General features: G+C 42.3%; 1 protein-coding gene across 1 annotated transcript; it reads left to right on the top strand.

Annotated features, from left to right (window-relative positions):
- Positions 1 to 78555: 78555 nt before the first annotated feature.
- Positions 78556 to 216273, top strand: LOC137341219 (heparan sulfate glucosamine 3-O-sulfotransferase 3A1-like). The gene is made up of 2 exons (XM_068004285.1): positions 78556 to 79398; positions 215193 to 216273. The coding sequence occupies exons 1-2, from the start codon at positions 78866 to 78868 to the stop codon at positions 215812 to 215814; spliced, it is 1155 nt and encodes a 384-aa protein (XP_067860386.1). The 5' UTR covers positions 78556 to 78865; the 3' UTR covers positions 215815 to 216273.
- Positions 216274 to 288358: the final 72085 nt, after the last annotated feature.

Here is a 288358-nt window from a genome sequence, read left to right on the forward strand (position 1 = left end):
TTGGGAACGAAACAGAATTTGGCATTGATAAAACTCTGCAAAACCCGGCAGTATTAAGATGCATCATTTTAATTGCAGTAAATAAGCCCTATTCACTTATTGTATGGTTCATTCCCGACAGCACAAAGCACCACAATCAGAGGAAATTAAAATGACTCCAATTAACCATGCAAATTCTACCATCACAAAATGAATTTCAAATTAGATTGCGGCAGCAAGTTGTCTAAATTCTGTATTTATGAAGACCTGGAAATAAATGGGAGCCATTAATAGTTGTCAGTGCAATATATTCCTTGTTAAACACTCATAACTCATGGGCTGCCCTTATCAGAAGAAGCTCCTTTGAAAATCATATGTCCTTGGAATTAAATCAAGTGTCATATCCTTCATTCTTCAAAGAACACTAATTCCAATCTCCTTATAGGCCTCATATGTATTTGGTTACATATTTGATGGCATTTAATTCCATTCTTTGAAGAAAGTAGCTTGCAGTTATTTTGAATAGAACATTAGAAGCCTGTGCCCACTCAAATTTTAATAAAACTGCACTGAATTTAATTTTGGCACTGCCAGGCAAATGGGGAGGCTTTGAAATCAAAGACAGTGATTGAACTTTTCAAGAAATGCTTCAAATAAAATGATATACTGTGCTTTATTCTAGTCAGTATCATCTTCCCTACAATTCCTCAACGTGTGGGTTACAGAATATGTTATTTCATTTAGTAAAAGAAAACAGGACATTTTTAGTTTAATTTCAACATTTGATAAAATTTGTAATTTTGCAATAACATGTTTACATTCTTAAAAATAAACCACTGCTGCTCTGAGCTCTTAATGTCCTTGAAATTGCTGTGCAGCCCGAAATTTTTCTTTGTCTCTGCCTCAATTTGAACCCAAACTTAATGAAAGAAAATATTTCTCGAATGCTCAAAAATCAACCCAAATAGTACCAGTTGAGTCACCAGGCACAACTGCAGGCCTGGCAGTGCGTGACTGAAATGAGATTTTACAGGGCAAGAGTGAGCCAGTCTGCATTGTGCCAGTCAAGAGCTCTTGTTCTTTCACTCCTGATGCCCTCACACCAGTTTGGCAGTGCGGGCTCTAATCTTTATGGAAAAAGGTACAATAACATTTTGCGACTGGGGAAATTCTACAGAAATGTTGCATCAAGTCTAGAAGTTGTACGAGAAGATATCCTGTGGACCGATGCACCTAAGGGAAGACTTACAGGTCATCAGCCAGAGATATTTCTGTGAAAATAACAACTTTCCCATCTGAGCTCTTTTGAAAGCACTGCACCAGATACTGTCTGCTCATTATTTGTGGACCAAACATAACTAAAACAATAACATTACATTGGTAACTAAGGTAAGAATCGTGATTTAATTCCATGGGGAATTATATTTCATGTTGCAGCATTATGTAAGGATGATAATATTTAGACTAGCTGTGTTAGTCAGTCACTTTTCCTGTTTTGATTAATCTCAGTTTCAGTTGCAAAGCCTGGCATTAGCTGTGGAGATGATCCTGTGAGTAGGAAATGATGAAGTAATATACATTTCCTGCCCCTGCCTCACCAAAGATCTCACCCTGATGACAGACAGCACTGTGGAAGTGATGTTCCTCGAGGACTGACATTCAGATTCAAAAACCAACAGCACATAATCTGTTAGCCAAAGTAATTTGGGGATTATGAAAATTAACTCAACTGATGCCAGATTTACCATGTAGGTATATCACACAGAAATGACTGCAGCAGGAAGATTCAACGCCCTGTGTGTGACCTCAAGCCACGAGTGTTCCCAGATGTCAATAATGGACACAATTCTGAAATAGAGATTCTTCCCCCCGCCCCCCCCACCCAATCCCTTTGCAACCTACTCTCAAGCCTCTATTTGTGCTGCCCTTAGGCGTGGCCTTGCGTGACAAATGTGCCTGAGTTAAACATTTCAAATTGCACCAATTGAGTTGATGAGCAAAGCCCATTTTATAACTCACACGCAGAAATGTAGGGGAGATGATAGTGAATAAAATGAAACAGAATACAGCATTGCATTTGGAGTATTTCTTGAAAAATTCAATTAAAGTTTTTAATATCAAAGCCAACTCCGAGTTTTTTTCCACACAGATGATTTTTCATTGGTTATATTTCATTACTGGTAAGTGAATGTTTAGAACAGTGGGCTCCTTCTGTCCAAATCTCAGCAAATACTAAATCACTCGGCCGTACGGATTACATATAGGCCGAGAAGATTCAGTAAGGCATGGGAAGAAATGGGCTTGGTACTGAAGATAGATTAGTATCTGCATGTGCAAGAAAAACATTATCTGTAATTTAGTTACATGGCTGGCACAGAACTATTCACTAGCTAGCCCCGGTAATACCTTGAAAAGCTTTCGCTTCATTAAAAGTGGTCAAGCACACTATGATCATCATCATGTATTAGGCAAAGGTTTTGTACCACATCCTGTTTTACTAGCTCTAATCAGGATGATCATTGGGAGGAGGAGGAGGAAAGAACTGTTGATTTATGAAGCAGGGCAGGAGGGTGAACATGTCAGACATTGCTAATATAAAACGAATGTCTGATGCTGAGACATGCGATTAATTTCAATGCTTCACTCAATGATTATCTTTAAGGCCCCAAACTGCATTTAATTAATTTGGTAGTATTTCCTTAATGTACTATGTGATCTTTAAATAAATGACCGAACTTAACAACATCCATATTACAGGAATTCCATTGATAATATTAGTCATTTCGACATTAAAGGAATGTAGCTGATGGCAAACACATGGTTCTTCTTCTGTTGGCTGCACTGTAAACATAAGTTGTTTGACTTTTGGGTTCTAACGGTTAGCATTTTTGCTTGTGTCTTGCCAGCTGCCATTGGGTTTCCATTTAAAAGTAAAAGCGTATTGCCAATTTTCCTTGTTTGCAGGAATGGAAGATCTTCTTTAGCAAGGGCGGTGCCAGGTAAAATAGAGAAGAATGGCACAGGGAGCTTGCAGTTCTCCATTTGCACTGAAATATTAATCTGCCTTTAGACATTGTTTAACACATAAGCTTGCTTCCATGAAAAATAAATGGAAGGACAGATAGTTGGGAGGGTGTTCCAAGACCGTATTCCAATTAGCAGGTTCAAATGATGTTGTTAAACACAACAGACACACACCAGAGGGTTATAAAGTGTGTTCTAAACTCCCAGATTGGATTATAGGCCTCAGTGTCCTGGTAGGTGTCTGTTTTAATGTATACAATCATTTATACAGTCCTGAAATAAGCTAATTCTTGGGTATGTGCTGATCTTATCCAAGGAAGTACATTGATAACCTACAGAGTATCAGTGAGATTGCATTTCGGGTATTGCATCCAGCTCAGGCTACTGTACATATGTATTTTAGATCTAGTATTGTGCAATGAGAAAGGGTTAATTAATAATCTTGTTGTAAAGGAGCCCTTAGGGAAGAGTTACCATAATATGATAGAATTCTTCATTAAGTTTGAAAGTGATGTAGTTCAATCCGAAACTCGGGTCTTAAATCTAAACAAAGGAAACTACGAAGGTATGAGGCGCAAGTTGGCTCTGGTTGATTGGGAAACAACATTAAAAGATATGACAGTAGACAGGCAACGGCTAGCATTTAAAGAATCAATACATAATTTGGAACAAATATATATTCCTTCAAGGCACAAAAACCCAACAGGAAAAGTGGTCCAACAAGAGAAATTAAAAATAGTATTAAAAACACATGGTTCTTCTTCTGTTGGCTGCACTGTAAACATAAATTGTTTGACTTTTGGGTTCTAACAGTAGCATTTTTGCTTATGTCTTGCTAGCTGCCATTGGGTTTCCATTTAAAAGTAAAAGCACATTGCCAAATATCCTTGTTTGCAGGAATGGAAGATCTTCTTTAGCAAGTGCGGTGCCAGGCAGTAAAGATAGTTTTAAATCATAGAAAGAGGCAAATAAAGTTGCCAGAAAAAAACAGTAAGCCTGAGGATTCAGCAAAGGAGGACCAAGAAATTGATAAAGTAAAGGAAAATAGAATATCAGAGTAAACTAGCAAGAAACATAACAACTGACTGTAAAAGCTTCTATGGGTATGTAAAAAGGAAAAGACTGGTGAAGGCAAATGTGGGTCCCTTATAGGCAGAGATGGGAGAATTTATAATGGGGAATAAGGAAATGAGAGTGAAATTAAACAAACACTGTGTGTCTGTCTTCGTGGAAGACGACACAAAAAACCTCCCTGAATACTAGAGAACAAAGGGTCTGGCGAGAATGAGGAACTGAAGGAAATTAGTATTACTAAAAAAATAGTATTAGAGAAATTAATGGGACTGAAAGTTGATAAACCCTAAAGGAGCTGATGATCTACATCCCAGGGTTCTGAAAGGGGTGGCTATAGAGATAGTGGATGCATTGGTTGTCATCTTCCAAAATTCTATAGATCCTGGAATGGTTCCTGCAGATTGGAGGGTAGCAAATGTAACCCCACTATTTAAGAAAGGAGGGAGAGAGAAAACAGGGAACTACAGACCTGTTAGCCTGACATCAGTAGTAAGGAAAATGCTAGAATCTATTATAAAGGATGTGATAACAGGACACTTAGAAAATAATAATAAGATTTGGCAGAGTTAACATGGATTTATGAAAGGGAAATCATGTTTGACAAACCTATTGGAGTTCTTTGAGAATGTAACTAGTAGAATAGGTAAGGGGGAACCAGTGGATGTGGTGTATTTGGATTTTCAGAAGGCTTTCAATAAGGTCCCACACAGGAGGTTGGTGAACAAAGTTGGAGCACATGGAATTGGGGGTAATATACTGGCATGGATTGAGAATTGGTTAACAGACAGAAAACAGAGAGTAGGAATAAATGGGTCTTTTTCAGGTTGGCAGACTGTGACTAGTGGGGTACCGCAGGGATCGGTACTTGGGCCCCAGCTATTCACAATCTATATCAATGATTTGGATGTGGGGACCAAATGTAATATTTCCAAGTATGCTGATGACACAAAACTGGGTGGGAATATGAGTTGTGAGAAGGATGCAAAGACGCTTCAAGGAGATATAGACAGGCTGAGTGAGTGGGCAAGAGCTTGGCAGATGGAATATCAGGTCGAAAAATGTGAAGTTATCCACTTTGGAAGGAAAAGCAGAAATGCAGAGTATTTTTTAAATGGTGAGAGATTGGGAAACATTGATGGTCAAAGGACCTGGGTGTCCTTGTACACGAGTTACTGAAAGCTAACATGCAGGTGCAGCAAGCAATTAGGAAGGCAAATGCTATGTTGGCCTTTATTACAAGAGGATTTGAGTACAGGAGTAAAGATGTCTTACTGCAATTATATAGGGCCTGTACCTGGAATATTGTGTACAATTTTGGTCTCCTACCTGAGAGAGGATATACTTGCCATAACGGGAGTGCAACGAAGGTTCACCAACTGATTCCTGGGATGGCGGGATTGTCATATGAGGAGAGATTGAGTAGACTAAGCCTGTATTCTCTAGGCTTAGAAGAATGAGAGATGATCTCATTGTAACATACAAAATTCTTACAGGGTTCGACAGGGTAGGTGCAAGAAGGATGTTTCCCCTGGCTGGGGAATCGAGAACCAGGGGTCACAGTCTCAGAATAAAGGGTAGGCCATTTAGGACTGAGATGAAGAGAAATTTCTTCACTCAGAGGGTGGTGAATCTTTGGAATTCTCTACCCCAGAGGGCTGTGGAAGCTCAGTCATCAAGTACATTTAAAGCAGAGGTCAATAGATTTCTAGATATAAAAGGCATCAAGGGATATGGGGATAGTGCAGGAAAATGGCGTTGAGGTAAAAGATTAGCCTTGATCTTGTTGATTGGCAAAGCAGGCTCGAGGGGCCAGATGGCCTACTCCTGCTCCTATTTCTTATGTTCTTATGTATGGGGTCACTGGAAAAGGTACAAAAGACAACTAGCATGGTTTCAGAGCTTAAATCATGGAGCTACGAAAAGCATCTCAGAGAATCAGAGAACTTATTTTGTTCTCATCACATAAAAGAAGCGTGAGGGCCTGATTCAACAGTTTAAAATTATGATGGGAATTAATAAGGTGGAAGCTGAAAAGTTCTTTGGGCAAAGCCAGGAGCAGAGAACCTGAGAATGTGATTATAAGATTATCAAATCACAAGTGCTACTTAAGGCTTAGCTTCTCAGTACAAATATATGGAATAAAATTCCAGAAAGTCTGCCGTGTGGAATACCTCAGGAATTGGATAAATTCCCATTGAGGTTGGGAAGATTCAACAAGGCATGGGAAGAAATATGCAAGAAGTAAAATATTCTTTATCAATAATTTAGTTACAAATAAGCACACTTAAAGGGATATACAATTTTGTGTGACAGTGCCCCCTGAAAAATCTAGTGCCCAGAATAAATTTAATTGGAAAGAAATACCAAGGCTGTCTATAGCTATAGAATAAAACAGGGAGGTTATGTAATCCCTCAAATGAATACAAAACCAGGATCAGACATTATGTCCACTGAAGGAAAGCCAGCATTTATTGCCCATCCCTATTTGCCCTGGAGAAGGTGGTGGTGAGCCACCTTCATGAACTGCTGCAGTCCATGTGGTGAAGGTTCTCTCACAATGCTGTTGGGTAGGAAGTTCCAGGATTTTGTTCCAGCGACGATGAAGGAATAATGATATATTTCCAAGTATGGATGGTGTGTGACTTGGAGGTGATGTTGTTCCCATGCGCCTGCTGCCCTTGTCCTTCTAGGTACATAAGAACATAAGAAATAGGAGCAGGAGTAGGCCAATCGGCCCCTCGAGCCTGCTCCGCCATTCAATAAGATCATGGCTGATCTGATCCTAACCTCAAATCTAAATTCATGTCCAATTTCCTGCCCGCTCCCCGTAACCCCTAATTCCCTTTACTTCTTGGAAACTGTCGATTTCTGTTTTAAATTTATTTAATGATGTAGCTTCCACAGCTTCCTGGGGCAGCAAATTCCACAGACCTCTGAGTGAAGAAGTTTCTCCTCATCTCAGTTTTGAAAGAGCAGCCCCTTATTCTAAGATTATGCCCTCTAGTTCTAGTTTCAGCCATCCTTGGGAACATCCTTACAGCATCCACCCGATCAAGCCCCTTCACAATTTTATATGTTTCAATAAGATCACCTCTCATAGTGGAGTTCGTGGGCTTGGGAAGTGCTGTAGATGAAGCCTTGGCTAGTTGCTGCAGTGCATCCTACAGGTATTACAAACAGCAGCTGTGGTACGCTGGTGGTGGAGGGAGCTGAGCAAATATAAAGGCTGGAGTTACACGGTAGCTGCCAGCCCCAGATCAGTGTCAGTGGAGTCTGATGTCAACAGAGTGCAATGTGCATTTGGCAAGCCAGAGTTTTATTGACCATTGCTTACGCTTCCAGGTTTCATTGAAGGTAGCAACAAAGCCTTGTGCCTTTGCCCTTTAACACAGTAGTCGGATTCTGAATCCTGGGCCATTCTGCAGCAAGATCGTCAATTTTCTTTAACATAAAATAATTCATACAAAGTTCAAAAAGCTTCCAAGCAATCCAATGAGCCAGTGGTGTATCTACCTTGCGAATATCTCCATACACAGTACTTTAAACACTTTAGCACTGAATCATTTACCTCACCCTTATGCCCTCAGTGACTTGAAAAAAAAAAATCATACATGAAATATATAGTGCAGGAAGAATAGGAAACTTGAGTTATTTTCTCATTTCATCCCCTTTTACAAATGTGTTTTGTGTCAGTGAAAGGAAACTGGTACATTCGCAGAAGCTGGAGGCCGACAGAACAAACATTATTTTGTACTGGAACAATCCATGCTGCTGCTTGGACCAATATTCTGACAACTGAATTGGATTTTAAAAAATTGTCTTACAAAAACTTTACAACTCAGGCCCAGAGAGTTTAATGCATAGTGTAACACCAGTGTATTTTTTTTTATTAAATCCTACATATATGATAAACACTTGGCTGAGTGACAGGTAAATATTCTCAGCACTCAGTGTGCAAGTAGCAATCCACTCTCCAAGCCTTTTGCTCAGCATTCCTATGTTTCAGCATCTAGATAGACATCACAAAGTTGTGGTCTTCATATTCACTAATTTATATAGTCCTATCTGCTGGTGACAGTGCAAAGTCAAGCCAAGTTAGGCAATTCTCGGTTATTAACTCACATCTTTATACTTCTTTTTTGTTACTAGTGACAAAGATGCTGTATCAAGTCAGGATTCATCACTGCCCTTCCCTGGACTCTTCACAAGATAGAAGTTCTTCAGAGGTCTCCACATATCAGTTATCACCAGATCAGTGACCTCATTTCCGATGGCTCAACCACTTGCTTTTCCATCTTGCTGTTCTAAACTCAACCAATATAGCATGAGTTATAAAATGCCTGCTCCAATCATGTAGAACAGAGGCATGGTGCTCAATTTTTAATATCTGTTGACGTATACATTAAGGAACGTCGGTCACCGATCAAATAAACATAACTAATTGTAAACACAATACAGCTAAGATCTTCATTTGCATTAACAGGTTAATGGATCCAATACAATTTCCAGGCTACAAAGGAGTACACAGATCCAGGTTACATTCATACATTTGCATAATCTGTTTTAATTTGCACTTATACATTGGAGCGTATTTTGGAAAATGTACTCATTGTGCCATTCTCCTGCTTTTATTTCAGGAGCAGGTCTCTGTAGTGCTGCTTGGCTCCTCCATTAAACAAAGGCCCAGACAGAAAATGTGAGAGATTAGCACCTGGCATTTACATGTCCCAATGGCAGAATTGTAGACCCACATTCTGTGGTCCTGTGATGCCACATGACAGGAACTTGGGGTTATATACACTGTACAGGGTGTAGCTGATAGATGGGGACCCAGGCTTCTGCAGTCAGCTGCACCCCTGTAGTGTAAAAATACATTTATGAAGTCCTCTTTCTGCCTTAAGTTTTCACACTGTCTCTCACACCCCCTTCCCCATCTATGCGACCTTCAACTTTAATTTGGATGAAAGCAAAATAATACCCTGCAAAAGTCCAGTAATACAACATTGTAAAAATTAGTTTTGACCATTTGAGATACAGGGCCCGATATTACCAGGGTGGCGGGTTCGTGGCGGGGGGGTGATTGGGCGCGTAGGCAACGCGCCCGGTGAAATCAGTCTGCTCCGCACGCAATTGCAGGCTGATGGGATCCACTTACCTGTGCTTCCGGGTTCCCCGCTGCTGAGCTGCGCGGCAGGTGGACTGCGCATGCGCAGTAAGGTCTGTCAGCTGGAGGAGCTCTATTTAAAGGGGCAGTCCTCCACTGACTGATGCTGCAACAAATAAGAAAAATTACAGCATGGAGCAGCCCGGGGGAAGGCTGCTCCCAGGTTAATGATGCCTCACTCCAGGTATCATTGGATGGGGTGAGGAGGAGTGGGAGGACAGAGATCTTCCCCCCGGCGGGCGGGAGGAAGCGGCCTGCCTCTGCCACCAAGAAGGCCTGGCTTAAGGTGGCAGGGGAGGTCACCTGCACCAGCAACATATCGCCCACCTGCATACAGTGCAGGAGGTGCTGCAATGACCTAAGTAGGTCAGCCAAAATGAGTACACTTACTCATTCCCCTACAGTCCGTCTGCCACATCACCGCCCCCACCCCACATCTCCTTCTGCACTGCCAACACTACTCTGTCACATCACCCCTCACACCCACTCAAACCTCATCCTCATCTTACCTGCACTTACTCACCTCGCCAGTACTCATCCCGCCACTACCACTCAACCCAATCCTCATACAATCTCATGGCTCGATCTCATATTCACCCTCTTATGCATCTCTTTCACAGTCAGCCTCACTCAACCTGCCAGTACCTGTGCTGCAGCCACAGGGCATGCATCACATATATGTGTCGTAGGAAGCGTAAGGCAAACGTGTTGTGAGCATGAAGGGGATGCACAAGGGTGTTTGAGGGTTTGTCATGGTTTTTACTTCTATTTAATTTCTGATCAACTCACATTACATATTATATTGGCACCACTTCTGCCACGTCTTTGCGAATCTTTTCTGGTTTGTGCAATAATGCCCTTTCCTGAGGATCACAATGAAGACCCACAACTGATGCCACCCATTGTGTCACTGCAGAGTGGATGTAGGTGTATTTGCAGGGCTTTTTTGTGCAGACGACTGAGAGACGTCGGCGATGTCCTCTGCAGAGGAGAAGTTGTTGAGGGCAGTGGTGACTTTGACAGCGACAGGTAAAAAGATGGTGCTCGGGCCAGCTGGGAGCTGCTCGGCATGAAGGAGGCTGCAGATATCCACGACTACATGTCGAGTGACTCTGAGCCTCCGTGAGCACTGCTGCTCAGAGAGGTCCAGGAAGCTGAGCCTCGGTCTGTAGACCCTGTGGCGAGGGTAGTGCCCTCTGCGACTCATCTCTCTCTGCAGTTGCCCTCCCTCCTGCTGTGCAGGTGGATGTGTCACAGCACTGTGTTGTGGAGCTCCACGTGTCAGAGGTGGACGGCGTGGCCGGCAAGGCTGGTGATGCTGTTCGCCCTCCGAGGAGGTCATGACTGCAGCTACGGCGGCCCCCATCCGGAAGATGTACATTTGAGGGGGTCCGCAAGGTAGGTAAATGTGTCTGGACACCGGGGTAAGTGTGCAAGTTGGTGAATTTTATTGTTTGGAGGAGGGTGGTGGAGGCCAAACTTTGTCCAAAGTGACAGAATGGCCTCCTGCAATGAGTCAAGCTGGTGGCTGCAACACGTCCATTTCAACTGTGAGTTCCAGTTGTTTGTAAAATCCCAACCCTCCGAAAATATCTTGTTAATCAGGTCTGTAAACGACCTGAAATACCAAGATAAATAGCTTAAGTGGCACCCCACCGGTTTTAATTGCTGGCGGGAGTCCCACATGCGGGGGCTGCGCGCGCATGTCAGCGCATCTGTGGGAAACCCGGAAGTGGGCGGGTTGGAGCTGGGCTCCCGACCCGCCCCGGGAATCCCCAATTTTCGGAGCGCCCCCGCCAGGAACGCACCCGATCGCGGGTGCTAAAATAAAGCCCACAGTATCTAATCAGGCCCGGGACCATTTTCATTGCGTGAAATGGTTTTGGACATACTGTAGGACTCAATTTCCACAATTTAAAGGAAAGAAAGAAAGACTTGGATTCATATAGTGCCTTTCATGACCTCAGGATGTCCCAAAGCACTTTAGAGTCAATTAAGTCCTTTTTGAAGTGTAGTCATCGTTTTAAATGTAGGAAACACAGCAGCCAATTTGCGCACAGCAAGCTCCCACAAACAACAATGTGATAATGACCACACAATCTGTTTTTGGGTATTTGTTGAGGGACAAACATTGTCCAGGGCACTGGTGAGATCTCCCCTGTTCTTCTTTGAAATAGTGCCACAGGATCACTTACATCCACCTGAGAGATTTAACGTCTCATCTGAAAGATGGCACCTCTAACAGTGCAGTGCTCCCTCAGTACTGCACTGGAGTGTCAGCCTAGATATTGTGCTCAAGTCTCTGGAGTGAGATTTGAACCCACAACCTTCTGATTCAGAGGCAAGAGTGCTGCCAACTGAGCTCTGTATCTGCTAAAAAAAAGTACAAAGTAACTGGAGCTAAATTTGAGATGCTGATCAGTGGTCATCAAACAAATGTCTCATTGACAGAGATTAAACAGAAATCCATCTGCATTTAAATTTGAATAAAGCAATTAACCCATACTTATTAGTGAATGTTTTGAAGTGCATGGGTTAATCAAAGATAGCCAAGGATTTGTTAAAGGCAAGGCATGCTTGACAAATTTAACAGGTTTTTTTGAAGATATAATCAAGTGGCTAGATAATGGAAATACAGTAGGTGTAATGTATATGGATTCTCAAAAGGCATTCAGTAAGGTGTCTCACAAGAGGCTCGTTAGAAATAGAGAAATTGTGGTTGCTTGGATAGAAAGTTGGTTGACAGATGGGAAATAAAAAAAAGATTTAGGATAAATGGGTAGTGTGTAGGGTGTTTTGGGGTTGTTCTCACCGTATTGATCGGTGCAGATATCTGGTCCCCGGTCTAGCCAAGGAACACTTATACCTCACGGATCGGGGGTTCAGGAAAACAGGACTTACGCTAACGCACCCGGTGATGGATCACGTAGCCGAATAGCACAGAGAACATACAAACTCGGTGTTTGAATTGAATTGGAATGTTGGTTTTATTATACAGTCAACACAAAGAAAATAACGATACAAACAGTCCTACAGAGTACATTGAGTTACACACACCCACTACTGTACTTTATCCCGCTGAACTAAGAGGTTGGTGGGGACCCTGGAGACACCTATCACACACACGCACACACACACGCACACGTATGGTCGAGGCTCACCAACCCTTTGCACTTGCAGGTCTGGCTGACCGGTTCTCTCACGTAGGGTTCATTGGTTTCACTGGAAGCTTCTCTCCTCCCTGGAGAGCTCGGGTGAAAAGAAAAAAAGAAAGAAGAGCAGAACAAGAGAGAGCAAAAGCAAGACTGCAAAACAAGAGAGAGGGGTTTTGAGCTTCCACTTATATACACCTCTTTTACAATGGTCTTCGTCACTTAAATGAGGCACTTCCATGCCTGTTTAAACAGTTCTTACAAAGTCCTTAAGAATCTTTTATGGCTTTGATGGTCTCTCATCATTTTGCAATTGCTTCTCTTGATGGCCCATTGTTCATTCCGATTTGTTGAGCACTTGCCACACAAAGCTTCCTTTTCATCCCACATCCTCGGTGTTGATCGGTTTTGCTTTAAAACAAAGACATGGCCCCACCACAGGAACAGGAATAGGCCATTCAGCCCCTCGTGCCTGCTCCGCCATTTGATAAGATCATGGCTGATCTGTGATCTAACTCCATATACCCGCCTTTGGCCCATATCCCTTAATAATACCTTTGGTTGCCAAAAAGCTATCTATCTCAGATTTAAATTTAGCAATTGAGCTAGTATCAATTGCCATTTGTGGAAGGAAGTTCCAAACTTCTACCACCCTTTGTGTGTAGAAATGTTTTCTAATCTCGCTCCTGAAAGATCTGGCTCTAATTTTTAGACAGTGCCTTCTACTCCTAGAATTCCCAACCAGCGGAAATAGTTTCTCTCTATCCACCCTATCCGTTCCCCTTAATATCTTATAAACTTTGATCAGATCACCCCTTAACCTTTGAAAATATATTGAATTCCATTTGCCACAGTTTTGCCCATTCATCTAATCTATCAATAGATTGTAATTTTATGTTTTCATCTATACTGCTTACAATGCCACCAATCTTTGTGCCATCGGCAAACTTAGATATGAGACTTTCTATGCCTTCATCTAAGTCGTTAATAAATATTGTGAATAATTGAGGCCCCAAGACAGATCCCTGCGGGACTCCACTAGTCACATCCTGCCAATGTGAGTATCTACCCATTATCCCCACTCTCTGTCGCCTTTCGCTCAGCCAACTTCCTAACCAAGTCCATACTTTTCCCTCGATTCCATGGGCTTCTATCTTAGCTAACAGTCTCTTATGTGGGACCTTATCAAATGCCTTCTGGAAGTCCATATAAATAGCATCCATTGACATTCCCCTATCCACTACTTTAGTCACCTCCTCAAAAGATTCAATCAGGTTTGTCAGGCACGCCCGACCTTTCACAAATCCATGCTGGCTCTTTCTGATGAACTGAAAATTCTCGAGGTGTTCAGTCACCCTATCCTTAATAATAGACTCCAGCGTTTTCCCCACAACAGATGTTCGGCTAACTGGTCTATAATTCCCTGGTTTCCCTCTCTCTCCTTTCTTAAAAAAGTGGAGTGACATGTGCAATTTTCCAATCTAGAGGGACAGTTCCTGAATCTAGAGAACTTTGAAAGATTATAGTTAGGGCATCTGCAATGTGCTCACCTACTTCCTTTAAAACCCTGGGATGGAAACCATCTGGTCCTGGGGATTTGTCACTCTTTAGTGCTATTATTTTCTTCATTACCGTTGCTTTACTTATGTTAATTTTATCGAGTCCCTGTCCCCGATTCAATATTAGTTTTCTTGGGATTTCCGGCATGCTATCCTCTTTTTCCACTGTCAATACTGACGCAAAGTAATTGTTCAACATGTCCGCCATTTCCCCATTGTCAATGACAATATCCCCACTTTCAGTTTTTAAGGGGCCAACACTGCTCCTGACCATCCTCTTTTTCCTAATGTAACTATAAAAGTTCTTCGTTTGGTTTTGATATCCCTTGCAAGTTTCTTTTCATACTCTCTTTTTGTAGCTCTTACGATCTGTTTTGTGACCCTTTGATGATCTATGTATCTTTCCCATTTGCCAGGATCTGTGCCATTTTTTGCCTTTTTATATGCCCTTTCCTTATGTCTTATACTGTCCCTTACCTCTCTAGTTGTCCAAGTCTGGAGCAGTTGCCTCTTTCAATGGCCTACTACCTCTCTGATCATTGATCACCTGCTGTTGGTTTTGCATTAAAACAGACACATGTCTGAAGAAGTAATTCTCCCACATTCCACTGTGAGTGTCATTGATTCGTCTGGTGACCTCTCACCTATCCTTCCATCTTAGGATTTTGGTCAATGGCCAAAGTTTTACATATTCAGGGAAAAGGTGGAATTCCCAGAATTCTTAGAAGTGTTCGGATTGGACGGATCGGGAAGTGGTGCACACCAGGGGTCCGTATTGGGTCCACTTATGTTCTTGGTGTTTTTAAATGATTTGGACTTGGTTATAGGGAACAGAGTTTTGAAAATAGGGGGTTTGAGAAACAGCGAGGCGGACTGTAAAAACGAACGGGAAGACATGGACGCCAGCAGAATGGGCAGACAGGTGGCAGATGCAATTTAATATGGACACTTTTGATGTAATACATTTTGGGAGGAGAAACAAGAAATGGGAGTATTAACTTAATGGAAAGATGCTGAAGGGTGTGGATGAACAAAGAAACCTAATGATTTAGGTACAAAATTCCCTGTCAGAGTGATTGCAGGTAGATAAAGCCAAAAGAATAGGACAACATTTTGGGTTTTGCACATATGGTACGAGAGTAAAGGGTAATGATGTATTTGTACAAAACTTAAGCCATACTTAGAGTACCAGGTACTGTTCTGGGCAGCCCATTATAGAAAGGGCATTAGAGCTGTGCAATGTGCACAGTGTAGATTCACCTGGATGATGTCAGGGATGCGAACCTACAGTTACGAGGAAAGACTTGAGATACTTGGACTACTTCCACTAGAGCAATGAAGGCCAAGAGGAGATTTAATAGAGGTTTTTAAAATCATGAAGCATTTTGATCGAGTAAAAATAAAGGGAAAGACTATTTCCTCTGGTTGGGGAGTCAGTGATGTGGAGTCATTGATTTAAAACTGCACTCGAAGAGTGAGGAGAGAGATTAGGAGAGATTTATTTCTGCAGAGGGTTGTTGGAGATTGGATTGCTTTGTCACAAGGAAAAGCTGAGGCAGATACTATTGCACCTTATAAGAGAAAATTGGATAAATATTTGAAGCAGTGGAAGATACAGGACTATGGGGAAGAGAGAGAGGCATTGGGATTAGTTTTGCATTGCTCTAGCAAAGAACCAGCACACACAGTGGCCTCCTTTTGTGTTGTAAACTTCTATGCCCATTTAAGAATGAAACACTAAATAAATTAGGTATGTTCATTACTGAATGATTCACAAGACTAACCCAGTACGACTTGCATTTCTATAGTGATGTCCATGTGCAGGAAGACGCCTCAAAGTGCTCAACATTAGAAGGGCAAGTGCTTAACATTAGTGGATGCTGAGCAAGAGCAGGAAAGGGGAAAATGTAGAAGGTTAGGATGGGCAGGGGGTGGAGAACCCAAGGCATGGTCAAAGAAGGGTAATTTTAGAAGGTGTTTAAAAGCAGAGAGAGAAGTGGCAAGAAGTACATTGGTCACTAATGGTAGAGTGGAGGGAGAAGGGGACTAAAGGAAGCCCAGTGTTCGAGGAGTGGAGGGTGTGTGCAGGGATGTTTATGGCAGACATCTCGTTTAGCCATTCATCACCAGATCTGGCTGGATCACATAAAGCACTATTGGGTCCTGCTCTCCTCTGCCAAAACTGTTCACTATTCCAGGATCAACCTGGAGTGCAAAGATAACCCCCAGCTTCTCTTTTCCACTACAAACCATCTTCTTAAACCCCTCTCCTCAGCCCCCTTCACCCTCACCTCCAATGAAAAGAGCTCATGGACTTCTTTGTCACTAAGATTGAGACCATCCTTTTAGTTACCTCTGCCATTTCCCTCTCTTCCCCTAGCCCACCAAGCCAAACCTCCCCTAAGGTCCCCCTTGCCCTAGCCATGAACTCGCATCTTTCTCTAATTTCTCCCATCATGCCCTCTCTGAGCTCACCTTGACCATGAGACCCACCTCCTGCTCCCTCAACCCTATTCCCACCAAACAGCTGACCACCCAACTTCCTATCCTGGCCCCCATGTTAGCTAATATTGTTAACGGTTCCCTCTCCTCAGGTGCTGAACCCCTCCCCTTCAAATCTGCCGTCATCACCCTCCTCCTCAAAAAACCCACCCTTGACCCTCTGTCCTTGCAAACTACTGCCCCATCTCCTACCTCCCTTTCCTCTCCAAAGTTCTTGAACATGTCCAAATCCGTGCCCATCTTTCCCATCAGCTTCCGACCACTTATCCGCTCCATCACTAGACTGCCTACTTCCACCTCCGTAACATCGCCGGCTCTGCCCCTGCCTCAGCTCATCTGCTGCTGAAACCCTCACCCATGCCTTTATTACCTCTAGACTCGATTATTCCAATGCTCTCCTGGCTGGCCTCCCATCTTCCACCCTCCATAAACTTGAGCTCATCCAAAACTCTGCTACCCATATCCTAACTTGCACCAAGTCCTGTTCTCCCACCACCCCTGTGCTTGCTGACCAACATTGGCTCCCAGTCCGGGGACGCCTCGATTTTAAATCAATGGCCGAACCATCTTCAGCTGCTTCATCAATGACCTTCCCTCCATCATAACATCACAAGTGGGGATGTTTGCTGATGATTGCACAGTGTACAGTTCTAGTCACAACCCCTCAGATAATGAAGCAATCCATGCCCACATGCAGCAAGACCTGGACAACATCCAGGCTTGGGCTGATAAGTAGCAAGTAACATTTGTGCCAGACAAGTGCCATGCAATGACCATCTCCAACAAGAGAGTCTAACCACTTCCCCTTGACATTCAACGGTATTACCATTGCTGAATCCCCCACCATCAACATCCTGGATGTTACCATTGACCAGAAACTTAACTGGACCAGCCACTTAGATAGTGTGGCTACAAGAGCAAGTCAGGGGCTGGGTATTCTGTGGCGAGTGACTCACCTCCTGACTCCCCAAATCCTTTCCACCATCTCCAAGGCACAAGTCAGGAGTGTGATGGAATACTCTCTACTTGCCTGGATGAGTGCAGCTCCAACACCACAAGAAGCTCCACACCATCCAGGACAAAGCAGCCCGCTTGATTGGCACCCCATCCACCACCCTAAATATTCACTCCATTCACCACCGGCGCACTGTGGCTGCAGTGTGTACCATCCGCAGGAAGCACTGCAGCAACTCGCCAAGGCTTCTTCGACAGCATCACTTAAACCTGCAACCTCTACCACCTAGAAGGACAAGGACAGCAGGCACATGGGAACACCACCACCTGCACGTTCTCCTCCAAGTCACACAGCATCCTGACTTGGAAATATATCACCGTTCCTTCATCGTCGCGGGGTCAAAATCCTGGAAGTCCCTTCCTAACAGCGCTGTGGGACAACCTTCACCACACAGACTGCAGCGGTTCAAGAAGGCGGTTCACTACCACCTTCTCAAGGGCAATTAGGGATGGGCAATAAATGCTGGCCTTGCCAGTGGCGTCCAAATTCCATGAATGAATTTTTAAAAATTCTCATCCTTGTTTTCAAATCCCTCCATGGTCTCGCCCCTCCCTATCCCTGTAACCCTCAGATCTCTGTTCCTCTAATTCTTGCCTCCTGCCCAATTTTAAATCGCTCCACCATTGGCGGCCGTGCCTTCAATTGCGTGGGCCCGAAGCTCTGGAATTCCCTCTCTAAACCTCTCTGCCTCTCTCTCCTCCTTTAAGATGCTCCTTAAAACCTACTTCTTTGACCAAGCTTTTTGTCACCAGTCTTAATACCTCCTTATGTGGCTTGGTTATCATATTTTGTTTAATAACGCTCCTGTGAAGCGCCTTGGGATGTTTTATTACATTAAAGGCGCAATATAAATGCAAGTTGTTGTTGTTCTTGTTGTAGTGGAGGACATCACTAAAGTAGGGTTTTGAAGTCAACTCACTGGGAGCCAAAGGATGAGGGTGATGGAAATTGAATTCAGAAAGAATTGTTTGCATACAGTAAACAATATAAATATAGCTCTCTCTGGTTTTGTGCAATGGATTCCGTTTAATAATTTACCTCATTCGTGAATATACTTTTGGACAGGACTTTGATAAAATGGAGGAGGCCTGATATAATCTGATGAATTTGAACAATGTTGAATCAGAACTGGGCAAGATTAATGGAACATTTTTTGTGATAATTACTCCCACTTCCTACTGTGTACAACAGATAACTATGAAAAAAGACCCCTGGACCACTGTCATATCATAATTTGCTTCTCAGGACTATTTATTTTTTGTTGGAGCTTTGGGACTTTTGCCCAGATTAAGTAATGTATCTAGTTTAATAACTAAATTACATGCGATATGCTTCGCATCCCAAATTAAGCCAAATTAAAATTAAGATAATATAAATAACCATCTGTTCTAATTTGTCAGTCCTGCTTTTCTGTTATTCCCCCTGCCATGCCTCATTTTCCAGCGGAGAGGATGGAAAGCTAACTTGTTCTTGAGTGTCCCTCATTGCCATTCTGTAACCGGATGTAGTGTGGTCAAGATGACTCTCAGGAAAACCAGCCTCTCTTCAACTCCTCCCCCATTGGTATGTCCAAGATGAGGAAATTAACATGTGGGGGCATTCCAAGATGAGGAAATTAACAAGTGGGGTAATTCAAGGCAGCAACCCACATCTCACCACGTGACAGTGCGTGGGTACACCTAAAAGACTAAATGCCAACCATATCTTATTTAAAATGGCTTTATCTGCATATGGAATGCAGCAAACTTTAGTATATCATTGGGTCTGTTTATTTTGCTTTCAATCAAGTCGGCCTGCAATTTTTTATTCAAGGTAATTTGTAAATACTGTGATAGAAAACAGGTCTGCTGTGATTATCAGGCTCCCTAATCATTCATCAATAAGTCAGTCCTAGATTTATCGAGCCACAGTATTGACATGTAAGCTCTGCTTGCTTTCTCTCTGATGGGAACTCATTCTTCGTGGCTTAGTGCTAATTATGTGCAGCACTTGCTATACATGTTACCACTGTGGACTCAGGCCAGTTTGCATAGTCTTTTCAAAAGGCTATTAATTGTACAGCTTTGTTTGGATTTCTCTTCCCTGGCCTAGTACACATGACAAAAAATGTGCCAGGTTAATCTGTAGTAATTCTGTAGAAATATCTTTTAATAAGTAAATGAATTTTATTTAATATAGATGAAAGAAATCAGTGTCTAGACTAAGAGCACAGTTATACTACAGGTACCAATTTGAGACTAATACCTGTTTAAAGCAACGAGAGTGCACCAAGAACTATACTGTTCGCTCCACATCAATCTCTGTCCGGGGAAAATGGAGCTCTGCAAATACATGCAAGCAGAGCTCTGCTCACCAGTGTCCAAATTTTGACGTTAACAAAGACCATTGAAAATGGTCCAACAGACCACTGGTGAACTTTTTAAACTTTGCTCTGCACAGGTTGCAGCTCCTTTGTCAGTGCAAAAGCTGATGTGGTCCTGCAGCACCTACTTCAATTTGATTCAGAGAACCACGCACCCAAATTACACCAGTTTGCATTGACATGAAGATGAAATCACACTGCATTTGATGCAATCTGAAAATATAATTGGCCACTAAACCTTCACTTGTTGACAGATACTTGTCATCTGAATCCACTTACTCCATACGTTATGTTTTTTTAAATTAAATTCTCAGCACCTTATCTAATTTAAGCGAAAGTATGAGACAAGAAAACCTGGGCTTTCCGAAGACAAATATGTTAAATTATGAATAAGCAATGCTTATGCTGCCTACTTACGTATTCTAAATCAAGCAACAAAATAACCCCTCTTGAACCAATTCCATGATTGGAGCAAAATCTCGTCCACATCCCTGCACTATTTGTGTGATGGCTTGACCCCACCGGATTCTGCTTGGTCAACAACTTGCATTTATATAGCACCTTTAACATGGTGAAATGTCCCAAGGGGCTAATTTATATAACTTGCCAACGCTGCTTGGGCATTTTTAACATGCGCAGGGATCTGAATCACTAATGGGGGATGGTGGGGGCAGGGGAATCCAAACGACATCAGCTGCTAAAGGGCTTGTGCATTTAAAGGGGTACTGCACGGTTTTGGCTGGAGGGTCACTGAGAACTGCCTCCTTCACTGAAGAGAACTTGGAGGTTATGATGGAACAAGTGTCAAAGAGGAAAGCGGCCATTTTTTGGGCACCAGGTATGGCAAGAGGTGTCGAACAGAATGAACGGAATCTCCCATGTCCATAGGTCATGGAGAAAATGCACAAAACATTCTCAGGACTGAGAAATAAAGAGTGCCATGGTAGGTTTCAATAAATACTGCCTACTGAAAAGAAAGGAATGTCAGCACAATGCATGTGCCAACCACTCAGATCACAGAATGCTGCCACATCAGCAATGCACTAGCCCCAACCCTCACATCTAACGCCCTTTCCCCACCATCTCAGTAATGCAGCTCCAACTTGGTGGAAGACAAAGGCCAGGGCTTGACTGTCACTCACTGAGCTGTCGGATGTTTGTTCACCAACTCTATTTGTATGTTCTCCTTTCACACCAAGTAGAATGTAGGCTGGACACCTCTGTTAAGAGCCTTCAGAATTTTTTTTTAACATTGAAGGCACTATATAAATACAAGTTGTTGTTCCACATCGTAATACTTCCATTACTGTACATCTGAATGCATCTGCTGCCTATCTGCTCATCCCGCTAGCTTATCTATGTCCTCCTGCAATCTTTCACAGTCCTCATCACAATTTGTCATACTCCCCAATTTGGTGTCATTTGCAAATTTTAATATTGTTCCCTCACTTCTAAGTCCAGATCATTGAGATGTATTGTAATTAACACCCATTCGAACCATCCCCATCCATATGGTCACATTCCCCTTAGTCCAATAGGACAGTATCTTTTCTCTAAGTCTCTTATGTGATACCTTTATCAATGCTTTTTGAAAATCGATATAAACCTTATCAATTGTATTTCCTTCATCTATCTTCTTCAAAAAAATTTTGTATAGTTGGTTAAACAGGATCTGCCCCATAGACATCCACAGTGATTAGACTTGATTAACTCATGTTTCTTTGTGTGCCCAGTAATTTCATCCCATATTATAGACATTGTTAATTTGCAAAGACTAAGGTGGCTGATCATTTCCTGGCTAAATCCATCTGCTTTTTTTTAAAGAGGGACTTGGGGGAGCCAAATCACACTTGCCAACCTCCAGTTCTCTGACAATTTTCTTTTCCACAGAACTTTGGAAAATTATAGTCAGTGCCTCCATTATTTCTTCCCTAGCTTCCCTCCGGATTCTCAGATGTAAACCATCAGATCCCTGTGATTTGTCTCATCAAGTCACCCAAGAGTCTATGGCTCAATAGTTGAAAGTCTAAGAAAATGGAAGGAAAACAAATGAGAGACTAAATTGGCAAGAAACAATTTTAAACAAATAGCATTTTTAATTAAATAATGTTTGAATGCTTCTAATAATAAAAGAAATGGGCTGAGGCTCAAATTATCTCTACATAAACAAATTCTGTTTGTTGTATGCTAGTATCAGCACATTAAGTAAGAGTGTAATGTGAGAAGGTAGAAAAAACAGATGAATCATCTATCAGCAAATCTAAGAAAATAAAAAGACAAGTTAATATAATTTTAAGATTAATAAACATTGCCTAAAAATTGCTGCAAGATGTCAAAATGGTCAAAGATGTATCAGGTTTAAATCCTAAGCAGGGCTTTCACAATTTGGTCCAATGTTTGTATTTTACTTGCACTGATTTCTTGTGTGCTAGTTCAAACAAGCAATCCAATCTATTCATACATTATTCATATTATTCTTAGATTTAAATGTGAATGCATTTAAATAGCATGTGCATAACTATTAATGCTGTACACAAAAAAAACAAAATACCAGTGAAAAAAAAATCAAACTATTTTTCAAATCAGTTATGCATCTAATCATACTGAATATGGTCATATCTGTGCCAATAAACAGAATGGTTTGATTCAAATTACTTTGTAAAGAAGTGATGTCCAGGTCTTAGAACATTAGACAATATTGAGGGAGAGCTTCTCGCTGAACTTGATTGAGCTTCATCTATTAACTGGATAATCGTCAGTTTTGAGCCCAAAATGATGAGTCAATCCATACTCAAGGACTGTGTGTTTAACTAAAGGAACAACTTAAAAACTGAAAACACTTCAGGTCATGAATATAACACACTGATGCAGACATTCAGTCCAATACTAATCGTGTACTGCCTATTGGGCCTGATTTTACCAGGGGTGCGGGTTGGCAGCGGGTGGTCAGTCGGGCTCGAGGAAAACGCGCCGTCCAAATTGAGTGCGTTGCGCGCGCGATCGCGGGATGATTGATGTAATTAGCTGGCAGTTACGGGTTCCGCGCTTCTCAGCTGCGTGCCGGCGGCCTGTGCATGCGCATTGACGTCTGAGCAATGGTGGCGCTCTATTTAAAGGGGCAGTCCACCAAAGCCCCTCCAGCCACAAACTATACTCCATGAAGGCTGCTCCCCGTTTCACGGACCACGCCCTCCAGGTGCTGCTGGACGGGGTCCGCATGAGGAGGGAGACGCTGTTCCCCACAGATGGAAGGAGGTGCCCTGCCAGCGCCACCAAGAGGGCATGGGAGGAGGTGGCCGCGGAGGTCACAAGCAGGGGCAACACCACCCGCACTTGGATTCAGTGCCGCAAGAGATTCAATGACCTCACCAGGTCCGGGAAAGTGAGTACACTAACGCACTCTGCGTCACTCCGTCTTCCACATCACCTCAAACACCTCACAACCCCATCTCCACTGACAGCACTGCGCTCCCGCACCAATCCTCACAGCCACCCAACTATCATTCTCACAGTGCCTGCACGTACCCCCTGTCCCTGTCCCCACTCGACCACTACCACACACCCCAATGCCCATACAATGGGATGGCCATGTGGCACATGCATCCTCCCATCCATCTGGCACACGCTCAACCCACTCACACCAATGCTTGAAGCGTCTCACATTGTAATCATCACTCAATAACGTTTTTGTGTTTTGCCCTCACAGGAGAAGAGGTGCAGGAACGCACGCGATAGGGCACGCACCGGAGGGGGCCCGCCACACGAGGTGGCCCTGACAGACGCCGAGGTCGAGGCACTGGAGATCAGCCGCACGCTGCATTGCCTGTCGGTGGTGGATGGCGAGGCTGGTTCTGGCGAAACGGCCGGTAAGGGAAAGCTGGCACTCATGACTCATGAGCGCGAATGATCTTAGCATCACATGGCATATGCCGCACCGCCACATTTGGTCATATGCCTGATATTGCCCTCTGTTCTCTTGCAGGACCGTCTGCGATCGACGTTTCGGTTGAGGGCGATTCCTCAGAGGACATGCCCGTCTCTGAGGGTGCATCGTCACACATGAGCCTTGCATCCACCAGCGCAGATACACACACCTCAGTGGGTCCCCCCCCTCAGTTAGTTGGGATTGCACATGGTGAGTCACCGCGCACACGTGAGCATGAGCAGACCCTGGTGGCAGGGTCAGCCGCGGAGGGTCCGCGTCGGTGGGAGCACTCTTCTCCAGGCTTTGCTCAGCCGGACCCAGATGCTGAACCCAGGGGGCCACCTGTCAAAGGGAGAGTCGTCGAGGGGCACCAGAACATTGCTGAGGTACTGGGAGAGGTGCCACGCGCACTCTCCACAATCGCACGGAGGATGGAGGAGTCCAACTCCTGCATGAGGGGAATGGTGGCACAGGTGCAGGAGGGTATCGCCGAGATAGTGTCGCAGGGACGTGAAGGCATCTCTGAGATAGTGTCATGGGTAGGTGTGGGAACGTCTGCGGTGGAGGACAGGCTAGCCTCCCTCGAGCGTCACGCACAGCTCACCAATGAGTCCATCCAGGCCCTCACAATGGCTGTTCGGATTCAGGGTGAGCAACATTCTGCCGCCATCAACAGGTTGACAGATACATTGGAGGTGGCCTTGCAAGGTCTCACCCACGTCATCCAAACTGCCGTCCAGCAGGGTGGAAGGGGTGATGTGGGCCTTGGCCATGAGAGGGAAGATGGTGAACGGGGAAATGGAAGTGTGGACGCTACTCAAGGCGCCCCCACGTCTCACCCGTTGCCCCCCTCTCAACCAGTGCCTGCAATAGTCCATCCTCTCCAGGTGGCCGAGTCTGCCCCTGCACAGGTGCAGGAGGAGCAGTCTGTGGAGGTGCCCTCACGGGCACCGAAACCCAGGGGGCGTCGGCCCAAAGCATCTACCCGGTCAGGGCACGAACAGGAGCAACCTGCCACTACCTCTGCTGGAGCCACAGGGGTAGCACCACGTAGGGGTACCCGGAAACGAAAGCCTAAAGTTCCGTGAGCACACAGGGATTGCACCAGGGTGTTTGTCTATTTGTTTTTTTTTAATTTCCACTCTTTGAATGTCACCACAAAATAAACTCACTTTTTCTCACCAATGCAGCCACCTCTTGTCCATAATTCTGCGGCTTGTGCAATATGTCCCTTCCGTGCGCCTCATCATGACGACGACCACCCCATCCCACCCATTGGGCATAATACAGTGGGTGCAGGTGTACAGGCACCACTCTTCTGTGGAGGGAGCCTGTATGGACCCTCGTCTGTACACGTTATGACATGTGAACGCCTCACACAGTGTGATGTTAGGTGAACCGTTGGCATATGAGTGCCTCCCTGGCCTGACGAGCACGCAGGTGAGCCGGTGTTCGGCCCATGGGTCGTTCCTCCTCCTCTCCCTCTTCCTCCTCCTCCTCGTCCTCAATGTGGGTGGCGGGTGTGCATGGGGCCTCCTCCAGCGGCACCCCTCTCTGTAGTGCCATGTTATGCAGGGCACAGCAGACAACTATAATTCGTCCCACTCGGAGTGGTGTGTATTGGAGTGCTCCCCCGGAACGATCAAGGCACCTGAAGTGCATCTTGAGCAGCCCTATAGCCTGCTCAATTGTAGACCTGGTAGCAATGTGGCTGCCATTATACCGACGCTGCGGCTCGGTAATGGGGTTCCTCAGAGGTGTCATAAGCCACGTGTGCAGGGGATATCCCTTGTCGCCGAGGAGCCAGCCGTTGCCGGCGTTGGGTGCGTGGAAGAGGGGCGGGACGGTGGACTCCATGAGGACGAAGGCATCGTGGCAGCTGCCAGGGTATCTGGTGCACACGTGTAGGAATCTCTGGCGGTGGTCACAAATGAGCTGGGCGTTCATGGAGTGATACCCCTTCCTGTTGATGAACAGCCCTGGCTCATGTGGAGGTGCCCGTATTGCTATGTGGGTGCAATCGATTACACCCTGCACCCGTGGGAAGCCAGCCACAGCATGGAATCCAACCGCCCTCTCCGTCTGGCTGCGCTCATCCATGGCGAAGTTGATGTAGGTCGAGGCCCTGCGGAACAACCCATCGGTGACCTGCCTTATGCACTTGTGTGCAGAGGACTGACAGACCCCGGTGATGTCCCCCGTGGCACCCTGGAAGGATCCGGAGGCGAAGAAGTTGAGGGCAGTGGTGACTTTGACGGCGACAGGTAAGAAGATGCTGCTTGGTCCATCCGGGAGCAGCTCGTCATTGAGGAGGCTGCAGATGTCGGCGACTACCTGGCGAGTGACTCTGAGCCTACGTATGCACTGCTGCTCAGAGAGGTCCATGAAGCTGAGCCTCGGTCTGTAGACCCTGTGCGGAAGGTAGTGCCTCCTGTGACGCATCTCTCTCTGCGGATGCCCTCCATCCTGCTGTGCAGGTGGATGTGCCACAGCACCGTGTTGTGGGGATGCACGTCTCTGAGGCGGACGGCGTGGAGTGCGAGGCTGCTGAGGCTGGTCATGCTGTTCGTCCTCCGAGGATGTTAACGCAATACCCATCTGGCAGGTGTAGGTTTGCGGGGTTGTGCACGCGAGAAAAGTGTGTCCTCGCACAGGGGTTGCACTTCCACGCCGGTGAATCTTCTTGCTTGGAGGAGGGTGGTGGAGGGCAGGCGTTGCCCAATGTTACGGAGTGTCCTCCTGCGTTGGTGAAGGCACTCCCCCCTCACCTGTGGAATGCACCTTGGCAGCTGCCACAGGCTGCTGGCTGCAACACGTCCGTTGTGAGTGTTTCCCCCAGTATGGGAAACAGTCTCATTTCACCGTAAAATCCCACACTTGTTAAATAAACAGCTCAATCAGGTCATTTAATGACCTGAAATACCTAGATAAATACACTCAAGTGGAACCCCGCTGGCTTTAATTGCCTGCGGGATTCCCACCAGCGGGGGCTACGCACACACCCCCGCACGTCAGCACGGAACCCGGAAGTGGGCGGGATCGAGGCGCGATCCGGTCCCGCTCCTCGAAATCGGGATTTTAGAGGCCCCCCCGCCGAGAACGCACCCGGGACCGGGTGCTAAAATCGGGCCCTTTGTCTCAGATGTTACTTCCCTGAAAGAATTGTGCAGCTGGAGTTCCAATGTACATGCAAACAAATGCAACTCCTTCTTCATACAATCAATAGGGACCCTAAATGCACAGGAGTCCTACTCCGATGAACAAACTTGTGATTTAATTTATTTTGAAAGAGAGAACTTTATCGAGTGCCTTTCGTAACTTCTCTAAAGGACCTGACAGCCAATTAAGTACTTTTATAGTGTGTTCACTGCTGGCAGCACTATAGTTTGGGGAAGAGACAGAGAAGGAAAATAGATGTTGGGTTGGTGGGAGCAGCAGGAAAGATTCTCTAGTGTGAGGGTGAAGGGAGTGGAAGAGAGGCCCTCTCAGAGAGGGACGTTGAGATAGAAAGCTAGAGAGACAGCAAAGTACCTTGTTGTAGGGGGTAGGAAGGACCTATTTTGGGGGAGGAGGGAAAGAACAAAGGGAGGATGTGTATACTTTGTTGAACTGGGGGGGGGGGAGGGAGGGCAGAAAGAGGAGATAAACTCTGTTGCTAGTAGCAGGAGGAGGGAAGGAGGGAAGGGCATCTTTTGACTCTGCTGGGAGCAGGAGGAATTTAGCGAGCCCATCTTGAGCACTGCCGTTCGAGATCTTACAATAATATAAAATATATTGGCCCGGAATTTGCTCTAAAAAATAATGGAGAGCCGAACAGCGCTAACCGTTGTTTTAGGGCAAATGGGAGAGCAACTTTCGGCGAGCGGACATGCTCAGTTTAACACGGAGATCTTGCTGGCTGGAAAGAATGAACCAGTACGAAGTTGCTCTCCTGCCTAGCTGGAAACAAACTAACCTACACAGAAAAAGGTATGCTCAGTTTTTTTCGGTCTAAGCTAACTTTTAACTACGTGGTAAGTATTAATGATCACCAAACAACCTCTCTGGCACTGAAAATTAACTTTTAAAAATGTGGAGTCTCATTCCTTCTGATTTTAATTGTTATTGGGACATTTAAAAAAAAAATTTTTTACTCTTTCATCCAGTCTCATCTCTTTTTTAAAATTCATTATTTCCTACCCTCTTTATTTCACTTTCTCGAACTGATTTTACATTGAATTTACTATTGTAGTTGTCACTTTCTGGTTCTGACTTTGTGCAGCTTGTCAAGGATATTTCAATCTGATTGGTTGAGGGGAGAGAATGCGATCCTTTCTCCACTCACACAGCCCGGGAGAGGACACTGCACTTTTAGCAGCTCCCAATTACAGGAACTTCCTGCACTAAAGCCCATGGATACTTTACAGGTAAGTTTAAATCTAACGAGCAGCGGGCGATGTTCATTCGTCGCCCAGAGCAAATTCCGGGCCATTATTTATCAGATGGTAAAGAATATTCAGAAGTTATTTTGATAATACCAGATCTCACAAAAACATTGCTAGGCCGAACTTTTTGAGGTTGCTTATTCTCCTGTTTAGAAACAAAAAGAACGACAGGACTTAATTTTATTTAGTAATGAGTAACTGAACAGATGCTTATCTTAACTCGTGATGATTAACATGTAAAGCTCTAGCCATTCAAAATTGTAGTAAATGGATGGCTATAGAAGTTGGTTCACAGAATCAAAAATGCAAAATTGAATTTAAAGTGGCTAAAGGGAAGGGAGGGGGGTAATAATGCAGTAACATTCTGCCTGTAAATATAATACTAGGGTTTATGAACTATGCTAATGATAGATTATTAATACTGCATCTTGACTCATTTTTTATTACTGCAACACTGTCCAAATTGAATGATTTGAATCCTATGATGTCTAGTTGGGTATCCGCTATACTCAGTTGGATATGTAGCTGGTAATGTTAGACTGCTTTACAATTCATTTAAACATTAAAATGTCAAGGGGGGGGCTTGGCACAGTGGTTAGCACACATGTATTTGCCCCTCTGGAACTTGGGTTCAAATCAATCAGGGACTGATTGGATGAATTTCATCTTTCCCTATCAGCCATAAAGGTTCCTAAGAGAAACAAGCTTTGCCAGTCTCAATTCTTTTCCATCTGAGCCCAAGTCATCATTAATGTCACGCCAAATTGGTAGGATCACTGGGAAATGGCCATCAGAAGCGGAAAAACAGAAAATTCACATTTAAGGGGTGCTTTAAGTTGGGAATTAAAGTGGATTGCAGCAGGAAAAACAAGTACTGTGCATCTATTCAGTGCTGCACCTGACCTGGGAGCGCTATAAGCTGTCACTGGCCACTGACATCCCTCACCTTGATGGGATGAATTTGAATTTTTGTCCCTTTGAGGATAAAAACAATCAAAACTTCAAAATGTCTTTCAATGGCCTAGGCAGGATAAGCTGCTTCACTGAATGCTGTCAAGTTTTACAACTGGTTGTATCAATTAACGATGGTTTATAGGCTTTCCACTCCCCCCCCCCCAAAGACATCTTGACATCATTTCTTATGTAAAATTGTAATCTTAAGACATTTAAAGAATTGAAAAATACAACAATTTAAAGCCCGTCAATCTTACATCTGGCCACTTTAATTAGCAATGGATTACAACGATTTTTCTTCTGACTTTGTGACATTTTAAATGTAAAACTACAACATCTAAAACGATTTAGAAAAACAAGCATTTAAACATTTACTGTCCTAAATGAAAAATAATGACCTTAGTTCTAAATGGGTCAATTACTGATTAAATTACATTCGGTCTTCTACAATGTGTTGTGATTTCCTGGAGGGACTGTGCAAACAAAAGAATGTTTTAGTCCTTTACTGAAATCTTCCCAGAATGTAGTCATTATCTACAAAAAAATAATAGACCTGTTCCATTTATTACTCAATCAATTTAGTAGATAACCAGTGAGACTTATTTTAACTCCTGGGTATACTGTACTTTATTTGAACCCAAATTACTTCCCAATCAACAGCATATGATGTCAATGTAAGTTGTTTGGTTTGAACAAATTAACACACTGGTGTGATTTTATTCAGTCAGCCCAAGAGAGATGAATTGGATTTCCTGCAGCCACAAGTTGTGGTGTGTTTTTTAAGCATCAGAGTCTATTGGTTTCTGCCATATTTCATGATCTGCAGTGCAAAGTGACCCCACAATGTGCTGTAGGTCAGCTGTAAACAATTTTACAACACCAAGTTATAGTCCAGCAATTTTATTTTAAATTCACAAGCTTTCGGAGATTTTCTCCTTCCTCAGGTAAATGTTTCAAGATCTCCTTGAAGCCTACGCATTTATACATATTGAATAATACATGGTGTTTACAGAATGCCCCTGCAACTGCCCGTTGCCAAGGCAATCACCGTGTTCAGACAGAGAGGTGTCATCTGCAGAACCCCCGAATACACATTCAACAAAAAAACAAACAGGGAAAAAAAAACAGAGAAAAAAAAACACAGAGAGAGGCAGAAACATCCGGAAGGCAGAGAGAGCCAGCAAATGACCCATTATATTAAAAACAGATAACATTTGTTCGCTGGTGGGGTAACGTGTAGCGTGACATGAACCCAAGATCCCGGTTGAGGCCGTCCTCATGGGTGCGGAACTTGGCTATCAATTTCTGCTCGACGATTTTGCGTTGTCGTGTGTCTCGAAGGCCGCCTTGGAGTACGCTTACCCGAAGGTCGGTGGATGAATGTCCATGACTGCTGAAGTGTTCCCCGACTGGGAGGGAACCCTCCTGTTTGGCGATTGTTGCGCGGTGTCCGTTCATCCGTTGTCGCAGCGTCTGCATGGTCTCGCCAATGTACCATGCTCTGGGGCATCCTTTCCTGCAACGTATGAGGTAGACAACGTTGGCCGAGTCACATGAGTATGAACCATGCACCTGGTGGGTGGTGTCATCTCGTGTGATGGTGGTATCTGTGTCGATGATCTGGCATGTCTTGCAGAGGTTACCGTGGCAGGGTTGTGTGGCGTCGTGGACGCTGTTCTCTTGAAAGCTGGGTAGTTTGCTGCGAACGATGGTCTGTTTGAGGTTGGGTGGCTGTTTAAAGGCGAGTAGTGGAGGTGTGGGGATGGCCATAGCGAGGTGTTTGTCCTCATTGATGACATGTTGTAGGCTGCGGAGAACATGGCGTAGTTTCTCCGCTCCGGGGAAGTACTGGACGACAAAGGGTACTCTGTTGGTTGCGTCCCGTGTTAGTCTCCTGAGGAGGTCTATGCGATTTTTTGCTGTGGCCCGTCGGAACTGTCGATCGATGAGTCGAGCGTCATATCCCGTTCTTACTAGGGCGTCTTTCAGCGTCTGTAGGTGTCCATCGCGTTCCTCCTCGTCTGAGCAGACCCTGTGTATTCGCAGGGCCTGTCCATAGGGGATGGCCTCTTTGACGTGGTTAGGGTGGAAGCTGGAAAAGTGGAGCATCGTGAGGTTGTCCGTGGGCTTGCGGTAGAGTGAGGTGCTGAGGTGCCCGTCTTTGATGGAGATTCGTGTGTCCAAGAAAGAAACTGATTCTGAGGAGTAGTCCATGGTGAGCTTGATGGTGGGATGGAACTTGTTGATGTTATCGTGTAGTCTCTTTAGTGATTCCTTGCCGTGGGTCCATAGAAAGAAAATGTCGTCGATGTATCTGGTGTATAGTGTTGGTTGGAGGTCTTGTGCAGTGAAGAAGTCCTGCTCGAACTTGTGCATGAAAATGTTGGCGTATTGGGGTGCGAATTTGGTCCCCATGGCTGTTCCGTGTGTTTGGGTAAAGAACTGGTTATCGAAGGTCAGCCTCATAGAATACTGTGCAGAAATAGTAGTGGCATTTTAAGCAGCTTGATATAGTAGCTACAATTTATAGTAATAATGCAATTTCTACTGTTCTAACATAAAATTCTACTGTTACAGCATGCCCTTCTGAAGAGGTACTCAAAATAATTCTTGAATTGGTTGCAATAATATCATGAGAGTAGGTTTGCTATTCAGTATTGATACTATTCAGTCAGTGTGATGCAAAGGACAGTAATTGAAGAGGCTTGGAGGAGTTGGCACACATTATTAGCATGTTACATGGCAAATATCAGATAACTAAGTGTGGGCTACAAGGCAAAACACATTCAAAAGAGTTTGACTGGCATTATAAACCACAGAGCAAAGCTCTTTATGGATGTCACCCCAAATATGTAGAGTGTTATACTCTTCGAAATGTCACCAATTACCTTCTGTCCAAAATATATGCAATAGTATATTCGCTGATCCCACGCCCCAGAAAGCATGGGTCAGAGAATCAGCACTACGGTGTGTTGCAGCCTTACCTCCGACCACCATTTCCTTCAAGCTCAGCCCCTTGCTGAGAGTTGCCAGATTAGCACATTTACCCTATGTTTATATCTAATGTTTGCCGAGTTGAAATTTTACTACTACTACCATTTTTAATCTAACTGCCTTGCTGGCACTCAAGATATACAGAATGGTAGCAATTTTCATTTTCCAACACATTTCTCATCTTGACAAGTACAAAAATTCAACACAAGTAATTTGTTTCTTGCCAATAAAAGCAAGCATTTACTCGTTTTGTTTCTACTTCTTATTTTTCAAGCTGAGCAAGTTCCTCTGCACATACCTGTGGGGGGAGATTTTCAACTTGTGCCCAAAACAGGCACGCAGTGGATGGGCTCACCCGATGACATCAGTTTGAGGCATGAACCATTTTCAAGTTTGTGCCTCATTTAAATTTGATGGGGAGGTTGTCAGCTCAAATCGTGCTGGTAATTGGACAGTTCGCCCATCGGGGGAGGGACATAGGGTAGATCTGATGCCTGTTCCTGGTGGCCTGCATCTTTTAAAAGGGAAGTGCAGTGCTCATTGTGGAGGTGAGCTGTTCCTGTATTGATTGCCAAAAAATGTCAACTGGAAGTGTATCAGGATTCTCTGATAATGTCCTGGTGGTTTCAGTGGAGGAAGTTAGCAGGAGGAAGAATATCCTTCTCCCATCGGATGGGAGAAAAGTTCCCCGCCACACGGCCAGGGAAGCATGGTCTGAGGTGACTGAGCATGTAAATGCCAGAAGTTTAGTCTCTTGGACCTGGAAGCAGTGCAGAAAAAAAGTTCAAGGACCTGTCCCAGGCTGCTCAGGTAAAACTCCCATTCACAGTTTTGTCATCATTGTCAGCACAGCCCTGCAACACTTCACTCCAACGGCATCTATTAAACACTCAAAATCCCCCACTTCACATCCAATCATTGTAATACTCTTCAGTGGCCTTCCTCTTGATGCCACTTCCAAACTCTGCCACTGCTCTTAAAATTAATAACCTTTCTTAGACAAACCTGAAGTTTCTTCACAACACCAGACAAACTGTTCAAACCTCACACACAGATGTTCCAAACTCTTCAGCACACCACTCGCAAACTCCCATTCCTCTTGCAAGCTGCAGCAGGCAGAGCGGAGCCTCCACGCACACTGCTCCTCGGTGAACTTCAGGTATGGGCCTATACACTTATGTGGGGTAAGGCCTCCTGCAAACTGCCATCCTTCTGCCTCTTCTCTCTGCAGCTCCTGCTCCTTGGACTCCAGCTTGCTCCTCAACCTCTTCTTCTAGCCATAATGGCAGTGCAAACAGCAGAGCCATTGAAACCAAACAGAAGTTTGTCAGAAGCTGCCGGTCAAAAACCCTCTTGACTCACAAACAATTACTGTCAGTTCAGCAGCCAAAACACTCAAAGAAAAATTGAAAGCAGCACACTAGAAGTCTAAATAAACTAACTAGTGATTTACCTAAGAGCAGCTGATGATCCCTTTAAATATCATTAGAAATACTGCCCTCAAGGCTATTCCCACCCATGATTTCTGTGAACAATTTAGAATTGTTGACGAGGACGCCAAAGGTGTCAAAAAGGGCATTTGAGTCCTTAAGCAGGTGCAGGACCCTAATTAACATGCTTAAATGGGCTTCTACTGATTTTAGGTGGGTACCCTGGACACCTAAAAGAAAACCCTGATTCAAAATGGTCACGAGCGAATTTTGTGTGTGAAACAGGTGTGAGATCGCAACCTGATTTTCAGTTTGCCTTAGAATTCAATTTTTGCAAGTAGATTGGGTGTTCCCAAATTGAAAATCCCTCCTGTATTTTACTATGCCTTATCAGAACATCAAAACCTGAAGCACACTGTCTGCCAGCTGGATAAAACTCCCACATGATACTATATTCCTTGAATTAGTTCCATCGCCAGTGTAAAGGTATATTTTTGGTTCGTTATACCCGTCTAACCAAACAGTAGTGGTAAAACATGTGAGGGAAACTCACTGATGCATCACTCCCAGTAAGGAACCACATTTGAAGGGAATGTGAGTCAAAGACCGGGTTACAACAACCTTAAAAATATATCTTCACACTTGTGCTGAGAGTTAATGAAAGGAATATAACATCACAAAGAAGTTTTATCCAGCTTTGTGTCTGATTTGGTGTTGGTAGACACTATTAGTGTGCTGCAGCGTTTTGATGCAAGATGATGTCCGAACAAAAGGATTATGTTTCTTCTTCTCGTTCCCCACCCTCGCCCATTAATTTTCTCCTATCCACAGGCACTGAGTATTAATCGCCACACTATTCAAATATATTCTGTTACGCAATGGACACACAGATCAGTGCCATACCCAATAGGCATTTCATGCCAAATGGAACCCAATCTTCATAAGGTGATCTCTCTCTCACTACCAAACCAACTTCCTGACAATGGTCAATTCTTCATGGGAAATGGGAAGAGGACTCATCAGAATGCAAAGCTGAGCAAAAAGAAACAATAAACACTTTTACTTCCAAATAATCTACAATACTTGTGATGTTTTTTCATTTTGTTTATCGTGCTAAAATTGTGGATTGCAGCTTCTCAAAATCTGATTTAAAAAAGATTAAAATAAAAATGAACTGTCAGTCACTCCAACGAAGATTACTGCAGCTCCCATCCATACAATTTCTCCATCACTGTTTTTTTCCCCAAAGATGCACTCCCCATAATTTTGTTTCACTGCAGTTCTTTGACAGTCATTATAAACTGAAAATCATTTCAATTCTGCTCTTTCCCATTCCCCTCCCATTAGAATTAACAACTTGAAATGACACAGAAGCACATCATCAACATTGTCACAAGGACATAAGCTCAGTCGCTGTTCCTGCTCCTACCAGTACCTCAGTACTATTGTATGTAGAATAGAAATTTGAATAGTTAGCAATGGAGATTGGTAAAAGGAGGTAAAAAACTACGGTCTTGAAATTATGTAATAGGATAGTAGGTTACTGTCCATTACTTTAGTTTAAACAGGTTAACACCGCTGTTAAAATAGCAGAGAGAAGAATACACTACATGTTCATACGCCAATATCAGTGTAATTTCTGGGCTCAACAGGTTTCTCTTTTGCATTTAGATCAAACAGCAATTTCTTACAACTCCTCCTGGGATGGGCAGGGATGTGATTCTGATTAGTTTACTCTGTAAACTGGTAAATACAGGCATTGTCCTCAATTTAAAAATACATATATATTGTAAAGAAAGTTACTTAATAGTGTGTCCAATTTCATCACATGCAACAATGACTTGGTAGCACATTGACTCATATTGATTTTATTGGGGTTTGACTATACAATCGAGTTTGCTATTGACCCTCAAAACCGAATAAGATCATGTTAGTAGGTATCACAAATTGCACTCTAGTGTCAGTTTACAAAGTCCCTTTATATCTCCATCCATATAGTGCAATAAGGCACAAAACAGGCAAGACCACGTATTGCTTTAAACCCATAGTTTCATCCTATCCCAATGCTGTGATCTCATTAACTTTTCACTGCACAAATTGCAGCAAACAGCAGGCAGTCAAGAGTGTGCTGGAAGACTGAAACACAATCTTGGAGCTCAGGTGACATTGTAAACTGTTTCAGCTTCATTTTTTGCAGTTTATTGTGTCACCTGAACCCTTTTGATGATGTTACAGCATTGTAATAAGATTAGACCATTTGCTATTCTATATACTGTATAGCAATAACTTTACTTGTAAAATGGTAATAATAGGAAGGAAAATGTTAACACAGGTTAAAAGAGAAATTATACTCTGATGGCAAAGAAGAGTGTTTAATGTTCTTAAAACAGCTCTTATTTAGTTACTTTCCCTCACAACAGATCACTTTGCATTTTTCATTTTTAAATCACTTCAGTAAGTATGTTTTTATTCTTTTCCTGCTAATTTCACTCAGTCCAAGTTGTTACTGAAGGTACCTGTTGTGAGACAGTGAGACCACTGTACTTCTACAACTTATGCACATATATATGAAAAAAATCAATGGTACAGTGCACAGATCTCTTCTGGTCAAACAGTCCCCACACCTCTCTGATGTTTCTGAACTTGAGATAAGGTTTTAAGGCACGATTGAGAACATCACCTGTTGTTGAGCTGGTGGCTGTGTTAAGGTAGATATTTAATTGTTCCAAATTACCAAATTAATAGTTAAGTATAAGATCATTTTGAATATCTTTTGTGAAAAATATAACAACTGCAGTGACTGTGGCTAGAATAGCCCTATGTGCAGTATTGATTCGGTGCTTGGTGTGCTTAATGGGAGGGTAATGAGTCACATTCTGGACTGTGGATTATCTGCAGGGTGTAGAAAAGTTGATACTGGATGAGTAGAACAACAATTAAAGCATAATTAATTGTGGATCGCTTTTTGATCACTGGGTATATATGCTGTTAAGACCCATTTGCAACAGAGATTAAATCCTGCCCTCCGTAACTTAGTTATAAATACTTTCAGCCAATCAGCTATCATAAATCATGTGAAAAAAGCAATTTTAATCATTTGTTATACATCATACCTATTTGTAAGTAAAGGTATTAGAGGCTTTAATCTGTAAATCCCTGGCTTGGGTGATAATAACTGACATCTTTTGTCTTATGTTTTTCTGTTCCTTCCCTCTCAACCTATCCTTTTCACTTTTCTCTCATACTTTCCCTTCCTCTCTCACTCACTGGGCCTGATATTACTATGGCGGCGGGTTCGCGGCGGGGGGTCGATTGGACGCGTGGGTAACGCGCCCGGTGAAATCAGTCTGCTCCGCACGCAATCGCAGGCTAATTGGATCCACTTACCGGTTCTTCTGGGTTCCCCGCTGCTGAGCTACGAGTCGGGCGGGCTGCGCATGCGCAGTAAGGTCTGTCAGCTGGAGGAGCCCTATTTAAAGGGGCAGTCCTCCACTGACTGATGCTGCAGGAAATAGGAAAAATTACAGCATGGAGCAGCCCAGGGGGAAGGCTGCTCCCAGGTTTAATGATGCCTCACTCCAGCTCTTATTGGATGGGGTGAGGAGGAGGGGGAGGACAGAGATCTGCTCCCCGGCGGGCAGGAGGAAGCGGCCTGCCTCTGCCACCAAGAAGGCCTGGCTCGAGGTGGCAGAGGAGGTCACCTGCACCACCAACATATCGCCCACCTGCATACAGTGCAGGAGGCGCTGCAATGACCTCAGTAGGTCAGCCAAAGTGAGTACACTTACTCATTCCCCTACACTCCGTCTGCCACATTACCGCCCCCACCCCACATCTCCTTCTGCACAGCCAACATTAGTCTGTCACATCACTCCTCACACCCACTCAAACCTCATCCTCATCTTACCTGCACTTACCAACCTCGCCACTACTCATCCTGCTACTACCACACAACCCAATCCTCATACAATCTCATGGCTCTATCTTTCATGCATCTCTTTCACAGTCAGCCTCACTCAACCTGCCACTACCTGTGCTGCAGCCACAGGGCATGCATCACATATGTGCAGTAGGAAGCGTAAGGCAAACGTGTCGTGAGCATGAAGGGGATGGGCAAGGGTGTTTGAGGGTTTGTCATGGTTTTTACTTCTATTTAATTTCTGACCAACTCACATTACATATTATATTGGCACCACTACTGCCACGTCTTTGCGAATCTTGTCTGGTTTGTGCAATAATGCCCTTTCCTGAGGATCACAATGAAGACCCACAACTGATGCCACCCATTGTGTCACTGCAGAGTGGGTGTATTTGCAGGGCTCTTTTGTGCAGACGACAGAGATGTCGGCGATGTCCCTGGTGGCACCCTGGAAGGATGCGGAGGAGAAGTTGTTGAGGGCAGTGGTGACTTTGACAGCGACAGGTAAGAAGATGGTGCTCAGGCCAGCTGGGAGCAGCTTGGCATGAAGGAGGCTGCAGATGTCCACGACTACATGTCGAGTGACTCTGAGCCTCCGTGTGCACTGCTGCTCAGAGAGGTCCAGGAAGCTGAGCCTCGGTCTGTGGACCCTGTGGCGAGGGTAGTGCCCTCTGCACACATCTCTCTCTGCGGTTTTCCTCCCTCCTGCTGTTCAGGTGGATGTGTCACAGCACTGTTTTGTGGAGCTCCACGTGTCAGAGGTGGACGGCGTGGCCGGCGAGGCTGGTGATGCTGTTCGCCCTCCGAGGAGGTCATGACTGCAGCTACGGCGGCCCCCATCCGGAAGATATACATCTGAGGGGGTCCGCAAGGTAGGTAAATGTGTCTGGACACCGGGGTAAGTGTGCAAATTGGTGAATTTTATTGTTAGGAGCAGGGTGGTGGAGGCCAAACTTTGTCCAAAGTGACAGAGTGGCCTCCTGCAATGAGTGAGGGTCTCCTCTCCCCCCCCCCCCCACCCCCACCTGTGAAATGGACCTTTGCAGCTGCCACAGGCTGATGGCTGCAACACGTCCATTTCAACTGGGAGTGTTTCCCCCAGTACGGGAAACAGCCTCAGTCAGTTGCAAAATCCGATCCCTGCTGAAATATCAGGTCAATCAGCTCTGTAAACAACCTGAAGTACCTGTTCAAGTACTTTAAGTGGCACCCCGCTGGCTTTAATTGCCGGCGGGAGTCCCACATGCGGGGGCTGCGCGCGCATGTCAGCGCGTCAGAGGGGAAACCCGGAAGTGGGCGGGTTGGAGCCGGGTCCAGACCCGCCCCGGGAATCCCCGATTTTCGCAGCTCCCCCCCCCTCCACGAACGCATCCGATCGCGGGTGCGAAAATCGAGCCCACTGTCGCTCTTATTTTTATCTTCTGTTTCTCTAATTTTCCACTGTTAATTTTCCATTTGTGTCTTCCCAGCTGGCTGCTAACGTGAGTGCAATCCTGATTTTCTTTTGATTTGCTTTATCTTTCTGGAGAGTGAGGGAAGAAAAAGTACAATATGCAGCCGAGGCTCACCCAGTGCTGCTGACAGTCACCGATTAAATCAACAGGGTCCACCATTTTAAAAGGGAACTTTCACTAACCCATGAATGGTGGGAAAGCTTCACCTCCATAATTCTCTTTTAGTTTCACTTCTTCTTTAGCAGGATGAGGGGCAAAAGCTTGCGATTTCCCACACAAGATTCTTGCCAAATAAGGGAAAAATGGTCGATCCGCTAAAGCGCATCATGGATGTGGCTTGTTTTAGGTTGGAATGCTAGGAGGCAGTTCCAGCACTTGAATCATCAATGAAGCAGAGATCGTAGAACTGAATCGTAAAGGATAGAGGTTCACAAAGATTTCAGTTGGCCCACGAGGCCCATTCTGAATATATTTAAGGAGGAGATAGATAGATTTCTAGACACAAAAGGCATCAAGGGGTACGGGGAGAGAGCAGGAATACGGTATCGAGATAGAGGATCAGCCATGATCATATTGAATGGTGGAGCGGGCTCGAAGGGCCGAACGGCCTACTCCTGTTCCTATTTTCTATAATTAGTACCCTGATAGTTATATTTTTGTTTATGGTCGCTTGTTAACAGAAACTCATACAAAAGGGTACGAAAGGGTTTTTCATATGAAATACATTTTGCATACCTATGGGGATGATCTACTCTGCTTTAAACTAAAGCAATAATCATGTGAGTTTTACTGACATCATTATAACCTATGAAATATAAACAGGGTGAATTAAGAGCATCAGCATTCACTTATTACAAATACTTCCAGTGGAAGTGATTCTGCAATATTAAAGCACCCAAAGAGTCATTATAACAAAGTGAGTCTACCAAGGTATCAAGGAGTTAATCTCCTCAAGATTTAAGATTCTCTACTGATTATAATGGCTCATCCATCAGAAACAGAAAAAATGGTAATTAGACCAAAAGATTTGTAACAGTTTTGTAATATAATTCTGCTCCATTATGATCCATAAGTAGTCCATAGCAACTTCATTCAATCTCTGCAAAGCCCTAGGTGCTTGCAACATCATCTGCATAATTTGTAATTCGTGAAAAAAGACAATTTGAAATGTTGTGCAATGAACAGCCGACCACTTCCTTTAATACCAAATTAACAAAGTTACTCAGAGGAATGCCTGACAATAAGAAAGACAAATGTTTGAATCGGAGGATGTAATCAGTATATACTTACAAACACTTACATGTATGGCTCGTGCATTATTTCATTGGGCTAGAATACACAATGGATGAATAAATTAGATTTTAATGGAATCAAATGGTCCTAAATTGCATTAGTATTTTAATTGCTGTGCGAATTACTCTGCTGTACAAAGGACTTCAAGCATTTTGCTGCTATCCTGTGATGAAATGGCGTTTTTATTTTATTAGCATATATATGTAATATAATTTGATTTAAACAGATGGAATCAGCCTTTCATTCAAATCCAGCGAATGTGTAAGAAATTGTGGAGATTAAAAAAGAAACTTACGTACATTAAGTCATTTCTGAACAGGCACGTTACAAACAGATGATAGTACATATTAAATCACATCTGCATTATTTTCAGACCTTGGCATAGTTTGTTTCTAGCACAATCAAGCCAAACTAACCCTAAACCAAGCTTTCATCAGCTAGAGTTAGTGATAGATTTGGAATTCTCTTCCTGAACCCTTCTATCTTGCTACATCTCTTCCTACCTTCAAGTCTCCTCAAAATCTACTTTTATTTTTGACTGTTTTGCATCATTTCCGCTAACCTCTTTTCCTCCACATGCTCTGATTCCTGACTCCCACAAAGTATCTTTGGATGTTTTGTTACATGAAGAGTGCAAGTTTTTTTAAACCTTTGTCTACTTTTTTTTTTATTCGTTCATGGGATGTGGGCGTCGCTGGCGAGGCCAGCATTTATTGCCCATCCCTAATTGCCCTTGAGAAGGTGGTGGTGAGCCGCCTTCTTGAACCACTGCAGTCCGTGTGGTGAAGGTTCTCCCACAGTGCTGTTAGGAAGGGAGTTCCAGGATTTTGACCCAGCAACGATGAAGGAATGGCGACATATTTCCAAGTCAGAATGGTGTGTGACTTGAAGGGGAACGTGCAGGTGGTGTTGTTCCATGTACCTACTGCTCTTGTCCGTCTAGGTGGTAGAGGTCACGGGTTTGGGAGGTGCTGTCGAAGAAGCCTTGGTGAGTTGCTGCAGTGCATCCTGTGGATGGTACACACTGCAGCCACGCTGCACCGGTGGTGAAGGGAGTGAATGTTTAGGGTGGTGGATGGGGTGCCAATCAAGTGGGCTGCTTTGTCCTTGATGGTGTCGAGCTTCTTGAGTGTTGTTGGAGCTGGACTCATCCAGGCAAGTGGAAAGTATTCCATTACACTCCTGACTTGTGCCTTTGTAGATGGTGGAAAGGGTTTGGGGGGTCAGGAGGTGAGTCACTCGCCGCAGAATACCCAGCCTCTGACCTGCTCTTGTAGCCACAGTATTTATGTGGCTGGTCCAGTTAAGTTTCTGGTCAATGGTGACTCCCAATTTGTTGATGGTGGGGCTTCCGGCGATGGTAATGCCATTGAATGTCAAGGGGAGGTGGTTAGACTCTGTCTTGTTGGAGATGGTCATTGCCTGGCACTTGTCTGGTGCGAATGTTACTTGCCACTGATCTGCCCAAGCCTGGACGTTGTCCAGGTCTTGCTGCATGCGGGCACGGACTGCTTCATTATCTGAGGGGTTGTGAATGGAACTGAACACTGTCCAATCATCAGTGAACATCCCCATTGTATACTATGTAATATAGTATCACTGCACACCAGTATTGACCTATATTTTTGTTTATGCTGTTAACTTTTTGGTTAATCACTGTGAATAAAATGTACGCATATCAGGCACAAGTCACGAGGAAAGTTACCCATCAGTAATGAACAGAAAATGACAATATTCAAAGTTACTATCACAAGAACCTGAACTTGCTGGTGTACGAAAAACCTTTGGTATAATTAAAGTTAACTGGTGATAGGCTGAAGCAAAGGGATGGTTTTATATTTTTCAAATTCTTTTTTAAAAAAATATTTAACTTTCCTCCCCTGTCTTTAGGTCTCTCCTGCTCAGTTATCAATCCTCATTCAGATAGCAGCCTATTTATTCTAAAGCAGCACATGAGCCGAGGTGGCTAAAAAAAAAATGTCTGCTCCAACCTGGCATCCTGATACCACAGCCAAGATTGGTAGCTTGCTGAATGGAGCAGAGCAGGGGATCTGCATCAAGTTCTCCAAGACACAGTGTGTTGGAGGATCAATGTGTTATCAAATTAACTTTGACCCATTGTACTTTTGAGAGCAAATACTGCTATCTTATACTCGAAATTAAACATAATTTTATTCTTAAAAACATCACAAATAACTGGAAGTCAAATCATGCAAAATAATATTTGTTTCTCATTAGGAACTTCTGTGAAATAGCATGGCTGGATGGGTTTTATTTGTAAAATATCTGTATTTTCTTCTAAAGATACCCTAAGGAAATGAAAAAAAAATTCTTAAATAAGCCTGGTCAAGTTGCCAACCTTACAGAATAATAATAGTTGGAGGCTGCACTTGTAAAATAAATAAATAAATGATACTTTGGCTCCTGAATGGTTCAATTGGTACATTCACGACCCAATATCAAACTGATCCATAGAGATCAGGAAGGTCCCATGTTTCACCCAAATCTGTGCTGTCAGCTGAACTCAGGTGGACTTTGAAATGTTCTCTGAACCCCTGGGCTAGAAAGAGGAAAGATCAGTCAATTTCCTGCTTCTGATCACATTTTAGCCACTCCTGATAAATGTGCAACTGTGAATGAGGTCAGGATCAAGCTTAGTTGTGGTGCTGAGGTTGATGGCTGCTGCTTAGAGACACCCATGAAGAACGGCCATTTGGGAGAGTTACCAAAGGGCAGTACCACTAGTCGTGGAAGGTACCCTAGCATTAGTCAGCATCTTCAGAAAGCAGAGAGGGCAAAAGAAATTGGCCGAAAGTAGATTTGGGATATAATGACAAACTTGCTTTGCATGCATTGATTATCCAAAGACACTGCAAAATTGGATAGCAATTGAGATTAGAGGAATGAAATCATTTGCTTTTTGTTCAGTGTCTATGTTTTATATATTTATGTAGTAAGATAGTCCCTTGATCAAAAAACATGGAACTATCAAATTCTCACTTTATAATGGACCTATCTATCAAATAACATACAATGTGTGTGGTAAATGTCAGAATAATTTAAGAATGCATATTCCTGGAGAAACTCTTGGAGATAAAATTCTTATGAACCATAGACTCAGGTACTGTGAGTGAATGGACAAAGGGCTTGAAGGAAATCCTCTGACACAAGAACACACAAACCAGAAATGACCTCACCCTATATAAATAATTATTAAGTATCATAGGCTTAATAACTAAATAATCACTGTCAAAAAACAGATGAGACTTATGCAAAGTTTGCTCCCAAATAAGACGCAAGGGTTAAGAAACCTGACAACTATACAAGAATCTGTATTCTTGAGGTTCTGTGAAGGTCATCTCACAAGTTATTTAAATAAAATTAACCCCACTAGAATCTGGGAACAGGTAGGAAAAAAAGATGAAATAAGACAAAGCTGTAATTTGTTTTGATAGAAGGAAAAGATTAAAAAAGTGAGGTAGAGGTACCATGAATCATGAAAAAAAGAATGACAAAAAGAATAAGTCTTTCTATATGTTTAATACCCAACCTTGACGTTCTGTGGCAGAGTGTTCAATAATTAATTGATCCAGCATGTGAAGGAAAAAGAAGCAGTAAGCTCCAAATCTGCCAACATTAACTTTGGCATCATTTAGGTCACCTATGTTGACAGCTGATCCAGTTTGTTCTATCACAATTCTGTTGCTACTGGTTTAAGTAAATGGTATTGGGGGCTTGGAGGGTTATACTCTTGAAGTAGCATTACTGTGGACTGCTGTGCATCTAAGTAGCAAGTGGTCAGACAATGCCTCACTTGTAATGAAAAGGGTTGATCTAATGCCAATCTTCTTAATGGCTGGTATGCCTGCTAAAACAGATTATATCGTTTAATGGGCCTTTTCTTGTTGCTTAACCTATGATGTCATAATGGTTTCCTCCTTGCCCTGTCTGATGCACATGATGATGTCATAATTATCCCCAAGTTTATAAATATTTTTGTTAAAGACATTTACAAAGCTGGGCTTCTTTGAAACTCACTTTACTTTTTCCCGCTTGTGTTGCACAAACAAGTCACCATATGCAATGTATATACATGATGTTACAGCTGTTATCCATTTCAAATACAAATACACAGATGGACAGAGTCATTGTACTCTAAAGTCCAGACAGGTCTTCCCAACAGTGGCATTATTATATTATTTTAAATTTATTTATACAGGACACAGATCCACTTTATACAAACTGTTGTAAGTTCTACTGGGCCCCAGAAATGTTTTTAAAAGACTTGACTTAACCCAAATTTTATAGAAGTGTCTTTGTTAGAGCAAATGTAAGCACGTTTAAATTCTTAGGACTGAAGCGTCAATACTGACTTTTAAAGCTAAGCTTCTACATGATGGTGCAGTGTGATAGTGAGTTGTACAGACCGGGAAATGCCAGGATTGATCGTTGGTTTGAGCCACTAGCTGATCTCAGCCAAGACAGCAAAAGGGTTGCCACATTTGGCCTCAGTGACCTTGGACTTGGGAGGGAAAAAATAGTCAGGGTTTTCACTCCAGATCATTGTCCAGTGACTCCTGCTGGAAAGTGAAAATGTACCGACATCGGGTGAGGACACGGTCAGATTCAGCTGCAAAATCACCCACAGTTGAAAGCCAGCCAATACTCACGACCTTGGTTCACACGTAAAGAATGGCCACTTGATGGAGTGGTGGTGGGCAGCCAATATCTGGGGAAGTATGCCCTGGCATATGTCAGTTCATTTAGGAGAGGAGGATAGCCCTCGCTACACTTCCCATAGTCCTCGTTGTACTGCCACTGACAATCTTTGCAATGCCTTCCTCCCTGGTTGATTGCTCTCCTACCTGGATAATGCTTCTAACTATCTTAATTGCATTCTGTGTGCTCCTAACTATGATGTGCGTCAAGGTTAAGCCAATCAAATGAGTTTTGATACCGGCCGAGTCATCACATAGTAAAGAAAGTGAGAGTCAAAGAAAGATTTAGAAACATAAAATAAATTTGGTTTCTGTCCTTCCGCTTGGGCCTTCCCGATGAATTTCTCTGACAAAAGCTAATGCAGATTGGTAAATATTCTGTTCATAAATATTCACCTAAGAAATGTATGGAATAAATTGGACATCAGTAGATCCATTGATTCCAAATTCATACATCCAGTGAAGTGACACCATTTTAGAAATATTGCCTTTAGATTAAGTTATCTACGTCAGCTCAATTTATTTCTGACTGGGGCTTCTTGAGCAGGGTAATTGTGGTCTTCAGGGCTTAGTTACAAATAGAAGAAGCCAGATATGGGCAAAGGCATATTATCAGAAAAATTGTTACGACTTATTCATGTGCTTTTTTTTGTTAACTTTGCAGATGACACCAAGATTGGTGGCATTGTGGACAGTGAAGAAGGTTATCTAGGATTGCAACGGGATCTTGATAAATTGGGCCAGTGGGCCGATGAATGGCAGATGGAGTTTAATTTAGATAAATGTGAGGTGATGCATTTTGGTAGATCGAATCGGGCCAGGACCTACTCCATTAATGGTAGGGCGTTGGGGAGAGTTATAGAACAAAGAGATCTAGGAGTACACGTTCATAGCTCCTTGAAAGTGGAGTCACAGGTGGATAGGATGGTGAAGAAGGCACTCGGCATGCTTGGTTTCATTGGTCAGAACATCAAATGCAGGAGTTGGGATGTCTTGTTGAAGTTGTACAGGGCATTGGTGAGGCCACACTTGGAATACTGTGTACAGTTCTGGTCACCCTATTATAGAAAGGATATTATTAAACTAGAAAGAGTGCAGAAAAGATTTACTAGGATGCTACCGGGACTTGATGGTTTGACTTATAGGGAGAGGTTAGACAGACTGAGACTTTTTTCCCTGGAGAGTAGGAGGTTAAGGGGTGATCTTATAGAAGTCTATAAAATAATGAGGGGCATAGATAAGGTAGATAGTCAAAATCTTTTCCCAAAGGTAGAGGAGTCTATAACGAGGGGGCATAGATTTAAGGTGAGAGGGGAGAGATACAAAAGGGTCCAGAGGGGCAATTTTTTCACTCAAAGGGTGGTGAGTGTCTGGAACGAGCTGCCAGAGGCAGTAGTAGAGGCGGGTACAATTTTGTCTTTTAAAAAGCATTTGGACAGTTACATGGGTAAGATGGGTATAGAGGGATATGGGCCAAGTGCAGGCAATTGGGACTAGCTTAGTGGTATAAACTGGGCGACATGGACATGTTGGGCCGAAGGGCCTGTTTCCATGTTGTAACTTCTATGATTCTATGATTCTATACCTGACACAATAGAAACCCATCACCGTGCCCAAGAGTTTCCAAGCCAAGCTACTGAGAAATCTATACAGCTAGAGTTCTGCGTGCCCAATATGGAGTACATGCCCTCTTCCCACTTACCCAATCCAGAAAGCTTAAGTACAGGGACCCTAAAGTGTTTGCAGTACTAAGTTTCCCACTGCTTCTCCAGCTTGGACTACTCTATCCCATTAGGGCATTGACTTGCAGGGTTATCTGGAGCTGAGTGGGGAAAATCCCAGCCCCCAGTGATATGTGTAACTCTACAGGTCTCATTAATCAGCCAGGATGTCATCAATTGTCAGCAGTACTCTGGAGTACTATGTTCAAAATAGTGAAGTCGTAGTGAACTCAATTTGCCCAGCTTTATTATTACTAAACATGAAGAAAGAAAGACTTGCTTTTATATGCATTGGAGGCAGTTCAGAGAAGTTTCACTGGGTTGATTCCGGGTATGGAAGGGTTGCCTAATGAGGAAAGATTGAACAGGTTGGGTCTATACTCATTGGAGTTTAGAAGAATGAGAGGAGATCTTATTGAAACATACAAGATTCTGAGGGGACTCGATAGGGTAGATGCTGAGAGGATGTTACCCCTCATGGGGGAATCTAAAACTAGGGGGCATATTCTCAGAATAAGAGGTCGCCCGTTTAAGACGGAAATGAGGAGGAATTTCTTCTCCCAGAGGGTCATGAATCTTTGGAATTCTTTACCCGAAAAAGCTGTGGAGGCTGAGTCATTGAATACATTCAAGGCTGAGTTCGACAAATTTTTGATCAGCAAGGGTGTCAAAGGATATGGGGAAAAGGCAGGAAAGTGGAGTTGAGGTAAAAATCAGATCAGCCATGATCTCATTGAATGGCAGAGCAGGCTTGAGGGGCCAAATGGCCTACTCCTGCTCCTATCTCTTATGGTCTTATATAGCGCCTTTTGCGACCTAAGGAAGTCCCAAAGTGCTTTACAGCCAACAAAGCATTTTTGAAGTGTAGTCACTGTTGTAATGTAGGAAACACAGCAGCCAATTTGCATACGGCACGGTCCCACAAACAGCAGTGTGATAATGACCAGATAATCTGTTTTAGTGATGTTGAGAGATAAATATTGGGGAAAACTTCTCGGCTTGACAGCTCATCCGAAAGACGGCACCTCCAACAGTGCAGCAGCCCCTAAGTACGACACTGGAGTGTCAGCCTAGATTTTGTGCTAAGTCTCTGGAGTGGGGCTTAAACCCACAACCTTCTAACTCAGAAGCGAGAGTGCTACCAACTGAGCCACAGCTGACAAATAAAAGCAGCAAAGACCTTGCATTCAATAGTATCTATGAGAAATGTGAACAATATGTTGCTCTTTCTTACTCTGAAAAATTGAATAAAGATACATATAAATGTGAAATTTTTGTAGTGTCTGATGCATGGAACCTGCTTATAGGGAACATAATTTTGCACACTAACCTCTTATGTGGGACTTTATCAAAGGCCTTCTGAAAATCCAAATAAACCACATCCACTGGTTCTCCCTTATCTATTCTACCAGTTACATCCTCAAAATACTCCAGTAGGTTTGTCAAACATGATTTCCCTTTCATAAATCCATGTTAACTTTGTCTAATCCCGTTGATATTTTCTAAATGTCCTGTTATCACATCCTTTATAATAGACCCTAGCATTTTCCCTACTACTGATGTTAGGCTAACCAGTCTGTAGTTCCCTGTTTTCTCTCTCCCTCCTTTTTTAAATAGTGGGGTTACATTTGCCACCTTCCAATCTGTAGGAACTGTTCCATAATCTATAGAATTTTGGAAGATGACAACTAATACATCCACTATTTCCATGGCTACCTCTTTTAGTACTCTGGGATGCAGATTATCAGGCCCTGGGGATTTATCGGCTTTCAGTCCCTTTAATTTCTCCAGCACTATTTTTTTTACTAATACTAATTTCCTTTAATTCCTCCTTCTCACTAGTCCCTTGGTTCCTTGCATTTCTGGGAAGTTATTTGTGGCCTCTTCCATGAAAACGGAACCAAAGTATTTGTTTAATTGCTCTGCCATTTCCCTGTTCCCCATTATAAATTATCTCGTTTCTGACTGTAAGGGACCTACATTTGTCTTCACTAATCTTTTTCTTTTTACATACTTGTAGAAGCTTTTACAGTCTGCTTTTATGCTCCTTGCAAGTTTACTCTCATACTCTATTTTTCTCCTCTTAATCAATCTCTTGGTCCTTTTTTGCTGAATTCTAAACTGCTCCCAATCCTCAGGCTTGCTACTTTTTCTGGCAACTTTATATGACTCCTCTTTGGATCTAATACTATCCTTAATTTCTTTTGTTAGCATGGTTGGGCCGCTTTTCCTTTTGTGTTTTTGTGCCAGAAAGGAATGTATAACTGTTGCAATTTATGCGTTCGTTCCTTAAATGTTAGCCATTGCCTATCCACCATCATGCCTTTTAATGAAGCTTCCCAATCTATCATAGCCAACTCACTCCTCATACCTTCATAGTTTCCTTTATTTAGATTTAGGACCCTAGTTTTGGATTGGACTACTTCACTTTCCATCTTAATGAAATATTCTATCAAGTAATGGTCACTCTTCCCTAAAGGACCCCGCACAACAAGATTATTAATTAACCCCTTCCCATTGCACAATACCCAATCTAGGATAGCCTGTTCCCTGGTTGGCTCCTCAACGTACTGGTCTAAAAAATCCATCTCGTACACACTCCAGGAATTCATCCTCCACAGTATTATTGCTAATTTGGTTTGGCCAGTCTATATACAGATTAAAGTCACCCATGTTTATTGTAGTACCCTTGTTACATGCATCTCTAATTTCCTGTTTGATCCCATCCCCTACATTACCACTACTGTTTGGAGGCCTATGGACAACTCCCACCAGTGTTTTCTGCCCCTTGGTGCTTCTTAACTCCACCCAGACTGATTCTACATCTTAATTTTCTGAGCCAATATCCTTTCTCACTATTGCTCTGATTTCATCCTTTACTAACAACGCCACCCCACCTCCTTTTCGCCTGTCCTTTCTAAATATCGAATGCCCTTGGATATTCTGCTCCTAGCCTTGGTCATTTTGCAGCTATGTTTCTGTAATTGCTATTATATAATATCCGTTTACATCTATTTGCGTTGTTAATTCATGTACCTTGTTACGAATGCTTTGTGCATTCAGATTCAGTGCCTTTAGATTTGTCTTTTTAACATTTTTAGACACCTTAACATTTTTTTGGTACTATGGCCCAATTTGTCTTGTTACCATTTTTTCTTACCTGGACCCTATTTGTTGTCTTTTGTTTGTACGCTCTGTCCCTTCCTGACACAACCTGGTTATCCTTACCCCAATCACTTTCCTGCACTGCTTCTTTGTCTTTTCTCTTTAGCATTCTAGATTTCTCTCCACTGGGACCCTCCCCGCCCCCCCTTATTTCGTTTAAAGCCCTATCTACCTCCCCAGTTATTCGATTCGCTAGAACTCTAGTCCCAGCATGGTTCAGGTGTAGTCCGTCCCAATGGAACAGCTCTCTTTTTCCCCAGTACTGATGCCAGTGCCCCACTTCTCCCACACCAATCTTTGAGCCACGCATTCATCTCCCTGATCCTATTTACCCTATGCCGATTTGCTTGTGGCTCAGGTAATAATCCAGAGATTATTTCCTTTGTGGTTCTGCTTTTTAATTTAGACCCTAGCTGCTCAAACTCTCTCAGCAGAACCTTTTTCTTAGTCCTACCTATGTTGTGGGTTCCTACATGGACCACGACAACTGGATCCTCTCCCTCCCACTCCAAGTTCTTCTCCAGCCCGGAGGAGATGTCCTTCACCCTGGCACCGGGTAGGCAACATAGCCTTTGGGACTCATGCTCCTGGCTGCAGAGAGCAGTGTCAATCCCCCTAACTATACTGTCACCTACTGCAACCACCTTCCTTTTTACTCCCCCCACTTGATCGGCATGGTAGATAAGGAATGGTCGAATGTTCCTCACATCAATGAAAGCCAGCGTCTCCATTTTTAAAATGCATCTGTTTCCAGTTTGCAAAACTAATGGAGACTCAAACTTTACAAAATAACTTTAAATCTTCAGTTTATTTACCACTCACATGTAGAGTGGGGATTTTCTTCACAGCTATTTATGGCCACGTGAACATGATTGGCACACATTCAGATACAGCTAACAGTTCTTCTCTGAAAGCTATTACAACCTTTTTTTTTTAAGACAAATTTCTATGCCAACTTCTGCTTCCTAACTGTTCATTTGGTAAAACCAATTTTCTTGCTGTGATTGCTGCTATTTCCTTAATGTCTACCAATGTTTGATCAACTTCAGGAGAGAGAGAGAGAGAGAGAGAGAGAGAGAATACTACATCTATCAGTGGAGTGCAATCCTCAGTTAATGTCCACCTGACTCGAGTTATACTTACATTTTCATACCACTGTGTACCCAAAACTGCTTTGCATCAATGTAAATGTTGGGACTATGACTGCGCACTTATAAGTCTGGGAAAAAAGCATTGAGTGGAGCCAACTGCAACTTTGTGTCACACCTAAACTTAAGAGTTTGATTTTTTTTTTAAAAAGAATAAAATCTAGAAATTTTTGTTGGTGATATGAGTGGACAAACATTTAACAGTCCTCTGGCAGTCTTTTGTTTGCTATTTTAGTGAAGGCATTAACCCATTAAAAATAATAGACACAAGAATGTAATGCTGTTTGCAATATTAATGGTCATAGGCCAGGGAGAAGATCGGAGGGGTGGGGGGCAGATTCAGATGAAGAGATCGGTGGAGGGGGCTGATGAAGAGATCAGAGGTAGCTGGTAGCTGGTGAAGAGCCGGAGGTAGGTGGGGTCCACCATGGGGAGAGGGGGGCATCATCAGTGGGGGGGGGGGGGGGTGGGGGGAGGGGTCGGCCGATCGCGGGGGCCCTGTCGGCCAAGTGAGCTTGTTGGGCCTGGAAGAAGCACTCTTGCTCCTCTGGGCTCACAAGCAGTGCAATAGAGGCATTCACCTCATGGATCCGGCCCTTCCCACCTGCTTCCACCTGACGTAAATGGGAAGCGATGGGAAACCCGAATGGGTAAGGTTAAATTCATTTTATTATTCCATTACACAAAACATTAAGTACCTCAAGTATCTCATGAGGTACATTGCCCTTTTAAATATCGGCCCACTGGATTTAAATGGGGGCGGGACTTCCTGGTGTCTGGTCTCCACACGCAGACAAACCTGCCTGGGTTAGACCCAAAAGCAGACACGTTGGAGCCGGGATGCTATCCTGCTCGGAAAACAGAATATTTTTACTCCCCACTCGCCCCCAACCCACCCATTTTTGGGGGTTCAAATTTACTCCCAAAACTGACATAAATTTCACTTTCTTCTTCTTAGATGTTTACACAAAGTTGATTCGACGAAACACAAGGATTACTGTGGTTGGATACCTTGTAGTTACTATTCTTGGCTTTAGATATCATACCTAATGATTTTCCAAACTACGAAGTTTCATAATCTTATAAAAGCTGTGTTTTTGAAGCAAACCACTCATTAGAGAATGATAGACTATTTACCTATTTTGCTACTGGCAGTGCTGTGGGATTCAGATAGAGGGTAGTCATTAAACTATCTAATTGGTTGGATTAAGTCTGGTGCCTGTCTTGAAATGGTAAATAAGTCAGTCTGTCTCTGCCATAGAATGTGTATATACTACAATTTTGCCAGGTTTCCAAGGAATGTACATAAAATTGTCTGGCCCTTAACTTTTTAGCTTCCACAGCATTGCCTGTTGATGGGGTCGAAGATCAGGTTACGCACAACAAGCATAACTGAAATGATCTGTTTTCCACCTTCTTCCGATATACTGATCATCAGCTATCAACCACTGAGGCGAACAAGTGGATTCACATCCTTAAAAACTCATTGTGATTGCCCCCTCATCATTCAGTTGGTAGATTCACTGCCTTGTGTAAAACTGAGCCAAAAAGACTAAGAACATCCTAAGTTCTCATCCCCTCTCAATCTGTTGGAGTGCTACAATTCACTTTAGTGGGCAGGGAGGGAAGTATTAACATCCAGGGCTCCCACTCTTCATTCACTACCCAAAATTTGGGTGTGTCAGGTTAAGTACAGGATTGGGTTCAGTTGTGATACCTTCCATGAATAACCTACTTGCATTCACTGCCTGGGTTCACAAATGAAGAATGGCCACTGACTTGAGATACCAGACAAAGCAGTATCCCAGCTTACGTCAGCGCTTTCAAGAGTGGGGATAGGGGGAGAAGAGACTCAATTTGGAAAACATGGAATTATCCCTCGAACATGGCAGAAAAGGGGTTGATTTGTCTTGAGTTTTAAATGTATGTTTACCACGATTAAAAGAGCCTGCAGGAATTACATCCTTCAGGAATGCTGAAACGTTTATATAATGAGTTGCTTGAATAATAATGAAACATAGCCAGTACAAAGTCATGAAAAAAAGGTGAATCCCCTTGATCTTTTCGCTGTATTTACTGTGCAGGAAAGCCATAGTGAGGACATTTGGGTGGAAGCTATTTCCACCTGCTTTCTGTCTTTAAAAGGCTTTCCCTAAGTTTCCTTGTTCTTCCGGAGCCCACCTACAATCGGCTGGCTGAGTCGCTTCTGGCCTTATTTGGATATGTCAAAATGACAGCTCAGAGTTTCCTGGGTTTGGATTGCTGTTGCGCTCGGGTAAGTTACGCTGAGTTCTAGGAGGTGCAGTAGCTGCTCAAGATGGAAGTGAAGAGTTCTTGACGCAGAAGAGTCTGGGAATCTTTGGATACAGGTTTCTGCAGGTGAGAAAAGCATTTTTTGATTCCAGTTCTGCCTACAGACACATGCACTTGCTTCTGATTGCTTCTCACAGACACATCACCAGATTTTTGGATCCCTCCACCCAATGCCCGCAGTCAGGTCGTCTCAGGAGCAGGTATGGAATTCTCTATGAGCATACTCTAGTACGCCATTATCATGGAGGGGGACTGACACCACAGGATGGAGGAAAGGAGACTCAGGCAGCACTTACCGCAAGAGGCATTACCGCACATAGCATCAGTGAAGTTTTCTTTTCTGTGGAACAAAGTCTGCTTTTGACACCACAGCCTTACTTCTTCCACAGTTTCAAATAAAGGGACTTTCCCTCAAACCACTGCACATCATGCCACATGATAACACATTAATCCTCTTTACTGTGGTGGAACTGCAGGAATGGAGGACTGAAACTGGGAATGGGTGAGCATCACCTTCTTGGATTAAGACGACAGAAGGGGGCAGAAGGTTGTGTCTGTGTGGTGCTTCATCACCACCTGAGTGAAGATATCAGCACCACATAAGTGGACCTTTTTCTGTATGGCTTTAACCTCCATCAAAAACTAAGCACATTCTCTTCTATAAACACAGAATTCCAAAATGCACGCAATCAACCTTCTCTTTCTTAAGATCATGCTTCCCCTGGGTGCCTACACGTGTCTTTTGTTTTTTTTTAAAAAGTCTATTCTCGTGCTTCTTTTAGGTACCACCCAAGAGCCAGGATCAGGGAAGATGGTTGGCTCCTCACGCTCTGTGGAAAGCTCATGGAACTAACATAGTTCCAATCTCGACTCGCCAGGACTGTCTGGAGTGAGATTTGAACCCTACATCTTGTGACTCAGGGGCGGGAATGCTATTACCAAGCCAAAGAGCAGAGGTTATTATCTGGCTCAGCTGAGATGTTCTCCATGCTAAAACAACCCACTAACACTCATTGTCCAGGCTCCCAATGAAGAACGGATATTATAACAAAGCTACAGGACACAGCAGCTGTGGAAGCATAGTCCAGTGAGGGGAGGAAGAGGAGGAGTAACCGGCAGAGGGAAAAAAATGACTAGGGATGTTTTAAGAAATTACCTAACAGGCCGGGGCTCTTTTCTCTAGAAAAGAGAAGGCTGGGGGGTGACCTGATAGAGGTCTTTAAGATTATGAAAGGGATTGATAGGGTAGACGTAGAGAAGATATTTCCACTTGAAGGGGAGACCAAAACTAGGGGCCATAAAAATAAGATGGTCACTAATAAATCCAATAGGTAATTCAGGAGAAACCTCTTTACCCAGAGAGTGTTTAAAATGTGCATCACGCTACTACAAGGAGTAGTTGAGGTGAATAGCATAGATGCATTTGAAGAGAAGCTAGATAAGTAAATGAGGGAGAAAGGAATAGAAGGTTATGCTGATAGGGTTAGATGAGGGTGGGAGGAGGCTTGTCTGGAGCAAGGACTTGAATGGCCTGTTTCTGTTCTATACATTTCTTGTAATTCTATGTAAAAGGCTTGATCCTAAGACATGCAGTAATGTTATTAGAGTAAAGTGAAATGAAAAAGCCAGGCACTGTTCTCCTCTTACCTGTTTGTCCCCCAAGTCCGCTGCTGAAGAGTACAGGCTGAACTGTGCTTTTAAAGGCAGTTTCCAGATGGTTCAGCTGCTTACACCAGTTTTACGCCAATGCCTGGACCAATGAGATTTCTCCAGAATCATACCAGGACTAAAAGGGTTAAATTATGAAGACAGGTTGCATCGACTAGGCTTGTATTCCCTTGAGAATAGAAGATTAAGGGGTGATCTAATTGAAGTGTTTAAGATGATTAAACAATTTGGCAGGGTAGATAGCGAGAAACAAATTCCTCTGGTGGGGGGGGGGGGGGGGGGGGAGTTCAGAACAAGGGGGCGTAACCTTAAAATTAGAGCTAGGCCGTTCAGTGATGTCAGGAAGCACTTCTTCACACAAAGGGTAGTGGAAATCTAGAACCCTCTCCCCCAAAAAGCTCCTGAGGCTAGGTCAATTGAAAATTTCAAAACTGAAATTGATAGATTTGTTAGGTATGGGTATTAAGGGATATGGAACCAAGGAGGGTAAATGGAGTTAAGAAAAACATCAGCCATAATCTAATTGAATGGCAGAACAGGCTCAAGGGGCTGAATTGCTTACTCCTATTCCTATATTCCCAAATGAGCAGAACCAGGAAACTCGTATGTAACGCCCTCTGGAGGTCACTTTTTTTTTTAAAAAGGGGTAACATGAGGGGTAACTCATTTTGGAGAAATTCTAGGCCATGTATACCAGAGAGTTTTCATATTGACTGCAGAATTTATCTGTAGTCACTTGGTTAGACTAGAGTCACTCATAACCTCTTTTAATAGCTCACAGCTATAAGAAGCTTTGCTCTACTAGGGTCACAATTAACTATTTTACAAGCTGGGAGGTGATTTTTAGGGTCATCATTATCACAGTAAATTGAGTTCCAATTTGTCTTTTCTTTAGACACAGCAACCTTCTGTAAATTAATTATAGCTCTCGAGCTAATTGAAAGGAGAACAAATGAGGTGAGTCTGTTTCACTTAAGTGTATCGCTCATAAGTGCATATTTCATTAATGTTTCATTCCCACAGTGAACTTATCGGAGCCATGCTGAGTCTGGCACTGCTCACCATGGCCTGTTTCTTAAAGACTCTTGTGTTTTTTGAGGCATCAGTGAGATTGTAAGAACAGCTTTGAACAGCCGTAGCTGTTGACGTAGCAACGACTTCAGTGTACCAGCCCATGCAGCTTCTCGTCTGAAAGCTGGACAGGGCTGTATAATGCTCCGGGGCGATGAGAGAATTCCAATCGCAGTTCAGAAATGATGTAGTCCAAATGAAGACTCCCTCTTGTCCTGCACAATAAAAGTGACCATGCCTAACCTTAGATTTCCACTTCTGTCTCCCCTACTGCAGAGTGCAGGTTAACACAATGTGAGTACTATCTAACACACTGACCTTAATGTTCCAGGAGCACTGAGGCAATAGTTAATTTTGGATTTTCTACAGCCTGGAGTTATATTGGCTCGAGTTAAAATCTTGTAAAAGTTTGAGTTTCACACTTTTTACGTAGTCACAGCACCACTAGTATTGAGAGAGTTAAATTTGTAAATTTTCAAGTCAAAAAGAATTTTTGTGTGCACTTTTAATTTTTGTTTAATGTCCACAATTAATAAATATTGCAGTGCAATAGGTTTCCTTGTGGTCTTGTAGGGCCATGTGTCCCTACACAATTTAACCATAGGACAAGATCTGCTATTATCTCCGCAACCTCTAAATCCATTGCTGTTACTACTGTACAGTAAAGTGATACAGAAGTTGGTTCCCCTTTCCGTGACACCCCAGCTGGCTCAGTCACAGGTTAAGAAGCCTGTACAGATTTCAAGAAACCATTAGGCTGGGCACGGTCCTCGAAAATTTTCTTCACCTTTTCAGCCAGCTTCTTTTTAAAAACATTCAAAGTGCTCCAGTGTCTCAGTGAACAAGTGCAAATTCTCATGTAGTGCTGGGCCATACAAACCAGGAAATTTCCTGGCACCTTGCCCAAGTCACCATTATTCATGTGTGAGCCTCCATAGTGAGTGTCAGCAGGCTATTTGACTTCAGGGAGCATCACAGCTAAGCCCCATCCTATCCTCATTTAATGTTCACAACTGCACTTCCAGCAGGTATTGCTGGATATTTATCAGGAGGAGGAATCTTGAACAATTTTCCCATCCCCAAACTAGGGGTGCTGAGATTGATAGTAATGCCTATTACCACCCCCTCCCCGAGTTGTGATCAGGTTACACAGCATAGACTAGGGATTGAACTAGTAATACGTTCGATGTTAGCCAAACATGCAGTATTCTATCTGTAACAAAAATAAGCCTTTGGTCCATTTAGTTCAATCCTTGGAACAAAATTGATCCTAAAGCTAAAAAGAAAAGTGAGTTTAGTGGGCTGTTCAGCCTTGGGGGGTATCACAACTAAACTCAATCCCTGTATTCCTGAATAGTTCAGCTGCACATTGCTCAACAAATGTAGCCAACCAATGGAGCCCTACATGTTTAATGTCTATTTAGTAATATGCTCCATCTCTGGTTTCTAATTAAAATGACTAGAAGTATTTATTACAATTTAAATTATTTATATGTGAGCTTTACTGGAAAGTGAATGTCATGTCGGCAAGTGATTGGGCTTGGCTATGATATCTCCCATGGTAAAACAGTCCACAAAACTCCTTTTTAGTTTTTAATAAATGGATCAAATTGTTTTTAAGAATTAAAATAAATGGACCAAAAAGTTATCTTTGATACTGAAAGAACATTGCATGGTTGGGTGATTTCAAATGTATTCCATTCTTGTGCTGTGACTGTGTGGTACTCAAGCACTTAAATCCCCTGGTCTATGCCACACTTGTACATTTGCTGGAGTATTGACGGATGCATTGTTTGTATTTCAAAATTAAAATGAGCTGAGCTGAGTCAGGCTGGGAATGCTAGTTTCAGTACATCTCTTTAACTGTTAAAACCATATTGAATGTGGAAAGAGCATCACACCTTTTTCCAACTATCTGTTTATTATTTTTGTGCATCTTTTTTCTTTCACAACTTGTAGGCTCCAAAGATGTTGACAGATGTTCTAGAAGTGTTTTCAACAAACACTGGAATTCTTTGTTTTTTTTAAAAAAAACAAACAAATATGTAGATATATCTTGTGAAGCCAATCTAGACTTTTGTCACACACTGCTCACAGGAGCTCGTTAACATTGTCGATGTGGTTATGCACACACTGGAAGCAACATGGGGTTCAAGGAGTTTTTTTTATTTTGTCAGCTGTTTGAAGCCAGAGTTTGGGGAATCTGGGAGGGGAAGAAGACAAGATATTTATTTTAAAAGAAGCTCACTGAACAATATATAGGCCTTCTTCATAATGTGACCGCAAGTGTTTGAACCAGGATGTGGAGAGCCATGGTGAGACTTAGATACACTAACATGAAACATAAAGGGTGTGACTTAGATACACTAACGAGTTAGAGAGGATTTCACTAACTACAACAGACAACTTCACAGAGACTGCCAATCATCAGAAATGGTGTTACTTTACTAACAAACTCTCCATATTGGTATAGAATAAACCTACCTACGGCGAGGGTTTCCCACTGGGACCAATTGGGAAGCAACTTAATGGCCCAGAATTTGCTGTCAAAATAATGGTGAGGCTAACCTTGCTCACCGTTATTTATGCGCAAATCACACAACAACTTCAGGCGAGGGCAGATGCGCAGTTAAACCCGAAAATCTGGACGTTGCTGTCCGAGATGCACCATTCCGCCATTAGCTTTGCGAAAACGGCATCTCGCTGTCTGCCTCACCATTCAAATGCATTGAACGGCATGAAGTTCCTGTATTTGCATTGTAGATACGAACTAAGCTCAGCAAAGAAAGTTAGGGCTTGTCCATTTCAGTCTAAGTAGCCTTTTTAATAGTATGATACGTGTTAATTACTACCAAACAACCTCTCTGGCACTGAAAATTAACTATTACAAATGTGGAGTCTCATTCCTTCAAGTTTTAATTGTTGTTGGAGATTTTTTTTTTAAAAGATTTAAATTGTTTACTTTTTCTTTCTATTTCATTTTTCTCTTCCTCTTAATCCAATCTTTCTTTCCCTCTCTTTATTTCTCTTTCTGTACCTGATTTGACATTGAATTCACTATTCGAACTTACACTTGTTCAGGCTCTGCGCTATACATTTCACAATCCTTCAATTTGTTTGGTTAAGGAGACACACAGTTGCTTGCCCTGTTCACTCAGGTCCCAGATGCCCTGTGGAGGGCACCGTGCTGTTTCCAGTTCACAGATCCAGCAACTTCCAGTGCAAAATCTCATGGAAATTAAATAGGCAAGGGCAAGTCTAACTAATGGCGGGTGCCGATCGTTGACCGGTTACAGCAAATTCTGGGCCAATGTTACCGCTTGATAGATTTGGGGCTGCATCAATCCCATTACATCTACTGTGTAAACCTAAAAAAATATACACTATAAAGTATTTGCATGTATCTAGTGTTTGGCATTTACAAGTTGGACTGCGATATATGTGTGTCAAAAAACAATTACACTCATGGAGGTGCACCATTGAAAGGAAAGCACCGTTTAATTAAACATTATGGATTCAGTGGCCGAGCCAAGATTAAGGTGCTGGGCCTCAGCGTAAACAAGGTATTAGTTGGTTGATTCGAGTTGACCATTCAGAACAGTCAAAGATTGCCTTGAGAAAGCATGCATCTGTAGTAAATTAAAGGTGTTTACATATGCCACAGACTTCTCGGCAATATTTTTACTCTGCCATGAACCAAGTGCAGTAAATGCTTGCAGGGAACAGTCAGCATGGAATGTTTACATATGGATGGACTATTATAGGAAAATAGCTCCAATTTGCTCTGTGCTTTATTCAGTACCCAGTACTATGAATCGTCTGAGGGGGAAATGGAGATAATGTAGGAGCTACTCCATCTAAGATTGCAGTCATTTTACTTCACTTAATTCTCTGTGGAATAGACTGCCTGCAGAGGTTCAGAGCAGTCTCAGCAGCGTTTTCTTACAGGGAGGCAACAAGGGAACATCAGTTCGCAAATCAACCTGGCAATTCCCACGCACCTCTCAACAGCAGATCAAAAATAAAAGCATTATAAGAGGCCTAGGAGCCAGGTAACCTGCTCGGTTTCACAATGAGGCAGGGGAGCTTAAAGAAAAGAAAAACATTGAATAAACAAATGCTTATTTTTTTTTTAAAAAAGGGGAAAGCCTTCTTTGCTGTTTCATTTCGGCACAACAACAGAGGGTGGGATTACCAGCTGGAAAAGATGTGATGGCACCTCCAGGTTCAATGCGATTTCAATAGTTAAAGACAGGCTTGCTATGTGTCAACTAGCATTCCTAGCCAAACACTCAGCTCATGTTTTTTTTAATATGAACAGCATATCCACCGATACTGCAGAAAACATGCCACCATAGCATTAATCAGGTCAATGCACAATTCTTCCTTTCAGTTCTAGGACCCGAGATGAATTAAGAGACAAGGAACCCATTGCTTGTTGAAGGTCCTCTGTGAATTGAGTAGAGGTTCTCAAGGATAAGAGTCTGCAGCATAAAATTTCCAACAAATTTGGCACTATTAGGTAATAAGGAGCTTGGAGCTCAATTAATTGCCGTACTTATTTTTAGTAAATACAGGATTTTAATTATCACCTAAAAGTAGGAACAAGTTCACAATCAAATTTAATAAGGAGTTTGATAAAACAATGTGAACCCATTACTGATAAATGTTTTCTAATTTATGAGAGGCATCCTTGTATAAAATAAATATTTCACAGAGATCAAAAGGATACAAACATTGTTAGAACCTTTATAATCCTATCAACTTGGCAATGTCACACAGGAAGTCCACCGTGATAATTTAATAACCTTGATTAGAAGGATTACACTCCAGCCCAGCTAAGGGAGTGGTTGCTCTTGCAAGTAAGATTCAGCAACCAGGTCAAGGTAATATAGTCACTATGGGCCTGATATCAGGAGGGAGGCAGGTTGGCAGCGGGGGGGGGGGGGGGGTCGAATGGGCGTGTGGGTAACCCGCCCAGTAAAATTGGTGAGTTCCCCATGCGATCGTAAGTAAATTGAAGCCACTTATCTTGGCTTCCAGGTTTCGCGCTGGAAAGCTGCGCAGCGGGCGGACTGCGCACCTGCATCATAGGCTGTCAGGTGGAGGAGCCCTATTTAAAGGGGCAGTCTTCCACTGCAGAAAGGAGCCAAAATTACAGTATGGAGCAGCCCAGGGGGAAGGCTGCTCCCAGGTTTATTGATTCCTCACTCCAGATCCTATTGGATGGGGTGAGGAGGAGTTGGAGGACAGAGATCTTCTCCCCGGCGGACGGGAGGAAGTGGCCTGCCTCTGCCACCATGAAGGCCTGGCTCGAGGTGGTAGAGGAGGTCACCAGCACCAACATATCACGCACCTGCATACAGTGCAGGAGACGCTTCAATGACCTAAGTAGGCCAGCCGAAGTGAGTAAACTTACTCATCCCCCAACACTCCGTCTGCCACATCACTGCCCCCACCCCACATCTCCTTCTGCACTGCCAACACTATATCACATCACTCCTCACACCCACTCAAAGCTCATCCTCATCTTACCTGCACTTACTCACCTCGCCAGTACTCATCCCACCACTACCACTCAACCCAATCGTCATACAATCTCATGGCTCTATCTCATACTCACCCTCTGATGCATCTCTTTCACGGTCAGCCTCACCCAACTTGCCACTACCTGTGCTGCAGCCACAGGGCATGCATCACGTATGTGTAGTAGGAAGCGTAAGGCAAACGTGTCGTGAGCATGAAGGGGATGCACAAGGCTGTTTGAAGGTTTGTCACGGTTTTTACTTATATTTGATTTCTGATCAACTCACATTACATATTATATTGTCACCACTACTGCCACGTCTTGGCCATTCTTGACTGGCTTGTGCAATAATGCCCTTTCCTGAGGATCATCATGAAGACCCACACCTGATGCCACTCATTGTGTCACTGCAGAGTGGGTGCAGGTGTATTTTTGCAGGGCTGTTTTGTGCAGACGACTGAGAGATGCCGGCAATGTCCCCGGTGGCACCCTGGAAGGATGCGAAGGAGAAGTTGTTGAGGGCAGTGGTGACTTTAAGAAGGTGGTGCTCGGGCCAGCCGGGAGCAGCTCGGCATCAAGGAGGCTGTAGATGTCCACGACTACATGTCGAGTGACTCTGAGCCTCCATGTGCACTGCTCCTCAGAGAGGTCCAGGAAGCTGAACCTCAGTCTGTAGACCCTGTGGCGAGGGTAGTGCCTTCTGCGCCGCATCTCTCTCTGCGGTTGCCCTCCCTCCTGCTGTGCAGATGGATTTGTCACAGCACTGTGTTGTGGAGCTCCACGTGTCTGAGGTGGATGTCGTGGCTGGCGAGGCAGGTGATGCTGTTCGTCCTCCGAGGTCATGACTGCAGCTATGGCAGCCCCCATCCGGAAGATGTACGTTGGAGGGGGTCCGCAAGGTAGGTAAATGTGGCTGCACATCGGGGTTGAGGTTGCAAGTTGGTGAATTTTAGTGTTAGGAGGAGGGTGGTGCAGGCCAAACTTTGTCCCAAGTGACATAGTGGCCTCCTGCAATGAGTGAGGGTCTCCCCCCCCAACCTGTCAAATGGACCTTTGCAGCTGCCACAGGCTGGTGACTGCAACACGTCCATTTCAACTGGGAGTGTTTCCCCCAGTATATGAAACACTCTCAGTTTGGATGAAAATCCTACCCCTCCTAAAATATCCTCCAAATCAGGTCTGCTAACGACCTGAAGTATCCAATTAATTGATTTAAGTGGGATCCCGCCGGCTTTAATTGCCGGTGGGAGTCCCGCATGCGGGGGCTGCGCACATCTAAGCGCGTCACTGGGGAACCCGGAAGTGGGCGGGTTGGAGCCGGGCTTCGGACCTGCCCCGGGAATCCCCAATTTTCGCAGCCCCTCCCGCCACGAACACACCCGCTTGGACGTCCGAAAATCGAGCCCTATATTTGCATTATACCAACGGAAGCCCAATCTTACTTTATGACAATCTATTCTATAACCCATTTTCAACAATTATCTGTACACATATATGGACAGGTACTGGAGGGGAATATATGAATATATATATATGGCGCATATTACACAAGAACAAATTTATTTGAAAAATATTATGTTAACAAAATTAGTTAATAACTGTTTTGGGATGTTATTTTATAAGCTCAGGAGTATTCTATTATGTAATGCACAATATATTATTTTACTGCTGAGGTGCAACTGTATATAACTTAATGTGTCCCTTTAAGGCCCCAAGGTCTGTTCTTGAAGTCAATTACAGGTTCTTAGGCAGGTCTCAAGGTCAGAAGAATCCAACAGAAAATGATTGTCTCTCTTTCTTTTTATTAAAAAAATGCACTGAAAGGTGACAAACTGTAACACCTGAAGTGTGACAGGGACATGTCAGAACAGATAAATATTGCATTCCATATCCATTCAGAGCATCTGTTACATCACACCTTAAAAATTTAATGCTTCAATGTGTCATATCTCAGGGCAGCACACACCCAAATATGGAAAACTTAGTGATTGACTGAAATGAAGACTTACCTGTTAAATTGACAGATCAGTTGACTAAACATGAACTAATCAAAAGCACGTGTGCCTCCGTCAGTAACTAGCAATGAGAAAGGAGGAAGCAGAAGAAAACTGAGCAATCAAATTGGTCATTGTTTTCTCCAAGCTACCATTCACTGAAGAACAGGTACCACACAATTACCTAAATCAATAGTGGTGTATGACTGACAGGATCAAAGGGGAATGCTGATGAGGCACTTGAATTCTGACCTGGGATGCTTGTGGTCAGAGCCAATTCATCAGTCAGGCCTGGACCATTGAGAATTACCATCTGATCAGATGCTGGTTACTGGAAACTTGACAGTGGGAAAATCTTTCCTTGGTAGTGCTACACAAGTCACAGCTTCAGCAAGAAACTACAAAGTAACTGTGGAAAGTAAAGGAAGAATTTATTCTTTAACAATCATGTAAAGAACTCAAAAATAAGGACAGCTTTAAGGAGAGAGGAAGGAAAAATAATAAACCAACTAACTGTCATCTTAAGTAAATATTGCAAAACTACTGAAGGATTTGAAGTTCGAAAAAAATGTTTTATGATGTAAGTAAGTGGAAATAAGCGGATTTGGGTTTCTTTCAGGACACACTGATATATTTCTATGTATAATAGGGTATTACCTGTGTAGGTAATATTTTTACCCTGAGTCAGGCATGTGATATATGCCATCAGTAAATTTCCTGCCGCATTTAGGCTGTACAACCCAATAAATATCAAAAACTGCACTCCAGATCCAAGACTACTTGTAAGCCACACCATGGGCGATCTACCAATATATGTAAGTTATTACAAGTTGCGTGATTGTCTGCACTTCCTATTGTCACTATTTTTGAGCAATGGTTTTAATGTCAACATTTACAATGGGAAATGCTTATGTCAGCCTTTTATCTCGTGGGAAAAAGCTATTTACACGTCATGCTGTAATTGTAAACCTCCGAATACTGATGGTGCAAGTTGCCAGCTCTGCCCACCATTTTGTTTTTAATCCCTTTTTATTTTTTAATGCTATTTGCCCAGCTATGCCCAACATTTTGTTTTTAATTTTAGTATCTATTTCTTTTCATTTTTAAAAAATGTATTTACTTTCATAGAATGTACAGCACAGAAACAGGCCATTTGGCCCATGCTGGTGTTTATGCTTCACACGAGCCTCCTCCTTCCCTACTTCATCTAACCCTATCAGCATATCCTTCTATTCCTTTCTCCCTCATATGTTTATCTAGCGTCCCCTTAAATGCATCTATGCTAGTCGCTTCAACTACTCTTGTGTTCGCAAATTCCACATTCTAAGCATTCTCTGGGTAAAGAAGTTTCTCCTAAATTCCCTATTGGATTTATGAGTGACTATCTTATACTATGACCTCTAGTTCTGGACTCCCCTACAAGTGGAAACATCTTCTCTATGTTTACCCTATTCAACCATTCATAATTATAAAGACCTCTATCAGGTCACCCCACAGTCTTTTTTCTAGAGAAAAGATCCCCAGCTGTTCAATGTTTTCTTTTTTAACCCACAGCCTTGTGAACACTTCTCCATTTCTGTCCTACTATCTCCATACTCTCTGCCTCCTCTTACATCCCTGCTATCTTTGCTGACATTACTGGCCTCTCTCGCCATTTATTCCCTGCTCTCCACTGGCTACTTGAAAAAAAGGTTTGCGGCCCTAGTCCATTGCTGCTGGTTTGCCCCAAAAAACAAAATGGCTTCAGGCCCTGAAGCTCCACATCCTACTAGCTGGTTGGTGCTTGTAGCCCCGATCCCTGCTGGCTGACTGCATCAAAAACAAAATTTAACTTCAGGCTTGTGGCCCTGCTTCCTGCTGGCTACAAAAAAAAATTAAAACTCTGAGGGATTGGGATCATAGGCCCAAAGATTTAAAATTTAGTACCTGTGGTCCCCCTTACTTGGGAAAAAAAATTAAATTCAGTCCTGTACCCTGATGGTTAATGAGGTGTATTTAACTACTGAAAGGATTTAGAAATAACTTTGTGACCTACACTCATGTTGCTGAATGAAATAGCCTATCTAACTGGTCAACACTTTTTCCATCCCTTGACAGCTGTTAAGGATACTGTAACAACAGACTTTTCCGATTGTACTTTTCATCTGTTATTTCAAAATATCTAGACTATTTCAACTGATCAGAACCACTAATCACAAATTCTCCAATCTCCCCCTCAACTTTTTAAATTGTATTCAGGATACCACACATCTGATGCAACATGCTGCTGTGATCTCATGATGGTTAAGGGACATGGCACACTGAGGTGAATAACTCCTAGTAAACTATACCCAATAACAGCTTTAAGAGGCTTAGGAACTAATTGGAAACAAACTGAGAAAATCGGGTCATCAGTTTTATCTCATTTGGCAACATGAGCATATGATCAACAGAATTGGTTTAATTCATTCTATATACATCTTTACAGAGCACACTCTTGAAAACCTCCCCCAAGAAAATGAGTGAAACCTGTTCTGACTCAGAGCTTGATCACTGTATTATTTAATATGCTCCTCATAGAAACATAGAAAATAGGAGCAAGAGTAGGCCATTCGGCCCTTCGGGCCTGCTACGCCATTCAAAATGATCATGGCTGATCATCTAACTCAGTACCCTGTTCCTGCTTTTTCCCCATATACATCTAATGACTTGGCCTCCACTGCCTTCTGTGGTAGAGAATTCCACAGGTTCACCACCCTCTCAGTGAAGAAATTTCTCCTCACCTCAGTTCTAAATGGCATACCCCGTATCCTGAGACTGTGACCCCTGGTTCTGGACTCCACAGCCATCGGGAACATCCTCCCTGCATCTAGTCCTGTTAGAATTTTATATGTTTCGATGAGATCACCTCTCATTCTTCTAAACTCTGGTGAATATAGGCCTAGTCGACCCAATCTCTCCTCATACGTCAGTCCTGCCATCCCAGGAATCAGTCTGGTAAACCTTCGTTGCACTCCCTCCATGGCAAGGACATCCTTGCTCAGATAAGGAGACCAAAACTGCACACAATACTCCAGATGTGGTCTCACCAAGGCCCTGTACAACTGCAGTAAGACATCCCTGCTCCTGTACTCAAATCCTCTTGCAATGAAGGCCAACATACCATTCGCCTTCCTAACTGCTTGCTGCACCTGAATGCTCGCTTTCAGCGACTGGTGTACAAGGACACCCAGTTCTCCTCAGACCAATCAGCTCACTCAGGGACATTTAAGACAATCTTTTTAATATGGTTTATAGGTTTATCTGGTCAAGGCCTGTGCCCCTGTGTTGACTATAATGGTGATTCAACCAGGACCAGGGATGTGCTTGGGGTTTGTAATAATACAAAATGTAATCATGAAGTTTTACTAAACTTGCATATGTTAAAATGTCAGTGTCACATAGTGTTGTCATATTTTAGGATTTTCTTGACAATTTTTCCATAGAAAGGATTTGGAAGAATTACTTTTTTTTAAGCAAGTTTTATTCTTAAGTTTTTAAAAAGACACCTGGACAAAAGATGGTTGAGTTGCTAAATGGATGTTGTTTTCCCCAAGAGACTAAACAATAGGCAATGACAGACCACTTATGGGAGTGAGTGACACCACTGAACCTGAGAAGATATCTATGGCAGACCTAAATTTCACTGTAGGTAACCCTTATATATAAGTGCAGGTTTAAAAAAAAAACTCAACACACAATAGGGAACAAAATCTAAAGGGCAGGCTATGATCATATAACAATTTTTGTCATTCTGTAAACCACATCCTTATTCCTTTCTCTCTAGGATTGGCTGACCCAGCACCATTTGCTCTGAAACTGTCACTTTGAGATATTGAAATTAAATTCCTGCCAATAAAATATACGTCTTGAAATACATTTCTCCTCATACAATTCAGGAAAAAATAAGGTGTTTAAAACATAATCCAGAAATGGTTCACAGTGGAGTGAGAAGGATAATGATATAAATGATAGAGATGGCAATTAAACTGATGGAATAATCACACACTTATGAAAGAATGTCTCCATCAAAGCTCCCCTCCCCTCTCAATAATTTTAAGAATGGAGACGTATCGCTCAGCAAAACTAGTCTGAACTTTAGGACTAGCAGGTAATAATCAGACATCAGAGTTAAAAGGTGTTTGTAATCAGTTTCGTACACCCAGATATTGAAACTGTATTCCTTATCTTCCAGGTGATAATATATCAAATTCAATAATCTGTCCAATAGACAGTTTGATAACCTCAACATGCACTCTGCCCTATTAAACCCTCCACACACTCTGACCTGATAACCCCTCTCCAGGAAGCTTGACCTTTGTAAGCCTGCCTAACCAACCTCATATGCAAACAAAATTTAAGCAAGACCAACTTCAGACCTCTAATTAATTTAACACCAATAAATTATCATTTTTTTTTAAGAAAAGCATTATAGCAGATGCATTAGTGAGTTGAAAGTGTCACTTAGACAGTTATTTTAGGCCACTTCCATTGAAAAGGATTGATAAACTGATCTTACTTTCATATTAATTGAATATGCACTTAATGACAATGTGCAATAACCATGTATACAAAATATATTGGAAAATTATAAACCATATTTATCAATGCTAAATGATCTAAAATATAACATTTTAGATTTATATATTATTCTGCTTTATGCTATGGAGCACAAAACAGAAAAACATGGGGTAGCAATGAATGAGTGATGGGTAATGTGGTAGGTTAGAACCCTGTTGTCTCACCTGAGGCTGAGGATCATTCCATATCAATGGCATAAAATTCCCTTCTCTCTGACAAGTCTAAGGGCACTAAGTGAAATGACTTCTATTCACAGATGCTGTAAGGATGATTAATGTGGAAAATCAAAACCTTAGCAGAGGTGTTAACCCATTTTTAAAATAAATGGGTTAATGCCTGTGCTAAAATAGCAGGCAGAGGAATGTCATGTGAGCATGTTAAGCATTTGTTCGCTAAAACTGCCAACAGTAATTTCTCAGCTAGTGTCAAGACTATGGGAGAAGAAGGATGTTTTTCATCTAACACTGGCTAAACTCACACTGGGAATGCAAGTTGCTGATATTAAATGCAAAATATTGAAGAGTGTTCTGTTCACCAGCACCTTAAGAAGTACCGTGTTTGCTGGTATTAGGGGGAAGTCAAAATAAAACTGTTCAGTTTGTGCAAGCCAATTCTTGTGATTGGCGTTCAGAGGGCCATTTCTCTATCATGCCAGTGATCATGTATTCCTTTACTCCCTACTAATCAAGAATCGGTCACATTCTTTTCTAAACAATTCAATAGCCATAATTTGCTGGAAATGCAAAAATGAAAGAAATATCTTATTACACATCCTGAGGTGGTTTAGATTTTATTTGTTTGACAATGTTGAAAGTGGTATCTAGATTAAAGGTTACGGGCACAGCAATACTAGCAGGCATGGCACAGCTGTAAGGTCACATGGAGTGAGGTTGTCTCACTGTTAATTGTTGGAATTCTCTTTTCTAACAAAAAAAAATGGAGGAACATGACAGATCAATACGTCTTAAAATAAATTGCATTTACATGATAAAATAAAGGATCTTTGTATATGATAATGGATACTGTGGAGGGAGCTGCAAGACTGTCTAATTCAATCAAAGGACCTGATGACATCATAAACCGCAGGAACGCAGCCTGAGCAGTTTATGTACATCAGCAGATCCCCAGGATTGAATTACAGCCTTTAACTCCCTCCACAGCATCTGTTAATGTTTGTTGTGTATAACTACATTTTGGTAATCCAAAAACTAAGAATACAGGTAATTCATATTACAACTGTATTGTGGCGATTTTGTGCTCAGTGAGGAAAATATTAATTGCAATTGAAAGCAAACCTCTGAATGGGTTACAAAAGGGAACGCAATTTATACCAACTGCAGTAAATCCTGCTAATCAAAGTTAGTTAGAAATTGCTAATAGCCTTTTGTTCACATTACAAGGAATTAAATATTCTTTTAAAAATATCAGACATTGAGTACATGATGTATGGGTGACCTTCATTGACACAAAAATAAAATTTAAAAAGCCCACAGGCAATTGAAATAGTGCATTATATACAAACTGATATACCAGAGAGCGAGTTCAAGGCTGTAATCTAATCTCTGAATTCAAACGATCATTATTAGTTTAGGAATTCTGAACCCATTCATTAAATTAGTCTTCTAATGTTCTAACTCTATTATGTCACATAGACCAGCTGATTGTAGCAGCTACCAAGCAGAAGGGGAGAAGCAAGTCCTTCAATGGGACGGTATAACAGAATGTTGTAGTGTTTTGCTGAGTAGTTGTGTAGTCCATACACATCATAATAGCTCTGGAAGCATTTCATCAAGAAAGATTTGAACTGCCATGAGATTAAATGATTCCAAACATAGCTATAAAGTACAAACCCAAGTTATAATTGTGGATGACGTGTACAGGACAGAATGTAGGTTTAAGCAATAGCCCAGATATGGCCACAATTTTTTATTTCTTAATTGCTGATTGTAGTGTGGTACAATCTGCACTGCAAGCAAAGAAATATTAAGAAAATGAGGAAAAGCTGGAAAATCTGAAATAAAAACAGAAATTGGTGGAAAAACATAACAGGTCCACCAGCATCTGCAAAAGAAGAAGACAGGTTAATGTTTTAGGTGTAGACACTTCATCAGATTTGCAAATTAAAAATTTCCAGTTTTCAGTTCTGATAAAGATCTAACCCAAAATATCTTTTCTCTTACAAATTCTGACGGGCTTGCTATATATATATCTAATATTTTCCATTTTTAGTTAGACAATAAAAAATTGTTCAAATAAGTAAATGATTTATTCGGAATGCTGCTCATCTTGAGGTTGAAATGCATTTAACACAAGTAGTTTATCTATAGATATGATCTTTAATATCCATTTACTTCACAGAGCCTTCATTGCAAGCCAATCAGAGGCACCAAAATCTTTTTTTGCTGAGTACTATCAACAAATCTCGAAACACTATTGGATAAATGACATCCATCTGTGACACATAGACTACTGCTTTGGCTCTTGAATGTTGAGTTCTCAAAACAACCTGTACAGTGCAGAAATATGCTTTTGTCATTTGTAACCTATAAAGCACTTCTCCTAACATTGGGAAGGTCTCCACAACCAAGCAAGTTCTCCAGGTGTGCTGGCCAATGTTGATCCCTCAGCCAACACCGAAAACAGATGGTCATTTATTTTATTGCTCTTTGTGGGAGCTTGCTGTGTGCAAATTGGCTGCCACATATCCTACATTACAATAGTGTGTATGCTTCAGAAGTGCTTCATTGGCTGTAAAGCACTTTGGGACATCCTGAGGTTGTGAAAGATGCTACATAAATGCAAGACTTTCTTACTTTCGTTCTTTATTCATGTGGAAACCTTGCCATGTGTAGCTGTTCTCACCCTCCCACATACATGCACATACACACCATGATCAGACATTGACAATAAGAACCAACTCAATTACAGAATTGCTTTTATTGGAAGGTAAATGGAGTATAAACAAAGTTTTCTGAACAGAGGTGATTTATAAAGAAGTCATCTGAAAGTGTTAGGCCTTTTTTTCCCCATTTGTTTTCCAAAGTAAAATGCCATTACACAGATTATGATTGAAGCTATCAGAATCATGTGCCCTGGATGAATTTGGAATCAAAATAACGTACACCTCCCCTCTTTCCCCCCCAAAATAAAAGTTTGTCAAACATTTTTTTGCGGAAACAATGTCCCTTTAAAAATTGAAGCACACTTTGCTCAGATTTACAGTCTGGTGTGCAATCCCCTAGTTCCACATATTTTTTGACAGCCTTGAGTGATGTAGCAGGAAAAGAAAAGCAACAAAAAAAAAATGAAATGCATGAAATCCACTGAAACAATCCCTGTGTCTCATTCCACCCCAGGCGAGAGCTGTGCATTGGGCAGATGAGCTAGAAACCACCTCCAGATCCATCCACTAGGGGTGCAGACGTTACCCACCCAGCACTCGAAGGCCCAGAAATCGCTGGAATGGTGAATCTTGCAGCAAGCGTGAGAATTGGATTTTTTACCTCCCCCTTCAGGTGGTTATAATGTTTGTGCTGCATATTGCTGGAAATGCAAATTGATAATAGCGCACAAGGTCAACAGGACATCTAGGCCCTCATGAAAGCCTGGTCCAATGATCTATCTTCTCAAACAATTATATTTAAGGATAAAGAAACAGAGGGAACGACAGAGAAGGAAATAAGGTGAATTGGAGTCAAATTGGAAGCAGATAGAGAAATAAAGAGGGAAAGATTGGATTAAGAGAAAAAAAAAGACAGGAAGGAAAAGAAAGAAAAAAGTGACCAAAAAAAATCAAATGTAAAAAACCTCTAGGAACAATTTACTACCTGCAGGAGTGAGACTCCACAGTTTGAAATGTTCCTTTTCTGGGCCTCCAAGGTTGAGTTTCATGTCAGGACCATAAATCACATCATTAACAGGGTCCTTATGACATAAAATGCCAGCCTTAAATGTCTGTGGTGAGATTCATTTGTATTTAAGGCGCAAGAGCAGCTATTTCTTGACACTCATGGGGAGGTTGATGGTGAGCTCGGGTTTTTGCGAGGCTAATGGTGGAATGACGCAAATCATCGAGCAATTTGTGGCGATTTGCAACTCATGGGGTACATCTTCCTCGCCACACATTGCTGGGGTTTTTACGCATTAATAATGGCGGGTGCCGTGAACTCATTGTTATTTTTCCAGCAATTTCTGGGCCATTATGATTTGGAAGTATATCTCCATCCAGCCATAAACCACGCAAGTATGGATACTAATATTCCCAGCTCGATCACAGAAGCTCGGGTGAAGAGGACTATGTTATAATCCATTATAAGGAAAAAATTGCAGGGCTATGGGGAAAGAGCCGGGGAGTGGGACTAATTGGATAGCTTTTTCAAAGAACCGGCAGAGGCATGATGGCCCGAATGGCCTCCTTCTTTGCTGTATGATTCTATGAATTGGTGGGGCGGGGGTTAATTTCTCAGTACAGCTTATTATTACTTTAGCTGAACAAATCCCAATCCTATAGTTTCTGAAGCTTTTGAATTTCAAGCAATCATAATCTGTGACAATTTTTTACTGTCAGATTGCATATTGGTCAGGACCGATTTATCAAAGGAGAGGAGGGAAAGAGTTAAAAAGATTTACGACTAATATTAAACTGTTATTACAAGCACGTTGAGCCTTTTTTTTAAACTTGTGTACATATTTCCTTCTTTTGCTTGCAAATGTTAAGTCATTTGGAGATGTTAATTTTAGTGCACATCCTTCACGCCTGGCTGGTGCAAATAATGGCCAAGACAGTAAAGATTTAATTAGAGCAGCAGGTATAAACCAACTCTCCAACACGGGGAGGGGGGGGGTGGAACAACGTGCCCAGAAAAGTCGTGCATCAACCCCCTCAGTGACATTAACGAATGATCTTCATTACATATTTTCCAAGTGACCAGGCGTGACTCGTGATGTAGATATTTATAATTCCAGCAATTTTATTTTAATCATTTAGCGTCGGGTGAGAGATGGAAAGCAGTGAGGAGTAGAGGTACTAGACGTCCGGAGGAGCTCTAATCTCATTTTCTGCACAAAACATTTGCCACTGATAAATTAGGCAGTTACTACAGCAAACATCACACGCCACCGGTGGTTTTTTTTAATTAATTAAGAGGTCGTCAGCAAAAAAAGTCAGATTGTGGTAAATAAATCAAATCCTCTTTTGATCTCTGAAAATATAAATTGAAGATTATTACTGGGCACATTACGTTGCACTTCACGGGTGAGGAAACCGAGAGGCCTTTCGATGAATACAGTACAGGTTACATAGAATCCAGCTCCGTGGATATTGTTATAATAAAGCCTTAACTTGAAACTATTTTCTACAGGAAAAAAATAACCTTGCCTCTTTAAAATGAACTAGCTCACGTTCAAGTTCCGGGATTGCTATGCCTTTGTAAATTTGTCTTTCAAACATTAACACGGCAGTTTCGAATACCGTGTCTGTTTGATTTCAGCATCCAGCATCTGTCATATTCTGCTATCTTCCAACGCACTCGGATTTACTTCAGCTTTGTAACTTTTAATACCATTTATTCTACGACTAATTTTGTGTTCCTCTCGCACACAGCTGTTATTATGTTTTCCGCTCTCTATCCGATTATTTTCCCCTTTTCAAAACGCGCATTAATCACCCAATCCATACACGTGCCTTAAAAATGTTAATATACAATATACCAAATGTTTTCTATTATATAGTACACCTCTCTCCGCGATTCGTTATCAGTATATGTAGCTGGACATTTAAGCTTTTCCACTTTATTAAATTAAAAAGCTATTTTTACACCACACTGGAAGTGATTCTTTGTCCAGTGTTAATATTCCGATGTCTAAGGTGTCGCGCTTTTTAATGTTGGTGGGAATCGTCGTCCCGACATAAAGCTGCAGTACTGACTGTCACAACACTATGGCTGAGGAGTGTGACTATTGGAGTGAGTTTACTTCACTTAATATAATTCACATAACGTGGGGCTGGAGTCGTTTTGAGAAACTTAAGCACTCATTTTAATCGGGTAACACCATTGTGAAAAAAAAACAAATCCTGCTAATTTTACTGTCGACTGATTTATCACAGAAATAAGATATTTCCCTTTCTGTGCGCGTTTCTGATTCGCGCGGGCCCATGTTACCCGCTATGGAGCGAGCGTCTTGCATTGGTAGTTGCTGCCTCTCAGAGGCTGGAATGTGTCTCCAGTGAGCTGCAAATTCCAAAGTTCCGGCATATGGTGGGCGGGGAAGGAGCTTTTCTAACTACAAGTGAGACATCTTAATAAAGAAGAATATTCAACAATCTAAATATACATTAACTGCGCTGACTGCATCGCAGTGCGGGAATTTACAGAGGGAACTTTCTGCATATTTATGAGAGAAAGAGAACAAGGAAAATAGAAACCAATAAACTTATTTTAGAACGTGGATTTTCTCTTTTGTGATGAATGGCAATTTATGTACACAACTGGATTATAAATTAATTATCGTGCCCATTATAAAATATGACTGGAAAAAATCGGGATCAGTAACTACATGATTAAAAATAGCATGGATAATCAAATAAGACCCGCTCCCAGCTTTAGGATAAATCAAACCACTATCTCAAAATATAAATAGTACTCGGGGTATTCGAGTTTAACGATTTATCGGGGCCATTCTCCGTACAAAGTTTGTGATTGTTTGAAAGAGAATACAAACACCGTTACCAATGAACGGCTGCACGTTTTGCAATGATGCATTTGAGGCTTCTGATCTATACTGTTTCTACAACAAGCTACATGCAATTTATGATCGAGAAGATTGAATCATTTAAAATATATTTTAAAGGACAAAATTCCTTCACTCTTGGGGTGTTGCCTAAAGGCACGTTCTACAAACGATGAAGTTTGGTCAAATAAGTAAGTCACTGAGTTCAACTACAGAAATCTTATTTACTAATCAATGCAAAACTATTTTGCTGTTTTCCAAACTTTCCTTTTAAGATATTAAAAATATAAAAACCTCTCATTTGAATTTCGCTTTTAAATGGGAGTTTACAAAGTCACATCTTCATCATTATAATTCAGCCAATACATTTCAGTTTCAAATACTTGTTGAGACACCAGCGTGTTAATAGAAACACTTGTCGTGTTACAGTTTCCTCAATTAAAGTTTTATGGGGAAAGGGGGCCGATTATATCTAGGAATTCAAATCTATTTATAAACGATTAAATACGAATATTTGGCGAAAGAACATTTAGTTACCATTTTAAGCAGAAAGAGCAATGGTAACAAGCTACACTGAGATCAGAAATACTAACGCAATCGCTAAGATTTAGACATAATTTGCTGAAATCCATAAATCCAGCGTTGTATAAATAGAAGTGCCAATATAAAAGCAAAAAGCAGAGTCTGAGTTTGGTAGTACTTAATAGATTTAGAAATACATTTTTAATGGAGACCGTTTGGAAACAACGCTGGGATATTAGTTCCCACAATTCATTCTCTCCGTCCTTAAAAAATAAATCCTAGAGAGGTGATTTGTTAACCATTGCTCTCCTTTTGTGTGAGCCCAGGAACATATGGTAGATCCGAGGTCGCTGATTTTTGGGTCGCTCTCCTTTTCTCAGGCACCGATGTGCGGACAAATTGAAGCACTGACTTAGTTATTTTCATGCAAATTCTAACCTCCAGAAAGCAGCGGAAGAAACAACAAAAAAATAAGGCAGCAGATGTGAAACATTTGGTTGTGCCTTTGTTTCACTTGTGAAGATATAATCAAACTCCGGACAGGGGTGGGGGGGAAGACAGGTTCTAATAAAAGTGATCGCCCTTGGTGGGCTGCATGATGAAGTTTGTACAAAAACTGGGCTAAATTAATGCAACTTAGTGGGAGATCGAGATGTTAACACGCAACAAGTGACAGAATTAAACAAAACTGGACAGAAACTAACTGAACCAGAAACGATCGGGTTGAAGGAAAACTATTTGGTCCCAACTTCTTAGCTCGCGTTGGTACAATCGGACTTGAGAATTAATAATAATGGAAAGGTAATCTCTAATGCTTCCAGGCCCCCGTGTTTAACCACTTCAGACTGACACTCGGCTGTTTTGTATTGATTTTCACGCGATATAATTTCTCCCAGACTTCATCAGTGTCCCACAAACTGCTGGTGTCCCAACCTCTTTCGCGAATACGATAACGAGGAAAGTTTAGGGAGTATGGGAAGCAAAACGAACACTGATAGTCGTATCCCTTCACTTGTGTATGTCTTAATTGCCTTTGCTTTCAATCGCATAGACGGTTGTCAGAAACATTAAATTCTTTAAATGTGTCAGAATCGCCGCCTTTGCTGGGTTTGGCAGTATTTCAAAATTATTTTATATTTTTTAACAGTATGGTCCAAATTGCTGAGGAACGTTTTAACTATGAACGCAAATACCAACACACACAATGATGGTTAGTACGAGATTACCACTCACCATGCAGTGTTCAGTAAGAGGGAGGAATGACGTATTACTCATTCTATCAAACCCACTGTGGTGATACAATTTTGGAGAAAATTAATTAGATTGATTTTTTTCTTAAGAAAGGGAATGATTGCCCAATCTTATCAGTCAAAGAAAGACATGCCAATCTCCACAGCGCGCCTGGGTCGCTTCTTTTGTTGCGTGTTTGATTTAACAATTGTGTTCTCTGGAATTCGAGTCTTAATAACTGCAGCTAGACGGTGTCGAATGTGTGTCCTGGGGCTTGAGAGAAAAATGTAAGAACTATCATAACCAGACGGAGACAGAAATCCACTGAAACGCAACAGATCTTGTGTGGACTTTCTAATGTACAGTAACCCCACACGCTGCTGGACATCCCGCGGAATGGGACATATTGCCCATTTCAACACGCCCCACAAGAATTCCCTCACACTCCGAAAATATATTAACCTCCGTGCTTCTATATGTATAAAATATAAAAAGGGACAATACATCATTTATGTTTTTTTTGAAACATTGTGCAATATTTGGGAATCCCACGACACTAACAAAATATATTTCAATATTTTTTATTGTCATGACTTTTCCCCTTTCTCAATCGATGTCCCCCTGAATAGTGCCAACTGTACAACTTCTAAAGGGAAGAATTAGTGGGAGTTACTTCCTCCTCAATAAAAATGAGTTGCATTTCTGCAGAAAAAGATTATATATATCCCCCACTCCTGTACTTTGCCTAAAGCTCTTTATTTTGTAAAATGCGGCGTCTGTTGCCCAACCGTTTAATGATGCAGGCCCGCGAGGGGAAGCAATAGGTTACGAAATATTGTTTTGCGATCTCTTAAAAATTGTATCAAAGAAGCTGCTTTAAAAAAAATCAATTATCATCATCAGATGCGCAGGTCTGATAAGAATTCGCCCTGTGCCGGCCGCCGTTTACAGTATCTGACCGCCCGAGATAGAAACAGCAGCTCATTCGGGAGCGGAATTGAGATATTTGTTAAAATGCTCCACCCCGACCAATTCCCAGTTTTAATTTTTTAAGAGGCGACCGGTCTCAAACCGCCACCTTGGCCACTGGGGCTGAAATCACCTGACAGCGAAACATTGGATCGCGCAGCGTGAACAGAGACTACGGAAAGAACTCCTGCCACCGGTAAACTCGGTGCTATAAACGTATCTGGTGAACGCTCCCCTAACCAGCTACCTTTCGTTACTCCACGAATCAGGGGGTTTCGGTCGTTTCAGAACTGAATGTTGCAAAAACCGAAGTCACGCAATTTCGGTGGGGATTTTATTTTAAAATCTTTGTCGCGTTTGGCGAGGATCTCCGTTTGTACGAGCGGGTAGGGGTAACGTTGCTTTTACACCTCCGCTTAACATCAGCAGCCCAGTACAATGCACAGCGCCTTCTATTTAAATTCATAACCATTTAATAAGAGTTGCATTTTTATTTACACCACCGGTCCCCCTCACTCCCTTATTTTTACGGATAAAGCGTAATTTTTACAACATATTCCGTTTCGGAAACTTGTCCGTGGCAATGAGGCAAGTAAGCTGACTCTGATTTAAACCGATGATGGCAAAAGAGGCAGCTAGTCTGCGCTTGTCCGTGTGCGACTGCAGCAGCCGCCGAGCCCAGCCCAGCCCCAGCTCAGCCCCAGCCCCATTCACATTCTGCCCCGCGACCAACGCCGCGCGCCGCTCGGGCCAATTTCAAGCCGAGGCCCCGCCCACACCGCGCTGTGATTGGGCGGAACGTTCAACCCGCGTTCTCATTGGAACGTGGCCGGGGAACGCGCGAAGAATTTCATTGGCCGGCCCGCTTGTCAATCGTGCGCGCGGTTGCGGGACACGCCCCCCTCCCCTCCAGGGAAGTTTGCTACATTTGTATTATCCATGTGGCTGTGGCGGAAAGTGGGGATGAATCAAAGTCGAGAGTAATGCGCCGTGACAGCATGGAGAGTGAGCTGAGTGAAAAATGCACCAGCAAGTAAATGACTGGCGGGCGGCTGAAGACTGGAGCCTTACAACTAGAAGGATATAAAAAGAACCGGGGGGAACGAGTGACATCCTATTTTATTCACAATCAGGCTTAGATGTTAAACACACACACACATAAAAGGATCACACACCAATAAAATATTCCTTTTAAGCTGATACATGGCTAGATTCGAGTATGTCAGCCTAGCATGGCATTCTCTTGTGCCGGGGACTGCTACACGTTATGGCATTTAGCTCAGTCTTTTCGGACGCTCTGCCCACGAAGGTCTACCGGAAAACTGTGGTCATGCTCTGTTCGCTGTTGATGTCCCTGTACTTCTTGTATTATCTAACGGATCTCTGTCACACAATGCCCAGCCCCGTCCGTGGTTCAGAAGAAGGGAACTACCTGGCCGCAGACTTTGACGAGTGGCAGGCGGTCCGCAGGAAGAGGCTGTTGCAGAAGCTTCAGGTGCAGGGCTATTTGGACGGCGATCTCCCCGAAAAGTACTTCAGAGACCTCAGGCTTCAGTTACAGTCCATAAACGTCAACCAGCAAGGGACGTCCAGCAGAGCGTTGGCGGGGAATCCGCCCAGCACCCTGAGCTTCAGCGGGGACGGAGTGAGGAAGCTCCCGCAAGCGATCATCATCGGGGTGAAGAAGGGAGGCACCCGGGCTCTGCTCGAATTTGTCCGGGTTCATCCCGACGTCCGGGCCGTGGGGGCAGAGCCGCATTTCTTCGACAGACACTACGATAAGGGGCTGCGTTGGTACAGGTAAAGGATCTTGGGTACTTCGCATCGAGCAGACACAAACAACATGCACACAGACTAGTTTATTAGCGGTCACTTGTTGATCCGAAGTTCCTGATAAACATTCATGAGCAATTATCTCCCAACGTTTTTATAAACTTAAAATACAGCGTGCACTCTGCTGTAACATATACACGGTGAGCTGACACTTTCTATGTAATAAAGCTTCTTATCGCTGCATAACATGATTAAATTGGAGCACCACAGTGGTTAATTGTATTGTTGCTCATCGCATTTTTCACGTTTTTAATTCTTTCCACCAAAGCCTTTGTGTATTACAGATTTCCTAATACACAGGTTTTTAAAAAATAAACATAAAGGGTAGTTTCCCCCTCCAGTAATGTCATTCCAGTGGCGCATTGTATGTCAACTTGAAGTAATAAGTATCCGGTTGATTTGATTTGTGACTCTTGGACCATTAAGACATGGGTGTGGGCAACAAAAAAACTGCTTTAATAGAATTTATTGAAAATAATTTCACTGATCCGGGAAAGCTAAATCGCCGGCTAAAGACGGGGGGATATATAAAACTTTTTTTTCCTATTCCAAATACTTCTTTTTGGGACGACAATAATACCATTTTAGTAGCATATAACACAGTAGTTTCCTTTCACTCAGGTTCAGCGAAGAAAAATATCAGCGAAATAGTGGCTGGTTTACCGAGCATAGAGCTCCAATAGTCAGAGTGGAATGTGTCATCACGGATCCTGCTGAAACTCACAGCAATGTTTTTACTGTAAGACTCAGGTTTAACACTGCACCTCAGTCCTACATGGCCACCAGCGGCTATTACAGTCTTTCTTTCCGGTTGTTTCCTTTCACATTAATTTTTTTTAACACATAAATTATCGAATGGCTTAAACGTATCTATAAATAGCGTGAACACACAGCTAATTTAGAACGTGAAATTATTCCTCTCGTTTTATTTCGAACACAGCAGCTTTCAGTGAATTTACACAATGTTTAAGCTTGAGGGGAAAAGAAAGAGGTGAATGTTAGTTTTATGGAATCTCCTTCAGACCCGTCATTTCAGAGTAACAACAATGGTGTTTAACAGGGCGATACAGTTGCTGTCTCCAGTGGGCTACTCCGCAGCACCTTTAACTTTTAAAACACCAGCAAACTCCTGCGATTGATTTGACTTTTCTTTCAAGAAAGTAGAGCAGGAATATTTTACCGTTAAGAATGCAGCAGTTACGAGTGATTAGGATTAGATTAGACAGGGGGAAATTATGTTTCTTATCAAAACAACAGGGCATGAGGGAGTTACTGATCATGATAAAATGATGGAGCTGAATTCACATATTACGGCTGAAGGTTGCTGGCTTAATGATTGCATTTACGAAAGTGAATTCAGGCCCTGCCAATCATTATAACACACTCCATTGATGATATCATCAGCACTTACTATTTGATCAAAAACATTGGCCAATAGTTTAATTTTTAAAAATTAATCTCCATTTTTAAAACTCACTCTCTAAATGTTCACAATTTTAAAGCTGGAAGTGTATCCATGTGACGGTGGTGAAAAGTTACTTCATTTTAGTAAATTCAGATGAAACTTTTGAGATTACCATTGACTTGCATACTTATACCAGCAAGCATATTTCAGTGGCGTGTTGTCATGATTATAATGTGTCAGATCTGGTTCTTAATGCATACTGTAAAAGGGGATACCTTAGTGAGATTAACATTTTATCAATGTGTTGGTGCCCAAATACATTCTTTATGGATATGAATGATTACTATACATGACACCTTTTTAGTCACTAATTAAAAGTCATTATTAAAAATCTTAGTTTTTCATTATACTTTATATATCCCCTATTAATTTGTGTTACAAATGCCCACTTTTGCCCAGAAAAGCATGGATCAAACATTACTTACAGTTTGAGATACTTGACAATTATTTTTTGAGAGGTTATGCATGATATAGAATCACTTATCCATATTAAAACAAGTAGCCACCTATAGAAATATACATATATGGACATAAAAGTAAAATTTCAGGTCTGACTATCCTCTTGTCAAAAAATGCCTTTGCACTTTGCATTTTATTAACTGAGGTATGGTATTTGAAACTACTAGAAGTTAAATCAGGGCTAATGTTTTTCTGAGATTTGTTCTTTGTATAGTGTTACATTTTGAATTAATTTGAATGAAATGATTAGAATAATAGACAGAGCCTGAGAAAAGGTCTGAAATACAAATGGGCTTTTTGTCTTTTTCTTGCCCTTTCCTTCATTTTATTTCCATTGCTGAGACTTGCAGCAAGTATAGATTTTGGTAGGATGGCACAGAAATATCTCAAAATTCCTCTGCTTCAAACGTAAAAGAAGTTAGCATTCTTCTAGTAAGGGCTACATGTCAGGAGAGCAAAAGAAATAGCCCTTCTCCACTTCACCTTGAACCTAGAAGTTAATGATATTTTGTAGAAAGAGCTACAGGTTGAAAGTGCAGGAGTTCTTAATCAAACCCAAGAACTTACATTATTCCTGTAGAAAGAACTGTACGGAAGAACCAGGAAATTAGCTTACAGAACCCCTCTCCCTCCTTGCCTCAAATCAAACAGTAGTTACTATCATTCTTAGGTAGCCTTGGCCGTGTCATTTTTTAATTGATGTTTTTAATTAACTCATTAGTTTTGAATTAATAATGTTATTTGGAAGAATTCTCCAATTTTGGAAATAAATGAATTTGTTGCTGATAGCACAATAAAGTCATCAGTAAAAACTAATACATTAACGCACATCCAGAGTTACATCGAAACTACAGCACAGAAACAGGCCATTCAGCCCAACTGGTCTATGCCGGCGTTTATGCTCCACATGAGCCTCCTGCCACCCTACTTCATCTAACCCGATCAGGATACCCTTCTATCCTTTTCTCCCTCATGTGCTTATCTAACTTCCCCTTAAATGCATCTGTGCAATTTGCCTCAACTACCCCTTGTGGTAGCACGTTCGACATTCTTACCATTCTTTGGGTAAATAAGTTTCTCCTGAATTCCCTATTGGATTTATTAATGACTGTTTCATATTTATGACCTCTAGTTTGGGCTCGCCCACAAGTGGAAACATTTTCTCTATGTCTAGAGCTGTGTATTATTTTTTTAAAATACAGAGACGTATTTGAGAGCCAGGCATTAAGTTTCACACAGACCTGCTTCAGTCACTGTGATCTTTGTAATTTGCAACTTGCACAGTGAAAACAAACATCTTGATCAAAATGTTTCTGTTTGGGAATAAGCTGGCATGGCTGTTTAGTAAATTTTGATCTTTTTTAAAATACTGATATAGGCAGAAGAGTACCCACTTCGTTTGATAACTAGTGAATACGGAGTATATAAATTAGAACCCATGTTTGCTCTATCCTTACTATTTAACTCACTTGATAAAATGCTGTGCACATTTAACCCACTGAGGCAGTTTTATTTTCCACAATACTTGCATCATTAGCATGAATTTGAGTTGGGGTTGGGTTTTCAAGAATTGGGAGGGCAGGAGGTTCGTTAACCAGAGGACACAGATTTAAGATATTGGCAAAAGTACTAGGGGCGGCATGAGGAAACATTTTTTTTTACACAGCGAGTTGTTATGATCTGGAATGCACTGCTTGAAAGGGTGGTGGAAGCAGATTCAATAGTAACTTGCAAAAGGGAAATAGATAAATACTTGAAAAGGAAAGATTTGCAGGGCTATGGGGAAAGAGCAGGGGAATGGGACTAATTGGATCGCTTTCAAAGAGCTGGCACAGGCACGATGGGCCGAATGGCCTCATCCTGTGTTGTATCTACTGTGATACCATGAAAGAGCAGGGGAGTGGAACTAATTGGATCACTTTCAAAGCACCGGCACAGGCACGATGGGCCGAACGGCCTCCGCCTGTGCTGTAAGATTCTATGATTCTATGACGAGACAGTAAATCAATGTTGTTTAATATCTAATATATTAAAATGTTATGCCTCCACACACTTCCTGGCTACAAAATTTTACATCCTGTCGTCACACTTTGAGTTAACATTTTCCATTATAAATTCCTAAGATCAGATTTATAATGGAAATTGCCTATATAAACGTGTCACACTGTAATTACTCTCTCCCATTAGCAGTGGCACTGTAGCTACTCCGTTTTGTGTCCCCTAGCTCCTCAGGCTGTACTGTGGAGAAAGGCCGATGCCCCAACCAAATCTACTTTGCTGCTTCGTATATTGCTGTAAGTTTTGTGATTTAACTATAAATAATAAAAATTAATTATATAAAAAGGACAAAATGTGTGACTTTAAAATGGGGACTGAATTATTTCTGCACATTCCGATTCAATTATCCCCATCCTCTAACCTTGGTTCACCTGAAGACTACACTTGGTTTCCACTCCCCGACTACAACACCATTAGTGTTTCTATTAAAAAATCTTGCATAGGGTACGTACTTCCTGTCCACAGACTTTACTTCCAGTTATCACGATTTTTGGTCATGCTTTTCCGTCAATATTTACTCTTGTAAATTGCGGTGTCAACATTTTCCAATTCGTTTTGAATATTCCAGCTACCACAATGTAATCACTGGCTTTGGCCACTAGGTGGCTCTGTGAAGTGAGTTTCTGAAGTCTTTCTCCCAACTGCCTCCATCTTGTATTTAAAAAAACTCAATCAACTGACTGGGAGCAATGCCAAGGGCAATTTACGAGTACATCCAATAAATACTATTCTTAGGGAACAATTTCCTCCCTAACTCCATCTGTAAAGTGATTTTCTGTCAATTCTGATTTTTAAAGTTACAGGTAATTTGCTCCAGCTCTTTGGGTTCTCTCTTTATTGCAATCTGTTCCCCAAACAAGGGGAGTGTGTAGCAAACCTGTGGTCAAATCTCTGCCAATGGTATTCTTGAGTCAGTCACTGGGAGTTGTACAAGCACCCTTTTGAATGACTGACCCACCAATTTTCCTTCTCTTCCTTGAAGGGGAACCTCCACTGTCTCCATCGTGATGGCAAGTTGACATTGGACATTCAACACACAGTGGGTTATGGCCATGAATCCATAGACATACCATGGAGTGGCATATCCTCTTTCACATGTAGTGGCCACTGCAAAGAGTGTTAATATAAATAGAGATACTGTTTTCTCAGTCAAAATCCTGAAACTCCCTACTTAACAGCACTGTGGGAGAACCTTCACCACACGGACTGCAGCGGTTCAAGGCGGCGGCTCACCACCACCTTCTCCAGGGCAATTAGGGATGTTGGCCTTGCCAGCGACGCCCACATGAGCAAATTTTTTAAAAAGCCCCTCATCAGGTCCTAGACATGTTTGTGAGTTGGCTACAACTGAGATACTTTGCACGTAAAGTCATGTTTCAGTTCATTGCCTGTGGAAGCAGAGTTTTGCTTGGGGCGCAAGAAAAAAAGTATCTGGAGAGGTTCCTGTATTGTAATGCCCATAATGCTTAATGCTTCATGGCATAACATGTTGGAATACTAATGCTGAGTGCAAACAAATGTCTGTATTTTTAACATTTTAATAAATTCAGTGTTCTGTTTTTAATGCTACTGCCAGTCTCAAAAGATTTCAACAACAGAAAAAGTCAGGGTTTATTTATACTGTCAGTTTCTGTGTAAGACTGATACTATTTTTAAAGCGGTAATGCAGACAGTGCGGGGGTCAAATTGCTCTTGGGCGTAAAATAGGCAATAGCAAGTGGAAAAAAAAAATCGGGCGGGGTGTAAAATGGGCTGTCGAAATGCTGTCACCCATTTTGTACTACTGCTCATGGGGTAAAAATTGGTTTTGGCCTGTTTTCGGTCATGTAACAAGGGCATAACATCAGCATGCACCCGAACCTGGCGGCCGGCCTGCCAGCCTCCATAGGCAGCTCACCCATTTCAAATGGATGAATGTCAGGCTGCTTTTCTTGCAAACAAGTACAACTAGATCCAATTTCCACCCCTATATGCTGCCTGACAGCACCACACCACTTATAGCAATAAAAGCCACGACGTGTGTGCGTGTGTGTGTGTGTGTGTGTGTGTGTGTTGTGTTGGGGCTTTATACTACAGGTGATGCACAACAATACTGGTGGTGCAACCAGCTATTCCAGATCACTGGGCATTTGCTTGTGTTTATACTACATTTTTTAGTGTGTGTTCCGCACCCAAGATGACGTGGCATTGATGTCAAATATGTTGAACGAGTGCAGCATTAGATTATATTGATGCAAATGAACTTTTCCAGCTCTGTTATGCCCCCAAGTTCCAGAGTGTTTTTGCAAGCGCAAAAAATTATTTTAAATCTTGAAACCAACGTGAAGCACAACCAGCTGCACTATGTATACATATACTTAGAGATGGAAAGACATATACAAAGTTAAGAGCAGTGTGGTTTGTGGTAACCTTGTTTCATTTTGGATGATTCACTTCAGGGGAAAAAAAATGGTTTCTGCTCTGATTCAGCCAAGCCAGATGTATCTTCATTGCACATAACTTAAATTGAAATCCAAGTAAACAGAACAAGCTTATTTGTACAGTATCTGCAAATTGAGAGCAAGCCTTTTTCAAATTCAGTGTGAATTAGACGCTCTGAAAAGAAAGTCTTATCCGATCCTTTCCATTTCATCAATATTACTTCTGCAACATACATACATACATAATATACATATCAACGAGCATCGAAACAGATAGAAATGCATCAGTAACTAACCAATATATAGACGCACACACGTAATTTCACGAGTCTACAATAAGTTAATATTTTTAAAAAAAAGGAGTATTCCATTTTGAATCTGTCCAAAATATTTCATGTTACCATTTTAAATTTAATGTGTGCCTGTATTTCTTTATCTGAAGGCTTGTGAAACAGAGGGTGTTTAATTTTTGCAGAATTTTCCAAACATACTATTAAGTGCGGCACACCTTTAATTTATTCATGTTTACGCATTTGCCTTAAATTCCTACCCCCCCACCCCGGGGCAACCAGCAGTGACACAGCAGCTGTAATCCTACTGTGTTTTTAACCCATAGACTGACTACCCACAAAATCAAATTCCCACTTCTTCTCCATACTACTGTAGAATGGAGAGTGAATTCTCCCTCAGGAGTCAAAATTTGCTGTAGCCAAAGACTACTAAAATATACTGGGTTACCATGTTAAATGTTAACCAACTTTAAAAATATGTTTAGCTCTCATCTCCACTATGGGTGCAAATACCTGCTCAGGTTTTTACATTTGAATTCTGTAGCTCACAAACAATACGTGGCTCTCTTGCCATTGGCTGCACTTCGAAATACAAAAGGCCTCATTGACCTTGTTCCTGCTTTTTTCTTGGGGCTTGCAAAGTGCCAGGGGATTTGCCAGCTCCGATTCTGCCCATTGCCTGATGAAGAATGACATGGGACAGAAGTATAAAAAAAATGAATGTTGCTAGGAGGCCAGTATAGTGTGGCTTTCTTCAAACCAGCATTGCCATGTATAAGTCCCTTAAATGTGATGTGTTTTTTTTATTGTGTGGCTTTGGAAGTACAATCATGAAAACAGGGTTTGGCCACTTTTTGATGGGTGCTTGTTCAGTTTGGATTGAAGGAAACCAGTGTCCGCGAGCTGGCTGCCTCTGTTTACACCGCTAAATCTGGCTCTTTTATCCTGGCAGCAGAACTGTAGACCCATGAATAACTGGGTTTTGCAGCTAGATTTAGTTGCATAAATATGGGAGCTGTCTCACGGACATCGTTCTCGCGAAATCGGACCTAAACAAGCACCAGTGTAAAAACAACTTTAGATATTAAGGGGTTTAATGTCTGTGGAGAATGTTTCCACTCTAAATTTGGCAGAATAGTCTCGGAAACTGAAATGCCATTTGCGTCATTTTTCTGGGGTTTTTGCGGCTCTTCTGCCGAACTTACGTTGGATGGGGGTAATTTAACATTTGGTGATAGTGGCCGCATGTTATACACCTCTCCTGATCTTTCCATTGAAATCAGTAGAAAAGATTATCAGGAGAGGTATATAAGGGCGACCAACCCGATATCGCATTTTGCACTATCGCCAAAAGTAAAAATGACCCCGATGAGGATGAGTGGGGAGAACCCCTGCAGAAATTCACCATGAATGTTTTTGGAAGGCTACCAAAACTGACTTGTCAGTAGTTCTACTGGCTACCACATACAAGCAGCTCAGTTTGTACTCTAATCTCTTATGTGTTATTGCAAACATGCTCATTAACATTAGGGGTTAGGGTAGAAATCAGACGACTCCGTTAAAGGAATTCTATAAAGTAATTGGCATTGCTGGTGGGTAAATCACTAATTTTGTGGTTTGATCACCAGCAGCTGGCAATTACAAGGATGTAACAATAATTTAAAAAGAAATCAATTTCTAACTCCCGCAACCCTGCCTGTTATGGCATAATAATTATAATACATAATTCTCTAAGGGAATTCCATTCTTGTTCAAGATTGGTTTTCAAATGCTTTGCTATTTATCTGAAACAAATAATGCAATGGTGTGAATTTTTGTCTATTCAAGATGACATTGCTGGAGAAGGGAACAATTTCCCTCTTTGTAACCAATGGCTGCCACAGGTATTTCCTGGCCAAGCCTAGCCTGAGTTACACTCCGTACTTTATCACAGTGCCACCAATCATAGTCCTGGCTTCAATGGTAGTGTGGTAAAGTTAACCATGCAGCGTCGGTGCCTCCAGAGGGTCTAAGACCTATTTGTGGATGCCGCCAAAGGCAATGCCACCCCTGACGGCAGCACATATATCGCTATAGAATGTAGAGGCAGCCATGTTTTTTGGCCACCGGTGAGCTGAACAACTCAGCTGATCATATAGACCAGAAACATACAAGTATTTCTCTTTATTTACGGCTCGTGTATAAGTTTCCCTCCAGTAGGATCAGGATCAGGATAGCACCAGGATCCTAGCTGTTCTTCAATATAAGAGTGCATATGATTCAGTATAGTTCTCTCTGTAGAGTTCTCCAACAATGTGGCTTTAGGGAACAGAAAACACTTTGGCTCACTTGCACCAGCGTGACATTTTCAATTCCCACACCAGCATTTAAGGCTAGGTCTGTAATTGCATCCCAGGTTGGTGGGGTGGAGGGTCATGAAATGTTGCCATCGTCATGGCTTTCCATTCCCCTAACTGAAATCAGAAAAACAGAAAACGTGTACTAGTTGTTGCTTCCTGTGCTGGATGGGAAGCAGTGCAATTACCATCAAACACATCGGAGAAAAAAAAAATGGGTCTGTCTGGGGAAAAGCAGTGAGAGGTTGCTCCTGTGTAGTTTATCTGTTGCTAAGATGAAAAATATTGGTTCTCCTGCTATTAGTCTGAGCTGACTGCACTGAGTTTCTCAGCAAGTTCATTTTATCAGTTGTGCTATCTGGGTAAGATACTGTTGATCAAACTATGGTGAAGAAAGAAAAATTAACAGACTTAAATGTTTTCAAACCAGCCTGGATTCCTCATATGTGGACACGACACTAAAAAGGACTAAACCTGTCATTGACACTTACTGCTGCTTTACCAATTTTAAAAAAATAGCTGAAAACACAAGTACGAATGTGTGAAATTGATGGGCAGGGAAAGGCCAGCTGGTCCATCAAGCCTGCTCCACACCATGATGGCCAGACCATCATGGCTAAACACTTCTTCCATTCCCCCCACCCTACCCCCTCCCCTGCAGCCATTTAATTTCCTGTGTGAGGCAAAAAAAAACAGAAAAAACCCAGGGCCAATAAGGGAAAAAAATACTCTGTAAAATTCCTCTCCGGCCCCCTTGGGCAATTGAAACCAGTCCAGGAGATCTCATGGACCTAAATGAGATAACTGCAGTATATAGTGCTGTAATTCTTGATTATATTTTGCTTATGAATTGTGGTCAGTGAAATATAGAAGAAATATCTTGATTTCAAAAGGTTTCAATCTCAGCATCAGTAACACTTGCTATTTCATTAACAATTTATTGATTTTGCACTATTGTCTTAACGTGTGCAATGTCGTCAAAATAGGTGGTATCCCTGTCTCCCTCTATTCTCGAGGATTTCATTTTCACATCGTTCACCTGACGAAGGAGGTAGCCTCCGAAAGCTTGTGAATTTAAAATAAAATTGCTGGACTATAACTTGGTGTTGTAAAATTGTTTACAATCTATTCCAGTAAATTGTGCACATCAAAATTTTGTGAATTCATAAATTGTAAATGAAATCACACGTTAGTGACATTGCAATCTAATTACACCCAGGTTTGTACATTTTGCTGTATAAAGAAAAAATACCCAATTATGTCCAAAATATATTCTTTTGCCCAATTTTTCTAAGGATAGTTAAGAAAAATATACTGTGCATTTTAATCTTATTTCTGAAGTATGAGCTTTCTGTGCAGACCATTAATGCAATTTTGTAAAGAATCAGGTTATTCACTTAATAGAAATTCTCCAAATGAATTTCTTTGTTTACTTGGTAAAATCAATATATTGTGTTTTCATCCATGTCAATATGGTGCTGATGGTCTTTAGGGAAATTCAGGTCTTTCTTTCTGGTTGTTTCCTGTAATGGAGCATTAGTGACACCCTGACATGGTTATTATGCAGGATTAAAGGAAATAATGAAGGGTTACCTGACTATCTGGTACAGGCATTTATCTTCGGGTAACCTGTTTCCAGTCATGGCATAATTAGTGGGAGGAGCTGCGCCTTGGATCATTGCCCATTGATCAAACAGTCTGTGAAGTGACAATGCATTCTTTCAGTTACTAGTGCCATTGCCAGTAAATGTGCCAGCATTAAAAATAGCTGAGGAGTTAGGTAACATTCCATGTGACTTGCAACTATACAAAAATACTCAAAGCATTTTTTTTGAGACAATGCTGTAGCACAGCAAATTGGAATCCATATAAAGGCAGTTTGCTGGACTTGGCTGTGTCATTGGAGGAGATGCTGAGGCACTGGGGATGGGGGGGGGGGGAAGGGGAGAAGAATACTAACTGTTGGGATACTCCTGTGTAACCTTGCATGTTGGCTTATGGTTGAGTCAGCAGTATCAGCACAGGCCTGGAAACAAACTAACAGCTTGGCATCTTGACTGGGAAATGGTGCGTAATGTGGGAAGAACTAAAAGATATTTTTACATTCTAGCCTGGATCTTAGGGAGCAGCTGAAGAGTGCCACTACCCCAATTCTTTTTAAATCATGCTGCAAAGGGTAAGCTGACTGGCTATAAAAATTTGGCGCTGGGTCAAAATCCTGGAACTCCCTACCTAACTCCATTGTCGGAGCACCTTCACCACATAAACTGCAGCGGTTCAAGAAGGTGGCCCACCATCACCTTCTCAAGGGCAACTAGGGATGGGCACTAAATGCCAGCCTTGCCAGCGATGCCCACATCCCAAGAATGACTAATAATAAAAACATAATATCGATGTCATAATATTACGACGCAACATCAATATGGAGACTGACAATAGGTTTGTGAGATATGTCGTGACAATGCTGTGACATCACCACTGAATCATATTGCTGTAGTTCAACTAAGACAATCAGCAGTCAGGAAGACACAGTGAAAAATGGGTCATTACTTGCTACTGGTTGAGAAGAAATCCAGAGGGTTTACATTGAGGTGGCCGTTGGTTGTGGGAAACCCCTCCTACAAGACCAAATGACTGAAGAACAATATAAAAGGGCTTGAGCTTAGAATAGATGGAATGTTTCATTTACACTGCAGAGTTTCTTCTCAAATTGATCTGTTTTGAATTAAACTCCACAGTTTCAATGTTTGAATGTTGTGTTCTACTGGGGCAAAGAATAAATCACCCTTCCTCCCTTAACCTTTCTGTTATCAGTGCTGGAAAATTGCACTCACCACTGGTTAGGGCAAGTAAATCAACAGCCTTAAATGAGATGAAAAACAAAACTCAACCCCTTGCAAGTAACATCTGTGTGTTTATTCCTCCAGCTCCAATCCTTCATTGATTCCTCCTGACACTAGTTCCTTGGCATCATCTTTTTAGGATTCATGACGTAATGATTTGAATAAGTGTAGAGTTAAGTTAGGCAAGTTAAAAAGTGGTGAGTAACAACTTTTGTTTTCCAGCACTAGGCTATGGCAGTGGTATTGGTGTTGGCAAGTGTAAATGTAGACATCCAGTGATACCTCAGGCTAAGTCAGGGAATGCAGAATCTTTGCATACTGCTTAACCTGGAGCTTTGCTTCTTCTCCCATGTCTGCTCCAGACCAAGACCAGTTTCTTCCATCTCAGTGACATTATCTGCCTCCACCCCTATCTTTCCCCAAGTACCATCCAAATCCATGTCTTCATCACCTCAAGGTATCTCTGCCCATAACGTCTGTTCCTCTGCCATTGGTGTCCCATTGCCCCCTGCTCCAGGAAAGGAGGCTGATTGTTTTGCCACTCTGGCCCTCTGGAAGTCATTCCCAGTTCCCTACTTTCAACAACCTTCTCAAGACCCTTATTTTTTGATAATGCCTTAAGTCTTCTAACCTAACCTGATCCATTTTCACCTTTTCCCCTCCTGTTTGATACCCAGTGTTGTGTCCACAATTTTGTGCTCCTTAATGTAAAGCACTTTGAGACATCTTACTGCATGTAAAGAGCACTAGAAATGCAAGTTGTGACAGCAGCAATATTGTCATCATTGTGTAAAGACAGGGGAGCCTGTGATGTGATCTGTACTTCTCGAGGCAATAGGGATATCAGTGTGATGGTATGTGTCATGACATTACTTTGTACCCTAAGTGCAGTCCAAATTTATCACTGCTACTAAAAAGAGGGTTGAAAGAAACAGAGTTTGGTGATGTTAATTCTGTTTCCAAGAGACCACTGTTTCTCAGGGTCTCTGTATGAAGCGGGCAGCTCAGAGCAGTGCGCTGCGATACTTATGAATGGGGATTGAAAGTGTGAGGTCATTGCTGCCAGTCTACAGAGAAGTAATCTGTTGTTGATTACAGGGAGACTGTGTCCAGCACACACTATATCAGGAGTAGCTTAAGGGGAGCTTCAAAATAATCACCCTTTCTGGCTACAACCATCATTTGAATACTATAATGTACTATAACTTTTTGGACCCAAATAAGACTGTTTTCCTCTTGAACAGAACTGGTTTGATTGCAACTCTCATTGTTTATTAGCAACAATGAAATATTTGCAATAAGAATTAGCCAGAGGAATACAAGGTGAAAAATGATCACACACTAATTACTGGCAGAAAAACATTTTAGTGACTATTTCCTGTAGACTTTTTCTTCTGACAGAGTTTCCGAGAACTGATTGTGAAAAAACTTTCTGTTGCTATTTTCAGATTGATTTTCACAACGCCTTTAACCACTTAATTAGAGATTGTTTATAAAAATCATTAGGGGCCAATGAGAGAGCTCACTTACTGTTTATTAACATTGATCAAACCGCAAAACTGTAGGAGGAAATGTTTGATATTAGGACAAAAACATGGCAGTACATTTTAAAGGGTGAGGCTGCAAAAAAGCAATCGTTGCCAATGACTGGAATGAGTAATTGTGGTTAAAATGAATTGATTGCAGAGTAATTTCCAAATCTATAGCCCACATCTACTTTGAGGCCAGTTCTGCTGCACAGCCCACTGAACTTCAGTACTACAGTAGATTATTCACTGGGGGAAAAAAAATGGTATTTTAGATGGCAATTGCTGCTATCTTTTTGACCCAATGTCACATTGACTAACACTGTAATCTTTGATTTGACTTGTTTTTGTAATAATGCCTCGTCTGAGAAACACCTCTCGCTTTCACTATAATATATTAGTGTTAGCTGTGGCTCAGTGGTAGCACTCTCACCTCTTGTGGGTTCAAATTCCCCTCCAGAGACTTGAGCACATAATCCAGGCTGGCAATTCGGTGCAGTGCTGAGGGAGTGCTGCACTGTCAGAGGTGCCGTCTTTCAGATGAGATGTTAAACCGAAGCATTGTTGGCCTTCTCAGTTAGGCGTAAAAGTCCTCACGCCACTGTTTCAAAGAAGAACAGGGGAGTTCTCCCCGGTATCCTGGCCAACATTTATCCCTCAACCAACACCACTAAAAACAGATTATCTAGTCATAATCACATTGCTGTTCGTGGGACCTTGCTGTGCACAAATTACCTGCCACATTTATTACATTACAACAGTGACTGCACTTCATTGGCTGTCAAGCTCTTTGGGGTGCCTTGAGGTCGTGAAAGGTGCTATATAATTGCAAGTCTTTCTTTCTTTTCATTTTCCTCCATATTTCTTTAACCATGTTTACGTTTTCCTGTACCATTCTGCAGTAAATGGGCTCGGCAGGTGACTAGTTAGCCTCTACCACATGCCAGCCTCTATGAGGTGCACAAGTGTGTCTTGGTACTTTTAGATTCTCGTTAGGGGCCCAGGGGAGTGGTACTCAGATGGAGACCCGTTATCTCTCGGCGCTGCTCTCCCCGATTAACTTTTTCGGGCTTCTTCTGCTCCAAGTCTAGGACTGTTGGAGGCTAGGAACCCATGATTCCCATCGTGGAAAGAGAGGGAATACAGCTTTGCAGTTTTAGTTGAGTGGAGGTTTGATGGCAGTTTGTGAGACCCATGAAAATATGACTCTGCAAGGCTGTCAGGTATCAGGATGTCAAATAGTTTGCATTACTGTCAGTGGCCTGAACTGCCACAGTTCAGTGTGCAGTCAACAGCACTCCATCGTGAAAGTGCTTTCAATGCTCTTTTCTGCTAGCAGGGGTAGAGGGGTAATTCAACTCTTCACCTTTGACAGCATGGATGTGATTGTGATGTTGCTGTGGGGAAATCAAAAGTGTGCTATCTCATCCGACCTAACCATGGCACCACAGGTAGGAGCTCCAAAGTGTCCCATCGCCATGCCAACATATGACACCCAATCACAGCATTCAACAATAAGACCATTCAGAAAGCATTGAGTTTAGAATTGTTCTGCCTTTCAAAATTTGCTCCCTGACCAATTAGATTGTTTAAAAAGATGTTTTGATATTGCAGGAGATGAGGCATATTTGGACCGACTGGATTTATTCAGTACTCCGAGATATTGAACTAGGTGGCCTCGATTGAAAATAAACAAATGTTTGTACTTACTCACAGTGTGTTCCAAAAACAATGAGATTAAAGGTTGAGATGGAGATTTGTGATGATGGAGAACCGGGAGTGGATTGTGATTGTACAGGAGGGAGCTCATTCCATGATCTGCTGGGGACCCTACAACTCCACCTTATTCACTGATGATTTTTTAGTACACATAGCTTTGGTGGTTTTTCAAAAAAATTGTTGAGGGCGTTTTTATTCAAGGGGAGTCAGACACAACGACTTGTGTTGGTTTTAATGCAGCTTCCTGCCGAAAGCAAGATGAATTTTCCTTGACACCTTGAGCTGCTATTGTTAGCCAACAGCATTTGAGTGGGCAGGTGCAACACTCACTGTATTTCAGAAGTTGCAGGCTGCATAGTTTTTTTTTCCCATAGAATACAAATAGAACCAAAACATTTCTGGCTTTCCATATGATGAGCTTACTCTGTAGGGGCAACGTTATGTTAGAAGTCATGGGGCCGAGATCTTTGACCATGAATATTTACATTAAATTCATTTCATATAGGGTTGGGGGGTGGGGAGAATTCCACAGGGCTTCAAGACAAGTTTTCCTCAGTTTTTGAGTCAGAGGTGTTCACACTAATGGGTTTTTACAGGGAGCGTTAAGTCACAGGGTGCAAGCAAGATCAGAGGAGAAACTAGAGTGGTAATGTCAGCACTAGGATTTGATTTCAGCCCTGGACCGCCATTCCCTGTGTACTCACACTAAGCTTGGATGTGCTGTGACTAACCGAGTGCATTTGCTTTGCTATGTGGATTTCCAGGTGTTTTTCCAATCAATCATTTGTTTTTCTCTGCTATATTTTTTTCCCTCTGAAGACCTTTTGTAGTTGAACCTACAATGTTATTAGATTTATAAAAAGCTTTACATAGATTTTTGCAGAAGAAACAAGTGTTCACGGGTTGGGACACAGGGGCACCAGAGTACGGAATGGTCTTTGTCTGCAGTTCTGCACATTCATGCATTCAGGAGACAGAGAGAAAAAAAACACACTTTTTTTGCCTCTCCTAGGAGATTACATGGCCTTGGGTTGAGTGGGGGTGGGGGGGGGTGGTGGGTGGAGACAAGGAAGAAGTGTTTAGTCATGATGGTCCGTGCCATCATGGTGTGGGGCAGGCTTGATGGACCAACTGGTCTTTTTCTGCCTGTCAATTTCGTATCTTTGTATGTTCAATAAGGCTCCTTATGTGTAGAAAGATGTACAGGACAATAGGTCAGGAAAGAGAAAGGTTGGGGAGGGTGAAAGAATGGTCGAAGACGCTTGAAGGGAAGGAGGTGGCACAGTGGCTGAAAGAGCAGCTGGAGATGATGAAGGAAGAAAAAAATTTAATAAGTGACAAAAATTGAGAGTTATTATAATGTGATGTTGCAATTTTTATACAAGATTTTACTAAATCTTTGCTGAAACAGAAACAAATTGTTATTGTGGTTCCTCCATTGACAAATCAATGGCCAGATGAAACATTTTATCATACGACAGTTTTAAAATGGCCTTTATGTACTCTAGAAACATCCCACCGAATTGAAACTTCTTCCTGGACGGAATTTCACAATACTCATCTTTGTTTACAAATACAGTAAGTTCAGTGCACTCTTAAAGCACCACCTCATGTAAATAATAAGAAGTGGAGCCAGGATTTTATGGGTGCAGAGGAATTGGTCTCACTTCAGAATGGTTAGTTAACATTAATCTCTATATTTGATATCTCGGACTTGCCAAGTGCAGGTTTTCACTCTATGTTTTGTTGGGTGGTAGAGGTGCTCTTTCTCTTCATGGTTTGCTGGCCAACATTTTAATAGGTCTATAATGCCATTGGCTTCCTGTAGGTCAGCTGAGTTACACGACAGAGTACAACTGAAGGAGGGATAACCATGTGTCTGTGTTGGCTACACTTTAGCAGCATGAAAGCACCTTGGATTCCTTAAAATGGGGGGTATTATCCACTTCCCAACATTTCCAGTGCTCAGTGTAAAATTCATGAATAAAATTAAGCTTTCATGCACAAAACCCAATTACTGACAGCACTAAACTGTTCCAAGTTCTCCTGAACCTCACTCACACAATAACTAAACTACCATCATTCTGGGTTATACATTAGCTTTATTGCAGGATGTCTGTAAAGCGATTTCTAATCTGAAGCTTACATTTCCCTGGGATATTGCTAAAGGTGCCCATTTGACTGATTTAAGTATGATTATGAGCGGTTTGGGTAAAAATTTCACCTGGTAAACACATTCCTTTTCAAAGAAGTAAGGTTAGATAGCTGTTAAAGTTTGAGAATTATTCCACTTGCTTGAACGCCTGATGAGTGACTATATAGCTGTGTACAGAAGCTGAAAATCCCATATCATTTGCTGTCTTTATCATTTGTGTAAATTCCTTTTTCTAGCAGGAAATTCCCATTAACTTAGTGCTTTCCCCCCGGTACTGCATTTGCAACTCAGATTACACCAAGGCCCTTTTTGTATAACATTTGTATAATTTCTCTGATTCCTCCGTCTATAGCAAATCAAGAATAATAGGTTGAAACATTTTAGAAAACCTACACTAATAATATTTAAGCAAATGGAGGAGCAGGAATCACCAGTATTTCCTTGCGAATTCTTGGTAATTGTAAAATAAAGTTGCAAAGGAGCATATATAACCAGTCAACAGGAATTGATAGTGTAATCGTTTCTGCTGCTTTGGTAAATTTTGAAGCAAGCCATGTGTTGGATACACCTCAAGTTGTAATGTGGCCAAGAGACTAGGATGGTCTAGACTGTGGGCTTCTCCTTAGGCAAAATCAATCTTTTTTTAGCATGGGAGAATGGTCCACACCATGGACCTCTCCACAAACAGTTCTGTTTCTTCGTTTGAAGAGCAGGATGGTAGTGTTGCCAATCATCCCAGTCTGTTTCGGAGCAGGTGGGTTTGTATTCGAAAACATATACCTGCCAAAAAAATTCCCCATGTTTTTGCTTTTCTGAATCGTGGGATTTGCAGTAAAATATCAAGCAGGACCCATTGAACTGCTTCAGTGGCTACAAAACCAGCAGAGCCTTGAAATGAAATTCAATGCCACCAGCAACAAAAGGAGCAGCTGGGCCCAGTGATATAAATGAAAACAATGTAAAGGAGAGTCCAAATAAATATGTTACATTATACCTGGGAACTAGGAAGAATACCTAAAGCTAATATAAAGAAAGGTAAAAAAAAATTAAATAGAATAATGAGACAAAGACACTGCACTTAAATCTGAAGTATCCAAATTGAAAGCTGTAAAGGGTAAGAGCCAAGAAAGAAAGCGAGAGAGAAAGAAAGAACGAAAGAAAGAACTAGAGAAAGAAAGAACGAAAGAAAGAACTAGAGAAAGAAAGAGAGAGAAAGGGAACTCGAGGGAGAAAGGGAGAAAGAGAGAAAGAAAATATAAGTATGCTCCCTATAGCAGCTGTATATTGAGGGCATACAATAGTTGAAATAAATAATTCAGTCCCATTTTTAAAAAACCTCTAAGCTCTGGACATCAGTTTTGGACTTGATAAAAGGTGGTAACCCTACAGGAAGTTCCATTCTGTCATTGCATCCATAAACAGCATCAGTGTCATTTCTTTGTTAGGAATGCAGGATGGAGCAGGTTGTGGCTACTTCCAAAAGGACATCAAATTAATTCTTTGGTTAGGAGGGTAGCCTTTGGACATTTCTATAAACACCATCAATTCACTCCAACTAGGCTAGACTACCAGGATGTGTGCTTGAGGAGTGTTCTAGAATTTAAACACAATGGCTAGCTATGAGTGACACAGGCCCTTTAAATGAAACCAGCTGATTCAGCGCTTATTAGTAGCCTTTTTGCAGAGAATGTCTTTGACCCAGTATGAATATTTTGGTGACTAACATGCCATTTTTAACTAAATTTATTCAATGTTTAGTCAAAAAGGCCTCTATTACACTCATTTTCTATTAAATATTTATATCTATACTGGCAGCCATCCACAAAAGCTTGCTTTCCAGTTCCTCAGCCGCATTCATTTTCTATACAGAATTTATACAAAAAATGTGGATGGAGTGCCTGGAGTGGTCAGTGAGTGAACGCACCACACGATGTGATACTGAGACAGAGAAAACAAGGAGGTCCCAAGATTGATCCCTGCTTTGCTGAGCCCTTGATTCTAGAATGGAGAAAAAAAATACGATCCCTATCCAGTGATCTTCTGCTGGAACGTGCACATGTCTGGGTGTTTGGTAAGGACAGGACCATACTCGGCAGTGATTCCCATCCATCAAAGTGATTGCCAAACTCACTGCTCAGGCTTACGCATTAAGAATGGACATTGGGCAATTTTTTAAAATATTTGCTTTTGGGATGTGGTCAACATTGACAAGGGTGAGTTACCAAAGGGTGACTATGTAACTGTGAGGGAAAGAGAAAATTGGAGGGACATAAAAAAAAACTGCATTAAAACAAAATTAAAATTAATACACATATGTAAGAATCTTACAAGGCAGCGAGTGACAGCACTGAAGGCGACAAACAAAATAAGAGACTATATAGCCAGAGAGATGGAACATAAGCCTGACCGGGAGGAGTTTGAAAGGAATTATTGGAGACAGGCTTGTCTGCATCTGAGGTAGTGTCTGCAGGACAACCATTGGGCCTAGCATTCCTTTCTGTGCACCCTGTTAGAATTACTTGGGCATTTTTGCCTTTGCCTCTTATGCTTCACTAGGGAGGCAAACTTCTCTTCCAAACTATGCAAACTATGTCAAAGACAGGGCTGGCTCTCCCCATAAAGAAAGAAAGACTTGCATTTATATAGCATCTTTCATGACCTCAGGTTGTCCCAAAGTGCTTTACAGCCAATTAAGTACTTTTGAAGTGTAGTCACTGTTGTAATGTAGAATACATGGTAGCCAATTTACGCACAGTAAGCTCAAACAAACAGCAATGAAATAAATGACCAGATAATCTGTTCTTAGGTGTTGTTTGACGGATAATTATTAGTCAGGACACTGGGGGAACTCCTCTGCTCTTCTTTGAATGGTGACGTGGGATCTTTTACGTCCAACTGAGAGGGCAGTTTAAAGTCTCATCTGATAGTGTAACACTCTCTCAGTACTGCACTGAAATGTTAATTTAAGTGACCACCGCCTTGAACTGTGACTGCCTCACTTCAAGGTGCCTCAGGTCAGCAAATTTGCAGCACTGGTGCTTACAGCAGGTCACTGAGGTCTTGCTTGCCAGGGGAAATTATTTCATTACTTGCCCCTATGGAAGGAAAGCCACCAGCAGTAGGTGAGGGGACGGCACTTTTTCAAGGTGGCCGACTCCCCAAGAGTGCACGCTTTATCAATGGAACTCATGTGCCATCTGACTTAGCAGGTTCCTGCTCCTCCTCCGTACCCGTGTACTGTGGCTCACCCAGTGTTCTGTACTCAAGCTCACACACTGCATCCTCTGAGACTGAGGTAGCTCTGTTGCTGCTTGCAAACTTTGATGAGAGGCTGTGTGGACAGATTGCTCTTTCACATGTGCCCCCTACCCCTGCCCCCCCCCAGCCCCTCCCAAATCAGCCAGAGATTTTGGTGGGAGGAAAATTTCCAACCCCACCTGCCCAGAAAATGGTGTTTTTGCACTAAAAGATTGAGGAAATTCAGGATGCTGTGTGTAGGTCTTTGTTGGAGTGAGTGAAAAATGGTACAAGATATTAGTACAGAAAAGTAGTTTGAGGTGCTGTAAATTGTACAGAAAGACTCGTATACAAACTCTACATGAGTGACCATACATCATGCCGCTAGGTTGTGTTACAATAATTTGAGGTATTAAGCCATTGGAAGATGTGAGCGTGGCAAAGCTTTTTGTTCTGTGTCGTATCTTGAATGTGAATTGGGGGCATGCAGGAGAAGCAGTGAAAGAGCTGCATGTTTGTGCCAGGGTTTGGCATGGCTAAGCAGTAAACATGGAACAGGTTGACAGCCGAAACTTTGCGGCATACAGTGTTACCATCAACCTGCTAAATGATGTTGTTGGATAGGTTATCATGCCACAATCCATAAAATTAACATCTCGTCCTGATTCTGTTCCTAGGCCCCTTGGGTATTGTACAGACCACTGAACCTGGCCAATCATGGCAGGCCAGCCTTGATACACTGCTCCCTTGAACAGACTTTCTTAGCGTACCAAACAGGGCAACCATCTTCACACTAACCTCCACTTCGCCAGCCCTAGAACAGGGCATCGTGTGCTGTACTGATCCATCATTTGCCCACAGGCTCCGTTTCTTGCCTCCTTTCACTTCACTTTCACCTGTATCTTCTTCCCCCTTTCCAATGTCTAGCCTTTGCAAAGGCTGCCATTTGTCTAAGGTTGAAATGCATTTTGAGCATTCCTAAAAGTTCTAGGAGTTTTTGTTCTATCCACCCGCCCCCCCCCATCATTTTTAAAATTCATTCTGGGGATATGGGCCTCGCTAGCAAGGCCAGTATTTATTGCTTATCCCTAGTTGCCCTTGAGAAGGTGGTGGTGGGCCTTCTTCTTGAACTGCTGCAGTTCATGCAGTGAAGGTGCTCACACAGTGCTGTTAAGTGGGAAGTTCTGGAATTTTGACCCAGCGACGATGAGGGAACGGCGATATACGTCCAAGTTGGGATGGTGTGGCCACTTACCTTTGAATTTCCCTTTAAATTTCAGCTACAGTACGATATTCCTATTCCCTTATGAGGCACAAGGCCAAAGCTGCACAGAATAATTATGCAAATGAGGTGACTCTAGGAAATTGTGAGCAGTCAGCCCATTGTGCTTTTGGCTAGCTTTGTGCTCGCAGTTAACCATGCCTGGCTCCAATTAGCTGAGAGCAGAAAATCTTACACTTTCAACAGTGGGCTGACGATTTTGAAGCCAATCTGTCGGGGCGCAGGGAATCAGTGGAGCTCAAGGAGACCACCTCAATCACCACTATCCAGGCATCCTTCACAAGTGTGAGTGGGTATGTTGGTGCACACGCTAAGAATATATTCCATCAAGATCTCCCTAAATTCATTTCCACATCGTTCACCTGAGGAAGGAGGTAGCCTCCGAAAGCTTGTGAATTTAAAATAAAATTGCTGGACTATAACTTGGTGTTGTAAAATTGTTTACAATTGTCAACCCCAGTCCATCACCGGCATCTCCACATCATCCCTAAATTCAGGACAGCACTTTCGCCTTCATGCATGCATGGTACATTTTCTATCATGGTTGGCTTCAATCCAAGACAATATTAGGCTAGCCCAGGACAATTAGGGAAACACTGGGATGGATCCAGGCAGTTCAGGGACAGTTGGGACCTCTGCACCTGCTTCAGATTTCTTTTATCAGCTGCCAAGAAGCATGTGGAGAATGCAGTGAGCAGGTGTCATGTCACTGACATGGCCTGTTTTACCGAACACCACCTCTGTTTGTGGGAGCTGATGGACAAAAATAAAGACTGTTGTCCCTGTAATGACTGTAAAGACTCTTAATTAGCCTGTACAAATAAGCTTATCCTTCAAGCGCAGACACAAAATGCTTTGATCAGGTTGGATTTATCAGGAGAGAAAGGCTAATTGTTTATTATTAGCTGAATCGATTCAAGGAGAGAGAGCACCTGCTGAGACCAAGAAATCCCGGCCTTTTTCGTTCCTTTGACTGCTGAATAGAAGTGGATAACAGCCGGCTAAATAGGTCAAAGGGTGATAATCCAAAGATGGGGTGGACTCGTACTGATAACCAAATTCTGATGAAGCTTTAAACTTTAATTGTTTTATTTATCCCTGTCAGCTTTTGTGTTTAACTTGGTCTCTGTAATGATTCAGGAGAGGTGTGCAAGAAGTGCTGGAGATAAGGCTGGTTTTGCTTTGCATAATAAACAGTTAACATTATAAATGGAAATGAGGCTCACCGTTTTGTCCCTTTTACCATCAACTCAAGAAATTGCGCTCAGTAAAATCTTTTTACCTTTGATAATTATTTTATCTCCACATTTTTTCCTGAAAGCACTGCCTCATGCTGGTCAGCAACCCTTTGACACCTCACCCAAGTGGTCAACTGCTTGTCTGACATCAAGTCTTGGATGAGCCAGAACTCTTTTTTGGGGGGTCAACATTGGCAAGATCAAAGCCATCCTGTTTGGCTGCTGTCAGAAACTCTGCACCTTAGGTGCAGGTTTCATCTTCCTCCCTAGCTGTTTACTCAATCTGAATCACACAGCCTTCTGGTCCTATTCGACCTTTGAACTTGAAACCCCACATCGCTCACTTCTACTTTGGCATCATCACTTGCTTACGCCCCTACTGCACCCCATCACTGCTAAAACCTTATCCACACCTTTTGTCACCTCAAGGCTCGACCTCCCTTATGCTCTTCTTGCCAGTTCCCCCAAATCCCAGCTCCACTCTACACAAACTCCCAACTCATCCAGTACATCATAGCCAATATCCTATCTACCATAAAGGCTTGCGAAATCTATCACCCCTGTCCTCACCAACCAACACTGGCCTCTTGTCCCACAGTGCATTAGTGTCAAAATCTTTGTTCAAATTTTCAAAACTCTATATGGTGTCACTCCACCCTACCTCTGCAATATTTTCCAGCCCGACCTTCCAGCTCGCTCTTGTCACTACACCTACAGCTCTGCACCTTTCCCAAATGTCTTTGCCCTTCTATCTTTCGTGCCACCTTCAAAAGCCTATTCAGAACCCCTCTCTTTGACTATGCTCTTGGCCACCTTCTCTAAAGTCTTTCCCATCTCCTGTTTGATGTCCACCACTAGTCTTGTAAAGTTCCTTGGTGATTTGATTATGTGACTGGTGCTATATAAATGGCTGCTGTTGGCTTAGACAATGAGCATCGGCAGGCTGCTCATACATGGAAAGCATTATAGCTGAGCAATCCTATCCTCAATGGACATTCACACACTTCCCAGAAATATTGTAATGAATTATCATTTAGAATATGAACCTTTAGAGATGTTCCCTTTAATATCAACCTTTCAATTAAACAACAACTAGTTCGACTCAGAATGGTCTGGTCAGTCTGCAAACTAGCAGTGAGTCACTGATTGTAAAGTTGTTTGAAAATCATTATAAATATGGTTATTGATACTTCATCATTTGATGTTGGATGATTAGAATCTCTAATGGCAATCTAACACAACAACAACATGGTGTCAGAAGTTACTGAATGAGAAAGGAGTGAGTGCTTAGAATCAATGTAAGTAACTGAAGGAAAGGAGCCTCATGCAGTGAAATAAAATAAAATATTAAAATGTATAAATTGCACCTTCCACCTAGTCTTCAGCTGACTGGAAATCTTGCAGAACACTTGACAGTATTGGAGTATTTCGCAGCTACTGGTGAAAAAAAATGAAAACATCCATTTTCCCATGTTATTCAGGAAGAAGCTCCTGATATTTATCAACTTTGTGGAAAGAGAGGATCTGACAGTGGGTGTAATTATGAAAAGTGTTTCCAGAGATACCACAATCCTAAACAAAAATGTGAGCTACAAAAGGGAAAAAAAGAAAAAAAAAATCACAGAATCTGCAGAAAACTGGAGAAACTGTTGATCAGCATTTAACTTTTCTGAAAATTGGATAGTAAAAAAAAAATTCCAAAAGGTGGTTATTTTTGAAGATAAATTCTTAAAATGATTACTCCTACTTGATCTTTTAGGTTCCTTGATAGTTCATAAGTCACAACTCCATGAAAAACATTTGCAGTTCTTTTGTTGTTGTCCCACTCCCAATTTACATCCCTCTTCTCTTGAAAGTACTGGTTGTATGGTTCCGTTGGCAGCATCAACCCTCCACTACTTTGCCCAAATGGTCTTTCATGTGCGAGTCTAAATAGTGAATAATAGAAGGCTATTCGAACTGGCCAGATATTGTGCTCACCAAATAGCAAATCACCAGATGAACTTTGGGTGATGTTTCTCCTCCATAGCACAAGGACAATGAAGCCGATTGTGACACCTCAGCCGATCCTGTAGCTGCCAATTTTAAGCTTGTACACACAATGGCCAGTCCAATGACTCTTCACCACCTCCCCCCCCGCCCCCCCCCCACCCCCAACCCCATAAGACTCTATGCTCCACTTTAGCTATTATCTTAATCGCCTCTGCAGTGGGAAGGATCTATCCATCTGCTGCTGGAACGAAACGGTCCATTTCATTTAGACTGGAAGGATTTTAGCCAAGATAATACAGCACATGTTCCTAGTTATCGAGCTTTTTGGGAGCTATGAGCCAGGCATATTTACAAAATAAAAGAGCCACAAATTTAATTTTTTAAATAATTACATTCTACAATGTTACTCTTGCAAGAATAGTGAATTTAGTGGAGGTCAAGATATAAAGTTACTATCCCTTCCAGTACCCCTAGCTCGAGGAAATTTCACAGAAACAATACCTTGTCCAAGGCATCGTTTATGCCAGTGCCCAAACCAAAATCCATAATCCATTCATGCTGTTTTGCCGGGGGGTGAAATTTGGCTAGTATTTATAGCTTCCCCAAACTCCATGGGCCGGATTACGAATATAAGAAATAGGAGCAGGAGTAGGTCATACGGTCCCTCGAGCCTGCTCCGCCATTCAATCAGATCATGGCTGATCTTCAATCTCAACTCCATTTTCCCACCCAATCCCCATATCCCTTGATTCCCCTAGAATCCAAAAATCTATCCACCTCAGCCTCGAATATACTCAACGACTTAGCATCCACAGCCCTCTGGGATAGAGAATTCCAAAGATTCACAACCCTCTGTGTGAAGAAATTCCTCCTCATTCAGTCTTAAATGGCAGACCCCTTATCCTGAGACTATGCTCTCTAGTTCTAGACTCTCCAATCAGAGGAAACAACCTCTCAACATCTACCCTGTCTCGCCCCCTCAGAATTTTGTATGTTTCAATGAGATCACCTCTCATTCTTCTAAACTCCAGAGAGTATAGGCCCATTCTACTCAATCTCTCTTCATAGGACAACCCTCTCATCCCAGGAATCAATCTAGTGAATCTTTGTTGCACTGCCTCTAAAGCAAGTATATCTTTCCTTAGATAAGGAAACAAAAATTGTACACAGTACTCCAGGTGAGGTCTCAACAAAACCCTTCCTTACTCTTGTACTCCAACCCCCTTGCAATAAAGGCCAACCTGCCATTTGCCTGTTGTACCTGCATGCTAACTTTTTGTGTTTCTTGTACAAGGACACTCAAGCCTTTCTGGACACCAACATATAATATTTTCTCACCATTTAAAAATATTCTGTTTTTCTATTCTTCCTACCAAAGTGAATAACCTCACATTTCCCCACATTATACTCCATCTGCCACCTCTTGCCCACACACCTAACCTGTCTATATCCCTTTGCAGACTGTTTACGTCCTCCTCACAGTTTATTTTCCCACTTATCTTTGTATCATCAGCAAACTTGGATACATTACACTCAGTCCCTTCATCCAAGTCAGCATCTATTACATTAGAGACTCTTCCTAGACTTCTCTGTCTTTTGAGTTGTACCTCCCATTGGTCCCGCCAGGCAACGACACGTGGTTGTGTCTACTGCGTGCGGCTAAATCGACACTCCCACACTGAAGTCAACATGGTCTACTTGGATCAAGTACCCGCAGGAGAGGGGAAATTATGATTTCAAAAAAAACTTTTAGATAACCCTGCGGGGTATCTTTTTCTGGTTGGGGCGGTCCGGGTACAAAAACTTCCCACCGATATGTTTACAGCAACATTCTGTAATAAGTGTATGTGCTGTAATGAAGCCAGATCTGTTCCTGAAGTTCTGGCAACCAAGAGCTCATATACGCAAACAAAAGAGGATGATTTTATAGATGTAAGACCTGTATTGATTCCCAACCGAATCTTGTCCTTTAAGGATTTCCCTGAGGTCAATAAATCAGAAGGGAGAGTCTACCCTGAGCATGTGGAAGAGAACCTCGCACGGACTACTTCTGGGGTGGGGGGGGGGGTGGGGGGGTGATTTCTCTTTCTCATGTCAAGACATTTCATAACTCCAGTTTGAGAGGATCATCAATTGAGTGGAATACTAGTTGGATGAGATAAATAATGTCAACTCTGCGATGCCAAACTCCAATGTGGTCTGTGCAGCAATTAGAATTGAGCCTGAGAGTGCCTCTAATCAACGGATTGAGGCTATGATTCATTATCCCGGTGACTGTTTACTTTGTGTACAATGCAATGAATATCATAATTCATATATTATGTTTAAAAAGGATATGAAAGTTAAGCATTCGACTGGTAAAATAAACACAAAATGCTCCAGGTGCAAAAAGAGCGGGAAATATCATTCCATCGCTCGTCTTTATCCAAAATGCAAAGGCATTCATTGCCTAACATCTGCTGTTCAGTTTTCCTGTTCACTACGTCCGCTATCCTTCTCCTCGAAAACCGGTTTAGGCCAACATGAGAGACATATGCACCCTGACCTCAGGAATAAAAAGAGAGCAGAGGCCATTATTCCTAAAAAGATCAATAAGAGGTCAGTGTGGTCTGTCGAGGAGGTGGGTACGCTGATTGAATTAGAGGCCAAATTTATTGGTCAGTGAAACATCAACAAGAAGATCAACGATATGCTGGTATCCAAAACAAATAAGCAGATATTGGACAAAAGGCGATGGTTAGCCGCCAAGGCTAACAAGGATAGTGCAATAGCTACACACAATACCAGCGTTGTAAGCGAAATTAATGATGCTGCCACTGCTGAAGTAGGTCAAGAGATAATAAACCAATTAATAGTACCTAATCGAATCAATATGAAAGACTTTACGAAGGGCAATATGCAGTTACGCAATATCCATAATACACTTATGGAAATGAAAGAGATTTTAAAAAGTTCCAGCAGACCCCCAAATAGAACAGCTTGCCATTGAAATAGTGAGGAAATTATTGAGGTATTACTTGATAAGAAGAGAGCTAATCCTCAACAGAGAGATAGATCCAATGGCGCACGAGTCAACAAGAACTACAAGTCTACAGGGAAGCGAAATAGTGGCCCAGTTAAGAGGTACACAATGAAAAAAGCTGAATATAGGACAATGCAACTAATGTACAAGATAGAAGGATATTGGCCCATCAAATCATGGGTGGACCAGCCAAAATTAAATGCCCGTTAAACAAAGATGACCTTGAGGAACACTGAATAAATTCTGCTGCGAGCTGCGAACGAACGGCACCAGCCACTCGTTAGAATTCTATGGGCAAGTGCAAGTCTATGAGGCTTTGCGCGGCAAGTTGCTATCATCAGGACATCCAAATATGGCGCCCTCTAAAGGGCATCTGGGACCTGTATGAATAGGGTAAGCAACTGTGTATCTCCTTAATCAATCAGATTGAAGAATCGTTAATGAGCAGCACTGAGTTTCAACCAGGAAATGCAAGTTAGAAGTGAATTCAATGTCAAATCAGGTATAGAAAGTGAAATAAAAAGAGGGAAAGAAAGATTGGATTAAGAGAAAGAGAGATAAAAGAGACAAAGAAACATTTTAAAAAAGTTATTTACACTTTTTTTTTAAAAAAGGAATCTCCAACAATAATTAAATGGAATGAAACTCCACACTTGTAAAAGTTAATTTTCGGTGCTAGAGAGGTTGTTTGGCTGTTATTAAGACTTACCGTGCCATTAAAAGGGTACTTAGACTGGAATGGACAAGCCCTAACTTTGTTGTGCCTAATTTTGTCCGTATCTACGATGTCAGTACAAGAACTTCACGTAATTCAATTCATTTGAATGAGGAGCTAGACGGCAAGATGCTGTTTTCACACGGCTTATGGAGGGAGGACACACCTCGGACAGCAACTTCCAGATTTCCGTGTTTAATTGCATACGTGCGCTCACTGGAAGTTGATGTCCGATTAGCGCATAAATAAGTGAGCACGGATAGTCTCACTGTCAGTAGAAAGAACCTGTACTTAATTATTTTTGCAATTATTATTCAAAAACTTAACGTTCCCCTATCATGAATATAATTGAGGCATTCTGGATGCTTTTCTGACTTTATGGGTCAGAGCCATCAGTGGTTATAATATATTTTACACATATATACTCGGTGAATTAATATCACATGTGCAAGTCTTTTATGCACTTTGGCAAATTCTTCAGATAATGCCAATGAACACAGGCTGACACCAGTGTTGTACACGGTGACGTGAAAGCACCATTTGTGTGGATATGATGAGGGTTAATTCTGAGCTTTATTGATCCTCATTTAGTAATGCACAATCTCCCAATAGGATCTAGCCTGAAGCCTACTCCAGAGGTATGTTTGCATTATGCCAGACTGTAAAAAAGAAATCACAGCATTTGCAGGGATGAGGTCTAAATACTATGAAACAGTAAATCAGTTAGGTGTACATAATCAGCAGGCCACGATATACAGATGTTATGTGACAACTCTAACTTTTCTCAGCTAGATCATAAATGAAGAGGAAAGCTCAATAATTGAAGTTTATATAATGAGACACATTGTAGTTAAATCTAATAATATTAAAGAATGATCTGTCAGCCTCTGGTGACAGGCACTCGTATTCCTAAATATACCTCCCACAAGAATTCTAACAATGCTGACAAAATGGTTCGGTAACACAGGACGCTATGCTCTACGGACTGTTCTCCAGGACGCACGCCGAGACAGATATCACCTGCGGCTGGAAGACCATCAACTCGGTGAAGGGGGCCCTTTGGTCCGCCCGAAACCTGCTGGTCTTCCAGCTGAAGGAGCCGTCCATGACCGAGCGTTGCCGACTGGCACATTCTGAAGTGAGGTGCTGCCTACGCAAAGGCTCTATGGGGAAAGGCCACTGTGTAAGGCCGTCCCACCCCTTGTGTTGTACAGAATGTATTGGAAAATAGATATGGTGTATTAAAATTGTAACAATGCGATCATAGTGTGTACGATATGCACTGTATTGCTTTGAACTGCTGTGCTGCATTTTGTGCCCTTCATTTAAACCGTGTGTATCTTTATATTTTATGAAATAAAGTATATTTTGAAATATTAAAAAAAACTGACAAAATGGGTGATCAACACATCAACCTTTGAAGAGATGGAAGATCCAACATGATCTTCAGACAGAGGTAAAGACAATAAACTGCAAATGTTAAAACTCTAAATAATAACAAAAACTGGAAAGATACAGTGACTGGATTCTGACAAAGATGCCTAGCTGAAATAGTAACCTGCCTGTTCTCTTTTCAGATGCTGACTTACCTGCAGTGTATTTCCAACATTTTTAGACCTTAAACCAAAGTTGGATTCAGGCCAGCGGTCAGCGAGATGGATTTGGGAAAAGAAACTAAAACATTGCTTTCCAATAAATGGCTTTTCTATCTGCAAGTTCAGTTAAACAAAGCTGATTTGGAAATTAATGGGTTAGAAATTGTCTTCAAAAGATAATACACAATAGCAGCTTCCTTAGTTGGCAAGCAGGCTAGACTCCAGTAATGTCCAATTCTGTGGATACCTGGTGAGACTATACCTCATGTGAAGACACATTTTACACCTTTTCAATGTGTGCATGAAGTATCTTTTCTACAATGCATGCTGTTATTTCCCCCCTTGATGTGTCCCATTTAACATTTCATTGACTACAGAACCTTCAGACTTGGTGGAAAGGAGGGCAGAATTCTTTTTAAGCTTTTCTTGAAAAATAGTTGCAATCCTTTAGCTACAGATTTGACATTTAAGGCAGCTGTTTGCTGCAGCAGCAAATCCTAAAAGATGTCTCTTATGCATGCATTTCCTTATTTAATCCTACCCTCATCTTGTTTATTTTTCACCTCATTTATTCGGTGGCCTGACCTTAGGCACATTTCAATTTAAAAAGATATACAACCTGGAAATTCACCACACCCAGAATTTACCAGGCTATTTCCTCAAACCCTGGTTCCAACAAACAACACATACTTGCAGCGTTCTTGTCAACCTGTAATTAATATAGTTCAATTTCACAAGTATGAGGAAGGTTCTCTGCAATTGCACTTCCTATAGTTCAAACTTATGGATTTCCCTTAAAAAAACCCACCATAAATGAACACACTCTTATATATTTTGCCTCTTCACTTGTCTGGAAGTCTCTTCTGTCGAGGTATTATGAATAATTGTCTATCATAGAAAGAACCCAAAAACATTCCAAAGCATTTCACAGACAATAAGTTACACTGTGCAGTTACTGTTGTGAGCAAATGTGGCACTCATTTTACGCACAGCAAGGTTCCACAAACATTCCTCCCTTAACCAACACCAAGAACCAAATAACTGGCCATTCTGCAATGAGACAATGGCTAGTTAATTGTTTCTTGGGGGTGTTGGTTAAGGGAGGAATGTTGTCCAGGAAACCAGGAGAACTCCTTGCTGTTCTTCACAATAGTATAGTAGGATATAATATCCACCTGAACTATTGGAACAGGCAGAGGGGTCTCAGTTTAACATCTGATCCAAAGGATGGTACTTCCAACAATGCATTAGGTGTCAGCCTAGATTATATGCTCAAATCCTGATGCTTGAACCCACAACTCTAGACTGCTTGCAATTGAGCCAAGATATAATAATGTAGTTTCCAATGAAGTTTTGTAGCCCACCTTCTCAATGCACACATCAGCAGCAGAATAATGGTCAACTTTGCAAAACTAGAATGATATCAGGGATAATAGGGTTAAACTATAAGGACAGGTTGCATAGACTAGGCTTGTATTTCCTGGAGTATAAAAGATTAAGGGGTGATCTAATTGAGATGTTTAAGATGATTAAAGGATTTGATAGGGTAGATAGAAAAACTATTTCCTCTGATGGGGGAGTCCAGAACAAGGGGGCATAACCAGGAAGCACTTCTTCACACAAAAGGTAGTGAAAATCTGTAACTCTCTCCCCAAAAAGCTGTTGAGGCTAGGAAAATTGAAAATTTCAAAACTGAAATCAATAAGTCTTTGATAGCCAACGGTATTACAGGTTATGGAACCAAGATGGGTCAATGGAGGGGAGATACAGGTCAGCCATGATCTAATTAAGTGGCGGAACAGGTTCGAAGGGCTGACTGGCCTACTCCACTCCTGTTCTTTTATTCCTAACTACTTTGTTAAAGATTAATCAAAATAGTTCCATTCAGCACCTATTGCACGCCACTCTTGTAATAATATTGGCCACAGGAGTGCAAGCAATTTGCCTACTATAATGGGCTATGTAGTACTGTGAATGTTTGAAGAGCGTTGTATGGCTGTTTTATAACAGTAAGTTATAGGACATTCAATGCAGAACACATTGCATAATAACAGTCATACAATAACAACAGGGTGTACTGGTGACTTAATGAATGAATGAATTCTAAATCCTATTATTAAAATAGGAAACATTTTACTAAAACATCATTTTTGCAAAATCATATATCTTGTATATCCTGCTATTCGAAAGTTCTATCCTGCATATACAAAAATGGAAGTTCTAATAAAATCACATCAGTTAATAACACACATCATTTTCTGTCAGAAATGTTAGCCTCCTCTCCCCTCACTTTATGGTGACATTGTTTCTGATCATTTTTTCATACCCAGCCCAAGGATAGGATTTTTAGTGGAATAATATCCAAAGCAGGATAAATTCCAAAGCAGGAAATTCTCAAGATCATGCCAATCACAGCCAAGCACTAGTCGGATCCTAAAATTTCCCTTTGACAGATACTTTAAAAACAAAACAGTAAGGCATTCAATGAAACAGGGTGAGTTCATACTATCAAGCTGCTCTGAGCAGATTAGTTGTCAATTTGTGGCAAACACAGTAGGTTCTCTGCTCTGCTGGAAACTGCATGGGTGTGGACATTGGTGAGGACAAGATTAGACTTGGTTATGATGATTTCTACATTTGAATAGACAGCTTAGACTCATGTTGCAATCGCTACACGGGTGAGGTATTGAAGGGCTGGTGGTATCGGGGAACCTGCAGCCCAGACAGAAACGGTCAGCTTCTTCAGAAGGAGAGAGGGATAAACTAACAAAATGTAACCAAACCTGCAGCTCATTTCAGGAAGGCTCAGGTAGCCTCTGTTTAATTCTGTTTTGGATAGTTGATGACACCATCAGATAATGAAGACACTTTTGATGAATATCAACTCAAAACCAATTTCCCTGTGGGCCACTTCCCTTCAGTGATGGCTGCTCATTAGCCATAACCATGTAATATTGACTTCATTACCATCACAATCTCGAGTGTCATTAAGAAATCCAGTTCATTTAGTGAGATCTATATTGGCTTTGTAATTATGCCTTTTGTGTTTGTCTGAGTTCTTTAATTTCAACATTATCTCAAGCCTGCTGTCAAAGGCATTTGTATGCAAAACAAGGTAAACATGACTTTCCACTTTTATTTAATTATTTAATGCAGGCTGATATAAAAATTAATCGGTTGAATTAACCTATTCAATAATCCCAGCGAGTTAATGGTGCATTTTATTTTTTTTGATGTTCATTTGCACATTTATGATGCTGACAACCACAAGTACAGAATTCACTGGACTGAAATGGAGTGGGGAGGTCGGTGGGGAGCTGTATTATATTCTCTTCAGCCTGCAGAAATTCCTAGTAGTCAAGTATGGGTAATCTCTTCACAACTCTCAGTCGTGACATCTCATTCATTAAAGGATGTGGTAGCGTAGTGGTTATGTTACTGGACTAATTATTACTGGACTAATAATTCAGAGAATGAGAGTTCAATTTCTACCATAGCAGGTTTAGAATTTGAATTCAGTTTTAAAAATCTGGAAATAAGTGATCGTGAAGGTGTAGGATTGTCGTAAAAACTGTTTCGCTAATGTCCTTTAGAGGAGGAGACCTGTCGTCCTTTACCCAGTCTGACCTATATGTGAGTCCAGGCTCTTAACTGCCTTCTGAAGTGACCCAACAACCCACTCAGTTGTATCAAATGGTTCAAGAAGGCGGCCCACCACCACTTCTCAGGGCACCTAGTTTTGGAGTGCCATGACTGTTATTTAGGCAAAACGTAAGCCACTGTGTATCAGCAGCGACTCACAAGTAACAATGAGGGAAATGATCATTTATTATGAATTTTGATGGTATTGGTTCATGGGGGAAAATGTTGGCCAGGACACCGGGGGAACTTCTTGCTATTCTTCAGATACTGCCACAGAATCTTCAGGTGGCTATTTGAACAGGCAGATGGATGCTGGGTTTAACATCTCATCCAAAGGATAGACAGAGTACACTTGGGGGAGGGGGAAAAGAGTACTTTACATTGGAAGTACTTCTCCACCTTTATTCTAAAATGATGTTTCCCTATAATGAATAACTTGTCAGCACTGTTACTTTGAATATGGGTGGGATGAGTACATTACTATTGAAGCTTCCTGTCCACTCCTCAGACAGGGTGAAGGTAGACCAGACCAGCTGAACTAGAGCTGCACAAATAAAAATTAAATAAAAACACATTGAGGAAATGAAGGTTCAATGCACTTTAATTTTTATAGAATATGGCATAATGTCCCTCAGAATACCATCACAAAACTTTCTTCACTCTTGCCAGTACACTGCTATCTGAAAGAACTAAGCGGCAAGTTATTACTCTCTGTGTATTACTAGTGTCTCGTGTCTAATTAGTACTGAATAACTTGCTGCTATTTCTAATTAGTATTTAATAATGTGTTAAGTTAAGAAATGGCTTAAAACTCCTTACTTGAGTCAATGCAAAGTCTTGTGCTCATTTAGTTGGTTCTCAACCATTCGGAACATATTTCAGATAGACAGTAAAATTTAATTCTGTCTGAATCAGTACTTTACTGTTGATGGGGCAGCAGTCACTGTGGGTGTCACTGCCCATGTATAATGTGGCATTAAGCAACTACCGCTGTGATTTTTCCCATTGTTGGTCTCTACAGATCTCTTCCCAACATCGGGGAAGGTTGGCAGCCAGAAAGGGAAGGTCGGAATTGTGACTTTGGGCAGACTCTGTGGTTTCTCCCTCGTCAGATATCCTTTCTGTGATATAAGTAGGTTGATTCAGGGCACCAGAAACCCCAGCACATTGCAGAACCGCAACAAATTGAAAGTGTCTCTGCAAAGGGGTCATAAAAAATGTCACTTCAGTTCAGTACTGAGGGAGTGCTGCACTGTTGGAGGTGCCGTCTTTTGGATGAGATGTTAAACAGAGGCCCTGTCTGCCCTCAGGTGGACGTAAAAGGTCCCATAGCACTATTTCGAAGAAGAGCAAGAAAGTTCTCCTTGGTATTCTGGCTAATATTTATCTCTCAACCAACATCGCTAAAACAGATGATCTGGTTATTATCACATCGGTGTTTGTGGGAACCTGCTGTGCGCAAATTGGCTGCCGCGTTTCCTACATTACGACAGTGACCACACTTCAAAAGTACTTAATTGGTTGTCTTTGGGATGCCCTGAGGTCGTGAAAGGTGCTATATAAATGCAAGTTCCTTCTTATAGGATATATCAAGAGTGGTAAAAACCCTGTAATCATTGAGCAATTATATGATGCTGTGATGGGGGTTCATTAAGATGCACCAATTGACTTTTCTCATCTTTATTTATCTTGTGATCTTGTAACAGGATTATAGTCACATGCATTCAAGTCAGAATACAGAACTGCAGTGATTTCAGAGCTGTCAACATTGGGGGTGATATTTGTGCTCAATGAATGTGACATAGCTTGCAAACTCAATTAAACACATGGGGCAATCTTATTTCTAAACCAAAATGAGCATCTCTTACTTAATGAAAGCATCTGGGACAGCAATATGGAATTAGAGTGTGAGCAAGGAACTGAATTGGCATGCATTTTTCTCCCACCCTGCATGACCCCACGAGAGAGGCTTCATTATGGACTGGCAATAGTCCAGCTTATTAGCTTGGTAAAATGCTTAATTTTATCCCGTCCACTAAAATTGCTTCAAAATCAAATTAGATCTGAAAGCCCCAGTGTTGACAGGAAAATTTGTGGTTGCAGAGGAGAAATTCCTGTTAATAGGTTGATTGAGCAGCAGAACAAGAATGATGATGAACAGAGTTTGCTATGATTTTGCTGGAAGCAGCACATAGTCTAAATAGTGGAATCCTTCTCAAAAGGCCTATAGATGAAAATTTCATCATTAGGACTGTCTAGAATGTTGCTAGTTTATAAAATCGCAGGAGACTCCGTCTGTTTCCAGCACTGCTGTAGTTATTAAAAATCCTGCTGTACAAGCAGGAAAGACATCGCATTGTGAGTTTCTGTCAACAGGAATTTAAATTGCAAGTGACACAGAGCCTTAATTATCTCAGACTAGAAGAGGGATCATATTTATTAAGAAAAGGAACAAATACACAAAGGCGGTGACTAATGTTCCTTAAAAAGGGGATAGATCGCTCCCCAAAGCAAATATAATCACAAAGCAAATGTGGGCCAATAAGCACAAGCAATTCATGGGCTGTGGACAGAGCTAGGAAAACACCAAGAGGTATGGGGCCCCTTCCTGTGGGCCTGCCACTCAGCCACCACTGCTGAAGCAACTCTCGGGCAGACTGAAGAGACAGGCCCCTGTACCCCGTCCATCTCCTATTACCTCAACCCAATGTCTGATGAAACTTCTCACACCTGCTGCTCCCTGCCCATAAACCTCAGCTCCCTGAATAAGGTGGTCCCCGGCACTGTCGCCAAGCACTGCCATGCTAATGTACAGAAATGTGTCACTATTTATGTCCCTCTAGGTCTATACCTGCAAGTTTCATGTTCCTCATACAAAAACAAAAGGAAATACCGGGGATGAGAAAAAATGGGTAGGATAGTTCAGCTGAAGAGTTAGATGCTGGGCTGAATTGCATTCCAAGAATAAAATAATGTCTACACAGAAAATAAGCGCCATTACACTCCAATTGAGCTGGTTAAGTCTGAGTCAGGAAATCCCAACACAGTTCCCGAATTAAACTAGGAGCCTAGCCAGGCGTACAGAGTGTACGCAAATGTTACATGCTTTTTACTCTCGTGGTGGCAGAAATGACTGATGACAGTCATTCCAATCTGCTGCTGCCACCCCAAGGGACTGGAAAGCCTCTGTGTGCTGGAATCTCCGACAGATTTGTGAGATCCAGATATCATCATCTTGCATTTATATAGCACCTTAATGTAAAAGTTTTGTTATCCTGGGTATGAACGCTTACCTAGATCTCCAAGCAAGGATAGAGACTCTCAAAAGATATGGGGAGTTGGAACTCACCAATAATATTGTTCCAAGATATGAGGCCCAAAATAATCTAGGGAAAGTTTAGAAGACCCAAAAATATAACAATGACCTGGAATAGTTTGATGCTGACGTCGGGTGCAAAGAGTTCGGAAAACATTTAATTCCTAGCAATGACATCTAATCAACTTGAGCACAAAATATACCAAAAAGTGGCAGGAGCTAATTCAATTTGTTATTTGTGCAATGAGAAAAGGAATTTGAGAACTTTTTTAGCCAGTACGTAGCAAGCCCAACAAGAGAGGGGGCAGTTCTGGACTTAGTTTTAGAAAATGACGCTGGGCAGGTGGAAGGAGTATCGGTGGGAGAGCATTTTGGTGGTAGTGATCATAATTCAGTTAGTTTTAGCATAGTTATGGAAAAGGACAAAGATAGAACAGGAGTTAAAGTTCTCAATTGGGGAAAGACAATTTTACTAAGATAAGTGATTTAAAGTGGACTGGAAACAGCTAGTTGAAGGTAAATCAATGTCAGAGCAGTGGGAGGCATTCAAGGGGAAGATCCAAGGAGTACAGAGTAAATATGTTCCCACAAAGAAAAAGGGTGGAGCTGCTAAATTTAGAGCCCTCTGGATGTTAAGGAGCATGCAGGGTAAGATAAGGCAGAAAAGGAAAGCTTATGACAGACACTGAGAACTAAATACTACAGAAAGTCTAGAGGAGTACAAAAAGTGCAGGGGTGAAATTAAAACGGAAATTAGGAAAGCAAAGAGAGGGCATGGAAAAATATTGGCAAGTAAAATCAAGGAAAACCCAAAGATGTTTTATAAATACATTAAGAACAAGAGGATAACTAAGGAAAGAGTAGGGCCTATTCGAGACCAAAAAGGTAACCTATGTGTGGAGGTGGAAGATATTGGTATGGTTCTTAATGAATACTTTGCGTCTGTCTTCACAAAAGAGAGGGACGATGCAGACGTTGTAGTTAAGGAGAAGTGTGAAATATTGGATGTGATAAACTTAGTGAGAGCAAGTATTAAGGGGATTAGCATCTTTGAAAGTAGATAAATCACCAGGGCCGGATGAAATGTATCCCAGGCTGTTAAATGAAGCAAGGGAGTAAATAGCAGAGGCTCTGACCATCATTTTCCAATCCTCACTGGATGCAGGTGTGGTGCTGGAGGATTGGAGAACTGCTAAAGTTATACCATTGCTTAAAAAGGGAGCCAGGGATAGACAGAGTAATTACAGGCCAGTCAGTCTAACCTTGGTGGTGGGCAAATTATTGGAATGAATTCTGAGGGACAGGATGAATAGTCACTTAGAAAGGCATGGAGTAATCAAGGACGGTCAGCATGGATTTGTTAAAGGAAGGTCGTGTCTGACTAACTTGATTAAATTTTTTGAGGAGGTAACAAGGAAGGTTATGAGGGTAGTGCATTTGATGTAGTCTATATGGATTTTAGCAAGGCTTTTGACAAGGTCCCACATGGCAGACTGGTCAAAAGAGTACAAGCCCATGGGATCCAGGGGAGAGTGGCAAGTTGGATCCAAAATTGGCTCACTGGTAGGCTGTTTCTAGTGGGGTTCCTCAGGGCTCAGTGCTAGGTCCTTTGCTTTTTGTGATATATATTAATGATTTGGACTTAAATGTAGGGGGCATGATTAAGAAGTTTGCAGATGATACAAAAGTTGGCTGTGTGATTGATAGTGAGGAGGAAAGCTGTAGATTGCAGGAAGGCATCAGTGGACTGGTCGGGTAGGCAAAAAAGTGGCAAATGGAATTCAATCCAGAGAAGTATGAGGTATTGCATTTGGGAGGGCAAAAAAGGCAAGGGAGTACACAATAAAATGGATACTGAAAGGTGTAAAGGAAGTGAGACCTTGGAGTGCACATCCACAGATCCCTGAAGGTAGCAGGACAGATAGATAAGGTGGTTAAAAAGGCATATGGAATACTTTCCTTTATTAGCTGTGGAAAAGAATATAAGAGCAGGGAGATTATGCTGGAACTGTATAAAACACTGGTTAGGCTACAGCTTGAGTACTGCGTACAGTTCTGGTTACCACATTACAGGAAGGATGTAATTGCACTAGAGACGGTACAGAGGAGATTTGAGGATGTTGCAGGACTGGAGAATTTTAGCTCTGAGGAAAGAGTGGATAGGCTGGGGTTGTTCTCTTTGGAACAGAGAAGGATGAGGGGTGATTTAATTGAGGTGTACAAAATTATGAGGGGCCTAGATAGAGTGGATAGGAAGGACCTATTTCCCTTAGCAGAGAGGTCAATAACCAGGGGGCATAGATTTCAAGTGTTTGGTAGAAGGATTAGAGGGAAGCGAAGGAAGAATTTTTTCAACCAGAGGGTGGTGGGGGTCTGGAACTCACTGCCTGAAAGGGTGGTAGAGGCAGAAACCCTCAACTCATTTAAAAAATACCTGGATGTGCACCTGAAGTGCTGTGACCTACAAGGCTACGGACCAAGTGCTGGAAAGTGGAATTAGGCTGGGTGGCTCATTTTCGGCTGGCGCGGACACGATGGGCCGAATTGCATCCTTCCGTGCCGTGAATTTTCTATGATTCTATGAATCCTATTTTGTATTAGTGAGGTTACCTAAAACATTGCTCTGTGCGAAAATTGGTACTATTGTGATTTATTGTAATTTTCTTTTTTGTTGGTAACAAGAAATTAAACAACTTATTCAGAAAAAGCCCAGCATTGTGCCATTAGTCCTTTGTTGAGGCATCCCTGTTAAAGCACAGGGATTGACCATGACAATTGATGTGGTTTTGACATGACTTGAGTCAGCAATTGACTGTAATGCTGGCAAAGTGCTCATACTAAAAAGACAGAAGGGGAAAAAAAACAGCATTAGCAGTGCAAAGCCATTCCATTCATCAGTATCAACAGCAGTCTGTACCCCACTTATACATATTCTCTCCAGTGCAGTCTTTTAGTTAAACTTCTCCGCAAAGCAAGAGACCTGGGCGTGAACAAACCAAAGTGATCAGGTTAATCAATTTACAGATAAAGCAAATAGCACAGTACCTTTAATTTACAATATGCCCTTCGATTGAGGACAACAGAAAAAAAAATGCATTTCCACTCCTTGCAGATATCATAGCCTTCAATATAAGTTGCTATAATTCAAGTTGAACGCATTTTTAAAAATCTAAAACAGGGCCAGCCTTGTCCACTGCATGTGAACAAATATCTCCTAAGCCAAGAGCACCACATTTTCTGTTGATTACCCACTTTCTGGGCTTAGTTGTCCTGTGGCTGACAGGCTTTTGGGAAAATAGCCCATTTGACAAGCAAGCGGTCAATCAGAATTCTGAAAATTGGAGCAGCGAAGAAATGCTAAAAGTAGTTCTATTAAAAGGTCTGCAGTAAAGGGCATTGATTATTAATGTATAGGCCAATCTCAAAAGGTACTTACTGTTTTGTATTTTTATGCTGCGTGAGGACTGGTTTTAGTTTACACCACGTTATGATTCTGCCCTAGGAGTTTTTTCCCCCCCGTCTAACAAGTAATTATTTTCCACTTGGAGGTGATTTCTGTGACTTCATGACCTTGGGTTACAAATGTCACAACTTTGCATGTTTGAAAATAACACTGGTGATTGGTATAATAGGGATTTACAAACCTCCTCCATCCCCCACAAGGCAAGATACTGAATCTCAAAGTCAGCCTGAGGCCTCGACAACACAATAGGCCAGTTTACGTGAAGTCAATAATTATTGATCAAATTAACTTTAGCCAATAAATATGAAAAAAAGACCAGTGTTATGTCTGATTGCATGTAATTGGCGTGTAGTCGAATAATTCTGTCACCAAAAGATTTATCGGCAAATTTTGAAATCCCAGCCAGTCTTGGCATTTTTCCACATTTGGTGGACACACAAAGCTAAAAACCAGAAATAGATCAACATCTTTCACAAAGTCTGTTAATTAGTTCCATTGGATTAGCAATACTGTAATATATAAACACTAACCACCAATTTTTATCAGCAACATTTAAATACTGTCTTGTGAATTATTTCTCAGGAATTGTTGACAAACTTCCTGATCTTTCTGGCTGAATAGTAAATAACCCACCATCTACCATTCCCACACGTAATATAGAGAACTGGAGACTTTAAAACAGCACATTGGTTTTTCCAATGGCAGAGTTGGTAAAGCTAGCATGTAACTAAAATCATATCGACAAGGTGGTCCCAGATTTAATCTCCAGTCTGTGCTGACTTAGCTTGTCTCAGGCAGGCTAGCAGTACAGACATTACAATTAGCCTTGGTACTTGTTATGTCCAAATGACCACTCAAATTGCTGTGGTAATAACTAGCTACTTTTATTTCCAGACCCTCCAGAATCTTCCCATCAAAGGATAACAAAAACAATACAAGAGACACCTTGGAGTGTAATTGCTACAATGCACTTACTCCTGTCAGGGGGCCATCTAGTGCCCAGTTAATAATAGGCAAGGACCATACATAACACATCATTCTTGTTCCTGATCACTTTCAGTGACCCCCTGCTGAAAAATATGTGGGAAAACAGGTCGGGCTCAGCTACGATAGCCCTCATCGTTGAATAGCATCAATGTCAGGTCTTTCATATTTAGAATTGCTCCTTGGGCAAGATACCAGAAGGTTGCTAATGCTTGTGAAAATCAACCTGAGCAAGAGCCAGGAGACGAGCAAAATAAATCATCAGAATGAGCCAACAGCTAAACTCTGAATGTCTTAGGAACGTTAAAACGACTCAATAAAATAAAGGTATATGTTTCTCAGTGCCGTTTATCCTGCATTCTTTGGTTTATATCATTTTCCCCCCTCCAGAGTAGCTTGCTTATTCTTGTAGCTGCAAAATATCTTGGGTGCAGTGCCCACACAGGAGATTTGAGAAATTGGGAAAGAATCGATTAAGTTGCTGCAAGCAGACATATATAATCCAAAATGTACAAAAAAAACCACAAGGCAATTTAGCACAGAGTCAAGCAAGACTGATGACAGCAGTGCTGCCACTGGTATGTTCAGGAATAATACTTGGTTGAGCCAAGTGTTGAATTTTATTTGGCCACATGTGTGATATATGCAACACCTTTGAAAGAAGTTTAGTTGTTGGCATTTATAACTGTCAGAAACTTGGAATTGTTGCTGACAAAAAGTCAAACTATAATTACCCCATCATAATGGCTGAGTAATTATTCCTGCACTTTTGGCATCAGCACTCCTCTTGCGAATCAGCACATGCAGAAGTAGTTCCCTTTTTCTGGTAAATAGCATTTAACTAGTTATGTCAAATGATGCTGACGTTTAGGAATGATACAGGTCTCTCTATGTTGAGATGATTAGGGCATGAGAAAACTGAGCAGTGTTTTGTTAAGAGTGGATTCAGTGAAGTGATCATGGATAAGTAAGGCTATATTTCAAAGATTTTAATTTACAATATAAGAACATTGCTTGGTGACTCACTCACCATTCCCCAGCTCCCAAAATGGCCTGTGTTATATATATACCCATATACAGAGGTACATTTGCTCAATCTGTACAACACAAATATTGGAGTCAATATATGTAGGTACTTTAACCTGGTAATTCACCTTGCTACACAGAAATTTAACAGTGACCCTGTTCTCTGGTGAAAGCTCTCCCAGCAGATGCAATAAAATCATGGCTTCACCCACATCAGGTGGATTTTGAAAGAAGTCTGTGGGCAGCCCCAATGGCTCAGACCTTCCAGATTCTATCTTCATTCATTTCAGTGATGGGGTGATTTAATTTGGGGTGTTTTCCAGGAAGATTCTGAGCTTTACTGAGGAAGTGGTTGCAGTAGAGCAGATAGAATCTCTAGTCTTCACAGGCAAGGACAGGTAGTAAAAAATACTACTTGCCCCATTAAGTATTCTCCCCTCCCCTACAGTGCTGAGTTAGCGGATAGGTGCCTTTATCATTGCCCTGGCTTCCATGAACAAGGGAGGGTGGGGGGGTGGAAATCACCTGATGAAGGGGCGAGGATAAGTGTCGATCAAATAGCCTGACTACTCTTACAGGCTAGGCTTGTAAATAAAGAATGGTTGGCTCAGCCAGTTAAATCTAAATGAGTAGCTGGGTAAGGAAGGTCCCAGCTCCAAGTTTCAATCCCTGGTCTGTGCTGAGTTAGCTGATCTTAGAAAAGATGATTGTAGGGATGCTACAAATGCCTCAACACCCTTGAATTGGATGGGCTGGGGGACAGAAACAACAGCCAGGATTAAGGCTCTTGATTGTTATCCAGTGAAGTGCATTTTTGTAGATGTTGGGTAAGAGCAGGATCAAGCTCAGCAATGATGCCTCCCACAGTCAAATAGTTTCCCAACACTCATACATGAAGAGTAGCCACTTGGGTGAGGTACCATAGAATGGCTGTGCTCATAGAACCATACCCCAACAAAGAAAATGGCATCAGGAGGCAAAAGAGAGTTGTTACCACTAGTAGAACAGTATCAAAGCGTAGGGGTCAAAGTCTTCAGAAGAGGAGGACAGAAATGTGAGTGAGAACAGTAATTTAAAAAATACTCTTGCAGCGAAGACCACCAAAGATTCTATCTTCTCAACTACAACCATTTCCCCATTGAAGCTCATTGCAGCATCTTTCTGGATCAGAATTCCCCTGGGAAACTCCCCAAGCATCATCAAAGTGAATATGTTTAAGAGATTGTACGAATGTATAAAAAGTGTGTGAGCTTTGCAGCAAAACATTGGAAATTGGAATCTCCAAAGTAGTAGAATCCACCCTGCGAAACATCACAATCGCACTGCTTGTATCTGCTATCCATACACAAAAGGCAGCTTCATTTTAATCTCTCTAATGGATCTTCAGTTCAAACTTACTGAGACCCCTCATGTTCCCAGATTAGTGGCGTATTTAAATTGCTCATTTATAAAGATCTAGTCATCCCTCAAGTGAGGTTGCACAGGTATGTAACAGCTGGAACAGGCTAATCGGTAATCCCTGGAGCAGTGGGAAAATGTATTGTAAATCCTCCAAAAAACACATTGACTTGGTCTCTAAGTATGCCATTTTCTCAGAATGGTAAATTTGCCTTGTTCAAGTAAGGGATACCAAATCAGAAAAATAAAAATCAATGGCTTAATTTCTGTGGAATAGTGTTCATGTTCAATGTAAGAACAATGTCATACAGTAGTTAAATATTTAATTATAAAAAATAAGGCTATTAAAAATACTCAAGAAAATTCACTCTTCAATTAGCATTGAGCACACCTGAACTTTTACATACATGCAGCCAATTATACTTTTATCTTGAAAATTACTAGATTAAATGGCTTTCTGAACAAAATAGTGTTTAATGCTTGGAAAGATCATACACTATGGCAATTATTAATTTATCAGCAATTATGAAATGCATCAATACAGCTCAGTAAAATATTGAACAGTGCCTCTCCTTGACGCTCAGGCTGGATGAGGCCTCCAGAATGGCACATTTGACATTTGTTGAGCTGAGATGCAGAGAGTTTGAGTTTATGTGGCAGGGAAAAGTTTCACAGTGCTGGTTAGTTGCTATTCTATATGATATTCAGCAGGACATTGTCTTACATTCTGAATAGACGTAACAAACTTCCAATTTGATTTATTTGGCTGAAACCACATCCCAGCAGATGGAATCTTCCCATTGAGAAGCAATGACAACACAAGTAGTTTTCTTCAGAAATCGGTGAAGCAATATTATGATTAAGTGAATAGTAATAAAGGATGGAAGTAGGTAAGTCTCAATATTCAAAGTATAATGGGTTAATAAGTACATGAATAATTATTGGAAGAGTCCATGATGTATGTTAACTTGGCAGATAGAGCATGTACATGTATATATGGCCAAGGTGGGGGAGGGAGGAGGGGTCGTTCAAACCCCCTCCCCCCAAAAATTTCCATGAATGGCACACACTCTCCTTTCAAACTAAAATGCCTTAGATCACTGGCTAGGACATGGAAGCAATGAATGTTCTTCCAGAGCTACTTAGGGATGGGCAATAAATGCTGGCCTTGCCAGCGATGCCCACATCCCATGAATGAATTAAAAAAAAACTCAGTTCTGCAATTTGACCAGTGAGAACCGATTAGATAGGCTTGTGCTTCTAAATGTTCACTGGGATATTGCAGTGATTAGTAGCAAAGTTATTGATGGACTCTTGACACATAACCAACACTTGGACATCGTGCTGTAAGACCATAAGAGATAGGAGCAGGAGTAGGCCATTTACGAACATACAAATTAAGAGCAGGAGTAGGCCATTCGGCCCCTCGAGCCTACTCTGCCATTTGATAAGATCGTGGCTGATCTGATTGTGACCTCAACCCTACTTTTCCGTCTACCTACTATAACCTTTGACTCCCTTGTTAATCAGGAATCGATCTAACTCAGCCTTAAAAATATTCAATGACCCTGTATCCACCGCTCTCTGGGGAAGGGAGTTCCACAGACTCATGACCCTCTGAGAAAAACTTTCTCCTCATCTCCATCTTAAATGGGAGACCCCTTATTTTTAAACCGTGGCCCCTAGTTCTCGTCTGTCCCATAAGTGGAAACATTCTCTCATCATCTATCCCTTCTAGTCCCCTCAGGATCTTATATGTTTCAATAATTTCACTACTTATTCTTCTAAACTCCAGTGTATACAGGCCCAACTTGTCCAACTTTTCCTCATACGATAACCCCCTCATCTCAGGAATCAGTCGAGTGAACCTTCTCTGAACCGCCTCCAAAGCAATTATGTCCTTTCTTAAATAAGGAGACCAAAAGTGCACACAGTATTCTAGATGGGGTCTCACTAATACCCTGTACAACTGTAGCAAAACATCTCTACTTTTATATTCCATTCCCCTTGCAATAAATGACAACATTCCATTTGCCTTCCTAATCACTTGCTGTACCTGCATACTAACTTTTTTGTGATTCGTGTACTAGGACACCCAGAGTTCTGCAATCTCTCTCCATTTAAATATACTTCCTTAGTTAGCCATGGTTGGTTCACGCTTTTTGTGGAATCTTTCCTCCTCACAGGGATATATTTTTGTTGCGAGTCATAAAATATGTTTTTAAATGTTTGCCACTGCTTATCCACCATCATACCATCTAATCTGTTTACCCAGTCCACTTTAACTAATTCCGTCCTCATTCCTTTGTAATTGCCCTTATTTAAATTTAATACAGTAGTTTCAGACCCAAGATCCTCGCTCTCAAACTGGATGTGGAATTCCATCATGTTATGATCACAGCTTCCCAAGGGATCCTTTACTTTGAAATCATTAATTAATCCTGTTTCGTTACCCATTAGCAGATCCAAAATGGCCTGTTCCCTGGTTGGTTCCCTGACGTATTGGTCTATGAAACAGTCCTGAATATACTATGAACTCCTCCTCAGGGCTACTTTTACCAATTTGATTTGTCCAATCTATGTGAAAGTTAAAATCGCCCATGATTATTGCATTACCTTTTTTTACAAGCCCCCCTTTTTCCTGATTTATATTTGCCCTACAGTGCAGCTACCGTTAGGGGGCCTATATGCTACTCCCACCAGTGATTTCTTTCCCTTGCTATTTCTTACCTCCACCCAAATTTTTAAATGTTTGCCACTGCTTATCCACCAATATATCATCTAATTTGTTTACCCAGTCCACTTTAACCAATTCTGTCCTCATTCCTTTGTAATCTTGTTCTTCTGAGCCAAGATCATTTCTCACTATTATATCAATTTCATCCTTTATTAACAGAGCTACCCCACCACCTTTACCTTTTTTCCTATCCGTCCGAAATGTTAAATAACCCTGAATATTTAGCTCCCAACCTTGGTCACTTTGCAACCACATCTCTAATGGCTACGAGATCATACCCATTTCTTTCTATTTGTGCCGTCAATTCATCTATTTTATTACGAATGCATCATGCATTCAGATAAAGAACATTTAATTTTGTCTTTTTACCATTCTTTCCTACCCCAGCTCCATTTGCTAGTGCACTCTTATGTTTGTACGCTCTGTCCCTTCCTGACACATATTTATCATTACCCCCATCACTTTCCTGTACTACTTCCTTATCTTTTCTCTCTGTCAATCTAAACTTCGCCCCACCTAAACCCTCCCCCCCCTCTATTTAGTTTAAAGCCTTCTCTTCTGCCCTAGATATTCGGTTCGCCAGAACACTGGTCCCAGCATGGTTCAGGTGAAGCCTGTCCCAATGAAACTGCTCTCTTTCCTCAGTACTGGTGTCAGTGCTCCATGAACCCACTTCACCCACACCAATCTTTGAGCCAAGCATTCATGTTTCTGATCTGATTTACCCCGTTTGCTCGTGGCTCAGGTAATAATTTGGAGATTATGACCTTTGTGGTTCTGCTTTTTAATTTAGTCCCTAGCTGCTCAAACTCTCTTAGGTAGGACTAAGAAAAAGGTTCTGCTATGTCATTGATACCTACACGGACCATGACAACTGGATCCTCCCCCTCCCACTCCAAGTTCCTCTCCAGCCCTGAGGAGATATCCTTAACCCTGGCACTGGGTAGGCAACACAGCCTCTGGGACTCTCACTTTTGGCTGCAGAGAACAGTGTCTATCCCTCTAACTATACTGTCGCCTACAACCACATTCCTTTTTCTCCCCCCACCTGAATGGCCCCCTGAACCACAGTGCTGTGGCCAGTTTGCTCATCCTCCCTGCAGTCCCTGCACTCATCCTCATGGGCTGCAAGAACCTCATATCTATTGGACAAGTGCAGAGGCTGAGGCTCCTGCAATGCTACCTCCTGGATCCCAGTACCTGCCTCACTCTCAGTCACACCCTCCTGTCCCTGACCACATGCCAATTCTACAGTATTTAGTGTAAGGGGGCGTGACTACCTCCTGGATCAAAGTGTCCAGGCAACTTTCTCCCTCCCTGATTCATCGCAATGTCTGCAGCTCGGACTCCAGCTCCTCAACTCGGAGCCGAAGTTCCTCGAGCTGCAGACACTTACCGCAGATGTAGTCGCCCTGGACAAAACTCTCCAGTAGCTCCCACATATTGCAGGTGCAACACATCTCCTGCCCTGTCATAACTATTTTATTTATTTAATTGATTACTTCAATGCCAATTAAAATTATTTTTGGGTTGAATCAAGTACTGGCCTTGTTTAATTTATTAAATTAGTTTTATGCTATAAGTTACTTAGCCCACAGTCCTAAGAAAGAAAAAAATAGAAGAGATACTCACCAGTGCAGTGGAGCAGTGCTGTGCTGCACTGACTTCTGCCACTGTAACAGGATGGGCACCTTCCTTGTGTCTTTACAGACATAGGCTACCTATCCCAACTATGTAAATAGTCATTCTCCTCAATATGGGATGGGATCGACAGCTTGGACAGTTGGCGAATGGAAGCTTATGGTCCTCAGTGTCGGCATTCTCTTAAACTATGGAAACATCACAGCCACGTTTTGACTCTGTCCCCTCATGCATTTCCAGCAGGTGCTGCTGAATAGCGATTTGGCCTTGGCTCATCAAGGGTTGAGGACTGAACCTGGTCATTATGGCTCAGCTACTCACTGAAGCATAGCAAGAGCAGAATTGTGTATTAACATTCTGGTGCAGAAAGGGGGGGACTTGTAGATTGTGTTTTTATTTATTTATTTTTAAAAAGTTGCCTCCTTTGCTGTAATGTATGGAGGCTTTATTTGAATAATTTTTACAAACATTATTTGCTCCATGTTGCTAGGAGTAGAAAGACACCTTGACAACCAGCCACATTGATCTCTGCCTCATGGTGTCCACTGACGGTCGATGTAAATGATGCAAATTCTAAAGTAAGCTTCCAAGGAAATTATTATTGAATGTTATCACCATGTTTTTAAACGTTGTTGTATTAGAAATCTTTGAGTCGCTTCATTTCCTGGAATGGCTATCTCTAACAACTTATCTGGATAGCAGCCATTTAGATGCTGCAGCAAATTGACAATGCAGCAGATTGTGTTTCTACTGAAAAATTAACTTTATCAATGCAGTTTTCATATTTTCTACGATAAGAAATGAAGCACAAATCATTTGGTGCATCAAACACAATTGGTAACCATTTGCTATTATATCACCAAGCATTGTCAGTGCATCCTCCTGTGTGTATAGACATGCTGAAATGTCTCTATCTTGTGATAATCCAAATACTCTGCTGGTATTGTGGAGAGGTGAATTTTTCCTCGACCTTTGTCAACAACACTCAAGTTTACATATCACAAAGATGAGTAATAACGAGGAAAGCTGCCACTCCCATCACAACATTTCACCGCTTCTTGAACGATTTGAGATTTTAGCTTCCAGTGCCTTACACGGAAGGCCAATCCACTCTGCATGAAGTGGTTCTTGACTTAAGTCCTCACCATGCATCGTTTTGTTCTGTAGTTGTGGTTTAAATTAAAATAATGCTCCACATTTACCTTTTCTATTCTGCTTAGTATGTTATATCCTGTTATAAAGTCCTTTCTCATTGACCTCCTTTCAAGCTTGAAGAGTTAAAGTTTTTTTCCCCAGCCTACGCCCACTACTGATATTAAGGGCCAACATTATGACCCTTCTCAAGGGAATAGATATTCCCCTTTGTGATTGTTAATCAGAACTGAACGCAGTACTCAAGTTGTAGCCCAACCACAAGACTAGTATAGTTTCAGCATGACGTCCACAGACTTGTACACTACAGATCTGGCAATATAACTCAACATTCTGTTAGTTACGTCAACAGCTGCTTCACAAGACTCTGCTTGCCAACTGTTGATTCCATTATTGTTCCCAGATGTCCTTCAATTTCTCCCATTCATTAAATGCAGGTGCTTGTTCAAATTGTGGCAGACAGGCATCCAAGTGCCAGTTCTCTTATGCTAGTGGCAGAATTGTAAATCAAGTTTCCTGTGGGTTTGTAATTCTATGTTGTGACACTGGATTATATCAATTTTTCCCATTCTTGGCCTTTCCATTGAACAGCGTGACCAAGATTGGCAACTTGTGAAAAGGAATACAACGTATCCACACCCAGCTCCCACCACTCCATTACACATGTTGAAGCACCCGCATACTGCATTCCACCTCTCCAAATCGGCTTTATCTTTCAAACTGCCAAGTGGACTGTTACCTTCAGAATTACTGCAGTAATGTCTTCAGCTAAGAACTGTGACCTTTTGTTTAAAAAAATCATTCATCATTGATAGTCACCAAAATGTAGATTTAAGAACTGTTATATTCTAAAGTGTAAAACTGGCTTGTATCCACATTGAGCCTCAACATCAACCCAAATCAAAAGGTTAATCAGAAAACAAATTCAGATATTGAAAATTTGCACATGGGATGGGTGTGTATGTGTAGGGGATGAGGGGAGGCTGGTTGATGCTTGAGGTGAAGGTCTTTCATCAGAACATAGCACTGTGGAGGAGCTTGGACCTGTGGACCTCTCTCCGTCCTGTCTGACCCTGCTAGATTTTGCCAGCTTCCCCTGTTTTAATTTCAGACCTGAATTGCAGGCTTTCAGTGCATTTCATTTGTCCTGTGGCACGTCTTGTTTCTCTCATGCTTCTTTCCATTGTCTGATGTAAAGATTATCTCGGCCATCTGACAATCTCCTGTTGTTCTTTTAAAAAGATTATAGCTCAATCCACCAATACTTTTTTTTGTTTTTTGCCGATCTTCCCTTTTGTGCTGATTAAATGCTTGTTTCGTTTTCACTTGTTTGATTCTGATGAAGGGCTGTTCTCTCCAAAGATGCTGACTGATCTATTTTTTTTGTTTCCGATTTCTAGCGCTTAAAATTTTTTTTTTTTTTGCTTTTTATTTGAAAATTCCTTGAGGCAGTTGCCTTGTTTTTAAGCTTGGAGAGCTCTTTTGATCCTGTGCTTATTTTGCATTGCACTGCTCTCTAACTCTTTCAATGAAGTAAAAATCTGAGTTAATGCTGCAACTGTTATATATGCAACAAATGAACAGTGTGTCATTTTTGTCATGACCTCATATAATTCGGCATGAAATCTAATATACTTGAATCATTTATGCTGTTTCCAAATCAAACATTAAAACATTTTGCACAAAATTAATATGATCACTCCCAAAGATTACCTCATTGCTTATACAGAAAAATTAAAAATCAAAAGAATGGTCAGAAAAAGTTATGCTCCTAAATAGTACAGCAGGTTTATCCAGTGAATTTTTTTTAAAAATTCATTCATGAGATGTGGCCATTGTTGGCAAGGCCAGCATTTATTAACCATCCCTAATTGCCCTTGAGAAGGTGGTGATGAGCCGCCTTGAACCGCTGCAGTCCGTGTGGTGAAGGTTCTCACAAAGTGCTGTTAGGAAGGGAGTTCCAGGATTTTGACCCAGCGACAATGAAGGAACGGCGATATATTTCCAAGTCAGGATAGTGTGAGGCTTGGAGGGGAACGTGCAGGTGGTGGTGTTCCCATGTGCCTTCTGCCCTTGTCCTACTAGGTGGTAGAGGTCTTGGGTTTGGGAAATGCTGTTTAAGAAGCCTTAGCGAGTTGCTAAGTTGCTTGGAGAGAGTGAATGTTTAGGGTGGTGGATGGGGTGCCAATCAAGCGGGCTGCTTTGTCCTGGATGGTGTCGAGCTTCTTGAGTGTTGTTGGAGCTGCACTCATCCAGGCAAGTGGAGATTATTCCATCACACTCCTGATTTGTGCCCTGTAGATGGTGGAAAGGCTTTGGGGAGTCAGGAGATGAGTCACTCGCTGCAGAATACCCAGCCTCTGACCTGCTCTTGTAGCCACAATATTTATGTGGCTGGTCCAGTTAAGTTTCTGGTCAATGGTGACCCCTGGGATGTTGATGATGGGGGATTCGGCAATGTTAATGCCTTTGATTATCAAGGGGAGGTGGTTAGACTCTCTCTTGTTGGAGATGGTCATTGCCTGGCATGAATGTTACTTGCCACTTATGAGCCCAAGCCTGGATGTTGTCCAGGTCTTGATGCATGCAGGCACGGACTGCTTCATTATCTGTGGGGTTGCGAATGGAACTGAACACTGTGCAATCATCAGCGAATATCCCCATTTCTGATCTTATGATGGAGGGAAGGTCATTGATGAAGCAGCTGAAGATGGTTGGGCCTAGGATACTACCCTGAGGAACTCCTGCAGTGATGTCCTGGGGATGAGATGATTGGCCTCCAACAACCACTACCATCTTCCTTTGTGCTAGGTATGACTCCAGCCACTGGAGAGTTTTCTCCCTGATTCCCATTGACTTCAATTTTACTGGTGCTCCTTGATGCCACACTCGGTCAAATACTGCCTTGATGTCAAGGGCAGTCACTCTCACCTCACCTCCGGAATTCAGCTCTTTTGTCCATTTTTGGACCAAGGCTGTAACAAGGCCTGGAGTGGAGTGATCCTGGCGGAACCCAAAATGAGCATCGGTGAGCAGGTTATTGGTGAGTAAGTGCTGCTTGATAGCACTGTCGACGACACCTTCCGTCACTTTGCTGATGATTGAGAGTAGACTGATGGGGCGGTAATTGGCCGGATTGGATTTGTCCTGCTTTTTGTGGACAGGACATACCTGGCCAATTTTCCACTTTGTTGAGTAGATGCCAGTGTTGTAGCTGTACTGGAACAGCTTGGCTAGAGGCACGACTAGTTCTGGAGCACAAGACTTCAGCACTACAGCAGCGATGTTGTCGGGGCCCATAGCCTTTGCTGTATCCAGTGCACTCAGCCGTTTCTTGATATCACGTAGAGTGAATCGAATTGGCTGAAGACTGGTTTCTGTGATGGTGGGGATCTCAGGAGGAGGCAGAGATGGATCACCCACTCAGCACTCCTGGCTGAAAATAGTTGCAAATGCTTCAGCATTGTCTTTTGCACTCACGTGCTGGGCTCTGCCATCATTGAAGATGGGATGTTCACAAAGCCTCCTCCTCCCATTAGTTGTTTAATTGTCCACCACCATTCACGACTGGATGTGGCAGGACTGCAGAGCTTTGATCTGATCCGCTGGTTGGGGGGGATCGCTTAGCTCAGTGTATAGCATGTTGCTTCCGCTGTTTACCATGCATGTAGTCCTGTGTTGTAGCTTCACCAGGTTGGCACCTCATTTTTAGTTACACCTGGTGCTGCTCTTGGCATGCTCTTCTACACTCCTCATTGAACCAGAGTTGATGCCCTGGCTTGATGGTAATGGTAGAGTGAGGAATATGCCGGGCCATGAGGTTACAGATTGTGGTGGGATACAACTTTGCTGCTGATGGCCCACAGCACCTCATGGATGCCCAGTTTTGAGCTGCGAGATCAGTTCTGAATCTATCCCATCACATCATTTCACATCATCGCACATCAGGAGGATAAAACTAACCTGTCTCATGACAGTCTAAACCCAGCTCACGTTCCCTATTAATGGGTGAACAATCCAACGCTTGGTGAATTCTGCTTCACAATGATACAAAGAGCAGTCATCGAAGGATCAAAAAGTGACATCGCTATGAATGCTTGGCCGCCACAAGCCAGTTATCCCTGTGGTAACTTTTCTGACAATTCCTGCTTAAAACCCAAAGGTCAGAAAGATCGTGCGGCCCTGCCTTCACAGTCTTTATTCATACTGAAAATCAAGATCGAGCGAGCTTTTGCCCTTCTGCTCCACAGGAGGTTTCTGTTCTCCCTGAGCTTACCTTAGGACACCTGCATTACAGTGTGACAGGTGTACTGCCCCAGTCAAACTCCCCACCCGCCACTATCCCCGCAGCGGGTTGCGCCCGGCCGCTTCCAACCAGAAGCGAGAGCCCCTCTGGGCTCGCCTCCCTGGGTAAGTGAAAAAATTATGAGTAGTGGTATTTCACTGGCGACCGAGGTCTCCCACTTATTCTACACCTCTCATGTCTCTTCACAGTGCCAGACTTAAGTCAAGCTCGACAGGGTCTTCTTTCCCCGCTGATTCTGCCAAGCCCACTCCCTTGGCTGTGGTTTCGCTAAATAGTAGGTAGGGACAGTGGAAATCTCGTTCATCCATTCATGCGTGTCACTGATTAGATGACGGGGCATTTGGCTATTTTAAATACACTTGTAGAATCAAGTTCCATTTATTAAGTGTCATTTTCGAGTATTTATGTGACTCGTCCACAGAGTCAATCCCGTGAATTACCATAGGACAAGGGGAGGGGGGCGTGGTAGCAGCGGGTAAAAGGGGTGAGGGGATAAAAAAAGGGGGCCTGAGATATAGAGTAGTAAATGTCATTTGGTCGCAAAACTACACCAAGTGTTGGGGTCCACCCAGGGAGATGTAGCCAAATGTGTGTGCAGATTACTAAAGTTATAAAAAAAAATCTACTTTTAATCAGATAAAAATGATTAAAAACTAAGATAGCCTAAAAATAATGCAAAATAAAACATTAAAAGAACAGGTAGAATTAAAAAGAATGTAATAAAATCTAAATACTTTAGAAGCCCATAAAATTAAGTGTCCATAAAAATTTGTAAAATTTCCAGTGTAAGTAGTAAGGTAAGCTTTGAAATTTGGCTTGCGAAAGTTTTGTATTGTTCAATTTTTTGGAATTTCATTAAGGTGTTTTGTTCAAGCCATTTGCCCCTGGCTCCAATAACAAATCTGAAGAATTTGATATTTTTTCCGCCTGTCAGTTCTTTTTAAGTGCAGGTGCCAGCATTTTATATTTCTCGTTCTTCGATCCAGGCCATCTCCAAAGATTCGTTATTGTCCTCTAATCTGATTGTTATGTCAACAACTGCAACATCATTCCGTTTATGAAATATAATGTCTGGTTTCCATAACTCACCATCAGCTGACTTAAGCCTGGATTCTATATAAGATGCCCAACCGTAAGCAGTTATCTTGTTCTTCAACTTCGAGAATCTTGTTATGTCTCTTTATCCTCGCATTTTTCACAAAAAGACATCTGCCGGACATATGAGCAATGATTTTGTTGGCTAACTTGCACTTCCTACAAATATTTGATGCTGTGGGTCTTCCAAGAGATGAAAGTATACCTAGTAGTTATAAATTGGATTTGATTAGGAGAGCGTTTATGAATTGTGATTGTTTCATTCGAGAACATTGCCAAACCCAAGCATTCAAAATGTTATTATCTTGGTAATAAATGATACCAGAGCCTTGGTATTGTGATTTTGTCCATTTATGGAACTCAAGACTACTGAAATAGCATATCTGTTGAGTGCTCTATTGTTCTTTCTCTGTAACATAATAGGAATTAAACTCCATACTTGTTCCTCAATGGCACTGGGACTAGTTCCTATTCCGTTGTTGTCATTATGAACGGACCTTTTCCTTAATGATTCAAAATGTTCAATTACCTCCTTAAGAACATTGAGGTTTTTCCAATCGCTCAATGTTTCCTAACTTATCTTGTCCACAGTTTCGGAATGAGTGGACTTCTCAAAGGCTTCGAGCTTCCGAACAATTGCTGATGGGATTTGAATTTCAAACTTGGGTCGGCTCAGTCTGCCGTCTCTTTTTTGAATATATTAAGCCATCTTTGATGTGGTTAGGAAGGTGTAATATTTCTTTTACTGACCTTTTTACTACATTGTCGAGATTTATTTACATATTTTGTGAGGCTTCTATTAGGGTTAGATGATATAGTCTCGGTATAATGTAGGTTTTAAGAATCTCAACTTCTGGGTAGGTTTGAGTTCCATTTCCTTTAGGTTATGGATCCATTTCTCTAGTTTATCCACCCAAATATCTTCGGTTATTCCTGTCCATGGGTCTATACTTCCCGGGGCTATAAAATCCAGATCTTTTCCCATTCAGCCGCCATTTCTCTCCATGGTTGTATATAAAGGTCCTTTTCTTGGTGGACGTATGGAATCCAGCCGTTTTTTTTGATATTGATCTGTTTTTTTAATACAAAAAGACTCCAGAATCTTCAGATTTTTCTCCATTCTGGAATGTGAGTTCCTAAGCATTGCTATGTCGTTGGCAAAGGCGAGGGACATGCATTTAGTGGGGCCGTTGCTAACCTTCGTCCACACACCAGATCGATCCCTCTCCAAAGAGCATTGTTAAACAACAATGGTGATCGGGGGTCACCTTGTTTGACACCCCGGTAATATTTATTGGATCCGTTTTAAATCCAGCTCCTTCAATATCTCTAATAGTACTTGCATACCTATTTTCTACCAGTTTTATAAGCCTCTTGTTTAAACCCATCCGTGTCAGGCCTTTAGATATCATTTTGTGACCTACGGAGTCAATGGCCTTAGCCACATCCACAAACACGATGGCAAGTCACTTTCTATTGTTCTTGGCTCCTTTCATGATATTCTGAAGAATTGCAATATTTTCATTACAACCAGGGGTTGCTGCAATAAATCCCTTTTGTCTGGGATTTAAAGTGATGGCGTCAGTGATAATTTTATTAAATAGCGTAAGCAACATTGGGCCAATTGTTATCGGTCTCCAGTTATCAATATTTTTGAGAAGTTCAGTATCTTCGATTTTGGGTAACAATACTGTTCTGCTCATTTTTAATGTGTCAGGAATAGTAGCCGTGTTCAACCAAAGAGAGAAGAGTCTAGATATTAATATGGAGTTGCCTCCCTCTAGCTCCTTAAGGTCCTGAACAATGGTTCCATTGGGGCCTGGTGCGCTTTCAACTTTCATACTGTCCAGGGCGAATTTAACCTCATTCTCGCTTATGGCTCCCATTAAATCGATATTGGCCACCTGAACGCAGACAGCAAACTTGCCAATATCTGCTCTGTTACTGGAAGCTGACAATTTTAAAGCATGTTTCCAATTCTGCTTTAGTTAAAGGGCATTTTATTTCAGTAGGTCTGCTTTGTTGAGCAAGTTTTTTTCCTATCATTGTTGAGTAGTATTTGCATTCTTTTAAACCTGAACCATACAGGTCAAGAATGTCCTGGGTTTTATCCTGGATGCTAAGCCAAGGTGGTGGTCAGGGAGCTACAGTTATCCTCAGCATCTTTGGTTTAAGGAGGAGAAAATTTATGAAAGTTCCGACTCCTATGACCCCCACCCGCCAAAGTGTGGATGTCAGATGTTGTGAATCTTTGGAATTCTCTACCCCAGATGCTCAGTCGTTGAGTATATTCAAGGCTAAGAGCAATAGATTTTTGGACTCTAAGGAAATCAAGGGATATGGGGATGGGCGGGAAAGTGGAGTTGAGGTTGAACATCAACCATGATCTTATTGAATGGAGGAGCAGGCTTGAGGGGCCGTATGGCCTACTGCTGCTTCTACCTTTTTATGTCTTATGTCAGATGAGGACAGGGTCAAGATCAGCTGTGATGCTCCTTCTGTAAGCAAATAGCCTGCCATGACACATGAGCAATGACAATTTCAAGGAGGCCCCTGCTTTCCTTCGCCCCAGCATTGACAGCCAGTTTTCTAGGCCCTAAGGAATTCCCTCCCTAAACCTCTCCGCTCTCTCCTCCTTTTAATTGTAAACAATTTTACAACACCAAGTTATAGTCCAGCAATTTTATTTTAAATTCACAAGCTTTCGGAGGCTTCCTCCTTCCTCAGGTGAACGATGTGAAAATGAAAACCTCGAAATGAAATCGCATTTATAATTCACAGAACAATGCTTGGTGAGTACAGACAGTTTTTTCAACTGCCCGTTGCCAAGGCAATCCTCCTTTTAAGACACTCCTTAAAACCTCTCTCTTTGACCAAGCTTTTGGTGGCCTGCACTAATATCTCCTTATGTGGTTTGGTCCTGTGAAGCATCTTGGGATGCTTTGCTACAATAAAGGCGCTATATAAATGCAAGTTGTTATTAAAGGCGCTATACAGATGTAAGTTGTTGTTGCACTAGTGGCAGACTAATGCCCATGAAACCATTTTTCAGCAAGTGTAAAACACCTTCAAGGGAGGGGAGAAAATTGATAAGAAAAGGGAGAGTTAATCCTAATTCTTTAAATCATTTTAAAAGGGATCATGAGACACTGATTTATAACAAAACTATGAACACCATATTTAGTTCTTACAGTCCATATTTGCGGATTATAGTAACAACGCTACAAATGGGCAGCAGGATCAAGTATTGAAAATGATTCATTTCAGGAGATTGGTTTATTTTCATCCATCACCACGAGAGTGCAGCTTCCATTAGCTATCAATACTAATCCAGTAGATTAGATTTGAAAACCAATACCTAGAAATGGGAAGAGTAAAGCTAGATCAATTCTCACTTTTCAATTGATCTCATTACAATTGCATGAGGTTTGGTTGGATTCCAATCTGTACCTGAAATGACCTGCACAAAGAGTTTAGGATCACAGCTATGCCATCAAGGGGATATGCCAGTCACATACTTGCAAAAAGGGAAGAGAAAATCAGAGTAAAAGTCCCTTGGGACAGACGCCAGCACCATTTGGCAGCCAACTCCAGTGAGACATAGGTGGAGAGCTGAGAGCAGGATAACTGACTTGCTTTTGGACCTGGGAAATGATATTCAGATGTGGGGGGAGAAATGGAACCTTTAAAATGTAGGGGAGAAAAGATAAATCAGAATGGTAGTGAAATTTTTTTTTAAAGTTGACTACAAAGAATCAAACTGGCTGTATTTTATTCCCCTGCTGGTTGCGATTCCTCACTTAATCTCAAGTAAAATCATCCTTCAGCTCGAACATCATCGCTTTGGTTATGAGAATCTGGGAATGACCTGAATCTATTCAAGGAAATCAAGTAAAGAGGAAGAAGCAGCTGCCCTTTGCCCTGCTGAGGCTCAAGAGCTCAGGCTCCAGCCTCCATTTCTAACAGAGCTGATAAAATATTAAAGCTGTAAATAGAATAAAAAAAAGGTTTTTGAGCCTCAGGCAATTCCAGGATTAGATCTGATGAGGCACTGGAATTCTGCTCATAAAATTACTTAACTCTTTCTCCCCGTGGCACAGCCACTGTTACCTAGGTGACAAAGATGTACGCGGATACGACGGAGAAAGCTGCCTTTTGTTATTTGATGCTACGATGCCAAAATGGGGTATTGGGTCGGGTTTTAGTCTTTGTGCTAATGCAAACCCTTTACTGGTGCAAACATGGGTTCTTGTCAACGTTTGTTGATTTGAAACTTGCAGGTTGGGTTTAAAAAAAAGAGGGCCACACTGATGCTTTAAATGAACATGGTGGGATTTAGAAGGGGGCACATTGATGTTGCTTTAAATAAGCATTAAGAATAAAGAAAGCAGACATGGATGTTTTTAGGGAAAGAACTGCTGGTAGCAGAAGGAAAACGCAATGAAAATAAAAGCTGGTTTAAATAAACAGTGCAGCATTTGGAAGAGAATATACATTTGAGTGGCAATCATTTAAGATTTCAAATGTGTGAAACTTTCCCAGTTTTCCACTAGTTCCAATGTAATGTACTGAGCTACTATATTGCAATAAATAACATTCAGTACTAATGATCAAACTCTTCCAGATCAGTGGTGTAAGCAGGATATTTTTGGGGGGAACATTTGCATATGAGCTTGCCAGACAAAACTACTTCAAGAGGTCTATTTTTCAAACAAGAACTTCTCAATAGGGTTCAAACTGTCTTGTCAGACAAAAACTCTGAAGCACTGGTCCCTCAGAGGATGAGACAGGGGAAATAATCATGGAAAACTAGGAAATGGCAGAGGAATTGAACAGATATTTTGTATCTGTCTTCACAGTAGAAGACACGAATAACATACCAATAATAGTTGATAATCAAGGGGCAAAGGGGAGGGAGGAACTAAAAACAATCACTAGAGAAAAAGTACTAGGTAAACTAATGGGTCTAAAGGCTGGCAAGTCCCCTGGACCTGATGGCTTGCATCTGAGGGTCTTAAAGGAAGTGGCTACAGAGAATAGTAGATGCATTGGTTGTAATCTTCCAGAATTCACTAGATTCTGGGAAGGTCTCAGCAGATTGGAAAACTGCAAACATAACACCCCTATTAAAGAAGGGAGTGAGACAGAAAGCAGGTAATTACAGACCAGTTAGCCTAACATCTGTCATTGGGAAAATGCTAGAATCCATTATTAAGGAAGTAGTAGCAGGACACTTGGAGACTCAGAATATAATCAAGGAGATTCAACGTGGTTTTATGAAGGGGAAATCATGTCTGACAAATTTATTAGAGTTCTTTGAGGAAGTAATGGGCAGGGTGGATAAAGGGGAACCAATGGATGCAGTATATTTGGATTTCCAAAAGGCATTTGATAAGGTGCCACATAAAAGATTATTGCACAAGATAGGAGCTCATGGTTGCGGGTAATATACTGGCATGGATAGAGGATTGGCTAACAGAAAACAAAGAGTCGGGATAAAAGGGTCATTTTCAAAATGGCAATCTGTAACTAGTGTGGTGCCGCAGGGATCAATGCTGGGGCCTCAACTATTTACAATATATATTAATGACTTGGATGAAGGAACAGAATGTATTGTGGCCAAATTTGCTGCTGATACAAAAATAGGTGGAAAAGCAAGTTGCGATGAGGACACAAAGTGACAGGTTAAGCGAATGGACAAAAATTTGGCATATGGAATATATTGTGGGAAAAAGTGAAGTCATCCACTTTGGGAGGAAAAATAAAAAAGCAAAATATTATTTGAATGGAGAAATACTAAAAAATGCTGCTGTACAGAGGGATCTGGGTGTCCTTGTACATGAAACACAAAAAGTCAACATACAGGTGCAGCAGGTAATCTGGAAGGCAAATGGAATATTGGCCTTTATTTCTAGGGAGATGGAGAATAAAAGCAGTAAAGTTATGCTACAACTATACAATGGGCTTGCAAGACCACACCTGGAGTACTGCGTACAGTTCTGGTGCCCTTATTTAAGGAAGGATATACTTGCATTGGAGGCAGTTCAGAGAAGGTTCATTCTCGGTATGGAAGGGTTGTCTAATGAAGGAAGATTGAACAGGTTGGGTCAATACTCATTGGAGTTTAGAAGAATGAGAGATTTTATTGAAACATAAGATTCTGAGGGGCTCAATAGAGCAGATGCTAGGGGAAATCTAAAACTTGGGGGCATAGATTCAGAATAAGTGGTCACCCGTTTAAGATGGAAATGAGGAGGAATTTTATCTCCCAGAGGGTCGTGAGTCTTTGGAATTTTTTACCCCAAAATGCTGTGGAGGCTGAGACATTGAATATATTCAAGGCTAAGTTAGACAAATTTTTGATCAGCAAGGGAGTCAAATGATATGGGGGGAAAAGGCAGGAAAGTGGAGTTGAGGTAAAAAAAAAATCAAATCAGCCATGACCTCATTAAATGGCAGAGCAGGCTCAAAGGGCCAAATGGCCTACTCCTATCTCTTATGCTCCAACAGGGGGAACCCCAAGGCCCAGTAAGAGCCCAAGAAAATTTTCCAGCAAATGCTTTTGAAGAACTCCTAAGGGAGCAAAGAGGTAGCAGAAAGTAAGCAAACTTCTGGGATCAATTACTTTCTTTCCAGCAATCTTGGGGGCTATAATGGGACCTATGCCTGCTCTTGGTGGGCAAAAGTCCTGCTGAGGGGTGTGCTGAGTGGAATTTCCAGGGTGGCTCACAATTGCTCCCAAAATCTGCACAGGACACAAGGGGCCCAGGCTCAAGAAGCATCGAGAAATTCAACCCACAATGGAGTGCAAATAGGGCAGAAACCCTACAGATCTGGGTTCTGCCCAAATTCCATTCCCCCCTCCCTACCCCTCAGGCAAAACACCCAATTTCTACCCTCATATCAGAGGGTACACAGGAACTATATTCCAACAAGGAATTAACTATTTCCAGAGCCAAAAGCCAGTAAGGCATCAAGCTCCAGATAAGGGAGAAAATTCAGAAGAAAAACAACTTTTCCTTCTCCTTTTTAAATTTTACACACAATACACAATTCCTGAGCCACCAGGTTAGGCTGACAACCTGAACTCAGTCTTTTGCTAATTGCACTGGGAATATCTCATTGTTTTTGCAGTAAGCAAACTTTTCAGCTCACATAAGATATGTTCAAACTGGGAAGTAGGATATTTTTCCACTTTCCTCACTCAGTGTTCACATCCAAATTTCCAGGGTAGGTCTAACATAGACCTAGATACTGGTTAAACCCTTCGCCACTTCGCCTTAGGCCTTAGGCCTTAGGCCTTAGGCCTTAGGCCTTAGGCCTTAGGCCTTAGGCCTTAGGCCTTAGGCCTTAGGCCTTAGCTGCAACCTCAAGAAACACAGCCTCCCTACATATTCACTCACACCTACATTGAATCAAAATACCACCTCTAACACCCCCACAAAGTCAATTTATACCAGAGTGTGCCTGTTAGCACAAATTGGTGTTCATAGGTTAAAAAGCAAACATTAATTTAGGTCAATCAAGATCCAATAACTCAACAGGTTGCTAATTAACTCTCAGGTCACAAGCCTTTGTTATTTAACAACCTGTTGATACAACCTTTGATAAGAGAGGATGGACAATTCAGGGTTTACCAGAATGGGATATTTACCTAAAATTTCCCAATAATCTACCTCAGATTATTTCTTGATAAACTTGCAGAAATGATTTCTTAGTGGTTAATTTTCTTGTGTGAACATTAATATGGAATCAATTAAAAATTTAAAAAACAAGCATAAAACTGAAACAGTATACGGCAAAGGCACAACCAATATGGGGGGAGGAATATTCCACATTAAATTTTTTTTGGTACAGTTAAATTTCATTCTCTACCCATCAGAACCTAATAGGACCTCATCCCCCCAAAATTCTTCATATATGTTTTGGCTTCTGGTACCAAAAAATGGAGATACTGCTTAGTGATTATAAATCAAATCTAATCGAGGGGTTCAAGGGATGGTTAGAAGCTAATCAATGTTTGCTCTCAGTTGTTGATGCTGTTTGAACCTCCTCAATTGGTCTACTGCCTTGGAATTACTTCTAGACATCCATTCTTCTTTTCTTTGAACCTACAGTTCTGGATTACATTAAAAAGAATTAGTAATAGCAAAATGTATGCCGAATATGATTCACTTGACAAAACCTTATTTGGTTTGACCCATCACCTTTGGTGTTAGCTACGGGTTCCAATTCAGCAGTTTGAATTTGAAAAGCGTAAATCTTCATACCAAGCTTAAGAAGCAGGTCATATAAAAGTACTGGCAGATCAGCCGCAGATTTCCGCTGTTTACTACAGAGCTACTAGTGCATGTCCACAGATCCTTGAAGGTAGCAGGACAGGTAGATAAGGTGGTTAAGAAGGCATATGGAATGCTTTCCTTTATTAGCTGAGGCATAGAATATAAAAGCAGGGATGTTATGCTGGAACTGTATAAAACACTAGTTAGGCCACAGCTTGAGTACTGTGTACAGTTCTGGTCACCACATTACAGGAAGGATGTAATTGCACTAGAGAGGGTACAGAGGAGGTTTACGAGGATGTTGCCAGGACTGAAGAATTTTAGCTATGATGACAGATTGGATAGGCTGGGGTTGTTTTCCAGAGGAGGCTGAGGGGTGATTTAATTGAGGTGTACAAAATTATGAGGGGCCTAGATAAAGTGGATAGGAAGGACCTATTTCCCTTAGCGGAGGGGTAAATAACCAGGGGGCATAGATTTAAAGTGATTGGTAGAAGGATTAGAGCGGAAAGGAGGAAAGATTTTTCCACCCAGAGGGTGGTGGAGGTCTGGAACTCACTGCCTGAAAAGGTGGTAGAGGCAGAAACCCTCAACTCATTTAAAAATACCTGGAAATGCACCTGAAGAGTCGTGACCTGCAGGGCTATGGACCAAATGCGGGTAAGTGGGATTAGGCTGGGTGGCTCGTCTCTCAGCCGGCATGGACACGATGGGCCGAATGGTCTCCTTCTGTGCCGTAAATTTTCTATGATTCTATAGCCGCTTTAATGAGAGCAAATTTATCGCTCATCCAGATAGCGAGAGGGAGGAGTCATGGTTGGAAGAATATTTGTAGTATTTTGGCTGGTGATTTATGATACTACAAGTTTAGCGTTGGTATTAGTTGCTGAACTGACTCCGAAGAGAAATGGAGTGAAAGGACCTCCTCCTCTCATTTCTCCTCAGTCCAACGTTAGGTCAGGCCCTGACTCTGCATTCTGGCTGCATTTACACTATTGCTGCGGCGTTGATGCCAAGCGAGACTGCTGCGTATCAACGCTACGGTTATCGTGTGAGTGCACTCAGAGATCTTTCTTATCAGGAGGATTTTCTTTACATTCTATGATTGGGAACTTGTTTGTAAACACTAACTCAGAATGCGAGCACACAGATAGTCTTCACTGCAGAGGTGGAAAGAAAACGGTAAATGTTGCAAATCTGAAATAACAACAGAAAATGCTGGAAATGCACAATAGAGTTCAGGGAGACATCGGAAAGATTGCAATGGATTAATGTTTCAAATGTAACCCTTCATTAGAATAATGAATAGCTTCTTTTAATGGGTTCTACCCCAAAAGTTAACCTATCTTTCATTTTCAAATGCTGATCAGACCTGTTGTGCATTTCCTTTGTTTAATTGATATCCTTACTCTATTGTGTTTATGCTAAAATGGTAGGAATTGAGTTTCCAAATTTAACCAAATGTACATTTTAGCATTCTCTTTAAGTAGTCTGATCTGTCCCGTATTCTGGCATATTAATTTCCTAGCCCTGTCCATCACCCCTCCCCATTCTGTTCTAAACATTGTGACCACTCCAGAAACGAGAACTTATCTCCAAAGATGCTGCCTGAACTGCTGAGTGTTCCCAGCATTTGCTGTTGTTTGTTTCTAAAAACCTAAGTACTTATTGAACTCAGACAATACCAGATCTTTTGGTTTTAGTGCATTTTGTTTTCTTAATTGCCCCAGTCCCACATCAAAAAAAATCTCAATAAATAATAATTATTCCATGGTCATTTCATTTATTGTCTTTTTAGTAAGAAGTTCTTGCCAATGCAAAGTGGACATCTGTAGAACAGTAGCTCAACAGTGACCACATTACCTCAGCTCCCTCCAAACTTTGCTGCAACCTGAAACCTCCACCAACCCACAACAAATGGACTTTTAAAAAACATTTCCAACTGTAACATTCTTCATTTTGGAAACTTAAAGTTATACTTGTTCAAATATCAAACCATAAATACAAGCCAAGGCCCATTTATTTATCTATAGATCTTCAATCAGTAGCTTTCTTCAACAAGAAGTTGGGTAATGGTCTAAAGAACGTCCATGCATAATGTTCAGTTCAAAGTAGTTTGCACCTTACGTTGCATTTACAGTCTATGACAGTACTTAACTGAAAATGATTAAAGGATGCTTGAGTCTGCCTCTGTGAAACTCAAGAGCATCTGAGAAAGCTGTCATGGATGAAAGAGTGTTATGGATCTTTCTGCTAGCATAGGTGTCCCAGTGGCCTCATGGTTACATAGTGCCCGTTTTCCTAAACAGATGGTTACAGGTTTGGGTCCCAGGGCTGCCTGTCACTAGAATCAGTCTGCAGCAGTTGGAATGAGTTCCATCAGCTTTGCCCTGTCATTAGAGGAATGTCCTGTTTTGACGAAGGGAAAAACTTATGTTTCCTGTCTCACCTTCTGGTGTCTGGTTACTGATAGCATAGAATGTGTTTTGTTGCACTCTGGCCTGGCTCCTCCTATCAGGCCTGAGGGATAATTTCCACATTGTCTAAATAAGTACTGATGTGGTTTAGATGGAATAAGGAAATGGGATAGAGAATCTCACCCAAATATAAGGAACTGAATGTGCAATGATTGTATTAAATCTCATCACTTAGACTGTCCAGGGCTAAACATTAGAGAACAGAATCAGATGATAGCCATTCACAACAGTTTTTGCTTATGAATGCTATAGACCCTGTTGAGTTTTTTTTAATATAGATTTATGATTTTCTAAAGGAGGCATTTGCATATTAATAAGGAGCTTTTCAAACTGATTGGGTTTAATGGGTTTATGGCAACCATAATTAATTATCAAGGGAGCTTTATCATGAAATAATGAAGCTAAAACTAATTTATCAAAAATAAGGCATTAGAGAGAACTTTTGGGTGTTAAATTATTGCTGAATCTGTCTCTTAAAACCAGCTGATGTGTCTAAGGAGGATAATGCCTCTTAAACCATCCAACAAAATAAAAAGGAAAGCTGTTATGCATAAACAGGACAATAAAACTATGAAAAGTAGGTGTGAGTGTTTTATAAATGTACTGAATAAAAAAGCTGCACCGCTTTATACGTACAGATATGTACTAGGCTCATAGATTTATGTGTTGCACAGTATTTTAGGAGTGAGAGGAGGTTGAGGAGCACAGCAATAGCATCTTGTGAAGTCCCAAAGTACAATGCAAGAATACTTTTAACATTTATCCTGTTTGTCTTTTTTTATCACACTGTATATAAATATAAATATTATTCCTGTTAACGTTCACCCAAGCCGTTCTGCCTGCTGGTCAAGCAGTGACAGAGGGGACTCCCATTGATGCTTTCTGTTCCTGCCGAGTGTTCATTTAGGACTTATTCTTCAGGCTTCCACTCCTATTATTTGACAGTGGATTTTCCAAAAGCGTATTTTCACATTCATGATTTCTCATCAGATCTGAAGAGAAAGTGGTTCATAAAAGTTCACAAAATGTCAATATTGATGTACAACCACCTGGGGAGTTTCATTGTTTATCACTAACTTTTTGTCAAGGGCCACAATTCCAGTTTCAGGAAAACTTCAGCACCCAGAGTGATTAGACACAGATCCTTACCGACAGAGCTCTTGATTTCAATCATGTCACTATGAGTAGTTACTAAGTGGAGGTCATGTTTTTTTTCCCCTCAAGAAGGAAGCAAACTATTGGACATTAGTCTATTTAAATGTCTTTTACTTGGAAGATGAGTTAACTCTGACTCCATTCTCATGCCTTTTTTTCTGTGGAGAAAAAAAGTCAAGGAAAAAACAATGAATCCCAGTCTGGCCAATAATGAATGGAGGCCCAAAGGCAGCTGGAGTAGGAAGTTAGCTGTAGATCTCAGTGAAGGGGAGGTGGAACGTAAATGGTCCCTGGGCCCGTCAGTCCTGTTGCTGCAGTTTTTGAAATATTTATAATTCCATCCATAGAGGGTATAATATTTAAATACTAGTTAGAGACCTCTTAAATAAAACACTGAATTACTGAAGCTTCACTACTGAATTTTATTACATGAAGAACAATTTTATTAGGAAGGCTGATGGCTCCCATTGCATCAAGTAGCATGCACTGGGGAAAAAATCAACTGGCAAGGCATTTTAGGCCATATCATCGGCTTCCTTAATTTAAGAGAGGTTCTTTGGTATCAGTCTCTTGGCCAGTGAAAGAACTTACTACACTTCGAGAGTTAATGCAGGACCATAGGAGGAGTTCATTATATCAATGATAGTTTGAGTTTGCCAACCGCTGTCAGACTTTAAACTCTCTGTAAAATCCTGTAATTCCCTCCATTCAGAAGCTTACTCTGAATAATAGAAGTAGGCTGCCATGATCTCCAGGAGCAAATGCTAACCCCTTAATCATTAGATTAAGGATCGGAATCCTGGGTCAAGTTGTGATAAGCTGGAATTGGTGGAGGTATAACACGCTGAGTTCCTGAAAATAAATGATTTGTTCATCAATAATTAATCAGCCTCATTAGGGGAGCTGCTTACCTCACCATCAACTCTGATCATTGCCGTTAGGACAACATCTCCTCCCCTCAGGTGGCCTTCCTTTCAGCTATCAAGGGGAGGAGGGACAGCACACTGGGTGAGTTGAATGCACAGCTAGAAACCAATGAACAATTCTAACTCAAAGCAGTGAAAGACAATGGGGGGGGACTTCCAACATTGGCAGGGGTGTAAAACCGGCATGTAAAACGGGGGCTTTCGGATACTCCCCCCACCCCCCCACCCCGTTACACACCCCGCCTGAAGTCAATGGAAATGACATTCAGGACAAACCTTAAAAAAACGTGAAACGTGACCCCAACCCAACGCTTACGCACCTGCCGCCATTTTTACAGTGATGGGTAGCGAGGTGTGCGAGTGTTGGAGAGGCAGGACGCTCATTGACATATTTAAATCAGGCTCCTGCAGTGCAATTGGGAGCCCTGATTTAAATTTAACTTCTGCCGCCCGAGTCGCCCAAGGCTCGGGATACCCGGCAGCAGAATGGAGGCGGGAGCTGTCGGCTCCAGAAGGTAACTGCCTTTTATAGCAGTCCTTGTGGGCCAGGAGGAGCAGGAGTGCTCCCCCCCCCCCCGGCTCCTTAAGGAAGCCTTAGCCTCTCTTCTGCCGATCGCAACTCACTCTTGCCCCTGCCACTGCCACAATAGCCGTTTCCCCCAAGCCCCGATCTGCAGCCTGCTCCCCTCCCGCAATCACAGCCGACCCCTTCCCCCTTCCCCCCCCCCCCAGCCTGCCCACGTCCCGATTGCCAGGGTCCGTCCCCAGGGGTCCCCGGCTGCAGCCGGCTGATGTTGGTTTTCCCACCTGGCAGCCGGCCAGCCCGTCAATTTTGCCGGCTGCCGGGTGGGAAACGGAACAATGAAATGTTAATGAGGTCCTGCCGTTTAAATTCGGCCGGGTTCGACGGCTGCTTTCGGCCTCCCCCCTCCTTCCCCACCTCCCTGTAAATATCAGGGCCTATGTCCTTGCAAAGTACAACCCTATCTCGAATCTCCTTTTGTTCTCCAAAGTCCTTGAACATGTTGCTTCATCCAAAAGCTGTGCCCATCTTTCCTAGAGCTCCCAGTTTGAGTTGTTCCAATCAGACCTGCCCTGCCACAACACCTGAGCCTTTACCCTCGGAACATTTTTTTCAGGTTGATGGCAAATTGGAAAATCACTGTATTGACAGGGTTTTATATCACTTATGTGTTACTGAACTTACACCTGGTGTGAATCGAGTATGGACTCACTGTAGACCAGAGATTAGACGGTGAGACTGAACATGGCCAGTTCAGTCTGGTCAATCCCAAAATGGAGCTTTCTAGAGGTTTGTAAATCTTTGTAACAGTCTCCCTATGGAGATAAAGTTGTATGTAGCAAAGGCTACCGAAGGATTTTAAAGATGAGTACAGGAGTTATGAATTTAATCCTCTGGGGGGGATAGAGAGGTCGAGCATGGGTTTTCTTACCAAGCATTTACCCATATGCACTTCTAACAGGGGTTTCTGCATAAAGATCAGGTGTTAGTCCCCCGACAAACTTTCCCTTCCTAACTCAGGGGGTGCTGAGGCCAATTCATAGCACCTCAACACCTTCCTGGACTGGGATCAGTTTCAGCATAAACCAGGGATTGAATCTGGGACCTTCCTGGTCTGGTATTAGTCTGGTATTGGATAAATACAGGGAATGAATTTCATTTCTAAAATAAATTTAAAATGCAGCGTCAATTGTAGGCTGGGAGCATTCTACAGAGAGCACTGAAGGCCAGGCTTGGGGTCACCTGACTCATAGATAGCTATGATGAAGTTGTATTTTCCAGTAGATTGCAGGGTTGGTCACCATACAGCATGTTATTATATGCCTTATTTACACAAACTTTGTTATTTTAAGTTCTTGTAAATGTTAACATCCCCTTACTTTGGATTCACTCCCATTTACAGTACATTCTTAACCCAACAGGTTTTACAACAATTCCAAAACCCTTTCTATGCAAATCAAACAATTCAAGTAAAATAATTAACCTGTTACACTGTTCCTCACACTACTCACTCACATTATGGGACACAAATGTATCTCCTTAATTTGTATTGATTTACGCATTATGTAAACAGTCCACATTTCTGTGTAAATGGAGGAGGAAATGAGCAAAAAAGCATGTCAATATAGATCAAATTGATTCAAATTAGAGCGGATTTCCATTGTAAAGAGAGTTTAGGAAGAAAATATTTGTTGAATTATGGATTATACCAGAACAGTCGCCTTCTTCAGACCACCATCTACCAGTGACCCAGTTCTAACTGTAGTGGCTTCAACTGGAGTAGATTTAGCAGTGTTTTTCATTTATATTTTATTCCTTCCAATTTCCTCCTCTCCTGAAGGCCCTGACTTCCATTAGGATAATGTTCCACAGTCACCTGCCACCCTTCGGTACCTCATGGGCAATCCTGATCCTGCCCTCACCTAGGGCTCAATTTTAAACTTAAATTGCGGGTGTTTTGGGGGTGGGGTGGGGGTGGGGTGGGGGGCTGGGAAAATTGCTAAAATGCAGAGCGCATTCGGAAGCCGGCTCCGACCTGTTGACTTCTGAGTTTCCCACAGACGGACCTGTGTCCGCGTGGGCATCCCGAGTCCGGAAGTCCCACCGGCAATTAAAGCCGGCTGGATGATAGTTAAAGAACCAAATGTACAAGGCACTTTACTTATGACATATTAGGTAGTTAGAATGATTTTTAACTTACCTGGGTGGCTTTCCCACAGCTTCTGATTCACGCTGGTGAAAAGGTTCAGATCAGACAAAAATAAACTAAATAAATTAAATAAAAAACTATTGCATGAAGTTAAAACACAAGATCAACCTACCTTTCCACCCTGCTCAAATGTCCGATGTCTCCCTCTCCGATCTCCTCCTCTTCCCCCCCCTGATGTCCCCCCAATCTCCCCCTCTTCACCCCCCTGGATCTTCCCCCTCCCCCCAATCTTCCCCTCTTCCCCCCCCCCGATCTTCCCTTCTCTCCCCCCCGATCTTCCCCTCTCCCCCCCCCGATCTTCCCCTCCCCCCCCCGATCTTCCCCTCTCCCCCACCCCGATCTTCCACTCTCCCCACCCCGATCTTCCCCTCTCCCCCCCCGATCTTCCACTCTCCCCCCGCCGATCTTCCACTCTCTCCCCCCCGATCTTCCCCTCTCCCTCCCCGATCTTCCCCTCTCCCCCACCCCGATCTTCTCCTCTCCCCCACCCCGATCTTCCACTCTCCCTCCCCGATCTTCCACTCTTCCCCCCCCGATCTTCCACTCTCCCCCCACCCCGATCTTCCACTCTCTCCCCCCCCGATCTTCCACTCTCCCCCCCCGATCTTCCACTCTGCCCCCCCCCCGATCTTCCACTCTTCCCCCCCCCCCGATCTTCCACTCTCTCCCCCCCGATCTTCCACTCTCTCCCCCCCCGATCTTCCACTCTGCCCCCCCCCCCCGATCTTCCACTTTCTCCCCCCCCGATCTTCCACTCTCCCCACCCCCCCCCGATCTTCTGTTCCAGCGCTGGATGACGTCCCGCTCTCTCTCTTTCTCAACCCCCACCACCCCCCCACCCCACCTTTGGCGTTGCAGCTCCTGTTGGCAGCCAGCCTGTACAAGTAAACTCTATAAAAGAAGAACTGAATGGGATATGAAGTTATGGCATCTCAAGGGTGGACATTAGGATCCTCTTGACACTATTCTCAGCATCACAGTGTCTTTGTTTTTTTTCATTGTTCTATTGGGGTTCCAGCTGCAATTGGCTGATATGAAAACTGTCAAGTTTTGCTTGCTGGAGCTGAGACTTATAGAACAATAGAAGCCCTCAATATTCTCTCATTTGACCATTTTATTTTTATGCTCAGTAGTGAAGGCCATGGTCAAAATGGCTGATTTACATTCAGTTCCACAGTCACTCCACCTTCTGCACTCCAAACAGATCAAAAACCGTTCAGGGCTTCCTATCAGTTAACAAGATCACTTACACCATTTTGCCCATCACAGTTCAGGGATTCACCTGCAACCTCTCTAGAACAGAGTCTGCAGTTTCTACTTGATCCAACCTGGTCCTAAAACTGATCCTGAGTGGATCAAACCAGGAGTGGGACACTCAGAGCTCTTGTGACTCATAAGCTGTGTCTCGATGTTGGCCAATGAACTATTCCCCTTGACACAAAGCCAACTTTATGCCCAGGCATATTCCTCCTAAACAGACAAGCCTAGTGTCCAATTTACACTGTAGTTTTCCAGTGCTGAGTGATCAAAGGCATCTTGCATGTGTGTGGCAGTATAGAAATTAAATGAACATTAAACAGATCCATCAATAACACTTTGCCAAAATGATAAAAGGAAATAGTCAAAAATAAGTAAATATGGACTTCAAACATAACTTAGGTACAGTCACAATGGTCGTTTTAAGCTACTGTTGGCTTTATAATGTTTTTTTCCTGAGATTTCAAAGGCAAATAAAAATAACAGAACGATAATCTGACAGGGAGGGTGAAACGATGAGATTACTAATGTACCTTGTCACCTGAGGGTGAATGGAGGAATTCAATGAAGAGCTGCAGAATTAACGTTCTTTGAAAAGCTCGAAAAACACTAAGAATTCTTGTGATTGCCAGATTCAAAAAATACAAATATGGTAGCATCATTTAGCAGAAGAAACAAGCTGATACTTGAAAAATGATGGTGGTGAAAAAGCACTAAATTCCACAGTATTACACCTAGCCTTATCAAAAATTGTTTGCAAATCCTGGAACAATGCCACAGACTCCTTCAAAATCTTTTAAAATCTTTCAAAATCTGGTCTCTTGTGCATCCCCGACTTCCTTTTCCCCACCATTGGCGGCCATGACTTCAGCTGTTTTGGCCCTAAACTCTGGAATTCCCTCCCTAAATCTCTCTGCCTCTCCACCTCGCTCTCCTCCTTTAAGACACTCCTTAAAACCTATCTCTTTGATCGAGCTTTTAGTCACCTGTCCTGATGTCTCCTTCTTTGGCTCAGTGTCAATTTTTTTGGTCTGATTATGCTCCTGTGAAGCACCTTGGGACGTTTTACTACATTAAAGGCACTATATAAATGCAAATTGTTTTTGTTGTTTAAGCAAAACATTTTACAATATAAACGTTAACTGGTGTGTTTCAAAATACCATAAAGTCTGCATCTGCCTCCATTTTTAAAAGCAAATCCTTTGTTAAAGAGACAGTCTCCTCTCTTACTGGCCTGTGAAGATTACTCAGTATAAAAATGAACACTAGTTCATCATCCCTTTTAAAAAAAACGACTGAAAAAAACAGAGTTTGTTAATCAACGATGTTTCTTAACAGCAAAGAAAACATTGCATTTCTCTGGGATTAAACTTGAACATCTCTGGTTTAACTTGCAGGATTTTTTTTAAAAAAATGTTGTTTTACTTTTACATCAAGAATTGACAGATACTTTTTTCTCACCTCAGGTTATGGAGATACTATCTTTTGAAATGCTCCTGTTATTTTCAAAGATGGTTCTTCTCACTTTAAACTTGCACTGTGCGATAGGTAGATTGTCCCTCGTGTCAGCTGCAATGGCATTTTGACAATCAAACTAGAGTAGATGAGAGTTTCAATTGAATCAGAAAGGTTTCTATCATTCCACATTACTCCAACTCTATCTGACTTATAGGCATTAAACAAATACCAGAAATTTTTTAAAAAAAAAGTTTCAATTTTTAAAAATTATTGCATATTTTCTATTTTTTTTGCTGCAAATTTCTTCCCATTTCTCACTTCCATTTGCAGGCTGCTTATCGCAATGTTGTCTAGAGTATGAACATCTCTGTGACTGTCACCAGCACTTCATAGTTATCCAATAACCACTTGCCTCTCTCTCTGTAATTCTAGCTACTTCAAGCACAGATGGATAAAGTCGGTTTTTGTCTCTCATATAGCCAGAGGCAAGCAAGGAGGCAGATTTGCACATTTGGCTGTCTTGGATCTCAAATACAAGAACTTTTTTGGTTGAAAGTCAAACACCCAACTATGTGAAATACCAGGAAGAACAGAAGTTTTTAAAGTATTTGAGAAAGTATTCAGTAATTACGGAACTGGGAAGTTTTATTACGTTAAAGGCGCTTTATAAATGCAAGATGTTGTTGTTGGTTGAAAGTATTGGGTTGCGTGATGGCACAGAATGTTGGGGAAGTACCATTTTGTGCCCAGGAGAGGTAACAATATGAGTTTGTGACCATTGACTGCATTTTCAGTCTAGTCTGTACCATCAGTGAGGAGTGGCATGGATCCCAGATAGTAACCCACAGGGAGTCAAAAGAAATTGATGAAAAGAGAGAGGCAACCCATACTGCTCTCACACACGCCTCAGCATCAAAATCAAGGATAACTTTGGGAAAGGGTTGGGAGAAGTCACCCATTGCTCTGTATCCCAGATGCGATATATTCAAGGTGTGTTATGAAAATCTCCCTGAAGTGTGCAATATATTCTGATCATAGAGAAAAAGAGGTAGGACTTCACTGCACTGATTCAGAAACTAGCCTTTTGCCTTCAGTCTCAAAGGTATACGGCTGGGATTTAACATTGTACGTTTGGGATTTAACTTTGTACAGTTGGAATTTAACTTTGTACGTTTGGGATTTAACTTTGTATGGTTGGGATTTAGGGATCTAATATTGTATAGCTGTGATTTAACTTTGTACGGCTGGGATTTAACATAGCATGGCTGGGATCTAATGTTGTAGAGCTGGGATTTAACACTGTGGGGATGAAATTTCTCTTTCAACCAAAAGTTGAGAGAATGCCTTTTTTTTCTCTGTACCTAACAATCCACTAATACATCACAATATTTCAAAGTTGTATATTTCCTGATTCTTACATAGAGTCTACAACACAAATAGAGGTCATTTTGCCCAACTGGTCTATGCTGGCATTTATGCTCCACGCGAGCATCCTCCCACTCCTCTTCATCTAACTGATGATCGGTGGGAAATGTTTAAAGAAACATTTAACATGATACAGAACCGGTTTATACCCCTGAGGGGCAAGAACTCTACTTGCCAAAAAAAACAGCCATGGACAACTAAAGAGGTAAGGGACAGTATAAGACATAAGGAAAGGGCATACAAAAAGGCAAAAAATGGCACAGATCCTGGCGAATGGGAAAGATACAAAGATCAACAAAGGGTCACAAAACAGATAGTAAGAGCTACAAAAAGAGAGTATGAAAAGAAACTTGCAAGGGATATCAAAACCAATACAAAGAACTTTTATAGTTATATTAGGTAAAGGAGGGTGGCCAGGAGCAGTGTTGGCCCCTTAAAAACTGAAAGTGGGGATATTGTCATTGACAATGGGGAAATGGCGGACATGTTGAACAATTACTTTGCGTCAGTATTTATAGTAGAAAAAAAGGATAGCATGCCGGAAATCCCAAGAAAACTAATATTGAATCGGGAACAGGGACTCGATAAAATTAACATAAGTAAAGCAACAGTAATGAAGAAAATAATAGCACTAAAGAGTGACAAATCCCCAGGACCAGATAGTTTCCATCCCATGGTTTTAAAGGAAGTAGGTGAGCACATTGCAGATGCCCTAACTATAATCTTTCAAAGTTCTCTAGATTCAGGAACTGTCCCTCTGGATTGGAAAATTGCACATGTCACTCCACCTTTTAAGAAAGGAGAGAGAGGGAAACCAGGGAATTATAGACCAGTTAGCCGAACATCTGTTGTGGGGAAAACGCTATAATCTATAATTAAGGATAGGATGACTGAACACCTCAAGAATTTTCAGTTAATCAGAGAGATCCAGCATGGATTTGTGAAAGGTAGGTCATGCCTGACAAACCTGATTGAATCTTTTGAAGAGGTGACTAAAGTAGTGGACAGGGGAATGTCAATGGATGTTATTTATATGGACTTCCAGAAGGCATTTGATAAGGTCCCACATAAGAAACTGTTGGCTAAGATAGAAGCCCATGGAATCGAGAGAAAAGTACGGACTTGGTTAGGAAGTTGGCTGAGCGAAAGGTGACAGAGATTGGGGATAATGGGTAGGTACTCACATTGGCAGGATGTGACTAGTGGAGTCCCGCAGGGATCTGTCTTGGGGCCTCAATTATTCACAATATTTATTAACGACTTAGATGAAGGCATAGAAAGTCTCATATCTAAGTTTGCCGATGACACAAAGATTGGTGGCATTGTAAGCAGTGTAGATGAAAACATAAAATTACAAAGCGATATTGATAGATTAGGGGAATGGGCAAAACTGTGGCAGATGGAAGTCAATATTGACAAATGTGAGGTCATCCACTTTGGATCAAAAAAGGATAGAACAGGGTACTTTCTAAATGGTAAAAAGTTGAAAACAGTGGATGTCCAAAGGGACTTAGGGGTACAGGTACATAGATTATTGAAGTGTCATGAACAGGTGCAGAAAATAATCAATAAGGCTAATGGAATGCTGGCCATTACATCTAGAGGACTAGAGTACAAGGGGGCAGAAGTTATGCTGCAGCTATACAAAACCCTGGTTAGACCGCACCTGGAGTACTGTGAGCAGTTCTGGGCACCGCACCTTCGGAAGGACATATTGGCCTTGGAGGGAGTGCAGCGTAGGTTTACTAGAATGATACCCGGACTTCAAGGGTTAAGTTACGAGGAGAGATTACACAAATTGGGGTTGTATTCTCTAGAGTTTAGAAGGTTAAGGGCTGATCTGATCGAAGTTTATAAGATATTAAGGGGAACAGATAGGGTGGATAGAGAGAAACTATTTCCGCTGGTTGAGGATTCTTGGAGTAGGGGGCACAGTCTAAAAATTAGAGCCAGACCTTTCAGGAGTGAGATTGGAAAACATTTCTACACACAAAGGGTGGTAGAAGTTTGGAACTCTCTTCCGCAAATGGCAATTGATACTAGCTCAATTGCTAAATTTAAATCTGAGATAGATAGCTTTTTGGCAATCAAAGGTATTAATGGATATGGACCAAAGGTGGGTATATGGAGTTAGATCACAGATCAGCCATGATCTTATCAAATGGCGGAGCAGGCACGAGGGGCTGAATGGCCTACTCCTGTTCCTATGTAACTCTATCAGCATATTCTTCTATTCTTTTCTCCCTCTTGTGCTTATCTAGCTTCCCCTTGAATACATCTTGCTATGCGCCTCAACTGCTCCTTGTAGTGGCACGTTCCACATTCTTACCACTCTTTGGGTAGAGAAGTTTCTCCTGAATTCCCTATTGGATTTATTAGTGACTAGCTTATATTTATTACCTCTAGTTTTGGACTCCCACACAAGTGGAAAAGGCCCATTCAGCCTTTCCTGATAAGTATATCCTCTCACTTCTGGTATCATACTTGTGAAACTTTTTTGCACCTTCTCCAATGCCTCTATATCCGTTCTATAATATGGAGACCTGAACTGTACACAATTCTGTATTCTGTTAGCTTGTTGTTCGTATTGGAGGTGCAGCTGTCATCCCATATTTTGTCAAAAGAGGAATGAGGTCCCATGACGGCTTCTATAATTAACTCAGACGTTTAAAACTAGAACTGAAAATTAGAACTGAAAATGCTTGAAATCTGGTATCAAAATCAGTAAATTCTGCAAATACACAGTCGGCCTGAAAAGAATAAAGAGAGGTTAGCAGTTCAGCGCAGATACTTCGTCAGAACAATTGTGTATCGAAGGGTCTACACCTGAAGTGTTAAGAAAGCATAGCACCCTGTCGCATCTCTCACAAATGTCCCAAGGTTCTTCACATACATTTAATTACCCAACTTTCCCCTTTTCAAGACGGTGACGTTTACGCCGTTTCTCCACGGTTTCTGCCGATCTTGTGCCGAAGTTACGATGGGAGATCGGAAGAACCTCCCCCCTCCCCGCCTTGGAATTTCCAGGCGTAGATCTCGTGGGCTGTGCAGTCAGTTTTATGTTTAATTTTTTTGATTAATTTTATTTTGCAAGTCAAATTGCGTTGACCTAAAACATCCCTGTGTTGCTATGACAATTCGCAGCATCTGCAGCTGAGAATGATCATTTGGTTGCCAACAGTCCTTAGTATATCAGTTGTAAGCAATTATTGACCGGTTCAGCTGAAGGTTAGCCATGTGGTGGAGGTTTAAATCAACAGGTTTACTGGCCTATGACAGTACAATGATGAAAAGATACGCCATATCATCAGCGAGTGGGAGGAAGCAGTAGATATGTTTACTGAGACCTGAAAGGACTGACTTATTATCAGTTCCTCTGCCTGTCAGTGTATCTATAATAGTCGGAAACAACATGTGCATTAAAGAAGAACATCTCCATTAGGTAATGCAAAAGTGTTTGTTTTGTCAGCTGCCAGTCAGATATATGTAAAATAAAAAAAGTAGCTTTCATTATTTGTAAAATATGTGGGCTGTGCTGCCGCGTGGTGAGCCCTGGGCTTGTGCCTGCGTTTGTCCACGCGATGATTCCTCACTTCATAGAGGACTGAGGGAAGGTTAGATTTCTGACAGCTCGCAGCCCGTCTATATCACAGTAAATATGCTCTTTGATGGCCTGTCGGGACTAGGAATTACCACAAATGATTTCTCTTTAAAAGTGCAATAAATTAAAGAAAATGAACCAATGAAACTGGTAAATGAATGAATATGATAAAAGGTCAATAACTGAAGTGCTGAAATCTTTGAATACCAAATGGCCTTTTCACGTTCCCAAAACATGAATGTCATGGAGCAGAATCGTGGTAGTATGTGCGCTCAAAGGACACTTATAGGTTCACAATATTCCTATAATAAACTCGAAGGGTTCAAAGAAGGATAACAAGGATGCTCCTGGGTCTTAAATCAATTATCTGTGAAGAAAGATGAAGAGGACTAAATCTGTTTTCATTGGAAAACAGAGCAATATTTTTTAAATTATGAAAGGAGCCAATGTTGTGGAAAGGTTCTTAGTGATGAATCAGTGGAAGAGAGCCAGTGAGGCATAAGTTACGTTAAAATAACATAAGATCAGTAAATCTAAAGCTAATCACAGCTTAACAGTAACTAGTTCGCAATGAAACATTTTAACTTGGGCAAATCTATCTTTTTTAATTGGTCATGGGCTACAGTGTAGGATTGAAAAAAGTTGGGGAGAAGACAGGATAAGTCAAGAAGTAGCCTTAAGTGATGCCAAGTTTGGGTTTTACGTGTCTGTCGATTGTAGGAGGAACGGAAGCCTGACACATAGTGGCTGATAATGCCAGTGCGAGCTGCATTAAAGCTCTGTTTAGGGCCTCAGTACCCTTCATGCTGGCTGGCCACATAGAGCCACACTGAGCCTATTGTGTGCATTGACAACCTCAGGGATCCACATATGGGATGGGGGGAGGGGGTGGGGTGCCCACCGTCGTATTACCAGTTCCATAGTGCAGTGGACATGAAATATCCAGAACAAAATTGAGAGATTTTTGTTTCAGCAGGGAGCAGAAGGCCGTGGATGTGTCCTCAGGGAAGGAAGAAAAAGAACTTGTTTTCAAATATCATGTTATCGAGTCTTTTGGGGCTCCTAAAGTGCTTCACAATCAATGAATTACATTAAAGTGGTGTGGCAGTTGTTATGCAGGCAAACACAGCAGCCATTTTGTGCACAGGAAGGTCCCATCAACAACAACATGATGAGTAACCAGATAAGTTATTTTTTGGTGGTGTTGGTTGAGCAAGAAATGTTGATGAGGACACAGGGAGAACCAATAGTGCCACTGCATCTTGAATATCTAGCGTTAATTTGTAGTTTGTGGGACCTTGTTGTGTTTACCTACATAACAACAGTGACTGCATTTCAAAAGTAATCTTTTGATGATAAGATGCTTTGAGATATCACAAGGATGTAAAAGACCCTACATTAATGCAAGTTCTTTCTTTAAATATCGGAGCCACTTCCCATTAATGCCCACGGCATAAAACTGCCTGAGCAACACATAATTCACAATTGGTCCAAATAAATTAATTTTTTTAAATGTTGCAATTTAAAACCAAAGATCACCGAAAAGGGAAACAAGGTAATGAAGAAGCAAACTTGATTTTTCATTAGGGGCTTAAAGAGATGGTTCCTGACATGACTAAAGTAATTGCTATGTAAATGCTACAATGAGATAAGAAGCACTGTACAGACAAGGGAGCAATTGTACCCTTTGTCTAACACAGCATCCCCTTTACTGTTGTTACAATCTGATGAACAAAGTTAACCTTGTGATAATTGGTTTCTGAATTATTTCTGTAGTTCTCAGTCAGCTAATGGAAGGTGACCTTGCTTCACAATGTGCTGGAAGGTAAATTGCTTTGAACATCTGAGTTGTTCTTTTCTGATGTAATTTTTTTTTCTCTCTCTCTCTTGCTCGTGGTGGGTCTGTTTCATTTCTCCCGATGCCCACTGAGTTCGAAAGCCGCGTGTGGGAAAGTGCGGTAGGAGCTTTATTAAATGCATTTGGCTGTGATTGATACACACTACCTGTGGGGAACAAAGGCAGCATGTGCTTTCAGCAGCACTTCCTTGGGCTGTTTTTTATGGACAGATTGGCTACGCTGAAGCATCAAAGTGCCATCAGTTTGCTTTTAAGGAGCACTGGATTAATGGTTCTGTCTATGAGGCTGGACTGGTTGAGCTGACTATGAAGGATTCTTCAATCTTCAGAGGTGTGTTGACAACATCATGGGCAATTACACCCCTGTGGTTAATGAGATGATTAGTGTCCACACTTCTGGCATTGTAAGGGGAGTAATGAGATCCTGAGGAAGTCTGTTCACTTTGTGCTCTCATTTTAAATTTTTATCACACGCATATTTTATATCAGTGAGTTTTATTAAAAGAAATGTTTACACTGGGAAACTGAATAAATTCAAGAGTCTATTCAAGACGCTAATTTTCATATGGAATCTTTCCAGTAATTTGACCTTTTGTTAACTGACTTTCCACCCATTTATTTCTTGATGAATGAATGGAAAATCAAGTTGGGGGCACTGAACTCCATGTTCTTCGCGCATCAAGCACTGCATTGGGTTTGCAAATTTCATAAAATTGTCCTCTTATAGGACAAAGTACAACATTAAAAGAAATTAAGATCAATGCTGCATTAATGCTATGTACCCTTTTTTTGGTTGGGTACCTCAGATAACATATCCTAATGGGACTGAACACCTAAGTTAAAAGTTTGAATTTGAGACCATTAGAAACCTGTTCATGTAGAATACCTCTGAATGTTGCCACTCCAATTCACATGGAGACAAGCAAGAAGGGGTCCAAAGGCCTATTGAGCAAAGACCTCTCATAACACTAACCCATATAAACCAGAGGCCCAGGTTTGTTCACAGACTGTGCTGACTTAGCTGTTCTCAGCCTGACAGCAGGTGGGGTTCACATATTGAGAGCTACAGTTGCCCTCAATACCTCTTAGTTATCCAGTGACCCCCCTTGCTGGGAATTGCATGTGTGTGGAGAGCAGAAGAGAACAGGATCGAGCTCCGCAGTGATGCCTGCCACAGTCGAATAGCAAACAGACAGTCACTGTCTAGGCTGTCTAGGAATGACCATTTAGATGAGGCAGTGGAAGATTTCTGGCAACTCTGGAACCGGACCATAGCAAAGCTTGAACACAAATGGGAGCCGAAGGGACAATTTTTTTTTAAAAAGCCTCTAAAAGTATCATTTGGAAAACATGGTATCCTTCTCCTCAAATGACCACACTTTATTGCTTTATCGCTCTCTCTCTCTCTCTGTTATCAATTCAAGACCTTTCTGCCACTGATTGGTTATGATGAACACAGAAGTAGACTTGCACCAGTGGTTGTACTACGACGTCAACAACAACAACTTGCATTTATATAGTGCCTTTAACGTAATAAAATGTCCTAAGACACTTCACAGGAGCGATTTTCAAACAAATTTTGACACTGAGCCACATAAGGAGATATTAGGACAGGTGACCAAAAGCTTGGTCAAAGAGATAGGTTTTAAGGAGCGTCTTAAAGGAGGAGAAAGAGGTAGAGAGGCAGAGAAGTTTAGGGAGGGAATTCCAGAGCTTAGGGCCTAGGCAGCTGAAAGCACAGCCACCAATGGTGGAGCGATTAAAATCAGGGATGCGCAAGAGGCAAGAATTGGAGGAGTGCAGAGATCTCGGAGGGTTGTAGGGCTGGAGAAGGTGACAGAGATAGGGAGGGGCGAGGCCGTGGAGGGATTTGAAAACAAGGATGAGAATTATAAAATTGAGGTGTTCCCGGACCAGGAGCCAGTGTAGGTCAGCGAGCACAGGGGTGATGGGTGAACGGGACTTGTACGAATTAGGACATGGGCAGCAGAGTTTTGGATAATCTCAAGTTTATGAAGGGTGGAAGATGGGAGGCCGGCCAGGAGGCATTGATAAAGTCAAGTCTAGAGGTAGCAAAGGCATGGATGAGAGTTTCAGCTGCAGATGAGCTGAGGCAGGGGCAGAGATGGGCAATGATACGGAGGTGGAAGTAGGCGGTTTTGGTGATGGAGCGGATATGTGGTCAGAAGCTCATCTCAGGGTCAAATAGGACACCGAGGTTGCAAACAGTCTGGTTCAGCCTCAGACAGTGGCCAGGGAGAGGGATGGAGTTGGTGGCTATGGAACGGAGTTTGTGGTGGCTTTGGTTTTCCTAATATTTAGTTGGAGGAAATTTTTGCTCGTCGGACAAGAATTGTGGCAAAACAGAGACAGTCGCGGGGTCGAGGGTGGTGGTGGTGAGTTAGAGCTGGGTGTTATCAACATGGAACCTGACGTGTTTTTGGATGATGTCGCCGAGGGACATGATGAGAAATAGGAGGAGGCAAAGGATAGGTCCTTGGGGGACTCCAGAGGTAACGGTGTGGGAACAGGAAGAGAAGCCATTGCAGGTGATTCTCTGACTGGACAGATAAGAATGGAATCAGGCATGTGCAATCCCACCCAGCTGGACGACGGAGGAGAGGCATTGGAGGAGGATGGTGTGGTTAGCTGTGTCAATGGCTGCAGAAAGGCAGAGAAGGATGAGGAGGGATAGTTTACCACAATCACCGTCACATTAGATGTCATTTGTGACTTTGAAAAGGGCCTTTTCAGTACTGACAAAGCAGGACATTTGCCATTACTGTACAGAATCAGGTTTCATGTGGCCAGCAATATATGAAACTATTGAGTTCCATTTTTGTTGCTAACCTTCAGCCATTTTAAATGCCCATGAACCAGCTCCACATTTACATTCAGGAACCTTTCGCTTGGAAGTCAGAAATTCCACAAAAAATGTCCTTTCAAATAACATTTGATCCCACAGCGTCCAGAGTTGCCTATTCATCCTGCTGTCAGAACAGCACTGGTATCGCTGAGGTTACAAATCACAAATGTTACTGTTGAAATCCAGTGAGTATTCATTTTGAAACTATAATTGGAGGTTTCATTCCATGAAACAACCCCGACTGGGCCCATGTATTTCACAATTTAAAAGAGCGATCAATATCGCCACTCATCAGTTCATCCAATCGCTAATGTTGACTTATTATGACACTCAGGGGTTGAATTTCCTCTGGCTGCCCCTTTTAAGGCCAGCCAAGTCAGAGGGGGCAGAGGTGGGGACTCCCTACAATGCAAACTCCTCCTTTCCTGGCCCATAAGGGACCCCACGCAAGACAGGAGACAGGCAGGGAGGGCAGAAGCGGGCTGCATCAAAAGGAAGAGGGGATCCAGGCCAGAGAAGTGGCCTGGACCCTGAGGATCAGGTCATTTTTCTTTATATTTTAAATTCAGACCCCCTTATACAGGCATGAGGTCTCCAAGGAAGGGTAATCGGGGGTTAGAGCTTTTGACGGCATGGGTGCTGATGGGTCTTCGAGATGCAGCCGTGGTGGCGTGGGCACCTGCCAGCCCTATGCACTAGGTGCCCTTCCACTGACCCCACAGAATCTGGTGGGATCGGCGCTGGAGAGGACCGATGGGCACAATCCTGTCTGAACTGCTGGGATCACAGCCCATAGATTTTCAGGGCCTATATTTTTATTTGCTTAATAATTTGCCAGTATGACATTGTGTGCAGTGGGTTGCGGGATTCATATATGAATAATACAAATAATTACTGCTTGCCAACATCCATATGTAATTGGGGGCGGGGCAAATTCCACCCTTGGACTTGAATTGATTTTGTGGAAATTGCAAGTGCTGCATTGAAGAGAAAATGGACATGTGACTTCAAACTAAGGGCAACTGGATCATTAAAGGATGAGGCCGGGGGTGGGGTGGGATGGGGATGGGAAAGGTCAGTCTTCCAGATTAACCTCAGTTTAGCATGACGTTATCACCTGAAGTCAATTCTTGCTAATCCTTCACAGCGTAATGTTTCTACATAACGATTTGGTACTTTGTAGTGTATGCTGACTGCAGCATTCCCAGTGAATAACTGTTGTTTCTCACTTGTAGTTATTAATACTATTACTGAAGACATGATCATGCATCAGTAACACTGGTTGTCAGTGCTGGCCATGGCACTGGCAAGTGAAAACTGACCCAAAACGGAATAAAATCTTCCCGATAGGATAAGGTGGTGCAATGGATCAGCACCTCATTGAGCATAGACAATTGGGATGAATATTCCCTCTGTCTTCTGTGCCTGTTAAGAATCCTAAGTGATATTCATTTGGGCAGTCTCAGTCTAGTTCGTAGTTCATACAAAACTGCTCCTGATTAGCAATACAGGGTCATTTTACAAATTTGTGCACTCAGCTTGGATCCTTACCTATTAGGAATGCACTCCCTATAATTATCCAGCCATTAAAATTAGTGGATGGAAAATAACGGGAATTGCGGCCCGAATTTCCTATATCCCCATGGCCGAAACTCCAGACTGGTAGATGAAATTATAAAATGATTCCTTACATTTACAATCTTACTCAGAGAGCCCACAGGGATGCTGATGTGGAAATGGTAATATAACACTGGTCGAGTGAGGGGATGCTCTTCTGTCATTCAGTTTAAGGCATTTGACTTGGGTTGAGGAAAGGAATCATTAATCTGTATCTGATCTATACTATGTCTGACCTGGGAGTGCTTGATGCTCAAAGCTAACAACCCTCACCTTGTAAACCAGATAGGGGAGTGATTTTTGGAGGTTGGAGTTTCACCTCAGGGCTCACATGACCAGATGTAAGCTTGCACAAGCTTGTACTGTTTTAAATCAAAGGTCGATGTCAGTACTGCCTCATGGCCTGTCGTGCAGTCCAGTATGGTATTGCTGAGGTGCTCGAAAATCAGACTCGGGCATTTACAAATGATGTTTGCTAATATTTATTCGAATTTTTTTGCCCAGTATCAAATGAGGTGCGACTCTCCGGACTGGTCGATGCCACCGGTGGCACTTTGTAAGAGAAAGACTTGCATTTATTTCTATAGCGCCATTTACGACCTCAGCAGCCTACAGCTGATGAAGCACTTTTGAAGTGTCGTCACTGTTGTAATGTAGGGAAACACGGCAGGTAATTTGCGCACAGCAAGGTCCCACAAACAGCAATTAAATAAATGACCTGATAATCTGTTTATGGTGGTGTTGGTTGAGGGATAAATGTTGGCCAGGAGAATGCCCCTGCTCTTTTTCGATAAGTACCGTGGGATCTTTTACGTCCACCTGAGAGGGAACCTTGTACCATCCTGCACATCGGCTGGTGCCACCGTGCCAGTGAAAAAAGCTTTATGGCTGTGTTCTTTCCAGGCACTCTTATTTGTCTATTTCTGCTGTGACAAGACGGTTCAATCTCAGGCAATTGTCATTCTCGATATATTACCAAAATAAACAGATTAATCAAGTGACTGGTGAGAAGCTGTCTATTTCAAGGGCAGGAATTTGATTGCAGAATGATTTAATGTCTTTCTTCGGAAGAGTTATATGACCCCACTGCTTCTCCCTGTCCAGACAATTCATCTACAAGCTCGATGGTTACAGAGAAACTAAACCAGCTCTGAGAAAAAGCCTTCCCAGACAAATTGGACGTCGACCGCTGGTATTACCTTAGACACAGAGCAATTTCTTATCTAAGCCTTCAGCATCACTAGGCTTTTAGTGCAGACATGAACAGGCTGCTCCTGGGACTGTGTAAACTTACTTAAATCTTCGGGACACAATCTGATTTTTTTTTTGTGACAGTGTTGAAACAATTTGTTGCAGGATACCTGGTGCAAGATTATTTTTGTCAAACTGAATGCATGTATTGTACACCCCTATTTTCTTTTGCAGCAGGGCTGGATTTAATGGTCGACGGTGAGGATGGGACAGGGCAGTAGGACGAATTGTGTTGTGCTACAACAAGCACAACAGACGCCATTTTATTCTGAAATTTGTGTGCCACGGGCTTTGGCGCAGGAGAGGAGGTGGGCAATGATGAGACCACCTTGAGATGTGGGCAACACTGGCAAAGCCACATTTATCACCTATCCCTAGGTGCCCTAAGAAGGTGGTGGTGGGTCTTCTCCTTGAATCTTTATTGGTGTTTTACCTCTTACTGTTCATAGAGGGTAAAATAAAGCAGCAGACATTTATGAAACAAACAAAGTTCAAAGCAGTTCAATGCTAGTAGGGTTGGGGAAAAGAAATGGCTCCATACATACCAGGACAGTATGCGATGATGAGCGTGAATCATCGCAAGTATAGGTGGTGGTGTAAGAATATAGGTCAGTGTAAGTGAACATTTAATTATCCAAATAGCATAGTATCCTGACGTATTGATGCACGTAATTATTTTCCACTGGAGGCACAGAAGGTATTAGAGTTGTACTAGGGTAATGGTAACAGTGCCAATAACATTCAGACCATTTGCTTTTATCCAGCAAACATTGTGTCTATCAGCATGTTTCCACACAGCAGGTTCACTGGAATATTCCACACAATGGCTGATTGCCGCTGCGTTGAGATGCTGGAGATCTTCACACACTTTACCTAGGCACAGCAGAAAGCTTTCCAGGAAATGTGGAGTAGAAATGTCATCAATAGTTTGGAAATGCCCTATTGCAATGGAGGCATGGTATCTGTGGGTGGTGCGTGTGTAATGTGACTTATCTCAGGGTGCACTACCATCAATAAGACTTCACAGGGAAAAGCTGTGCCTTTGTAAACTGATCTTAACATGCACTGAAAACCTATAGGCTTTATGGTACGCAGTGCATGTATACATGGTACTGTGCTGTAAAAAGGAACCATTTTGTCAACCAAATAAATGAAACTCAGTATAAATGCAATTCAAGGTAAACACAATTTTGCAGTCTCCAGAGACAGCACTGAAAAGATAATGGAATAAGATTATGTTTTTCTTTTGAAAAATCTCCTTTTTAAGTCTCATCTCCTGCTATGCACAGTTGCCTGACCGAAAGAATGGACAGATGACTCCTTCTCAAGTCTCTGCTGCTGCTAATTTATCCACTGGAAGGTGTTTGAGAGTGAGATGACGTGCCTCACCCTTCATTTCTTTTCCTTGCTTCTCTCGCAAAGTGAAAACACCTGGGGGGTAATTTTGACTTTGTGCGCTAGTGTAAAACGGGTGATAGCGAATCAGCAGTCCATTTTACATCTCGCTTGATTTTTACTTCACTTGACTCTTTTCCTTGCTGATGGCATAGAATTAGAGAATTTTACAGCACAGAAACAAGCCATTCGGCCCAACTGGTCTATGCCAGTGTTTATGTTCCACACGAGCTTCCTCCCACCCTGATGACACAGTCCTAGATTGTGAACTTACACCTGGGTACAGGAACATGTGTGCAATTCTGTATAAATTTGTTTTAGTGTCACAGCAGAGGCTGGGAGGGTTTTAGACCATCATTTATCCGCTGCTACTTTGTTTCCCCTGATCCAGGTGATGGGCAACAGCATTTACTGCACTGTCTGCATGGTTTAATATCCCACTCAATTCACAGAAACAGCAGTCCTGGTGGCTGGGCAAGGACCAGCCAGTATGTGTACAACCTTCAAACTGCTAACTACAACCCTGAGCTCACATCACAAGGAACTGTTGGCATGGGCCCAGCATCCTACCATTCTCTGGCACCAGGTCCCTTAAAGTACCAAGCTGCTGCTTCAACTACAGGGCAAGAACTTCTTCCAACAAAAAGAAAATTAGCTGGCAAGAGTTTTTACTAAAACTTCCCTTTGGGGTCTGGAAAGTTTATCCAGAGTTTGAAAAACTCCTTTTAATAGGTGTAAATGGCTGGCAAAACATCATTCAGTTTCAATCAGTCCTACACAAATATAACATCAAGCTGAAAGGCCAGCAGTACAAACTGTGATTTTCCCCTGTACACAAGTTAGCTTGTAGAAACCTATTTGTGGGTTTGTGCCAACAACAAAGCTAGACAGGTATTATAACCTTCTCAAGGGCAATTAGGGATGGGCAATAAATGCCGGCCTCGCCAGTGACGCCCACATCCCATGGAACGAATAAAAAAAATAACCCCCAGCAGTTTTAAATCTATCTCTTTGGTTTCTGTTTGAACAGTCGCTTGTATACTATTGGTTTTATTCTACTTTGAAATCACAATCTTCTATTTTATATTCCATTCTATTCTTTATTCTAGTCTATATTCTATATTCTATTCCTTTCAGATTTTCAGCATTGTTAGGTAACCCTTCAAGCTTTTGATTTTATTCACTGGATGGATTCCACTTCCCATACTTCCAGGGTGATCTGCTACATCGGAGATGTTAACTGTAAGGTCCAATTCAGCAGCCACTTCCAAATCATCACCTAATGAAGAGACACAGCAACCAATAGAATCCTCAGCCCTAAAACTATTTTGTCTGGAGCACTTAATCACATGCTGCTGGTTCTAACCAGAAATTAGAACGCATCATATCGATAATCGCCGTTGGCTCATCAATACCGTTAACGGAATAAATTTGCAATGCAAAAAGATGGAACATTTAAAGGCAACTAGACAGAAACAATAAAAGTTGCCATTGCATATTGAAAATGAAGCGATCATATTTATTCCAAAATATCAAAACCTAAAAAATTGAAATTCAATTTTAAAACAGTTTAAAAAATAATAAAACATATTTACATTTAATAATTACGAATCAAAACCATGCTGATCTGATTGCTTTATTCGGGGGTGTGCAATAGTTACACATTCAGGGGTCAAAGTTGACAACTAAAATCAAACGCCATCTAGTGACTGTGGTTGCACTTAGCATGTACAGAAAAATTTTAGTTGGGTCAATTGGGGAGGGCAGGAAGCAGGCAGACGATGCTTTAAGAACATAAACTATAAGAAAAGGTGATTCTGTGACTTACTAAAGTGATTATTTAATAATTGCAGTGTTTGGTCTATTTTCTATTTCATTAATTTTTTAAAAATTAATTTACTTTCCCCCCTCCTGTCCTCTTCTGAAAACAATTGAATCCTCGCTGGGGTATGGTTCCACAGGCACCAGTTACCCTCTGGTACCACATCCAAGGAGCCATTATTCAGATGTGACTTCACAGTGAAAGTCATCAAGCTATTTGATCGTGGGTGGGAGGTGGGTGGGTGCGGAAGGTGGTTGGTGGGTGGGGGCGGAAGTGAGGGGAGATCACAGCTGAGCCTGATCTGAACCTCACTTGCCATCCACACATGGATTGCTGGATAGCAATCAGGAGCAGGAACCCTGACCAGTATCCTCTCCCTAGGGCCAATGAAGCCAACTGTAGTACCTTGAGTAACATCCCAGCTGGAATCAACTAACAGAACACATGCTGGAGATCGACCCCTGGGCTTTCCTGTTTTGTACAGCTCAGCTCCTGCCTAGTTAAACTCAATGAGACATTTGGAGAGCTTTTAATGATTTTTAAGATATTCCCCCCTCTGCCATTTTCTCCCTTCTCTTCTGAAACCGCTAATAGGTGCTGGGCTATGTTTCCTTGGGTGACAGTAACCTTGCAGTATTGCCTTCACCTGATGTCCACCCATGTATGTTGCTCAGCAGAGATCACTGAATTAGAAACAGGATCCTTGGCCAACTTTTCCCTTTTTTAGCTCAAGGACATGGAGACAAGTTGTAGCACTGCTCCCTCCTTCCCTCCCCCCAGCTCATGTTAGAAAATTAAGCATTGATCAGAAATTGAATCTGGGATGTTCTTGATCTATATGGCTCTGTACAACACCGCACATTGTATTTTCTTACTGCTTTTCTGTTGTTTTGAGTGTGGCAGCTCTGGAAGTTGCATTGGATCAAAAGAGCCAATCGGTGTGCAGCCTCACAACCTGCTTCCAAATGAACCATAATATGTTACAGCACAAAAGGAGGCCGTTCAGCCCATCGTGCCTGTGCCGGATCTCTGAAAGATCTATCCAATTAGTCCCACTTTCCTGCTCTTTCCCCATCGCCCTGCATTTTTTTTTCCTTTTTAAGTATCTATCCAATTCCCTTTTGAAAGTTACTATTGAATCTGCTTCCACCACCCTTTCAGGCAGCGCATTCCAGATCATAACAACTCACTGCGTAAAAAAGAATTCTCTTCATCTCCCCTCTGGTTCTTTTGCTAATTATATTAAATCTGTGTCCTCTGGTTACTGACCCTACTGTTCCTTTTATTCCACTGAAGAGTCAATGTTCTGAACTATTCTTGATTAAAATGGACATTGCCAGCTTACTGGGGATTTTCTAGGGGTGGGCAAGATCCTGCAGCAATCAGCACCAGCCAGCACTGAAAATTGCAATCAAATTCTATCAGCATAAGTTAACATTAATGCAGATTCTATTACTGCTGTAAGGAATTTTTTTCCCAAGTGGTTTTCAGCTTTTTTTTGTTCCAATATAGAATTTGTAGTTGCTATCACTGGGTCACTGATCATGTCATCACTTGACCCTCTGTATGCAAATATGGGCAGGACCTTTCACCATGGCAACAAAAACCTTGAATTGTTTTGCCTTCTTATTGCATTAACGTGGCGTTTCATTGATCTTTGTGGTTTCTTTAACTGTCAGGAAATGCCCATTTACTGCATAGTTTCCATAATATTCTGAACTCATTGCAAACCACTTTCAGCACTGAATGTTCTAAGGTGAAATGAAATGCCTGACACATCACATCACTCTGTGTTGACCAAGATCTCAGAGACTGCTAAACATTACCAGTACTATTTGCTATTTTTAAATTCGAATCCTTAGAGTCATTAATAAAGAAATTCCTTTACTCAGGTAGAATTATTTCCCAGTGTATCTAAAGTCAATGCTGATGGCTTCATGATGGGGATGATGTAGTGAATAGTACTCTCATTTCCCTACAGATTCGAACTCCTGATTGCCCTTTAAACATCTACGTGTGGTTATAAAGTGAAAGGGTACATTGGTCAAAAAATTTGCATTGGATGTGTTGTTTGCATTTGAAGATATTTTCATTTTGTTTTGTAGAAGGCCAATCCTTCTCAAGGATAAGTCCGTTTAGAAAGTTTGCTGACTTCAGTTCTGTGATGCTGGTCCCTCCCATTTCACAAATTCAAGAGCAGCAACAGCGCAAAGATGATCTGAACTTGAAAGCACATGAAAATCATCAGCGCAAAAGAGAAAATTTTAAGCGTTTTTATATGGGTCTGCATTCTGTGTGATCTGGCAGACTGCAGGACTGGTGCATATGTCAGAGCAAAGAAAGAAGGAACAAATGAACAAGAAATAATCAATATTTAAATCTCATTTATACAAATGTGTCTGTGGATGCAAAGCAAGTGGCATCATCAGCAAGTGCCAACTTCCTTGGGGATTTTGGAGCCTTTAAACTAAGGAGCTGGCAGGAGTCAATGCTGGTTCAATGTTACTGAAATAGAGGCTATATAGGCCTGGAAATTGGACATTTCTGCACATGTTGGTTTAGGAGATCTGGGAAGATCAGAGTTTTCACTCACAGTTAAATTTTGCTCCAGGAAACAAACAGAAAACAGTTTTGCTCAAAGCCTTCCACAACTTGAAAATCAGACCTTTCTGACAACAAATTAAAGCAGTGACAATGCCCCACTGCTACTGCATTAGTGAGTGAAAATTAATATATTTTTGTTCACTTCTAATCCAAGTGGACACTTTGGCTAGTGGAAATACCTTGGGCTCTCCTAGGTATTATGGAGCCACCAAAATAGTTCTCTGGACAACACATAAAAGTCTGCGGTACATGCTTTTTAATGGGGAAAATTAACCAGTCAGGAAAATATATGTATCTATATGTACACACAGTTTATATCTCCATCTAGCAATAGATATGGGAGCCAGGAAGGTTAAGAAAACCTTTAAAAGTGTTCCCAAAGGACTCTAATTTTTGAAAATGTCTGATGTGCTGTGGAGGTTGTCAAGGATCATAGCTGCTTCCAGCCCCAGTGGCTTTCTACTATATTTTGATATTTTGCTTCTTTCTTGACAGGTCACAAAGCTTTCAGAGTATGACACTTTCTTGCTTACCTGCTTTTTGACTTTACCCAATGTCCCGAATGCAAAAGTGATGATTTTGCATTACTTCAAGTATCAAAATTCCCGAAACCATCCAAGAATTCAGTGAAGATTCAGGTTGTCATTCACTGAAGAGCATAGTGGTTGACCTGAACAAGATATGTTTTGTTATAGGCAATGTAGGTTACCTGGTGAAATATTAATAGACCGCTCTTCTAAATATTCCTGAGTTTGCTACAGAAAGCTTAGACCAAAAATATCAAAAGTTGTGAGTGCAGGTTTCCCCTTGTGTATTTTTACCTACAGTATCTTGTAACCTAGGTCCATTTGTGCAAATGAAAGTGGTGATTAAGTTCCCTCAGATGTTCAAGAATGTGTTCAGAACAAGATTTGTTCAGCTAGCCATATAAGAGTGAGGATCTATTTCACTTCTTCAATCGATAAAGCCCACTGCGTCTTTGTTGTCCTGTTGTTTTATGATAGTCCTATTGGTGCCTTGGAAAACAGATAAGGGATTACAACCTTTTGGGGTAAATGATGGATTGAAGTTCTCTCCACGTTGTACTCCTTGCTGTCCCCATAATGGCAGAACATTAGATGATCTCTATTAAAAATTGCCAGTTTTACTGTTTGGAATAATTTTCTGTGATACACAAAATAATCACAAAATATAACAAGAGGAAAATATTTATTATATATATATATATATATATATATAAAAAATATACTAGCTGTTCCCCAGTGGCATAGCACATGGTACGTTGGAAGATTTGAGGGAAGATTTCAACTCAACCCACCCGGTGGAAATGGGTAGTAAGCGGAGTTAAAATCCGCTACTTACGTCAGTGCACTACTTACCACCCCATTAGCGCTCTGTCGCCATATTTACTGGGGTCTTCTTTGGGCAGCTCAAGTGCCTGCCTGAATCAGATGGCAACATCATTACTGTATGCAAATCGCGGTCCTGTAACATATTTCCACTGATGACTTAAAGCCCTGCAAATTAGTCCAATGTTGAATAAAATCATTAACCCCTGGTTCCAACGTAGCACATTGAATATAGATGATATTTCATTTTTGCACCAAACTAGGAACCAGGATTCATATTACTTGACATTCAAAGATACCAATCCAGGATTTCATTCAGATACCTTCAAAACCAGAAGCAATGAAGGCAATGTTTTTAGCCAATGTCTGTGTCCAATGTTGCATTTTACAACTGTAAGGGGACAGATTACTGATAGGGCATTGCAGCTTTGAAGTAAAAAATAAACAAGAAATCAAGCGGCCACTTATTGCATCATGACCCATTCTTATTTTGTCAGATGTAGAGACACATAAGTTATGTACAGCAGACTACAGGTGAATGGATTTTTTGAATTCAAAACAATGAGCCAACATCAGAAGATGAAAACTATAGCCCCAATTTTAAACTCACCCGCCCAATGAGAATGTGCCAGGTTTGGGTCGGACGCCTGTTTTACACCCAACCTGATTTTACACTCCATTTGGCGGGTTCGGTTAAAATCGGTATGGGGTAATTTTAACCTAACTCATGGCAGAAAATCGGGATCGGGTGGAATGCCGGTTTTACAGCTTGCCCAATTTTACTCTCCATTGACCTCATCTGATCTGAGCAACTCACTATGGATCTTATACCAGTACCGCTTCATGTCTTTACCATCCTGTTGTGAGGTGAGATGCATTTTTGTTGATATTTCAATGGAAGGTCCCCATGATAATGAGGAATCCCACCTGGTGACAGTGGCATAGAAGTTCTGCAGGTTGAAATGACTCAGACAACATGAGGACTCCAACTTACATGTGAAATGTCCAAGGGAACAATATTTAAGCCGTGCTCAGGCCTAAGCTTTACAGGGAGTTAAGAAGTATTTGGTGTGAAAGATCAATCTGAGCTTGTTGGAAGAAACTTTAGCAAAAGAGAAGATGAGAATTCCAATTTATTCCAGAAAATCAAAGTATGAGAATTCCATCCGATGTCAGAGGGAATGGTGAAGTCAAAAATCCCAGAAAATGAAGAATAATAAGGGTAAAACTGAGTTGATAGATGTTGGCTGGAATTGTAAGAGATATGAAGAAATTGTCCCGAAAGAATTGAAAAAAAACAAGAATTGTCCCATTGAATAGTATAGAGAAGATCATGATCATGAAAGACTGAACAGGCTGGAGCTTTTTTCTCTGGAAGATAGAAGGCTGAGGGCTGACCTAATAGAGGTCTTTAAAATTATGTAGCGGTTTGATAGGGTAGACGTGGAGAAGATGTTTCCACATGTGGGGGAGTCCAAAACTAGTGGACACAGATGAAAGATAGTCATTAATAAATCCAATAAGGAATTCAGGAGAAACTTCTTTACCCAGAGAGTAGTTAGAATGTGGAACTTGCTACCACATGGAATAGTTGAGGCGAATAGCATAGATGCATTTAAGGGCAGCTAGATAAGTACATGAGGGAGAGAGGAATAGAAAGATATACTGATATGGTTAGATGAAGTAAGGTGGGAGGAGGCTCGGGAGGAGCATAAACGGCGGCATAGACCAGTTGGGCCAAATGGCCTATTTCTGTGCTGTAAATTGTACGTAATGATGCAGTGATATGGCCATTACGCTGTGAAATGACTGCAAGGGCAGGCATATATCATAACCAGGAGAGCAATTGGCTGAGACACACACAAGCCATACAGTAATAAACATGAATGAATTGACAGTTTTCACTAAGTGTGTCCTTTCCCTACTCAGTATAGTTGAGTATAGAAGATGACTGTCTATTAATATTCAGATGCTGCCAGCCAGTCCGAGATACTGAGCCTGTGGGTGATATTCATGAACGAATATGTCTTGTGTCAACTGAAGAAAATATATATTTGTGTCTGACAATAGCATATATGTGAAAACCTGATAGAGGTAAACAAATACCATGGTTTCATTTTTTTTAAACAACAGTCAGTTTTAAGATGAGTATAATTCTAAAGATTGATTGCTCAATCTCTGTCTCATAAATAATACATACTGATTAAATCAGAATACAATTTCACTTTGATGTGAAGCTGCAGGATATTAAAGGAAATAGTTCTCTCTGTTCTGACATAACAGTTTGTTCCGTTGTTGCTCCAAAACCACAATGACCACATAAAGAATCTGCCCAGACGCAAATGTTATTGACCAGTAATCCTAAGGACTGCACATGTCTCCATTCACCCCTTTGAAAATGAGGTGTTGTAACTGGTGAGCAATTTATGTGGGTAACTTCAATGCTCTATTGACGGCTGTGGTAGAAATTTACTTTTATTATGAGCTTGGGGTAGAATTGAGCACAAAGTGTGAACAGCATTCAATTCAATTCAGTAGGCTTTTAGAGTAACATGTGCATCTCTCAATTGACTTCAAAGTTTTCTAGAAGCATAATTGCTGATGTGCAACAGACAGTCAGAAATTGAAACTGGGAGCATGTCCCTGATAAATAAGTACCTGTCGGCACTGAGTACATGCAACGAGCAGGGAGTTTAATACGTACCTGTTCAGGAACATACTTAGAATAATCTATGGTGAAAAGCCCATGTGTGTGTGTGTGTGGGGAGGGGCAGTCACAGCCTGAACTGCATATGATCTCTGCAGGACTGAAAATCAAAACAAGGCTTGAGGTTGATTTTGCTGCACTGAGCTGTGCACAAATTAGAGAAAGCAAAAAAATCCAGTAGAAGGCAAACCTTTCTGCTTTATAATCTCCAGTATAGCAATGTGATGCTGGGATCATTCTTATTTTTTTAAATCAAGATGCAGCTATAAAAAGGGGAATGTGGTACAATTTATGACCTTTGTTTTCTGCATACTTTATACTGAGAATATGAAAAGAATAAAGCTTGGATTTATGCCAATTAACATGCATGTTAATTACCTATGTGCACAGTTCGTTGAAATAACAGCAAGCTTGTCCTCACTGTAAATTCGCTTTTGACACTAAAAATGGATGGTATAAATAAGTGGCATAAAGGACAACAAACCAAACCTAAATAAACATACCAATTTTTGCTTTAAAAATTTTCTAGAAGCAATAAAAAATAAACTAAACATGAGTATATTAGAACTTCATATTTAGCACAAGATGTCACTTTAATGATAGGGCAAGGCCTTGATTTGAATCCCAGCATTGACTGTCATTTCAATGTAGCAACTCTTTATGGATGAATGATGCCACGAGACTTCTTCACTGTAAAAGAATGCTGTTATCATAGGAGGTGGGGCCTAAGTGAGCAGGGTAACTGTTCCTGCATCCCTGAACAGCAGCTCCTGTCAGTCAGTGCAGAGTAGCTTTGGTGGGAGCCATGGGAAAACTTTCCATTCTTGTGGTGAGGGAAGGATGATAAGGCAGTGGAAATGCAAGGACAGGGGTCAAGAGAGGTCTTAAGAAATAAAACAAAAGTATATTCACTATGTTCTGTGATGGGGTTTGAAGCATATGGGCTGTATATTTTAGTCAACAAGTAGTTGGGGAAAGCTTGCATACAGATTTAAGGTGATCAGCAAAAGAGCCAGAGGCGACATGAGGAAACAATTTTTACGCAGCGAGTTGTTATGATCTGGAATGCACTGCCTGAAAGGGTGGTGGAAGTAGATTCAATAATAACTTTCAAAAGGGAATTGGATAAATACTTGAAGGGAAAAAAATTACAGGGCTATGGGGAAAAAGCAGGGGAATGGGTCTAATTGAATAGCTTTTTCAAAGAGTCGGCACAGGCACGATGGGCCAAATGGCCTCCTCCTGTGCTGTACTATGATACTATGAATCATTAAAATGAGATTAACCATTTATTCTGCTTAAGCTTGTGTATCAAATTAAATAAAATTACCTTTTACTGATTGACTACCAAGTTGTGGCTGATGCTAACTATATGCAGGTTTGAATGGCATTGTCCAACAAAGGCAGCTTGGTGTTGGAACCATCAGTTCTGTTAACTCTTCATATCAGTGTTTAGGTTAACAACAAACTATACACCATGGGAGAAATGGATAGTCAATAAACTGCTGAGCAAACAGGGAAATAACTGTTGATTCTAGTCAGATCTACTAGAGTATCTTCTCCTGTGACAGCCGACTGTGTATGTCAAACCTTCAGCCAATTAAACATTTAGCCAATTAAAGGTTCAGCCAATTAAAGGTTCAGCCAATTATGTGTTCAGCCAATTAAGTGTTCAGCCATTGCATCCGTGACCAATCAAGATCCCAGTTGTGTCGCAGACTCCTCCAATTCACATAACAATCATTATTTGAAGAAAAGGCAAAAATCAGAAATTTTGTCACTGATTTTTTTGGACATCTTCCTACTCAACAATTATCACACTTAACTTTTAGTTTATATTCACATTTACACACAAGTGACTTCTGCTTTCTCTAGAATCCCACAGACATGCACCAGATGGGAATGCAATGAAAATGAAAAACGCAATCTTTACTTCTGCTATTTTAAACACATCTTCCCCTTATTTTGAGGGTCATTCTCATCATCCTGCTGACATCTTAACTGGAATATCTGATCAGCAATCTGGGAAAAGTATAAACAGTGGCCTTGTGGCACAGTCCCTTCGTGAATGTCTCTTGAAATTATAGTCATGAAGAAAGTTTTTAAAAAAACATACAGGGATTATAAGTATGAAATAAACTGTTCAGTCCAACATGTCCAACCAATGAACAAAGTTAATAGGATTTTGAACTACACAGCCAAAATAATAGAGGAAGTAGTGATCAAACTTTATAGTGCTCTGGTCAAACCGCATCTTTTTTTTATTCGTTCATGGGATGTGGGCGTCGCTGGCGAGGCCGGCATTTATTGCCCATCCCTAATTGCCCTTGAGAAGGTAGTGGTGAGCCGCCTTCTTGAACCGCTGCTGTCCGTGTGGTGAAGGTTCTCCCACAGTGCTGTTAGGAAGGGAGTTCCAGGATTTTGACCCAGCGACGATGAAGGAAAGGCGATATATTTTCAAGTCAGGATGGTGTGTGACTTGGAGGAGAACGTGCAGTTGGTGTTGTTCCCATGTACCTGCTACTCTTGTCCTTCTAAATGGTAGAGGTCGTGGGTTTGGGAGGTGCTGTCGAAGAAGCCTTGGCGAGTTGCTGCAGTGCATCCTGTGGATGGTACACACTGTAGCCACTGTGCGCCGGTGGTGAAGGGAGTGAATGTTTAGGGTGGTGGATGAGATGCCAATCAAGTGGGCTGCTTTGTCCTGGATGGTGTTGAGCTTCTTGAGTGTTGTTGGAGCTGCACTCATCCAGGCAAGCGGAGAGTATTCCATCACACTCCTGACTTGTGCCTTGTAGATGGTGGAAAGGCTTTGGGGAGTCAGGAGGTGAGTCACTCGCTGCAGAATACCCAGCCTCTGACCTGCTCTTGTAGCCACAGTATTTATTTGACTGGTCCAGTTAAGTTTCTGGTCAATGGTGACCCCCAGGATGTTGATGGTGGGGGATTCAGTGATGGTAATGCCGTTGAATGTCAATGGGAGGTGGTTAGACTCTCTCTTGTTGGAGATGGTCATTGCCTGGCACTTGTCTGGTGCGAATGATACTTGCCACTTATGAGCCCAAGCCTGGATGTTGTCCAAGTCTTGCTGCAAGCCGACTCGGACTGCTTCATTATCTGAGGGGTTACGAATGGAACTGAACACTGTGCAATCATCAGCGAGCATCCCCATTTCTGACCTTATGATGGAGGGAAGGTCATTGATGAAGCAGCTGAAGATGGTTGGGCCTCGGACACTGCTTTGAGGAACTCCTGCAGCAATGTCTTGGGGCTGAGATGATTGGCCTCCAACAACCACTACCATCTTCCTTTGTGCTAGGTATGACTCCAGCCACTGGAGAGTTTTCCCATTGACTTCAATTTTACTAGGGCTCCTTGGTGCCACACTTGGTCAAATGCTGCCTTGGAATTCAGCTCTTTTGTCCATGTTTGGACCAAGGCTGTAATGAGGTCTGGAGCCGAGTGGTCCTGGTGGAACCCAAACTTAAATATTACGTCCAGTTCTGGTCGCCGAGAAACAAGAAGGACATTCAAGCACTGGAGGCAGTTCAGAGAAGAAACTGGTATCCTGAGTTCTGAGGAAAAAAATGGAGAAACTTAGGGTTTTCAGCTTGGATAGGAGGCATCTGAGAGGTGATCTTATAGAGGTATACAAGATTGTTAAGGGTGTAGGAACATTTAACCCTCTGGAGGTCCAAATGGGCTCCAAAAAAATGATTTAAAAAAAAAGTCCTTTGGTTTCCACTGGAGCCACTTTGATGAGAGAAGGTAACCGACCCTCTCCAAGATCGATTATCTTGCTCAAACAAAGATTTGAGATCTTTAGAAGGCATTCCACTGAGGCCTTTCAAGAACGTAAAGGGAGGAATTTCCTGGGGAATCCAAGGGACCTCCCCACCCCAACACGTTCCCTTGATGTACAGTGGTGGGCCATAGATCCGCCCATGGCAACCCCGACTAGAATTTCTAGGTCCAGTTGAAGTGTGGCAGAATCCTGCACTGCCAGGATTTTCCCCTCCCCTCCTTCCTTCGGGCGTAACTGCTACTAACACCGTCTCCAGTCTCAGGCATTTCAAGGCATTATAATCTAGAAATGAGACAGGGTCAATATCCTGGTATTCCCGACCTGCGGGAGCACCATCATCACGAGGAGAAGGCCTACCTGCACCTTCTTAGGGCATTAAGAGACGGGAAATAATTATGGCCTCACCAGCATTATTCACATCCCAAGAGTGAATAAACAAACTGTGATGGCAGATGAATACTTAATGTATTCGTATGATATTCTGCTATTTTATTGCAGGTGTAAGCTCGTATATGTTACATCAGTTATCACTTCTGATGAAATAGCAGAAGACTGTTATATGAATGCATCCAGGGTTCCTCCACTAATATCGCCAACAGTAATTTCTAGTCTTTAATAATTTCTACATTTATTTGTATTTGGGGCATAGTTCAAAAGAAAGAAGTGATTGTATTTATATTGCACCTCGAATCTTTGAAATTCTTACATGATTTACACTGCGAATTAATGTTGTTATGTAGGCAAACACATTCTGCAACAGTATCATTCCACAAACATCAATGTCCAATTCATCTGCCTTTCGTTGGCATCTTCTGGTAAATTTTTAGAAGGCTGGACCATCGATTTTGTGGGATCCTGATGGAGACACTCATTCATAAGCTAAGATGACAGATTTTTAATGGATTGAACGCAATAGATTCAAGAAAACTTTATCCGTAGTCACTTGTTTTGCTGCTACTCATGAAACCCATTGATAAACAATTATATATCATTATTTCAGAATTTGACAATTTGCACAACAGTAGGCATTCAATTTAAAACACAATGATTTATTCCTTCAGATAAGTTATACCCTTGACTCAAATATTCAGTTTTTATATGCCGATACACATAATTTAGATGCACTACAATTTTTTACACCCCTTCTAATAATCTTAAACAAAACGATACATTCAGTCACCATTCAGTTAATTCATGGCAATGGGCAGCACAATCTATAATAAATATGAAGCCCTATATTTAATAATATAAACTGATGCAATTGACCTTTTTATTCATATTTGTGGCAGAACAGTTTATGATATTTGTAAAGATAGAGAGAAGACAGGTTAACATGTCAGGTAGAGGCATTTTGTCAAGCTCAGATATGGTCCTAAAAGATCTTCTGTCACAGATGCTAAATGTTTTCAGATGTTGACGGACTTGCTATGTATTTGCAGCATTTTCTGACAGGATATCTCAATTTTACCTCATACTTATTTAAGAGGAGAAAATGCCACCAACTTATCCCAGCAACCAACATAGCAAATGTGACTGAAATATTTGGAGTAAGCTCCTCCTGATTCAACTTGTTTCCAAACTCCTCAGTGTGGTGACAGTCTCCCTGTAACTTGCAGGCCATTACTGGATGAGCATGAAGTGTTTCACAAACATAAAACAATAGGGAAGAAAACAACAGGGTTAATATCAACCAGGAGGCGTCACATCTTAATGTACATATTGTCTAGTGCTGGCTAAAAAGAGCTGAAATCTAAAAGGTGGGCTCCTCTAAATGATGGCTAAATACTCACAATAAGACTGGGATTAAGCAGTCTCAGCCAGCTCATGGGTTTATATCAGACCAGCACAAAACTAGCTCAATTTCAGCAATATTTTATTATTACTTTTACAGTAGCTCTGCTATTTTGTTCCCAGTAAGTGGCTTGGTGATGGTAACCAGTTTGTCCCAACCAAATAACGCCAGTAAAAAAGTTACAAGCGTCTAGTTTATTCAGCGGAAATGGTGGCCCTTCCAATATATTGAATCATTTCCCTGTTTACCTTTATTATTGCTTTTAGCTCAGTTTTGGAAGGCTACTCACTTCCATGATAGGAGTGGTATCTGACATGGTCCAGTGATCAGAGCCAGATTAAGAATTCTTTGGGCCTTGGGCACCAAGAACAGTCGGGGCCCCTCTGCCGCTCCCCCCTTTCCCCACCTCCCCGGCACAACCCTACCCAATCCATTAAGTAAAATGCATGAAAAGGTAGGCCCATAGAATGTTTACACACTGAATTAATAATAAAGAAAATGATATCAAAGTACACTACGCTTAAATGAAACTGATCCAGCGGTTGTAGGAAGTTTCTCTGTGTTATGGGAGCCCCATATTTGGCTGTGCCCCTGGGCACAAGCCCTGTTGGCCTGTGCGTTAATCCGTTCCTGCCAGTGAAGCAAGTCAATGTACACTGTCATTACATTCCTACATTTTAAATGACAGTACCAGACATGGATTCACACTGGGCAAAGGGCCATTTTCACAACAGCTTGAAACATACCAATAATTGACCAAATACGATAACTTCATCAATTCAGTTTTGGCTGCTGCATAACAAATGTAGAACTGGCAGTTTTCCACATTCATGAACATTCCCCCCACCTTTCCAATTTTTTGTTTTCAGTAGATGTGCTTCAATGCGTACTTGTATTCTTATCAGTGGCACACAGTACCAGGAGTACCACACAGAAATAAACACCACACTCTTCACTGTCCTGGAGTACAGAGACATCAAATGTGATTTATCTCTTTAAATATTCAAATGGCCTATTACACTGTAAGTGAGCAATCAGGACAAATTCACTTCATATGTGCAGATACACACAAAGTCAGGTCATTCTGGGAAACCTTTACTAACCCACAGAGGTGCCAGATTAGTCTGGAGTTACACCAAAATGAGGGCACATAAGCTTCTTCGCAGTGCACGGGTTGTGAACAGCTGTTACATGCCAGCAGGGTAGGGAGCTTCAAAGCCACTTTGTTCTCCTTTGCAATAGTCAACCGTGTATGACTGGCAGAATATTCTCTTACCAGAGGGAGATGTACCATATTCGTGCAGTGGTGGCTTGTTGAGATTTCAGGAGGGAAAATCAGGGCTGAGGCAAACCTTCCTGAAAAGTACCTTCAGTGACTTTGGCTTTTAAAAGCGTTGTTCAGCTTTTGACCCTTTGCGGTGAGGCCACCAGAATGCCAACATATTCCCTTTCTTTCTGGGTCTGGTGGGTGCGGTGTAGTGTTTCATTGAAAGCTGAGCGATAACTTGATTGAGCAGTGTAAACAAGCTGATGAGGACAGCAAAGAGTAAAACTAGAAGGTGTAAATGTGAAGAAATTTAACAAGAAAGTTCAAAAGTCTAAAAATAACTTTGGCCTAAGCCCTCACCAATCACGACTGCGAGGAATGTTGTGTATCAGTTTCCAAGTGTACTCATTTCTCCAGAAATGGAATGCTCAATTTACTTTTTCTGGTTATTTATTCAAGCCCATTTTCACCCCTTTTCTGGTTCTGCTGGGCTGGGACTCTCCTGTGGGCTGGAAGGACAACTGATGACCTGCCTCATCAGCCCTTGGCCCATACGCCACTCCAGAGCCAACCGTTGGGAATGTTCAGGAGAATCCTGATTGTAACTCGATAGTTTTATCTCCCCACTGGGATGTTGATGTGGGGGTGAATGATGCCTCGCCTCCATTTGACACCTCCCCCCCACAGCTGCGTGGTTGAGATAAAGAACTCGTTGGAGTGGAAGGGTCAAATCTGAAAAACAAAATCCATTTTTTTTCAGGAAAACCCCTGCGTCTCAGATGGGCAACTTTTGCCAGGGAATAGCTGAAATATAGAAGCCAGGAAAGTCCCAGGTTTGATCCCCGGGCTGTGCAGAATCACTGACCTTAGCCAAGGAAGCAGTAGGGACGATACAATTGGGCTCAGCATCCCTAGTTTGGGGTGGGGGGGGAGGTAGCAAATCATCCAGAGTACCTGTTCTTGATTGATTCTTAGTGAACCCTGCTGGAAAATGTACATATGTGTATGTGAGTCAAGGACAGGATTGGGCTCGGTCATGGTGCTTACATAGTCAGATAACCTGCCAGCGACCAATAAAGGCACAAACATAATCATTGGGCACTGGGCATGGTACCAGAGTGTGAATAACACCTGTTGGAACTGTACCCCAGCATGAATCAGTGCCATGAAGGAAGAGCAGAAATATTGGCAGAGAACGTGGGAACATAGGAACACAGGAACGGGATTAGGAATAGGCCTTTCAGCCTCTCGAGCCTGTTCTACCATTCAGTTAGATCATGGCTGACCTGCATCTTAACTCCATCTACCCGCCTTGGTTCCATCACCCTTAATACACTTGCCTAACAAAAATCTATCAGTGTCAGTTTTGAAATTTTCAATTGACCTAATAGAGGCACAGAGTACAAAAGCAAGGAAGTTATGCTAAATCTTTATATAACACTGGTTAGGCCTCAGCTGGAGTTTGTATTCAATTCTGAGCACCACACTTTAGGAAGGATGTCAAGGCCTTCGGGAGGATGCACAAAAGATTTACTAGAATGGTACCAGGGATGAGGGACTTCAGTTATGTAGAGAGATTGGAGAAGCTGGGGTTGTTCTCCTTAGAGCAGAGAAGGTCAAGGGGAGATTTGATAGAGGTGTTTAAAATCATGAACGGTTTTGATAGAGTAAATAAGGAGAAACTGTTTCCAGTGGCAGAAGGGTCGGCAACCAGAGGACACAGATTTAAGGTGATCGGCAAAAGAGCCAGAGGCGAGATGAAGAAACACTTTTTTAACGCAGCGAGTTGTAATGATCTGGAATGCACGGCCTGAAAGGGTGGTGGAAGCAGATTCAATAATAACTTTCAAAAGGGAATTGGATAAATACTTGAAGGGAAAAAAATTACAGGGCTATGAGGAAAAAGCAGGGGAATGGGACTAATTTTTCAAAGAGCTGGCACAGGCATGATGGGCCAAATGGCCTCCTTCTGTGCTGTACCTACTATGATACTATGATAGTATCAATAGTTTTTTTGGAGGGGGAGAGTTCCAGATTTCCACTACCTTTTGAAATCTTGGTGAGAGATAAAAAAATCAGAAAAGAATGTTTCCAGAAGTAAATAAAAAATCTTAATCTGTTCCTGGCTTTCCTGTGTTGCAATGCAGAAGTTTGATTATAAGCAACATTTAAAAAAATCCAATCACTGGATTCAATTGACCCAAAGTGGCAGCAATGTGAAAGTAAAATAATTTTCTTTATAATTCCAAGACTAAAGTTAGATCCAGGACTATCTGACACTCGAGGCTCTGGTGATAGTCTGGACTCATACATGAAATGACCATTTGGGAGAGGTACTGGTGCCCATGGAATTACCTCAGCAAGAGTCAGCACCTTTGGGGGAGGGGTGAGGAAACAAAGAAATATGATTGCATTGGATATTGTATATTGCCCAAATAATTCAAATTCCTGCATTTAGAACAAAAGTGCCTCTTCTAAGATAGATATTTAGTGATCGTGTACTATCCAAACTGTGAGGGAGGTGATGTATTATATCAGTCCTTAGCTTTGTTTGAACACCTTAGTGTCAGCCCATTGAGCAGCAGGTCAAATTACTCCATCTATATTATCCAGGTTCCAGCTGCTTTCTTACTGTCGGGCAGTAGTAGCCTGAATGGGTCAGATAGTCATGACTGAGCAGGGACAAAATATGACAGTGTAAAACCCTGGTATCATCAGTGACGAGTACCCTTTCAAATATCAAATAGCGAATAAATACTAATTGTAAAGGCTGTCAAGACATTTCTGGATATGTTCCTAAAAAAGTTCAAGTTCTCACTGACTGCTGCCAAGTCCAGTTCATTTTTTTGTAATGTTTTGTTTTGACTATAAATTACTGCAACCCCTAAGTGCACACATTTACTGCTGTTAGCATGTAGTTAGTAATTAGATATCTCTCTCCATACATAGAATTGTGGAATTCTATAGTACGAAAACAGGCCATCCTCCACCTACACTTTTCTCCACGTGAGCCAACTAATCTAATTCCACTCTCCTTGTTACTATTACCCTTTAATGTTCCTCTTTTTCAAGTAACTGTTTAATTCCCTTTTTAAAGAATTTATGGACTCTGCTTTAACAACAGTTTGTGGCAGAGTCTCACATTCTAATCGACCTCTTCAGATTTTTTGTTTCTAATCTCTCCTTTCATTCTTGTTGTGATTATCTTAATTTTTGCCCGCTGATCAATGGAAACAATCTATCACTGTTATCCAGTCATAATCCTTCTTAATGTTGAAGACGTCGACTAGGTAACTCCTTGAAAAAGTTCTGAAGTCTCTCTTCATAACTGTCACCCTTTATGCCTGGCAACATTTTGATGGATCTATGCTGCACCTTTTAAACTGCTGTTATACCCTTCCTACAATGGGGTTCCCAAAACTGAACACAATACTTCAACTGTGGGCTAACTATGGTCTCATACAAAATCAACATTAACTCCTTTTCTATTCTATAACTCTAGATATAAAACTAAGGTTTCTGTTTGCCATACTTGTGCTGCCACCTTTAAAGACCTCTGCTCCCCTTACTCATTTAAAATCTTACCTTTTAGGGTGTATTTCCTTTCTCTATTCTTATTTCCAAAATGCATTCCTTGAACTGCTATCTGCCACCTATCTGTCCATCCATCTCCTGCTAGCCTATGTATGTATCTCATCTAATTTTTTCCTCCTCTCCTGAAGGCACTGATAATCAGGCTTCTCATATAAGTTCCCCCCAGTGACCCAGTGTGAAACCCAGCCCTAAAAACCAGGAAAGACCATCAAGGTTTGAGGCCCAGATTGTGAGGCAGCGTTAAAGGCACTAACATTGGTTTCAGTGACCCTGGGCTGGGAAGAGAATAATCAGTAACGTTTCCCACTCTTGATAGCTATCCAGTCACCTCTGTTGGAAAGTGCACTTGCTAAGTGAGGACACGATTAGGCCCAGCTGTGACACTCACCATGGTCAAAGAGCCTGCCAACACTTACCATTTGGATTCACACATGGGAGTAAAGTTCTGGAGATTGGCACCCATGGAATCATGCCCCAACGAGAGTCAGAGCCTTGAAGAGAGAATTGCTGGAGAAAAAAGTTTGTCAGGTATTGAGAGAGGATGAGCCAAAAATCATTTCCGAAATCCAAATCGGCCCAATTTGGATCAGTTCAGCAAACAGCACCTTCACACGAGCTGCAGCACCGGAAGCAAATAATAATAGTGAAGGAACACAAGCCTGAAGTTCAGATTTGAAAGTTTGAGAAGGAGCACAGATCGAAATGGAATTCAAATTTGGCATTATCCAACTGTGCGTATCTCTTGCTGTGAGCCGCTAATTCCATATATTTAGCTTGCAATTAAAGCTAGATTGCTATTCCATAAGTTGCAAAAATGGCTCATTACAGGAAAAGGATGTCATCATGTATTTGTGGCAGAGCAGGACAAAACACAGATGTACTCTTGCAATCCACTCTGTTAAGCCATCCTTCATCCATTTAACGTGCATCTAAATTCCTTTGTCTTATATTAACATGCTTTCCTTTTAAATAAACCAATTACTTCTACAGCTGTTCTATAAAACTTTTACAAAGTGAAGTCAGAAATCTGTAGGCCTTCGCTAATGACTGCGAATGACAGAAAATGAAAACACTTTAGCGTGTCGCAGTTAACAGCTGGGGAAACTTCATCTGCATTGCTTTCATTGGGTTTAAATTGTAAAAGATTAAACACAGTTTATGCAGTGCAGAAATGTTAAATGAAATGAATGGGGTGATCCATGCAGCTGTGTTTTGGTTTAAAGCAAATATTAAAAAAAAATATTGAAGTTAAAATGTTTATGATTAATGGCCATGGCACCAATAATTGCCCATGGAACAGAAAATGATAATGAAAATGGTAAATCTCCTACTGCAGCGGTTTAAATCGATGATAATATCCGATGGCTATTCTGAGTATGACATTAACATAAAGAATGTTATATCCAGAATGTCCTCCAAGTTTTAGATTAATCTTTGGATGTCTTTATGGTCTTTTAGGGCGTGTGATAAAAAAATAAACAAACACCTTTCCCAGCCCTCTCGGCTGGATCATTGCAGTGAACTCTACTGGGTATATTTTGGTCTGGGCCTGTTTTGGACTTGGCGCTGTGCGCCAGAACCGAGAAAATCAATAGAAATCGTTTCACGGTCCTCGTCAGCATACTTACTGTGAGTTGCCGGCGTAGGCACACCTCCACAGGCAACTCACCCGAGCGAAGGCATCAATGTCAGGCCGCCTGCCTCACTAACAGCGTCTCTCAGGTAACTCCCCTGAGGGGGGGATTGCAGTGAGCTACCGATTCGGGATGGGGGGGGGTTGGGGAAGGGGTTGATTGAGATTCCTGTGGAATCAGGGGAAGGACTCTGGCTCCACAGGAACATTTCTTAAGAAAAAAATTTGCCCTGCCTGTCGTTGGCGGCCGTGGGGCAGCTGAAGAATCCTAAGTGGGGCAGACATGGGGCCTGCTCCGTTCATCAGCAACAAATTTCGAATAGTGATCCTCAACAGGCATTGGGCCCCTAATTTACACATTCATGGTGCAGATTGGGCGCAGCGTATCCCACTGCTAAATTGGTATGCTTTGCCCCCGTTTTACGGCTGAAAAATGAACGCAAAGCACACCAATTTCTACATGAATGCAAATGGTTCCTAGGTTCAGTGGAATCTGATCAATTGGTCTTATTGGGATCTTATTTGATGCAAATTCAGGCACTTCGCATCAATCCAAACTTCAGATGACATGCGCTAGATGTTACAACCTTTTGAATCCAAGTACCAGGACTTAGAAGAAGCTGGGCTGAGAAGAAAATAATTGCAATGTGAAGAAACCAGAGTTAGGACTTGTACACCCTCCCGTCCCTTCTTCAAAAATAGATGTCAGAACTCTGAATATGGACTGTGATTCATATATCATTCATATATCACATGCCTCATGCACACATCGTAGGAAGTTTAAGGTATTTATTGGGGCACGATTTTAAAAGGACGGCGGGATGGCAGTGGGGGAGTGAACGGGCACACGGGTAACCCGAATAATAAAAGCTTACCGCTCCCCACGTGATCGCAACTTAATTGGTGGCCACTAACCTTGTTTCCGGGTTTGGTACCTGAAAGCTGCGCAGCGGGCGAGCTGCACACCCCATGACCTGCTGTCAGCTGGAGCATCTAGATTTAAAGGGCCGTTGCTCCAATGGATTTTGCTGAAGCAAGGAGCAAGGAGACACAATGGAGCAGCTCAGGGGCAAGGCAGCTCCAAGATACAGCAAAGCCTCACTTGAGGAGGTGCTGCTGGCTGGAGTGAGGAGGGCTCATTGAGGGCAGTGGTCACTTTAACAGCGACCGGTAATGAGATGCCGCCAGGCCCAGCCGGGAGCAGCTCGGCATGAAGGAGGCTGCAGATGTCTGCGACCACCTGGCGACTCACTCTCAGCCTCCGTAGGCACTGCTCCTCAGAGAGGTCCAGGAAGCTGAGCCTCGGTCTGTAGACCCTCTGACGAGGGTAGTGCCTCCTGCAACATCGGTCCCTCTGTTGTTCCCCTCTCTGCTCTTGTTCAGGTGCCTGTGGTGCAGCACTGTGTTGTGGAGCTACAAGTGGCAGAAGTGCACGCCGTGCCTGGCGAGGATGGTGATGTTCCTCGCCCTCGAATGTACTCGTGAATACAGCCTTCTTGATGGTGTCAGTTTGAGGGGGTACGAAAAGTTGGTAAATAAGTGTAAACAGAACAATTCTGAGTGGAAACCAAGAATTTTCAGTCTAAACACAAAGATCTCTAAGCCAAAAGTTTGTCTGAGAGAACTGAGTGCCCTGCTGCAATAACTCACCTTTTATCCCGCTCTGTCAGACAGGGATTTAAATGTCCAAATGGCTACCGGCTGAAACCTTACTACTTTCCCATGGCGTGTTTCACACAGCACGGAAAACACGCTAAGGCAGCGTTGAAATCGCTTGCCTTAACTCTTAATTGGATTTATGGACATTTCAAGTACCTTAAGTACTTGATTGACTACTTCAAATATTGTCCCGCCAGCTTTAATTGCTGGCGGGACTTCCGGGTTTGGGAATGGCGCGCACACCCAGATGAGTCTGGGTCATGCGCGTTCTTCGGCGGGTTGGTGCCGGGATTCCTGCCCGCTCCAAAAAAAATCCCGATTTTCTTTGTCCCCCCGCCCCCAACGCACCCCCACTTTCCTTTTAAAATCGTGTCCATGATCTTGTCAGTTTTGCTGCTAATGTTCGCTGTTCTTGTGAGTTGGCCTTAGGGACCAGCCACTTAGTGCGGGAGAGAGACTAGCTACTTGTAAACTGACTATTCTTGTATGCATTCTAACAGACGGATCAACTGATTAATCTCCACCAGCAGTTTTACCTGAAGCCATTCTTTAGCTGTACAGAGATGGCAAAACCAGTACAAAGCAAATCCATGTTCCGATCACTTTCAATCCTCAAGTGCACCTGGTTAACAGAGCACATCATCTTTTTTTAGGATGATGGAGATTTTTTTGTAAATCCAATTGACTTCAGTTATCTCACGGAGAGTCTCTCACATCACACGTATATTTAATGGAAAAACTCTGCAACAGTACAGGAAATGGTAAATAAATAGTTTGAGTCCCATGGGTTATTGTATGATTTTGTCATGAGAATTCCCATATGCCTAAAGACTGATTACTTAATTCTATTAAAAATATGTTTGCATGTTGACAACAGTACTTAGTCTTCACTGATTTTACTCTGTATCGCAACTTGTAGTAAAATATTAACTATTCACTCAGAGGATTGTGAATCTTTGGAATTCTCTTCCCCAGAGTGCTGTGGATGCTCAGTCATTCAGTATATTCAAGATTCAGATCGATAAATTTTTGGACTCTAGGGGAATCAAGGGATATGGGGATCGGGCGGGAAAGTGGAGTTGAGGTCAAAGATCAGCCATGATCTTATTGAATGGTGGAGCAGGCTCAAGGGGCCGTATGGCCTACTCCTGCTCCTATTTCTTATGTTCTTATTGAAAATAAATGCATGAAATCGAGACTTCAGCGCAGTTTTGCATAGGGCTTCATAGAGACCTGTTTCACATATACGTATCTAGGCCAGCACACCGAAGGTCCCAATAAAGATCTTAATTTATTTGGAGTATTCAGATTTGAAGGGGTTAAATTTTGGCGAGGGTTCTCTTGATCGGCCGCCGTTTCTCTGTGGTTTCTGCAGATCTTCCACCAAAGTTACATTGGACAATCATGAGACCCGCTTTGGAAATTCAGCCCTGGTGTTTTTACCTGTTATCCCCACATAGAAAGAAAAAATAACTCGTATTTATATAATATACGCATGATTCATAGCCAGTGAATTATTTTTGAAGTGTAGTCACTGTTTTGTAGGCAAATACAGCAGCCTGTTTGCTCGCAAACAGCAATGAGTTGAATGACCAGTGCTGTTTGAGGGATGAATGTTGGCCAGGACACCTAAAGTGCCAGGAAATCTTTTACATCCATCTGAATAGGAAGACAGGGCAGTTTAAGAACGCATCTGAAAGATAGCGACTGTGACAATGCAGCACTCCATCAGTATTGCACTCAACTGCCTACCTGGATTACATGCCCAAGCATTTTACTTGGTACTCTGTGGCAAGTGTCTCACCTCCCGATTCCCCAAAGCCTCTCCGAGGCACAAGTCAAGTCAAGAGTGTGATGGAATACCTGCCTGGATGGGTGCAGCTGTAACAACACTCGACACTATCCAGAACAAAGCAGTCCACTTGATCAGCATCCCACCCACCACCTTAAACATCCACTCCTTTCACCACCAGTGCACCATGGTTGCAGTGTGTGCCATCTACAGGGTTCATTGCAGCAAGTTGCCAAGACGTCTTCAGCAGCACCTCTTAAACCCATGACCTCCACCACCTAGAAGGACAAGGGCAGTGTGTGTATGGGAACATCACCACCTCCAAGTTCCCCTCCAAGTCAAACACCATCCCGACTTGGACATATATCGCCCACCGTTCCTTCATCGTCATTGAGTGAAAATCCTGGAATTCCCACCTAACAGCATTATGGGAGCACCTTCACCACACGGGCTTCAAGGGTTCAAGAAGATGGCCCACCATCACCTTCTCAAGGGCAACTAGGGATGAGCAATAAATGCTAGCCTTGCCAATGATGCCCACATCCCGAGAATTAAAAATAGTACCCAGTCTCATTGTTATACGTTATATGCCTTCTTTTTTAAATCTAGGGAAAAACATGGAGTCTCGTAAGAGGATGCCTTGTCATCATTGGCACGTTTAGTGGTCTAGGACTGCAGACTTGTTCATGCACAGCAGCAGATAATTCAAATTTTCTATCTAGGTGGGCCACACTTCACGGTTGGTTTGGCATGCCTCCTTTCCTGTTTTGCTGACCCCGTTCTTTATTTTGGCCATTAAAATGGCCGAATACCAGCAGTGACATTTTAAATATTTAAACTATGAGCTTACTGCTAGCAGTGGGAAATGATGAACTTAATGCTTTTCTGGCAGCAGTAAGCCAATACCCCACTCCCAGAGGAGTCTCCAGTCCATAATGCACACAGGAAAGTATGCTGGAAAACACAAGCAAGGTCTAGTTTTCAAAGAGCTTTGCTTTCTACTGAAATGAATGGGAAATAGAATTGATTGACTGAGCAGTCTAGTCCTGCCAGAAACCTACTGAATTGCCTGGATTGTTGACTCCTAATTACTTGTAAAGATGTCTTCACCAAAGTAACTCTTCAGTGTCTGTACAATGTGTCAATGTAAGTTGTACACTTTTTCGATTTTTGAAAGCATGGCGGGGAAGAAGAAGTGTGACTGGACTTGGGATCGATACTTTCATATTGCCCCTTGGTGAAGGTGTGTATTTGGGTCCGTGGCTCAAGGTCAACTGGTTGAAGCCAAATATTCCATGATTCCTGATGGCCAATGATTCACCTCAAGAGAACCAAAGCACAGTGTTAGATAGCTGATACCCTCCCCCGCCCAAAGTACCATTTATCGTCTGCCATTGGAGTACCTCATTTTCATTGAGAATACGAATAGAAAGGAAAATAACTACATTTTGTTCAAACTTATGCAAAGAATCGTACTTTTATAGAGTGTGGGATAAGTAGGCTCCAGTGTATTTTTTGCACTGCAAAAAATCCACTGGGATTGTCGGAATGTTTGAACAATGCCAAACCTAATTCAGAAAAATTGTTTTAATGTTGATAGGTGAAATAATTGCCAGCTCTTTGGTCTTTTACAGACTGACATTAACATTTGAAATGTGACCTGAAATTGATTCATCAATAGATTTGCAGCCTTAAGCAGCCATTGCTCTGCCCAGTTTACTACTTGGAAGCCAGAAATCATGGTCAGTAAACTCACCACCAGCTTGGCACTGTCCAAAATGACAGCAGACTATGAATATGCGGCTATCTCTTTGGTAAGATTTTTTCCCCCCAAAGCATTTAAGTAACGTGTTCTTCATATTGCCAAGTACAATAGTGCCCTCATTATTGCTGACAGCATTGGCTCCACACACTCCTCAATGGACTGACATAGTCCTTTTAAATATTGTGTCTGAAAAAAAACTCATGATACCTACAAAAACATAGTACAGAGGTTTAGGCAAGTGGTAACTGAAAATGACGAGATGGTCCCAACACAAGAGTTCTAAAATGCAGAAAAATGTTAACTGGAAGGAACCCCTTAAATCATTCCGATCTTCCAATAGGTCTTGTTTGATGCTTGAATGTAACTGCAAGGCTCAGAAAGGCTATTGCACTCTCCTGGAAGGTAAAAATCATTTACAGTTTGAATAATATGGTGTTCTGATAAACTCTCTCAGAGCAATTTAACAGAAAAAGAGAGTTTATGCTGCACAGTGCTGTTTTTTTTATTCATTCATGGGATGTGGGCATCGCTGGCAAGGCCAGCATTTATTGCCCATCCCTATTTGCCCTTGAGAAGGTGGTGGTGAGCCGCCTTCTTGAACTGCTGCAGTCCGTGTGGTGAAGGTTCTTCCACAGTCCTGTCCTACAATATGTGAAAGAAAAGAAAGAACTTGCATTTATATATAGTGTCTTACATGACCTCAGGATGTCCCAAAGTGCTTTACAGGCAATGAAGTACTTTTTGAAGTGTAGTCACTGTTGCAATGTAGGAAACCCGGCAGCCAATTTGCACACAGCAAGGTCCCACAAACAGCAATGAGATAATCACCAGATAAACTGTTTCAGTGATGTTGGTTGAGGGATAAATACCTGGATTCTGCTTTATAATTTTTACAGCCATACTATATTAAACTGTTTCCCTTATGAAAATCTATGTTTACACTATATGGGGTTGTACTCTCCTTTGAGGACAATAGCAGGATTTTGTCTACCAAAATAAAAATGTAACTGGTATCTAATATATTTTATTTCAGAGAAGACTGTGAATGGAAACATTCTCTGGTTCCATATGTTCAATTAATTCTAATACTCAGAAGTCTAGAGTTACAAGCTCAGCTTTGTTGATGTTATAGTAAAAACTACATGCAGATTTTTAAGGTTAGTAAGGAAATTCAGTACACGAGGGGGTAAATGTCCCTATTGTACAGTCAGGTGAAAAGCTAAATGGGTCACATGAGAGCCTTTGTTTCCATCTAATGAATGACTTTCACATGTGTTGTAGAAACCCAGCCACTTCCTGACTGCAAACACATGACCTCCAAGTCAGATCACATGACAGGAGGAGGGTCATGGAGACCTGATATTAAATATGTAAACTCAGCCAATAAGCAGCTGCAGTAACAATCATTGAGAGCATGCTGGGATGGGCAGGTGTTAGCAGTGAGAAAGGTCAAAGTGACAAGCAATTGGTCATAGCTGTCAAAACTGTGATGGAGTTCCATTTGCCCACAGCCACTGTCAATCATTGTATCAGTTTAAATATCCAATACCCACTGATACATTTTAACAAAGAAAAGTAGTAAAGAGTGACAAATTAGGATTTGTGAAGTGTCATTACACAGCTCTAGTATAATCAAGGGGCCTTTTCTGGGATCCTGTGTTAGCTGACATCAAACATATTATCAAAAATGTCAAACTTTCTTCAATGCTGCCATTTTTAATACTTGCCAACTGGTAAGCATGTGGCTATTTGCAAGTGAAAAATGCCTCATAAAATCTCTGTAAATGTGCAAAATGCAAAGCAGCTTTTTTGATACATCAATATAATGAATTTCTGGTACAAAGACTGTGGGGGGAATTTTAGAATGGGGTGGGGGCAGTCCCTTTGACTGCTGATTAGGCCGTCCGATGTTCAGTTCCACCAGGCAGAGAACTCGTGCTCCTTCCAGTGGAAGAACAAAATTGCATCAGGGTGTTAGCTTCATCATATACATTAATGAGGCTATCACTTATTTTGGTGGGACTGCTAGCCACTTAAATCAAGGTCTATTCGAAAATCACATTGGGCATGTTTCAGGTGGTAAGTTTTCGATTAGGATTAAAATTGTGCCGTATGTTAATAGGGGCATAAGTGAGACAAAAATTGTTCTCATTTCTCTGTTTAAGAAATCTAAACCTACAGCAGAACTTGTGGTTATCACCAATAATATTGGCTTGGGCTTGACAATCTTAGTACTTTGGGAATTGTCTCCACGTTGAATTATTAGGTCATTTTATTTTCTCACCCTTCCCTTGTGCCATGGAAAGTAATACCTATTTGTAAAATGGTACTTGTTCCATAGTGCACAGTGTTAAATGAAGTAAACAGAAGATATAGAATGTGACAGGAATATGAAAATATTACATGAATGAATGATTTCATATTTTATTTGTTGTTTTCAGGCACAAAATATTAACATGCCCCACTCTGAAATGTATTCTATTCATGCCATATCTTGTTCAATCACTGAATGGTTTTCAAGCCTTTAAAAAAATGAATACAAAATGAATTTAAAGGGCTATTTACTTGCACAGGAGGCAGTATACTGCAGAGTGATGTCATGTTGTGTCTCATACAGAGCAAAGAGCTCATGTAGCAGTGGGTTTTCTCCAGAAGCAGACCATCTCTTGTCATCTATTTTTCATGCAGTAAACTGAGAGGTTTTTTTGCAGCTCTGCGGCAAAAAAGCAATCTTTGTAGGATTCCTCTTTAGCTCTGATTTATTTTAGCAATCCTTTCTTGTGTTTGAGATTATGATAATACCTTTGCGCACTGAATTTGAGTGGGCTATTGGCTTATTGGTTGCTATGGCTATTGCTAGGGGAAAGGTGGAGTGAGGAGTAGGAGTAGCATTAACTTATGTTGGGGGCATTAATTAACATAGCATGAAGCAGCTGCTTTGACCTCATGCTTGTGTCCTAATTCTTTAGCAGTTGAGTGGTAAGTGTCAATTTGGATTGTTAGTCACTCATGTTATCCCACTCATTGTGGAACTGAAGACAGCATAAAGTCAAGAGAAGGGTTGTCGACCTACATATTATGTGATTCCACAAATCATAGGATGTGTTTGCATTACTCGGCAATTCAAAGTTAGAATCTTTCAATTATACCAGCAAATCTCCCATGGCATTGCTCTCAGGTTGTCTTTGGTTTGGAGTTAGATTGTGATGCTACTATTCTAAGTAAATCCAGATAATTTTAACATAACAACTTAGAAATTACTAAAGTCAATCAGATTTCTTGTAAATTTCAAGCTCCAGGGAAATCACTGGCTTTCTGATGTGTGACACCTGGTCTGCATCGAGACATGGATAGATATTTGTATTTTCCATCATACAACTATCTTTATATTCCCATCATGTTAGTTCTTGAATCTATAATCAGGAAGGTAGGATGATCCAATGAAAACATCTACATGAATGGTGCCAAAGTTGGGTCTGCATTTAACCCATCATGAAATATTCTTGAATGGGTTTTTCCACAATCATTCTCCTTTCAGATCTAGCTCAGTTGGTAAAACTCTCGCCTCTGAGTCAGAAGGTTGTGGATTCAAGCTCCATGTGAGAGACTTCAGCACATAATCCAGGCTGACACTTCAGTGCGGTATTGAGGGAGTACTGCAGTGTTGGCGGCGCCATCTTTCACATGAAACACTAAACCGAGGCCCCGTCTGCCCTCTCAGGTGGACATAAAAGATCCCATGGCACTTTTCAAAGAAGTGCAAGGGAGCTCTCCTGGTGTTCTGACCAACATTTATCCCTCAACCAGCACCATTATAAACAATTATCTAGTCATTTGTCTCATTGCTGTTTGTGGGACCTTGCAATACTCAAATTGGCTGTCATATTTTCCTACATTACAGCAGTGACTACACTTCAAAAATACTTCCTTGGCTGTGAAGTGCTTTAGGATGCCCTGAGGAAATGTGCTACATGAATGCAAGTTCTTTTTGTCTTTTCTTTCCGTGGATCCCAACATTATAACCATCCTAACTGTGAGAAGACATAACTTCGGCTGAAGATCAGATGTTCTGGAAGATGGTGGACTTAAGGTGCTTTAAGGGTGTTGATGAAGGATTGGGGCCATTACCTTTGTACAGTGATGTGGAGTTGGCAGCACACAGCTCTCAGGCCAAGGAAAATAGAGTTTTGCAGATGCATGCTTGGGATGCAAATTAAATTTTAGTAATAAACGAATGATGGAAATGTTGATTATTTATTAAGATTAAGTAGGTTAAACAAATTTAAAATGTTCATAGGTAGGCCTTGTAAGCTGTAAATAGATGAGACAGTCTGAAGTTGCTGTTGTGTCTTCTGTCTTAATTTGATTTAGGCAGCTTCATACCCAACTTATATTATACATTTTACTTGATGGAAAAGCCCAAACTATTTCACCTTTCAAACAATGTTTTACAAAACAGCAGTCACAGGCAATTGCAAGTGAGGTCTGAAAGAGAGTGATAGTGATGTAGTGTTGTAAAAAATAGATTCTTTAAGTGAAATAACAGCCTTTGGAAATATGTTGACCATTTCTATTACAGTAACCGTTAAGCACATGGAATTTAATTTCCACTGGAAATTATATTCATATTGTAAATGTCCCTACTTAATTTATTTGAAATGAAAATCATTCAAGAGACACTGCAGAATCAGGGCCACCATCAAATGAAATAATAATGAAAGAAGTTAAATAATGAATAAAAATGAATTCAGAGGTTTAGTCTTTATGAACACTACCATCAAGGTCATTGTGCTCTGTATGTTAAATTCTCTTACCACACTGCAGGCCATGGTTCTCCAGTTATTTATTGAAATTTTCATATATTACTATTTTTTTAAATTCACATTATGCCAAAAATGATGACATTTTTAAAATAAATAGGCTCACTAAATTAACAGAGAGAAGAATTTCAGATGATTGTGTTGAACATTCTTATGTGAGTATCTCGCAATGTAATTTCAGGGCCTTTCAATATACAAATCGAGGTCCTATACTTAGGACCTCTGTTGCCAACTGAGGATCAGCTCAAAAGCAAAATACTGCGGATGCTGGAAATCTGAAATAAAAACAGAAAATGCTGGAGAAGCTCAGCAAGTGAGGCAGCATCTGTGGAGAAAGAGACAGAGTTAACGTTTCAGGTCGAAGACCTTTCATCAGAACTGGAAGATGTTAAAAGAGTTAAAGATTTTGAGCAAGTACAGAGCGAGGGAAAGGAGGGGAGGGAGGGGGGAGGACAGAACAAAAGGGAAGGTCTGTGATAGAGTAGAGGGCACGAGTGATTAAATGGTAAAAGGGATGATGGTGCAAGGCAAGGAGGATGGTAATTGGACAGGTTAAGAAACAAAAGATTGATCAGGAGTAGCTGTAAATGTCAAGAGCAGAACCATGACCAGCACTAACTGACCAAAAAATGGGAGCAGTGGTTATCATCTGAAGTTATTGAAATCAATGTTGAGTCTGGAAGGTTGTAAAGTGCCTAAACGAAAGATGAGGTAGGTCCTGTTCCTTGAGCTTCATTGGAACAGTGTAAGAGGACGAGGACAGAGAGGTCAAAGTGGGAGTGGGAAGGGGAATTAAAATGGCATGCAGGTCAGGGTCATGCTTATGGACAGAGCGGAGGTGTTCAGCAAAGCGATCACCCAATCTGCGTTTGGGCTCCCCAATGTAGAGGAGATCGCATTGTGTGCAGCGGATACAGTATACTAAATTGAAAGAAGTACAAGTAAACCGCTGTTGCACCTGGAAAGAGTGTTTGGGGCTCTGGACGGTGGGAAGGGAGGAGGTGAAGGGGCAGGATGAGTAATTTGCAACTAGATGAGCAATATCATGATGTATTCTGGACCAATACATGATCTCAATTCTATTCGCCGATGTCTGGAGAACAATCTTGTTTTACTTGTGGTTTTCCTTCCATTACTTTTTTTTTAAGATCCCAAAGATTTAATTCCTTCTGTCTCAGTTTGAATTAACTTTATCTTCTGGTCATGTATTGGCATGTTAATGCAAGCTTCAAGAAGCTCATTGACTTTCTCATTAGCTTTTACATTCTGGTCTACTGTTCTTGATGGCGCATCAGCAGTGCAGTCACCTTCAGGTCATACTTCCTTAACTTGATCATCATTCTTTGTACTCACAAAAATAATCATTTACAAATTTCACAAATAGAGCAATTAGTGGCATCACTAATGGCACAGCCCTACATAAACTGATCGAAACTTTTCAAAGAAAACGGAATTGCTTAACAGATCTGTGCAGATCTTGTCTCTGCATTGATGAATATACTGTATAAGTGACAGGTTGCCACCAATTATTATACTTTTGCAGCAACATGGTGCTTATTGGTATCTCCGATGTATCAGCTGAAATTTTTATTGGTCGTAGAACATCCAAACTGATTCTTGCTTGAGCAGTCCCTTTAAACTTCTTCCTTTTTGTGATTCCACTAACGTTCAGCTGTCTTCTTAATTTTTTCTAAGAGGTGATACTTTCTTGCAGAGGTTTTGTATGTGAACCCAGATAATTCCCCACACCTCGGAATCCCTTGGCATATATATGTCTTGCACTGTTTATGTGGCATGTGCTTGATACCTGTGACTTTCGCATGATCAAGCTAATGCTTCCCTAGTGATGATATCACCAACAAATATCAGTTCAGTGACTCCAAATACACATTTGTCTTCATGAAGTTTCAGGCTGACTCTTCCAGCAGCCTCAAGTATTTTCCAAATTCTAACATCATGTTCCTCTTTGGATCAACCCACATTCTTATGTCATCCATCAATGTGTTCACGCCATAAATGTGCTTTTCTAGCACATGGATCTTTTTGTGATCTATGCCTAGAGCTGAAGCAATATCAAAGAGAAGTTATAAAAAAACAGTGCCACCCATTAGGAATATTGAACATACATAACTTAGACCTTGCTTCACTCAGCTTCAGTTGCATGGAACCCGAGGAAACACGTAACTTGCTAAAATATTTGACTTTAGTAAATTAGGCACTAATTTCCTTATGAGTCAGAAGTTTGAAAAGTTCTATTTTCATAGCTCAATTTACGAACATAAGAAAATACAGGCCTGGAAAAGACTCTTCAATCCTCTGGGCTAGCCCAAAAACTAATATGCCTCAATTGCCATCTCCCTCAAATATCTACCCAATTCTCCTTTAGATTGTTCCACATTAGTTGCCTTTACTGCTCCCTGAGAAATCTGTTCCACACATTCACCATCGTCTGCATAAAATATTTAAATGTAACTGGCTACACACCTTGCCTCTTCTAAGCTTGAGCCTATATCCTCTGGTTTTAGAGTCTGTGGCAATTTTGGACATATATTGGTTCAATTTATCTATTCCCATAAGGATCCTGAAGACTTGAATAAAATATCTCCCTGACCCTTCTCTCATTCAAAGTAAACAATCTCAGGCTGATCCCACCATCTCCTCACAGCTCAAATACATTATGCTGGATATCAGTTTGGTTGCTCCTTTCTGCACTGCGCCCAGTGCCTGGATATCCCTGCTGTAGTACAGTGACCAGAAATGTTCGCAATACTCTTGGTATGGTCATACCAATACCTTGCACAGATTCAGTATCACCTCCTGGGATTTGTGCTTTATCTGTCTGACTATACATCCAAAAATTCAATTAGCTTTCCTTACTGCTGCTACACGCTGTGCTGTTAGTCTCAGTGAGCTTGTTGTGCTCTGTAGTCTAAAATTTATATTCTTACTGTTTATTTGTCTTCCCTGGAGTCATTACCGTGCATTTGTCCGTTGTTACTTGTGCATTATCTGCATGTTAGACGCTTTATTTCTGTCCCCAGCTTCAAACCATTTATTTACACTGCAAATACCAATGGCTTCAGCATCAATCTATGTAGCAGCCCATTATTGACCACTTGCCTTGTTAATACAGTTCCATTCACAGCCGCACTTTGTTTTTTCTAATTTAACCAGTTTTCTATCCACCAGAGAAGCTTGACTCCTATTCTTACATCTCCTTGCATTGTGTGGCACAGTATCTAAAGAGTCTATCACATCCAATGTTTCCATTGTCAATGAGGCTTGTCACTTTCTCAAAGAAATGCAGGAAAGTTATTTGGCAAGACCTTCCTCCCATAGTCCATGCTGACTCTCTGGTACCATACCGAACCTATCTAGGTCTTTCATTATCCCCTCTTTCAAAATGCCTTCAAAAATTTTACCCACAGCAGATGTTAGGTTCACCGCTTGTAGTTCTTTGTACCCCTTTGTAAAGACTGGTATTCAGTGAGCCACTTTCTAGTCCTCAGGCACTACTCCAATTTCTAATGATTTCCTGATGTAGGTTCCGAGCAAATTTGCAATTTACCAATCCGTTCCTCAACAATTACTATCAAGTTCCTCCATTGTCTTGGTTTATTTGTTTCTAAGTCCGTCATTCTATCATGTTCCACTTTTATTTTTTCCTGCAGTGCAAATGGTACCTTTCCGCAAGGGTACATTATTGGAGTAGCTTGTTTATCAGTCATGATATCAATCTGGTGTTTTGTAGTAAACAGCCATATCCTTGAAGTAATCCCTTACATTCCTGTGTAAGCATTCCATATTCCACATCAATTTCAGCCGTCACTTTTTACCAAAGTGTTCCGGCCTAAAAATTGGACGGACATCTTTTGCCGGTAATACAAACAATAGCTTCTGTTTGGTACCCTTGTGTGATGCCAGTAACACATCTCTCTTTCAAAGGTATTACTGCTGCTATGCTCTAATGGTAGAATCACTTATGGTCTCAGACATGACACCCACTTGTGTTCCTGTATTAATTTGAATGGTCTGACTTTTCAATTCACAACAAATAGCAGCACCCAGTCCCTCCCATTTGTTTGAATTGCAGCTATTGCTTCTATATATAGTTATATAGATCATGTGACTTTCCTTCCAATGTGCACTTGAATTTGCCTGTACATTTTATTTTTGCCATATTTTATTCTTACATTCGAAATGGCTGGTACTCTGCTGCAATCTTCACTACATACACAATTTCCTATTTTTTTCCTCACTCTCTCCTTTAGGTTTGATGGATTGCATTTCAGATTTCCCCTTTGACAGTTTATTAATCTCTTTCTTAAGTACCCTCTGAATGTTTCCATTTTCCTCACTGCACAGCACTTTGTCCTGCTCTTTCATTGTTTCTCCTGTTCCACATATGTGTATTCCTTTGTCTAGCGTTCGATCTTGCTCCTGCCTTTGTCACAGAGAATTATTTGGGGTTTCACAAATTATTCAGCCCTCTATTACTGATTCTGTCAGTTGCCCAAATTCACAGGTCCTCCTGCAAGTTCTTAATTCAATTTCAAATAATTAATGGTTTGCCTTGTTTTTTGCACATACAAAAAATCTCTGCCCTTCATATATCAGATTTTGTTCACCATCATAGAACCTCTCAAACTTATTCATTGTTACGTCCTGTACCAAATTTTCTTTCTGTACAAAGTTGAAGTTCATATCTAGTTTTTCTTCTGCAATAACATAGAAAATGGTTTCTTTCCTCTACGCAGTCTTTTCATTTGCTCCAATAGCTACCAAATACTTCCAATTATTGATTAATCATTTACAATTTTCTGCAAGATTTTCAGTCATCAGAAGGCTGGGTGAGAGTTGCAATTTATCGACGGTAACATCAATGTTACTTCACTTCACAGTTACAGACTGTTATTATTAACTCACAGACATTAAAGAGAATTAAACGCTGTGTTCTTATATGAACAATAACGGGCAGGAAAAAGCCTTCTGGTCCATCCAGCCTGTCCCACACAATTGCGATGCTTTGTGCATTAGAATATACACTCCCCACTCCACCCCTAATTTCCTGGGAGAGGCGAAAAAACAGATAAAAACCCAGGACAACTTGGGGGAAAAAACATCTGGAAAATTTCTCTCCAACACCTTTAGGTGATCGAAGTTAGTCCAGGAGACCATTCTTGCCCTGATAATGTTATGCAGTAACTACCTCTAGTAGGTGATTTCCACCCCAGCCAGAAACAGGTCCAGCTCTTACATTACATTGTTTCAGAGTCCAGCATTGCATAATAAAAGAACAATTAGATCTAATGTGATTTTAAATGATTTGACATTCAGCAGCTCAATGGCAGCGCTCAAACTCTATCTCATAGATTGACTTGTCCAGTATGAATCTAACCAGTCGTTCAATCACAATCGTAATTCAGCACTTACTGGAGGTTATGAAACAGGTCTAAATTCTCATATTCAAAATAATATTGTATCCTTCCAGTCCAGCTTCTGCTCTTCCCACAGCACCGAAACAGCCCTAACCAAAATCACGAACAACATTCTCTGTTACTGTGACCATGGTGCATTATCCCTCACAATGAAGTTGACTACACCATCCTCTCCAACACCTATCCTTCACTGCCCAACTCATTGTGACTTCCCTCATGTGATTCCATTCTTACCTATCCCATCACAGCAAAAACAATTCAAACAATGGCTTTTCTTCCCATCCCAGCACTGTCACCTCTGGAGATCCATCTTGGCTCTCTCCTGTTCCTCATCTACCTATAACCCCATGGCGATATCATCTGCAGACACGGGGTCAGCTTCCATATGTACGGCGATGACACCCAGCTTTACATCTCCATGAATCTTTCTCGACCCCTCCACTGCATGCAGTCAGACTGCTTATCCAACATCCAGTCTTGGACGAATCTTAACTTCTTCCAGCTATGCATCGGATGGATCGAAGCCATCATCATCAGTCCCCACCACGAAGTCCGATCTGAGAGCTGTCCTGGCAAAAGCTCCGCTGCTAGTTTTTTGGGGCACCCCTGTGTCTAGGCACCATTGGGCTGCAAGCACAGGACATTGAGGTGGAAGTGTCGAGAATGCAGAGTTGCTGCGAGGGTCACCACTGCAGCACCAGAAAAGGAAGAACCAAATTTAAAGGTGCAGAATTGCCCCAAAAATCTGAAGCTTCACCCTGAGCTGAGGCCTAAACAACGTTCGTGTTTGGGGCCTGATGAGAGGGAGAGGTCCTTACTACTTGGCCATCTCCCTATCAAAGGGGTTTCAGCGGGCCTTCTATTTGCACCCCAGAATTTGTCATCAACCCTCTCCTGGCTGTCACTGGGGTCGGCAGTACTAGCAGCGGGAGGCTGGGAAATCAGGCGGGTACCAGGGCCCTGATTTTCCGTTATCATTTACATGCGGTGGGTCAGTTGATGCGAGGAAGGCCAACTTGCCTGTGATGGGAGAGGGTGGGAAAATTAGCACGGTGCTGGTAGGCGCAGGGATGCTGGGATGTGGCAGTAGGTTTCCCCCGCTGATTTCCCTGGATTTTCCACCACTTTACTGCCCAATTTCAGGAAAATCCAGCACTTGCATCTATTATTGCACATCAGAATTCTGCTGCACTTACAAAGTTAGAATGATACTGGGACTTAATGGGTTAAAATATGAAGACAGAATTCATAAACTTGTATTCCCTTTAGTTTAGAAGATTGAGGGGTGATCTAATCTCGGTGTTTAAAATGATATCGGGATTCGAAAGGGTAGAAACAGAGAAGCTATTTCCTCTGGTGGAGGAATTCAAGAACAAGGCGGTACAATCTTAAAATTAGAGCCAGGCCATTAAGGAGTGAAATCAGGAAGCACTTTTTCACACAAAGAGAAACGGAAATCTGGAATTCTCTTACCTGAAGTCTGTGGATGCTGTGTAAATTGAAATTTCCAAGACTGAGATTGAAAGATTTTTATTAGGCAAGGGCATCAAGGGATGTGGATCAAAGGTGGGTAAATGGAGTTGAGGTACAGATTAGCTATGATTTAATTGAATGGCAAAACATACTCCTGTTCCTTTGCTCCCAACCCATCTACGGTACAGCGTTCTACAAACTTAAAGTTTCCCTAACTATAGAAACTATTTAATAATACATCTGTAAACTCTCATAATACTAGATATTGCTTTAAATAAAATATGTGCAGTAGTTTTATTGATTTTTTTTAAAAATGCCATAATGTTAACTGTTTCCTGTTAATTATTTGATACTTACGTGCTCTTTGTTTAAAATACGTTTTAAAACCTGCATTGTTTGAGCTGCCTTGTTACATAGGAGAGTACTGAATGAAATTTGTGAAGTCAAGTGAACCGAATTATCTGCGATGTGTTTAGCCAAGACAAACATTCCCTTCTGTTGCCAGTGCAGTTTGATATTTTATTGTTAACTTTTTTTTGTCTCCGAAAAGAAAATCTCATTTTTAGTGTGATTTCAGCATACTCATAGGTTCTTAGTGTGATTTCAGCTTTCTTTTCTCTGGGCACCAAGATACCATTAAGCCACCTGTGTTTACAGTTGGACGCACAGTAACTATGATTTACCTTACTCAGAGCATATCACCAGGTTAAAAGGCCGGACCCATCCCTTTATACACAGGTACTCAGAGAAATCATTGTAACCTCAGGAAACAACAACAAGAACTTGCATTTATACAGCACCTTTAACATAGTGAAACGTCCCAACATGCTTCATAGGAGCGTAATCAGACAAACATTTGACACTGAGCTAAAGGAGGAGACATAGGCCAGGTGACCAAACACTTGTTAAAAGAGGTAGTTTTTAAGCAGAGTCTCAAAGGAGGGGAGAGAGTTGGAGGTGGTGGTTTGGGTAGGTAATTCCAGAGCTTAGGGCCTAGACGGCTGAAGGTACAGCCGCCAATGATGGGGCGAAGGAAATGGGGGACGCAAAAGAGGCCAGATTTGGAGGAACGCAGAGTTCTCAAGGGTTATATTGCTGGACGAGGTTAGAGATAGGGAGGGGCGAGGCCGTGGAGGGATTTGAACAAGACCAATATTTTGACACGGATTCACTTCATGATGCTGTGTCGCTCAGGGGGACAACCAGTTACACCACTGTTGCCTCGGAATGCTGAAAGTTTCTGGGATAGTTATTCTGAGCTGTGTAAAGACCACACCTACAACGCCAATATCCTGGTTTAAGAGCAGGTCAATACTCTCAGAACCTAAGCTAAGATTTTAAGTAAAGTTTTGCATTGGAATAAGATTTTTGTCAGGTTTTATTTTTTATTCCTAAAGTGGTGTTTAGCCTGGAATAAAACATAAGAACATAAGAAATAGGAGAAGGAGTAGGCCATGCGGCCCCTCGAGCCTGCTCCGCCATTCAATAAGATCATGGCTGATCTTCGACCTCAAACATCTTGCAGAAACCTGACCAACATTCCATAGTCATATAAACTGTTCACTTATCTTGGTTTCCAGCAGATTCCCAGCTAATTAAAATCATCCTTTCTGAATATCCACAATAATTATTTTCTTATGCATCACACTAAGTGGCTCATGCAAGTTCCTTTTCATTTGAGATTTAGCTTTCAGAATGTAACCTGCTTTGCTGTGTGGTGCTATTATGAGCTGAAGTATTGTACACAAAGCTCTCCTTCAAGCAGTGCCAGCAGTTTTAATAAATAATTAAACTGTTCTTTTGACTTTTGAATTTCGAATTCCCTGAGCTTGAGAATAGATTGAAGTGGCAGAGAACAGCTGTAAATGATTAATAATCCACTTTTACGCAGTTGGCCCAAACCACAATCTTATAAACATGAACACATTAACTGTAACTACAAGAAACCTTTGTGTTTCACCAAAAGCAGTCGGGTTAACTCTTAAAGCTTTGGTACAGCATTGTTACAGATTTCACACAGAAGCGGACGCATGTTCAATGACAATTAACCTGAAAAGAAGCGTAGTGCTGTAACAGGGAAGTTCTAACGATAAGCCACCCTGTTAAATGTCTGCTGTTTCAAAGAGCTGGCACAGACACGATGGGCCAAATGGCCTCCTTCTGTGCTGTAAGATCCTATGATTCTTTGCCTGTGGTGGCAGAGCATAGGATGTTTGCAGGAGATGAAGGCTGAGAACAGAGGAATCTTCAAAACGAGGCTACTTTAAAGAGTGCTGTTGAAGAATCTGCTACCATTGTAAATAAGAAGTGTTTTGTTATCTAACAAAATGTTTCAGTTCTTATGTTGAGAAACACTGATAATTCATCTTTAAAGTCCAGCTCAAGAAACCTCAGTAATGGTTGCATTCTCCCTAACTGTACACATGCCAACGTCAGACCATTTCCAAGTAAATTACAATGTCTACACAGAGTAAACTTGGTGATGTTAGAATCTCATATTTATTTCCTTTATTCATATTAAATATGAGGTTCGAAGGAGAAAAGTGAGAAGAGCTGTATGTCATTTCCACTACAATAAAATGTTACACGCAAGTGATAAGAAGATCTGATGCAATTTTCCCAAAGCACCTTTCATCATCATTGGAACACAGATGGAAAATGTTTGCTGAACATTTATCCAAGACTGTGCCCCTTTGATATAAAAACTGATTCCACACATCGCTCCTGGAACTACAGTGGAAAGAAATGGAGGCATGTGTCACAGGTGCATACATTAACGTTTGAGCTTGCCAGAAAATCCAGTTGCTATCAGGTCCTTTCTTACTGTTGCATTCCTTTCATTGAGTAGGGATTCAGGTTTCATAATAGTGAAAATTGGGGTGACGGGCAGCTTCAGCCACTCCATGTTATAAGACCAAGCTGCTGTTTGACATCCAAGTTGATCAGACTAAGTGGAATTAAGTGGAGTAAAATAAAACCAACCTGGTTCAGTTCTTATTAGACCAGACTGAGAAATGATTTTGAAAATTATCCAATTTGAAAATAAATGTGAGCAGAGTTGGTACTTTTACCACTAATGTCACACTTTTTTATATGGCCAAAAGTACGTGAATGTACACACAGTCACAGTGTCTGACCAACTAGCCACTTGTCTCAAGGTGGCAATAAAGTAGGATTGAACCAGCAAATTTCCATGTTGATGAACTCTTCATTAATGGTTAAAATAGTCATAAAGTGCACCTGGTCTTCACAGCAAAAAGTTCATCCATGTAACTTGAAATAAAAATAAAATGACAAAGAATCTTTTTTCAATGTATTAATTCTCAAAAATTAACAGGATCTGAGCTGTTCTGTGCTTCGGAGGGAGCCATCTCTGTCAGTAGATTTTCCAACCAGGTTTGCCTGCTCTGTTCAAACCCAATTAGAAAATGGCAGATGCCTGTTATGCCAGATCTCCAGCCATTTTGTGCATTGTTTTCTCTTCCAGGAAAAGAGAGGCAGGGAGAGCTGGTCTCAAACAGGTGTGAGCTTCATTTAAATATTGAAATAGGAGAGTAGAAGAGAATGTTCTGCATTCAATTTCCCGATGTTCATGTATGTCTCACATTCAAGTCATATTTACACGCATGCTTTGTGTGTGTCCAGGGTTGTTTTATGCATGAGCTCAATTAAAGGGCATAGTCAGAAAATTTGTTCTGCAGTTTTAAGGCTCTTTCTACATTGTTTTTCTTCTTTTTCATTTTTTTTCTGCAGTCGCTTTGCTTTTGGGGGGCCTTTGTTACAGTTGCTCTGCTGCTTGCCGTATTGCTGTATGGCTCCATTACTGCCACTAATGGGTTTCCCCAATGGAAATCTCCCATTTCAGCTTTCTGGGGAAGAAAATGAAGACCGACAGAAGGGAACTTGGAGGTGATGGTGTTCCCATGCACCTGCTATCCTTGTCATAGAATCATAGAAAAGTTACAACACGGACGGAGGCCATTCGGCCCATCGGGTCCGTGGCGGTTCTATGCAAGAGCAATCCAGCTAGTCCCACTCCCCCACCCTATCCCCGTAGCCCTGCAAATTTTTTTCTTTCAAGCACTTATCCAGTTCCCTTTTGAAAGCCACGATTGAATCTGCCTCCACCACCCCACCTTGGCAGATTCAGATCCTAACCACTCGCTGCATAAAAGAGTCTTTCCTCGTGTCACCTTTGGTTCTTTTGCCAATCACCTTGTCCTTCTATGTGGTGGAAGTTGTGGGTTTGGGAGATGCTGCCGAAGAAGCCTTGGCGACTTGCTCTGGTGCAACCTGTAAATAGTACACATTGCAGCCATGGTGCGCTGGTGGTGAAGGGAGTGAACGTTTAAGGTGGTAGATGAAGTGCCAATCAAGTTGGCCGCTTTGTCCTGGATGGTAGATTTTTAAGCTGGTGGAACACTGAAAAAACAGCACACTGCACTTCAGGTGAACTTTGCACCTGTATCTTATAATTTTTTTTTATTCATTCATGAGATGTGGGCATTGCTGGCAAGGCCAGCATTATTGCCCTTCCCAAATTGCCCTCGAGAAGGTGGTGGTGAGCCACCTTCTTGAACGACTGCAGTCCGTGTGGTGAAGGGAGTTGGGGAGTTCCAGGATTTTGACCCAGTGACGATGAAGGAACGGCAATATATTTCCAAGTAAGGATGGTGTGTGACTTGGAGGGGAACGTGCAGGTGGTGTTGTTCCCATGCACCTGCTGCCCTTGTCCTTCTAGGTGGTAGAGACTGCGGGTTTGGAAGGTGCTGTCGAAGAAGCCTTGGCGAGTTGCTGCAGTGAATCTTGTGGATGGTACACACTGCAGCCACGGTGCCCCGGTGGTGGAGGGAGTGAATGTTTAGGGTGGCGGATGGGGTGTTAATCAAGCGGGCTGCTTTGTCCTGGATGGTGTCGAGCTTCTTGAGTGTTGTTGGAGCTGCACTCATCCAGGCAAGTGGAGATTATTCCATCACACTCCTGACTTGTGCCTTGTACATGGTGGAAAGGCTTTGGGGAGTCAGGAGGTGAGTCACTCGCTGCAGAATACCCAGCCTCTGACCTGATCTTTTAGCCACAGTGTTTATGTGGCTGGTCCAGTTAAGTTTCTGGTCAACGGTGACCCCCACGATGTTGATGGTGGGGGATTCGGCAATGGTAAAGCCGTTGAATGTCAAGGGGAGGTAGTTGGTCTCTCTCTTGTGGGAGATGGTCATTGCCTGGCACTTGTGTGGTACGAACGTTACTTGTCAATTATCAGCCCAAGCCTGAATGGTGTCCAGGTGTTGCTGCATGCGGGCACGGACTGCTTCATTATGAGTAATCTGTATCCATATTGGAAAATCTACCCTCTTGTCTCAGCCATACAGACCAGTAAGGATCTGGATTTGATCACCAGTGTGTGCTGTGTTACCTTATCTCAACTGGAGCAGCGGTCGGGGGCGCTGCCGTTAGCAGCAGCACCTTTGCTTTGAGTGGGGTAAAGCAGCCATGATTCCTGCTCTTGATCACTGAACCATGACCCCTCCTGTGCAGGTGTGGCCGTCGATAGCTATGATACCCTGCACAGTCGGTTAGCCTGCTGGTACGACTATCAAGACTCATACATGATTAATGGACACTTCAATGAGGTATCAAAAGGCAACAACGCTCTAGGGAGCAAGTTAGCACCTTCGAGGGAATGGGCAAAGAGGGGAAATTGGAGGGAAAGAAATAAAATCAAATCAGCTTTGATAGCATTGCTAGCTTTCTTCACATTAATGCGGGACAAACCAAAAACCCATCGACCTTTGGTAAAAATACCTTTGGGTTCTGGGGGGAGTATGGTTGCAAAGCTGAAACTTAAAGGAATTGTGGATGTATTCCTCTCATGTCGAAGATCTTTATAAATCACTCACAGAATTAAACCTGGATTCGACAGAAGGCTGTGATACTTTGTCCAGAAACTGATGCCAAGCACCTTTACATTTGTAAAATTAAAAAGTATTTTTAAAAAAACAAACTCACCTCAGTCCCAATACATTCATCCACCCACGTCAGCAAACATCCATAATGACATTATCACACAGGAAGTGAAGCAATTATATTTTTTTCCAATTTCCTCTTTTTCTTCCTTTCCTTTTTTATTGTGTTCTGAAAAGCATTGCATGTAAACCACCAACTCTCAGTGAGAACCAACATGGTATCATTTTGTTGGAATTATAGCCTCGGGCACTCATTAAAGCTTCTTCCAATGCTGGGGCACATAATGGACATCATCATGGATGATGACAGTCTAAGTGTTGATTTGCAGAGCTGTCAGCTGCTAAGTATTAGTCCTGGTTATGACACAATCACTGACGAGCTACAGCTCAATGAGTATAATGCAGATTGACTCTCTATAAGTTCCTTCAGATGTCCTCAATCTTCATTTTGTACTTCCTTTTATTTCCTGAACTGTAAAATCCCTTACTGAATATTTTTATTTTTTGAAAATGCTGCTTTCTGCTCTCAGTAAAGATAAGCCTTCTCTCATAGTAAGGAAAAGAAACTGGTGAAATATTGCAACCCTTTATTTTGTCTAGGTTTTTTATGGTGCAGTAGATTATGTGCTGCATTACTGTGGTTGTGTGAATTATTAATAGAGATAAAAAGAAAAATTGAAAATGCTGAAAGTAAACCAGAAAATGCTGGAAATGCACAGCAAATCAGTTGGCATCTGAAAGAGATAAACAAGTTAACATTTCGGGTGGGGCCTGCATGGATAGGCAGAAGACCCTTAATGGGACTGATCGAAGCCAAGAGAATGACAGATTAAGACCACGAGAAATATCAATAGCTGTTATGAGAAAAGCTGTTTTATCTGGTGAACTATTTTCTATTTGTTGTTATTTCCCTCTTTCTTTAATCTCCCTGTGCCAGACACCAATTAAACTCCACTTACGCGGTCTATCTTCCGTTAGTATGTTACAATCTGGCGACTTCATTAACTGGCCAGCTGGCACCACTTACCAGCGAGGCACTACATTCAAACTAACATTTATTCTTAAACTTGATGATCCTTGTGCAAACTGTGCATGGACAAACTTACCTGTGGTGATCTGTTATACTGACCGTTACACCAGGGCCTGAATTCGTGATCTGCACCATTCATGTGCGTGTACGCACACAACAGCGCATGAATGATGGGATTTACATCATAAGCCAGCTGCCTGGCCTGAGATAATGTTAATATTAGTTACAGCCACAGCAGGCTTCTAAGCAACTGGGAGTAGTGATATGTATGAAAAGTTAAACAAAGCGAGGAAAATGTATATGTATTTTTAACGAGGGCAGTCCAGGGTAACATACCAATAGTCATTACATTGATAATGATCATTCCCTCACGAACTTACAGCAGAGTTCACTTGTGAAGAAAGTTCCTTTAACCGACTGCACAGGCTCTTCACTTAAAGGAGAAATGCCTTTTTTTTTTAACATTGATAATTGTTCACTCCCTCGCAGGAAGGCACACTCATCGGTTTCTGAAAGTTGATAAGCCAGACTGCCGAGGCTCCCCACTTATCAGATGGAATTTCAAAAAGCTGCAGTCTTGTTCCAAAATCGGCCAACTTCTAAAACTCTCATTGCTGCATAATTCGTCAGGTCACAGCTTAGGTTAGCATCTACTGAAACTTCTTGACATGTGTTTGCAGAAAATATTCAACCATCTGACGCTACATCGACTGAAATGCACGCAAAACGGCGTGCCACTTCAGAAACATTCCACATTCCTGCTGCAGTGTTGCTCGGTTACTACCAACCGGCTCCCTTTGGATGGCGGGAATCCTGCTGGGTGGCTGCCGTGTATATGAAATAAACTCTGGCCGGAGAAAATGGGGCAGGGGGTGCTGGGGGAGGTATCACCCCACCAGAACTCCACCTCGAGGAGAATTAGCACCTCTCTCCCCTCACCCTCCCCCCCCCCACCCCCCACCAAGTTGACGGGCTATTAAACTGTGGAGACATCATAACCTAGTCAGGTTGTGCCCTCACCCAATGTCCATACATACGCAGTTGCATCAGGGGTCACTGGGTAGGGGTCAGGTTCAGGAACCTTGCTCAGTTTTCCCTCCTTCACACAGACCCCATCACTGCAGCTGAGATCAGCCAGCTCAGCAGCACATCAGGATCCAAATCTGGGGCCTTCTTGGTTTGCTATGCAGATATTTCATTTGAATTAGCTCAAAGAAGTTTATGATATCACCAGGAGGGCAATGGTTATTGAAGACATTTAGTGCCATGTTATAGAAAGTCTCAAAGACAGTATAGGGGTAGAAATCAGTATTGTTGCACCTAAATCGGGCTTAAAATGGGTGCAAAGCATACCAATTTTGCAGTGGGATGGCATGCGCCCATTCTGCGCAGGTATTGATCCCACTGCCAAGATCGTGGGGGCCTTTTTTAGGCATCCCGGGCAGATGCCTAAAGCAGGCATTGGGCCTCTTAACTATGTAAATTAGAGGCTCTTGAAAGAGCACATTGAGAAATCAGTTGGCGATGACAGGTCTCGGCCTCAAGCCTGTCCCGGTCAGGATTCTTCAGCAGTTCCCGTTGCCATCAAAAACAGGCGAGTTGAAAAAATATTTTGTGTTAAAAAAGCCATCCTGTGGAGCCAGGAGGAGCAGGACTGTTCTCCCAACTTCACAGGAGTTGCGATCAGCCCCCTACCACCCGTATCCCGCTCCAATCCCCCCGTGCCAGGACTTACCCGAGGACACCCAAGATTGACGTCTTTGCTTGGGTGAGCTGCCTGTAGAGGTGCGACCAACTCCGGCAGCTCACGGCGAGTATGTTAATGAAGTTCAAGAACCAATTTCCATCGATCTTCAGGCCTCTCAGTTCAGGCGCCCACTAGTCGAGCAGTGCCAAGTCTGGGCCCGAAAGCGGCCCAGTCTAATTTCTAGGCTTCTGATACAAGTCTTCTATAAAAAGGATATTTTAATAGTAGCAACTGGTGCATTCTAGGAAATTCATACTGGAACTGAGTATTCTAAGGAGACTCTCTGCCACATTGATTGCAGGTTAATGTAAACTTGAACCAGGAATAAGTGTGTTTGAAACATACAATTGCAGTGAAACAAATCATGCCTTTCACTCGCATTGTAAAACATTTTAATGGCAAATCCTGATCCATTCATAAAATACTCCCCAGTCAATTTTTTTTAACGCTTATAGCATGCAGAACATGTTCTGCCAAGTCTGTATGAGAAGCAGCCGCTCGTAATCACTATTGTGGGCAATCAATATTTTTGGAAAATATTTTGTTATTTTTGTTTGAATTAAATTGCTAAGTGAAAATTAAAGGGCTGCAGTACAAAGACTTGCAAATTGGATTGGTTTTTTTATTCGGAGTTTATGGAAATTCTGTTCCAACCATAAGATTTCTTGGCAAACTAGTTATGAATTTATCAGGATCAAGCTGAAGTGAGTGCATTGTGTGAACAGTGAAGTTCCAGCAGGCACAGCCTTGAGCTTTAATTGCTCTCCACCTTGGGAGCAGATCAAAGATTGGCTCAATCAGAGGAAACAAAGGGCAATTGTACATGGAGCTGTATCGGAATGGGAGAAGCTGATCAGCAGGGTGCCTTGAGGCCATCATTGTTTACATTGGACATAAATGAGTTGGGAAGTTGGGGCAGAAACAAAGCTATCTAAGTTAGCTCACAGTATAAAATTGGGGGAGAGAGGAGCTGCAAACAGGGAACAAGTGATCCAAATACAGAAGGCGGTGGAAAGGTTGGTAATTGGGCTAACAAGTGGCAGATGCCATTTAACGTGCACAAATTCAGGGGAGGGGGAATAAGTAGTGGGAATGTAAGAGGAACAGTCACAAACTACAGGATACAGCACAGGAAGGGGACATGGAGATGCTGGTGCATAGCTTTGATTTTTAAAATTCTCATTCTCGTGTTCAAATTCCTCCATGACCTCACCCCTCCCCAATCTGTAGCCTCCTCCAGCTTTCCAACCCTCCAAAAACTCTGTGTTGCTCCATTTCTTGCCTCTTGTGCATACTGACTTCCTTCGTTCCACCATTAGCGGCTGTGCCTTCAGCCGTCTAGTCTCCAAGCTCTGGAATTCCCTCCCTAAACCTCTCTGCCTCCCCATGTCTCTCTCCTCCTTTAAGATGCTCCTTAAAACCTACCTCTTTGACCAAGCTTTTGGTCACCTATCCTAATATCTCCTCCTTTGGCTCAGTGTCAATTTTTTTTTTTGTCTGAGAATGCTCTTATAAAGCACCTTGGGAAGTTTTACAATGTTAAATGTGTTATATAAATGCAAGTTGTTGTAATTCATTGAAATGATCAGCATAGTGTATGATAGCAGTAAGGAAGGCAAGGAAGGCAAACAAGGCACAGTGCATGGCACAGAGAATGTAAAAGTGAGAGGAGTAAAGAATGGGACCAATTTTTCTTTCTTGCTCCCAATTAAAGTGAATCCTTAACTTCAGTATTACTGAAGTGTTTCCAGAGTGTTGCTACATGAAATAAAATCATCTCAAAAACAAAATCTAGAATGACTGGGGGCAAAATTCAACTTCAACAGGGGCATAAAACGGGTGGGAGCGAATTGGCCGCCATTGTATACCGTCCCTGATTTTCCTGTCTATTGATTTCACATGAAAGGAAAATCGGGGTGAAGTATAGTGGGCAGACAATCCCCTACCATCTATTTTGTGTCCCCCACCAAAGTTGTCTTTTAGTCCCATTGTATCCAGATTGGGTTTCATTAGGTTTTTTGAATGTTTTAAATAAATTAATACAACAAAAATTCTTATGTGATTTTTTTAATATAAATTTATGTTTCTGCAGGGACCTGATGCCTAAAACACTGGATGGACAAATCACCATGGAGAAAACTCCCAGTTACTTCATTACCAAGGAGGCAGCTGCCCGAATCTATGCAATGTCCAAGGAAGCCAAGCTAATCGTGGTGGTTCGGGACCCTGTCACTCGGGCTATTTCTGACTACACGCAAACTCTCTCGAAAAAACCCGATATCCCCAGTTTTGAGAACTTGGTCTTCAAAAACAGGACTACAGGCCTGATTGACACCTCATGGAGCGCTATTCAGATTGGCATCTACGCCAAGCACCTGGAGAATTGGCTTCTCTATTTTCCCATGGGTCAAATCCTGTTTGTGAGCGGGGAGAGGCTGATCAATGACCCAGCGGGAGAACTAGGCAAGGTGCAAGACTTTCTGGGTCTGAAGAGAATCATCACAGACAAACATTTCTATTTCAACAAGACCAAGGGCTTCCCTTGCTTGAAGAAGCCAGAGGGGAGCAGCAAGCCCCATTGCCTGGGCAAAACAAAAGGTAGAACTCATCCCAACATTGACCCAGAGGTGGTTCAGAGGCTGAGAGACTTCTACCGGCCTTTCAACATGAAATTTTACCAAATGACGGGACAGAACTTTGGCTGGGATAACTGAAACCCTAAATATGTAAAATATTCTCAATAAGACTATTTGAAGTAAAATAATTAAAAAGATATTCTGAATAAATTTGAGCAGGAACCTGTTGGAAGCAAGGTTGCTTTACCCTTATGTTCAAAGATGCATTTTTCCTGGATTATTTATTTAAACTATTAGCCACATATTAGGCAAGAATATAGAATGAGCAACCTAGCACATTTACATTAGAGTTCAGTTTTACTTGGAATTATTTAGGGGTTTTAGACACACATTATCTCAAAACTGCAAATGTTATTTTTTACAGAGTTGCTAATTCTTTGTGTTACTTTAATATTTTATTCACAGGTTTCTTTAACTAAGGGTGCTATTTCTGTATTGGGTAATTTTACCTAATTTAAGAGTTTTTAAAAAGCACACGTTTAATAAAGTTTACGGGTATTTATAACAATATCATTTGTAATCAGGAGTCACTAATTGCCTGTGAGGACGTGTTAGGAACTGGTATATCATGTATATTTTTTATTATTTTTTTACTGTTTCTCACTTTTGCCTTTTTTTGTGTGAACGAAGGAAAAAATTTGTGAGTGAAGGAGACATTTCAGAATTAAGACGTGTTTATCGGGGTAAAATAAAATATTTGTTCCTTTTTCAGCATATAAATATGCTCAAGTGCAAAAAGATCTCCAAATATATTTACAGAAAAGTAAACTGCAAAGATGTGCCCCCCTCCCACCTCAAAAATTTAAAAGTAGATTTAAGATATATATAAAAATTGGGAGTTAGGAGTGAGAGGAAAGACAGATCAAAATTTTCACCAACACGATAATAGAATTGTGGTGCAGAGAAATAAGTATTTTGGAGAGAGAAAGAATTGAGCAATGTTTGGAGAATTTGTTGATCCTATTGGATTTTCTCTCATTTCGAAACAATGTGTTTTTTTATATAATTAGATCTACAGCACTTCTAAACCACTGCTGGTACCATAGATACAGTTACCAAAACCAGTATTGTAGGTACATTTCATCAAACCTGCCCCAGTGCTGCCATAACATTTCTGCTTATCCCACATATATAACAGGTAATCACAGCCAGATTTACCTGGCCCCTTTACAAATACTGGAATGAGAAGTTACAGTTCCATACAACATAAAGAATAGAACTGCAGGTTTCCGAGGTAATTGGCATCTAAAGATTAAGTGTTGCCCTTTTGCTGGGCATTTCTTTCCTCCAGTACTAGACATCGACTAGTCATAGTAAATGAAAACAAATTCCCAATATTCTGGACCAAGTCTATAAAACAGTTACTATTTGTAGCACACTTGGGCTCACCACTGATGCTCGCATGAATGGTTTTCAGGATTTCAAGGGAATATATGAAATTTTATATGCAATCATTCAAAACCAGGTCTTATAAGAACTGCAAGTACACCAATCTCAGAAAATGGGATGTTTGATGAAGGGGGAGAGAATAAGAATATATTACAAGTTGCTTTCAGCAACCAGTATACTGTACGCAACCAACTATTATATGAAGGTTATTGAATACATCATCAATTGCATATGTAATTTAACAGGTTGAATATGAGTTGCTTCTTCAAAAGAAGAGTCAAAAAACTGTTTATTGTTTGGACTGTATTTTTTTCCTCAGTCTCCAACATTGATATTTCACATGGATGAATATAAAAGTCCTATTATTCACTTGTAAAGATATCAATTGCCAAATTCACTACTCGCAATGTCACAAGATCAATTAGCAGGAAAGGGGAAGGCAAATTCTCAGGTTACTTCTCCCACAGTAATCATGGACACTGGTCGCTCATAAATATCCAATATTTATGTGAAAACAAATGTTTGTCTTTCAAAAGAAAGAAGTGCATAAAACTTTAATTTCAAAGGAATGATACAATTAATTTAGTACACTGCATGTTTAACTTGTGAGAAAGACCTCATTACTTTGTGGCACTTGAAAGTTATGAGTCTTCATACTCATCTAAGTAATGTGCTGCTACTTCTGTGGTATCCTAAAAAAAAAGGTGATCGTTTTAGACTGTTAATCCAACTTTGAACTGGTTGCATAATTTACAATTGCTGGAAATTTGAAATTTGAATAAAAAATATTGGAAATACTCAGAAGAGGCAGGTTAAACCCTCCAGTCCTGACTAACAGACCCATCAGAAACATTCACCGATCATTGCCATTTTCAGATACCTGCTGTGTATTTCCAGCATTTTCTGATTTCATTTTTTTGTTTCATGGATTCTTTAGCACATTTCAGAGGACAGTTTTTGCCCAAGAGTTTGTCATCTATAATTGAAATGAAGAGAGATATTCATCTAAAAATTATGCCCTAGATTAAACAAAGTGGAAGAGGAATGGCCTCCACTCCTCTTCTTCTGGCCAGATTATATTGTGCATTGTGGGACAGGATCACAAGGAATTTGTTTCACACAATGGCCCAGAATTTGCTGGGAAAATATTGGCCAGTTTAATACGCATGGCATTATTAATGTGTAAGTCGTCCAGCAGATTGTGGCAGGGAGGAGATACCCCGTGAGTTGTGAATCACCACAAGTTGCTGGACGATTTGCGCCGCTCTGCCGTTAACCTCGTGAAAATGGAAGCTCACCATCAGCCTCCCCATGAGTTTCAAGAAATTGCTTCATTTGCGCAGTAAATACGAATTAAACTCGCCGCAGAAAGTTAGGACTGGTACTCAAAGATATAAGGACCCTTTTATTGATGTGATTTATGCTCCTACAATGGCACTCAACCTCTCCTGCCAAGAAAGGGAACAATTGAAACTGCAAAGGCTCATTCCTGCAGGTAGTAAATTATACTTCGAGGTTTTTAAAATTTAAAATGTTTTTTCTTGCTTTTCCTTTGTCACTTTTTTTTCTCTCTCTTAATCTAATCTTTCTTTCCCTTTCTTTATTTGTCTTTCTATACCTAATTCAAGTCTAATTCACCCTATTTCTTTCTCCGTCATTCCTGTGTTTTTTTCTCCATCAGTAAATCTCATTAGTTAAGGAGATAGACTGTTGGTCCTGTCATTCACCAAGGTCCCAGATGGCCCGTTATCAGCTCACACTTCCAGCAATTTGCAGTGCAAAAATTTTTTGAGCTGAAGGGTGAGGAAAAAAAAAACCTAACAAACGGGGAACACTGCAAGATGCCCCACTCCAGCAAATTTTGGGCCAATATGTTATTTCACAGAAGCAGATAGTATTTTTTAATTGGGCTATGGGAAGAGCGGGACAGTGGGACTAATTTGATAGCTCTTGCAACGAGCTGGCACAGACACGATGGGCCAAATTGCCCCCTTCTTTGCTGTCCGATTCTATTCTATGATTTTCATGATATTGGAATCAATGGAATAAAAATCAGGCAGGTTCTATAACGGGTGGGCAACCCACTCCACCAGATTACCGCCCAGTCAGTAAATACAAAAGTCTGCTCCTATGTGTCTGCAAGTACAAAGCATAAAACCTGTCAGATTTCAACACTCATTGTCACAGGATTAACGATTTCACTCACAGAAGTAATGAGTCACATTGTTGCAGTGAAGACCATCTTTCTGAGCCTAGGGTTAAACCATTTGTCAGGGCAGAATAGAGAAAGTTATACTTTACTTCTGGTGCATGCTTTGCCTAATTGTAAAGTACTGGGAGCATAAAGTAGAAAAGTATTCCATTCCTCAGCACTGGCATCCTCACTTCAATATAAGCACAAAAATTCACATATATAAATTGAGGTGCAACCAAGCATTGAAGGGATTCTTGCTTCATCGTGAAATAATTAAAGATGTCAGGTCCATTATGGAATACCTACATTGAAGAGGAACTTCATTTCATTTCCTATACATCTACTCTCTCCGCTAAAGCAACATACGAGTTTAGTGTCCTCTGGTCTTTCGATGGTGAACAATGTCTATTCTTTGTAAAGGATGAATCTTATTTATCTATTATTCAGCTTAATCCGACTACTATTAAAGCTAGTCCTTCAGGTCAGAAAACAATGTTTTCCAAAACCAAACCCAGAAATTGGATGACACCTTTGCACAGATTGAGCCACAATATAAATATCTGTCTCATCGCTGCCCTCAATCACATTTTTTGTGTTAACCACTTCTATCTTTTAAACTGCATTGGAATAGATGATGATCTAGAAACTAAGTAACTTTCAGATTACTTCAGAAGCTTTGTATTTAACAAAGTCACATCTCTTGTGTCCTCACCTGGTCTAGTTTTAGTGGTTCCCCTCACACCATTTTGGTATTTAGCATTGCACAATGGTTTACACAAGGCACTGATGAACTCTTCTCAGTTTGGTTTCTAAAACGTTCAACAAATAATTATTCTGGAAGGATTATTATTTTTCCTGAAAGCGTTTCTAAAGGAAGAAGTACAGATGCCACATGGAATTTTATTTTTTTTAAGTTCAGGTCAAAGATCAGTTTTAATTGTATTTCTCCAGCTCAACAACAGGAGAGGTCCAGCTTTACATGTTTAATTTAATCTGGATTCACAAGGTGGTGCAATAGGTAAAAGAAAGGTGTTAACAAAACTGAATAACTGTACTTTGCAGATGCAAGAGAAACAATAATTAAACAGACTTTGAACGCTCTAGGATACACTGGATGATAGATTAGCCTCGATTTTAATGGTGGGGTGGGGGAGCAGGGCAAGTGACAAGTTCGTGTGGCTGCGTCAGCAAGAGGGAACGGGCAATAAGGTAAGTCGTTCGGGGTGGGGGGGAAGGGGAGGGAACCGGGAGGTGATCACAGTAGGGGGAGGTGAGGGAAGCCCAAGGTTTCCTCTCCTCTTGGCCCACAAGGAAACCATTAAATGCATAAAATATCCTACCTTGCTGGGCTGCTTCTGGTTCTAGAGCCATTTTGCTGACAGCTTTGCCCAGCACGGTTGGAATTGCATATGGCACGGGGCTAAAATCGGGTGAGGGTCCGAATGGTGCCATTGGATCCCGACTTTTGAACATTTATGAGGCCCTCGTGTGTCTGCGATGAGTGCATCACATGCCTCATGAAACCCATGCGTTAAAATAGCGGCTGGCGAGAGTACAGCGCGAACAAGGAGGTAACTACCCTACCCCTATTTTAACCCTCTGCACGCCCCATTCCTATCAGGCATGGGGGGGGATGTTAAAATCAGGACTATTATGTATAAGATGTTAGGATTGTCATTGTGCTCTTGTCTTTAACTTAATGGCAGTTTGAGATTAGGTGTTTGTGTTAACGGTGATTTGGGCCCCGATATTAGCGGGGAGGTGGCTTGGCAGCGGGACGGGGGAATTGGGCACATGGTGAACCTGCATGAACCAAACTTACCGTTTCCGATGCGATAGCATGTTGATTGCTGATGATTAACGTCCTCTCCAGGTTTTGCGCCCAGGTAAGTTAAAAATGTTTCTAATCACTTACGCTGTCACAGGTAAAGTGCCTTTGAGGTACATTTGGCTCTTTAACTGTCATCCCGCCGGCTTTAATTGCCGGCAGGACTTCCGGTTTCAGGTCGCCCACGTGCACACAGCTGGGTCCCTGGGAAACTCGGAAGCCAGCGGGTTGGAGCCGGCTTCCGAACCCAAACGGGATTTGCGCGATTTTCAGAACTCCCCCGCCCCCTACGCACCCACATTTGCCTCCTAAAATCACCCCCATGATGTTTGTGTGACTGCATCGCAGTTTAATGCAGGGTGTGGTTTCTGTACCTGTATTAAAGAAATGCGCATTACTGTAAGGCACAGTTTATTAGTCCAGCAAGAGAACTTCAAATTCAAGCACTAAAAATTGAAAAAAAGAGCATGTTCAGTTTGATTGTTTTCACATGACAGTTCATGCGACTCATGAATTAGCTCCTATAAAGCAGCTAGATGTGTTCTTGAGGTCAATGAAACATCAGGCACGAAGATATGGACAAAGATGGGTTTGTGGACCTCAAGCATTTAGACCTTAACAGATCAGAATTAATTTAAACTAAGTCACAGGATTTTGAAAAGTCAATAGTAAAAAGAGTAAATAGTAAAAATATAGCATCTTGAAGTATTTTGATTAGACTACAGGATTCAAACAAAACTTTAAGAAAAAGTAATGAGTATATTTTGCTTTAAGCCTGACTGCTGGTAGCTACAGTTCTTAACAACTCTGCTATGATCATATTACATGATTCACCCTAATATTCAAAGCATGTATGTGATCACAATGATGCACATATTCACTGTTATAAGCTGTGTAAGAGACCATTGTTTGCATGACTGAATAATAAACGTAAGTAACTGGTATTAAAGCAGTTTTCCACAATTCTAGTGAGGCTCATACAAGTTGAAAGGATGTGTCTGTGCACTTCACTAACTATGGGAAATATAGAAATTGTCCCTTTGGATTAGAAAATTGCCAATGTCACTCCATTATTTGAGAAGGATGGGAGAGATAAACCATGAAATTATAGATCTATTAGTCTAATATCTGTTGGGAAGTTACTAGAATCTGCCACTAGGGACAGAGTGAATGAGCGCGTGAACAAATATAAACTGATCAGAGGGACCCAGCATGGATTTGTAAAGGGCAAGTCATGTCTAACTAACCTAGATAAGGGAGTGTCTATGGATGTTATTTATATGGATTTCCAGAAGGCATTCAATAAGGTTCCACACAAGAGACTGTAAGCAAAGATGAAAAGTGCCTGGGACTGGAGGCAAACTTTTGACATGGGTCGGGAATTGGTAAGGTGGTAGGTGACAGAGAGTAGGAATAATGGGTGTGTACTCCAATTGGCAGGATGTGACTGGTTGTGTCCCCCAGGGATCTGTACTGGGACCTCAACTTCTCATTATATTTATCAATGACTTAGGTTAAGGAATAGAGAGCTGTATATCCAAGTTTGCTGATAACACGAAGGTGGCACAGTAAGTGATATAAGTGGGAGCAGAAAGTTGCAAAAGGACATTGATAGATTAAGTGAGTGGGCAAAACTGTGGCATATGGAGTTCAATGTGGGGAAGTGTGAGATCATCCACTTTGGAACTAACAAAGATAGATCAGAGTATTTTCTAAATGGTAAGAAGCCAGGAACTGTGAAGGGGCAGAGAGATTTAGAGGTCCAGGTACAGAAATCACTAAAAACTAGTGCAGAGGTACAAAGAAATAATTTAAACTGCTAATGGGATTTTAGCCTTCATCTCAAGGGTGCTGGAATATAAAGGGGTGGAAGTTATGCTACAGTTGTATAAAGCTCTGGATAAATCACATTTGGAGTACTGCAATCAGTGCTGGGCACCGCACTCAGTGGCCTTTGGAGTGGGTGCAGTACAGATTCACCAGAGTGATACCGGGGCTAAAAGCGGTTAAATTATATGGACTGGTTGCATAGACAAGGCTTGTATTCCCTTGAATGTACAAGATTAAGGGGTGACATAATTGAGGTGTTTAAGATGATTCAGGGATTTGATAGGGTAGATAAGAGAAACTATTTCATCTGATGGGGGAGTGCAGGGAAAAGGAGGCATAACCTTAAAATTAGAGCTAGGCCATTCAGGGGTGATGTCAGGAAGGACTTCTCCACACAAAGAGTAGTGGAAATCTGGAACTCTCTCCCCATAAAAGCTGTTGTCAATTGAAAATGTCAAAACTGAGATTGATATTTTTTTTAATAGGTATGGGTATTAAGGGATATGGAACCAAGGCAGGTAAATGGGGGTGAAGATACAGATTAGCCACGGTCTAATTGAATGGTGGAACAGGCACGAGGGGCTGAATGGCCTACTCCTGTTCCTATGTTCCTATGTCACTAACATTATTAATTGGCGTATAAACCTTGGGATTTCACAGTCAACAGGTATCTTATCACAAAAAGGATGATGCCTTGGCACTAGCTAAATCAATATGTACGATAATGTGTGCCATAATGGTTATCTAGTCTGTGGTGCAGCACCTGATGAAACTTTACAGTATGTGACAAGTCAGGCCCATTAGCCCATTAGTTGGTTACTGTTCCATCTGTGTGGAAGTTAATGTTAAGGATCCTCTGGGGAAGAGTGATCATAATGTGATGGAATTTCACATTGAGTTTGAGAATGACGTACCTAAGTCCGAAACTAGAGTCTTAAACTTAAACAAAGCTAATTACGTAGGTATGAGGGGTGAGTTGGCTAAGGTAGATTGGGAAATTAGATTAAAAGGTATGATGGTAGATAAGCAATGGCAAACATTTAAATAAATATTTCAATATTCTCAACGAATGTACATTCCAATGAGAAATAAAAACTCCATGGGAAAAGTGATCCATTCGTGGCTAACTAAAGAAGTTAAGGATAGTATTAGATTAAAAGAAGAGGGCTACAATGTTGCGAAGAAGAGAAGTGAGCCTGAGGATGGGACAGTTTTAAAAACCAGCAAAGGATGACCAAAAAATTGATAAAAAGGGAGAAAATAGAATATGAAAGTAAACTAGCAAGAAATATAAAAACAGATCATAAAAGCTTCTACAAGTATGTAAAAAGGAAGAGAGTAGCAAAAGTAAATGTTGGTCCCTTAGAAGCTGAGACAGGAGAAATTATAATGGGGAATAAGGAAATGGCAGAGACGTTAAACAAATATTTTGTATCTGTCTTCAGTGTAGAAGACACAAAAAACATACCGGAAATAATGGGCGACCAAGGGGCTAATAAGAGTGAGGAACTTAAAGTAATTAATATCAGTAAAGAAAAAGTACTGGAGAAACTAAAGGGACTTAAAGCCGGTAAATTCCCTGGACCTGATGGCCTATATCCGAGGGTTCTAAAAGAGGTGGATGCAGAGATAGTGGATGCATTGATTATGATCTTCCAAAATTCCCTAGATTCTAGAACGGTCTCCGTGGATTGGAAGGTAGCAAATTTAACCCCACTATTCAAGAAAGGAGGGAGAGAGAAAACAGAGAGCTATAGGCTAGTTAGCCTGACATCAATCGTCGGGAAAATGCTGGAATCTATTATTAAGGAAGTGGTACAGGACACTTAGAAAATCGTAATATGATTAGGCAGAGTCAACATGGGGGTTTTATGAAAGGGAAATCATGTTTGACTAATTTATTAGAGTTTTTTGAGAATGTAACTAACAGGGTAGATAAAGGGGAACCAGTGGATGTAGTATATTTGGATTTTCAAAAAGCATTCGATAAGGTGCCACACAAAAGGTTGTTGCACAAGATAAGGGCTCATGGGGTTGGGGGTAATATATTAGTATGGATAGAGGATTGGTTAATGGACAGAAAATAGAGAGTAAGTATAAACAGGTCATTTTCAGGTTGGCAGGCTGTAACTAGTGGAGTGCCGCAAGGATCAATGCTTGGGCCTCAGCTATTTACAATCTATATTAATGACTTAGATGAAGGGACCGAGTGTAATGTATCCAAGTTTGCTGATGATTCAAAGCTAGCTAGGTGGGAAAGTAAGCTGTGAGGAGGACAGAAAGAGTCTGCAAAGGGATATAGACAGGTTAAGTGAGTGGGCAACAAGGTGGCAGATGGAGTATAATGTGGGGAAATGTGAGGTTATTCACTTTGGTAGGAAGAATAGAAAAACAGAATATTTTTTAAATGGTGAGAAACTATTAAATGTTGGTGTTCAGAGAGATTTGGGTGTCCACGTACAAGAAACACAAAAACTTAGCATGCAGGTACAGCAGGCAATTAGGAAGGCAAATGCATGTTGGCCTTTATTGCAGGGGGGTTGGAGTACAAGAGTAAGGAAGTCTTACTACAGTTGTACAGTGCTTTGGTGAGACCACACCTGGAGTACTGTGTACAGTTTTGGTCTCCTTATCTAAGGAAGGATATACTTGCCTTAGAGGCAGTGCAACAAAGGTTCACTAGATTGATTCCTGGGATGTGAGGGTTGTCCTATGAGGAAAGATTGAATAGAATGGGTCTATACTCTCTGGAGTTTAGAAGAATGGGAGGTGATCTCATTGAAACATACAAGATTCTGAGGGGGTTTGACAGGGTAGATATTGAGAGGTTGTTTCCCCTGGCCGGAGAGTCCAGAACTAGAGGGCATAGTCTCAGGATAAGGGGTCGACTATTTAAGACTGACAGAGGAGGAATTTCTTTGCTCAGTGGTTTGTGAATCTTTGGAATTCTCTACCTCAGAAGACTGTGGATGTTGAGTCATTGAATATATTCAAGGCTGGGATAGATAGATTTGGGGAATCAAGGGATATGGGGATCAGGCGGGAAAGTGAAGTTACGGTCGAAGATCAGCAATGATCTTATTGAACGACGGAGCAGGCTTGAGTGGCTGTATGGCCTACTCCTGTTCCTATTTCTTACATTCCTTTGATCTAAGGCCCAAATTAACACATTTTTGTAAACAGAAACTAATATGTTTATATGAGAATTTTTAGAGTGCTAACATTCCACTGCATTCTCCAGATAAATAGGATAATGCATGGCCATTAATGTGCTTGGGTGGTTTAATGGCAATTGTTCCAGACAGCTGGTCTCACTCATACAAATACCACATTCTATCCAGTCATTGATATCTTCTATTGCTGTACAATATCTCATTCTTCATTACCTAAAGACACTAAATGAAGATGCAGATTTTTAACATGCTGTGAAAATGACTGCACTTTAAATTTTAAATTAAGCCAGCCATTTGGCACAGTCTGTGAACTACACGCCTGTCAGTCTTTGTCCCTAGTTGGACTTCTACTATTATGTGGATTTTTGATAAGTATATGCCTACAGTAAAACAGAGAATAATGCAATGCACAATAAGTTATTCATAACATCCAATTAATAGCATATACAATTTAAAAAATCACCTATAAAATGTGTTCTGTGAATAGCATGGATGAAAATAATGATGATGGATGAGCAATAGATTCAGTCAGAACTGAAGACATACAGGGACCATCAGCTGGAAATCTATACCTGAGCAAGGAGGCCATACCTCTCAAACAACTGAATTAGCATCGCCCAATCCATCCGGAAGACTGGAGCTCCCATTTCGGCTTGGAAAAAGACAATGAGGGAAAGAAGGTAAAATAATATTAAACTAGATTTACCCCATGAGAAAGAATGTGCTCTTAAAAGTCAGTTGAAAGGCTCCAAAGACCCATTGCACCTACACTGGGGCTGACAACATTGACTCCATGCATTTCTTACGCTCCTACAACCCCACAACATTCCACCAGTATCCCAGCAGAGGGGCACTCCGTCAAGACATCAGGGGTTGTGCTATCATGTGTCACAAACAATATTCCAGGGAGATGATACTTAAAGAAGCACAACCTAATTCAAGAACAAAAGGAAATAATCCTCCCTGAATTAACCATTTTCCAGAGGCAGGCTATACTGACCGTATGGCTTGGCATCACATAACAATGATGCACGAATGTAAAACATAAAGGAGGGTAATGAAACAGCCTGAACGGATCTCTCTTTTGCTATCATGGCCAATATGGTTGCATTTGAAGACAAGTCCAGATTATGCAAAAAAGGCTTCCAGCAGCAGTTTAAAATGAATACATGAAGTGCAAGGATATAATGAAATAAACATTTACTGCAGCATTTAAGTTGTAAGGTACATAATTACTCTTTGGGATGCACAATTGAGCTTCAGTATGCAAAAACAGCAGCCTTTAGTTTTGGGCTTAAAACAAACTTTCAATCGGTTCTAAAACCTTTGAGTCCACGGCTCACCCCTATAGCCCTGAACTGCAGCCAATGCTTGTGCAGCGACCGATAGAATACAAGATTTCAGATGTGCACTTTCTATGCTAAAGAGATAAATCAAATCTTACTGTCATTTATTGATGCCGTTTGACTACAGCACCTTCAGCTCGTGCTAATAGAATGCAATTAAATGTCTGGAGGAATGTACAATGCTTTCCTAGCACTGAAAAATCAATTGGCTAGAATGTCATTTAAACCAATTCCATTTCACAGTAACTGCTTTAGGAGCTGATTGCTAACATCACCATGTTACATTTTATTTTGCACAATCTCATTGCCATAATGCAACCAGAAAATGGGTAATCAGTTACTAGTTTATTAAAGTCATTGGCTGTGAAATGCATTACATATATAACTTCCTCTACACTCTCATTAGAAAGAAAATACCATTCATTTTGACCAAGCTATTGTGATATTTGATTAAGAGAAATCTGTCTTGTATAGTGCTTGAGGAGACAGAGTTCGTATACAAGCAGAACTGTCCAACCTTACATTTTCCATTTTATTTTTTTATTTTAAAAAATCTTTTGATTAAAGCTGTCAGGTTATAAACCAAATACATTGAACAGTCATAAAATATTCTAATGAAGTGGAATCTTGATGTTCATTTCCTGTCCATCGTTTTTGAATGTTCATAAGTTATCCTATTTGCAGCAAGAATGTGCATGGTGGTGGAAATATTAAAAAGAAACTTAATAATCAAATTTATTTTAAATACAATTATTATTAAAGATTGGACTTAGCTAATATTCAATGTGAAAATCTTTCGTGATGATGGTACACATGCTAATATTAATATTGAACCACAAGGAGCTAGCAGATGAAACTTTTGCCATCTGAAGGCTTAGCGCTGGGAGAAACACCTTTGGAAAATTCATTGGACAGCCATTCTAAAGACTTGAGAGTGATCCTGTATGAACATCTACTTGTTTCTATATATATCAGTACAAGCTTAACCAAAGCATTTTGTTTTCCTCGATGGTTGAGGGGGAAGGGGTAGGGGAATTGTGATATGGCCTTTTCTCAAAGGAAAGTGGGTTAAAAACTAGATTTTCTTTTCTGTGTGGAGATCATGATCTTGCTGGGCCCCATGAAGTTTATGCCTAAATCCACAAGATAATGACTCAGATTTAAGCCTATAATATAGAAAGCCACCCGTCTAAAATTCAAAAAACACCTGGAGGCTTTTCCAAAGAATGTCATTAAAGACAGGATTTAGTGTATACATTGATTTTATCCCTGTCATAATGGCTGTGGATTTATAATAAAGTTGCTTTATCGCTTGGATTTTCTGAAAATGAAGTCCTTGTAAAGTTACAAATTAATTTTCTATTATTTTGTACATCTGACATCAGGATTATTGGGTCATGTATACAAAGGCATTAAAGATATTTAGCTTGTCGACTGGAGTGATGTAGTGAACAAAAATGAAACTTATCCTCATTTAATCTATTAAATAGCAATTTTTGTCATTAATAAACTTGTTCAGCAAATTCTAGCTAATCTTCAGAAGCATCCAGCATGATTTCAGTACCATTTAATTCTATGGCAAACAAGTTGGCATGATGGACTCTTTTTTTTAAATATATATAGCTGTAACTTGTGAACAGAAACTGAACAAATGCCAGTTGATACTGTCTTCCGGTCCGTCACCCAGTTGTACAACAATTTATGGCTGATAAATGTTGACTCTTGTAATTGGTTATTGAATAAGCTTTCCTGTGCAATCACACATCACAAACATTGGGCTTTTAAATTTTACAGCAGTCACAACAGATTGATCATAAGGACGGCACCTTCATGTAAATAGGACCGTGGTCATCTTTTTCCCATGGTACCACTCTCTTTTCATTACCAACAGTCGTCTTATCTGTGTAATCATTTCTGTGGAAATGATCCCAGCTATTTTTCACAATCCTTTGTCCATGGCACCAGCCTTTCTTTGTTCACCAATTGCCTTCTTACCATCATTTCTGAGAACGTGGCCCATCCATTGTTAACAAATGGAACAAAAAAAAATGAATAAAATGCCTTCATTATATTATACAAAGTAACAGCTGGTCAGGAGATGATTTACAGATGTGCATGGATCCCTCATTAGTTTGAGGTTTACATGTGCATTTATGGCTTTGTCATCCTTACATATACTAGCTGCCAAATTAACCCATGATTTCATCTGAGTCTATAATTCACCCATGACCATTTGCTACTCTACATTTATATATGTGTCAGGTTTACAGTGGTGGTTTATGCTTGGCTGCTTATGCCTATCACATGACCCTTTACAAATTACTAAAATGTTTTGTTCATGCACTTTCTCTGCCTTTACAGTATAGCTTACCACACAGCCATGTTTGTTTCTATCCCTTTCTGTTGATCATCTTTTCTCTTTGTCTATTTACTTTTGTGCTCTCCCCATGTTGCTGGTCTCTTTCTTCCAGAGTCTAATTGCCCCCTTGAAACAGAAACTAACATTCCAAAGAACTTCAAAAGGACTGTATTACAAGATACATTAACCTCTGCTATACCATTCAACATCTGCCAAAACAAGAAAAAAAACAGTAGAGTGGTGTTTCTGCTTTAAGAGCAAACTGCCCATTTATGAGTGAACTGCTGAGCTGCTCAATTTTTCAGTCTGCTGCTTGACTTCAGTTTTCTAGCTGGTATTTATACTGTAAATGAGTGTGTATTTTGACTTGACAGGTCAGGAGACTGTTCTGTCGTCAGTTTTTTTCAAGAGACTCAGTTTGGAAATGGAGTATAACTTCCCCCCTCACTGTCCCTGATTTTCTTCCCCTTTTCCCATTTCCTAAAGGTGTTGACTCATCCTCGTGTAGGATCCCATGGGTATCAGCAGCTCTTTCTTTGGTAACCTGCCCCAATAATGCTTCCTGTGCAAGTCTGGTGAGTAATCAGCATGATATTTGACCATGGGGAAAACATCACAGCTGAGCCCCATCCTTTAGCCAACCAACAATCAAATGCATGCACCTTCCAGCAATATCCTGGCTGATTCTTTTCCCACCCTTATACCTGGGATGCTGAGGTAGATTATACAGCTCCTATGATTACTCATGCTGGAATCAGCAAACTCTCTGTTGAGCAGGGATGGAATTTAAGTTCTTCCTAATATTATGGTTCAGAAACACACTGATCAGTAGATTGATCAATTGAGCTAGAATTATGATGAAATGTGCATTGCGTGAAATGTTAATAGCGGGACTGATCAATGTATTCCATCACTGATTATGCAGACTAAGTATTTCAAAACTCAGTTCCCCTTCAAGTGGTAATGAAGATAGCTCCTCCCTTACTCAGATATTTGGAACCGTGTGGTTCCTTTATCATGGGCTTTGCTGCAAATGTTGAACAAATGAGACAGTGATATGGCCCATACTACAAGAGTGAAAAGTGTAGCAATATTTTTAACAGCTGTTGGAATTAAAAATCTCACCTCCTTGAGGGATTTGATAGCTATAGCAAAGCGTTTTCAGAACTGGTAGAAACACGCAGGGTTAGGAACCAATTAAGTAAGCCCAGTTACACCAGTTCCTTGCAGATATGTTAAGGGAGGGGGAGATGGGTGGGTGGAGTCAATTGTTTACTTCCGAGTAGAGTTGTGGAAACTGGCTGACAACTTATTATTTCAATGTTATTTATAAAAAGTTCTTGTAATGTCTAATTTGCAAACTAAGAAATGATCACATTCATTCAGCTTTTGGGTGAAGCATACTTAGATTCAAGAGTGTAAAAGCAGGCAAGCAGCAAACAGAAGCCATAAAGGACAGATTGGGGTCAGAGGAGTTTGAGTTGCAACTTGGTTTTTATATTAGTTAAGTTTGTCAGTTCCAGAGAAGTTGTCGTTACAAAAATACCGTTTGCTCAAAATATGGAAAGAGAGGGCATATTTAGCAATCAGCTCTCATAGGCCGTATCATTGAGGAGGGTCATAAACCAAACTTCTATGCATCCGAGTTAATCCTTTCAGCTTGATATGAGTTGCGGTAAAAACAAGGAGATGCTTTTGACATTTTGTCATTGTTATTAATTCCAAAGATGGACGTATGATTAGTGATTCTGGCTGCTCATAATTGCAGTTCCTAGGAAATGGCTTACTGTTTTTGTTCATTTGTAATTCATTACATGCTGATGCTGTTTTAGCAGCCTTGCCCTAGCTGCTATTTAACAGCTTACCTCAGTAGTTTTTTTGTCACTTCTGAACATGCTGCCTGGAAGAACGATTTCCTATATTTTACTTTTCATCTTTTTTCCCTTTTCTTCTTTTATTTTCAAATCATTCTGTAGATAGTTGCAGATATAAACTTATTTTTGATGTCTTGAACCTTTAGAGATCAATGGTTAGGCCTCAACTGGAGTACTTTGTGTCCGATTCTGGATGCCACACTTTTGGAGGAATGTCAAGGCCTTGGAGAGGGTGCATAGTAGATTTACCAGGGATGAGTGACTTAATTTGAGTGGAGAGACTAGCGAGGCTGGGATTGTTCTCCTTAGAGCAGGGAAGATTAAGGTGATCGAGGGGGTGGTGGAGGCAGATTCAATCATGGCCTTCATAAGGGAACTGGATAAGTACTTGAAAGGAAAAAATTTACAGGGCTACGGGGATAGGGCGGGGGCGTGGGACTAGCTGAATTGGTCTTGCATTGAGCCAGCGCGGACTCGATGGGCCGAATGGCCTCCTTCTGCGCTGTAACCTTTCTATGATTCTAGCTGCTAACAATTGTGAGGGCTTTTGATGGCGTGAGTGGGGAGAAACCGTTTCGACTGGCAGGAAGGTCGGTAACCAAAGGATAAAGCTTTAAGATAATTGCCAAAAGAACTAAAGGAGAGGTGAAGAGAACTTTTTATTGCAGTGAGTTGTTATGATCTGGAATGCACTGCCTGAAAGGGTGGTCTAAGCAGATTCAAAACTAACTTTGAAAAGAGAATTGGATAAAAAAAATTTTCAAAAAATATACTTTATTCATAAAATTTGCAGCAATACATACAATACAGTTGTCATATCACATTCCAAACGTACACAATACAGATTATACAATTTGCAGGTTCCATCAAGTACAGTTCAATGAACACATTGGACATAATTACAGTTCATGACACTCTCGGGTGCCTCATTGCAATACACTCAATACACATTTTTGATAACAGGTACGTTACAGATTCTTTACAGGTTCATTACAGTTACATTACATCAATTAAAATTTTACATTCTGCCTGAGGGGATTTTTCCCTGATTGCAGCCCCTCGGTATACAGTGGCGGGAAGGCTCTAAACGGTTGCCTTTCCCCACAGATCCTTTGCGGCGGCCGCACCCATCCTCAGTGCGTCCCTCAGCACGTAGTCCTGGACCTTGGAATGTGCCAGTCTGCAACACTCAGTCGAGGACAGCTCCTTGTGCTGGAAGACCAGCAAGTTTCGGGCAGACCAAAGGGCGTCTTTCACCGAGTTGATGGTCTTCCAGCAGCAGCTGATGTCCGTCTCAGTGTGCGTCCCCGGGAACAGCCCGTAGAGCACAGAATCCTGTGTTACAGAACTGCTCGGGACGAACCTGGACAGATACCACTGCATCTCTCTCCAGACCTTCTTTGCAAAGGCACATTCCAGAAGGAGATGGGTGACGGTCTTGTCTCCACCGCTGCCTCCTCTGGGACAGTGCGCGGTGGCGCTGAGAGTCCGGAAGTACATGAAGGATCTGACGGGAAGGGCCCTTCTCACCACCAGCCAAGCTAGGGCTTGGTGCTTGTTGAAAGCTCTGGCGATGAGGCGTTCTGCCAAATGACATTGACAGTCTGCTCGGGGAACCAACCGACAGGATCCACCATCTCCTTTTCCCGCAGGGTCTCGAGGACGTTACGTGCGGACCACTTGCTGATCGCCTTGTGGTCAAAGGTGTTTTTCTGCACAAACTTTTCCACGAAGGACAGGTGGGGCGGAACGGTCCAACTGGACGGAGCGTTCAGTGGCAGCGTGGCCAGGCCCATCCTTCTCAACACCGGGGACAGGTAGAACCTCAGCACGTAGTGACACTTTGTGTTTGCGTACCGAGGGTCTATGCACAGCTGGATGCAGCCGCACACAAAGGTGGCCATCAGGATGAGGGCCACGTTGGGCACGCCTTTCCCCCCTTTCTCTGGAGATTTGTACATCGTGACCCTGCGGACACGGTCCATTTTTGATCTCAATACAAAATGGAAGATGGCTCGGGTGACTGTCACGGCGCAGGAGCGAGGTATGGGCCAGACCTGCGCCATGTACAGCAACACCAAGAGCACCTCGCACCTGATGACCTGGATTTTGCCCACAATCGAGAGAGATCGTCAATCCCACAGTCCCAGATTCTGCTTAACCTTGGAAATACGCTCCTCCCAGTTTTTGGTGCACGCCCCGGCCCCCCCAAACCAGATCCCCAGCACCTTCAGGTAATCCGACCTGACGGTGAAGGGGACAAAGGATCGGTCGGTACAGTTCCCAAAGAACATGGCCTCGCTCTTGCTACGACTTACCCTGGCCCCCGAGGCCAGTTCGAACTGGTCGCAGATGCTCATCAATCTGCGGACCGAGAGCTGATCCAAGCAAAAGACGGCGACGTCATCCATGTACAGGGAGGCCTTGACCTGAGTACCTCCGCTGCCTGGGATCGTCACCCCTCTTATGCCTGCATCCCTCCTGATGGACTCGGCAAAGGGTTCGATGCAACACACGAACAAGACGGAGGAGAGAGGACAGCCCTGCCTGACTCCAGATTTGATCGGAAAGCTTTCTGATTCCCACCCGTTGATTGAAACTGCGCTACTGATGTTTGTGTAGAGCAGTTGGATCCAATTGCGTATTCCCTCCCCAAACCCCATTTTGGAGAGCACGTCCATCATGTACGTGTGCGATATTCTGTCAAAGGCCTTCTCCTGGTCCAGGCTGATCAGGCAGGTGTTCACCCCCCTGTCCTGTACGTAGGCAATCGTATCCCTGAGTAGCGTCAGGCTATCAAAGATCTTCCTGCCGGGTACGGCGCAGGTCTGATCGGGGTGGATCACCACCTCCAGGGCTGACTTGACCCGATTGGCGATGACCTTGGACAGAATTTTGTAGTCCACGTTAAGTAGTGAGATGGGTCGCCAATTTTTGATTTCTTCCCTCTCCCCCTTCCGCTTGTAGATGAGGGTGATGATGCCTTTCCTCATGGAGTCTGACATGCTGCCTGCCAGAAGCATACCCCCGTACACTTCCAGCAGGTCTGGGCCTATCCAGTCCCACAGAGCCGAGTACAACTCCACCGGTAAGCCGTCACTTCCGGGAGTCTTACTCTTCTCGAAGGAATGGACGGCCTTTGTCAGTTCGTCCAGAGTTAGCGGGTGATCCAGACTCTCCCGCTTGCTGTCGTCTAGAACCTCCGTGATAGACGACAAGAAGGACTGGGAGGCCGCGCTGTCTATGGGCTTCGCGTCGTACAGTCCGGCATAAAAGGATTTGCAGATCCTCAGTATGTCGGGCTGCGAGGACGTGACCGAGCCGTCCTCTTCCTTCAGGCTGCTGATCACAGAGCTCTCTCTGAGCACCTTTTGGAAGAAGAAGCGCGAGCAAGTCTCGTCCTGCTCCACGGAGCGGACTCTGGACCGGAAGATGATCTTGGAGGCCTCGGAGGCAAAGAGCGAGGCTTGCTGGTCCTTCACCTCTCTGAGTTCCTCCCCGACATCGATCCCCATCGACTGCAGCAGGAGAAGATTCTGCATGCTTTTCTGGAGTCGGGACGTTACCCTCTGCCTCTCTCTCGCCTTCTGAACACCTTTGAGGATGAAGAACCTCTTGATGTTCGCCTTGATGGCTTCCCACCAGTGCACTGGGGAATCAAACAGGGGCTTTACGGTTCTCCAACCTTTGTAATCCCTCGTCACGGGGTCAACAGTTTCACGTTCAGCTTCCATGTCCCCCTGCCCACTCTCTGATCGTCCTGTAGGTGACAGTCGGCCAGGAGGAGGCAGTGGTCAGAGAAGAACACCGGTGTGACCTTGGTGGATCTGACCTTGAGCTTCGGGGACACAAACAGGAAGTCTATCCTGGAACGGACGGACCCGTCTGGTCTGGACCAGGTATATTGACGCGCCGCTCCGTCTGCAGGGTTGCTGAAGACGTCGCACAGCTTGGCGTCTTTCACCGCTTCCATCAGGAATTTGGACGTGGAGTCCAGTTTGTTGTTGGCTCTGCCGGATCGTCCAGCCGCATCGATGATGCAGTTGAAGTCACCGCCGAGAATGACTGGCTTGGACGCTGCCAGCAGCAGTGGGAGCTGCTGGAAGACGGCCAGCCGCTCACTCTTCAGAGCCGGGGCGTACACGTTGATCAGCCGGAGCGGAGCGTTTTTGCACATTACGTCTGCTACGAGGCGATGACCCCCCACCACCTCCTTTACTTCGGTGATGGTGAAGTTGCCTCCCCGCAGCAGAATCCCCAGGCCGGAGGCACGGCAATCGTTGCCTCCCGACCAGATCGACGGCCCGTGGGCCCACCGCTGCGACCATTGCCGGTAATTGCTGAGATGCGGCAGGCCGCACTCCTGCAAGAACAGCAGGTCGCTCTTGACCTTGGCCAGGTAGTCCAAGGTCGACACACATCGCGTAGAGCATTTAACGCTACGCACGTTAATGGATGCGACTTTCAGGCCCATTTTAACAACAGTTTAAAGTCTCACCCGTCAGTCCGTTTGCTGTTTCCAGCTCTTGGCCGTGTCCCTGCATCCCGGTGATCTGTGCAAAGTGTTCCACACTCCCTGAGCTGAGGTACGAGTTCTGTTCTGCCTCAGAGAGGGGGTCGTCGTTCCGCCGGGGTGACATCGGCGGCGTGGTGTCGGGTGAAGAGTCCGTGCGATCCTCGATCAGTTGGGGCTCCTCGTTGTTGCATCTTCCGGTTTCCCGGAGCCGTTCTTCGCTCTCTGCGGTGCTGCTCCCGGTGTCCCGGAGCTGGTGTGCGCTGGGCACTACGATGCTGCCGGCTTCCCGGAGCTGGAGGGCACTGGAGGCGTTGTCGCTCCCAGTGTTCTGGAGATGGGGGCTGCCGATCGCGTCGGTGTCACCTTGGATGTTTTGCCGCTTTCGGTGGGACGTCTGACCACTTCGCTCCTGTCGTCCCTCCTCGTCAGACATGGGGTAGTCGCTGCAGTCCGACTGCGACTCGAGTGCTCTTTTAACCCCTGGTGTAGTGTCGGCAGGAGCTCGTTTCCTTACCTCTGGCTTCCTCTTTCTGTTTTTCTTGCTCACCAGCTGCCATTCTCCCTCTGCTGCCTCCTCGTCCATGGACTCTGTCGTCTGATGGGGAGGCTCGGAGCTGGGTGTCGGGGTCTGGCAGTTTTCGGCTTGACCCTTTCCTCGCTCCTTGTCTTCCTGGGCCAGGGACTTCTTGGAGGAGGTCGCGGCCGGACGATGACTCTTGGCCTTCTTTGGGGCAGCCTTGCTTGTTGCCCCCTCCTCCTCCGCTGTGTTGCTCTTGGCCGCCTGGGCGTAGCTGAAGCTGCGTTTGGGGCAGGCCCTGTAGAGATGGCCTTCCTCCCCGCACAGGTTGCAGCGTTTGCTCTCCTTGCAGTCCTTAGTCTGGTGTCCTTCCTGCTTGCAGTTCTTGCAGACGGTTGCAGTGCAAGAGGCCGCCACGTGGCCGGATTTGCCGCAGGTGCAACAGACTCTGGGTTGCCCCACGTACATGATGTACCCTCGACTTCCTCCGATGGCGAAGATGGAGGGGGGGGGGGGTGAAGGATGTTGCCATGGGCGTCCACTCTCAACGTTGCCGTGACCTCCCTCTTGCTGGTCCAGATCCCAAACTGGTCGGTGACGTCGACGCTGTTCTCCGCCCCGTTGACGTATCTGGCGAGGAACGTCAGCACATCGGCGACCGGGACGTGTGCGTTGTACATGTGTACAATCAGCTTCCGATTCCTCTGCGTTGGGAGGGTGAAGAGCGGCTCCGCAGTGAGAATCGCCAGCGGTCCTTCGCTCCCCTTCTCCTCGAAGACCTGACGAAGCTTCTGGCATCCAGCGACGGTCTTAAAGGTGACGTCAAAGTGTCCGCTTCGAGGGAAATCCTGTAGGCAGAAGATGTCCGTCGCTTTGAATCCACAGCAGTCGACTAAAACTCGTTTGACGAAAAACTCACGATCCATCGGCGTAGCACATTCAACTGTCGTTACCGTCACCCTGACGGTGTTTGGCACACCATGGCCGACTGCCCGGGTGCCCTTCCCTGCCATTGCAGTATCAATGTGGTCCCTATGCAAATTTAGGGGCGGAGCCAGCACTCGAAACGACCAATCAAGGCAAAGTCCGCACTTTGCGAGCGCATGAGGTCGCAGCCAGCGTTCCAATCCGCTCAGATCCAAATAAGCCCGAATAGGAACACACTTGATCTTAGCCAAAAGAATTGGATAAATACTTGAAAATTAAAAAAAAATGCAGGGCTATGGGGAAAGAGTGAGGAGTGGGACTAATTGGATAGCTCTTTCAAAGCTCTTTACAGGCATGATGGGCCGAATGGCCTCCTTCTGTGCTGTAAGATTGTATGAAATACTCACTGATAAATATTTTTAAAATTTTAATATTTGACTGGTGATGATGGCCAGCTCTGATTTAACTTTTAAAGATGTGCTCAGGGTGGAACTAATAACACTTGACTCATTCCAGAGGATATCTGAAAATATAAACTATAGGAGATTTCCTTGGGGGAAAAAAAACACTAGTTCAACTTAGAACATATATCAGAGAGCTTATTAAGCTGGTAAGCTAACCAGTTCTTCAAGGTCAGTGCAATGATCAGCCAACTAACCTTTCAGACGGGTAAGTGTCTGCCATTATATGGCCAAATCCATTTGAAGAAAATTTTCTGGATTTGGCAAAGCTCAATAGTGAATTAGGTTCAATTGAAAAGGTAGCATTTATATTTGGTTTCAAAAAGTTTCCTCAGAATTTCAACGGCCATTGATTTATTGTAATCATGAATCATAAGAATTAGAGTGGTTATTATGTACAAATGCTAAAATTCAAGATGGATAGAGTACAATAGCAAAAATGAATGTCAATTTTATCTGCTTAACAATATGATATTCAATTCTGCTCAACTAAGAAAGATGGAAACACTGGTGCCTTCTCATATTTATCTTCTTTGACAATGAAGTCAGAATCTTCAATATCAATCAAGTTGAAGCATTGCCATTTAATGCATACATTCATCTTCAAATGCAGAGCGACTCGGTTCTCTAACATTTTTTGCAGTTTGCACATGATGGATTATATCCAACTGATAGTGTCTCCAAAGATGAAAACATATTATGAGTGATCAATTCGCAGTGGTTGTCTCTCCCAGGAAATTCAATTTAGAGTTAATTCAAATTTTAGAAACATCTTTAGCAGGCGATTTTTAAAAAAAGATTATTGCTGCATTTCAGGCTTTCTCTCATTGCTTTAACTTGTATCCACAGCAAAAAGACAGTTTCCATAAGTAAACTTAGCCTCCTTTGAGCTGAAACCTGTTCCCAATGTAAGTGGGATGGCATGCCATGGGATGACACCTTAACTACGGTATATCGCACCAGAAACTACATGGGATGCCTTTCACTTTCTCCTGTCTGCTCCTAATGGTATCCAATACCATACTGTCAGTCCATTTTAAGCTAAAACTAATGGTCAGAATTATTACTAAATACATTCTTACATAGAAGCATTAAGGCACAGGAAGATACTGGGGGTCATTTTCACTCTTGATGGAGACGGGAAGCTGGTAGTGGATTGGCCGCCCGTTATACGCCCCGCCCGTTCTACGCCCCGCCCGTTATACGCCCCGCCCGTTATACGCCCCGCCCAATATCCCTTGCCATTGAAGTCAAAAGTGAAAATTATCCCGACTGATAGAAAAAATATCTAGAAAACAATAAAGTTGCAATCAGCACACAAAATTTAAAATATGTTCTTTGGAATGTCTTTTTTTTACACAGTTGTTATGCAGTTAAGCTTTTGGATGAAGCCATTTCTTGTGCACCTTCAAAATGAAATGCCATACATTGAAATGCAATTCCTAAGCTGACCCATAGAGTCCAACTGTCAATTCCTGGAATTGAATGAAAGACGTTGAGAAAAGTCTGGAGTATATATCCTCGTTTAAAAACCACTGAATAAAGAGCTATCAAACAATGAATCAAGTCGAAAGACACACTGGCAGGAGAAATTAGGAGGTTGCTCAAATCATTCAAATGTTCAAGAACACAATTTTAAAAAGGAGGGGAAAAAAAGACTGGAAACTGAAAGTGATGTTTTTCTGATGATTTTTTTAACCTATTATTACCAAGCTGAATAAATGAAACACTCATCCTTGCATTTGTCACCTCCAGACTTGACTGTTCCAATGCTCTCCTGGACGGCCTCCCATTCTCCACCTTGTATAAACTTGAGCTCATCCAAAACTCTGCAGCCCATATCCTATCCTGCACTAAGTCCTGTTCATCCATCACCCCTGTGCTTGCATTGGCTCCTGGTCCCTCAATGTCTCAAATTTAAAATTCTGATCCTCATGTATAAGTCCCTTCATGGTCTTACCCCTCCATATTTTTTAACCTTCTCCAGCCCTACACCTCCCAGAACTCCTCTGACTCTGGCCTCCTGTGCATCCTCCACTCCATTCATGCCCCATCGGCGGCCGTGCCTTTAGCCGTCTAGGTGCTACGCTCTGGAATTCCCTCCCTAAACTTCGTCGCCTCTGCACCTTCTTCTCCTCCTTTAAGACCCTCCATAAAACCCATCTCTTTGACCAATATCTCATTCTTTGGCTCTACATCTATCTTTGTCTAATTATGCTTCTGTGAAGTACTGTAGGATGTTTTTCTACATTAATGGCACTACAGAAATGCAATTTTTTTTTGTTGCTATCTGACAGACTGCTCCCCGCCCCCCATGTTACTCAAACATTGTTCGACCACTGAAGTTGTCGTGCGATTCAAACAAGGACATTTGTGAGTTGGAGACAGGGCAATTTGTACGGGTTAAGAATTTGACTTAGAAACAATTCTTGGAACAGTTGTCAAGAAGGTAGAACCATTATCCTTCTGGTAGGAATAAACGGGTCTTTTTCCGGGTGGCAGGCAGTGACTAGTGAGGTACCGCAGGGATCAGTGATAGGGCCCCAGCTATTCACAATATATATCAATGATTTGGATGAGGGAACGAAACGTAACATTTCCAAGTTTGCAGACGACACAAAGCTGGGGTGGAATGTGAGCTGTGAGGAGGATGCAAAGAGACTCCAATGTGATTTAGACAAGTTGCGTGAGTGGCCAAGAACATAGCAGATGCAGTATAATGTGGATAAATGTGAGGTTATCCACTTTGGTTGTAAAAACAGAAAGGCAGATTATTACCTGAACGGTGATAGATTGGGAAAAGGGGAGGTGCAACGAGACCTGGGTGTCCTTGTACACCAGTCACTGAAAGCGAGCATTCAGGTGCAGCAAGCAGTTAGGAAGGCGAATGGTATGTTGGCCTTCATTGCAAGAGTATTTGAGTACAGGAGCAGGGATGTCTTACTGCAGTTATACAGGGCCTTGGTGAGACCACATCTGGAATATTGTGTGCAGCTTTGATCTCCTTATCTGAGGAACGATGTCCTTGCCATGGAGGGAGTGCAACGAAGGTTTCCCAGACTGATTCCTGGGATGGCAGGACAGACGTATGACGAGAGATTGGGTCGACTAGGCCTATATTCACTAGAGTTTAGAAGAATGAGAGGTGATCTCATCGAAACATATAAGATTCTAACAGGACTAGACAGACTAGATGCAGGGAGGATGTTCCCGATGGCTGTGGAGTCCAGAACCAGGGGTCACAGTCTCAGGATACGGGGTATGCCATTTAGAACCGAGATGAGGAGAAATTTCTTCACTCAGAGGGTGGTGAACCTGTGGAATTCTCTACCACAGAAGGCAGTGGAGACCAAGTCATTAGATGTATTCAAGATGGAGATAGATATATTTCTTAATGCTAAAGGGATCAAGGGATATGGGGAAAAAGCAGGAACAGGTTACTGAGTTAAACGATCAGCCATGATCATTTTGAATGGCGGAGCAGGCCCGAAGGGCCGAATGGCCTACTCTTGCTCCTATTTTCTATGTTTTGATGTACCGCTTGTTTTTTAATGTTGTCATATAAATTGATGAATAATTATTGCATCACAATTACCAACTAAAAAAAAGGATCTGCAGGATCGCTTTCCACTGGTTGCTGATAATTCATCTATCTGCACAATGGGTAGAGAATCAATCAGTGGTCGCATCACCAAATGCATACACAATCAACTGTTAGCTCTGCAGTCTACCACACAATTATGATATAATACACTTCACGAAGGGAGAAGATATGGAATATGTTTGCATTAGGAATAACTGCTCCATCCTTGAGTGCGCTGCTTATTATTTCATTGGCAATTTCATTTTGCTTTTCTAATCAAGAGTCCATGTTGGAAATCAGTATTGCATTTTGACTAGATAAAGACAGGTTACTTCTAGACATATTAGGGTCAATCTTTATTTCTAGCATAGTGTGGGTGGTGGGGGAGGTGACCACTCTGCCTGCCCGATGGCGTCAGTGGGAGGCCTGATTGGTTTTAGTGGTTGGGCCTCATTTACATTGAGTAGACAAGTTGCCAGCACTAATCATACTGCTTATAGGCAGCTCACATTTGGGAGGGAAGGAAATCCAGCGACACAGAAGATCATCATTGGCCTGCAACAACACCTTCAGTGGGGGGGAGGGGTAGAAGCATCAGCAGTGAAACAGAGCAGCAGATTCCAGCAGCAGGGAAATTTTAGCAGCAAGGAGATGCAATTATTGTAACCTGTAAGGCTCAAAATACTCAAGAGACTGGGAAAAAGAAGAGTACCAGACCTGCTTCCAGCTTACCCTGACTGCAGCTAAGAAGTCCTTTACATACTGTTGTAAATGGCTGCCCCATGATCTGTACCACCCACGGTTTGTCGGCAAGTTGAGGAAGTAGCGGTGGCAGCACTGAATTAAACAAAAATGGCATTAAGGGTCATGACCTCTTTTTGCATTTATTTAAAAGGCCCCCACCTGTTTCTGGCCTAAATGGAAGTCCACCCAAAAATGGAACAGGCAGACTCCAGTAGTAAGTCGGCTTTTATTGTAATTCTCATCTACCGCCTGTTTACAGGCATAATATGAACGGTAACGAGACAAAGCTCGACCCCATTGAGGAAAAAACAGAGTAAGTTTGGAGGTGGTCAGTAAGTTAACAATAGAAGGTAATGTTCACTGCATTACAAATATGCTATCTGAAAAGCCTTGTCATTGTTCAATGGACTTTGCTCTTGATTTTTCAAAGTATGTTTGCAAACTCATGATACCTCAGGGTTTTAACGACTAGTTTTAAATCTAACACACATAGGAATTAACAGTTATTGTGAGGGTGTAGTTTAAAAAGTATTCTCCATGTACACATGGAAATAAATAGTGCCGCTGAAAATGAAAGACAGGAATACAATTTGTTACATATTAAAAAAACTTAGTGAAATATAAAGTAGAAACATAACAGGTTAATATTTTGCACAACAATATGCAAATCTTTTATTGCACGAGAATGCCGCGAGACCAAGAAGGTCCTTGGTTCAATGGATTGATTGCCCCTGAATTCATCCATCTTGAAAGAGTGCCACAACTCGAATTTGTGTCATTGGGCTGAGGGGGGAGGGGGGTTGGGAGGTGCGGGGACTGCTAGAAATTGGAAATCAACATGCCGGCTGAGAAAAGGATTGGGCTCACCTTTGATGACCCCTCAATAAAATGACAAAGCAATACTCTGGCCCTACATAAAATGGTGCCACTTGGATGCATGTACTGCCACTCTGTAAAACCACATACCAGCCCAACTTATTGCCTTTAGAAAAAGGGAGAGAATATCATGGGGAAAAAGTAATTGAAAAAATATTAAATTGTAAAAATTGCCATCAACAGCTAATTTTTAACCATTCTTACTGAACAATAACTTGTAATGTGCCTTTAAACAATCCTATCCAACCAATGTGTCTTATTATCAGTTTAAAGAGCTGTAAATATGATAGTGCTGCATCACTGTTAGGGGGAGGAGGCTGATTATGTGCACATTCCTCTTTTATTGTTATATCCTGCTGACTTTTAGCACTTAAATTACAGGGTGAAATTGTTGGTATACTTCTGAGACGGCTGAAGGCAGCAGCTAATTACATTTCCTATTACATTTCCACACTCGTGTGACTCCAAACTAATTTCAAATTTAAGCACTGAAATGAGAGGACTGAAGGATCAGGGAAAACGTTCATTAAATTCCCACAAGATATTTAGTGATTTTAAACATAATTGGAAACTTATTGCACAGTAAGAGATTTACACTTTACATAAACAGAATCCTAAGTGGTCCAACATGTGAGGACATTATCCTTGAGCATTAGTAAACTCCCCTGTGCCTGCACCGTGAATGAACTGTTGACATCGTACAGGTTTAATAACAATGTCACTATAGGGAGTTGAATGGCACAGCAGGCCAGGGCTGTCTATTTATTTCTAGGACCCATGTTCAAATCCAGTCCATACAGACGGGATGAAAGTCTCCTGTGTCTGTTGGCTGCAAGGATCCTCACAAAATGAGCTTAGGCAATCTTAACCCAGCTTTCAATGGACAGCAACTCACAATAGAAAATGACTAATAATTCTGCGCTAATTGAAACTGAACTGGCAGTCTCAGAATGTGGTGTTTGGGAAATGGAATAGTCACACTGGTGCAAGAGGGGACTGCTTCCCTGATATTGATGTTAAGGTACATTGTTCGGGCAAGGTAGACTTAATTCAACCTGACACTGTTTGGCAGAAGTGGAACAATATTCCATTCCCAACACTGTCGCCTTAGAATATGCTCTTTGTTTCGAAGCCTCTGTATGGTATCGGGTTGATTCTCCGAGCACAGCTGCTAGCAGGAAGCCTTGTCCACTGGCCAGGCGTATCAGGAAATTGCAGGATCGCTGTCCACGATTTTCCATCCATTAATCCTAATGGGCGGTAAATGGCAGGCAGCTCCACCCGTGATATCCCGATACATATAGCTGTCTGGTGAGTTTCCATACTTCCATATCGTGAAATCGGCCTTCATCTTCTTGAGAAACTGGAAATGCTGTATATACAGTCAACGAAAGGAATATAAACAGCACCTCATGGTATCAAGGGTAAAATTTCACTCATATAATAGTAATTTCTTAAAAATGTTGGGCTGGATTTTGCTGTGAGCGGCGAAGTAACGGTGCCAGCCATTCATGAGACTCATACCTGCCCATCGACTTTCTATTAGATTCTGCACGGCACGTTCCTGTAAATTAGAGATCCAACCAATGCGGCGCCCTCACCAGGGCATCTGGGACCTGCATCAACAAGGCAAGCAACTGTGTCTCTCCTTAATCAATCAGATTGAAGCATCGTTAATAAACAGCGCAGAGCTTGAACCAGAAAGTGTAAGTTGGAATAACGAATTCAATGTCAAATCAGGTACAGTAGGTGAAATAAAGAGAGGGAAAGAAATATTGGATTAAGAGAGAAAAAAGAAACAGAAAGGAAAAGTAAATTAAAAATTTTTTATTTTCATTTCTTTTTAAATGTCCAACAATAATTAAAATCTGAAGGAATGAGACTTCACACTTGTAAAAGTTAATTTTCAGTGCCAGAGAGGTTGTGACAGTAATTAAGACTGACCACACCGTTAAAATGGTACTGAGACTTGAAATGACTTGACTTAACTTTTGTTGGTGAGTTTAGTCTGTTCCTGAGATGTCAGTACAGGAACTTCACACATTTGAACAGGGAGCCAGCCGGCGAGATGCCATTTTCGCACAGCTTTTGGAGGAGCAGGACATCTGGTGCAGCAACTTCTAGATTTCTGCTTTTAACTGTGCAGTTACTGTCCGATTTGTGCATGAATAACAGCCAGCGCTGTTGGCCTTACCATTATTTTCACAGCAAAATCCAGCCCAATATGTTGCATTTCCAAATGTGTAAAAATACTGAAAGGCTGGAGGTAGTTAAATGGCATTAAAAGATACATTTGCGATATTGTTTGTCATGGCCCTATCAATTCCCATTAAACTTGCAATTATATAATTGTTTACATATAATTCCTTTGAAGTATCTAACCAATAACTTATCAAGATAATGGATTTGGAAGTGAACATATTATGAAAGAGAACAATCTAATTTTGGAAACATTTACTCCAACATTTGATGAACTGCAGAGAAGTTCACTACTGCAATCACAAACACTGCAGGCTCCATGCCACAAGGCAAACACTCCTTAAGGTAATACATCATATGTCTCATTACATAGAATTGGATCGAAATTACAACACAAAAACAGGTAATTTAGCCCAACCAGTCCATGCTGGTGTTTATCTTCCACAAGAGCAGTAGTTCCAATCCCAAGTGCCCACCCTGTTTCCAGATCCCTTTATCCTCTTTCATTCAACCAACTATCTAACCTATTCTGAAATGTTAACATGGTCTCAGCTTCAATTACTAATTCCATAGCCATACAATGCTCTGTCTAAAACAGTTTATCCTGCTCTCTCTCCTACATTTAATCTCATATCTACTCCCCTCATTTTAAACCCTCTCTATTGACTCAATATCCTTCCTATAGTGTAGAGCCTAAAATTCCAACTGTGGTCTTATTATGGTTTTATAAACATTCTCCACTAATCTCAACCTTATATTCTATATATCTTGCCATAAAATCCAGTATTCCATTAGCTTTTTTATGCACTTATCCACTTGAGATGCTGCTTTTATTGTTTTGTTTACCTGAAATCCCAAATCCCTCTGTTATTGCACACCACCCAGCCTTCCCCCATTCAAAGTTTTTTTTCACCAAAATGAACCACCTCACATTTACTGACATTGAATTCCATCTACCAATTTTTTGCCCATTGCACCATTTTTTTCAATATGCCCATACAACTTCCTTTGGTCCTCAGAATTAATTACTATGCCACCTATTTTAGTATAGTCTGCCAATCTGGATGCCACTACTTATAGCCATTTTGCCAAATTATTGATGTACACAGTGAACAGAAGCAGTCCCAGAACAGAACCCTGTGAGACACCGCTACCCATTTTGAACCACATTGAGAAATTGCCCTCAAATCCTAGTCTGTTTCATTCCTTCTAACCAGTTTTTAATCCAATTTGCTATCCTTCCCCATATTCCATTCTCCTTAATCTTCTCCAAATATTTCCCGTGTGGTACCTTATCAACGGCTTTCTGAAAGTCCATTTACACCACATCCACTGCAATTCCCCTCCTGTCAGCCCCTCAAAGACTCTTGTCAAATTTTTCAAGTGCAATCTTTCTTTCTGAAATCCATGATGGCTGCTTCTAATTATTTTCTCTCTGTCTAGATATTTGCTCATGTCATCTTTAATTGAACATTCCAACTTTTTCGTCCAAATTGAGAGAACAAATAAAAACATAAAAGAGCTGGACTTCAAACCATTGCAAGGTATTCATAATTCCTTATAATGTTGACTCTGCAAAGTGGAACAGAAATTAAAGAAAGGAGGGAGAGAGAAAACACTGAACTATAGGCCAGTTAGCCTGACATCAGTAGTAGGGAAAATACTAGAATCTATTAATAAGGATGTGGTAACAGGGCACTTCGAAAACCATAATATGATTAAGCAGAGTCAACATGGTTTTATGAAAGGAAATCATGCTTGACAAATCTACTAGAGTTTTTTGAGGGTGTATCTAGCTGGGTAGATAAAGGGGAACCAGTGGATGTGGTATATTTGGATTTTCAATAGGCATTTGATTAAGGTGCCACACAAGAGGTTGTTACACAAGATTAGGGCTCATGGGGTTGGGGCAATATATTAGCATGGATTGAGGATTGGTTAATGGCCAGAAAACAGAGAGTAGGAATAAATGGGTCATTTTTGGGATAGTAGGTTGTAACTAGTGGGGTGCCGCAAGGATCAGTGCTTGGGCCTCAGCTGTTTACAATCTATACTAATGACTTAGGTGAGGGGACCAAGTGTAATGTATCCAAGTTCGCTGACAATACAACGCAAGGTGGGAAAGTAAACTGTGAGGAGAACGCAAAGATACTGCAAAGGGATATAGACAGGTTAAGTGAGTGGGCGAGAAGGTGGCAGATGGAGTACAATGTGGGGAAATGTGAAATTATCCACTTTGGTAGGAAAAATAGAAAAGCAGAATTTTTTTTAAAAGCTGAGAGTCTAAGAAATGTTGGTATTGAGAGAGATTTGGGTGTCCTTGTATACGAATCACAGAAAGTTAACATGCAGGCACAGCAAGCAATTAGGAAGGCAAATGGTATGTTAGTCTTTATTGCAAGGGGGTTAGAGTATAAGAGTAAGGAGGTCTTGCTGCAATTATTTGGATTCTGGTGAGACCACACCTGGGGGGAGATATTAAACCCCAAGAACAGGTGGGTTGGGGGTGGGTGGGAGTTGAAAATAGTTGTTTTTTTAGGTCGCAAAACTTTTGGACTTTGCATTCCCAGTGGGAAGTCAGTACTTTTACACGCCGACGTTAAACCCGGAAATAAAGCCGGTTTGCGGTCGCGACGCAAAAGACAACTATTTTCAACTCCTGCCCGCCCCCAACCCAACCTTCTTGGGGTTTAAAATCACCCCCCTGGAGTACTGTGCACAGTTTTAGTCTCCTTGCCTTAAACAGGGTGCAACGAAAGTTCATGAGATTAATTCCTGGGATGAGAGGGTTGTCCTATGAGGAGAGATTGAGTAGAATGGGCCTATATTCTCTGGAGTTTAGAAGAATGAGGGGTGATCTCACTGAAACATATAAAATCCTTCGAGGGCTTGACAGGGCAAATGCTGATAGGTTGTTTCCCCTGGCTGGAGAGTCTAGAACGAGGTGACACAGTCTCAGGGTAAGGGGTCGGCCATTTATGAGCCGAGGAAAAATTTCTTCACTTGGAGGGTTGTGAATCTTTGGAATTCTCTACCCCAGAGAGCTGTGGATGCTGAGTCATTGAGTATATTGAGATTTTTGGACACTAAGCAAATTAAGAGATTTGTGGATAGGGCAGGAAAGGAGTTGAGGTAGAAGATCAGCCATGATCTTATTCAATGGTGGAGCAGACTCGAGGGGCCGTATGGCCTACTCCCGCTCCTATTTCTTATGCTCTTAAATTAAATAAAAGATGAAAGCTCAATGACGTAAAAAGTAGCTGATGCTCAAAAGTAGTATCGGTTACAGACTCAAGTCTTAATCTAATTTTAATATCCTACGACAGCAATCCAAAATTTGTATTAATGTTGCATTCTAGTGGTTGTGTTTTTTTTGGAAGGTGCATGATTAAGCCTTAATGTATAATCTAAAGGCCGTGCATTTATTCAAAGATCCATTAGATTGTTCATTTGCATGGTTTGATTTCTGTTGAACCACCTTCATTGCAGTTCCATGTAAACAAACAGCCATGCATGGAGGCCTTAAAATCTAATTATATCTAAACCAAAGGGTAAATCAGCTTACTTCTGTTGCACAATTCTTCTGCCCTGAGCTCAAATTGAGCATTCATGACAATACTTGGGCCTTATCTTAGTGTGTAGGTTTTCAGACTGGAGCCCCCCCACCCTAAGGCATTCACATGGGAATCCCAGGGGTCCTCAAAATCATCAGACCTCTGTCCAGTCATCATACTTCTGTACTTGCTGACTGACCTGCAATTATAGTCATTTTTTCAGAGGGTAACTGACCCAGGTTTTTGGAAGTTAGGACAGGGGGTTCCCCTGGTGTGTGTAATATTTGCAGAGGATGTCGGGCAGTATGTCAGTAGTTATAGGGAGTCCTCAACAACGGAAAATTTGAAACGATTAATCTAGTTCATTAAAAAGCATCCCTTCTTAACTTAGCTAAAAGTACAAAAACATTCATTGGCTACTATAGTATTGTTCTCATTGAATTGAAGAATTTCATTTGTTGAAAAAAAGGAGCACCTAATTCATGAATAATTTATGAGCATGTAAATTGCAGGTGTTTTGTTGTACTGCCCAGTATGTGGTCCTCGGTGTTACAGTAACATTACATGAGCTGCTGTGTTCTTTTTGTAAGAGGAGCGTTTGCTACATTATGAGTGATACTGCTGACTTATCATGGGGTTTCCTTTTAACTCGATACAGCAACGGTCTGGGTGCCCATTTTCTGAGGAAGCTTAAACCCTCGTGGAGATTCCTTTATTTGGACTTCTTTAACTTCACTAGACAAGGTGCAAAGGATTTCAGCATCTTCAAGTGGCTCTTCTCAAAGTTCCCTTCCCCCTCACATTCCTGGATATCCAGAAGGAAGCATTTGTTCCACTAGATTTGTATGTAAATTAGAATGAGAGTGGAATACGGGAATTGCATGTTTCCTTTTAAGATGAGATCTCAGCACCTTCAGGATTCAATTCAAGTTTGGAATAACAGAATCGATCATGCATACATCAACGTATTACCATTTTGTAGATGTAAGGGACGCGTTCTGCTAATTCTACCTCTGCTGTCCCAATGTAGTTTAAGACACCTGTGGAAAAGGAGGGATCACCCATTCATTGTGAAGATATTCCACAGCTGGCAGCTCATCAAGAAGACTGATGAGCAACGCCAACAGCTACAATCCTTCAATGCTCAGTGGTGTGACCACAGACCTCAAGAGACTGACGTAGGATTTACCAAGGCAAGAATTCCTGTGACTGAAAGAACTGCATTCCCACCAAAAAAGAAAAAATGTCATGTAGGCATTGTAGGGAAAAAATAATAGGTTGCAAATCTGTGGACTGCATGAGTCAATATTGAATAGCCTAATCTAAGTAACATTTTTATAAAATCATACGGAGATTAATCCAAGTAGTTCTGAAAGAAAAACAAGATCCAAAAACCCAATGATATAATGATTGTTATAGAAAAGAAAGACTGTACACTTATAGAGCGTCTTTTATATTCTCAGGATGTCCCAAAGTGTTTCACAATCAATGAATCATTTTTGAAGTGTAATCCTTGTGGGCAAACGTGGCAGCCAATTTACGCACAAGAGAAAGAAAAAGCACTTGCATTTACATAGCGCCCTTCATGACTTTAGGACATCCCAGATCACTTCACAGCGAATGAAGTAATTTTAAAGTTCAGTCACCATTGTAATGTGGAGAAATGCAGCAACTAATGTGCACACAGGTTCCACAAACAACAATGAGATAAATGATCAGATAATCTGTTGGTTGAGGAATCAATATTGGCCGGAACACCACAAGAACTCCATTACAATTCCTTGAATAATACCGTGAACAAACAGACAGGATCTCAGCTTGGTGTCTCATCTGAAAGGCATCTCCAACAGTGCAGCACCCCCTCAGTATTGCACTTGAAGTGTCAGCCTGGATTATCTGCCCAAATCTCTGTGGTGGGGCTTGAACCCACAACCTTCTGACTCTGAGGGGCGAGTGCTACCACTGATCCTTATAAACTGACACTTATAGTTGATTGAAGATGGTAACAAAGTGAGCAAATTCTTGTTAGTTAGCGTGACAACATTACCTTCAGCCATTCTTTGGAAGCATTTACTTGTTGTGAACTTAAATATTTTAGTTAGGGTTAGGGTTAGGGTTAGTGAGAAGAAACTGGCATGGATAAAGCAACATTATGCTCCAATTTTTTCTCTTTTGTTTCCTCTTTCATTCTCACCTTGAATTGCTCCAAAATATCAAACTTATTGCTGAGCTCGCTGTGAACACCTTGGAGATGAACTTGCTGTGGCATGAAATGGCGCCACACAGGTTTACACCCATGATCCATTGCATGGTAAGCTCTTGATCTCAAGTGTGTCATTGTAGGGACACAGAGCAGAAGCTTGGCCTACACCCAGAGGGATGGTAGGAAAACTGAAGGGAGATTCTGCCTCCTGTTGCTCTCACAAACCTCCCAGTGGTGGTTTCAGAACATCATTGCTGGAAGCCTGCTTGGCCTATTTGTCAGGATGGTCTTTGGGATAGAGAGGCTCCAATCAAGGGAAGGGGACAAATTTCTTCAACAGGAAGGAGTTTCATCATAGATTTATTAAAAAATGCTATTTATTAATTTTTTTTTCATAATGTTGAAATTCAGTGAGAAACGAATTCGTGAGAAACTCCAATGAAATTCCCATTAAGCAATTCGTGTAGATTGGAGAAGGGATGGTTTAATGTTTGAACAAACACGCTTTTTAAATGAACATTTCCATTGACGGAGTTTCCATTGACTGGCAGGTATTGTAGTAAGCAACACGGAGTTCTGTAAAGTGCAGCAAGAGAGCAATAGTTGTTATTTTAAAGCACTTTCTGCATAACCTAATACGTTCAGGTAACTGGTGTGGGAGTGCAATAGCATGAGACAACTAAAGAGTATGCTTCAAATGCAGTTACTTTTAAATAAATAATCAGTGCTTATATAAGTTAGTCCCTTCACCAAAGAGATTGTTCATTTATTTACAATGCAAATGGCAGTCTTCTGCTTATTACAGATTTATAGCATATATATTTTTACTCCACTGCCCAGGATTTTTTTTTATAGGTATATAATGTGTTTGGCAAAGAAGTAAATCTGCTTCTTGCCATAGAATTGTTTTGCCCTTTGATATTTGAAGATTGGTTAACTATATTTAATGTAATCTGAAATTATTGTAAGGAATTTACAGAACAAAAAAACCTTTGGATCATGCTTCGAGGTGTTTCTTTAAAATAAAAAAGGCTGCCTCTATTATCTGTTAAATTAGGATTAAGTAATATTTGGCTTAAAATATAATAGGGTTCACTGATTTAATTAAATAAAAAAAGCTAAGTTTGAAGTAAAGATAATTCTAACCATAAAATTCTATCTAGGACTTTCACTAATTTCCTGCATCACAGATGGAACAGCAAAGTAGATTTCAGAAGGGAGCTTTTCTGATGCAATTTTTAGTGGGCCAGTGGGCCTGTCTGTAGTTTGGCACAAGACCAATGCTGTTTCAGGTTTTATCCTGTTAAAGTCAATATCCCTGCTGGACAATAAAACATTGTTCTAACTGGCGCATATAGTAACATTACTAAATAGATATGACATGGATCAGTCAAAATTCCACCTACATTGAAATGAGAACCACATGGTTGGACCACAATTCAGCCAATACCAATATACATCATGCTATTTTGTGCATGTGCTTTCACTCTTATTGACATATGTGGATATATGTCTGTCCACGTAATCTAATAAATGTAAGCTGGTAACTGCACGATCATTCAGCACAAGTGAAACATTGGGGGCAATTTTAACGCCCCCCCCCAGGATGGGTGGGAGAGGGGCTTGGGGCCTTAAAATTTCAAAAAATCGGAAATACGATCCCAACCTGCCCACTTCCAGTTTTAATGGAGGCGGGTTGGGGGAGTGGGGGGAGGAGGGCGACTCACCTGCTCTCCAGAGGCAGGTTCATAATTTAAATATTTTATTGAGGCTGCGTGCCTCAAATTTTACCACAGTTCTCAATTTCATGGCTGCAGGCCGGGTTTCCCAGGGCTTGGGAAACCTAGTAACTGAAGGGAGGTGAGAATCATTGGATCCAGCAGGTAAGTGCTTTCCCCCCGGCCCCTCAAGCCAACCAGTTCCCTCCCCACCATATGCCTCTCACCCCACATTCAGCCCCCCCCACCGCGATCGGACCCACCCACTCACAATCGGCCTCTCTCCTCGTGATCCGATGCCCCTCCATCTACCCCGATCTTTCACCTCCCCCCGACCCACGATCTCTACCGGCCTTGCAGCCATGATCTCACCCCTGACCTTCCATTCACAACCTCCCCTTGGACCTTTCCAATCTCCATCCGGCCTTTCCGATCCCATCCCCAGCCTCCACAATCTCTCCCTCCCTCCTCTCCACTCCCTGGCTGTGGCCAACTAGCGCAGGCCTTTATATAGGGCGCTGGTGAGATCACACCTCGAGTACTGTGTACAGTTTTGGTCTCCTTACCTAAGGAAGGATATACTTGCTTTAGAGGCGGTGCAACAAAGGTTCACTAGATTGATTCCTGGGATGAGAGGGTTGTCCTATGAGGAGAGATTGTGTAGATTGGGCCTATATTCTCTGGAGTTTAGAAGAATGAGAGGTGATCTCATTGAAACGTACAAAATTCTTAGAGGGCTTGACAGGGTAGATGCTGAGAGGTTGTTTCCCCTGGCTGGAAAGTCTAGTACTAGAGGTCATCGTCTCAAGCTAAGGGGTCGGCCATTTAGGACTGAGATGAGGAGGCATTTCTTCACTCAAAGGGTTGTGAATCTTTGGAATTCTCTACCCCAGTGGGCTGTGTTTGCTCAGTCGTTGAGTATATTCAAGACTGTGATCAATAGTAGATTTTTGGACACTAAGAGAATCAAGGGACATGGGGATGGGGCGGGAAAGTGAAGTTGAGGTAGAAGATCAGCCATGATCTTATTGAATGGCTTAGAAGGCTCAAGGGGCCGTATGGCCTATTCCTGCTCCTATTTTTTATGTTCTTATGTTCCCGCATGGCAGCCAGGCAGCCTCTCAAAAGGCCGGCTGCTGGCTGGGAAATGGAGAATTTTTTTTAAAATGAGGTCCTGTCATTAAATTTGGCAGAACCTCTGAGTTACCTTCATTTCCGGGTTTCCCGGCCACTACGGCCCTCTTCCCCTCCCCCCCATTCACTCACCGCCTCCTCGTAATTATCGGGACCATTGTGTTGATTTATTAGATATATCTCTCCGTTTTCCAATAATCTGAATGCATGGCACCAATGGTGCTGGGACTATCATACATTTTGAAGCATTCTTTGATCAACTGATAAGAGGCAAGGGGCGCTAAATTGGGCCATGTAGCACCCATTGTTTTGGCGCTACACGGCCTTTCTGACATCCAAGATGGCGTCTTGGATGCGCACGCATGTTTCCAGCCTGACGTGCGCCGGACGCCATCTTGGTATAGGAGTTAGCGCATGCGCAAATACCAAATGCTGGAAGCATGTAAAGTAGTGAGAAAATGCGTGCAATCAGTGTGCAACGCTGATTTAAAGTGATAGACACCATTTTGGACCTTAACGCTCAACTCAACGCACAGTATTAACCCCGATCATATGAACGTGTCTTACAGTGCCTGAAGGACCCCCCACCAGCGCTATTTAAAGGGGCCATGCAGGTGTTGCAGGTTAGTTGCTGGATTATTGCTTCTGGCTGCTGGTGGAGCAGGAAATGTTTTTTGAAGCTCCCTATACTTACTGAGAGTTGCTACAGTACATTTGAGAGTGGTTTGGCAGGTACTGCCTCACGGGTCAGAAAGTTACAACCATGGTTGAACAACATTCCTGCCAACCATGGGCGGTCTGCTAGGGCTCACGATGGGCATTGAGCACGACTGGGAACATGCAGAGAGGCCACGCATAGCAAGTCAAGCTGTGTACCTGCCATTTGAAATGTACCCTTTAAGAGGTGCAGGCTGCTGATGATGTGCGCTGTGCACGCCCCATTTCAAACTTCCTCATTCTCCGTGCAGACTCTCAGCAGCACGGCTTGCACTGGCTGCATGGAGATATCATGATAATTAGCAGGCAGCACGAAGTTCATGTGTTGCCTGTGTAGGATCCATCGGGCACGGGGAACTAGCTCATCATGCTACCCCCGCTCGAAAATGACCCTTAACAAATTTTTCCCCTTTGGTTTCAATAGAATAAAATGGAAAATGTCTATTTTCACTTTCCCTGAGGTGGAACATTCCAGTAAGTGAGAAGGCACCGATGAAACTCTCTTTGCTTTTATGGTACCTAGGCCTTGGGACCCAAGCTTATCAGAGTTTGATTGTCAGCCATCGCTGTACCCAATGGTCTACCAAACCATCTTATGAGTAATTTTCCACATGTATTCACCATTGTTCGTCATAAAGACAGATGCAATTTGCTAATATTGCCCAGAGATAGGAACATCTCTTTAAGGTTCATTATAAAGTATATTTGCTTTGACGATAAGTATTTCATGCCTGGTGAGTTTAATTACGAGAAGCACGATGAAGACAAGCACGATGCATTTGAAAAACAGACACCTCACAAAATACAAAGTGCACACACACAAAGCCTTCAGAATATAAAGCATGTACAAATGGAGCGTAAAAATCATTGAGCATCTGTAAATATTCAGATAAACCATTGCAGCAAATTCAATTGCAATTTAGCGGAGCAAATAAATAGTGAGACCATATATTAGCATGGATTGAGGATTGGTTAACGGACAGAAAACAGAGAGTAGGAATAAACAGGTCATTTTCGGGTTGGCAGGTTGTAACTAGTGGAGTGCCGCAAGGATCAGTGCTTGGGCCTCAGCTGTTTACAATATATATCAATGACTTAGATGAGGGGACTGAGGGTAATGTATCCAAGTTTGGTGATGATACAAAGCTAGGTGGGAAAGTAAGCTGTGAGGAGGACCCAAAGAGTCTGAAAAGGGATACAGACAGGTTAAGTGAGTGCACAAGAAGGTGGCAGAAAATGTGAGGAAAATGTGAAATTATCCATTTTGATAGGAAGAATAGAAAAGCAGAATTTTTTTTAAAAGGTGAGAGTCTAAGAAATGTTGGTATTCAGAGGGATTGGGATGTCCTTGTAAACAAATCACAGACAGTTAACATTAAAGTTAACAGAAAGTTAACAATACAGCAAGCAATTAGGAAGGCAAATGGTATGTTATACTCCAACCCTCTTGCAATAAAGGCTAAGAGTAAGGAGGTCTTGTTGCAATTATATAGGGCTCTGGTGAGACCACACCTGGAGTAATGTGTACAGTTTTGGTCTCCTTATCTAAGGAAGGATATATTTGGCTTAGAGGCGGTGCAACGAAGATTCCTGGGATGAGAGGGTTGTCCTATGAGGAAAGATTGTGTAGAATGGGCCTATATTCTCTGGAGTTTAGAAGAATGAGAGGTGATCTCATTGAAATGTATAAAATTCTTAGAGGGCTTGACAGGGTAGATGTTGTTTTCCCCTGGCTGGAGAGTCTAGAACTAAGGGTTATAGTCTCAAGATAAGGGGTCAGCCATTTAGGACCGAGATGAGGAAAAATTTCTTCACTCAGAGGGTTGTGGATGCTCAGTCATTGAGTATATTCAAGACTGAGATTGATAGATTTTTGGACGCTAAGGGAATCAAGGGATATGGGGATCAGGCGGGGAAGTGGACTCGAGGTAAAAGATCAGCCATGATCTTATTGAATGGCAGAGCAGGCTCAAGGGGCCGTATGGCCTACTCCTGCTCCTATTTCTTATGTTCTTATGAAACAATCTACTTTTTCCAAGTAGGTTTGTTTCATTAATACAGTGGAAGCTGCATTGTTGACATGAGGGTTGCTTTGATATCTTCATGCTTCTGCAAAAGTTGAACTTCACAGATTTGGTACTCATCTTCAGAAGAAGGCGGCCACACGACAGGCATGAAGGGATATATATTCTGGTCGGTGACATCGGTCCAGCTGTGCATGATGCACACGCAAGGGACTGAGAAATTAGGCCAGGAGTCCTTTTCACCTGATCCTCATTAGTGCAGTACATTATCTTCTAGTTAACCTGTTGTGCAACAGCTTAATTTAAATATTAAAAGCAATGCCATAATAACAAGCAAATCCCCAATTATCTTGTGGGGAATACAATTAGCCCAATTGGGGGCTTGACCCTGCTCCAGTGACTATCTCGGATTCAGAAAGTTAGGCCTCAGCACATTCGGCACTCCCTATGCCACAGGGAAATAAGTGTAAGATTTGGACATAATGCTTTGTGCAATAGATGAGCTCAGTGCAGACCACAATTTAATGCCACTTCAAATTCCTTGTGCTTTTTTGCAGCACACCTCTTGAATTGCTGAGTGCCTGTATAAGACAGGTGCTGGGGACCATGCAGGCTCTTCATTGAAGAAGTCCAGCATTTAAAACAAGTTTGCCATATCAGTGAGAGTTGCATTCTAACTGAACTTTGTGTATGAGAGTTAGGGGGTTTGTTTTCCCCCGCTGCTTTCCTTCAGCTCAACGCTCCTTTAGTGCAGACCTCCCACAGCAGCATTACTGTTGCCAACATTTCACCCTTGTCTCTGCAATCAGTGCTGACCACGAGCGTTTCATTGGTCCTAGCAATGACTGTGTTGAATTTGGAGGAGGGAGGAGAGACCTGCCTTTGCTGTCTATGCGTCAGCAGGAAGCGGTCACCAAGACGTGCTGTATATTAGAATTCCTCAGTTCCATTCTTGATGTCAAAGGCAGCTACTTGCACCTCTCCTCTGGCATTCATCTCTTGCATCCATGTTTGGATCAAGGCTGTGATGTGGTCTGGAGTTGAATGGTTTTGACAGGACTTGAACTAAGAGTTGGTGAGTAGGTTTTGGTGAGTAAGCATTGGCTGATGACTCCTTCCATCATCTTACTGATGATAGGGTGCTAATTGGTCAGGTTAGATTTATCCTACATTTTGTTCTGGGAATTTTGTGTAGATGCCTGTATCATAGCTGTACATTGGCTGGGGGAGCAGCTAGCTTTGGTGCATGTTGTCAGCATTACAGCTGGGATGTTGTTCGTTGCATAGCCTTTGCTGTGTCTGGTACACTTAGTCACTTCTTAATGTCAAATGGAGTGAACCAAATTGGCTGGACACTAGCATCTATGATGGTGGGCATCTTGGAGGAGGCCGAGTGGGATCTTCCAGTCAGCACTTTTGGCTGAAAACACTTTAGCTGTGTCTCTTGCACTTGCTGTTGGGCTCTACCATTGTTGAGGATAGGGGTGTTCATGGACCCTCCTCTTCCTATTGGTTGCCTGTTTGTCCATTCTTGACTAGATGTGGTAGGGCAACAGAGCTTTGCTTGGATCCATTGGTTGTGGGACTACATAACTGTCCATAGCTTGCTGAATTTGGCTTCGAAAAACAACACAGTCAACATAAAATTCAGAACTCCAAATGAGAAAGCAAAAGAATTTGGAAAAGAAATAATGTCATAGTGGGGAATAAAAGCCATAAGATAAAGAAATCATAATATAACCATGATCATTTTCCCCCTTCTTAGCTTGGGGTCTTCAAACCCAATTGAAGATCCCACCACTACTCTGGTTACGGCCAGCTATTCAACACAGATCACTGAGCCAATAGGACAACAAAAATCTGCAATTTCAAGTATTAAAATTCTTTTCTGCGAGCCAACAGTTTTTTTTAATCACAGTGTAGTTTATGAAATTTTCAGTGAAAACAGTGTGGGTAGCATCCGCTTCAGTTAGTGTAAGTTCCTGTGAGGGAGGTGCTCTTGCACTGTCAGTTTTAGCCAAACTGAAAGACAGTTTGGGAGGTACAAATAAAAAAAACTGCACAATTTTGTTTCAGAACAAGCCGAGATTGTAACTTTCAACCAGTATCTTTGAAGGAAAAGTGCATGGTTTTAATGCAACTCATATTTTGTAGATTACCTCATAACTGATCTATAAGATCAACATATATTTTAACCCTATTAATTTAAAGTTCTGGGTTTTTGACTGTGTCAATGTACACACACATTTCAGAGGAAGTATACAACAATGTTTGCGTACCGTTGCTATGGAGCTTCAAAAGAGGATCATTTACTAAGCTCTAATTTGTTATCCTGACAAATTATAAATGAAAACATGATGCAGAAGTCAGAGTTTTCTTTCTGTAGGTAATAAGTTATAAATACTTTTTCTTTCACAGTAATTTGTCCAATCACTGAGGTAACTTCCTCTAAAACTTATTTTATTGAGTATGAATGAAAAATGATCTAATAAGTTGCAGGTTTCCAACTACCCTTCCAGCTACTGAAACACTGGCTATTGACAGACATGACCTCAGGGCACTTTCTGCTCATTCGTTTATGTGAGGCTCATGTGATAGTTATAACTCGTCAAAATTGAAATAATGTGTTTTTATCAGCATAAGTATTCAGGAAAAGAAAACACTTGATACTAATTTTATCCTGATGGTTTCTCCACTACCTCATATTTTGTGGGAAATCTTGAAAGTCTCATCAAAACAATAGAGTTTGCATATAATTTGTGAGTGAATAAAATGTCTTTCTAATGGGTTTGCAAATATTTGCTGCCATAAAGATACATTTAACATCGCATCTTATCGAAACATGGTGACTGTCATCTCAGGACCGCATGAGAATGACCAAATCCAAATTGCCCGGCTACTGAGAGGTCAAAAGGTGAAATTACAAAACATTAGTGCTTTGACCTTGGCACAGCAAGGCTGAGGAATGGTAGCCAGCAACAGCCACTAAAGTTAACAATGTGAAATTTTAATGTACAGTTAAAAGGAATGCAGTCCTAAGTGTTTTTTTTAAAAAGCTCATTTGCCCCATACTTAATTTTAGGTTTGCAAAGTCAGCTGGAGTTCATTTATGTGAAAAATTGCAAATGTTCTGGAATTCATCCTTGGTAATCACAGCTTCTGACTATGTATAATGGTCATTTAAATGCATTCTCTGAAGCCCATATTCCTAAAGCAAGTATGAATTTATGATGTCTACTATTGCCACCTTTTCTGAGAATGCGTAGCAAGCCCGATCTTGCTCTCCCAGCCTTGTCTGGGAGCAATTAGGTCGGAGCACACCAGAAGTGTGCTCTCGGGACCCATGGCTCAGCGCACAAACTTGCTCTCGGACCTAATTAAAATAAAGGAGGCGTCACATGGGTGCACTTGGAGCACACTATTGGCTGCAGGCATGAAGATGGGAGGAAGTCTGGGTGATTGTTTGGCCTTAAAGGCACCAGCACCATTAAAGAGGCAGGCACAGTTAAAGTCAGTTAAGGGAGCCAGAAGAATTTAGTTTTTTTTAGCATGTAATCGGTCAAGATTTTTATCTGGGCATTTCTGATGAAAAATGGTATGTTCTTAAATTAATGTACGTATGCCAGAAGCTGTGAATTGTATGGAATTGGCCTTCACGTTTATTTAAAGGTTCCATCCCCTGCAAATGAATTCATGCTGCTGTGCCACGATACCAAATAGTGAACGGAGGAACAGAAAAAACAAATATGATAGGAAGAAGAATGGTGCGGACACAGGAGATGCATGCTGGTTTAACTATTAAGCTTCTTTTATTTATTCCAGGTGGTATGGAGCAGATGTACAATCAAGGAGAAGGGGGGATTCCTACATTGTGGTAGAGAAACAGTTGTTAGTGGCTCAAGAGAGGCCCATGGGGAATGATTTCAGCAGCTGTCAAGAGACTTTGTCATTGTTTCCTCTTGTCTGCCTGCAAATAGGTAGAACTGTACTGAACACGGCCTCCGGAATCAGGTTACTTTCTTGGCAATACCATACAATCCCTTGAGACAGGCAGTACCAAAATGGCAGCTCTGGAATCAGTAGCACCATATTTTTTCTGGGAGCAGTTTGCCCCTGAACTACGCCCAGTGTTACTAGAGCAAATCTGTGTTCAAAGGTCTCTGACATTCATTTACTTAAAACTTAAGTTGAGAATTTCCTGGATCTGCAGATAGCAGAAAATTTGCGCATGTCGGAGCACATGAACCCGACCGATTTTCCTTATATTTAGGAACATGGGAATTGCTAGACAAAAATAGACCAAGGCCCATCTAGTTTGCCTTCTACCATCCCGGTAGTCGCATGATACGACGACAATAGAGTTGTTGACTAATCATAGCAATCGATCTCTATCAATTAGTCTGTAATAGACCCAGTGAGGAAAACCCCATTGGTGGAAAGCTTTGGAAACCATAGGTTCAAAGTTGCTTGTTCCTCCCAAGCATGCTACACTTACCATACGTCACGTCTCAAATTACTCATCTACTGTGGCCCCGATATTTACTCGGAGGCGCAAAGAGAGTGGGGGGAGGATTTCCGGATGGGAAACCCGTAAGTAAGTTTTTCCCGCACGTCCTGCCGAATTTAACCACAGGACGTCTTTTAAATTTTTTCAACAGGTTTCCCGCATGACAGCCAGCCATATCGACAGGTTGACTGTCTGTCGGGCTCGAAAACAACCAGGGAGCGGATGTCAGGTAAGTCTGACATCGCGGTCGAGTGGGGTTGGGACACATCGGACATCATGGAGTGGGCGGAGGCCGATTGCGGGTGTACGATCGCATGGAGGTATGCTTGGGGGGCTGGGGAAAGCACTCCTGCTCCTCCTGGTCCACAAGCAGTGCAGTAAAGGTACTTACCTCATGGATCCGGCCCTTCTCGCCACCGTTTACCAGCTGGGATTCCCCAGGCATGGGAATCCTGGCCTCCATGCATTAAAAATAAAAATTGAGTTAAAATGGAGGCATGCCTCCCGAAGCGGGCGGGTTGCAGACGGGTTGGGATCGGGTTTGAGAAATTAAAAATTTTTACCTTCCCACCAGCCTCCGACCCACCAGTCCTTGGGGGTTAAAATTACCCCCTGAATCTCAAAATGTTATTTTCTGAAAGTCTTTTTCATTTTCACTCTCTTTCTCTCTCTCGTCACTTTTAGCCCTGCTTATGCATGCTGTTAATCACGTACGTGCTCTCTCTCTTTGTCTCCCTGTCTGTCTTGTCCTCACTCTCTCTTGCTTGTGTCTTGCTTCGTCCCTCCCCTGAATGTATGCTTTGTTTGCTCTCTCAACCAACGCACCAAGAACAGATTTAACTGGTCATTTATCTGTTTGTGAGACCTTGCTGTATGCAAATCGATTGCCATGATTACCTACATAACAACAGTGATTACACTTTAAAACTAATTGATTGGCTGTGAAGTGCTTTGGGGTGTAGATGAAAGGTGTTATATGAATGCAGGATCATTTGTTTTTCTTTTATCTCTCAGCAGCTGTTAAAGTGATTGCTAAATCTGGGCCAAGACTGGCTACTTACTGCCTGTCGGTCAATCCTAAATACATTAAAAGCTTCACCTCCAAGGATGGATATAAATTCAAGAATCTGATGATGTTTTACCCAGCAACATACTTATCTAGCTGACAAGCAAACAGCTGGTCTGGTAGAAGCAGAAGCAAATGTAAATCAACATCCTTACAGGATGGAACACACAGCTGGGCTCAGAGAAGTCTCTAATCAGATGGGTAAGAACATCTGAAATTAAATCTTTAAACTGCCTGCCAAAAAGGAGCTCTTCTTTTGAAGGAATGATTCTGAGACTAGGTGAAGTTGTTAAAGCTTGGATGAACAGTCTGGTAAGTCTCCAATTGAACAAAATAAATGATACAGAAAGGCAAAAACAAAAAATAGATTATTTACTTCCCACAGGCTATATAATACTTAGGAAGCACTGCATGAGCCAAGGAGATTGCTCAAGCAATTAAAAGCTATCTTTACTGAGAGGAAAGTTTACATTAGAACCAAAGCATTGGACCCGACAATGGAAACTTGGCAACTTTTATATATCCGAATAACTCCAAAATTTAGGATAAGTTAGCAATAGATAAATTTACATCCGATGTTTGTGAAATGGCACATTTGTCAAAAGCCACAACATTATTTTCCTAATTGACAGATTAAAGGAGGTTCTCATTTGAAAGCTTCGACCAAGGTCGTTGTCCCCTTAAATAAGTTATGTGTTATCACTTGGATTCTCTCCCATTATTTTTAACTCAGAGCAGAAAAGCAGTTTCCATAAGCGGACTGAGTCTCTAACTGAAACTTGTTCCATTCATGGTATAGTATACAACAGGACTTCTAATTTCTCCTTAACTATGGTATAATACAGCAGAATTCATGTTGGATGCCCATCATGTTCTTCTGTTCTTCACTGACACCATTTAAAGGCAGCCAGCACTTCTTAAAGGGGAAGTATACTCTGGCTGTAGACAACAGGAAACACTTCTGAACACAGAAATTGCTGAAAGTAGTACAGAAAGGGCACCCAGGTTCTATGATGCTCCCTTGGAGGCCCTGGTCAAGGCAGTGGACAACAGAAAGGAAATTTCATTCCCCCACAGAGGACAGAAAACCTGCCAGGGAGCACTTCCACTGCCTGTGGGAAGAGATTGCAGAGGAAGTTAATGCCATGAGCTTAGCTCCTAGGACATGGCTGCAATGTCAAAAGAAGTACAATGACCTCACCAGAGTTGCCAAGGTAACAATACTGCTCTCTTACTCTCTGCTCAACCTCCAGTCTCACTACTCAATACTCCCCTTCCCTGCTTCACGTCATACTCCAACATTCACTGCAACCATACTTCACTACACTTTCTCCTTAGACTCACAGGCGCCGAAGAGAGGTGGGAAGAGAGCGGGGGTGGGGGGGGGGGTTTAGTGACCGGGACACCAGAAATGCGGGGAATGCTGAATTTAACTGGCAGGACCTCATTTGAATTTTTTTTCTCCATTAATTGATCAAAGAATATAAAAAGAAATAGTAAAGTATTCTACAGACCTATAAATGACATAAGAAAAATCAGAATAGGGATAGGGCCACTAAGGGATGCACAAGATAAACTCACAGGTAATGACAGCGAAATGGCAGAAATATTGAATCGTTACTTTGCCTCAGTATTTACCAGGGAGACTAACAAGGACAATAGAAGAAGAGATCAAAAAAGGCCGAGCAAGCCACTCAGTTGTAAAATCTCGCTACGAAAAGTCATAACAAGAATAAAACCGGACGGACCACCCGGCATCGGACCACTAGGCACCGGACACGACAACGGCAAAACACCAAGCCCAGTCGACCCTGCAAGGTCCTCCTCACTAACATCTGGGGACTTGTGCCAAAATTGGGAGAGCTGTCCCACAGACTAGTCAAGCAACAGCCTGACATAGCCATACTTACAGAATCATACCTTTCAGCCAACGTCCCAGACTCTTCCATCACCATCCAGGGTATGTCTTGTCCCACCGGCAGGACAGACCCACCAGAGGTGGCGGTACAGTGATATACAGTCAGCAGGGAGTGGCCCTGGGAGTCCTCAACATTGACTCTGGACCCCATGAAATCTCATGGCATCAGGTCAAACATGGGCAAGGAAACCTCCTGCTGATTACCACCTACCGTCCTCCCTCAGCTGATGAATCAGTCCTCCTCCATGTTGAACACCACTTGGAGGAAGCACTGAGGGTAGCAAGGGCACAGAATGTACTCTGGGTGGGGGACTTCAATGTCCATCACCAAGAGTGGCTCGGTAGCACCACCACTGACCGAGCTGGCCGAGTCCTGAAGGACATAGCTGCTAGACTGGGCCTGCGGCAGGTGGTGAGCGAACCAACACGAGGGAAAAACTTACTTGACCTCGTCCTCACCAATCTACCTGTCGCAAATGCATCTGTCCATGACAGTATTGGTAGGAGAGACCACCGCACAGTCCTCGTGGAGATGAAGTCCCGTCTTCGCACTGAGGACACCATCCAACGTGTTGTGTGGCACTACCACCGTGCTAAATGGGATAGATACAGAACAGATCTAGCAGCTCAAAACTGGGCATCCATGAGGCGCTGTGGGCCATCAGCAGCAGCAGAATTGTATTCCAGCACAATCTGTAACCTCATGGCCTGGCATATTCCTCACTCTACCACTACCAACAAGCCAGGGGATCAACCCTGGTTCAATGAGGAGTGTAGAAGAGCATGCCAGGAGCAGCACCAGGCGTACCTAAAAATGAGGTGCCAACCTGGTGAAGCTACAACTCAGAACTACATGCATGCTAAACAGCGGAAGCAACATGCTATAGACAGACCTAAGCGATTCCACAACCAACGGATCAGATCAAAGCTCTGCAGTCCTGCCACATCCAGTCGTGAATGGTGGTGAACAATTAAACAACTAACGGGAGGAGGAGGCTCTGCAAACATCCCCATCCTCAACGATGGCGGAGTCCAGCACGTGAGTGCAAAAGACAAGGCTGAAGCATTTGCAACCATCTTCAGCCAGAAGTGCCGAGTGGATGATCCATCTCGGCCTCCTCCCGATATCCCCACCATCACGGAAGCCAGTCTTCGGCCAATTCGATTCACTCCACGTGATATCAAGAAACGGCTGAGTGCACTGGATACAGCAAAGGCTATGGGCCCCGACAACATCCCAGCTGTAGTGCTGAAGTCTTGTGCTCCAGAACTAGCTGCGCCTCTAGCCAAGCGCTTACAGTACAGCTACAACACTGGCATCTACCCGACAATGTGGAAAATTGCCCAGGTATGTCCTGTCCACAAAAAGCAGGACAAATCCAATCCGGCCAATTACCGCCCCATCAGTCTACTCTCAATCATCAGCAAAGTGATGGAAGGTGTCGTCGACAGTGCTATCAAGCGACACTTACTCACCAATAACCTGCTCACCGATGCTCAGTTTGGGTTCCGCCAGGACCACTCGGCTCCAGACCTCATTACAGCCCTGGTCCAAACATGGACAAAAGAGCTGAATTCCAGAGGTGAGGTGAGAGTGACTGCCCTTGACATCAAGGCAGCATTTGACCGAGTGTGGCACCAAGGAGCCCTAGTAAAATTGAAGTCAATGGGAATCAGGGGGAAAACTCTCCAGTGGCTGGAGTCATTCCTAGCACAAAGGAAGATGGTAGTGGTTGTTGGAGGCCAATCATCTCAGCCCCAGGACATTGCTGCAGGAGTTCCTCAGGGCAGTGTCCTAGGCCCAACCATCTTCAGCTGCTTCATCAATGACCTTCCCTCCATCATAAGGTCAGAAATGGGGATGTTCGCTGATGACTGCACAGTGTTCAGTTCCATTCGCAACCCCTCAAATAATGAAGCAGTCCGAGCCCGCATGCAGCAAGACCTGGACAACATCCAGGCTTGGGCTCATAAGTGGCAAGTAACATTCGCGCCAGACAAGTGCCAGGCAATGACCATCTCCAACAAGAGAGAGTCTAACCACCTCCCATTGACATTCAACGGCATTACCATCGCCGAATCCCCCACAATCAACATCCTGGGGGTCACCATTGACCAGAAACTTAACTGGACCAGCCATATAAATACTGTGGCTACGAGAGCAGGTCAGAGGCTGGGTATTCTGCGGCGAGTGACTCACCTCCTGACTCCCCAAAGCCTTTCCACCATCTACAAGGTACAAGTCAGGAGTGTGATGGAATACTCTCCACTTGCCTGGATGAGTGCAGCTCCAACAACACTCAAGAAGCTCGACACCATCCAAGATAAAGCAGCCCGCTTGATTGGCACCCCATCCACCACCCTAAACATTCACTCCCTTCACCACCAGCGCACAGTGGCTGCAGTGTGCACCATCCACAGGATGCACTGCAGCAACTCGCCAAGGCTTCTTCGACAGCACCTCCCAAACCCGCGACCTCTACCACCTAGAAGGACAAGAGCAGCAGGTACATGGGAACAACACCACCTGCACGTTCCCCTCCAAGTCACACACCATCCCGACTTGGAAATATATCGCCGTTCCTTCATTGTCGCTGGGTCAAAATCCTGGAACTCCCTTCCTAACAGCACTGTGGGAGAACCGTCACCACACGGACTGCAGCGGTTCAAGAAGGCGGCTCACCACCACCTTCTCAAGGGCAATTAGGGATGGGCAATAAATGCTGGCCTCACCAGCGACGCCCACATCCCGTGAACGAATAAAAAAAAACATAAAAACATTTAAGATAGAAAGGGGGGAGGTAATTGATAAACTAATCAAACTTAGAGAGGATAAAACCCCTTGTCCGGATGGATTGCATCCGTGAATATTAAAAAAAGATAGGGAGGAGATATCAAAGGCATTATGACACATATATAAAAATTCATTAAAAACGGGAATAGTGCCAGTGGACTGGCGGACAGCTAATGTTATTCCTATATTTAAAATGGGAGATAGAACAAGTCCGGAGAACTATAGACCAATTAGCTTAACGTTGGTGGTAGGAAAGACAATGGAATCTTTTCTCAAAGATGTAATAGAGAAACATCTAGAGAACAAAAATTTAATAATGAATAGTCAGCATGGATTTCAGAAGGGAAAGTCATGCTTGACCAACCTTATTGAATTCTTTGAAGAAATAACATAAAGAGTAGACAAGGGTAATGTAGTAGATGTAATATATTTGGATTTTCAAAAGGCCTTTGATAATGTACTGTATTGTAGACTCATGACTAAGGTCAGAGCATGTGGAGCCAGGGGACTCTTGACAGAATGGCTAACAAGTTGGCTACAAAACAGAAAACAGAGAGTCGGGGTTAAGGGGATCTGCTCAGTTTGGCAAAGGTGGGAAGTGGTGTTCCACAGGGATCAGTGCTGGGACCACTGTTGTTCACAATTTATATTGATGATTTGGATTCGGGAATCAGAAGTACAATTTCAAAATTTGCAGATGACACCAAATTGGGGAGTATAGTTAATACAAAGGAAGAATGTATTAAATGCAAGAAGATGTTAATAAACTTGCAGAATGGGCGTGTAATTGGCAAATTAATTTTAATATCGATAATTATGAGGTGGTGCATTTTGGTAGGAAAAATATGGAGGCCACATACTGCTTGGATAATAAGAGTCTAAATGGGATAAAGGAGCAAAGGGATCTCGGCGTTCAGACACTCAAATCACTTAAAATAGCAATGGAGGTTAATAAGGCCATAAAAAGGGCAAACTAAGCACTAGGGTTCATTTCTAGAAGGATAGAATTGAAAAGCAGAGAAGTTATGTTAAACTTGTATAGTACCTTGGTTAGAACATACTTAGCGTACTTGCACAGTTCTGGTCTCCATATTATAGAAATGGTATAGGGGCACCCGAGATGGAGCAAAATAGATTCAGAAGGATGATACCAGAACTGAGAGGATATCCTTATCAGGAAAGGCTGAACAGGCTGGGGCATTTCTCGCCAGAACAGAGAAGGCTGAGGGGTGACCTGATGCAGGTCTTTAAGATAATGATAGGTTAGCCGTAGAGAAAATGCTTCCACTTGTGGGGGAGTCTAAAACTAGAGATCGTAAATATGAAATAATCACAAATAAATCCAACATGGAATTCAGGCAAAAAGCCTTTATCCAAAGTGTGGTAAGAATGTGGAATGCGCTACCACAAGGAGTAGTTGAGGCAAATAGCATAGATACCTTAAAGGGGAAGCGAGATGAGCACATGAGGGAGAAAGAAATAGAAGTGTATCCTGATAGGGTTAGATGAAGTAGGGAGGGAGGAGGCTCGTGTGGAGCATAAACGCCGGCTTAGACCAGTTGGGCCAAATGGCCTGTTACTATGCTGTAGTTTCGATGTAACTCGATGTATAACAAAATGGTGTTACAGGATATCTCTTTCTGCCAGTAGAAATGTATCATATGAAATTTAATGATCATATATGGCTACAGAAATGGATTTCCTACATCTGCTCCAGTAAGAAAGAACTTGTATTTATATTGCACCTTTCACATTCTCAGGACGTTCCAAAGCATTTAACTGCCAAATAAGTACTTTTGAAGTGTAGTCGCTGTTTTAATTTAACAGCCAATTTATGCACAGCAAGGTCTCACAAACAGCAATGAGATAAATGGCCAGGTAATTTGTTTTAGTGGCATTGGGTGAGGGATAAATGTTGACACCCACCTTTAATATTTATCAATCTATCACAAATCTACAATTGTATCTTTCATAAACTTTATAACTTATTTTGTACCTGGTCTAAAATTCTCGACAACGGATAGATTGGCCTTGATATGTCCGGGGAGGTGGGGAGGGTGCTGGGGAGGCCAAAAACAGCCGAAGAACCCAGCAAGGCCGGGGACGCGGAGGTCCTGTCATACTCAACGGCAGGACGTCATTATAATTCTTTTCATCCGTTTCCCACCTGGCAGTTGGCCAAATTGACAGCCTGGCCTGCTGCTGGGGGAGAAAGCCAGCACCGAGAGGCTGCAGCCAGGATCGCTTGGGGACGGTCGCCAGCAATCAGGAGGGGGGTGGGGAAGGTCATGTTTGGAGCATGGTGGGGGGGTGGGGGTGGAGAAAGAGAAGCCAACATGGGAGGGGCGAAGGTCGGCGATTGGGGTTTGGGTCTGGGGGGAGAGAGGCCATCGCAGGAGGGGAGAAAGTCGGTGATCGGGGCTTGGGGTTGGGCATGGGATCGGCAGAGGGGAGGACGAAGGCTTCCTTGCGGGGCCGGAAGGTGCACTTCTGCTCCTCTTGGCCCACAAGGAGTGCTGTAACGCCTCCCTTTTGTTGCTGGGTTTTCCGGCCCCTGAGAAACACGCACAGGAACTGTAAAATTTAAATTGGGCTCCCAATTTCATTGTGGGAGCCCGATTTAAATATGTTGAAGAAGAGTCCCGCCTCTCCATAGTGGCACACTCTGATGCCATGAAATCGGTCGCTGTAAAAACGGCAATGGGTGCATATGTGGCGGGTTATAGTCGCGTTCCCCGGTTTTTCATTTTTAATCCCCACCGACCCTCTCCCACCCGTTGTGGAGGGTGGGGAGTTAATGTCGAGGTCATTAAATACCTCTGATATGCGCATCGATATGAGGTCCTAGCTCCTCCGCCCACCCTGTATTCTTAACTTTCTGGCTGTGCCCTGATTTAATATCTAATATTAGAGGACATTTGTACTGACAGGAATTTGTGTGAACTGACATAGGCGTTAATACACATTAAAATATAATTCAGAACATTAGAGATTCAAGAGCAAAAGTAGTTTGGCTCAGAATTAAGAATGACACATGTCCCAAAGCAATAAGCAAAATAAAACTCTCAGAATAATAATTTGAGAAAAATGCATTAAGACAGAAGCGAGTAGTAGTACAAACAATATTATAGTCAAACCTCATTTTAAGAGGATGTGCTTTCTTTCATTTCTTTTCCACCCAGAGAGGAGGGGTTGGAAGGGGTGTCAATTCAACTATTTTATGTTGGAGAAAGGATGAAATGAGTAAAAATCCACCGGAGTAAACAAAAAATCTGTTTCTGTGTGAACTTGTTTCTATGTGCACTTGTTACATTTTTCCAATGCCTTGTGTAATTTTCTTATGGACTTTTCAGGCAGGAACATTTGACAAACATCATTAGTGGAAGTCAGGAAAAGTCATGGCGAATGATCTGACAGTTTGATTTCCATGTTCAACATCACTGCTCTCGAACAATAATTATTTAGCAGACTTGTTTACATGCAGGACATCATGGTGTAAACCAACCAAGATGACCTCTTGACATTATGTCAAAACGTTGACAAGTTTGGGATCATTTTGCACTAAGATGGCAAACTGGGCAACTGATGTGCAAAGCAGGAAGCCTAAGAACAAAATGTATATAAACAGCTGGTCCTGGTTGTTACAAATGGACAGCTGGACATTGAAGGACTGAATACTTCTAGTTGCATATGAACTTTATTTGCTGGGATTCACATTTTATACCCAATACATCCCTCACACAAAAAAACACAACTTCTCACCAAGCTTACTCCCTTATATATAACAGCCAGAGAGTGCCCAATTGATCATGCACCTGAGCTTAATTGTTCATCAATTGTCACAATTTGTTTATGTACAATTAACACTTGTTAGTGATTTTTTGGTATTGTGTTAGTTATGGAAAGAAGACTTGCAGTAAATACCTAAAGATTAAGTACAAAATGCTTACTCATTTTGTACATTTTAAGAAATTGGGAAATTCAAATGTTGCATTTTCTTGGAGAGTTAAAAAATACATTTGCGATCGTTAGAGGGAAACAAAGATAAATTTCAGGACAAGCGCCTGCCTGTGGAATTAATCAGGGTAACACTTTGGGGGTAAGGAAATGCATCGTTAAACCCTCCACAGAATCCTCGATGGAAAGGCACAGGAAGTTATTTGTTTAACATACACAATATACAGATTTCTGAGAATTATGAGTTGCACCTGGAGCCTCATGCGTGGGCTTTTATACTAGAACAGCAGGCATCTGAGAAAGTTTGTCAGTCATGACAAGAGACTAGCAACACTGAATAAGGTCTAAACTGACAGTGACTGGCTCCATGGGATATCACAGCTTAGAGGTACAGTATACTGCATAGCAGTAGGGGACACTGGAAAAGGGTAGAGTGGATCCAGCACATTTACAAAAGACATCTTGAATTTTACAGCTGTCTTTAGTAGTGAAGGTATCACTACTAAAGCTTCACTAGATTAATTCCTGGGATGCGAGGGTTGTCCTATGAAGAGAAGTTAAGTAGAATGGGCCTATACTCTCTGGAGTTTAGAAGAATGAGAGGTGATCTCATTGAAACATATAAAATTATAAGGGAGCTTGACAGGGAAGATGCTGAGAGATTGTTTCCCCTGGCTAGAGAGTCTAGAACTAAGGGGCATAATCACAGGATGTGGGGTCGGCCATTCAAGACTGAGATGAGGAGGAATTTCTTTCACGCAGAGGGTTGTGAATCTTTGGAAATTCTCCACCCTAGAGGGCTGTGGATGCTGAGTCATTGAATATATTTAAGGCTGAGATAGATAGATTTTGGACTCTAGGGGAATCAAGGGATATGGGGATCGGGCAGGAAAGTGGAGTTGAGTTTGAAGATCAGCCATGATCTGATTGAATGGCGGAGCAGGCTCGAGGGGCCATATGGCCTACTCCTGCTCCTATTTCTTATGTTCTTATGTATCAGCCATTTAATTTAAATCAAATCAACCTTAAAATACTGCAGAGGAACTTCTGTGTGACAAATTTAGTGACTTATGAATGTACATTTGATAATTCTCTGCACTTTCAAGGAATCTTGTCTGTACATGGCTGGGGAAGGGAAATGCAAGTTTCCCAACGGCTTTGAAGTAAGTCCTAAGCTATTATTCAGCAGTAGGAGGCGCACTTTCCCCTGCGAGGACCAGTTTTGTTTTCCTCTGGTCAGATGGATTTTAAACAAAGGAAGTCTTCAAAAATGAAGGGGGGAGAAAAACAAACAATCAGTACAAGTTTTATTCCACCAGAGAGACTGACCTTAAACAACTCACGAAAATGAAGTCAGCCAAAGCTAGTCTGGCTCATGGGTGGAATTGAAGGTTAAACACCTAAATACACAATCTTCTCTTTTTAAATTATGTTTATATCATACGTACAGTCTTCATTTAATGATTGAGTAAACATTTCTTTGGTCAGTATGTGTTCTTTTAGAACACTTGAAGATTGGCTATGGTACTGCTCATAGTACATCACAGGATGCAATGGAGCATTATAAGATATATTGCTCAAGTCACTATTCAGTTATAAAGTGTGGGTGGGTGTCCATTTAAGGCTACAAATGTAATTGCTCTATGTTCCTGAAATCAAAGCTGCCTTAAATTATTTAAAGCCACAAAGTCTAACTGTTAAATAAACAACGACAGATATGAATCAGACTATAGTTTTTGTTTGGTGAGGGAACTTTGTAGATTGGAAAGTGCTCCTCAATTTCAGGCATAGCTCAGAAACACCGAGCATTAAATCATTGGGCCAGATTTTGCGATAAGAACATCAGAACATAAGAAATAGGAGCAGGAGTAGGCCAATCGGCCCCTCGAGCCTGCTCTGCTATTCAATAAGATCATGGCTGATCTGATCCTAACCTCAAATCTAAAGGACACAAGAAGCAGGAGCAGTAGGAGGAAATCTAATGGCGTTTGCCATTAGTTAGACTTGTTCTTGCACGTTTTGGTTTTTAAATTTTTTGCGTGGCAAGTTGCTGAAAACAGCGCAGCGAGGGAAACAGAGGGCTCGAATTTAGCAGGCCTGCGGGTTCCCAGCGGGTGGTCCTCCGGGAGCGTCGAAAACGCGAACGGCGAAATTAGTGGGTTGCCCACGCGATCGTAGCAGGCAATCCACTAATAGGATCCAATTACCTGCTCCTCCGGGGTCCACGGCGCTGGCCTGCGCGTCGGTCGGGCTGCGCATGCGCAGTACGATCTGTCAGCTGGAGGCTCTCCAGTTAAAGGGGCAGTCCTCCACTGACAGATGCTGCAACCAATGGGACAAATTGCAGCATGGAGCAGCCCAGGGGGAAGGCTGCTCCCAGTTTAATGATGCCTCACCCCAGGTATCATCAGATGGGGTGAGGAGGAGGGGGAGGACACAGATCTTCCCCCCGGCGGGCGGGAGGAAGCGGCCTGCCTCTGCCACCAAGAAGGCCTGGCTCGAGGTGGCAGAGGGGGTCACCTGCGCCACCAACATATCGCCCACCTGCATACAGTGCAGGAGGCGCTGCAATGACCGCAGTAGGTCAGCCACAGTGAGAACACGAAGTCTTTCCCCTACACTCCGTCTGCCACAACACTGCCCCCACCCCAAATCTCCTTCGGCACCGCCAACACTATTCTGTCACATCACCCTTCATGCCCACTCACACCCCATCCTCATCTTACCTCCACCTACTCACCTCGCCAGTACTCATCCTGCCACTAACACGCGACCCAATCCTCATACAATCTCATGGCTCCATCCCATACTCACCCTCTCGTGCATCTCCCTCACGGCCAGCCTCACTCAACCTGCCACCACCTGTGCTGCAGCCACAGGGCATGCATCACATATGTGCAGTAGGCAGGATAAGGCAAATGTCTCGTCAGCATGAAAGGGGTGCACAAGGGTGTCTGAGGGTTTGTCATGGGTGTTACCCATATTGAATTTCAGAGCCACAAACAGCACACATTAGATTGACACCACCACTGCCATGTCTCCGCGAATCCTGTCCATTGTGTCCAATAATGCCCGCTCCTGGGTATCACTATGAGGACCCACCACTGATGCCACCCATCGTGTTACTGCAGAGTAGGTGCAGGTGTATTTGCAGGGCTCGTCCGCGCAGACGACTGAGAGACATCGGCGGTGTAGCCGGCTGCACCCTGGAAGGATGCGGAGGAGAAGGTGTGGAGGACAGTGGTGACTTTGCCAGCGACAGGTAAGCAGTTGGTGCTGGGGCCAGCCAGGAGCAGCTCGGCATGAAAGAGGCTGCAGATCTCCACGACTACATGTCGAGCGAATCTGCGCCTCCCTGTGCACTGCTGCTCGGAGAGGTCCGGGGAGCTGCGCCTCGGTCTGTGGACCCTGTGGCGAGGGTAGTGCCCTCTGCGACGCGTCTCTCTCTGCGGTAGCCCTCCCTCCTGCTGTGCAGGTGGGCGTGCAACCACACCGTGTTGGGGGGATCCATGTCTCTGCGGCGGACTGCGAGGCTGCTGGTGCTGGTCATGCTCTTCGTCCTCCGAGGGTGTCCACACACCACCCAACTGGCAGGTGTTGGTCTGAGGGGTTGTGCAGGTTAGGTGTGTGGGTCCTCGGACTGGGGCTGCGGTTTCGTGTCGGTCTGTCCTCTGGCTTGGCCGGGGGGTGGTGGGGGGCAGGGGTTGCCCTATGTGACGCGGTGGCCTCCTGCGTGGGTGAGGGCTCTCCCCCGTGGAGCGCACCTTGGCACCTGCCACAGGCTGCTGGCTGCAACACGCCTGGTTTGAAGGGTCCTGTTTCCCCCAGTGTGGGAAACTGACTGCCTTGAACCTAAAATCCCACACTTCCTCTTTTGACAGCTGCTTCAGCTCATTAACTGACCACAACGAGCAAGTTAAGTGCTCTCAAGTGGAACCCCGCTGGCTTTAATTGCCTGCGGGATTCCCACCAGCGGGGCTTTCGCGCGCAGCCCCGCACGTCAGCGCGGTACCCGGAAGTGACCGGGATTTCGTCCGAATCCGGTCACGTGATCGGAGATCGGGATTTTCGGGGCCCCCCTGCTGGAAACCCGCAGGTAACCCGACCCTAAAATCGAGCCCAGAGTCTCTGGGACCTCAGTGAACAGGACTAGCAACTGTGTCTCTCCTTTACCAATCCAACTGAAGGATTGTGAAATTGACAGTGCAAGGACTGAGAAGGAAATGTAAATTAGAGAGGGTGAATTCAAGGTCATATCAGGTACAGAAAGAGAAATAAAGAGAAAGATTGGATTAAGTGAGGAAAAAAAAAGACAAAAAGGAAAAAGTAAAAAAAGTTTTAATTTTAAATTTGACATTTTGAAAATGTCCAACAACAATTTATAACATGAAGGAATGAGACTCTCTACTTGTAATAGTTAATTTTCAGTGCCAGAGAGGCTTTTTGGCAGAAATTAACAGTTATCACATTGTTAAAAGGGTATTTAGACTGAAATGGAGATGACTTAACTTTCTGTGGTGAATTTACTTCGTATCTACTGCATGAATACAACTTCAGGCTGTTCAATGTATTTCAATGGCGATATGCCAGTCAGCAAGATACTGTTTTTGCGAAGCTAACGACAGAGTGGTGCATCTCTAATAGCAACTTTTGTATATTTGAGTTTAACCGCACATCTGCCCCTCGCCTGAAGTTGCTGTACCATTTGTGCATAAATAATGGCGAGTGCCATTAGCCTCACAGTTATTTTGACAGAAAAATTTCGGCCAATGGCTTTTTCTCTTTTTTTTAAAGATTGTAATAAAGTTTGATGTTTGCATGTGCTGACGTACTGCTTTTTATTGTAGATATTTATGATTTCATTAGAAATAACAACCAGAAGAGATCTTCTCCCTTTCTCCCCTGTTATTGCCGTGTGTGAGCCAGCAAGGGAAAATAAGTAATTTGCATTGAAAGCAATTTGGGTCACGGCATAATGAGTGTACACTTGTATCTCTACACTGATGGTGATGTGTTCGAACTCTTTGAAGGCTGTAGAATTTCCTTTGAGAGGTTATGCTAAAACTATCTATAAATTAAAACTACTTTTCCATGCTTCGGTTGCTCTGATGTGACATTTTATTGTATGAGTGGTCTACATTATGGAGCACAACATGTGCTCATAGCTGTGATTACTCATTTTCAAGTTGCCCATCTTATCTAGATTGCCAAGATGACAGCTCAGCAAATGTGAGAAGCTTCAGCGGCAATACATAATGTGTGTTTGTGTTAAACCCAATTAATCCTGATAATAATCCTTCCCAAATCTGAATTCCAAAATTAGAATTAAACCCAGTGAGATCAAGAACATTAATGTGGGCACGCAATGCAATTCTAGTGTGATCCATAGAGCTGGTTTCCATGTTTGGCACAGGAACTCTTCATCTTCTCTCCATACCAATGGGCAGCATTAATGTACAGCACACCTTTACCACTTGTGTCATGGACCATCTTTACCACTTGTGTCATGGACCATCTTTACCACTTGTGTCATGGACAAACTGGCATGGGAAAAAAATGGTAGGCTGATCTATAACTGACGTGAACATTTATTTCTGAAACGCAGAGCAAATATACTTGGTAAAAGAAAGAACTTGCATTTATATAGCGTCTTTCACGTCCTCGGGACTTCATAAGGCGCGTTACAGCCAATGAAGTGTAGTCACTGTGATAGCTATAAAGGGACATACACCTACATTTTACAGCAGAATAATGCCTCGTACATACGTTAACTCCTTTCAGCATCATATTTTGTGAACACAGTTGTGTTTATTATTTACTTAAAGCATTGTGTTTGTTTGCTCCAAAGAGGTTTTGCTCATTCGACTCAATTAAAGTTGAAATTTTCTGGTTACAAACATTGGCCCTGAAATTCCAGTATGGCCCCTCCACCAGCTGGCAGAGTGGACTTTAAATCCACTGAAGAAGACCGGCCTAAACACCGTTCCAAATTACAGGAAAAGGGCCATTAGCATACATGGGGCCAGTGCATCAACGATGCCCACCCCATTGAGCGTCAAAAAAACTGGAACAGCATGGTGCAGCTCCGATGATGGAGGAGATGCCAGGAAGGGCCCAATGGTACTCCAACCCTGATAGGAGCTGGTGGGATCATTGATCACCTCTAGGATCAATAACCTCTTGCTGCAGGATGTTTCGGCTTTTTTTGAGACCTCGTTCTTGGGTGGGTTTGCCTGGGCCCACAGAAATGTTTGGTGGCCTCTTGGCGGGTGCAACCAACCAGTCAATGCTGGCTCCTGATCCAACTGAGAGGCCTTCTTTCATGCAATGCCATGTAAAACATGACATGCTGTGATTGAGATGCCGCTGAAGAACCTTCAAGCATAAGGGTTAGACAGGCATTGAGAGCTCAACATGATGCAACAGGGCATCTACTGGTGCAGCTATCCATAGGAATGAAAACTTCCACCACCAATGTCTGCCAAAGTGAGGCTTGCTACCTCTCTCTCTGGATGTTGGGGTGTGAGTATTGACGGGAGGGCCCAGAGCACCTCTCGGGCAGGCTGACAAAGGATTCCTGGAGGAAAACCCTCTGGTGCCAATAAAGGGAGCTTGGGTCAAAATAAATAAATACCAGCAACTGGCACAAAGACTCATGGAAGCTGCCTAAATGCTAGCTGAGCGGGTTGGGAGAGTGGGGCGACTACTAGAAGGGCTTTTAAAAGGCCGAATGCACCTACCTTTAAAGTGTCTGGGCCTTTTAAATGCTCTCCACCCAAGGCTTTGCCCCTGCCAGGTTTCACTGGACAGACTTGGGTAGGAATTTTAACACCCCAGGATGTGAGGGAGGGGGGTTAAATCCTTAAAAATGTGAAACCCCACCCCAGCCCGCAGCGAAGGCACCTATTTCTGGTTTAATCTGGGTGGGTTGGAGGGGGTGGGTGAATAACCTGCTCTCGAGAGGCAGGTCAGTAATTTTAATACGTTAGTAAGGTTTGTGCCTCAGAATTTAGCAGCCATTTGAATTTAACTGAAGGGAGGTGAGAACTGCTTGATCCAGCAGGTAAGTGCTTTTCAAGCACTGCCTGTGGGCCAGGAGGAGCAGAGGTGCTTCCCCCCGAGCCCTCAAGTAACCTGCCACAATCTGCCTCCCTCCCCACGAACTCCAGAACCCCCCAACCCCCGCAAATCGATTTCCCCCTCCCCCCACGATCTCTCCCTCCCTCCTCTCCGGCCTCCGAATGCGACCTTCCACTGCAGGCCTTCCCACCCGACAGCCAGCCAGCCTTTCAATCTGGCCGGCTGCCGGGTGGGAAACAGGGAAAAAAAATTCAAGAGGTCCTGCCGTTAAATTCGGCAGGACCTCCGGCATTTCCCGGCCTCTGGTAATCGTCCCCGCTCCCTCCCCACCTCCCCGTAAATATTGGGCCATTGGTGTCCAGCACACCGCTGGGCTGGAAAATGGCTCCCAGCCCCGCCCTACTTTTGCATACTATAGTGAAGCTCCTGCCTGCTTCCAGTGGGAGCATCAGATATCACCCCCCCAGGCTGATCGAGTGGGGCTTCCAATCCAATGGAATTAATTTCCATGAGATATCCCAACCTCCACCATCACGCCAGTGCCCAAAATCAGGACTTAATCAAGACGAAAATCAGCCCCCAAATTTCTACGCTTAGTGTTAGCACATTTTTCCAAAGGACTTAGTTTTGTTGATAAATTAACTAAATCCAAAATGATCATTTTGCTGTAAAGTGCATTCCACAATTTGTAAGACATCTGAGTGTTCATTGACAATGGGGAGATATGTACAAAGGACAATATATTTAGACAAATGTTACCTTGTATTTATAAAGGGCAAGTTTCCAGTCTTAAAATAGCTCAGAGCATCCTGTTCACACTGGCTAGTTTCAGGATAAACAATCATTGCATCAAAATTTTCTGCAGTGGGCCTAAGGGTGTAGATCACAAGACCAAATATTTAAATAGCAATGCCTCTGATTTTCGTACACTTCACACAACCAGGTTCCCATAAAGAGAGAAAACAAATATGCTTCCAAAAAATCTCTGCAAACATTCTGATTAAAATTGTACATCCCTTCTCCCTACCTCACTCGATTCTCAATGAGCTGGGAAACCTCTTCGAAAATATAGTGCTGATATTTTACTCTGTAACATATTAAGAGTCAGTAGCTTGCATTAGGTAGAGAGGTATCTGAGCATTGGAGGTGAGTGGATGGAAACTGGCATTGGTGGCACTATGGGGCTGATACTGTGGTGTTATGTACCAGAAAAACATTTGCTTCATGGGCATGATCTCACCAGTGGGGGAGTGGGTGAGCTCAGTTCAGTGCACGAGCGGCTTGCACTGTGCTGGAGGAGCAGCGACAGGACTGTCGAATTGGCCCCTTTGTATCGTTTTTCTCTAAATGTGTTAAAGTCCCGAAATATAAAAAAGAGGCAAATAGCAAACACAAAAGCATTTCATTAATGGCTCATTTGTGCTTTGAGAATCCAGGTTAAAAGTAACCGTTAAGACAAATCACCCAATGCAAAATAGAAGAATGGGTGTCATTAAAACGCAGATCTGGTGTTCGGTAGGAGATCGAAGTGTCATCTCTATCAGTAGCGGCATAGCATTGCTGCAAACAGTGTGGAACTGTTGATTGTTCTCATAGATTTCCATTGAAGTCAATGGAATTGAAAATTGGGAGAGATGTATCATGGGCGGTTTAATCGGTATTGCCCGTTTTACACCGTCACCCAAAATCAAAATTATCCCAAATACAAGAAGAGACAGAAGTCAGCAATTTCCCTGGAGCTGCTCCTAATCTGCCATCATAAATTGACCAGAAGTGCAGTAGAGACCTTGTTCATGCAGAACAAGAACATAAGAACATACAAAATAGGAGCAAGAGTAGGCCATATGGCCCCTCGAGCCTGCTCCGCCATTCAATCAGGTCATAGCTGATCTTCAACCTCCACTCCACTTTCATACTCCTTGATTCCCCTGGAGTCCAAAAATTTATCAATCTCAGCCTTGAATATACCCAATGACTCAACATTTCACAACTCACTTCTGGCGCTATCACGGCAGCGGAGTCGGAGCTGCTCCGAGGAAATTCCAAGCCAAAGTGTTCCTGTTGCACGACTTTAAACACACCGTTTATTTCCACCATTTGTGTTTCTTCAAAAGGGAACCAATTCATAAAGAGCAAGAGGATAACTAAGGAAAGAGTAGGGCCTATTAGAGACCAAATAGGTAACCTGTGTGTGGAGGCGGAAGATGTGGGCATGGTTCTTAATGAATACTTTGCGTCTGTCTTCACATAAGAGGGGGACAATGCAGAGGTTGTAGTTAAGGAGGAGAAGGAGTGTGAAATATTGGATGGGATAAACATAGTGAGAGAGGAAGTATTAAGGGGTTTAGCATCTTTGAAAGTAGATAAATCACCAAGCCCGGATGAAATGTATCCCAGGTTGCTAAGAGAAGCAAGGGAGGAAATAACGGAGGTTCTGACCATCATTTTCCGATCCTTCCTGGATACAGGCGGGGTACCGAAGGATTGGAGGACTGCTAACGTTGTATCGTTGCTTAAAAAGGAAGAAAGAGATAGACCGAGTAATTATAGGCCAGTCAGTCTAATCTCAGTGGTGGGCAAATTATTGGAATCAATTCTGAGAGACAGCATAAATCAACATTTAGAAAGGACAGTCAGCGTAGATGTGTTAAGGGAAGGTCGTGTCTGACTAACTTGATTGAATGTTTTGAGGAGGTAACAAGGAGGGTCAATGAGGGTAACGCATTTGATGTAGTGTACATGGATTTTAGCAAGGCTTGTGACAAGGTCCCACATGGCAGACTGCTCAAAAAAATAAAAGCCCATGGGATCCAAGGGAAAGTGGCTTGTTGTATCTAAAATTGGCTTGTTGTATCTAAAATTGGCTCAGTGGCAGGAAGCAAAAGGTAATGGTTGACGACTGGAAGGCTGTTTCCAGTGGGGTTCCGCAAGGCTCAGGACTAGGCCCCTTGCTTTTTGTGGTATATATTAATGATTTGGACTTGAATGTGTGGGGCATGATTAAAAAGTTTGCAAATGATGCAAAAACTGGCCCTGTGGTTGATCGTGAGGAGGAAAGCTGTAGACTGCAGGAAGATATCAATGGACTGGTCAGGTGGGCAGAAAAGTGGCAAATGGAATTCAATCCAGAGAAGTATGAAGTAATGCATTTGGGGAGGGCAAACAAGGCAAGTCAGTACACAATAAATGGGAGGATACTGAGAGGTGTAAAGGAACAAAGGGACCTTGGAGTGCATGTCCACAGATCCCTGAAGGTAGCGGGACAGGTAGATAAGATGGTTAAAAAGGCAAACGGGATACTTTCCTTTATTAGCCGAGGCATAGAATATAAGAGCAGGGAGGTTATGCTAGAACTGTTTAAAACATTGGTTAGGCCACAGCTTGAGTACTGCATGCAGTTCTGGTCACCACATTACAGGAAAGATGTGATTGCACTCGAGAGGGTACAGAGGAGATTTACGAGGATGTTGCCAGGGCTGGAGAATTTTAGCGATGAGAGAAGATTGGATTGGCTGGGGTTGTTTTCTGTGGAACAAACGAGGCTGAGTGGAGATTTAAATGAGGCATATAAAATTATGACCGGACTAGATAGAGTGGATAGGTAGGACCTATTTCGCTCAGCAGAGGGGTCAGTAACCAGGGGGCATAGATTTAAAGTAATTGGTAGATGGATTAGAGGGGAGCTGAGGAGAAATGTTTTCATCCAGAGGGTGGTGGGGTCTGGAACTCACTGCCTGAAAGGGTGGTAGAGGCAGAAACCCTCAACTCATTTAAAAAGTACTTGGATGTGCACTTGAAGTGCCATAACCTACAGGGCTAAGGACCAAGTACTGGAAAGTGGAATTAAGCTGGATAGCTCTTCTTCGGCCGGCACGGACATGATGGGCTGAATGGCCTCCTTCTGTGCCGTAACTTTCTTTGATTCTATGAATCCACCTCCCCCCCCCACCCCCCCCCACTTGATTTTTCTTCTCTCAGGCCTTCTCATGCCGTGCACATTACATCGAGTTATATTTAAACTGCAGCACAGAAACAGGCCATTCAGTCCATTGGTCTGTGCCGGCGTTTATGCTCCACATGAGCCTCCTTCCTCTCTACTTCATCTAACCCTATCCGCATACCCTTCCATTCCCTTTTCCCTCATGTGCTGATCTAGTTTCCCTTTAAATACATCTATGCTATTTGCCTCAACTATTCCTTGTGGTAGCTTGTTCGACATTCTTACCATTCTTTGGATAAAGAATTTTCTCTTAAATTTCCTATTGGATGTATTTCTGATTATTTTATTTTTATGATCTCTAATTTTGGACTCCCCTACAGTGGAAACATTTTCTCCACGTTGACCCGATCAAACCCTGTCATTTTCTTAAAGACCTCTATCAGATCACCCCTCAGCTTTCTCTTTTTTCTAGAGAGAAGAGCCCTAGCCTGTTCAGCCTTTCCTGATAAGTACATCCTTTCAGTTCTGGTGTCATTCTTTTGCATCTTTTTTGCACCCTCTCCAATGCATCTACAACCTTTCTATAATATGGAGACCAGAACTGTGCACAGTACTCCAAGTGTGATCTAACCAAGTTTCTAAAGAAGTTTAACATAATTTCTCTGCTTTTCAATTCTATCCCTCCAGAAATGAACCCCACTGCTTGATTTGCCTTTTTGATGGCCTTTATAACCTGTGTCACTACTTTTAGTCAGTTATGTATCTGCACCCCTAGATCCCTTTGCTCCTCTATCCCATTTAGACTCTTATTATCCAAGCAGTATGTGGCCTCCTTATTCTTCCTTCCAAAATGCACCATCTCATACTTATCTATATTGAAATTCACTTTGCCAATTACATGTCCATTCTGTAAGTTTATTAATGTCCTCTTGCATTTTGACGCATTCATCCTTTGTATTAACTATAGCCCCCAATTTGGTGTCATCAGCAAATTTTGAAATTGCACTTCTGATTCCCAAGTCCAAATCGTTCATGTAAATTGTGAACATCAGTGGTCCTAGCATCGATCCCTGTAGAACACCACTTCCCACCTTTTGCCAGTATGCGTACATACACTTAAACACTACTTTCTTTTTTCTGTTTTGGTCAAACTTGACTTTCCCTTCTGAAATCTGTGCTGACTATTCTTTGTTGAATTTTCATCCTAAACTGGGCGACATGGACATGTTGGGCCGAAGGGCCTGTTTCCATGTTGTAACTTCTATGATTCTATGATTCTAGATGTTTTTCTATTACATCTTTGAGGAAAGATTTCATTGTCTTTCCTACCACCAACGTTAAGCTAACTGGTTTATAGTTCCTTGGACTTGTTCTATCTCCCTTTTTAAATATAGGAATAACATTCGCTGTCCACCAGACCACTGGCACTATTCCTATTCCTAATGATTTTTTCTATGTATGTAATGTAATATATATGTAACATATATGGCCTCTGCCATCTCCTCCCTAACTTCTTTTAATATTCACAAATACAATCCATCCGGACCAGGGGTTTTATCCTCTCTAAGTTTGATTAGTTTATCAATTATCTCCCCCCTTCCTATCTGAAATGTTTTTTTGCCTTTTTTTAATCTCTTCTTCTGATGTCATGCCCACCTTGTTAGTCACCCTAGTAAATACAGAGGCAAAGTAACTATTCAATATTTCTACCATTTCGCTGTCATTACCTGTGGAGTTTATCTTGTGCATCCCTTAGTGGTGCTAGTCCTATTCTGATTTTTCTTTTGCTATTCATGTGTCTGTAGAATACTTTATTATTTCTTTTTATATTCCGTGATAATTTAATTTTGTCGTTCCTCTTTGCTTTCCTAATTGTTTTTTTGACTTCTTTCCTAACCTCATCATATTCCCTCTTGCCATCCTCTCCTTTATTGTCTACGTACTTAGAGTATGCCCTTTTCATTAATTTCAATTTTATCCTTATCTTTTTATTCATCCATGGTGTTTCATTATTGGCGAGTTTGTTTTTAATTTTTAAAGGAATATATTTCTCCTGAATAGATTGATAACCATTTTAAATATTTCTCACTGCTGTTCCAGCTCTTTGTCTGTCAATTTTTTTTTCCAGTTTACCTTCCCTAGTTCGATTCCCATCCTCTCAAAATTGGCTTTTTTCTAATTTATTAATTTGGCCTTTGTCTTACTTATGTCTTTCTTAAACATTTTTTTTAAACCTTATATTATGATCGCTATTGCATAGATGTTCCCTTGTGCTTTCTTCTCTTTTCCGCTTTGATTCATTTCCCGTTACTGGATCCAGCAGTGATTACACTCTTGATTGGGCTTCTCACATACTGGGTAAGAAAGGAATCCTGTGCACACTGGAAACATTCCATTCCCCTGTCCCCTTTCCCTATCTCTATGGGTACGGTAGCATAGTGGTTATGTTACTGGACTAATACTCCAGAGGCCTGGACTAAAAATCCTGCTATGGGAGCTGGGGAATTTAAATTCAATTAATTAAATAAAATCTGGAATTAAAAACTCGTATCAGTAGTGGTGGCCATAAAACTACTGGATTGTTGTAAATACCCACCTGGTTCACTAATGTCCTTCAGGGAAGGAAACTTGCCATCCTGACCCACAGCAATGTGGTTGATTCTAAATCGCCATCTGAAATGGCCAAGCAAGCCACTCAGTTGTATAATCTCACTACAAAAAGTCTCAATAAGAATAAAACCGGACGCATCGGACCACTAGGCACCGGAAACGACAAAGGCAAACCAAGCCCAGTCGACCCTGCAAAGTCCTCCTCACTAACATCTGGGGACTTGTGCCAAAATTGGGAGAGCTGTCCCACAGAATAGTCAAGCAACAGCCTGACATAACCATACTCACAGAATCATACCTTTCAGCCAACGTCCCAAACTCTTCCATCACCATCCCTGGGTATGTCCTGACCCACCGGCAGGACAGACCTTACAGTGGTATACAGTCAGGAGACAGTGGCCCTGGGAGTCCTCAACATTGACTCCGGACCCCATGAAATCTCATGGCATCAGGTCAAACATGGGCAAGGAAACCTCCTGCTGATTACCACGGACCGCCCTCCCTCAGCTGATGAATCAGTCCTCCTCCATGTTGCACACCACTTGGAGAAAGCACTGAGGGTAGCAAGGGCACAGAATGTACTCTGAGTGGGAGACTTCAATATCCATCACCAAGAGTGGCTCGGTAGCACCACTACTGAACGAGCTGGCTGAGTCCTGAAGGACATAGCTGACAGACTGCATATGCGGCAGGTGGTGAGCGAAACAACATGAGGGAAAAACCTACTTGACTTCGTCCTCACCAATCTACCAATCGCAGATGCATCTGTCCATGACAGTATTGGTAGGAGTGACCACCGCACAGTCCTCATGGAGACGAAGTCCCGTCTTCACACTGAGGATGCCATCCAACGTGTTGTGTGGCACTACCACCGTGCTAAATGGGATAGATTCAGAACAAATCTAGCAGCTCAAACTGGGCATCCACGAGGTGCTGCGGGCCATCAGCAGCAGAATTGTATTCCAGCACAATCTGTAATCTCATGGCCTGGCATATTCCTCACTCGACCATTACCAACAAGCCAGGGGATCAACCCTGATTCAATGAGGAGTGTAGAAGAGCATGCCAGGAGCCACACCAGGTGTACCTAAAAATGAAGTGCCAACCTGGTGAAGCTACAACGTGTGCCTGCTAAACAGCGGAAGCAACATGCTATAGACAGAGCTAAGCGATTCCACAACCAACGGATCAGATCAAAGCTCTGCAGCCCTGCCTACATCCAGTTGTGAATGGTGGTGGACAATTAAACAACTAACAGGAGGAGGAGGCTCTGTGAACATCCCCATCCTCAATGATGCAAGAGTCCAGCACGTGATTGCAAAAGACAAGGCTGAAGCGTTTGCAACCATCTTCAGCCAGAAGTGCCGAGTGGATGATCCATCTCGGCCTCCTCCCGAGATTCCCAGCACCACTGAAGCCAGTCTTCAGTTAATTCGACTCACTGCACGTGATATCAAGAAATGGCTATGGGCTCCGACAACATCCCGGCTGTAGTGCTGAAGACTTGTACTCCAGAACTAGCTGCGCCTCTAGCCAAGCTGTTCCAGTACAGCTACAACATTGGCATCTACCCGACAATGTGGAAAATTGCCCAGGTATGTCCTGTCCACAAAAAGCAGGACAAATCCAATCCGGTCAATTACTGCGCCATCAGTCTACTCTCAATCATCAGCAAAGTGATGGAAGGTGTTGTCGACAGTGCTATCAAGCGGCACTTACTCACCAATAACCTGCTCACCGATGCTCAGTTTGGGTTCCGCCAGGACCACTTGGCTCCAGACCTCATTACAGCCTTGGTCCAAACATGGACAAAAAAACTGAATTCCAGAGGTGAGGTGAGAGTCACTGCCCTTGACATAAAGGCAGCATTTGACCGAGTGTGGCACCAAGAGCCCTAGTAAAATTGAAGTCAATGGGAATCAGGGGGAAAACTCTCCAGTGGCTGGAGTCATACCTTGCACAAAGGAAGATGGTTGTTGGAGGCCAATCATCTCAGCCCCAGGACATTGCTGCAGGAGTTCCTCAGGACAGTGTCCTAGGCCCAACCATCTTCAGCTGCTTCATCAATGACTTTCCCTCCATCATAAGGTCAGAAATGGGGATGTTCGCTGATGATTGCACAGTGTTCAGTTCCATTCGCAACCCCTCAGATAATGAAGCAGTCCGTGCCCACATACAGCAAGACCTGGACAACATCCAGGCTTGGGCTGAAAAGTAGCAAGTAACATTCGCACCAGACAAGTGCCAGGCAATGACCATCTCCAACACGAGAGAGCCTTCAACGTCATTACCATCACTGAATCCCCCACCGTCAACATCCTGGGGGATCACCACTGACCAGAAACTTAACTGGACCAGCCACATAAATACTGTGGCTACAAGAGCAGGTCAGAGGCTGGGTATTCTGCAGCGAGTGACTCACCTTCTGACTCCCCAAAGTCTTTCCACCATCGAGAAGGCATAAGTCAGGAGTGTGATGGAATACTCTCCACTTGCCTGGATGAGTGCAGCTTCAACAACACTCAAGAAGCTCGACACCATCCAGGACAAAGCAGCCCGCTTGATTGGCACCCCATCCACCACCCTAAACATTCACTCCCTTCACCACCGGCACACCATGGCTGCAGTGTGTACCATCTACAGGATGCACTGCAGCAATTCACCAAGGCTTCTTCGACAGCATCTCCAAAACCAGTGACCTCTACCGCCTAGAAGGACAAGGGCAGCAGACACATGGGAACAGCCATTCCCCTCCAAGTCACACACCATCCCAACTTGGAAATATATCGCCATTTCTTCATCGTTGCTGGGTCAAAGTCCTGGAACTCCCTACCTAACAGCACTGTGGAAGAACTTTCACCACAAAGACTGTATTGGTTCAAGAAGGCGGCTCATCACCACCTTCTCAAGGGCAATTAGGGATGGGCAATAAATGCTGGCCTTGCCAGCGACGCCCACATCCCATGAACAAATTTTTTTTAAAAACCTTGTCTTGCCAGTTTATTTGGGGGTAGTTTAAATCTCCTATGATTATGATTCTTTTTACTCATTTAATAGATTTGTCGACATATTTCATCCTCCACTTCCTTTCCACTATTAGGTGGTCTGTACAATACGCCTATTAACGTGATTGATCCCTTCTTATCCTTTGACTCAATCCAAATGGATTCTGCTTCTTTCTTAATGTTACATATGTCCCTTTTGTCCCTCTTTTTCTATTGCCAATATTACAATAGAAAAAAGTTAAGATGTTCGGCAACCAGCCTCTGCCAGTGCCTCTCTCGAACTAGCAATCAGGAGGACCACGAGAATGACAGATTTTCTTCCTTTCTTCTGGTTAATTTTTAGTCTCCACTTGACTTCTCCCCAATAGCATTGGCCGAGACCGAGAACCCACCTTGTGGGGAGTTGTGGTCATGATTCAGTGTATCGTCACACTGTGGTATAACCCATTACAGCTGCAGTGCACTCTGCACTGGGTTAATGTGCTTACTTTGTCAATCGATGGGGTGTTTCCAATCTTTATTCAGTCCACTGACTTTATGATTATGAAAACCGAAACAAAAGCAAAGAAATAAGCAGAG

Source organism: Heptranchias perlo, chromosome 23, assembly GCF_035084215.1.
Source record: "Heptranchias perlo isolate sHepPer1 chromosome 23, sHepPer1.hap1, whole genome shotgun sequence".
Lineage (NCBI taxonomy): Eukaryota > Metazoa > Chordata > Chondrichthyes > Hexanchiformes > Hexanchidae > Heptranchias > Heptranchias perlo.

Bases quoted from the DNA above. Each gene is read 5' to 3' on its own strand.
- LOC137341219 (XM_068004285.1), top strand. From the start codon at position 78,866: ATGGCATTTAGCTCAGTCTTTTCGGACGCTCTGCCCACGAAGGTCTAC. The intron at 79,399-215,192 runs GTAAAGGATCTT...ATGTTTCTGCAG, and splicing joins AAGGGGCTGCGTTGGTACAG to GGACCTGATGCCTAAAACAC.